The sequence below is a fragment of the Pseudophryne corroboree genome, chromosome 5, assembly GCF_028390025.1.
Source record: "Pseudophryne corroboree isolate aPseCor3 chromosome 5, aPseCor3.hap2, whole genome shotgun sequence".
NCBI classification, from domain to species: Eukaryota; Metazoa; Chordata; class Amphibia; order Anura; family Myobatrachidae; genus Pseudophryne; species Pseudophryne corroboree.
Window position 1 is genome coordinate 703,287,311 of NC_086448.1, and position 288,358 is coordinate 703,575,668.

Sequence of the window (288,358 nt, forward strand, 5' to 3'; positions counted from 1 at the left end):
CTGCTCCCAACAGACATTCATGCATTTGTCTCAATAAGCACAGCTATGAATAACATAACTGCATACTTAAGGTAGTGTGGAACAACTGCTCCCAACATACACTATAGCATTTGTCTCAATAAGCACAGCTTTGAATAACATAACTACATACTTTAGGCAATGTGCAATTATTTTATAAGCAGCTTTAAGCCTGCTTTATGTTTGGATTTTTTGTGATGGTATATTGCCCTCTCACCATTTGTTAGTTTTAGTTTTTATTGTACACCTCCTCAGTGGGTGTTATAATTGAGGTGGGGTCTCAATCAGTGAACGTCCAAACACATGTTTGTCGTTCTACTTATTAGGGAATAGGAGGCTGAATAAGCTCTATGCTGATATAGTAAGTGGAAAGAATTCAAAGTGTTGAGAAGCTAAGTGTGAAGATTACAATTTAATAATTATAGCCTGGACTTAGCCTCGACAAAAACTGAAAGAGAAACATCTAACAACTAACACAACTACAAATGAACTTCTGTGCAAATTCAAATGTATGTATATATCTATCAAACTGCAATCATCACTCTATGAACAGTTTGCAACCAACTTGCACTTAGCAACTTTTGTAATATCCTGATTTGCATGCAATTGTAAATACTCGAACTTCACATTTTGCTCAGTGAGGCTTAGTTAATGAAGGCATACTGGGCTGTTGTTTGCATAGTCAAATATAATGTAATGTATCGCCTTTACCAGCTACACATTTCCGCACTGGTGGCCTGTATTAATTAGCCATATTATGTAATCATGTATCAGCTGTGCTGGTCAATGTGTGTTCACATCCTCAAATTGTTCACGACACTAAATGTTTGAAAATGAATAGCTGAGCAACATCAGTAAACAGGTAGTTGAATGTTGAACTTTAACAATTACAACTTCACCAATCCTCAAGGAGAGTCTAAGTGTGTAGGCGGTTGCAATGCCTGACCTTCCCAACACTGGACGGGAAGAGGTGGCTCCTTCCACCCTTTGCACGCACTCTGCAAGTGCTGGAAGTGGCACCCACAGTCCAGTTTCTGATATTCAAATTGAAGATGTCACTGTTGAAGTACACCAGGATGAGGATATGGTTGTTGCTGGCGCTGAGGAGGAAGTTGACGATGAGGACTCTGATGGTGATGTGGTTTGTTTAAATAAGGGACCGGGGGAGACAGTTGTTGTCCATGGGATGAATAAGCCCATTGTGATGCCTGGGCAAAATACCAAAAAAGCCACCTCTTCGGTGTGGAAATATTTCTCCACAAATCCGGACAACAGGTATCAAGCCGTCTGTTGCCTCTGTCAATCTGTAATAAGTAGGGGTAAGGACGTTAACCACCTAGGAACATCCTCCCTTATACATCACCTGCTGCGCATTCATCAGAAGTCAGTGTCAAGTTCTGAAACTTTGGCTAAGAGCGTAAGCAGTCTACTGACACCTAAATCCCTTCTTCCTCTTGAACCCAAGCTCCTGCAAGCTACACCACCAACTCCCTTAACATCAACTTCCTCCTCAGTCAGGAAAGTCAGTAGTCCTGCAGGCCATGTCACTGGCAAGACTGAGGAGTCCTCTCCTAACCTGGATTCCTCCAGAGGATCCTTGAGTGGTACGCCTACTGCTGCTGTTGCTGCCACTGCTGTTGTTGCTCCTGGGAGTCAATTGTCATCCCAGAGAGGAAGTTGGAAGACCACTTGTACTACTTCAACTAAGCAACTGACTGTCCAACAGTCCTTTGTGAGGACGATGAAATATGACAGCAGTCATCCTGTTGCAAAGTGGATAACTGAGGCCTTGACAGCTATGTTGGTGTTAGACGTGCGTCCGGTATCCGCCATTAGTGCAGTGGGACTTAGAGAATTGATGGAGGTAGTGTGTCCTCGGTACCAAATCCTATCTAGGTTCCACTTCACAAGGCAGGCGATACTGAGAATGTACAGAGATAGCCAGAAAAAGTGTCCTCAGTGTTCTAAAAAATTCAGTTGTACCCAGTGTCCACTTAACCACGGACATGTGGACAAGTGGAACAGGGCAGACTAAGGACTATATGACTGTGACAGCCCACTGGGTAAATGTATTGCCACCCACAGCAACAACAGCAGCGGCACCAGTAGCATCTCGCAAATGCCAACTCGTTCCTAGGCAGGCTACGCTATGTATTACCGCTTTCCATAAGAGGCACACCACTGACAACCTCTTACAGAAACTGAGGGACATCATCGGAAATGACTTACCCCACTTAGACTCTCCTGGGGATTTGTGATATCAGACAACGCCACCAATAATGTGCGTACATTACATCTGGGCAAATTCCAGCACGTCTTATGTTTTGCACATACAATTAATTTGGTAGTGCAGAATTTTTTGAAAACTGACAGAGGCGTGCAGGAGATGCTGTCAGTGGCCCGAAAAATTGAAGGACACTTTCGACATTCAGTCACTGTGTGCCGAAGACTGGTGCGCCAGCAAACACTCCTGAACCTGTCCTGCTATCACCTGAAGCAAGAGGTGGTAACGAGGTGGAATTCAATACTCTATATTGTTCAGAGGATGTATGAGCAGCAAAAGGCCATTCAAGCCTATACATCCACCTACGATATAGGCAAAGGAGGGGGAATGCACTTGGCTCAAGAGCAATGGAGAATGATTTCCGTATTCTGCAAGGTTCTCTAACCCTTCGAACTTGCCACACGTGAAGTCAGTTCAGACAATGCCAGCTTGAGTCAGGCCAATGCCCTCATCAGGTTTTTGCAGAAGCAGTTGGAGAAATTGAAGGAGGAGCTAATACGGAGCGATTCCGCAAAGTATGTGGGACTTGTGGATGGAGCCCTTCATTCGCTTTGCCAGGATTCAAGGGTGGTCAATCTGTTGAAATCAGAGCACTACATTTTGCCCACCGTGCTCGATCCTAGGTTTAAAGCCTATGTTGTATCTCTCTTTCTGGCAGACACAAGTCTGCAGAGGTTCAAAGACCTGCTTGTGAGAAAATTGTCAACTCAAGCAGAACGTAACCCGTCAACAGCTCCTCCTTCATTTTCTCCCACAACTGGGGTTGTGAGGAAAAGAATAAGATTTCCTAGCCCACTCGCTGGCGGTGATGCAGGGCAGTCAGGAGAGTGTGCTGACATCTGGTCAAGACTGAAGGACCTGCCAACGATTACTGACATGTCTACTGTCACTGCATATGATTCTGTCACCATTGAAAGAATGGTGGAGGATTATATGAGTGACAGCATCCAAAAAGGCATGTCAACAGTCAGGAAAAAGAGGCAATTTGGATGCCCTTGCAAAAACTGGTCCGGGAAGACCTTTACCAGCAATTGCCTCCAGAAAGTACACAGGGACCTGTGATGGTGGATTCCAGTGGGGACAAATTAATACTCTGTGAGGAGGAGGATGTACACACTGAAAGGGGTGAGGAATCGGAGGATGAGGATGAGGTTGACATCTTGCCTCTGTAGAGCGACATTGTGCAAGGAGAGATTGATTGCTTCTTTTCGGTGGGGGCCCAAACAAACCAGTCATTTCAGCCACAGTCGTGTGGCAGACCCTGTCTCTGAAGTGATTGGTTTGTTAAAGTGTGCATGTCCTGTTTATACAACATAAGGGTGGGTGGGAGGGCCCAAGGACAATTCCATTTTGCACCTCTTTTTCTTATTTGCATCATGTGCTGTTTGGGGACTAGATTTTTAAAGTGCCATCCTGTCTGAAACTGCCTTACAACTCCAGGGGTACTGCCGTATAAGTCCAGGGGTACTGCCGTATAAGTCCAGTCCAGTGGTGCTGTATTGTGCTGCATCAGTCCACTGGTGGTGTCTTGTGCTGCCATAAGTCCAGTGGTGGTGTCCTGTGCTGTATATTATTTACTCCAAATAAAAGGGTTATTATATACATTACTTACATTATTATCCAAATAATTTTTACAGGGTTTTCCCTGTGTGGTGTAGGGGTACGCTCGCCTGTGTTGCATATTATTATAATAGCTCAAAATAAAATGGGTATTATTATCCAAATTAATTTTACAGGCTTTGCCGTGTGTGTGTTTGGTTTAGGGGTACACTCTCCTGTGCCACCAATATCGTGCGTGTATTACATCTGAGCAAATTCCAGCATGTCCCATGTTGTTTGAGCCGCACATTTGTGTCACTTAGTTTAGTCATACAGCTACCTCATTGCACCTCTTTTACTTCTTTGCATGATGTGCTGTTTGGGGCCTAGTTTTTTTAAGTGCCATCCTGTCTGACACTGCAGTGCCACTCCTAGATGGGCCAGGTGTTTGTGCCGCACACTTGTGTCACTTAGCTTAGTCAAACAGCTACCTCATTGCACTTCTTTTCTTATTTGCATGATGTGCTGTTTGGGGCCTAGTTTTTTTAAGTGCCATCCTGTCTGCCACTGCAATGCCACTCCTAGATGGGCCAGGTGTTTGTGCCGCACACTTGTGTCGCTTAGCTTAGTCAAACAGCTACCTCATTGCACCTCTTTTACTTCTTTGCATGATGTGCTTTTTGGGGCCTAGTTTTTTTAAGTGCCATCCTGTCTGCCACTGCAGTGCCACTCCTAGATGGGCCAGGTGTTTGTGCCGCACACTTGTGTCGCCTAGCTTAGTCATACAGCTACCTCATTGCACCTCTTTTACTTCTTTGCATGATGTGTTGTTTGGGGCCAAGTTTTTTTAAGTGCCATCCTGTATGCAACTGCAGTGCCACTCCTAGATAGGCCAAGTGTTTGTGCCACACATTTGTGTCGCTTAGCTTAGTCATAAAGCTAACTCATTGCACCTCTTTTACTTCTTTGCATGATGTGCTGTTTGGGGCCTATTTTTTAAATCTGCCTTCCTGTCTGACACTGGAATGCCACTCCTAGATGGGCCAGGTGTTTGTGTCGCCCACTTGTGCCACTTAGTTTAGTCATACAGCCACCTCTGTGCAACCTTTTGGTCTAAAAATAACATTGTGAGGTGTTCAAAATAGACTGGAAATGAGTGGAAATTAATGTTATTGAGGTTAATAATACTGTAGGATCAAAATTACTCCCAAATTGTGATTTTAGCTGTTTTTACGTTTTTTCAAAAATCATCCAGATCCAAAACCAAAACTCGAAAGGGTGGCTTTGTCAAAACCAGTCCAGATCCAAGACACGAGCATGGAACCAGAACCAAAACACAGAACATGAAAAGTGCACGCCGCACATCTCTACTTCTTTACTCATGGTACAAAGCAGTCACATTAATGTATTTACCAATTATTCGAAGCAGTGACGTGCGGTGGGGTGAGGCTGGTGAGGCAGAGCCTTTCCTGTCATACTAACGTTTGTGCCACAGTTTTGACTGTATAAAGTATATGAAAAATACAAAGAATATGTTGATTCAAAGGCATATTTTGCTTATCAAGTGCAATGGCAGAGAATAAATCATTAATTTTTTTTTTAAAGCAGACATTCGAGAAGCAATTAAACAAACAGAGGAATTGCAGTGGTAGATACATATGGTGGTCCAACGGTACAGTGCTGAACTAATTTCTTCTACTAAGTCTCCCTATTAAATTAAGAAATCAGCCACAAATACACAGAGAGCCTGATTCTGATTTGGAAGTAACTGTGCACCTGGGCAAAACCATGTTGCTCTGCAGGTGGGGCAGATGTAAAATGTGCAGAGATTTATATTTGAGTGGGGTGTGTCCAAACTGATTTCTAAATTGCAGTGTTAATATTAGAGATGAGCTGGTTCGGTTCGTTGAGAACCGAACCCCCCCCCGAACTTCACCTATTTTACACGTTCCGAGGCAGCCTCGGATCTTCCCGCCTTGCTCGGTTAACCCGAAAAAGGCCGAAAGTCATCACCCCGCTGACGGATTCTCGCGAGATTCGTATTCTATATAAAGAGCCGCACGTCGCCGCCATTTTCACTCGTGCATTGGAGATTGAACGGAGAGGACGTGGATACGTTCTCTGCCTGAAAAGCTCCATATCTGTGCTCAGTGTGCTGCAAATATCTGTGCTCAGTGTGCTGCAAATATCTGTGCTCAGTGTGCTGCAAATATCTACGTTCTCTGCGTGAAAAGCTCCATATCTGTGCTCAGTGTGCTGCAAATATCTGTTCTCAGTGTGCTGCAAATATCTACGTTCTCTGCCTGAAAAGCTCCATATCTGTGCTCAGTGTGCTGCAAATATCTGTGCTCAGTGTGCTGCATTTTGGTGACCAACAGTATATAGTTGTACAGTACAGTAGGCCATTGCTGTATCTTGCAGCTCCGTGTCACTGCAAGTATCCATTCCATATCTGTGTTGCATTTTTGTGAGCAGTATATATAGTAGTACAGTGCAGCATTATGGTGACCAACAGTATATCGTTGTACAGTACAGTAGGCCATTGCTGTATTTTGCAGCTCTGTGTCACTGCAAGTATCCATTCCATATCTGTGCTGCATTTTTGTGAGCAGTATATATAGTATTACAGTGCAGCATTTTGGTGACCAACAGTATATAGTTGTACAGTAGGCCATTGCTGTATCTTGTAGCTCTGTGTCACTGCAAGTATCCATTCCATATCTGTGCTGCATTTTTGTGAGCAGTATATATAGTATTACAGTGCAGCATTTTGGTGACCAACAGTATATAGTTGTACAGTACAGTAGGCCATTGCTGTATCTTGCAGCTCTGTGTCACTGCAAGTATCCATTCCATATCTGTGCTGCATTTTTGTGAGCAGTATATATAGTAGTACAGTGCTGCATTGTGGTGACCACCAGTATATAGTAGTACAGTACAGTACAGTAGGCCATTGCTGTATCTTGCAGCTCTGTGTCACTGCAAGTATCCATTCCATATCTGTGCTGCATTTTTGTGAGCAGTGTATATAGTAGTACAGTGCTGCATTTTGGTGACCACCAGTATATAGTAGTACAGTACAGTAGGCCATTGCTGTATCTTGCAGTTCTGTGTCACTGCAAGTATCCATTCCATATCTGTGCAGCATTTTTGTGAGCAGTATATATAGTATTACAGTGCAACATTTTGGTGACCAACAGTATATAGTTGTACAGTAGGCCATTGCTGTATCTTGCAGCTCTGTGTCACTGCAAGTATCCATTCTATATCTGTGCTGCATTTTTGTGAGCAGTATATATAGTAGTACAGTGCAGCATTTTGGTGACCAACAGTATATAGTTGTACAGTAGGCCATTGCTGTATCTTGCAGCTCTGTGTCACTGCAAGTATCCATTCCATATCTGTGCTGCATTTTTGTGAGCAGTTTATATAGTAGTACAGTGCAGCATTTTGGTGACCAACAGTATATAGTAGTACAGTACAGTAGGCCATTGCTGTATCTTGCAGCTCTGTGTCACTGCAAGTATCCATTCCATATCTGTGCTGCATTTTTGTGAGCAGTATATATAGTAGTACAGTGCTGCATTGTGGTGACCACCAGTATATAGTAGTACAGTACAGTACAGTAGGCCATTGCTGTATCTTGCAGCTCTGTGTCACTGCAAGTATCCATTCCATATCTGTGCTGCATTTTTGTGAGCAGTGTATATAGTAGTACAGTGCTGCATTTTGGTGACCACCAGTATATAGTAGTACAGTACAGTAGGCCATTGCTGTATCTTGCAGTTCTGTGTCACTGCAAGTATCCATTCCATATCTGTGCAGCATTTTTGTGAGCAGTATATATAGTATTACAGTGCAACATTTTGGTGACCAACAGTATATAGTTGTACAGTAGGCCATTGCTGTATCTTGCAGCTCTGTGTCACTGCAAGTATCCATTCTATATCTGTGCTGCATTTTTGTGAGCAGTATATATAGTAGTACAGTGCAGCATTTTGGTGACCAACAGTATATAGTTGTACAGTAGGCCATTGCTGTATCTTGCAGCTCTGTGTCACTGCAAGTATCCATTCCATATCTGTGCTGCATTTTTGTGAGCAGTTTATATAGTAGTACAGTGCAGCATTTTGGTGACCAACAGTATATAGTTGTGCAGTACAGTAGGCCATTGCTGTATCTTGCAGTTCTGTGTCACTGCAAGTATCCATTCCATATCTGTGCAGCATTTTTGTGAGCAGTATATATAGTATTACAGTGCAACATTTTGGTGACCAACAGTATATAGTTGTACAGTAGGCCATTGCTGTATCTTGCAGCTCTGTGTCACTGCAAGTATCCATTCTATATCTGTGCTGCATTTTTGTGAGCAGTATATATAGTAGTACAGTGCAGCATTTTGGTGACCAACAGTATATAGTTGTACAGTAGGCCATTGCTGTATCTTGCAGCTCTGTGTCACTGCAAGTATCCATTCCATATCTGTGCTGCATTTTTGTGAGCAGTTTATATAGTAGTACAGTGCAGCATTTTGGTGACCAACAGTATATAGTTGTGCAGTACAGTAGGCCATTGCTGTATCTTGTAGCTCTGGGTCACTGCAAGTATCCATTCCATATCTGTGCTGCATTTTTGTGAGCAGTATATATAGTAGTACAGTGCTGCATTGTGGTGACCACCAGTATATAGTAGTAGAGTACAGTAGGCCATAGCGTTATCTTGCTGCACCGTGTCACTTCTAGTATCCTGATCAGTGCTTAATATCTGTGCTCAGTGTTAGTGCTGCATTGTGGTGACCAGTATACTACAGTACAATGGTCCAGTGCTGTTCTCGCTGCTCAGTGTCAGTTCTCGGTAGTATCATCAGTGATCAGTATAATCAGTGCTCAGTAAAATCAGTGCTCAGTAAAATCAGTGATCAGTATAATCAGTGCTCAGTAAAATCAGTGCTCAGTAAAATCAGTGATCAGTATAATCGGTGCTCAGTAAAATCAGTGCTCAGTAAAATCAGTGCTCAGTATAATCAGTGCTCAGTAAAATCAGTGCTCAGTATAATCAGTGCTCAGTATAATCAGTGATCAGTATAATCAGTTCTCAGTATGATCAGCGCGCTGTTAGACGTGCGCCAATTTTCCGCCATTAGTGCATTGGGATTTAGACAATTGATGAAGTTATTGTGTCCTCGGTACAAAATCCCATCTAGATTCCACTTCACTAGGCAGGCGATAGCGAGATTTTACCAATTAATATCAGTGATTTATAATTATTAATTACAGTGATCTTGACAAATAATTCCAGTGATTTTGTCATTTTCTTCCAGTGATTTGGACCAATAATACCATTGATTAGAACAAATAATTCCTGTGATATTGAGGTGTTTGTGTCGCTTAGCTTAGCCATCCAGCGACCACAGTGCACCTCTTTTTCTCTTTTCTTTGCATCATGTGCAGTTTGGGGCCAATTTTTTTAAGTGCCATCCTGTCTGACACTGCAGTGCCACTCCTAGATGGGCCAGGTGTTTGTGCCGCCCCCACCTGGGTCGCTTAGCTTAGTCATCCAGCGATCTCGGTGCAAATTTTAGGACTAAAAATAATATTGTGAGGTGTTTAGAATAGACTGGAAATGAGTTGAGATTATGGTTATTGGGGTTAATAATACTATAGGAGCAAAATTACCCTCAAATTCTATGATTTAAGCTGTTTTTGAGGGGTTTTTGAAAAAAACACCCAAATCCAAAACACACCCCGAATCCGTAAAAAAATTTCAGGGAAGTTTTGCCAAAACGCGTCCGAATCCAAAACACGGGCGCGGAACCGAATCCAAAACCAAAGTACAAAACCCGAATAATTTCCGGTGCACATCTCTAGTTAATATAAAGCTGTCTAACATTTGTGGACTATAAGGAAATGCAGCAAGCAGACAGTATTTACCCTGCACAGAAAATAAAACATTTATTTGCTCCCATTAAATTGCAACATGGTTTCCAGGCAATAAGCTACTTGCTGTTTTTGCTTTACTTTCCACTCAGAATCAGGCCCAGAAAATGGACTGTCTTTGAGCCAGACAATCGTTTTAAGAAGAGAGGACCACAACATTGGACCATTGAAGACTTTCCGTATGCTGGCTGCATTGGGAAAAAGATAGAAAATAGATAAATATATTTTCTTCTTACTGTACTTCGATTTGAGTGGAATATTTCAAAGACAAATCACAATGTCATTTTTTACCTACTGCCCTTACTTTTTTCTGCATTGGATGAACTCTGTCCATTATACCAAAGAGAAAAAGATGAAACTCCATCCCTTACACTAGTCAACAATTTCAAACTTATTTTTCATCAAAGCAGTATGTTATTGAGTAAACTGTACACTCTGAACAAAGAGCTGGCAATAAAAAATGTTTGATAAGTCATGTAATAATCTAGTGTTCTTTGGGTTTAAACTGTAATTATTTTACCAATGTGAATAAACTAAATTGCTTAAAGCTGAGATAATACAGAAAAAAACAGTCACATTTAAAAACAAAATGCATATAGAAGACACAAATATATAAATAACAAACAAATCCCCAGAGAGATGGATGGATAAGATTGGAAAATACACTACTTACAGCTTTTTACTATGCCTATGAGTAGTGTGTTCCTCCCATATAAAAAAATCTGCAATAATCACCCATTATCTCCCTTGATATCATTGCTTCATTGTGCAAATATGGAATTGTTCCCTCTGCTCATCACTTACTGCTCCCAAACCGCCTGGAAAGAAGTCCAAGTGTGAATGTAAGAAATAACCACTTATGGCATCCTACCTTTTTGTAGTTATTCAACAATTCAGTTATCAGTCCTTCATAGCCTTCTGCTTTATATTTCCTAAAAATCTACCAACCACAGGTCAAAAGGATTTCAATCTAATTTGAGGGCCTATGCATATATATCTTCCTTGTCATGACTCAATTTTGGAAAATTACCTTTTAAATACTCAAAACCTACAGCATTTTTATCCTTTGCTCTTTCAAAAATATTCATGAGGCCTAATTTAGATGTAATGAAGGTAGAAGCACCACCTCAGGTTATACTTGCCAACTTTACCTATCTCCTCTCCGGAGAAGCCTGGAGAGACAACTGACAGCTTTTGGTGTGGTGATAGGCTCTCACATGTCTAGGTCACACCACTTTGCACCAAAATGCAGTGACTTGTGGATCAATGGAGCATGGCAAAAATGTCATGATTCATTTCCTTTAACCCACCCCCTCCATATTTGCATTTGCGTTTCTGGTGACTATCTCCTCATCCTGTCCACTTCACTAGGAAGTGGATGGGATACTGGAAATCTGTCCACTCTTCTGGGAGTGCGGGGGACTACAAAAAAAATGGTGTCTCCGGCAACTTCCAGGAAAGTAGGCAAGTATGCCTCAGGTTTCACTAAAGGTCGACGTTGACTGGGGACAAACTCCTCTCTGATAGGTCAGTACTTCACACTGCAATCATGCTGTCTTGCTCAACTATCCCATAAGCACTGAAAACAACAATACATGGTAAAACTAGAGATGAGCGGGTTCGGTTCCTCGGAATCCGAACCCGCCCGAACTTCATGGTTTTTTTTACACGGGTCCGAGCGACTCGGATCTTCCCGCCTTGCTCGGTTAACCCGAGCGCGCCCGAACGTCATCATCACGCTGTCGGATTCTCGCGAGGCTCGGATTCTATCGCGAGACTCGGATTCTATATAAGGAGCCGCGCATCGCCGCCATTTTTCACACGTGCATTGAGATTCATAGGGAGAGGACGTGGCTGGCGACCTCTCCGTTTATAGAGATTCGAGAAGAGAGTGAGACAGAGAGAGACACAGTAGTAATTTGGGGAGCATTAGGAGGAGTACTACTACTACTAGTACTTGCTGAAGTGATAGAGAGAGATAGTGTGACTGTATTATTATCTGACTTGTGGGGGAGACACTGACAGTGGGGAGCAGTTAGAGTCTGAAAGCAGGACTCAGGAGTACATATAACGTACAGTGCACACTTTTGCTGCCAGAGTGCCAGCCACACTGCCATTGTTTGTGACCACACTGACCACCAGTATAATATATATTGTGATTGTCTGCTTAGGACTCAGGAGTACTACTTGCAAGTTGCTGATAGTGTGACCAGTGACCTGACCACCAGTTTAATAATCACCAACAGTTTATGAGTTTAATATATATTATATATATATATATAATTGTATATAATATATATATAATATTGTATACCACCTAGCACCTACCCGTGTGTTTTTTTTTTTTTTCTTTCTTCTTTATACATACTACTATAGTAGCTTACTGTAGCAGTCTGCGGTGCTGCTGAGCTGACAGTGTCCAGCAGGTCCGTCATCAGTCATTACATAATAAATATATAATATATATACCTGTCCGGCTGCAGTACTAGTGATATTATATATACATATATATTGATTTCATCTCATTATCATCCAGTCTATATTATCAGCAGACACAGTACGTTAGTCCACGGCTGTAGCTACCTCTGTGTCGGCACTCGGCAGTCCATCCATAATTGTATACCACCTACCCGTGGTTGTTTTTTTTTTCTTTCTTCTTTATACATACTACTATAGTAGCTTACTGTAGCAGTCTGCGGTGCTGCTGAGCTGACAGTGTCCAGCAGGTCCGTCGTCAGTCATTACATAATAAATATATAATATATACCTGTCCGGCTGCAGTACTAGTGATATTATATATACATATATATTGATTTCATCTCATTATCATCCAGTCTATATTATCAGCAGACACAGTACGTTAGTCCACGGCTGTAGCTACCTCTGTGTCGGCACTCGGCAGTCCATCCATAATTGTATACCACCTACCCGTGGTTGTTTTTTTTTTCTTTCTTCTTTATACATACTACTATAGTAGCTTACTGTAGCAGTCTGCGGTGCTGCTGAGCTGACAGTGTCCAGCAGGTCCGTCATCAGTCATTACATAATAAATATATAATATATACCTGTCCGGCTGCAGTACTAGTGATATTATATATACATATATATTGATTTCATCTCATTATCATCCAGTCTATATTAGCAGCAGACACAGTACGGTAGTCCACGGCTGTAGCTACCTCTGTGTCGGCACTCGGCAGTCCATCCATAAGTATACTAGTATCCATCCATCTCCATTGTTTACCTGAGGTGCCTTTTAGTTGTGCCTATTAAAATATGGAGAACAAAAATGTTGAGGTTCCAAAATTAGGGAAAGATCAAGATCCACTTCCACCTCGTGCTGAAGCTGCTGCCACTAGTCATGGCCGAGACGATGAAATGCCAGCAACGTCGTCTGCCAAGGCCGATGCCCAATGTCATAGTACAGAGCATGTAAAATCCAAAACACCAAATATCAGTAAAAAAAGGACTCCAAAACCTAAAATAAAATTGTCGGAGGAGAAGCGTAAACTTGCCAATATGCCATTTACCACACGGAGTGGCAAGGAACGGCTGAGGCCCTGGCCTATGTTCATGGCTAGTGGTTCAGCTTCACATGAGGATGGAAGCACTCAGCCTCTCGCTAGAAAACTGAAAAGACTCAAGCTGGCAAAAGCACCGCAAAGAACTGTGCGTTCTTCGAAATCCCAAATCCACAAGGAGAGTCCAATTGTGTCGGTTGCAATGCCTGACCTTCCCAACACTGGACGTGAAGAGCATGCGCCTTCCACCATTTGCACGCCCCCTGCAAGTTCTGGAAGGAGCACCCGCAGTCCAGTTCCTGATAGTCAGATTGAAGATGTCAGTGTTGAAGTACACCAGGATGAGGAGGATATGGGTGTTGCTGGCGCTGGGGAGGAAATTGACCAGGAGGATTCTGATGGTGAGGTGGTTTGTTTAAGTCAGGCACCCGGGGAGACACCTGTTGTCCGTGGGAGGAATAGGGCCATTGACATGCCTGGTCAAAATACAAAAAAAAATCAGCTCTTCGGTGTGGAAGTATTTCACCAGAAATGCGGACAACATTTGTCAAGCCGTGTGTTGCCTTTGTCAAGCTGTAATAAGTAGGGGTAAGGACGTTAACCACCTCGGAACATCCTCCCTTATACGTCACCTGCAGCGCATTCATAATAAGTCAGTGACAAGTTCAAAAACTTTGGGTGACAGCGGAAGCAGTCCACTGACCAGTAAATCCCTTCCTCTTGTAACCAAGCTCACGCAAACCACCCCACCAACTCCCTCAGTGTCAATTTCCTCCTTACCCAGGAATGCCAATAGTCCTGCAGGCCATGTCACTGGCAATTCTGACGAGTCCTCTCCTGCCTGGGATTCCTCCGATGCATCCTTGAGTGTAATGCCTACTGCTGCTGGCGCTGCTGTTGTTGCTGCTGCTGGGAGTCGATCGTCATCCCAGAGGGGAAGTCGTAAGCCCACTTGTACTACATCCAGTAAGCAATTGACTGTCCAACAGTCCTTTGCGAGGAAGATGAAATATCACAGCAGTCATCCTGCTGCAAAGCGGATAACTGAGGCCTCGACAACTATGTTGGTGTTAGACGTGCGTCCGGTATCCGCCGTTAGTTCACAGGGAACTAAACAATTTATTGAGGCAGTGTGCCCCCGTTACCAAATACCATCTAGGTTCCACTTCTCTAGGCAGGCGATACCGAGAATGTACACGGACGTCAGAAAAAGACTCACCAGTGTCCTAAAAAATGCAGTTGTACCCAATGTCCACTTAACCACGGACATGTGGACAAGTGGAGCAGGGCAGGGTCAGGACTATATGACTGTGACAGCCCACTGGGTAGATGTATGGACTCCCGCCGCAAGAACAGCAGCGGCGGCATCAGTAGCAGCATCTCGCAAACGCCAACTCTTTCCTAGACAGGCTACGCTTTGTATCACCGCTTTCCAGAATACGCACACAGCTGAAAACCTCTTACGGCAACTGAGGAAGATCATCGCGGAATGGCTTACCCCAATTGGACTCTCCTGTGGATTTGTGGCATCGGACAACGCCAGCAATATTGTGTGTGCATTAAATATGGGCAAATTCCAGCACGTCCCATGTTTTGCACATACCTTGAATTTGGTGGTGCAGAATTTTTTAAAAAACGACAGGGGTGTGCAAGAGATACTGTCGGTGGCCAGAAGAATTGCGGGACACTTTCGGCGTACAGGCACCACGTACAGAAGACTGGAGCACCACCAAAAACAACTGAACCTGCCCTGCCATCATCTGAAGCAAGAAGTGGTAACGAGGTGGAATTCAACCCTCTATATGCTTCAGAGGTTGGAGGAGCAGCAAAAGGCCATTCAAGCCTATACAATTCAGCACGATATAGGAGGTGGAATGCACCTGTCTCAAGCGCAGTGGAGAATGATTTCAACATTGTGCAAGGTTCTGATGCCCTTTGAACTTGCCACACGTGAAGTCAGTTCAGACACTGCCAGCCTGAGTCAGGTCATTCCCCTCATCAGGCTTTTGCAGAAGAAGCTGGAGACATTGAAGGAGGAGCTAACACAGAGCGATTCCGCTAGGCATGTGGGACTTGTGGATGGAGCCCTTAATTCGCTTAACAAGGATTCACGGGTGGTCAATCTGTTGAAATCAGAGCACTACATTTTGGCCACCATGCTCGATCCTAGATTTAAAGCCTACCTTGGATCTCTCTTTCCGGCAGACACAAGTCTGCTGGGGTTCAAAGACCTGCTGGTGAGAAAATTGTCAAGTCAAGCGGAACGCGACCTGTCAACATCTCCTCCTTCACATTCTCCCGCAACTGGGGGTGCGAGGAAAAGGCTCAGAATTCCGAGCCCACCCGCTGGCGGTGATGCAGGGCAGTCTGGAGCGACTGCTGATGCTGACATCTGGTCCGGACTGAAGGACCTGACAACGATTACGGACATGTCGTCTACTGTCACTGCATATGATTCTCTCACCATTGAAAGAATGGTGGAGGATTATATGAGTGACCGCATCCAAGTAGGCACGTCACACAGTCCGTACTTATACTGGCAGGAAAAAGAGGCAATTTGGAGGCCCTTGCACAAACTGGCTTTATTCCACCTAAGTTGCCCTCCCACAAGTGTGTACTCCGAAAGAGTGTTTAGTGCCGCCGCTCACCTTGTCAGCAATCGGCGTACGAGGTTACATACAGAAAATGTGGAGAAGATGATGTTCATTAAAATGAATTATAATCAATTCCTCCGTGGAGACATTGACCAGCAGCAATTGCCTCCACAAAGTACACAGGGAGCTGAGATGGTGGATTCCAGTGGGGACGAATTGATAATCTGTGAGGAGGGGGATGTACACGGTGATATATCGGAGGATGATGATGAGGTGGACATCTTGCCTCTGTAGAGCCAGTTTGTGCAAGGAGAGATTAATTGCTTCTTTTTAGGTGGGGGTCCAAACCAACCCGTCATTTCAGTCACAGTCGTGTGGCAGACCCTGTCACTGAAATGATGGGTTGGTTAAAGTGTGCATGTCCTGTTTATACAACATAAGGGTGGGTGGGAGGGCCCAAGGACAATTCCATCTTGCACCTCTTTTTTCTTTCATTTTTATTTGCGTCATGTGCTGTTTGGGGAGTGTTTTTTGGAAGGGCCATCCTGCGTGACACTGCAGTGCCACTCCTAGATGGGCCCGGTGTTTGTGTCGGCCACTAGGGTCGCTTATCTTACTCACACAGCTACCTCATTGCGCCTCTTTTTTTCTTTGCGTCATGTGCTGTTTGGGGAGGGTTTTTTGGAAGGGCCATCCTGCGTGACACTGCAGTGCCACTCCTAGATGGGCCCGGTGTTTGTGTCGGCCACTAGGGTCGCTTATCTTACTCACACAGCTACCTCATTGCGCCTCTTTTTTTCTTTGCGTCATGTGCTGTTTGGGGAGGGTTTTTTGGAAGGGACATCCTGCGTGACACTGCAGTGCCACTCCTAGATGGGCCCGGTGTTTGTGTCAGCCACTAGGGTCGCTTATCTTACTCACACAGCTACCTCATTGCGCCTCTTTTTTTCTTTGCGTCATGTGCTGTTTGGGGAGGGTTTTTTCGAAGGGACATCCTGCGTGACACTGCAGTGCCACTCCTAGATGGGCCCGGTGTTTGTGTCGGCCACTAGGGTCGCTTATCTTACTCACACAGCTACCTCATTGCACCTCTTTTTCTCTGACGTCCTAGTGGATGCTGGGGACTCCGTAAGGACCATGGGGAATAGCGGCTCCGCAGGAGACTGGGCACATCTAAAGAAAGCTTTAGGACTAACTGGTGTGCACTGGCTCCTCCCCCTATGACCCTCCTCCAAGCCTCAGTTAGATTTCTGTGCCCGACGAGAAGGGTGCACACTAGGGGCTCTCCTGAGCTCTTTGTGAAAGTTTTAGTTTAGGTTTATTATTTTCAGTGAGACCTGCTGGCAACAGGCTCACTGCATCGAGGGACTAAGGGGAGAAGAAGCGAACTCACCTGCGTGCAGAGTGGATTGGGCTTCTTGGCTACTGGACATTAGCTCCAGAGGGACGATCACAGGTTCAGCCTGGATGGGTCCCGGAGCCGCGCCGCCGGCCCCCTTACAGAGCCAGAAGAGCGAAGAGGTCCGGAAAATCGGCGGCAGAAGACGATCCTGTCTTCAGATAAGGTAGCGCACAGCACCGCAGCTGTGCGCCATTGCTCTCAGCACACTTCACACTCCGGTCACTGAGGGTGCAGGGCGCTGGGGGGGCAGCGCCCTGAGACGCAATAAATCGATAAAAACCTTATATGGCTAAAATAAATGCATCACATATAACTCCTGGGCTATATGGATGCATTTAACCCCTGCCAAAACATACAGAAAAACGGATGATAAGGACGCCGAGAAAGGGGCGGAGTCTATCTCCTCAGCACACTGGCGCCATTTTCCCTCACAGCTCAGTTGGAGGGAAGCTCCCTGGCTCTCCCCTGCAGTCACTACACTACAGAAAGGGGTTAAAAAAGAGAGGGGGGCACAAATTAGGCGCAGTATAAACAATACAGCAGCTATAAGGGGAAAAACACTTATATAAGGTTATCCCTGTATATATATAGCGCTCTGGTGTGTGCTGGCAAACTCTCCCTCTGTCTCCCCAAAGGGCTAGTGGGGTCCTGTCCTCTATCAGAGCATTCCCTGTGTGTGTGCTGTGTGTCGGTACGTTTGTGTCGACATGTATGAGGAGAAAAATGATGTGGAGACGGAGTAGAGTGTCTGTAATAGTGTTGTCACCCCCTAGGGGGTCGACACCTGAGTGGATGTACTGTTGAAATTGCGTGACAGTGTCAACTTTGTATTAAAGACAGTGGTTGACATGAGACAGCCGGCTACTCAGCTTGTGCATGTCCAGACGTCTCATACAGGGGCTCTAAAGCGCCCGTTACCTCAGATACAGACGCCGACACGGATACTGACTCCTGTGTCGACGGTGAAGAGACAACCGTGATTTCCAATAGGGCCACACATTGCATGATTGAGGCAATGGAAAATGTTTACATTTTTCTGATAATATGAATACCACCAAAAAAAAAGGGGTATTATGTTTGGTGAGGAAAAACTTCCTGTAGTTTTCCTGAATCTGAGAAATAAAATGAGGTGTGTGATGATGCGTGGGTTTCCCCCCGATAACAATTGATAATTTCTAAAAAGTTATTGGCAGTATACCTTTTCCCGCCAGAGGTTAGGGTGCGTTGGGAAACACCCCCTAGGGGGGATAAGGCGCTCACACGCTTGTAAGAACAAGGGCTCTATCCTCTCCTGAGATGGCCGCCCTTAAGGTTCCTGCTGATAGAAAGCAGGAGGGTATCCTAAAATGTATTTACACACATACTGGTGTTATACTGCGACCAGCAATCGCCTCAGCCTGGATGTGCAGTGCTGGGTTGGCGTGGTCGGATTCCCTGACTGGAAATATTGATATCCTAGATAAGGACAGTATGTTATTGCCTATAGAGCAATTAAAAGATGCATTTCTATATATGCATGATGCACAGCGGAATATTTGCCGACTGGCATCAAGTATAGGTGCGTTGTCCAATTCTACCAGTAAAATGGTCAGGTGATGCGGATTCCAAACGGCATTTGGAAGTATTGCCTTACAAAAAAAGGGGATGTACCCCTGGTCGCCTCTCAAAATAAGACGCCGTATTATCAGGCGCAGTCCTGGTCGGCAAGCGGACAAAAGGGTTCCTCTTTTCTGCACGTGACAGAGGGAGAGGAAAATGGCTGCAGAGATTAGCCAGTTCCCAGGAACAGAAACCCTTTTCTGCCTCTGCCAAGCCCTCAGTATGACGCTAGGGCTTTACAAGTTCAGGCACGGTGGGGGCCCGTTCTCAATGAATTTCAGTGCGCAGTGGGCTCACTCGCAAGTAGACCCCTGGATCCTTCAGGTAATATTTTCAGGGGTACAAATTGGAATTCGAGACGTATTTCCCTCGCCGTTTCCAAAAGTCTGTTTTACCGACGTCTCCCGCTGACAGGGAGGCAGTTCTGGAAGCCATTCACAAGCTGTATTCCCAGCAGGTGATAATTAAGGTACCCCTCCTGCAACAGGGAACGGGGTATTATTCCACACTATTGTGGTACCGAAGCCAGACGGCTCGGTGAGACCGATTTTAAAATCTAAAATCTAAAATCTTTGAACTCTTACATACAGAGGTTCAAATTCAAAATTGAGTCACTAAGAGCAGTGATTGCAAACCTGGAAGAAGGGGACTACATGAGGTCTCGGGACATCAAGGATGCTTACCTTCATGTCAAAAATTTACCCTTCTCACCAAGGGTATCTCAAGTTATGGTACAGAACTGTCACTATCAGTTCAGACGCTGCCGTAGGGATGGGCCACGGCACCCCGGGTCTTTACTGAAGTAATGACCGAAATGATGATATTCCTTCGAAGGAAGGGAATTTTAGTTATCCTTTACTTGGACGATTCCCTGATAAGGGTAAGATCCAGGGAACAGCTGGAGATCGGTGTAGCACTATCTCAGGTAGTGTTGCGGCAGCACGATTGGATTCTCAATATTCCAAAATCGCAGCTGGTTCCGACGACTTGTCTTCTGTTCCTAGGGATGATCCTGGACACAGTCCAGAAAGAAGGTGTTTCTCCCGGAGGAGAAAGCCAGGGAGTTATCCGAGCTAGTCAGGAACCTCCTAAAACCGAACCAAGTCTCTGTGCATCAATGCACAAGGGTTCTGGGTAAAAATGGTGGCTTCCTACGAAGCAATCCCATTCGGCAGATTCCACGCAAGACTTTCCAGTGGAACCTACTGGACAAATGGTCCGGGTCGCATCTTCAGATGCATCAGCGGATAACCCTGTCACCAGGGACAAGGGTATCCCTCCTGGGGTGGTTGCAGAGTGCTCATCTTCTAGAGGGCCGCAGATTCGGCATTCAGGACTGGGTCCTGGTGACCACGGATGCCAGCCTGCGAGGCTGGGGAGCAGTCACACAGGGAAGGAATATCCAGGGCTTATGGTCAAGCCTGGAGACATCACTTCACATAAATATCCTGAAGCTAAGGGCCATTTACAATGCTCTAAGCTTAACAAGACCTCTGCTTCAAGGTCAGCCGGTGTTGATCCAGTCGGACAACATTACGGCAGTCACCCACGTAAACAGGCAGGGTGCCACAAGAAGCAGGAGGGCAATGGCAGAAGCTGCAAGGATTCTCCGCTGGGCGGAAAATCATGTAATAGCACTGTCAACAGTATTCATTCCGGGAGTGGACAACTGGGAAGCAGACTTCCTCAGCACGACCTCCACCCGGGAGAGAGGGGACTTCACCCAGAAGTCGTCCACATGATTAAAAAACTCGACAGGTATTGCGCCAGGTCAAGAGACCCTCAGGCAATAGTTGTAGACGCTCTTGTAACACCGTGGGTGTACCAGTCAGTATATGTGTTCCCTCATCTGCCTCTCATACCCAAGGTACTGAGATTGATAAGATGGAGAGGAGTAAGCACTATATTCGTGGCTCCGGATGGGCCAAAAAGGACTTGGTAACCGGAACTTCAAGAGAGGCTCACGGAGGATCCGTGGCCTCTACCTCTAAGAAGGGACCTGCTCCAGCAAGGACCCTGTCTGTTCCAAGACTTACCGCGGCTGCGTTTGACGGCATGGCGTTGGAACACCGGATCCTGAAGAAAAAAAAGGCATTCCGGATGAAGTCATCCCTATCCTGATCAAAAGCCAGGAAGGATGTAACCGCAAAAACATTATCACCGCAATTGGCGAAAATATGTTGCGTAGTGCGAGGCCAGTAAGGCCCGACGGAGGAAATTCAACTGGGTCGATTCCTACATTTCCTGCAAACAGGAGTGTCTATGGGCCTGAAATTGGGGTCCATTAAGGTTCAGATTTCGGCCCTGTCAATTTTCTTCCAAAAAAGAACTAGCTTCAGTCCCTGAAGTTTAGACGTTTGTAAAAGGGGTACTGCATATACAGCCTCCTTTTGTGCCTCCAGTGGCAATTTGGGATCTCAATGTAGTTTGGGTTCCAAAAGTCACATTGGTTTGAACCACTTAAATCTGTGGAGTTAAAATATCTCACATGGAAAGTGGTCATGCTGTTGGCCCTGGCCTAGGCCAGGCGCGTGTCAGGATTGGCGGCTTTATCCTGTAAAAGCCCTTATCTGATTTTCCATTCGGACAGGGCGGAATTGAGGACTCGTCCTCAGTTTCTCCCTAAGGTGGTTCCAGCGTTTTCACCTGAACCAACCTTTTGTGGTGCCTGCGGCTACTAGGGACTTGGAGGAATCCAAGTTGCTGGATGTTGTCAGGGCCCTGAAAATATGTTCCAGGACGGCTGGAGTCAGGAAATCTGACTCGCTGTTTATCCTGTATGCACCCAACATGCTGGGTGCTCCTGCTTCTAAGCAGACTATTGCTCGTTGGATTTGTAGTACAATTCAGCTTGCACATTCTGTGGCAGGCCTGCCACAGCTAAAATCTGTAAAAGCCCCTTCCACAAGGAAAGTGGGCTCATCTTGGGCGGCTGCCCGAGGGATCTCGGCTTTACAACTTTGCCGAGCAGCTACTTGGTCAGGGGAAAACACGTTTGCTAAATTCTACAAATTTGATACCCTGGCTGAGGAGGACCTGGAGTTCTCTCATTCGGTGCTGCAGAGTCATCCGCACTCTCCCGCCCGTTTGGGAGCTTTGGTATAATCCCCATGGTCCTTACGGAGTCCCCAGCATCCACTAGGACGTCAGAGAAAATAAGAATTTACTTACCGATAATTCTATTTCTCGTAGTCCGTAGTGGATGCTGGGCGCCCATCCCAAGTGCGGATTGTCTGCAATACTTGTACATAGTTATTGTTACAAAAATCGGGTTATTATTGTTGGGAGCCATCTTTTCAGAGGCTCCTCTGTTGTCATACTGTTAACTGGGTTCAGATCACAAGTTATACGGTGTGATTGGTGTGGCTGGTATGAGTCTTACCCGGGATTCAAAATCCTTCCTTATTGTGTACGCTCGTCCGGGCACAGTATCCTAACTGAGGCTTGGAGGAGGGTCATAGGGGGAGGAGCCAGTGCACACCAGTTAGTCCTAAAGCTTTCTTTAGATGTGCCCAGTCTCCTGCGGAGCCGCTATTCCCCATGGTCCTTACGGAGTCCCCAGCATCCACTACGGACTACGAGAAATAGAATTATCGGTAAGTAAATTCTTATTTTTTCTTTGCGTCATGTGCTGTTTGGGGAGGGTTTTTTGGAAGGGACATCCTGCGTGACACTGCAGTGCCACTCCTAGATGGGCCCGGTGTTTGTGTCGGCCACTAGGGTTGCTTATCTTACTCTCACAGCTACCTCATTGCGCCTCTTTTTTTCTTTGCGTCATGTGCTGTTTGGGGAGGGTTTTTTGGAAGGGACATCCTGCGTGACACTGCAGTGCCACTCCTAGATGGGCCAGGTGTTTGTGTCGGCCACTAGGGTCGCTTAGCTTAGTCATCCAGCGACCTCGGTGCAAATTTTAGGACTAAAAATAATATTGTGAGGTGTGAGGTATTCAGAATAGACTGAAAATGAGTGGAAATTATGGTTTTTGAGGTTAATAATACTTTGGGATCAAAATGACCCCCAAATTCTATGATTTAAGCTGTTTTTTAGTGTTTTTTGAAAAAAACACCCGAATCCAAAACACACCCGAATCCGACAAAAAAAATTCGGTGAGGTTTTGCCAAAACGCGGTCGAACCCAAAACACGGCCGCGGAACCGAACCCAAAACCAAAACACAAAACCCGAAAAATTTCAAGTGCACATCTCTAGGTAAAACTACCCTGCAGTCCATGCAACAAAGCGGACAGAGAGTTACGGTGACCATCGTTCCGCAGTGGACCCACTGCAGTTTCTGGATCTAGCACCGCCAGATATGGTAAGTTAACGCCAGGTTCCGCAGCCCTGTGATATACCCTAGTTCATCCATCAATCCATTCACATCTTTGCTAATGCAAAAGGAAATTTAAATTTTATAGTAACATGCAAGGTTTTTTATGTCCTTTTCAAAACACAGGTATCCTCACATATTTAACAAATTCCATTTGGCAACCCTAATAGTTTGGCCTGTTGTTATCTCACTTTGCTCAATTAAGTGTGTTTTTTTGCTCATGCTTGGGACTGTAAGGCTGTGTACACACTGGCATGTTGTCAGGCCGATATGTTGCTTTAAGACAATTTGGAGTGACATATCGGTCTGATCGTTCAGTATGTACCGCCAATTTGCAGGTGCCCATGGTCGCTAGCGACATAGCTAGATTTGATGTGCTGCACATCAAACCTAGCGATAACACTAGCGACCACAGCATATGTAATGAAGGAAGGAAGAAAGGAAGGAAGGAAGGAAGGAAGGAAGGAAGGAAGGAAGGAAGGAAGGAAGGAAGGAAGGAAAGAGCAATATGTATTACTGGGGCTGACATATTGCTGACATATATGTCCTGCATTCACTACCTGTATCCCAGCTTGCAGCCAGACAGTGAATAGCTGTCATCAGCATGCATATGGAGAGTCGGCACAGGACTGCAGAAGGGCCATGTTATTATTTTTTGTATTATTTTCCCGTGACGGGTGTGTAGGGGCCGCAGTGCATTGTTTTACCCAGGGTTTACTATGCCCTGGCCTTCATCACCCACACAGAAGCCAAAATAATCATAATAATAAATTAGCTTCTTGCGTGACGTTGTAACTTCACTGTAAATTGTCCACAAAGATAGAATAAACTATTTGGCAAATGTATTCATTTGTGACGTTTCTAAACACTACACTTAAACTAGCCACTGCAACCTAAACCAAAACCATCTCCTAAACATTTGTTTTATATTTGGTTCAAATGTGGACAAACTTTATTGATTCATACCCTCTCTACCACCACTTATCGTAGATGTGGATGGGTCAGAAATATTATGTTTTCACATAATAAGCATTTTAGCAAAACATATTGTTTGCAATCGTAATCGCTCCACATGTAAACTGGAAGGATAGTGTCCATTTTTATAGATAAATTAAACATAAAAAGGAATGCAGTGCAATTCTAGATTGCATCGCAAATTTGTAAGCATTTTCAGAGAGATGTAATAGCCTGCAAATTACTGTTTCGTCTGTTGGTTTTGCCTTGTTGGTTTTAAATGATTGCCATTTTAAATCATTTGGACTCCAGTGGCGTAACTACAAATTTTGTGGCCCCCTGCCAAAAAATATTCTGCGCTCAACCCCCCATCTCTCACATGGTACCTGCTCGTTGTCAGGGGATTCATTCTGTGCATACGCAATCCTCCCAACATAAGAGATGTGTGCTGCCCATCAGATTAGCGAATATTTTGGAATCAGGCCCTTTGTCCGAACTGCTGCTTATGCACTATACCCATGGGCAAATGCTCATGGGCAAATGCTTTCTGCTTGCCCCCAGGCTAAAAAATACCAGGCAGCTCCTGATAATGGTAAAGGGGTAAAGTCATTTGTATATATGCAAATGAACAGCACACAGAGTTTGGACTGAAAATGGTAGGGGGCAGGACTGGAAGTAATGAGTGTAGAGTGGTGGAGTCAGGATTAATTCTACAGGCATGTATTTTGCTTAAAACAGAGAGTTTGCTGCACTCACACAGACTGAGAAAAATGTCTCAATGCTTTAAAAAGACAATCTATTAACAAACATCATACACAACAAAAGATAAACAGTGGCAACACATATAGCAAGAAACCTTGGGGACAGTGCACATTTAGAAGTGCCAGTACTGTATGTGCTCTGCCATCACTTCTACTTTTTCCATACCTGAACTTCTAAATTTCCACTTTAGTCACTAATATCAAAATGACAATTGCCAAGTGGGGGCTTGTATCCAAACAAACCAAATAATTAAACTAGGCAGTGGCAACTGGCCATTATTGGCCAATAAATCTGCTCCTGCAGATGCCTGCAATTCGCAGGCTATGACATTTTCCCTCAGGAATAGCACCAGCATGAGCTTTTAGCATGTGCTGGTAACCGGAGGAGCATACTGCTTTGTGCGCCCATACACGCAGTGGCAAACGCAGGATTTGCATGGGGGGGTTTCCAGAACTGGGCGGAGCCAATCACGGGGGTGGGGACTGAGGTGACCCAGTATATGCTGGGTCCGTAAAACTAGTGTGTCTGTGTGTGTATATATATATATATATATATATCTACACATATATATATATATATATATATATATATCTACACACACACATATATATATATATATATATATACATACATATACATACACACACACATACATATACACGGGTGGTCTTCAGTATGCCGGCGGTCGGGCTCCCGGCGACCAGCATACCGGCGCCGGGAGCCTGACCGCCGGCATACCGACACTTATTCTACCTCGTGGGGGTCCACGACCCCCCTGGAGGGAGAATAGAATAATGTGGCGCGCGTAGCGTGGCGAGCGCAGCGAGCCCGCAAGGGGCTCATTTGCGCTCGCCACACTGTTGTTAGGCCGGCCTCCCGGCGCCGGTATGCTGGTCGCCGGGAGGCCGGCCGCCGGGAGATCGTAGTGAACCCATATACACATATACATAGCATATTAAACATGCATACATATATATATATATATATATATATATATATATATATACACACACACACATACAGTACACATATATATATACACATGTATATATATATATATCATATGTGTGTGTGTTTGTATGTATGTATATACATGTGTATATATGTAGGCACATGGATATATATGTACTATAATTAAAATAAAGTAAACTTTTATTGCACTTGCAAGTGCCACCAGGAAGACAGCAGGCTGCAGAGGATGCTAGACAGTCATTAATAATACTCATGCAGCTAAAAAAAAAAAAAAAAAAAAATTTTTTTTTTTTTTTTTTTTTAGTGGAGGGGGGTTTCTGGGTACTCGGAAACCCCCCCTGGGTGCGCCACTGACACCAGATACTGTATTCACTGATATTAGTACACAGGAAGCGGGTGTGTCTGCAATCGCTCTTCACTGGTGAATGAGCCCCATTAAATGTATATATTGCAGGTTAAGCACTGTCCAAAGGAGATCCAGTCACATTGTCAACAGTTACCATGTTGACAGTTGACACTCATAATGATGACACCAGAATGACAACATGGTTCAACATGTCAACATGTTCATAATGCAGACATTTGAAATGTCACCATGTCAAAAGACAACATTCTCAGAAAGCTGATGGCCAGGTTTGGGAGCTGCCGGGAGGGTTAGGGTTGAGCACTAGGGTGAGGTTATGGTTAGGCACTGTAGGGAGGGTTAGGGATAGTATTAAAATTAGAGATGAGCCGGTTCGGTTTTACTCAGATTTACCCAAATCTCCTTATTGGCTATCGGCCATCACGTGTTTTGGTTAGCCAATAAAAAAAATCCAGAAAACAAGAAATGGTGATAAGAACCGAGTAAATCAGAACCCGCTCATCTCTAATTAAAATACTGCCACTTCCTCAGAGGTCTTTGCCAGAATTGATGGTCACCCCCCAATGCTTTTATCTATGGTCCCTAGACAACCTACATATTTTTTATTTCAGAGCAAAGAATTTAAAGCCCTACTACATGGAGTGGATAGTGTACCTCGGACTAAAGTTTATATTCTGCTGTCTGTGGTGCAATGCAGAGTTTATATTCTGGTGACTGTAGCCCTGCCCTGCAGTTCAGCTCTGTTCTGCGCCCTGAACACGTGACATCATGGCATTATGCCAACGGGGTAGGGCTGCCAGCAGCAGCAAGTGGAGTACTGCCCGAAGTGTCATTAGGATGCTCTGGATGGCTTTTCTCTGGATGGCTCTTCAGGCCGCAGAGTGCATGTGTGGCGCATCCAAATGATGCTCGGGCAGCTCTGCAGCAGCACTTCAGGCTGCAGGGCGCTGTTCCAGGCACTCTGCAAGGTAAGCGCAGTGCAGTGGAGCAGCAATGGTGCCTTCCCCAAGGCCTGTAAAATTTCTTGCTATCATTTTAAAAATATGGGGGTTTTTTTGACATCAATATGTTTTATTGAAAATGAAACATTTTAAACAGGGGTATAGAAAAAAGAGATAGGAGAGGGGGGTAGTGTCATAAATGGGGTGTGAGGGAAGGGGGAAGGGGAATAGGTCCAGATTCCGAAGACATACAGTTGTGTTTTTGGGCACAGACATGCAGAATTGTACAACACAAATAAAAATAAAAAAGCAGAAGCTCTCCAGCAGTACGCAAGGGTCCAGTTACTAAATTATGCAGCACACAGGTAAAGGATATAAAGACACATTATAGACTGTCAGAAAAACAAACTGTTGAGAATTAGAATTATGTAATCAGATATTGTATAGACACATTAAGGTTAAATTGTAGGGGATCACTATGGGATGCTTTAGGAAAATAACGGGCACCATCACCTTCTGTTGTGAATTCATGCCAGGCAGACCAACGGACTAATGGAGAGGTAGCCGAGTATGAATATGGTAAGTATTCTGTTTCCATAGACAAATGGTAGTTAATTTTCTGAATAACTTTAATAAGTCGGAGGCAATAGGTTGTTTCCAATCCTGGGCTAAAGCAGCTCGCGCAGCAATAAGAATATGTCCCAAAATATATATTTTATGGAACGGGATATCATCTGGTACCATATTTAACAAAGCTAGTGAGGGGTAGGGGATAGCGATAAATTCAATACTTTGCATATTATGTCAAAGACCACAGACCAGAACTTGCTAATGGAGGGATACAACCAGAATATATGATATATATGACCCGTTTATCCACACTGCCTCCAGCAAAGCTTGGAACATGAAGGCCAAAAGGTATGCAATCTATCAGGTGTTAAATAAAGTCTATGTATCAACTTAAGGTGCATCTCGGTATGACTTTAAGCATCTTGACATAGAATAAGAAGAAATAAAATTGTTACTCCATTGAGTAGGTGATAGTGTATGCCCCAACTCCAACTCACATTTCTTCTGTGCGTTTGATTTAGGGAAATCGATTAAGTCTAAAAATATGTTTTTTAAATTGTCTTCATTTAAGAAAGACTGCCAGACCCTCTATTTGTTGTATTGAATGGTGTACCAGAACTTACATGTAGTCAGAACATCTACTACTCAATTATGTCTATCCTTGTGCCTTTGAAGAAGTAGAGATATAATGCAGTGGCGGTAAATTAAAACTGGTTTCTGGTTTAAGGTGTTGACAAAAAAATATATATTTTTAAAACTAAGGACACTTTAAAAGGAAGTAATACATTCATTCTGGAGTATTAAAATGGGTAATTCACTCCCTGCTGCATTAGTATGCCAGCTACCATGGAGTGACATACAGTATGACTGCATGGCACAGAACTTCTGAGCCCTTTCAGGTCACTGCTATATGCTGTTGTGCTGGGATTTACATAGTAAGCTTGCATATTATGTGAAGGGGAAATGTTTTCCCTGGATAATGGGGAATGAGGGTCAATCAGGATGTTCATCATGTGTTGCAATCTATAAATATCCTAAAATGAACCACTTTAATCCCATAATATGACTGTGTTATGCAGGATACATACTTAAATGACCCTAAAGAAGTAGTAATGCGGGAAGCTTGACAGAATACCCTACACTGAATGTTGATGATGAAGGGATGTTTTTACTGAACTTGCCTCTATTTTAACTTGACTGTTCGTGTGTAGTTACTACTAATTTTAGAAGGTTTAAAAAAAAAAAAAAAAAAAAAAGTCTTTTACTTACCTTAAGCTCACAAGATAAACCAGGTTCATAGTTCAGTGCAAGTAAAGTAATTAACAAAGAGAAAGGGGGAGATACATCAAACCCTCTAAAGGGGGAGATGTATCAAACCCTCTAAAGAGGACAAATAGAGATACCGCCCTTAGCAATCACTCATATTCTACCTAACATTTTATAGACTGTACTAGATAAATGATAGGTATAATCTGATTGGTTGCTATGTGCAACACCTCCACTTGTCCTCTTTAGAATTTCAATAAATATTCCTATAGCTTTAATATAAATTACATCAATATCAGGTGTAATTGCACAGAGGAAAAGCAAAGATGACAATAAGCCTTGATATACAGATTTCCAAAGGCCTGCTTTGGCATACCCTTAAGAAAACCACAGGCCATAGAGTATGTTCAGTGTTTTCTTTACAGAGCCAGCAAAAATATGAGGCTTAGCCAGGCAAAAAAAAAAAAATGGAAAAAAAGAAGAAGATGTAATGAAGTAAAACAGTAGTTCCTCTGCCACTGCTTACTCAATCCATATGTGGATTTAAACACAGGAAATACCCACCATTCACCGCAATCAAGCCAGAGGCCTGTGCATCACAAAGTGCCTTGTGGAACTAATTGGGCTTTATTAAGATTGTCATTGACATGAGAAAGCATTTTGAAATGTTAAATCAGAACATGCAATGTATATAGAAGAAGATAACACTCTTCCAGTTGATTCGATAATATTAAACAAAAGTCATGCAGACGTTCTGCAGTATTTCTGGTGATACAGATCCATTTGTAAGATATCGTGTGTGAAATACAACTTGTTGATATGTTGTGTGCTTTTAGCTGAAGGTTTTGGTTGCTTTTTTTTTTGCATAAATCTTTTTAACGTAGGCAAGTTTTCCTATGTATTTTTTGGCACCACATCACAGCTTTCAAATGCCCTTACATTGCCAACTTAAAATTATATTAAACAAGATTTGTGGCACGTATCAAGAAACCAATATTTGCAATGAAGTTGTGGAATTTAGGATTATATTTTTGCACATCAATAAACCCTGCCAAACATTATTTTTTTATTCTTTTTTAGGATTGCTTAGAATTTGTTTTAACACATACAGATGGATTTTGGTTAATTTAGACTAATGGCACAATCTGGTGCCTCCCAAAGTAATAAAGACATCTTGGACCATCCAGTACTAACCCTACTCACTTCATAGTGCTAAAGTTACAAAACTGTCATGCCAAGTGGCAAGTGATCAATCATGTCATTATTCTAGATGGGGTGTAGATCAGTGTCTTCTTAACAGCATTGTAGGCCCTGGGCAAATCAATGCATTGTGGCCCTATCCAGACAATAATGTGAATAAATTTTAAAAAAAATTAAAATCATAACATACCCGTCCTGTGGTCCTGTGACATCTCTCCACATGCTTCCATACAGTGAATGGCTGTCAGCAATTTGGTAGATAGCTCCAGTCATTCACCAATCAGCTTGCTTATAGCCATTCACTGTCCGGCTGCAGGATGGGAGGCAGGTAAAGAATGCTGCAGTATTATTGGTGGATAGCTCCAGCCATCCACCCATCAGCATGTTGACAGTAATTTACCATTTGGCTGCATGCTGGAAGGCAGGTAGAGAATGCTGCACTCTGATTGGTGGATGGATCCAGCCATCTACCAATAAGTATGCTGATAGCCTTTCACTGTCTCTCTGCAGACTGAGAGGAAGTTAGAGAATGCTGCCTAGCACCCCGGCCCAGCCTGCTACTACCCAAAGGTCCCAAGATGCATTGGGCCCTGGGCAGCTGCCCAGTATGCCCATATGTTAAGATGGACCTAAAGAAGTTGTAATGTTGACAGTGCAATGTTGACAGTTATGATGTCAGCACTGTTGAAATGTTGACATTGAACATGTTGGGATCTGCAGAATGTCGACATGTTCACAATGTCATCATGCAAAATGTCATCATTCTGCAGGGATTGGAGGCTCAGGGTTAGGCTGGAGCAGTGGAAGGTTAAGGTTAGGCTTTGGAAGGGGAGAGCTAGGCAATAGGGGGAGGGTTATGGTTAGGCTTTGGAAGGGAAAGTTAGTGTTGTGCACTAAGAGGAGGGTTAGGGTTAAGCTATGGGAGGGGAATTTAGGGTTGGGTACTAGGAGATGCGTTAGGGTTAAGCTATTGGAGGGGAAGTTAGTGTTGGCGCTAGAGGGAGGGTTAGGTTGTGGGAGAAGAGGGTTAGTGTTATAATGTAGCAATGGAGGGTTAGGGTTTGGCTATATGAGGGGATGGTTAGGCACTAGAGGTAGGGATAGGGTATGGGAGGGGAGGTTAGGGTTAGGCACGGGGGGATTAGGGGTTAGAGCTAACAATACTCAGCACCAGAAGCACAACAGGATCCACTGGAAGTCATCAGAACATCACCGGCAGACCCAGAAGACACAGTTGGACCCAATGTTCCTTGTAAGTCACCAGTACACCACCAGGGATGTTTTTATCCTGTCAAAATTTAATCAGCGGCAAAACAATGAATGTCGAGATGGTTGATGTTACAGTACATTATGACTGTCAACATTCTGAATTTAAACATGATTGATGTCAACAAAATATACCACACCCATATTATTCATACTTCCATTTTCCCTAAATAAATGTAGACATGTCATGTTTGGTTTTTGCTGCATAATATGGTATAGATTTTGATTCTGAATCCAACTATTTATATTCACGTGTGCCATAAGCCTGAATAAACAAATCAGAGAAATGGATAACATTTTGGTAGCTTGGCAATGCCTGATGTTATTGAATGATACCCACATTCTACCCACAAAGTTATACTTCCCACTTCTCCACGGGCCGAGGGGAATGTCTAACAGATATTTGTCCACTAAAGGGAAAAAGCATTTGGTTTCAAGACCAGTGACAAAAATGTATGTATTTATTATTTAGTTTAAAAGCATGCAATTTACAGTAGCACTGCCCTGAAACATTACTTTAATAAAAGAAACATGTTTTGCAAATACCTTCTTGCAGAATTTATTGAAAACAAAGATATTAGATAATTTTTTTTTACATGAAACACTGAAAGTCAGACGAAAAATGCTTGGTGCATAATCCTCTGGTAAATCAAAGCATTATATCACAGTTTATATTTAACATTTTGACTACACACAGAACACATAAACCTTGCATACCATTTTAGAAATTATGGGGGAGAGGTATCGAAGCTTGAAGAGAGATAGAGGTGAGAGAGATAAAGTACAAACTAGAGATGAGCGTGGACCCACGTGGTTTGAATTTGGTTTTGCCAAAACCTCCCTCTGTGTTTTGGTTTTATCTCTACCATATTATTAACCATAATAACATTAATTGTCTGTAATTTCCAGTCAATTTTGACCACCTCACAGGTCACAATATTGTCCACCAATATTGGGCAAAATGCTGGCTGGCTAAACTAAACAACAGAGCAGCAGCACAGACACATGGCGGTTATTTCAGTTTAAAAATGTGTTTTAAGTTAGTAATGTATTAGTGCAATAAAAAATAAAAAATGTTTGTCTATGCAAATTAGAAAGTAAATAATGCCCCCCCCCAAAAAAAAAAAAAAAAACAACAACCCATAAAGAAAAGAAAAGAAAAGTGGTGCAAGATGAAATTGTCCTTGGGCCCTCCCACCCACCCTTATGTTATATTTTAAAAAGTACATGCACAGTTTTACAAACCAAGCACTTCAGCAATAGGGAATGCCACATTTGTGGCTGAGGTGCTTGGTTTGTTTGGGACCCAACTAACCAATTTTTTGGAAGAACTACCTCTGATCAATAATAAAGAGGTTGATGATGAGGGTATTGGTGGTGGAGATTGCATGTGCTGGTCCAAACTGCTGTTTACTGATACTGGACTGCTTGTTATTATTTTACAGGATTTTTGTTTTACTTTTGATAAATAACTTGCATGAACTTGCTGCAAATGTCGTAACAGGGAGGAGGTGTCTTTATGATTAATGCCCCTACTGCTACTGTCTTTGTCCTCAAGATTTGGGTACAAATTTATTTAAGAGGTGGCTGTTTTTGGCCCAGGCATGACAATGACCTTCTTTTTTTTTATCATGGGCAAGAATCTGCTGCCACTAGTGGTTGACTTACTTTGACACAAACAACATCCTCATCATCAACATCTTTATTAGCATCATATATACAAATATCCCCCTCAATCTGTTGCACTTCCACACTAGCATCTTAATTTTTTATGTTACTATCTTTAATTGTACTGCTTATCCCCACATTTGTAAAGGAGGTAAAATGGGTAGTCTCAATTAATTAAAGCATACCAATAGGAGCGTAGCTATTACTAATGGGGCCCCATAGCAAACTTTCCAGGGCCCATGCCCCTTGCACCGCAACCTCATCCCTATCACCCCCTGCACCACTTCTAATAAACCCCACACCACTTAGCAGGGCAACACTCACCTCCTCTGCCCTATGGCTACTCTTTTAATAGTGTGTTTCTGTTGCAGGCACATTTGCTGTCAGTGTACTGGTTTGCTCCATGACACCATATTTATGTCCTCACTGATGCCGGGATAAGCCGGGCTAAGCAATCTCACGCCTCCTGCCAGCATCAGTAAGAATAAAGAGAAAGAGCCAGCAGTAACACTGACAGCAGATGTTCCTGCAGCAGCACACTGCTAAAGGAGAAGCCACGGGGCACAGAAGGAGGTGAGGTCAGTGTGTGTTGCTGGCAGGAAGTATAAGTGTGCAGGGGGACGGCCAGGCCCTGTAGAGGCTGTACCCCCTGTACCTACTATTCCTATGCCTATGCATACCAAATATAATTACAAGTTATACTTTACTGTGATTGCTAAAGTACAGATGGGTCCACATTTATCTTGACCTTTAATAGCATTAACTGAGACTGGCCAGTTGGACTTAATCCCCTGCTGTAATGATTTACTCCTCTGCTGTATTGTTCTCTGTATTGTATTGCAGTTGAGAACAATCGATGAAGGGTTTATGCTAATAAGTCATGTTGTGCCTAGGCGCAGAAAACTAGTCAAGATAACCATGGACCCATCTGTAGTTGTTTTCACAATTAAATATATAACATTATTATCATACTAAAACATTACAAAAACTGTTTAGCTGGTGTCCTGGACTAATAATGACAATTCAATGGAAAAAAGAAGAAAAAAAAATACTTTGCTGTGACAGCAACCTTCCCCTTGCCAAATGTACTATACAGGTACATGCTCTTCAATTTTGAAAACATTCCAGGTAGCTGTCCTAATATTATGTTTGATTTCTTTTTTTTTCCCCGTAAAACTTTCATTCAGATTTTTGTCATTAACCTAAAACTCAAAAAAGCCCCAGAGGGTCCTAAAAGTTAATTCTACAGTATGATAACCATTACAAGAGTTATTATTAATGCAGGAATAAAACAATTAGGACTGGGGGTTGACTCACAACAGTGAAAATTGTGATTAACAACTACATTTATTTGCAATTGCAATGCCATTGGAGGAAACATCTAAATGCATTTAACTTGTGCAAAAACAATTTTATGGAGCAAGATATGTAAATACACTGTAAATGCAACATAACTGACTAGTGATTGGGTATGCTGACATTGGAAGCAATGGGTTCTATTTTCCGATACATTTACATGGGGTTGGGTAGCTGTGTTATTTTATTATGCATTGACATTCTGGTTGTCAATCTTATGACTGTCAACATTTTAACAGTGTCTAAACATTGAAAGTCTACGTTTTGACACTGTTGCCATTTTTACTGTCCACATTTATTCTTTGTCGACATTTTGACTGTGTATACATTTTAACTGTTGACCTCATGACCTTGTTAACTTTGTGTCCAGGCCAACCTTTTGGTGGTTGATATTTTTACTATGCCGACATTTTGTCCGTCAACATTTTGGTGTCAACATTTTGATTGTTTAAGTTTTGACTGTTTACATTTTGATTACATCCCATTTACATGCATTACACTAACAAAATGCATGTTCATGAAAAAAAAAATTACTAAAGAGGCACTTACATAATTAAAGGAGTGTAATAGACCTTTAGACAAATCCATATTGTAAGTTTCAACAATAATGTCCAGCCATAGGATTGAATTGAGGTTAAGGACTTTATATACTACTGACCAAATGTTGGCATCAGTTAAGAACGGACAGACACCATATTATTAAATGCCCGTGACCTACTTCTGGTGTGCGTTCCATCACAAACTCGGAAGTGTCACTTACATCCCACCACCTGCCACAAAAAATAAGAATTTACTTACCGATAATTCTATTTCTCATAGTCCGTAGTGGATGCTGGGGACTCCGTAAGGACCATGGGGAATAGCGGCTCCGCAGGAGACTGGGCACATCTAAAGAAAGCTTTAGGACTATCTGGTGTGCACTGGCTCCTCCCCCTATGACCCTCCTCCAAGCCTCAGTTAGGATACTGTGCCCGGACGAGCGTACACAATAAGGAAGGATTTTGAATCCCGGGTAAGACTCATACCAGCCACACCAATCACACCGTATAACCTGTGATCTGAACCCAGTTAACAGCATGATAACAGAGGAGCCTCTGAAAGATGGCTCACAACAATAATAACCCGATTTTTGTAACAATAACTATGTACAAGTATTGCAGACAATCCGCACTTGGGATGGGCGCCCAGCATCCACTACGGACTATGAGAAATAGAATTATCGGTAAGTAAATTCTTATTTTCTCTAACGTCCTAAGTGGATGCTGGGGACTCCGTAAGGACCATGGGGATTATACCAAAGCTCCCAAACGGGCGGGAGAGTGCGGATGACTCTGCAGCACCAAATGAGAGAACTCCAGGTCCTCCTCAGCCAGGATATCAATTTTGTAGAATTTTACAAACGTATTTGCTCCTGACCAAGTAGCTGCTCGGCAAAGTTGTAAAGCCGAGACCCCTCGGGCAGCCGCCCAAGATGAGCCCACCTTCCTTGTGGAGTGGGCATTTACAGATTTTTGGCTGTGGCAGGCCTGCCACAGAATGTGCAAGCTGAATTGTACTACAAATCCAACGAGCAATAGTCTGCTTAGAAGCAGGAGCACCCAGCTTGTTGGGTGCACACAGGATAAACAGCGAGTCAGATTTCCTGACTCCAGCCGTCCTGGAAACATATATTTTCAGGGCACTGACAACGTCTAGCAACTTGGAGGCCTCCAAGTCCCTAGTAGCCGCAGGCACCACCAATAGGTTGGTTCAGGTGAGACGCTGAAACCACCTTGGGGAGAAACTGAGGACGAGTCCTCAATTCCGCCCTGTCTGAATGGAAAATCAGATAAGGGCTTTTTCAGGATAAAGCCGCCAATTCTGACACGCGCCTGGCCCAGGCCAGGGCCAACAGCATGACCACTTTCCATGTGAGATATTTTAACTCCACAGATTTAAGTGGTTCAAACCAATGTGACTTTTGGAACCCAAAACTACATTGAGATCCCAAAGTGCCACTGGAGGCACAAAAGGAGGCTGTATATGCAGTACCCCTTTTACAAACGTCTGAACTTCAGGGACTGAAGCTAGTTCTTTTTGGAAGAAAATTGACAGGGCCGAAATTTGAACCTTAATGGACCCCCAATTTCAGGCCCATAGACACTCCTGTTTGCAGGAAATGTAGGAATCGACCCAGTTGAATTTCCTCCGTCGGGCCTTACTGGCCTCGCACCACGCAACATATTTTCGCCAATTGCGGTGATAATGTTTTTGCGGTTACATCCTTCCTGGCTTTGATCAGGATAGGGATGACTTCATCCGGAATGCCTTTTTTCCTTCAGGATCCGGCGTTCAACCGCCATGCCGTCAAACGCAGCCGCGGTAAGTCTTGGAACAGACAGGGTCCTTGCTGGAGCAGGTCCCTTCTTAGAGGTAGAGGCCACGGATCCTCCGTGAGCATCTCTTGAAGTTCCGGTTACCAAGTCCTTCTTGGCCAATCCGGAACCACGAATATAGTGCTTACTCCTCTCCATCTTATCAATCTCAGTACCTTGGGTATGAGAGGCAGAGGAGGGAACACATACCCTGACTGGTACACCCACGGTGTTACCAGAGCGTCTACAGCTTATTGCCTGAGGGTTCCTGGACCTGGCGCAATACCTGTCGAGTTTTTAATCATGTGGAAGACTTCTGGGTGAAGTCCCCACTCTCCCGGGTGGAGGTCGTGCTGAGGAAGTCTGCTTCCCAGTTGTCCACTCCCGGAATGAATACTGCTGACAGTGCTATCACATGATTTTCCGCCCAGCGAAGAATCCTTGCAGCTTCTGCCATTGCCCTCCTGCTTCTTGTGCCACCCTGTCTGTTTACGTGGGTGACTGCCGTGATGTTGTCCGACTGGATCAACACCGGCTGACCTTGAAGCAGAGGTCTTGCTAAGCTTAGAGCATTGTAAATGTCCCTTAGCTTCAGGATATTTATGTGAAGTGATGTCTCCAGGCTTGACCATAAGCCCTGGATATTCCTTCCCTGTGTGACTGCTCCCCAGCCTCGCAGGCTGGCATCCGTGGTCACCAGGACCCAGTCCTGAATGCCTAATCTGCGGCCCTCTAGAAGATGAGCACTCTGCAACCACCACAGGAGGGACACCCTTGTCCTTGGTGACAGGGTTATCCGCTGATGCATCTGAAGATGCGATCCGGACCATTTGTCCAGCAGGTCCCACTGGAAAGTTCTTGCGTGGAATCTGCCGAATGGGATTGCTTCGTAGGAAGCCACCATTTTACCCAGAACCCTTGTGCATTGATGCACTGAGACTTGGCTCGGTTTTAGGAGGTTCCTGACTAGCTCGGATAACTCCCTGGCTTTCTCCTCCGGGAGAAACACCTTTTTCTGGACTGTGTCCAGGATCATCCCTAGGAACAGAAGACACGTTGTCGGAACCAGGTGCGATTTTGGAATATTGAGAATCCAATCGTGCTGCCGCAACACTACCTGAGATAGTGCTACACCGACCTCCAACTGTTCCCTGGATCTTACCCTTATCAGGGAATTGTCCAAGGAAGGGATAACTAAAATTCACTTCCTTCGAAGGAATATCATCATTTCGGCCATTACCTTGGTAAAGACCCGGGGTGCCGTGTACCATCCATACGGCAGCGTCTGAACTGATAGTGACAGTTATGTACCATAAACCTGAGGTACCCTTGGTGAGAAGGGTAAATTTTGACATGAAGGTAAGCATCCTTGATGTCCCGAGACATCATGTAGTCCCCTTCTTCCAGGTTCGCAATCACTGCTCTGAGTGACTCAATCTTGAATTTGAACCTCTGTACGTAAGTGTTCAAAGATTTTAGATTTAGAATCGGTCTCACCGAGCCGTCCGGCTTCGGTACCACAACAGTGTGGAATAATACCCTGTTCCCTGTTGCAGGAGGGGTATCTTGATTATCACCTGCTGGGAATACAGCTTGTGAATGGCTTCCAAAACTGTCTCCCTGTCAGAAGGAGACATCGGTAAAGCCGACTTTAGGAAACGGCGAGGGGGAGACGTCTCGAATTCTAATTTGTACCCCTGAGATATCACCTGAAGGATCCAGGGGTCTACTTGCGAGTGAGCCCACTGCGCGCTGAAATTCATTGAGACGGGCCCCCCACCGTGCCTGATTCTGCTTGTAAAGCCCCAGCGTATACTGAGGGCTTGGCAGAGGCGGGAGAGGGTTTCTGTTCCTGGGAACTGGCTGATTTCTGCAGCCTTTTTCCTCTCCCTCTGTCACGGGGCAGAAATGAGGAACCTTTTGCCCGCTTGTCCACGAAAAGACTGCGCCTGATAATACGGCGTCTTCTCATGTTGAGAGGCGACCTGGGGTACAAACGTGGAATTCCCAGCTGTTGCCGTGGCCACCAGGTCTGAAAGACCGACCCCAAATAACTCCTCCCTTAATAAAGCAATACTTCCAAATGCCGTTTGGAATACGCATCACCTGACCACTGACGTGTCCATAACCCTCTACTGGTAGAAATGGACAACGCGCTTAGACTTGATGCCAGTCGGCAAATATTCCGCTGTGCATCACGCATATATAAAAATGCATCTTTTAAATGCTCTATAGGCAAAAATATACTGTCCCTATCTAGGGTATCAATATTTTCAGTCAGGGAATCCGACCACGCCAACCCAGCACTGCACATCCAGGCTGAGGCGATTGCTGGTCGCAGTATAACACCAGTATGTGTGTAAATACCTTTTAGGATACCCTCCTGCTTTCTATCAGCAGGATCCTTAAGGGCGGCCATCTCAGGCGAAGGTAGAGCCCTTACAAGCGTGTGAGCGCTTTATCCCCCCTAGGGGGTGTTTCCCAACGCACCCTAACCTCTGGCGGGAAAGGATATAATGCCAATAACATTTTAGAAATTATCCGTTGTTATCGGGGGAAACCCACGCATCATCACACACCTCATTTAATTTCTCAGATTCAGGAAAACTACAGGTAGTTTTTCCTCACCGAACATAATACCCCTTTTTTTGGTGGTACTCGTATTATAAGAAATGTGTAAAGCATTTTTCATTGCCTCAATCATGTAACGTGTGGCCCTACTGGAAGTCACATTCGTCTCTTCACCGTCGACACTGGAGTCAGTATCCGTGTCGGCGTCTATATCTGCCATCTGAGGTAACGGGCGCTTTAGAGCCCCTGACGGCCTATGAGACGTCTGGACAGGCACAAGCTGAGTAGCCGGCTGTCTCATGTCAACCACTGTCTTTTATACAGAGCTGACACTGTCACGTAATTCCTTCCAACAGTTCATCCACTCAGGTGTCGACCCCCTAGGGGGTGACATCACTATTACAGGCAATCTGCTCCGTCTCCACATCATTTTTCTCCTCATACATGTCGACACAAAAGTACCGACATACAGCACACACACAGGGAATGCTCTGATAGAGGACAGGACCCCACTAGCCCTTTGGGGAGACAGAGGGAGAGTTTGCCAGCACACACCAGAGCGCTATATATATACAGGGATAACCTTATATAAGTGTTTTTCCCCTTATAGCTGCTGTATAGTTAATACTGCACCCAATTAGTGCCCCCCCTCTCTTTTTTTAACCCTTTCTGTAGTGTAGTGACTGCAGGGGAGAGACAGGGAGCTTCCCTCCAACGGAGCTGTGAGGGAAAATGGCGCCAGTGTGCTGAGGAGATAGGCTCCGCCCCTTTTTCGCGGACTTTTCTCCTGCTTTTTTATGGATTCTGGCAGGGGTTAAATGCATCCATATAGCCCAGGAGCTATATGTGATGCATTTTTTTTGCCATCCAAGGTGTTTTTATTGCGTCTCAGGGCGCCCCCCCCCAGCGCCCTGCACCCTCAGTGACCGAAGTGTGAAGTGTGCTGAGAGCAATGGCGCACAGCTGCAGTGCTGTGCGCTACCTTGTTGAAGACAGGACGTCTTCTGCCGCTGATTTTCCGGACCTCTTCTGCCTTCTGGCTCTGTAAGGGGGCCGGCGGCGCGGCTCTGGGACCCATCCAAGCTGGGCCTGTGATCGTCCCTTTGGAGCTAATGTCCAGTAGCCTAAGAAGCCCAATCCACTCTGCACGCAGGTGAGTTCGCTTCTTCTCCCCTTAGTCCCTCGATGCAGTGAGCCTGTTGCCAGCAGGTCTCACTGAAAATAAAAAACCTAATCTAAAACTTTCACTAAGAAGCTCAGGAGAGCCCCTAGTGTGCACCCTTCTCGTTCGGGCACAGAGATCTAACTGAGGCTTGGAGGAGGGTCATAGGGGGAGGAGCCAGTGCACACCAGATAGTCCTAAAGCTTTCTTTAGATGTGCCCAGTCTCCTGCGGAGCCGCTATTCCCCATGGTCCTTAGGGAGTCCCCAGCATCCACTTAGGACGTTAGAGAAACAATTATTATGGGAAGGTTTATAAAACCACAACAAACCTTTGGAGATTTACAGTATGTAAAAAATATTACTAGTAAGTTAAAGAGGCCCTTACATAGGTAATTAATGTAAAGGAGTATACCAGAGTCTTAAATAGACAAATAAACTTAGTATCAACAATTGTGTCCAACCATAGGATTAAAAGGAGGTTCTGCACATTGGGCCTAATTCAGACCTGATTGCTAGACTGCGTTTTCGTACAGCCTGCAATCAGGTCTGAACTACGCATGCGTATACACTGCAATGCGCAGGTGCGACTGGGAGCTCTGGGAGCTCCGGGCAGCGACGGGATGGTGCGAGAAAAGTGATCACATGGGCGATCGCAAGGTGACTGACAGGAAGAGGCCGTTTGTAGGTGGCAACTGACCATTTTAGAGGAGTGTCCGGAAAAACGCCGGAGGGACCAGGCATTTGAAGGGAGGGTTTCTGACGTCAGCACCGGCCCTGATCATCGCACTGGAGGAGTAAGTCCTGGTCTGTGCAGAGTCTGCACAAACTTCTGTTTGCGCAGCTCTCCTGCACATGCGATCGCATCCCTGCACAGCGATTTCCCCCTCTCCCTGTAGGCGGCATCTACCCGATCGCAGGGATGCAAAAAATGCACCCTAGCAATCAGGTCTGAATTAGGCCCATTGTGAATTATACCCACATAAATACGCAAGTCAAAACAACTACAAAAACAACACAAACAACAAACAAAAAAACAAGAAAAAGAACAAAGAAAACACATCAATGGGCAAAAAATTATTATTGAGAAGGTCCTAAAAAATATAGAAAAAATATAGATTAAATTTACTACTATCAGCAGTCAATAGTGCATGCATGGGTCCATATACACCAACTATTATCTTATTGAAAAAAATATATTCAAATAATTATACTCGTTGAGGCCCCTTGGGGATATTGCGTTCAATCTTTGTAACTATTTTGCCTCCCTCTTCAGTAGTAACAAGCCCCGGACACCACCCCTCTTCAGTGGAGGTATTCAGTATATCATCATTTATTGGCCAAAATCTGATGCCCCATCTGAAGGAAATGTGGCACAACAGGTTTATCTGGGTTAGCCTTAGCATAGGCCAAACGTATATCAGAATGGTGTTGTGTCATTCTTTCTCAAAAGATCCTAATGAGTGAAAGAAAGATATTGAGGGAAATGAATGAGGTAGTGGATCAGTGACTCATGAGTGCATAGGGTAGGAGGGTAACAGGGTGTCAGGGAAATGTAAGCTACAACTCCATCCATCAGGTTGTACTGCGAAATATGGTTTGTTTGTATATGAGTAGAAACATGTGGCGGAATGTAATGCCGCCCGAGTACGGCAGCTGTGCGGGATGCCGGCTGAACTGGGACATTTTTTTTAAAAGGACAATCACTTATAAGGCATGGTTTTGACTTGTAAGTGATTGCCAATTAAAAAAAAGTCAGAGTTCGGCCGGAATCCTGCACGGCCACCGGACTCGGGCAGCATTACATACCGCCGATCATTTCTAATCCAGGCAAGTTTATTTCTAAAAAGGTAAAATAAGGTAAACATTTTTTTAAATACTTCTTGTGTTATGATAAAGAGTCTGTTTGCTTATTATTATTATTATTATTATTATCCTTTATTTATATGGCGCCACAAGGGTACCGCAGCGCCCAATTACAGAGTACATATGCACATAATCAAAACAGGAAAACAGTGACTTACAGTTGAAGACAATTTAGGACAAGTACAGGGTAACTAAGCATAACTACACCAGTAAATGACAGAGATAAGTTCTAAGAGATAAGAGATTAAAAAAACTGCGCGATTTGGGCAGTTGAGGATTATTAAAGTAAGAAAAGGATAAGCACATGAGGGAAGAGGGCCCTATTCGTGAGAGCTTACATTCTATAGTCATTATTCCTTGTCATTATAGTTCGCGCACTGTCTATCTTCTAAAGGAAAAAACAATGTTTTCATTAATCAGTACCCAAATGATTTTCTATGTGTGTTTTTCAAAACAACACCATGCTAAATATTACTAACTGTATACTACATAGAGGTTCTGTAGTAGTAATAGTTAACAACATCTCCTCACATGCACAGGGCAAGGCTGCCCAGCATGTGTGAGGCCGCCTCCCGATGCATCCGCAATTACGTTGCAACCGCATCGGAACTAAGGTTGATCCCTGGCAGCGCAGTCAAGTGGTCTGCTGCCATGTTTTTCCAGAGCAGCTGCGTTTGATGTCACGCAGCCACCACGAAAACGGGAGTAATCAATGATGTAGGTTTAGGCTTCTATCCTAGCACATTGAGGAAAGAGACATTATAAATAGTTATGTTCCTCACCTCAGAAGTCTATCAGGATCCAGTGTCAGTAAAGTCTAAAAAACATCACAATTATTTTATCATAAACATGAATAATACTAATAATAATAATAATAATAATAATAATAATACTACTAATATTAATCTAACAAGAGTAAGGGGTCTATACATTAAACCCTTTCTCCCCAATTAGTGCAGGCAACTTTGTCTTGAATAATTAACATTTAGGTAATGGGGGTATTTAACAATGGAGATTTTTTACTATTAAAAACTGCCATCCGTATATCTCTTCATGGGAAAGTCTTCACAGTTGGAGATTGTCTCTGAAGCCTATTGCTGCACGTGTGCAGGAATACAGCTGGGACAGAATCTTAGAATGTAATCTTTCCCTGCTGCGGTCAATAGCAAAAGAGTGATTTTTCCTATTCTCTGGGAAAGCTGCCCTGAAATTATTTATGCCACAAATGAAAGAGAAATATTAAAATCTCACACCACCATGTTGCTGTTTATAAAGGTAACAGCCTGAGCCAAGTACAGCCCATCCTGAGGTTAGCATTGCCTGTGGAGAAGCTTGCTGGCAGTTGGCAGTTGCCGCCAGGCCCACCAGTCATCAGTCCTGGAACACAGCAGAGGCAACTGCACTGTACTCTCTATAGGGTGGTGCCCCAGTGTGGCCGCTCCTTGAAACAGCCCTCATGCAACATATATAAAAGATTGACTGTAATTAGCCTTTTTAATAGATGTTTATAGTTTTTGCCCTAAAACATTATGGGTGGAATTCAAATGATATATCACGCCCAATCTCCTGTCTAAAATGATCCCTGTTATTGTGCATATCACGCCCATAGTAATCAGGTTTAGCTGTGTAAAGGGTCGGGTGCCTTGCTACTCCAAGAGTAGCAAACTGAAATAATGATACCATGCCCCCGAGGGCAGAAACAGAACGGGTGTGGAAAGGGGTAAAAAGAATTGAATCCCGCCCTATGTATCTAAATCGGCAATGAAAGACATACAGTAGATAGAACTCCAGTCTTTAGCAATGCATTTTTCATCTTCAGCTAATTCATGGCGAATAGGTCATAGACTTGGCCACCCATAAGAATTATGAGTCCCCTGACAAAATTTGATCCTGGCCCTCTCTTTCCATGAGAGATGAGTTTGAAAAATATAGGAGCAACAAATACATTTCAAAAAGTCTATGTGTAGTAGCAGTTATATATTACAGGTTATTTAGAAAGAAAACATATATATCTAAAAATGAAATCTAAGATGTAATTATATAATAAAAGAGTGTAAAACACCTAAGAAGAAGGGGAAGAAGGAGAGAAAATGTGCAGGCCCCCTCCTCTCTGGCAGCGCAGTAGACTCTGGCTTTGTGCGCCAGATGACCCTGTGCACAGCACATTCTGTATCTATTATAGATATGCCATTGATAAATTGTGGAATGCTTTTGATTAGTGAAGTCCCGGTCCGGTCGGTGATGTATTATAGCTATGATCCTAGAACTACACTAAAATGGTTCATGGCAATTTGCTTCTTGTTGCTGGTTTCACCTGCAGTTTCCTTGGGGTGTCTGGTACTCCCGAACATAGAAGTGCGGATTGGTGCATGTCCCCATGCATTGCATATTCATCATCCTTATGGGATGGGCCTAGCATGCTGCCAGAATAACATTTAAAAAATGGGAAGCCTTAGTCATAGATATCTAGAGACCAAGTTCTCTGCAGGGGCGGATTGGTTATAGGACTCACAGAGAAGATATCCAGTGGGCCAATGTGCATCTGGGATATGTTTTGTTTGTTGATATGTGAGGGGTGGTGCTGCCGCCATGGTTACATGGTATATCTCTGGTGCTGCCCATGTGAGACCACTTCTCCAAATTTTACCATGGCCACTTTAAGTTCCCAATCTGCCCCTGTCCAATTTGAAAGAAAGTGCAATGGAATATGCTAGCGATACATGAATGTTAATTCAAAAAAAATTAATATATAGATGTTATAGCCAAGAATTATAAACCTCTTGGTGTCACTGGGCATTTCAAACAGCAGTGGAAATTTGAAACAAATTGTATTACTAAAAGCTATATTATAAATGTATTTATTTTACTTTCGGGGGCAATTTGTTTTATTGTTTACTGTGGGGACAATGTGTGAGTTTTTTACTGTGGGGGCCAAAGTATTTTATCTTTTTTATATGCAATGTTTTTCATCTGCTTGCATCTGTGTTGCACAGCGCATGCATGCACCATGATGGTGTTCATACAGAGTTGCAGTACAGAGTCAGACACATACACCAAGAAGTGTTTTAGAAATGTGCACATTCCTGTGTGGTTACAGGGGGTTGGCTAATCAGACTCGAATGTAATGTAGTGTGGGCATGTTGCTGAAAGTGGTTGCATACATTCAATTTCTAATATTGGAGGCCATACTCAGACAAATAATCTGCACCTAGCATTGGGATGGTGAAAGTTTCAATTGAGCGACTGATTGTGACGCTGAAAGACACACAAAACATGATTGCAATGACTGTAGACACTAAAGGTGGCTCTCAGTCCTTGCATATTTGAATGCACGAATGTACATCAGGGAAGGGCATTGAAGCATCATTAGCATAAAGTCACAGATGCAACTACAGCAAAAGATGTAAGGAAGGCCACAACTGTGTCCAACGCAGACTCAGACCCTATGAGAAGGAATCCCTCCCCCTCAACAGACCCCGCCCCCAGTGCAGAACCATGCTGATTTTTCATCCCAAGCCACCCCTGGTTGTCTACTAGAATGTCTTAACCTTTTACAAGGTTTTAACCTTGACCTTAACCATGAGTGATTAAACACTTACTTTACTACATTATTTATTACATTTTATATGATATTTATGCTTATATTACTTTTATGTATTTATGTATCTATATACAGATTTATCTATTAACATACTGTATCTATAGATTTATCATAGATAAAGATACACACTGGGGGGTAATTCCAAGTTGATCGCAGCAGGAATTCTGTTAGCAATTGGGCAAAACCATGTGCACTGCAGGGGAGGCAGATATAACATGTGCAGAGAGAGTTAGATTTGGGTGTGGTGTGTTCAATCTGCAATCTAATTTGCAGTATAAAAATAAAGCAGCCAGTATTTACCCTGCACAGAAATAAAATAACCCACCCAAATCTAACTCTCTCTGCAAATGTTATATCTGCCACACCTGCAGTGCACATGGTTTTGCCCAACTGCTAAAAAAATTCCTGCTGCGATCAACTTGGAATTACCCCCACTGTTCCTACTCTTACTTTAAATACATATACACTAGAAGAGGTAATCAAATTAGTATTAAGACAATAATATTTAACTCCAATCTTACACAGCTGTCATATTGTCATAATAATCTGGAAAGATAAAATTTAACTTTGAGTCTAACTGCCAACATAGATTATTATTATCATTAATGCATATATTACTAGTATTTGAATTTTGGTGCCAGTAAGTCTGATTCTCATTTTGATTCACAGTCCAATACATACAAATTCAGATTCATATCTCCATAACAAAGTATTACCAAGGATCATGTCACAATATTTTTAAATCATTCTATAAATATTAATCCTAAATGATTTTAATTGATGCTTAAGTGTTTTCCGACTACGCCGAAAGTTCTACAAACAGAATGATGGATGACTAAAAGTAGCAACATAAATAAATAAATAACGCAGATAATAAGTCCTAATTTTTCCATGAATCCATTTCCTAAATGCTTGTGTTCACTTTTAAAAGAATAGCTGCAATATGCTTGTTTAATACTGTGCAATGTGTAATCAACCACAAAATACAATGTAAAAAATTTGGTGGTAATATTAAAATTCAGCAAGAAAATAAATACTGTCTGAAAAATAACTCTTCAATAATTATCTACTTGAAAAAAAATTGCTGGTGTAAACAAAGCGCTTTGCAATTAAACTACAAACAACTGAATATATAAACTGTATATTGATGTATGATGACTACAAATGTCTTTGCCATTTTCACCCAAAAGAATTTACGCAGGAAGTAAAACATTCTCCCACTCGACGAAATAACATTATTATTGGCCATAGCAAGTAAGGCAGTTAAATTCTATGTGTGTCCGAGAACTTGTTCTCTCTCAACTAATAACTTGAATGCTGGAAATATTTCAAATAGAATGGAGTTCACGGTTCCTACGTCCTGCTCTCAGTATTCCTCTTTTGCGTGTAAACAAGTAAACCATTATGTTTCTTATTGAGATAAAGCACACAATGATAAGTGGAGACTTTCATAAGACAAAGGGCCTCCTATTGCGAGTGTGGATAATCTTCCAGAAAACTCTGTGTTTTGGCAAATCTCACCAGATTAATCTATTAGGCATCTTCTTTCATTATCAAATTTCCGCTGCCTATCACAGTGGCTGCCTTATCGAGAGCCCGTTTTTCAATAGCTGGCCCATTCCTAAGATTTCAGGTGCTAGCCTCCTGTGCTGAGGAAACAGGTGTCTCCACTGTTTCCAGGCTGCAAAGGTCTCTGCGCAGAAGCCTGGGAAAGGGCAGGGATATCAGCCACTGTTCTACCTGAAGGAACAGGTAACTGAAAACTGTTGATTCAATGAATTGAACTTAATTGGCACACATTAGCTAGCAGTAAGTGTTTTGGGGAAAAATGCCTTTAAACCATCCCAACAAAGGTATTAATAAAACACACAATTTTAAAACAATAGGCGTTTCTTCTGTGTGCTGGGTTTTATAAAGTGCAGGTAATCTGTCTCTTGCATTTCTCGTGTTTATATGCACTGTTAAGCACACTGCTTACATCCCGAAGGAAATAGACTTCAGATCACAACAAAAAGCTAATATTCCTGAGCAATTAGTATGAAGTATCAGGTTTGCTCTCCCCGCAACGTGTGTGCGCGCCAGCCTGGAATTTCTTCTCCAGTTTTTAATTTTCATCAGACCTTTTGCACCTTTGGTTGAAGGCTTCCATGTGTTTGTGTGCACAAGCGAACATTACATTGCATAACAAAGTCTTAATTTAAAGCAAATAAGAAATAGTAGTAATAAAAAATAGTTAGTGACTTGACCTTAGATATATCTAAAAATATGTCTATTGTTTTTAATTTAGTTTTTTTACACCTTAATAAATATTGTTACTGGTAATTAAATGTGATATTATTTAGCAGTTTTGCTTCAAAGACTTTATTTAGTCCCTTAGAGCTCTCCAAGGGAGGCAGTGCTCCTTTAATCCCTCAGGAAGTACGTAGGGTCGTCAGGTCAGCCATTTTGAACTAAATACTTAAGATATAGCTGCATGGTTCCATTGAAATTAATGTTGCTCACCATTGCGAGATGCATGCATGTCACAGCTTCCCAGCAGTACTGCGAGTGAGTTGAAATTAATTCAAAAGTTGGCAAACAGCATGTATATTTCATATGTGTATGCCTGTCTGGTTTTGATTTGAGGACCCAGAAGTCTTAGAACCAGGAAGAACAAAGGAAAATTGTTTTTGAAAATTTCAAATGTAATGCAATATATCATAACTCCTTCATGATCAAATGTAGGGTGCACCTTTAATGGCCGTATTAATTTTTGCATTTTTTTGTGCTACACTGCCTTCCTCAGCAATAATTAGATTTTTATTTCAATAAAAAAAAACAAGGAAACAGTGGGCTTTCACTTGATAGAATGTCAAAGTCATTGTTTTCTTGTTTTGGTAGTGGCATTGAAGACATACTGGAGAGAAAGTTATTTATATTTATCATTTTTAAAAGTATGATCTTCACTCAAGTAGGTCATCCATATTTTCAATACTAATGCAATCTTGCCAACTCTACCACAAGCTGGGGAGACTCACGATTTTCTGAAGCAGTCCCCCGCACCCACAGAAGAGAGGCTGGCTCTTCTGTAACCCACCCAGGACAGTAAAAAGCCTGGCTGGGCCCAGGTACTTTTCATGGGTGTGGTCTAATCATGGGAGGTGTGGCCCTGCATGCTTAGAAAAAAATACAGACAAAAAAAAACTTTAAGTGCCTCCTCAGCCACACTGCAGTCCAGCACACAGCAGTGTGTGCTGGGCTGAGAAGAAGAGCTGCAACTGCCAGGTAAGGGTGGTGGAAGAGGGGGACTTGGGACTCCTCTGGGCCCCTCCATCAGGCCTAGGTCTGGGTAAATAGCACCTGCTCCCCCCCCCCCCTCAGCACCATTGACACCTTCCACTTCCTTGTGTAGCTGGCAGGGTGAGGAGATTAGACAGGGAAATAGTGGCATCAAATTGAAGGGACGGGGCTAATAATGCAAATTTGTGCCATATGCTGTAGTCCCACCCCTCATGCATACCCATGAATCCAATGGTTTCTGGTGCCGCAATTACCATACACTTTGCATGGATATATTACTAAAAGTATGCATGGAGGCAGGATTCAGATTCCCCATGCGTCTATCAGGGTCTTTCAAATATGAAGATTTATTTAAATTTACAAGCCTTATTCAGTTCCCCGCAATGTGTAGCAGTGATATCCAGCTGTGCACCTTGTAATTGAATATGGTACCTCAACATTGATTTTTCTGAGCACCTCTATGTAGCATAAGGGATTATTGGCAATGCTTGTAATCGAAAAGTGCTACCATTCCGATTGCTCCTATAGCACTTTACAGCCATTACGTCACATCTGGATCTCCCCATACACCTACAATTATCCATACACTTAGCAATTTAATACACACTATTCACTGATAATGCAATATGTCAAGATTGGGGGGATGTAATTGCTCCGTATTGTTATTAGCTTCACCATCCCCTGGCCGTCAGTAACAGTGGTGGTTTAGAATTACAGGGTGGCCCAGCAGCATATGGCTGTCATTTCTATGGGCCACTGTCATTTTGGGGGCAATTTATAAGGAGCAGACACTCACACCATGACTAAATATTGGACAATCATGAATGAGTTAAGGAGAAGATGTATCAAGCTTCCAAAATAGTTCTCCCCTCTTTTGGAAGCTTGCTACATATTCTCCTTAACTCATTAATGAGAAGTTGCCCATAGCACCCTAACAACTCCCTGCTACTGCAGCAATTATCAAATACATTCTACAATAAAATAGGTAGAAACACTTTGGTTGCTATGGGTAACTTCTCCACTCTTTAGAAGGCTTGAAACATTTTTACCAAAATATTTAGGTGCTTTGTGTTATAATTTAACCTTTTATTAAAACACTACTAGAAATAAACAAATACAGTATATATGACACAGTGGAAAACACATAATTCAAATTGTCAATGTTCATTAGTCATCTTGGTGTGCGTCACCAGGCCATCAATGTGAGAAATGACTGGGTCACTGCAATACATGTAGAAAATGTTATGAAAAAGAAAATAATTTAGCTTATTTTCTATTTTAGTCAGAGATAATATAGGAATCTGGGCTTGCAAGACTTTCTTGATGGATTTGGTTTCCCTAGTAAGGAAATTACTTTTGCAATGTTCTATCTATCTATCTATCTATCTATCTATCTATCTATCTATCTATCTATCTATCTATCTATCTAGAGATAGGGTGTCCGGTTCTGGAGACCATATCTCCAGAAGGATATAAATACATTAGAGAGTGTACAAAGAAGGGCAACTAAAATGGTGCATGGCCTATATCACAAAACTTACCCGGAAAGGCTAAAAGATCTTAACATGTATAGTTTGGAGGAGAGAAGGGAAAGGGGGGACATGATAGAAACTTTCAAATATATCAAGGGTCTTAACAAAGTTCAGGAGGGAAACATTCTTCAAAGGAAGAGAAGTATTAGAACTCGAGGACATACACTGAGACTGGAGGGGGGAGGTTCAGGGGAAATTTAAGGAAAACTTACCTCACAGAAAGGGTAGTGAATAAGTGGAATAGCCTCCCATCAGAGGTGGTAGAGGCTAAGACTGTAGAGCAATTTAAACATGCTTGGGATAGGCATATGAATATCCTTACAAAGAATTAAGGTTCAAACAGGGTTGAGATTGCCTAAAGGATAAAAAAAGGAGCAGACTAGATGGGCCATGTGGTTCTTATCTGCCGTCAAATTCTATGTTTCTATGTTTCTATCTATCTATCTATCTATCTATCTATCTATCTATCTATCTATCTATCTATCTATCTATCTGATCCTGTTTTAAGAGATTTTAACGCAAGAACCCAGAAGCTTAAAAGAGATGCTAGCCCCAAGCCTTTTGAAATCAGAACCTTCACAAACACTAAGCACTTTAAAAAAAATGTAAAGGCAACTATAAATGTGGCAGTTGCAATGTGTGCAAATTTGTACATCCAAATAGGAAAAAAAAAAATCTAATCATGATAATTCAAAGAAATTTAACATAAAAAACTTTATCAACTGCAACTCCAATAGGTGATATATGTCCTGGAATGTTCATGTACTCTGAAATATGGGGCTCATTCCGAGTTGATCGCTCGCTAGCTAATTTTAGCAGCCGTGCAAACGCATAGTCGCCGCCCACGGGGGAGTGTATTTTCGCTTTGCAAGTGTGCGAACGCCTGTGCAGCCGAGTGGTACAAAAACATTTTGTGCAAAACAAGACCAGCCCTGTAGTTACTAATTCTGTGCGATGATTGCAGCGACGAAGGTCCCGGAATTGAAGTCAGATACCCGCCCTGCAAACGCCTAGACATGCCTGCGTTTTCCCAAACACTCCCAGAAAATGGTCAGTTGACACCCATAAACGCCCTATTCCTGTCAATCTCCTTGCTATTGGCTGTGCGAATGGAATTTTCGCTAGATCCAGTGCACAGCAGCGATGCTCTTTGTGCCCGTATGATGCACATTGCGGCGCATACGCATGCACAGTTTTGCCATTTTTTTACCTGATTGCTGTGCTGCAAAAATCAGCAGCGAGCGATCAATTCGGAATGACCCCCAATGTTGGAAAGACTAAAATTATGTTAAAATTTCGCATACAGGAGTACATCCGAAATATTAAGAATAAAGTGACTACTCATGCCATGTCCACAAGGTACATAACTTAAACCTGGAAGCAGGGGCGGAACTGTGGGAGTCAGTGGAGTCGGCTGCTGCCGGGCTCCTGGCCTCAAGGGGGCACTTCTCCTCCACTGTTTCCCGCTGATGATCGCTCGCTGCTACTTTTTTTTTAATGATTCTTACAGACGGAGGAGCTGTGTCCGTGACACGGAAGCTGCCTCCTGTATATAGAGAGCTGGCACTGGCTGCAGCAAGGGGAGCTCCAGAGCGCAGCTCCTCCCGGGCCCTTCCAGATAAACAAGCCAGCTGAGTGAAGCTCTCTGTTCCTCCATCAGGCTGATAATAGCCAAAGGTAGGCACTGGCCTCAAGCTGCACTGTGGTGAGGAAGGTGTAGTTGGGGGTGCTGGGGGGGCTTTGATAAATGTTGGAAGCAATGTGTTTTTTGTGTAGAGATGAGCGGGTTCGGTTCCTCGAGATCCAAATCCCCCCGTACTTCACTTATTTTACACGGTTCCGATGCAGCCCCGGATCTTCCCGCCTTGCTCGGTTAACCCGAGCGCGCCCGAACGTCATCATACCGCTGTCGTATTCTCGCGAGATTCGTATTCTATATAAGGAGCTGCGCGTCGCCGCCATTTTCACTCATGCTTTGAAGATGATAGCGATAGGATGTGGCTGCGTTCTCTCAGTTTCTGTGTTCAGTGTGCTGCAAATATCTGTGCTCAGTGTGCTGCAAATATCTGTGCTCAGTGTGCTGCAAATATCTGTGCTCAGTATGCTGCAAATATCTACGTTCTCTGCCTGAAAACGCTCCATATCTGTGCTGCATTGTAGGAGGACAGTGCAGAATTTTGCTGACCACCAGGATATATATGTAGCAGTACGGTACAGTAGTCCATTGCTCTACCTCTGTGTCGTCAAGTATACTATCCATATCTGTGCTGCATTGTAGTTGTGCGCAGTATATAGTAGGAGGAAAGGGCAGAATTTTGCTGACCATCAGTATATATATATATATATATATATATAGCAGTACGGTACAGTAGTCCATTGCTCTACCTCTGTGTCATCAAGTATACTATCCATATCTGTGCTGCATTGTAGTTGTGTGCAGTATATAGTAGGAGGACAGTGCAGAATTTTGCTGACCACCAGTATATATATATATAGCAGTACGGTACAGTAGTCCATTGCTCTACCTCTGTGTCGTCAAGTATACTATCCATATCTGTGCTGCATTGTAGCTGTGCGCAGTATATATTGTAGGAGGACAGTGCAGAATTTTGCTGACCACTATATATATATATATATATATATATAGCAGTACGGTACAGTAGGCCATTGCTATTGATATATTACTGGCATATAATTCCACACATTAAAAGATGGAGAACAAAAATGTGGAGGGAGGCCGGCCACTTGGGTCGCTTAGCTTAGCCATCCAGCGACCTTGGTGCACCTTTTTTTCTTTGCATCATGTGCTGTTTGGGGACACAATTTTTAAGTGCCATCCTGTCTGACACTGCAGTGCCACTCCTAGAAGGGCCAGGTGTTTGTGCCGGCCACTTGGGTCGCTTAGCTTAGTCATCCAGCGACCTCGGTGCAAATTTTAGGAAGAAAAATAATATTGTGAGGTGTGAGGTGTTCAGAATAGACTAGAAATAAGTGGAAATTATGGTTATTGAGGTTAATAACTATGGGATCAATATGACCCCCAAATTCTATGATTTAAGATGTTTTTGAGGGGTTTTTGAAAAAAAACACCCGAATCCAAAACACACACGAATCCGACAAAAAATTTTCAGGGAGGTTTTGCCAAAACACGTCCGAATCCACAACACGGCCATGGAACCGAATCCAAAACCAAAACCCAAAAAATTTCCTATGCACATCTCTAGTTTTGTGTGTGCATGTTTTGTGTGTGTGTGTGTGTGAGAGGCGTGTGTGCAGAGGCGGAACTACCGGCAGTGCAAGCAGTGCGTTGCACTGGGGCCCGCCTCTGTTCAGGGGCCCAAGCATGTAATGAGTCAAACTGACTCATTACATGCCGCTGTGCGCTGCGGGCAACCGCTGCCAGCAGCGCACAGCCGCCCGGAGAGAGAGGAGAGGAGCGGCACGCACTGCGGCGGTACGGGGTAAGGTGGAGGACGGAGGTGAAGGAGGGAGCTGCAGCAGCGCTTTGTTACTGGTGGAGGCGCTGCTGCTGCTGCTCCTCTGCTTCACTATAGGCTGTCTCTGAGAACAGCCTATAGTGAAGCAGAGGGGCAGCAGCAGCAGCGCCTCCACCAATAACACAGCGCTGCTGCGGCTCCCTCCTCCACCTCCCTCCTCCTTCTTCTCTACTGCCCGGGAAGCTGCACAAGGAGCCTGAGCCAACAGAGAGGGTAAGTATAATTTTTCTTTCTTTCTTTCTTTCTTTCTTTCTTTCTTTCTTTCTTTCTTTCTTTCTTTCTTTCTTTCTTTCTTTCTTTCTTTCTTTCTTTCTTTCTGTCTCTTTCTTTTTTTATTTGTTGGGACTGCCTGCCGCAGTGTGTAAAAAGGGGGAATCAGCCTGCCGCAATGTGTAAAAAGGGGGGACTGCCTGCCGCTATGTATAAAAATGGGGAATCTGCCTGCCGCTATGTATAAAAATGGGGAATCTGCCTGCCGCAATGTGTAAAAAGAGGGAATCTGCCTGCCGCAATGTAAAAATGGGGAATCTGCCTGCCGCAATGTGTAAAAAGGGGGAATCAGCCTGCCGAAATGTGTAAAAATGGGGAATCTGCCTGCCGCTATGTATAAAAATGGGGAATCTGCCTGCCGCTATGTGTATAAAGGTAGAATCTGCCTGCCGTAATGTGTAAAAAGGGCACGCTGTCTGCCGTTATGTGTAAAAAGTGTATGCTGTCTGCCGTAATGTGTAAAATGGGGACGCTGTCTGCCGTAATGTGTAAAAAGTGCACGATGTCTGCCGCTATGTGTAACGAGGGCACGCTGTCTGCCGCTATGTGTAACGAGGGCACGCTGTCTGCCATTATGTGTAAAAAGTGTATGCTGTCTGCCGTAATGTGTAAAAAGGGGATGCTGTCTGCCGCTATATGTAACGAGGGCACGCTGTCTGCCGTTATGTGTAAAAAGTGCACGCTGTCTGCCGTTATGTGTAAAAAGGGGAATCTGTTCGCTGTAAGGTGTAAAAGGGTCTCTACCTGGTGTAGTGGTGCTACTGTGCGGCGTAATTTGAAGAATGGAGACTACTGTGCACCGTTTTATGAATTGGTATTATTTTGTGGACACACCCCTTCCCCACGAAGCCACGCCACTATGTATTTTTGCGCGCGCCTACGGCGCGCACTACCCATGTGGTGGACTTGGATGGGATGGGGGGCCCAAAGCATTTTGTCGCACCTGGGCCCACCGCTTGCTTGTTCCGCCACTGCGTGTGTGTATAAGTGAGAGGCATGTGTGTGAGAGGCATGCATGTGTGTAAGTGAGAGGCATGTGTGTGTAAGTGAGAGGCATGCTTGTGAGGCATGTGTGTGTAAGTGAGAGGCATGTGTGTGTGTAAGTGAGAGGCACGTGTGTGAGAGGCAAGGATTAAAGGAGGCATTTGAGCATTTCTACAGGACTATGGGGGTCATTCTGACCCGTTCGCACGCAGCGGTTTCTCGCTGCGGTGCGAATGGGTGCGGAATGCGCATGCACGGCGGACGCTGTGCGCGTGCGCGATGTTGCCCGGTGACAGAGGTCGCGGGTTATCTCGCGCCTACCGATGGAAGCGGTCGCAGAGGCGACCGCTAAGAAGATTGACAGGAAGGAGGCGTGGCAGGGCAGATCTGGACCGTTGGAGACCGTTTTCGGGGAGTGGTGAGTAAAAAGTAGGCGTGTCCAGGACAACGGAGGGCGGAGGTGTGACGTCAAAGCGGGGCCCATCATCGCTGGATCCATCGCACAGGGTAAGTATGTCCAGGGCTGGTCTATTTCTGCTTGATATTTTTTTTAGCTTAGCAGGACTGCACAAGCGATCGCAGCCCTGCTAAGCTAAAATACACTCCCCCATAGGCGTGGACTATTGATCACAGCAGCAGCTAAAAGTTGCTGGCTGCGATCAACTCGGAATGACCACCTATGTACAGAGCACACACCTGGTCTGGGTACACGCTACCTTACAAATATATGGAGGGGTGTCCATTTCTGAATGTGTGTGTATGTGTGTGTGTGTGTGCAAAAACTGCTCTCGATAAAATTAATAGAGATGAGCTGCTAAAAACTAAAAAGAAGAATGAGGGTAATGACCCAACACTACAATGGGCATTTATCTGCCAATATGGATCACATTTCAAAGCAGTAGAAAAAAGCATACAAAAAAACTGGCGGGTCTTACAGGAAGATCCTGTCCTAAAAGATCATTTACCTAAAAAACCCAAATTTATATATAGACGAGCTCCGTCTTTAAAAGACAAACTGGTAAAAAGCACTCTATATGATTCTAAGACTGCCAGTGAAAGAACAAGGGGCTTTCACAGATGCGGCTCATGTTTAATGTGCAGATCCACTAATAATTCTTTTAATACTAGGAAGACCACCATGTTTGAAGCCAATGGCAAAACTTATACTTTAAAGAATTTTATTACCTGTCATTCAAGGAATGTCATTTACCTAATAGAATGCGTGTGTGGGTTTTTCTATATTGGAAAGACTGCCCGTAGTCTAAAGATCCGTATGGCAGAGCATATCTATAATATTAGAAAAGGAAACTTAAACCATCCTTTATCATTGCATTTTAAAACATGTCATGAGAATTGTGAATCAAAAATAAAAAGGTTTATTGGTATAGAACAAGTAGTAGAATCTAATCGCAATAGAGACATAGATATCCGATTAGCTAAGAAGGAAATGGAATGGATATATGTCTTAAACACCTTGGTCCCAAACGGCCTCAATGCAGATTTTGAATTAAAATGGTTCATGATGTGATGTACAATTTTTTAATTCATATTTTTATCTTTCTTCCCTTTATTTTATGTGAGTGTAAGAGAATCTAGCATTGCCGATAGGGATGGACTTCATGGGAATACAAAGTACCATGTAGAAATATGTCGGCATGCGTGACCTCTCTTTAAGAAGATAAATGGTGGAGGAATAATACCCTTTTTTCGATATATACATTGGCCGAGCTTTCATCCATAACATGAAGAATAAAAGTATCAAGTTGTGGAATAAAGATAGGCACTCCGCACCGAAAGGAACGCTCACTTCCGGTACGGAAAACTATGGAACGCAAGATATCTCGACGTATTTCCGGCCGCGATAGCCAGTGGAACGCACAAGTACCGGTGGAACGCACACTTCCGGTTCCGGTCAGACGTGGAAACGGAATACAGCGGGAAATTCGAATCCATTCATTTCCGGAAAAGCCCTTTAAATAGAACACTGTCTACCACTCCAACATATGCACTTGAAAAAGGATAGTAATCCGAAACGCGTTGTGCCTGGAGTGGGACTTGCAAGCTACATCGGATCTTCACTGCCGTCGCCGCTGTTTCCATCTGCGATTGGGCTAAGCGTGTGGTGTGGTGCTGGGCTGCCCAGCTGGAACCCAACCTTTACATCAAGGCACACACCACATGCCCCGAACGGTACGAGTCTGAAGTCTCACCTGCCTATTTTTGCACAAAGACTGCTCTTTCATGTTTACATTATCCATGTTTACAAATTAAGGGTCTGTGCAATATGTTTCATATGTTTTAATGTTTCTGTATGTCCAAACCATGACATATGCATTGTGTCATTTTTATATCATGGTTATTTAGAATAAAACCTTTGTCCTCTTGTCATAAATCTGATTCTAATTTATGACCATTTGCCAACTCCCTGGGAAAACCAGCGCACACCATAGATGCCAATTTTCTCTTTCAAAAACGTGTGTGAGAGGCAAGGATTAAAGGAGGCATTTGAGCATTTCTACAGGACTATGGGGGTCATTCTGACCCGTTCGCACGCAGCGGTTTCTCGCTGCGGTGCGAATGGGTGCGGAATGCGCATGCACGGCGGACGATGTGCACGTGCGCGATGTTGCCCGGCGACAGAGGTCGCGGGTTATCTCGCGCCTACCGATGGAAGCGGTCGCAGAGGCGACCGCTAAGAAGATTGACAGGAAGGAGGCGTGGCAGGGCAGATCTGGACCGTTGGAGACCGTTTTCGGGGAGTGGTGAGTAAAAAGTAGGCGTGTCCAGGACAACGGAGGGCGGAGGTGTGACGTCAAAGCGGGGCCCATCATCGCTGGATCCATCGCACAGGGTAAGTATGTCCAGGGCTGGTCTATTTCTGCTTGATATTTTTTTTAGCTTAGCAGGACTGCACAAGCGATCGCAGCCCTGCTAAGCTAAAATACACTCCCCCATAGGCGTGGACTATTGATCACAGCAGCAGCTAAAAGTTGCTGGCTGCGATCAACTCGGAATGACCACCTATGTACAGAGCACACACCTGGTCTGGGTACACGCTACCTTACAAATATATGGAGGGGTGTCCATTTCTGAATGTGTGTGTATGTGTGTGTGTGTGTGTGCGAGGCGTGTGTGTGTGTGTGAGGTGTGTGTGTGTGTGTGTGTGTGTGTAAGTGAGAGGTAGGTGTGTGTGTGTGTGTGTAAGTGTGTTTAAGTGAAAGCGGCGTATGTGTGTTTTTAAGTGAAGGAGGCATGTGTGTGTGTGTGAGTGAAAGAGGCATGTGTGAGAGGCATGTGTGTGTTTTTAAGTGAAAGAGGCATGTGTGTGTTTAAGTGAAAGGCGTTTGTGTGTTAAAGTGAAAGCGGTATTTGTGTATGTTTAAGTGAAAGAGGCGTGTGTGTGCTTTTAAGTGAATGAGGTGTTTGTGTGTTTTTTATATATATCGGCACACCGCTGCGCCAAAAGCATCTCCATCGAGACCTGCTGGTGGGTGAGGGAGCACTGTAGGTGTACTATAAAGGTATGCTGGTATCTGTTTTTATTGTAATGACTGACTTGGAGTGCGTCCACTTTTTATGTGTAGCTATATTACTATTGGGAAAGGTACCTGAGCACGCTACTACTGTTCACCCTGAGTGCCGGATAGTTACATATGGTATGTGTGTGTATATGTAGGGGGGCCCCAACATTTATCATGCCTCCGGGCGACTGGGTCAAACGTACGCCACTGCCCGAAAGCTTTATCTTTTAAAGCAATAGAGATAGTGAAACCTAGAGAAAGAGGCAGAGATATCCTTAATAAATTGTCAAAGAGGGAAATGTTTTGGATTTTTGAGTTACAGACAGTTTCCCCTTTAGGTTTTAATGAGAGTTTTGAAATTGCTCCTTTTTTGTAAGTGGTATACTCTCTTTTATACTTTTTGACATGCTGTATTCTCTTTTTAGACATAGTACCTCTTTTAATATTTGTTTATGATAAATATGCGGTGTTTTATATAAGTAACCTGTGATCTCGGATGGATAAGTGACGGTATTTTTGTATTTTTGTATATTTATCGTGTCCTATAAAAACACTACAGCTGGGAATTAACCTAGTGACATACTAAATATGACTGTTTGTCTGCACAGCCGTGCTTCTCCAAAATGGCCACTGGCGGAAGTGATGAGGTCCATGACGCCACGTAGCAGTACCGGAAGTGATGTGTGCACTCTACATGGAATAAGGAAATAAGTGCCGCGCTAGACAGGAAGGATATGGCTGGTATTGTAGGCGGAAGGGACGCTGTGAGCCGGCAAACGGAAGTGACGTGATGCAGCTCATCTGTGTTCCACTGCCACTAAGATCAGGTGAGTGGAAGTGACGCGATGCGGTTCATCTGCGTTCCACCGCTGCATATGGATGTATTTGTTGTTTTTTAAGCAATTTACAAGTCTGAGAGTTCTTCTGTTTAAGTCTAAGTCTATTAGATGTTTTATTGTGTATTGTCTATGTGAGTTAAGTTGTTAATAGCACACTTCCTGTGGTAACCAAACAGGATGTTATGCTATTGACATCACAGGAAGTGATGTCAGTGTCATACTTCCTGTGGTAACCAAACAGGATGTCCTGTGGCAACCTAACAGGATGTTGTGCTATTGACATCACAGGAAGTGATGTCAGTGGCATACTTTCTGTGGTAACCAAACAGGAAGTGTTGTCATGATTTCCAGGCCAGATGCAGCCTCCATTTGGCCTGTTCTCTAGCTATAAATAATCTCAAACTGTCCCTGACCACTATCCCCTTGATGAAGTCCACACTAAGGATGAAAAGCGTTGGGACTCTTGCTGTATCCAGGAATGCCACCTTGGATAGATAAGCCTTTATATTTGTGACCTCTTGTACAGTACGTGTGCTAACTACCATTACCTGCTATTTGTAATTTATTTGTTTTTAAGTATGTATTTGTTGAGCTTAAAACTGTGTTTTTGAAAAAAGGAAAAACCTTGTTGGTTGGGATTACTTTCCCTAGATTTTACACATTATTGTTGCTTTTAAACAACTATGCAGAGTTAAGACGTTACACACGATGGTCTCTATATTTTCTACTTTCTTTTATATACACCTTGATCATATGCTGGTCTGACGACCGAAGATGGCAACTAAGAAGCTAAGTCCATTCCCAAAATATTTGTTCACTTGAGCACATTTTGCACTCTGTACTTTTGCACTAGTAGGCGCTTTAGAACGTAATTCTTTACTATTCTATGCATGTTTCACAAATACACTGTTTTTTAGCAGCCACCCATAGATACTAAAGGGGAGTGTTTTTTAATAAGCAATTTTATAAATTATTTACATGTTATTTCTTTGACACTTGTGCGCTTAGTTCCAATTTTTTTCTATCTATCTATCTATCTATCTATCTATCTATCAAAATCAGTGCCACAACTAGGGAGGCCTAAGGGGTCACGCGATCTGGGTGCCGGAATGAGGGGGCACCGAGAACTACACTAGGCTCCCTCGGCCAGCTACTCCTCCACCCCCTTATTTCCCTGAGGAAAGCCAGGAGTCCTCTACATATTGGACTTTTATACAATAGAGTTGCAGCAATCAGCAAGAACTTCATTTCCACCTCTGCAAGAGGTATACCAGGCGGGCTTCTGTTTATTCATTCACACTGCAGAGTACCGCAAGACTAGCAACCTGAAAGTCTCAAGGTCACAGAGACTGTCAAGAGGGACTACTACAGCACAATTCCAGTGTGTTAATCAATCACACACAACAGAATACTAAGGCACCGCAGAACTATCCAGGACAGTTACAACTATTGGAACCAAGCCATCAATTCCCTACCAGCACTTCCGGGTCTCTGGTAAAGGGCAGGGGCAGAGCAAGGACAAATGGACCCTCTGTGTGTAAGAAAGGGTACCTTAGGTTGTGGGACACTGCTCCTAAGGCTCTATTACCACTCATCACTGAGAACACCAATAGTCATTGCAAGAACTGCTGGCTGCCAGTATATTCATACAAGTAGAACATATGCACCACTACTTTTGGTGTGACATTTAGCCCAATTTCCAGTACCATACTGTTCTATCTCATAATAATCCTTATAACTGATTTTATAGTATGTATTTCATTGCCGTATAACCCCTTACTATAGATCGTTCCAGTTAGGAGAACAGTCAAATAGGAATGCTGTGACTATACAAATAACTACAGTGATTTATAATTTGTGAATGCTGGCAATATTTCAGATTATTTCGTTTTTTATTTTGAGCATACATGCATGCCTATCATGTTTATTTTTATGTCATGTGTTTGCACCTCTCTTGTCTCTTTTTCCCTTTCTCTCACTTTCTCATCCTCTGGTGCAGTTTGAATGTTATTAAGTTATCTTTATTTATTTTATTTCGGTTTTTTTCTCTTGGGGGTGGGGGCAAATCACTGCCTTGCCCTGGGTGCCAAAAATCCTAGTTTCGGCCCTGTCTATAGGGTGTGGTATCTCAGGTCAACAGCTATCATGTCGACATGCTACAGATCTTCATGGTCGCAATTTCTTCATGCAGCATGTCTCCAGTGATCATGTCGATATTCATCATGTCGTGTCATGGCGTGTCGACATAATAGACTATCAACCCAATGTAAATGTGAAGAGTGGTTACCCAAGGGTATTCGGGCGCTCAGGGGACAAGGTGTTTCACCAAGCTGCTGCCTAGATACGGGGAGTCACCCCCACAAATGGATATACAATAGAGAAGAAAAAAGGCTGCGCTATTTTGATGAACCGACAATATAGTCCTCTGTATATAATTAATACAATTTATTAAAAGATATATAATATCACTGTGCTTTTTGTGATAATTAGATCATAAAATGCATGCAACATAAACAAAATGGATAAAACCATACAATATGGATGATAGTATTGAAAAAAGGGTTACCCAAATGATCAGAGCTGTGAGTATATTTTAGTGGAAGAGTCCGTTCCAGATAGTTCCCCCAAGTAATTCTGTATCCGGTGTATATATTCGGTGAGAGGTAAGCAGTGTCCCGTAAAGTGACAGTGTCCGCTAGAGGAATTGGTGCTCCAAGATCTTGAATGGCGAGCTCCTCATGCAATGCGGAAAATTGAAGCAATCGGTCCAATCTGCTATTTGTGTCCTCCGACTTTGTGTCACAATCCGGAATTAGGAAGGGGGATGGTTCGGTCTTCCTGTAGATAGTCGTCAGCTCTGGGTCCCTTGTTAACCTAACGCGTTTCGCTGCGTTCAGCTAGCAGCTTTTTCAAAGCTGCTAGCTGAACGCAGCGAAACGCGTTAGGTTAACAAGGGACCCAGAGCTGACGACTATCTACAGGAAGACCGAACCATCCCCCTTCCTAATTCCGGATTGTGACACAAAGTCGGAGGACACAAATAGCAGATTGGACCGATTGCTTCAATTTTCCGCATTGCATGAGGAGCTCGCCATTCAAGATCTTGGAGCACCAATTCCTCTAGCGGACACTGTCACTTTACGGGACACTGCTTACCTCTCACCGAATATATACACCGGATACAGAATTACTTGGGGGAACTATCTGGAACGGACTCTTCCACTAAAATATACTCACAGCTCTGATCATTTGGGTAACCCTTTTTTCAATACTATCATCCATATTGTATGGTTTTATCCATTTTGTTTATGTTGCATGCATTTTATGATCTAATTATCACAAAAAGCACAGTGATATTATATATCTCTTAATAAATTGTATTAATTATATACAGAGGACTATATTGTCGGTTCATCAAAATAGCGCAGCCTTTTTTCTTCTCTATTGTATATCAACCCAATGTCCCTGATGGCCCAGCAGTCACTACCTGGTCCCAATGGCTTCAGTGGCTTCATTGCTGCTTACGGTCACAAGCAGTCATGTGACCATCACTTCCTGTGCTGCCTAAACCGTTGGCACCTAAAACCTAATTGTTGGCATTCTGAGAAAGTCGACATTTCCTATAGCAACATTTTAGATGGCAACACTGTGAACATGTTGACATTGTGCCTGTTAATTTGTTCAACCATGTTAACATTCTGTCTGTCTGTCTGTCTGTCTATCTATCTATCTATCTATCTATCTATCTATCTATCTATCTATCTATCTATCTATCTTTTGTTTTGTTAGGTATCTAAATGTTCTATTCTTTCAGACTCCCTCACTCATATAAATCCTGTTTAATTCCAGTGTGGCCAATATATTCCCAAACATGATATCCATAGCTGTCTGGGAAAAACCAGACACAGTTATTTATGCCACAGTTATAGCGCAAATGACTGCATGTACATTATGGTAATAAAATAAAAGTATTCATAAAAGACCTCTGTTGTGACAACAGGAAAGTCCATCTACTTCGCAGCTCCCACCTCTGACAGCGCGGTTGCTCAGGAGAAAGAGAGAGATGAGTCCCTGGTTCTGCTCCGTGAGTAGGAAGCATTTGATAAGTGCATGACTTTGCTTCCGGTATTCCACAGCACAGTCTTTGTTTCATCTACACATGATTAAATGGTCTACAGGGCAATTATATACTGGAGGAAGGAAAAGCCAACTCTCTCCAGGTTTCCTCAATCAGTGTGATTGAATTTCTTCAAGTACAGCAGCAGTAGCAAAGGCAGTCTCAATGACTTTTCCTGGTGCATTTTCTGTAGCTTAGCAATGAGATCTTATTTAACTGCTTGCTGTTTCATTTTATTACGTGCAAACTGTAGCTTAATAGATTTATCTTAGCTATAAATTTGCTATTTTTTTCATAGAAAGTCTAACGATTTACTAAAGAAAGCTAATAATTGATCTAGGTTCAGTTCCTTCCTACCCATTAAGGTGTGGAAAATGCATTTTTCCCAGTTTCCGTCAATTGATTGATGAGATGGATATGAAATTGGACTCTCCTAGCTGTCAAAACTCTTTTACATTTAAAATCTCATTTACTATCTGGAACCTGGTGGAACTTTCACTAAAACATCTTCTAAAGTTATGCCTTTTTGTCCTCCTATTTATAAAACTGTGCAAATGTCAGTTTTAATGTCTTTTATTTATTTATTACCAGTTATTTATATAGCAAACACATATTCCGCAGCGCTTTACAGAAAATATTTGGCCATTCACATCGGTCCCTGCCCCAGTAGAGCTTACAATCTAGGGTATACTTGGGTTAATTTTTGTTGGGAGCCAATTGACCTACCAGTATATTTTTGGATTGTGGGAGGAAACCAGAGTACCCAGAGGAAACCCACGCAAGTACAAGGAGAATATACAAACTCCACACAGTTAGGGCCATGGTGGGAATCGAACCCATGACCTCAGTGCAGTGAGGCAGTAATGCTAACCATTACCCCATCCGTACTGCCCTGTCTTTTTTTTAACTCTGTGTTTTTTATTTTTAAACAGATCTTTATTATGGGAAAATATATTAAACCTTCAAGAGATTAAGTGGAGCAGTTGCCCATGTTATACACTAGTTGGCTGAATTGGGTGCCATGCATAGGGCACCTTGATGTAGTATGGTCCTCTTCTGAAAATACTTTTCTACTGTACCCCACCCTAGCAGAGAGGCAAAATTTTCCCTCTGGGTTAAGGGACAAATATATGCAAAATAATACAACCATTTATTTTGTTATCTGGTATAAAGCTTAATCCAATCACAATATAAATAATAAAGTTATAGCCTCCTCTTATATAATATAGTCATATTGGTATTGGTAATGGGTTTCTATAGAATTACAGTAAGTACAGTAACACAAGGTTAAATTTCTCAAATAGACACAATGGAGGTCATTCCGAGTTGTTCGCTCGCAAGGCGATTTTAGCAGAGTTGCTCACGCTAAGCCGCTGCCTACTGGGAGTGAATCTTAGCATCTTAAAATTGCGAACGACGTATTCGCAATTTTGCGATTACAAACTTCTTAGCAGTTTCAGAGTAGCTTCAGACTTACTCGGCATCTGCGATCAGTTCAGTGCTTGTCGTTCCTGGTTTGATGTCACAAACACACCCAGCGTTCGCCCAGACACTCCCCCGTTTCTCCAGCCACTCCTGCGTTTTTTCCGGAAACGGTAGCGTTTTTTCCCACACGCCCATAAAACGGCCAGTTTCCGCCCAGAAACACCCATTTCCTGTCAATCACACTACGATCGCCTGAGCGAAGAAAAAGCCGTGAGTAAAAATCCTAACTTCATAGCAAAATTACTTGGCGCAGTCGCAGTGCGGACATCGCGCATGCGCACTAAGCGGAAAATTGCTGCGATGCGATGAAATTTACCGAGCGAACAACTCGGAATGAGGGCCAATATACATTATAGCAAATTTGGCAATTATGCAGGAAATAGTCTCTCCAAAATAAAGCACTAGAGTACTCTTTGCAGCTGATTGGTGCAAAGTAAATGTTGGCAAGCATAAGAGTATGAATGATGCTTAGGGATATACTTTATTTACTAAAGGTGGATTTGTATCTATTTTTTATTATTTCTAATCAATGTAAATTGATCTAAATCAACGTGTTTCCAGAGCTAAACACACATTTACTAACATTTAAAAATTAATTAAACAAATTGTCTGTTAGTAAATGTATGATTTAGGGGTCTATTCATAAAGCAGTGAAAAGTGTGGAGAGGTAAGCCAGTGGAGAAGTTGCACATGGCAACCAATCAGCATTGAAGTAACATTTATATTTTGCATACTATACAACTGCACGGTGCAGATGATTGGTTGCCATGGGCAACTTCTCCACAGGCTCACTTCTCCACTCTTTTCACTGCTTCATGAATAGACCCCTAAGCCCCTGAAATACAACATCGACCTTTAGTAAATAACCTCTAATAGACCTACACAGTAACAAGCACAGTTGCAGTGCTGCCTTAATTAAATGTGCAAGGTAGATTCAGTACTAATTCCCCTTTAGTATAACGTCCTCATGTTATAGCTGTAGTAGTAGATATCTGCATCACTCGAGTAATGTCACTTAGCAGTATGACCCTTGGCTAGGATTAGTGTCTCTGATATACGACTCTATATGACTAAATATGACTATGGAGCTTGGGGCAGGAGCTCTCAAAAGCATGCATTCCTTCGGCATCCTCTCTAAGTAATTTGTACCTGTAGGCTAGTGTGCCATCTGAAGATAGCGTTAGCTGGCACATTCCGTAGCTTTGTAAATCTGGCAGCATAGCAGTCCCCATAGAAACCTATAGGATCTCAGTGGTGTTGAGGGGTGACACAAAAGGGCCAACTCCTCGTCAGTGACAGGAGCCGGGTGCTGCACTGTAACATTGCATGCACCTGCCTCCTGTCACAGTATAGGAGCCGGCACTGCATACAGACTGGTCTCCGGGGACAGCTTAGCAGCTACGGACCTCTGGAGTGATAAAAACGGGGATTTGGCCCGTGAGACCATGCCCAAACCCGTGAGGCTACACCCTACCCATGAGGCCATGCCCCTTTTTTTACAGGCTTTGCACAATGTGTGTTCCCCCATCGGGTGTCACTGCAGGTAAGGTACGACGCTGTGGGGTTCTGTTTTCAAAAAATGGTGATATCTGTTATGGTCCCTCCATGCTAAATCCAGGAGATTCTTAAAATTTGCAGGTCCCCCCCACACACACACACACACATACCTGAAAATGGTTATTTTTGAGGGATAGCCCACAAATTTTTTTAATAAATATGCTCCTAATACCCCTTTCACACTGCCAATGCCGGATCCCACCCGGGAATTGGAAACGGGTCCTTCCCATGTGGGATCCGGCATTGGCCGCTGCTGCAGGCTTCCCCGACCCGGCAATATGCCGGGCGGCTTGCCATAGCAGCGGGGGGTGGAGCCGGCGGCGAGGGGCGGAGGTGGAGGGGGTGCTGGGAGATGAGATCATCTCCTCGCCGCCTCTCCCTTCTGTAGTAAACGGGTCCCGGGATGCATTGACCAGGGAGCTCGTTTATGCAGCCACTGACCCGGTATTCAACCCGGGTATAACACTGCTTTATTCCCGGGTTGAATTGCCGGGTCAGGCGACCTGCGATTTCGGCTATGCACCTTTTACACTGCACGCCGACCCGTGTCGTCACGGCAATATTCCAGGTCGATACCAGGTTATTTGTGCGAAAGGAGTGCGGGTTATTTGTGCAATGTGAGTTTCTATCTTCCCCCATTCTTCTGACAAAGACAAAATAGAAATAAACTGATATAATGTCAGTGTGCACTACCCCTAATGTGCGCGGTCACACCCTAGTTGCAATATTAGCCAAAGTACTGCCCAATGACATGAAAGTGCATCACACGCAAAGAAACATTTTGGGAAACTATTTTTTTTACTATTTCATTTCATTTTACTTTAAAATGATGCATTTATTTGAGCACAAATGTCCACTTCAATCTGTCTACTGCTCTTAATATTTAGAAGTGTTCCTGTTCATATTCCTCAAAAATGCCAGATAGCTATAGTATGAAAATGATAAGTATACTATGCTAGTGATGATGGAGTACCATGCTAAAAGGGGATACGGTCGTTAGGTCAACACAGCTTAGGTCGACAGTCATTAGGTCAACCACTGAAGGTCGACATGCATTAGGTCGACATGGTCAATAGGTCGGCATGATCATTAGGTCGACATGTACTAGGTCGACAGGTGGACATGATTTTTTTCACCTTTTTTATTTTTTGGATTTTTTCATACTTAACGATCCATGTGGACTACGATTGGAACAGTAACCTGTGCCGAGTGAAGTGGTAGCAGAGTGAGGCACCTTGACCAGCGCGAGGGGACACAGTGCACTAATTGGGGTTCCCCGTCACTTTACGAAGTAAACGACGCCAAAAACAGTCAAAAAACCCATATCGACCGTTTGACCTGTCGACCTAGTACATGTTGACCTGATGACCATGTCGACCTATTTTCCATGTCGACCTTCTATGGTCGACCTAATGACTGTCGACCTAAGTTGTGTCTATCCAACGACCCATACCTGCTAAAAGTAGTTGAATCATATTTGTTAATTGCTATGTGATGTGATTCACTTATATTCCAGGAGCTATCTACAATACCATATACAATACTGAATATTAGCAAATAATATAAATCATAATCTTTCTGTGCAGGCTCTCAGTCAACAGAGGGTCTGAATCAGCGATGAATGTAATGGCCATGATGTACCCAGTGTAGCCATTTATGGCCACTGCACATGCATATGAGTCGCATTGTGCATGTTCTGCATTGATCTTGTGGCAGCAATCACAGAGAGAATTTATTTTGCAGAGAGAATGAAAGTCAAGGACTTTTTGTGGGTGGTAATGGGGAGGGGGGGGGGTTACTACTAAAGCGCAGGGATTTCCAATCCATTTTGGGGGGAGTGTTACTGCCTACGTCTGCGATTCTCAACACAGTCAATATGGCTTTGGCATCTCAGTTCTGTTGACCAGTCTGCGCAGCAATACGGTTACTGAGAAGGTCAGCATTCACCTGATGCGCATCTGATGGTTGCATCTTCTTGCACAAGCGGCGGATCTTAGATGCCTCTAAGTTCAAATCCATGGGCTGCAGCATTTGCATATTTTCACACAGTTGCTGCTTATGGAATTTATGTACATGTATGAAGCAGGCCGTTTGTAGGTGGCAATTGTTCCTATTTGTCTCAGCTGTCTCATGTTTTTGGACATTTTCAAATCTGGACCAATCTAATGTAAAGTACAATATTATATTTTACTAGTATTATTACACCTCAATTAGACTGACAGGGGAGCCAAGGGAGAAGAAATAGGAATTATTGTGAAAAGAAGTCAGGTGATAATTATGTACCAACTGTGTAGTACCATCTTTAGAAGTGCTCTACTTTCAAGCTTAAGTCCAGCACTGTTTCCACCACCATCTGAGGGACATGAAAAAAGGAAGAAGAGCTAAGGCACCAGTACTCAATGATAAGCTCTGCTAGCACATTTAAAAGTACCATTACAGAAACCACACACGGTCATATAACCAACTGACCCGAGCTGCATATAGTGGCCCGGGTCAGTTACGGAGGAGGACATTGTGCCCCTTTGCATTGCTGCTTAGTGAGATAAATGTCGCCCTTTACATTGTGTGGTGCTACCTTGTACATAGTATGTTTTAACATCTTTTTAAGGCTTTTCAGGACCAGGATTGGTTGTGCCCCCAGTTGGATCCGCATTATAGATCTTCAATAGGTCGACACCATATGGTTGACATGCATTAGTTCGATATGGACAAAAGGTAGACATCTGAAAGGTCAACACTAGATAAAATCAACAGGTACAAAAGGTCGACATGTTCAAATGGTCGACATGGCAATGGTCGACACACATATGGTCAACACATGTTTTTTTGGGGTTCATGTTTTTGGACTTTTTCCATCTTTGATTATCCATGTCACAAATCACAAGGCGCCCATAATTTTATTGCGATTGACATAAACACTTCTTTAAGCTAGCTTACCACTAAAATAACGACACACTAAAATAACGACACGGACACGGTTAGCTGTAGTTAAAGGTCAGACGGTATTTATTGATCGCTGACCTGTTCTTTAAACTATAATTGTAATTGAATTGGTCTTTTATTGGAGGATGGCAAAGGAAAAGTCGCTACCAGACACCAGCTCCAGTCATTTAGATTTTAACACAAAAACTGAGGAGGGGACTAAACCACAACACCGCCTCCTCCCTGCATAACCCGCATTGTGCAGGACTCACCACTCTTTTCTCTAGCAAACGTTCGGTTCCCTCAGGGGAACGTCTAAATGTCCAACCGCAAGGTAAGGACACACCTGCCGTCCTTCTAAAGAGGGTGCCCCACAATGACCACTTATGCCCATCTGACCGCTGGTTGGTAGCGACTTCCCACCAATCTGGCTGTCAAGAGCCTACCGAGAAAGACAAGATGCAGGAAAAAATATAGTCAGGGCGGACGGGAGGGCATTCCAAAATGGCAAGAGGAAGTCTGAGGCACATGACTATGGCTTATATATTATTCCAAGACCAACCCCTAAACCCTTGACGGACAGCCCTATAATCCTATAGGAAAAATACCCGAGAAAACACTAATCTACCTAGCAACTGCTTAGTCATAAACAACCAATCACAAAAAATTGGGCTCTTATATGGCCTCAGGCTTATGCAGCCTTCAGCTTATCTAAGGCGCCCATAATTTTATTGTGATTGACATAAACACTTCTTTAAGCTATTTTACCACTAAAATAACGACACACTAAAATAACGACACGGACACGGTTAGCTGTAGTTAAAGGTCAGACGGTATTTATTGATCGCTGACCTGTTCTTTAAACTATAATTGTAATTGAATTGGTCTTATAATGGAGGATGGCAAAGGAAAAGTCGCTACCAGACACCAGCTCCAGTCATTTAGATTGAAACACAAAAACTGAGGAGGGGACTAAACCACAACACCGCCTCCTCCCTGCATAACCCGCATTGTGCAGGACTCACCACTCTTTTCTCTGGCAAACGTTCGGTTCCCGCAGGGGAACGTCTAAATGTCCAACCGCAAGGTAAGGACACACCTGCCGTCCTTCTAAAGAGGGTGCCCCACAATGACCACTTATGCCCATCTGACCGCTGGTTGGTAGCGACTTCCCGCCAATCTGGCTGTCAAGAGCCCACCGAGAAAGACAAGATGCAGGAAAAAATATAGTCAGGGCGGGCTGGAGGGCATTCCAAAATGGCAAGAGGAAGTCTGAGGCACATGACTATGGCTTATATATTATTCCAAGACCAACCCCTAAACCCTTGACGGACAGCCCTATAATCCTATAGGAAAAATACCCGAGAAAACACTAATCTACCTAGCAACTGCTTAGTCATAAACAACCAATCACAAAAAATTGGGCTCTTATATGGCCTCAGGCTTATGCAGCCTTCAGCTTATCTAAGGCGCCCATAATTTTATTGCGATTGACATAAACACTTCTTTAAGCTATCTTACCACTAAAATAATGACACACTAAAATAACGACACGGACACGGTTAGCTGTAGTAAAAGGTCAGACGGTATTTATTGATCGCTGACCTGTTCTTTAAACTATAATTGTAATTGAATTGGTCTTATAATGGAGGATAGCAAAGGAAAAGTCGCTACCAGACACCAGCTCCAGTCATTAAGATTGAAACACAAAAACTGAGGAGGGGACTAAACCACAACACCGCCTCCTCCCTGCATAACCCGCATTGTGCAGGACTCACCACTCTTTTCTCTGGCAAACGTTCGGTTCCCGCAGGGGAACGTCTAAATGTCCAACCGCAAGGTAAGGACACACCTGCCGTCCTTCTAAAGAGGGTGCCCCACAATGACCACTTATGCCCATCTCACCGCTGGTTGGTAGCGACTTCCCACCACAAAGGTTTAACAAACCGCCCCGCCATCCAAACCAATAAAAACCAGGAAAACAAGAAAGCTAACTGAAAGGACAAAAACCCCAGGTAAGAAAAACCTGCAAAACTCCAGCCGGAGAAGACGAACCCCCTCCTCCTTGTCGAAACTGCGGCTGACGCAGTACAAGCAGAGGATGCCTGACCACCTAAAAGCCATAACCCAAAACATCAGCTGTCCTACGCGCCAAGTAATGCCCTGCCGCCCAAAAATGTAAGAGTGGCCAAACCAGCCATTCCTGTTCAAACCATCGACGGCTGCAAAAGAAAAACACCCTAAAATCATCACACTGACATACATCACATAGGAAAACCAAGTGACAGAGAGCAGAATTAACCCAAGTGAAGGAGAAAACTCAAAAAACCTCCCGTGGACCTTTGATGAGCCAATTGTAATTAGGCCCCCTCGGAGGAAAATTTAAAAATTCACTTCACACCCTCGATTCCTGAGCGCTACGCGTTCAAAAACCGACGGGTAAACAAGTTTTTGGGTTAGCGCAACAGGTGCAACTAAACCTTATCCACATGCAGAAGGCTTATAGTAAGCATCCCTCCACGGACCACCTCCTGAATAGCTGCCGTGGAGGACCCTGTGGCTGCTGCACGGTAGCCACCCCCATCCGCAAGGAATAGGACCTAAAAAGTATACCTCCAATGGCCCACCTCCTGAATAGCCGCCGTGGAGGAACCTGTGGCTGCTGCATGGTAGCCACCCCCATCCGTATGGAATAGGACCTAAGAAGTATACCTCCAACGGACCACCCCTTGAATAGCTGCCGAGGAGGACCCTATGGCTGCCACACGGCAGCCACCCCCATCCGCAAGGAATAGGACCTAAAAAGTATACCACCAACGGCCCACCTCCTGAATAGCCACCGTGGAGGAACCTGTGGCTGCCGCATGGTAGCCACCCCCATCCGTATGGAATAGGACCTAAGAAGTATACCTCCAACGGACCACCCCTTGAATAGCTGCCGAGGAGGACCCTATGGCTGCCGCACGGCAGCCACCCCCATCCGCAAGGAATAGGACCTAAAAAGTATACCTCCAAGAGACCACCTCCTGAATAGCTGCCGCGGAGGACCCTGTGACTGCCGCACGGCAGCCACCCCAAACCGCAAGGAATAGGACCTATAAGGAGTATACCTCCAATGCCCCAGCTCCTGAACAGCCGCCGTGGAGGACCCTGTGGCTGCCGCATGGCAGCCTCCCCAATCCGCAAGGAACAGGACCTAAGAAGTATACCTCCAACGGACCAGCACCGGAACAGCTGCCGAGGAGGACCCTGTGGTTGCCGCATGGTAGCCTCCCCAATCCGCAAGGAATAGGACCTATAAGAAGCATACCCCCAACGGCCCCGCTCCTGAACCGCTGCCGTGGAGGACCCTGCGGCTGTCGCATGGTCAGCCGCCCCAATCCGCAAGGAATAGGCCCTATAAGAAGCATACCCCCAACGGCCCCGCTCCTGAACAGCTGCCGTGGAGAACCCTGTGCTGCCGCATGGTAGCCACACCCATCCGCAAGTAAAAGGCCCTAAGATGTATATCTCCAATGGCCCAGCTCCTGAATAGCAGCTGTGGAGGACCCTGTGTCCGCCGCATGGCAGCCTCCCCAAACCGCAAGGAATAGGACCTAAGAAGAATACCGCCAACGGCCCAGCTCCTGAACAGCAGCCGTGGAGGACCCCAAGGCTGCCGCATGGTAGCCACCCCAATCCGCAAGGAATAGGACCTAAGAAGTATACCTTCAAACGGCCCAGCTCCCGTACAGCTGCCGTGGAGGACCCCGGGGCTGCCACATGCTCAGCCGCCCCATTCCACAAGGAATGGGTACCAACCCCAAACACAGTAGCAAACTGTCAATTAGTGAGAGGACCAGCGAGCGCCTGTATCAGCAACTGGTCGCCCCCCCAGAGGCCCATCTATACTCATGCGCCAGGCGCAGCGGGCAGACACCCACCACCTCCTGGGCCTCCAAGGACACCCAGCGACCCCCCAGCTGCTTGATCCGATTTGGATCACACCATCCTGCAGAGCAACCGACCATCCTGCAACCCGCGTTACAGAAAAGGCCCTGGAATCCCGAAATGCCTGCTGCTCGCCACCACTCGCTTACCCGCAAAACCCAGAAGAAAGCTAAAGCACAGGCTAATCTAAAACAGGGGCCACCACCAACACCAACTCGGCGACAGGAGGCAGCACACCCAGCAGTTACGCCAAAAGTTGCCACGTAGCAGGCCTACGGGTATCCGCAGGCGCGGGGCGCACCCTAGCCAAACCCTTAAGCGCTCACGAAAGGGGGCGAAAGACCAGGCGGGGTCCACCAGCTCGCGCAGCCTAGAACGGATGGAAATGCCCGCAAAGGCAGGATACAAGGCCGCCTAGGACCTACCTCCCAGATAACGCTCGAACACGAAAACCATCAAACCGTCTACCAGGGACACACCCGCAGTATCCAACCTACTGAAAAAACACCAGGACGCAGCAGACGCCCCAAACGAGGAAGGAGCCAGCGCATGCCTAGCCCGAGTAGCCAACCCGCTTGGACAATCCACCCGACAGAAGACGAGCATGAGAAACCCTATGTCGCCACCCCCGGAACCCACTCACGGCACTTATAAAACTGAAAATGAGACCAAGCATCCGCAAACCTAGTCCGACTCTGGGAGCGTGATGGGAAAACCGCGCCGCCAGCAGACCAGCAGATGTCGCAACAGTCGCAAAACCTGTGGGGACCGGAGGGAACAAGGAGGAGGAGGCCCAAAAAACCTCCCCGTAAAAAGACTATAGGAATGAAGACCAAATCCACCAAACATCTCCGATCTCGCGGGAAGGGAAACGCTACCTGGCCGACCCCGCAGTGGCCCGTAGGTGTCCTGCAAACTATGCCACCCATGGGGATAAACCTGCTCGCAAAAGGGGAGGAGCTAACAATGACTGCACCCGCTTAAGCCGAACGTCGCGTTACCCCAAGCAGTGGTTACTAAAACCCAAAAGTGACGGCACCCTGTCAGCGGGGAGGTGACAGCAACCCGCCCTTGTGCCCAGCGCCAACCCCTGAAAACTCAGGCAACCGGTAGGGCCCCAGCAGCGTACCAGGGCAACGGGAACACCCCGGACCCCGAACAAAGACCTGGCAACCTACAGAAGGATAGCTGCAAACCGAAATGCCTCCCAATTTCTTAAAAGAGGCACATGAGACAGAAAAATCCAGGGGCACCCACCTGTCAGCCTAAAACTGGCACCTAATCGAGGCACGAAAACTTGCCGGGGATAGGGGCGCAGGGGAAGAGGGGAAAACACAACCAAAAAACGGCATAGAGCCCACACGAGCCCCAAGCCGGATCTGCGTCCACCTTCTGCCGGACTTGACGTGGGACACGTGAGCGTACATTAAACGCCGGCGCGCCACCATGGGCAGGTTACCCGCTCGTGGCTGGGGCACCGTCACTGGACAGGTGACAGGCCTCACAAATTTGCATGTGTGATGAAAACGGGAGTGTACATCTATGGTGTACTTGCCCCTGCCATAAGCGAAAAAAAAAAACACCCCTACCAAGGAGCGCAAAACAGAAGCGCCAACTGCGAGGGGCCTGCGACCTTGGACCCCACTGCACGGTCCGGCCTGCCGGGTGACCCTCAACCACAACCCCAAGGAAAATTACGTTACCACCCCGAGCACTATGGGCTTCACGTCGTAATCTCCCCAAGCGTAAACCTAGAATTTAAATTGCGTGCGCTGACACAAAACTGCACCATGTGGGGATACGCGACAGGTCGTGACCCGGTGCCACAAACCGTAAAATCCAAAAACCACAACCACAGATGAAAGTGCGGGCGAACTGCAGGGGGCGGAGGGAACCACAGGGGACGGAGGGAACCGCAGCCGCCGGCGCCCTGCCTTTCCGAGATACCAAACGCCACACGCCGCGCAATGAGCCTAGCCAACTAACGCGGGCGCCAAGGAGAACCAGAGGAACACTACAGAAATTAAAAGTACTGTAACAACAATAAGGAGAAACAACAGCATGCTCACCGGTACCTGAAGGATCTCGGCGGTGCGTCTTCCGCTGCCGCTGAATCCCTCCTCAGCCTCCGGTTCCTCCGTGCTGACGCCCCGACTCCCCCGGACCCGCAGACACCTGCGCAGACAAAATAGAGGGGACAACAAGCGCAGGAAGCGCCCGCGCTCCGACGACGAAACAGGATGCACAGGAGGGAGGGGGGGGGGGGGCGCAAGTGTAAATAGTGCAGGAGGGCTGCCATGACCCATGGGGCATACCAATGGTGTAGGCCGGAAACCATGGGGGGGGGAAATAACCCGCAGCCCGGGAAAACATAGGAGGAAAAGTGGGGAAATGAGCGGGATCGTGGAGGCTGTAAAAACTGGGCAGGAGGGGCCGCCGCGGGGGAATTCCCGAGCTGGCCGCGCACGTGGGCGGAACCTCAGGGGCCGAAACTGAGCAAAAAAGGGGGGAAAAGTGAGGGGAAGCATACGGAATGCCCGGGAAGCGCGCCATGGAAGGCGTGGTAACCGACCGAGCAACGGGCCAGGTACGAGCTCCGGGTAAAAATGGAGGGACCTGACCCCCGGCCAACCCCGCCGGTGCTGAAAAACCAGAAGGAGGGCCAGGCAGGCAGAACGAGGCTGCCGCAGACGACCGCGCCGCCACAATCCGCACCGTCCCAGCCTGCAAAATGGGGGCACCTGCAAGCCGGGAAACGGGAGGGGCGCAGGACGGACAGCCAAGCGTGAGAAGGGGGGGCACTCAGGTGAGGCCACGCAGGTGAGGCCCCACCGTGAGCACCGTGGCCGGAGGCCCCCACTAAAAGGGGGGGCCACCCAACGCACTAAGAAAACGGCGCCCGCCAGCGGAAAACCACGCCAGAACCAGGGGGCCCGGCCGGGACATTCCACCCACACCCAGCGAGGGACCCCAAAAACTGGACCCCCCCCACCTGGGAGAGCACCACAGCTGCGCCCAGCGCAGCAGAAAGCCATGGGGACACAGCAGAGCCGCTGCCCCAGCTACACCCCGCTAACCATAAACACACCGCGCGCCCCCCCCCGCAGCAAACCCTGCGCAGGAGCCGTCAGCCGAGGCCGCAACGGGGAGGAGGTAGCAGAACGCGCCGGGAGAAGCAGGAACGGCGGGGGGAGCCCCGCAGCCCTACGGGCGCTGGGGACGACTCCCCGTGACCGCGGCTGCACACACCGGCGATCGCCGAGACAGGGGCACCGCGCCGCCCGGCCAAGCATCAGGGGGAGAAGCGCGGGATGCAGCGGCCCGACCCCGCCGCGCTCCAGCAGGCGCCGCGACGGAGACCGGGGAGTCCACGCCCGAGAGCGCTGGAATCCCACGCCCGCAGACAAGCGACGGGGGATGGGGGAGGAGGAGAGAGGACCCACAGGGAGGGGGGGCACAGTAGCCACAATCACCAAGAGCAATGAAGACAAACACGTAGGAATGAGAGAACAGGGGGGGGGGTAAAAGCAGTGTGATCGGAAAAAGACTATAGGAATGAAGCACATATTAGAAGTGGAATAAGAACCCACACAAAAGCAACAACAATGAACAATATATAATGCCAGCAATACTCAGCCTTCCTGGGCCATTCCAAAATGGCAAGAGGAAGTCTGAGGCACATGACTATGGCTTATATATTATTCCAAGACCAACCCCTAAACCCTTGACGGACATCCCTATAATCCTATAGGAAAAATACCCGAGAAATCACTAATCTACCTAGCAACTGCTTAGTCATAAACAAACAATCACAAAAAATTGGGCTCTTATATGGCCTCAGGCTTATGCAGCCTTCAGCTTATCTATCCTTTAGTAACCTTGTGTCAAGCGATGCAGAGCGGAGTGAGACACCATGCCTGACGCGTGGTGAGCAGGTGGCCCTAGATGCCAAAACTATCCACACTAGCCCCCAAAATGAAGTGTGTTGAACATTTTGTGTCGACCATTGCCACGTCAAAATGTTGTCCATGTTGTCCTTTTGTCCATATCAACCTATTACCTGTCGACCATATGGGGTCAACCTAAGGACTGTAGACCTAATGAATGTAGATCTACTATACCAGTGGTTCCCAAACTTTTTTTTAATCATGGCGCCCTAGAGTATCAGAATAATTTCATGGCACCCCTAGGCTAAAAGTTTCTATGAGAATTTTAGAAAACAATAAGTAAATTATGTTTATGTGTCATCCTTAGTTTCTTTAGTGTGTTGCGGGACAATATTTGCTTCTGTTTGTCCTCATATTTTATAATTTGCAGCCACAAGCACTGGTTTTGTCTATTACTTTGACCAAAAATAGTTTTAATTGGTCCTGGACCACCAATCCAAGGTACCCCTGCTAGTGTCCTGAGGCACCCCAGGGTGCCTAGGCACACAGTTTGGGAACCACTGTACTATACCACACCCGCCCCCAGTACCCAGGTATGGAGCTGCTTTTGAAAGCCCTGAACATGGGGATACACAGAGATTGGTAGACAAACAGAGAGATAGGTACAGACAGAGATAATAATACAAAGATGATGGCAGACACACAGTGGAATCAGCGACACAGGCAAACGGTGGGACAAAGATATGGGTGAGGAATGAAGGAGGAAAGGAGGCAGGAAGGAGAAGGATATTTTTAAGGTCAATAGCAATTCTGTGTGTGGGAAGGAATGAAAATTGATGTAAAGAATGACGGGATGTAAAGGATGAATCGGAATGCCATACACACACTAATTAGGGCAACATACAGAGCCAGTGCCGCATTAAACCCTGTGGAGGCCCCTACGCAGTCGAAATCTCGGGGCCTACCATGCCAATTATCTCCTAAGACATTGTTAATTTTACCAACCATCAGTCTACGATCTGGAAACTGTAATGTGAATCTGATGTCAATGGTTTATGTACTTTAAGTTGTTTTACATTTACATTAATACAGTATTTTCTCTACATTGTCTTTAATATAAAGTTTTTGTTTCATTGAACGTATTCATTTTTTCTATCTTTTAGAAAGAAATTAAGAAAGTTTGTAATTTTGTTTCAATATCAAATCAATATTATTTGCCTACTCTGCCTATTTGGTAATCCGGCACTGTGTAACAGAGCATAGCCCAGCGGACAAAGATGCCATGCCAAATACAGTAATGTAATTTGTAACTTAAATCTGTGGCATTCCTTCAAGTTCTTTACAGCACCCTGCTGTGGGGAACATTTTTTCAACCAATAGCCTATTGGATATTTGTAAAATCCTTTGAGGGCCATACAAAAATAGCAACTTAAAAATTAGCCTGATATATTTGGTAAAAAATTTAATTAATTCACCCCTAATGTGATGATATGGACTGCTTCTGTAATTGCAATAGGCCCAGTCTGTGGTGTAAGGAAGTGTGTGTGTGGACCTGTGTGCACTGTCTATCCAGGTCCACAATATCTCACCACCACCTATTTTTATCAGTAGCGGCCTCCAGTGATATGCTAGAAGCCGGGGACAGCAGAAGCTCAGAAGACACGTAGGGGACATACTTAATCACCTTGCAAACCACATCCTCGGCCAGGTCAGTCCCATGCTGGATGCCGTCCCCATGCTAGTCCCGCGGTTGCCAGATAATCCATGTCACCCAAATCCTCCTCCATTCCACCTGCCGCTGTCCCCCTCCTAGTCCCACCCACGGTTGCCAGGTAACCCACGTCACCCACGTCCTCTTCCATATCCCTACTAATCCCGCCTGCGGTTGCCATGTCCTCCTCCGTCCCCCTCCTAGTCCCGCATGCTCCCGTGTCCCTAACCCATGTCCTCCTCGGTCCGTCCCCACTGACGGATGCCACCCCCCTCCTCTCCTGCGGTTTCCCTGGTAGTCTGGCTGGGCCAGGTGAAGTGGCTATGCTGGCCTTATATGGCCTGCGATACAGACATTCCCCACTCCTGCTGTAGTGCCACAGCACCTAGTTTCGGAGCTTGGCCTAGGAAAAACTGTTTGTACATGGATAAGTTACTGGCTGGACAACAGGGTACAGCGAGTAGTGGTCAATGGGAAGTCCTCAAGCTGGACACCAGTAGTTAGCAGAATACCACAGGGGTCCGTACTCGGGCCACTACTGTTCAACATATTTATCAATGACCTAGAAATAGGCCTGGAAAGCACAGTGTCAATCTTTGCAGATGATACTAACCTGTGTAGGGTAATTAATTCAGAAATAGATGTGGAGTCTGCAGAATGACTTATCTAAACTTGAAATCTGGGCGTCTAAATGGAGAATGAGGTTCAATATAGAAAAATAAAGGTTATGTATTTCGAGACTAAAAACAAACTTGCATCCTACATATTAAACGGGGAAAGTCTAGGGGTAACACTTTTGCAAAAGGATTTGGGGGTACTCATTGATAATAAACTTAATAACTGTATACAATGTCAAAGCGCAGTAAAGAAGGCAAGTAAGGTGTTAGCGTGCATAAAACGGGGAATTGAGACAAGGGACGAGGATGTAATTCTGCCACTGTACAAATCATTGGTACGTCCGCACCTGGAATATTGTGTTCAGTTTTGGGCACCACTGTATAAAAAAGATATCGGTGAACTCGAAAGGGTTCAAAGGCGAGCTACTAAATTGATTAAAGGGCTAGAGGGACTGGATTACGAGGAAAGGCTTACTAGGTTACATATGTATACACTAGAAAAGAGGCGTCTAAGAGGAGACATTATTAATGTCTTCAAATATGTAAAGGGACATCACAAAGAGTTATTAGAGGAATTATTTATTAAAAGAACTCTGTTTAGGACACGTGGGCACTCGCTGAGGCTGGAGGAGAGAAAATTCTGTAGGCAACGGAGGATAGGGTTCTTCACTGTTAGGGCAATAAGGATTTGGAATTCCTTGCCAGGGAAGGTGGTAATGGTGGACACTGTAAATGCATTTAAAAGGGGATTGGATGAATATCTGATTGAATAGGATATCCAAGGTTACAACATTTAAAATACTGATGTTGTTAATCCGGGTGTAACATGATTTGTAGTTGTAACATGATTTGTAGTCATAAAACATTCTTCAGCAGGTACAGTAAAATCAACTCAACTTAATACAAAATACAGGTTGAACCCGATGGGCATTTTGCCTCTTTTCAACCTCAATTACTATGTTACTATGTTACTATGAACCAATGAATAGGGTATATTGTGTCAGACTGATACTACAACAGCACAGGAAAGTTGTATGCGGGAGTAAAATAGAAAAATGTGTAAAATGAATTAAAGATAAGCTACTGTATAATAATGATCAACAAAATATAGTCATTAGATCAATAAAAAATTACCTTTAAGATGAAAGTGAAAGGTAAACATAACCTTTAGCTATGAAAATGGCTTTTATATCCTTGCAATATCCTTGCAAAACATTTACTCAGCATTTCCTATCAGGATTACTGTCAACTGCCAAAAATAGATACTATGGGGAGAGTATATTAATAATATCTGGTGTTGAAGTAATGTTAAGTGGGTTGGAGGATGTACACACACATACATAAACACCTACACAATACTTAATCGTAGGCCATTTATATAATGTCAGTGTATTAAATACAAATTTTCTATACAAGTTTCTTATCCATCCCATTCAAACAAATCACCTTAAAGTAGAGAAAACATCCACATAATAACTTTATTTAATTCTTATTGCATTTATAGTACTATAGTGTTTTTGTTTCCTTTTGTACCACTGAATACATTTCTACCCTAAAATGCAATCTGGATTGTGGTTCATTGCATTGTAAAATGCACTTAATTATTTAAGAAATGTGACCTTCAACAAAAAGATCATTCTCAATAGTCATGAGTACAAATATTTAAAATTGCACCTCACTGTATATCTATGTAAATGTGAGAACAGTAACATCTCTGAAAGGACAATTTTGGCTACATATAAATCTGCATTGAATTATTAAACAAGCATTCAACCGAAAAACTCTGTTCAGTACTGTAATATAACATCAACCTGACAATGATCTTTCACCTTTATCTGGGACATGATGTTTCATTGGGTCATGTTGCAATGTGAAAATAGGAAATAAGCGAAAATTGGTTGACAGCTCTAATTAAATGTAACATTATTCCCACATGTATGTATTGAAATTATTAATATAATTACATAATTTGAAACAGTTGCAAAAAATACCTATGCAATCAATTCTGAGTCACTGCAATTATGGTCCCAATATTTAATGCACAATTATTTATTTGGTACATTCTGTACGTGACGGTACATATTTTTGAATTGTTCCACAAATTTATTGGAGAACTCCTGAATCATGTGGTACTGGCTATATCAAGTGTTCAGCTTTATTATAGCACACTACAATTGCAATATGAATTTTAGAATTTTGCTACTTGTACTGTTCAGAAACAAGTAATTCTTTGTATTTGATTAAAATGTACTTTTGATTTATGTGTGTTTAAATGATTACAATGGCTGTGGGTACTGCAAAAATCTCTATATATTGGAAATGAAGAAACACAAATTACAGAAACATATAACATTTTTGCCGGAATCCAGCACTGCAGGGTTAGGTTTAGGTGTAGGATTAGAGTTGGGGCTTAGGGTCACGGGTTGGGGTACAATATGCAAAACACTGTGTGTCAACATTCTTATATCAACTTGTTAAATGTCAACATTATGAACACGTCCACATTGTCAACCATGTCAACAATTGTGAATGTCAACATATTACTTGTTGACTTAATGTCTATGTCAACATTCTGATTGTCGACATTCCAAATCTGTTGATATTCTTATTGCTATTTATGTCCCCTGGGGGCTGGTTCTATAGTAATTTCTCATTGATGCTTGCCACTTTAAATAGCATCCTGTCAGCAAGAACGTTCATTGCACACACCACACTCCAGTCCTGAAAAAGCTGGAGTCACCTGTGAAGTTTCCTTGTGCTGGAGGCAGTCCCTTACCCAGTGGCGCACCCAGGGGGGGTTCCGAGCACCCAGAAACCCCCCTCCACTAAAAAAAAAAATTTTTTAAGCTGCATGAGTATTATTAATGGATGTCTAGCGACCTCTGCAGCCTGCTGTCTTCCTGGTGGCACTTGTAAATGCAATAAAAGTTTACTTTATTTTAATTATAGTACATATATATCCATGTGCATACATATACACACATGTATATACATACATACATATAAACACACACACACACACACACACACACATATGATATAAATACAAGTGTATATATACGTGTACTGTATGTGTATATATATATGTATTCATGTTTAATATGCTATGTATATGTGTATATGTATGTGTGTGTGTGTGTATATATATATATATACATACAGTATATATATGTGTAGATATGTGTATATATATATATATATATATACAGAAGCAGGAATCAGCGGCACTCAGCAGGCTAGGTATTGGATTAAATAATCTTTAATTCGGTCCTACGCCGTTTCGGGGACGACACCCCGTCTTCAGGGACAAATCATACACAAGTGCAACAACACAAACAAACCATATATACCCTTCCTAATGAACACTCATTACAGGGATTCAACTCACCTGTCCGGGCGCCGGCGGAGCCGTCACGTGCTGCTACGAGCTGTCACCGTCGCGGGGTACTGACGTCACTGTAGTGCGTCGGTCAGGAGGCCAATCACGGGCATATGAATCCCGTTGCTAGGTAACCCCTGACAGGCGGTATCGCGGATGACGTTTCCCTTCACTATGTGCTATACTCACAGTGCACTGACGTCCGTCGGAAGCACCTACAAGGAGCCAATCTCTGTTCAGCATGTCCCGGTTACTAGGCAACCCCTATAAAAAGAAAACAACAACAATAACACTGTCAAAGACTAAAAAGACAATAATCTTATAAAATGCCCAGTGAACTAGACATGACTACAAACACCAAACAATAAAAAGTTAAAAAACACAGATTGGGATAACGATAACCAGCAATGACTTCCTACCCTTACATTAAACATATATTAGCTAAATACCACTTTAATGCATGTCCGTAAACATACCTACTGTCATAAACAACCTTTAAGGAGCAATATTAATGCTGGGTAGTATAGAGCAAATGACTGTTGGGCCTTTTATCAACTTGGTATGGCTAACTAAAGAAAACATTGGAGGCCCAGGGACTCATTCAAGCCCCGTGGGGACAACGTGTTAAGCGTAAAGATCCATCTACTTTCACCTTGTAGAAGGATCTTGTTGCGGTCCCCTCCCCGATGAGATGAAGGGACGTGATCTATAATAATAGCACGCATACTGGCTACCGAATGTCTTGCCTGTATGCAGTGTCGGGCCACCGGTTGTTCGCTAGACCCCTTCTCCAATGCTTGTTTGATGGCACTGCGATGCAGTGCCATCCTCTCTCGGAACTGCCTCTGGGTCTTGCCCACATAGGCAAGTCCACAGGGGCACTTCAGCATGTAGGTTACATGGGTGGTAGTACATGTTATTCGATGTTGTATTTTAAATTTCTTCCCTGTCTGCGGATGGCTGAACGTAGTGCCCATCATGAGTGTATTACACGTTGAGCAACCTAAACATCGGTAACAGCCAACTTTAGGGCGTAAGAAGTGTGATTGCACCGATTTGGTTAAAGGAAAAATGTCTAACTTTACCACTCGATCAGCTATGCTTTTCCCCCTTGTATAACTGGGGAGTAACCTGGTACCTGTTAGGGCTGGCAGTGAACGATCTGAGTTGACTATCGGCCACAACTTCTTAGCTTGTTTAGTTATAGTTGCAGTGGCTGTAGTATACTGATTAACCCACGGGATCCTTGGAGTCTGTTGCGTCACATCTAATGTGGATTTGCTGTTCAATAAAGATTCTCTCGAATGGCTCAAGGCCTTGGATTTATTTAATAAGAGATCTGCCCGTGGATAGCCACGTGCTTCAAACTTAGTGACTATCTGATCCATGGTCTCAATGGTCTGTTGTGGGTCGGAGATAATTCTCCTGGCCCGCAGTAATTGGGAATATGGCAAACCCTTTTGTGTGGGGAGTGGATGAAAACTATCATGATGTAGTACCGAATTCCTATCCGTGGGTTTAACATATAAATTTGTCCGTATAGAACCATCAACAATAGAGATGGCCACATCAAGAAAATGCACCTATTGTTCGGCGATCTGATACGTAAATTTGACTGGACTTCCAGTGGCATTATGTTCCTCCAATAAACTAATCAAGGTCTGTACTGGACCTGACCAAAAAAATCAAAAGGTCATCTATGTATCTCTTATAGAGACACATAGATGACCCTGTGTTGGGACCGAACAATTGTGATTCTATAAGGTACATGTAAGCATTTGCATACGATGGGGCCACAGGGGACCCCATTGCACATCCCACTAATTGCAGGTATATCCGGCCATTAAAGGAAAAATAATTCCGTGTTAATACAAGGGTTAAAAGTTGTAAGAATACCTCTATTGTGGGACCTGTGTACAAGGGATTATCTGTAATCAAAGATCGTACCGCCTCCACACCTGCTGTATGTGGTATGCAGGTGTAGAGACTGGTAACGTCGGCACTACATAAAATCAGCTTTACATGTACCTTATAGAATCACAATTGTTCGGTCCCAACACAGGGTCATCTATGTGTCTCTATAAGAGATACATAGATGACCTTTTGATTTTTTGGTCAGGTCCAGTACAGACCTTGATTAGTTTATTGGAGGAACATAATGCCACTGGAAGTCCAGTCAAATTTACGTATCAGATCTCCGAACAACAGGTGCATTTTCTTGATGTGGCCATTTCTATTGTTGATGGTTCTATATGGACAAATTTATATGTTAAACCCACGGATAGGAATTCGGTACTACATCATGATAGTTTTCATCCACTCCCCACACAAAAGGGTTTGCCATATTCCCAATTACTGCGGGCCAGGAGAATTATCTCTGACCCACAACAGACCATTGAGATCATGGATCAGATAGTCACTAAGTTTGAAGCACGTGGCTATCCACGGGCAGATCTCTTATTAAATAAATCCAAGGCCTTGAGCCATTCGAGAGAATCTTTATTGAACAGCAAATCCACATTAGATGTGACGCAACAGACTCCAAGGATACCGTGGGTTAATCAGTATACTACAGCCACTGCAACTATAACTAAACGAGCTAAGAAGTTGTGGCCGATAGTCAACTCAGATCGTTCACTGCCAGCCCTAACAGGTACCAGGTTACTCCCCAGTTATACAAGGGGGAAAAGCATAGCTGATCGAGTGGTAAAGTTAGACATTTTTCCTTTAACCAAATCGGTGCAATCACACTTCTTACGCCCTAAAGTTGGCTGTTACCGATGTTTAGGTTGCTCAACGTGTAATACACTCATGATGGGCACTATGTTCAGTCATCCGCAGACAGGGAAGAAATTTAAAATACAACATCGAGTAACATGTACTACCACCCATGTAATCTACATGCTGAAGTGCCCCTGTGGACTTGCCTATGTGGGCAAGACCCAGAGGCAGTTCCGAGAGAGGATGGCACTGCATCGCAGTGCCATCAAACAAGCATTGGAGAAGGGGTCTAGCGAACAACCGGTGGCCCGACACTGCATACAGGCAAGACATTCGGTAGCCAGTATGCGTGCTATTATTATAGATCACGTCCCTTCATCTCATCGGGGAGGGGACCGCAACAAGATCCTTCTACAAGGTGAAAGTAGATGGATCTTTACGCTTAACACGTTGTCCCCACGGGGCTTGAATGAGTCCCTGGGCCTCCAATGTTTTCTTTAGTTAGCCATACCAAGTTGATAAAAGGCCCAACAGTCATTTGCTCTATACTACCCAGCATTAATATTGCTCCTTAAAGGTTGTTTATGACAGTAGGTATGTTTACGGACATGCATTAAAGTGGTATTTAGCTAATATATGTTTAATGTAAGGGTAGGAAGTCATTGCTGGTTATCGTTATCCCAATCTGTGTTTTTTTACTTTTTATTGTTTGGTGTTTGTAGTCATGTCTAGTTCACTGGGCATTTTATAAGATTATTGTCTTTTTAGTCTTTGACAGTGTTATTGTTGTTGTTTTCTTTTTATAGGGGTTGCCTAGTAACCGGGACATGCTGAACAGAGATTGGCTCCTTGTAGGTGCTTCCGACGGACGTCAGTGCACTGTGAGTATAGCACATAGTGAAGGGAAACGTCATCCGCGATACCGCCTGTCAGGGGTTACCTAGCAACGGGATTCATATGCCCGTGATTGGCCTCCTGACCGACGCACTACAGTGACGTCAGTACCCCGCGACGGTGACAGCTCGCAGCAGCACGTGACGGCTCCGCCGGCGCCCGGACAGGTGAGTTGAATCCCTGTAATGAGTGTTCATTAGGAAGGGTATATATGGTTTGTTTGTGTTGTTGCACTGGTGTATGATTTTTCCCTGAAGACGGGGTGTCGTCCCCGAAACGGCGTAGGACCGAATTAAAGATTATTTAATCCAATACCTAGCCTGCTGAGTGCCGCTGATTCCTGCTTCTGTACATTGGATCTTGCTTTTGATCGCTGAAGGCACCGCAGCAAGTAATCTTCTATACCCTTCTGAGTGCCGAACCTAACCGATACCTATATATATATATATATATATATATACACACACACACACACACACACACACACACACACACACAGACACACTAGTTTTATGGACCCAGCATATACTGGGTCACCTCAGTCCCCACCCCCGTGATTGGCTGCACCCTGTTCTGGAAACCCCCCCCCCCTGCAATTCCTGCGTTTGCCACTGTTACCCTTGCTGACAACCTCTTTGGGTATAGGTTCTTAGGGATCTATTTACTAAGCCTTGGGCGGAGGTAAAGATAAAGTACCAGTCAATAAACTCCCGGCAATATTTTTAAACCCAGCCTGTGACATGGCAGTTAGGATCTGATTGGCTGGTACTTTATCTCCATCCACCTTATCTCCATCCAAGGCTTAGTAAATAGAGCCCTTAGTGCTTATTATTTTACTCTGATTTTTCCCTGATAAAGCTGATTCAGCTTTTATACTGTAATTCAGCTTAAAACAAAAAAAATATAACTTACATTTTAACAATTATATTTGCAAAATAAATAAATACATTGTGAAATAAATAATTTTTTTGCTGTTAAGGAATATTTTTTATTTTTGCTTTTTTTCTTGTTTTGTTAATTTTACCTTTTATAGGGGAAAACTTTTTTTTAATTGCATTTTTCAAACAATATTAGATTTTAGCATTCTTTAAAGTATTCTTGGATGTCAGGACATAGGGGGTCATTCAGACCCGTTCGCACGCTGCATTTTTGTCTCAGCCGTGCAAACAGGTCTGATCTGCGCATGCATGAAAGCCACAATGCGCAGGCACGTTGTTGCCCGACGATGGGGGTCGCCGGAGAGTGACAGCTTCTATGAAGAAAACTATCACAGGGGCGATCGCAAGAAGATTGACAGGCAGAAGGCATTCCTGGGCAGCAACTCACCGTTTTCTGTGAGCGTCGGAAGAAACGCAGGCGTGTCCGGCCATTGCAGAGGAGGGTCCCTGACGTCAGCTGCTTCCTGGATCATCGCAACGGGTGAGTAAGTCCTGGGCTGTTCAGAAACCGCACAAACTTTTGTTTGTGCAGCTTACTGCACAGCTCATCGCACCCCGCAAAGCTCTTACCCCCTCCCCCTGTAGGCGGCGATTTTCTGGTCGCTGCAGTGCAAAAAATAGCCTGCGTGGGACCAGGTCTGAATTACCCACATAGATTGATGTGGGAGAGCTGCTCTGTAACGTACTGTATAAGAGCCAGAGTCTCTCCTACCAGCTGGAAAACATTGGTGATGATATAACATCAGTACTGGTGTTTCAGACTGACCCTGGTCTTACATAGATTGTCCTGACTTTGTGCGTACAAAAGGATTATGTATCCAGAAAGACACTTTTTTTCTATGTAAACTGGGCTCCAGCTGACTTGCTAAAACTGTTAATCAAAACTGTTACAAGCAGTTTATTCTGATAGCGCCTTAGGGGCCTGAAATGTACACTTATGGAAAATTCTAGGGCAGAGATATAACTTTTACTGCTGTGGCAATGAATGTATTAAACATTTTTAATTCTGTAGAGATGTGTTCTGTGATAGGCTGTTGCAGATTGTGGATCTAAGGATGGGTATATGCAAGTATAATGCTGAGGAGCATTGTGAGCAGTGAAGCTGAAATGAAGGAAGAGGAAAAGCAGGAGGTATCTTTCAAACATGTTAGAGCACATTTATGAATAGTGGGCCTAATTCAGACCTAATCACAGCAGCAAAATAGTTTTCTAATGGGCAAAACCATGTGCACTGCAGATGGGGCAGATATAACATGAGCAGAGAGAGTTAGATTTTGGTGTGGTGTATTTTTAAAAAAAATAATTTTATTGATTTTATACAAGAAAGTACAAAAACATCCCATTGAATAGTACACATGTGAACATTAGTATAAACGCATGACATGCAGTCAGGTTCAGGACTGGTCCTGCAAAGAATGTTTCACAAACATACAGTATAACCAACTGCATTCAATACTGTGCTCAAAAACCACAAAATATTGTGTACAATCATGGAAAATCTACAATATGTTAAAAGTATAGATGTAAGATAGAGAATAAAGAAGGGGGGAGGATGGGGAGGGAGGGGAGAGGTTAGGAATAAGTGAGGAGGAAAGGAACAAATACATTTAAGCACCAACATATTAGGGTCTCCCTCAATGAGTATGGATAAGTGTCAACACTGAGTCAGTAGCATATAGCAGTCAGACAAGCATGAAATAGTATTATACAACAAAATAGAAGATCAGAAAAAGATACTATATCCATCATGTCAAATAATTCAGACCAGTACATATCAATATGTCTCTGTGGCATTCTCAAGTAATTTTCTATGCAAATACCATTCCGTAGTCTCAAATTGTGTAAAAATCTGAGTTTGAGTGACCAATGGTAGGTAATGTAATGATATAAGGGTTCCATTTTTTATAAAACTTTACCACACCCTTTTCTATATCGGACAAACTAGAGTAACAATCTATATATAGTATCTTAAGGAGGGTCTTGTGTACTGCTGCCAGGGTCAGGAATGTTTAAATATCCATCTTATGAGGATAACTTTTTTTGCAACGGTAACAAAAAAATGTGTTTATATACAGCATTTAAGTTCCATACGGTAAAGTCTGCTAAAAGTGGAAGCTTTGGATTCAATGTGGCTCCAACAACAAAATTGGTATTGACATATTGTATTATTTTGTTCCAGAACCGTTTTATGTTGCCACAGTCCCAGAAGTTGTGATAAAAGTTTGCAGAGGAGTAGAAACATTTCAAGCATTGCCCAGTTCCTCCTCAACAAAATGTTGTCTTTGAGCTTGAGATATATACGCTATATAAACTGTCTTTACATGCACCTCCTGTAATGTGGATGCTTGTAACAGTTTCAATGTTTGATTAGCTGAAGGCTGCATAAGCCTGAGGCCATATAAGAGCCCAGTTTTTTGTGATTGGTTGTTTATGACTAAGCAGTTGCTAGGTAGTTATGGTTTTCTGTTGGATTTTTCCCATAGGATTATTGGGCTGTCCGTCAAGGTGTTTAGGGGCTGGGTTTAGGATAGTATATAATCCAAAGTCATGGCTCAGACTTCCTCTTGCCATTTTGAATGCCCTCCCGCCCTCCCTGATTCTTTTTCCTTTTTTCTTGTCCTCTTCAGTTGGCTCTTGACAGCCATGTTGGCAGGAAGTCGCTACCAACCAGCAGTCAGATAGGCATAAGTGGTCATTGTGGGGCACCCTGTTTAGAAGGATGGCAGGTGTGCCCTTACCTTGCAGGTGGACATTTAGACATTCCCCTGCGGGAAAAGAACGTTTGCCAGAGATAAGAGTGGTGAGGCCAGCACAATGCGGGTTATGCAGGTAGGAGGCAGTGTTGGTGTTTAGTTCCCTCCTTGGTTTTTGGATTTCATCTAAGTGACTGGAGCTGGTGTCTGCCTGTCTGGTAGCGGCTTTTCCTTTGCCATCCTCCAATCTAAAATTAATTCACAATCTAAAATTAATTACAATTACAATTATAGTTTAAAGAGTTGGTCAGCAATCAATAAATATCGTCTGACCTTTAACTCCAGCTACCGTGTCTGTGTCTTTATTTTGGTGTGTCATTTATTTTAGTGATAAGCTAGCTTAAAGAAATGTTTATGTCAATCGCAATAAAATTATGGGCGCCTTATGTCATAATGATGAAATATATCATCCGTTTTATCAATGCTAGGAATAAACTGTTTCCATGACAACATAATCTGGCTCTGGAGTTTGTCACAAGATACAGTTAGTTAAATCTTCGTATATGTATCTTGTTTTGTAGGAACGTGTTTTTAACAACTTCAGTAAAGGTAAAAAAGGATCAGATGTAGACATACTGTTAACTGCCGGTGGTAAAGAGGCTATATAATGTTTAATTTGTAAATAAGCGTAGAAGCAGGAGGTATGCAACCCAAAATGCTCATGCAAGGTTGCAAAGGAAAGTATTTTACCACCTGCAATCTTTCATATACCTTTCAGTTTTAGGCGATAAAAACCACGTCATCCAGGCCAGGTGTGAAAAGTGGATTTCCACAAAATGATATCAGGTGTGAGTGTTATGGGTTCCTAGATAGTTTCTTATTAATTGCCCACCAGGTTTGATATGTATCCTGTCCAATGTGTGCAAATGGTATCTGGTAATTTAGACCTAGGCAAATGTAACAAAGCTCCAGGAGAGAAGAGAGCAAAGAGTGCACAATCTAAATCATAAAGAGTGTATGTGCTTCACTCGTACAACCAGTCAAGTACATAGCGAAAAGTGTAAAATGTCTGGCAATCCTATTCCACCTTTACTACACTGTAATTGCAATTGTCTACTAGAGATCCTGGCCTTCCACCCTTCCATAGGAATTTACAAAACAAGTTTTTATATCTGCTTGTGATAAACGTATAGGTAACATTTGGATCAGATAAGACAACTGAGGAAAGAGTACAGACTTAATCAAAGCATTCCTACCTAATACAGATAATGGCAAAGAGGCCCAAGTATTGACTTTCTTTGATATTAATGCATAAACCTGGGTGTAGTTGAGGCGGTACATATTGTGTAAACATGCTGGAATTTGCACCCCTGAATATGTTATGGGCGTGGTAGCCACTTTAATAGAATTAAGTGGGTATGCTGTGTCTAGATAGCTGGGTGCACCATTCACTGGGAGCAGCTCGGATTTATGTATATTGATTTTATACCCAAAGAATTCACTAAATCTAAAGATCAGGGGGTAAATTTACTAAGATGGGAGTTCTATTTAAGATCGGATGTTGCCCATAACAACCAGTCAGATTCTACTTCTCATTTATCTAGCACCTTCTAGAAGATAATATCTGGAATTTGATTGGTTGCTATGGATAACATCCCATCTTAAATAGAATTCCCATCTTAGTAAATTTACCCCCAGGTCCAGCACTGCTAGTAATGTAATTTGGGGATGGGACACGAATAGTAACATGTCATCTGAAAACAATGACAATCATATGTCTACCTCACATATCCGTATCCCGTGGTATATCGGGGATTGCCTAAAATAAATAGCCAGTAGTTCCAGTGGTTCCAATGCCAACGCGAACAAAAGGGGGGAAAGAGGGCAGCTCTGTCTGGTTACCCATTAAATATTGAAAGGCTATGACAAAAATCCATTGCACAAAATTTGTGAACCAAAGTTCTTGTATAAAATTCGTAGATAGTCTATACATTTGGAAGGGATGCCAAATCGAGACATCGTATCAAACAGGTGGTCCTAGTACATCATGTCAAAAGCTTTTTCTGCACCCAGGGATAATATTAGTGCAGGTATATTAGACATGGTACACTGGGACACACCCATGACCGCCAACACCTTCCTTATATGTACCACCGAGGATCGGCCCATTATGAATCCTGTCTGATCCCAATGAATGATGGATGACAGGACCTATTTGAGTCTGTATGACCCAGGATCAGACAGATCCCCCCAGGTTTAGGTAAAACATTTAGTACAGCTGAGTTATAGAGCAGTGGTCTCCAACCTTAATTGGGGTGTGAGCTACTTTCGGAAAATAAAACCTCTGAAGGAGCTACCCCATCCCCCCAATGCGCATGTGTTCCTGCAAAAGTTGGGGTGGCCTCTCAACTACAAGTAATGCCCTCCTCCGCATAGTTCCAGATACACAAATAATGCCCCTCAGCAGTGCCAGATATTCAAATAATGCCCCTCAGCAGTGCCAGAAACCCAAATAATGCCCCCAGCAGTGCTAGATACATAAATAATGCCCCCCAGCAGTGCCAGATACACAAATAATGCCCCCAGCAGTGCTAGATACATAAATAATGCCCCCCAGCAGTGCCAGATACAATGCCCCCACCAGTGCCAGACACAATTCCCCCCCGCAGTGCCATTTAAAATGCCCCCCGCAGTGCCAGATAAAATGCCCCCTGCAGTATCCGATACAGTGCCCCACACAGTGCTAACTCTTGCTGGCTTCTTCTACTGCCACCGGTGCTGCTCCTCCTGTATAAGGGACAGAAGGGGAGGAGAGCGCAGCGCGAGCCTCTCCTGTGAAGTCCGGAGAGCGGCTGCGGTGAGGGTGACAGAGTCTCCGGCGGCGGGCATTTAAAATATGGTGCTGGCAAGTGGGCTAATCAAAACTCGTGGTCCGGCAGCCAATCAGGTGCCGTCATTGCCGGTCCACGAGCTTTGATTGGCTGACGGGCGGCACCATATTAAAAATGAAGGGAGGAGGTGTGCCAGTGACTGCCCAAGCCTGTGCACTCTGTGAGCTACCAAAAATACTACGGTGAGCTACCGGTAGCTCGCGAGCTACAGGTTGGAGATCACTGGTATAGAGGCATGTCCCCAGTGGACAGTATATCATTAAATACCCTAGTCAATATAGGAGTCAATTTAGGAGCCAATAATTTATAAAATTCTGAGGTGAGGCCGACAGGGCCGGGGGCTTTGCTATTTTTAAGGTGTGCAATATCTCTTGATACTTCCTCGTTCGTGATGTCAGCTATCAGGGGTGCACCAAGTTCTGCCAACAATTGGGCTATTGGTAAATCGTCCCAAAACTTCAAATAGTCAAGGGCAGGGGGTCAAAGTATAATTTGGAATAAAAGGGTGCATTATATGGGTGATCTGTTCACTAGTGGTCATAATGAGCCATCTGGATTCTTAAGCGGGTGTACTAGCATCAGGTAGCGTTGGCCATGTAACAGATTCGAAGGCAGTTTGCCCGATTTGTTCCCAAACAATCTAGCATCTTTTTTGAATGAATACCTTGATTCCATTTTGGCAAACAGACCATCGAAAACCATTTTGGCTGTGGAGTACTGCTCTCTATTAGCAGTGGACAGGTCAGATTTATAGGACTAGTAGGCCTCTGTTAATACTCGTTGGGCTTGAATGTAGTCTGTAAGGTTTTATATGTCTGAGAGGTATGGGATATAATTTCACCCCCAAGTACTATCTTAGCTGCTGCCAAAATAACTTTTTGTGAAGTGGATAACGCTTCATTGTTATGATCATGATGTCACACAAGTAGCTTCTAACTTGTTCTTAAAATCAAATGATGTGGATAAGGAGGAGGGGAATCTACAAGAACGAAACAAGCTTCTGTCAGTATGTGTTTTTAACTCCAGCCATATTACAGCATGATCTGATAAGGTGATAGGTTCTATCATTACTTTAACAATTTTGGGCAGCGATATATCAGATATTAACAGATAGTCTATTATAGACAGTGTCCCGTGTGCTGCCCAAGGGCAAGTGTATTCCCTCTCAATTTGGTTTACAGTTCTCCATATATCTAGCTTGCGTAAAGTTTGTGCAAACCATGGAATACCTTTTTTAGGCGGACGACCTCCACCAGCACGAGGGGTCTGTCTATCTAGTTGTAGGGAAGAGATATTATTAAAGTCTGCGCCTATTATGAACTGCACATCAGTAAGTGGTAGAAGAACGTGCAATAATTTTTGTAAAAAGGAGTGTACCTTTGGAGCATATATCTTACAAAGCAAATATGGTTGACTGTCTAATAACACATGACATAACACATATCTACCTTCGGGATCCACAATCGTGGATGTAATCTCAATTGGGACATGGTTTTAACTATGATCGCTACCTCCCTGGCCTTGGACGTAAAAGGGGCAGAAGTAATCACCTTCCACTTTAAGGTAGTAAGTTTAAGCATTTCTGAAGCTACTAAATGCGTTTCTTACAGGAACATATCAACCTTCACTTAGTTCAGGTATAGTAAGATTTGTTCCATTTTTGTGTGGAGTTTATCCCACCTATATTCCATGAACCTAGTTTAACAGTCTATCAGCATAATCAACGTGTATGAGAACCGTGCTCACCTGACACAATAGTGGGTACATTCATATCAAAGGACATAAACACTTACACAGAAAAATCAATCGAAAGAGAGACGGGGGGGGGGGGGGTGGAGAGATGAGAAGAGGGTGAGAGAGAAAGGGAACAGGTAAAGTTATCTGCACCAACCAGGTGTACCCAGTAGAAATTGGTAGATGCCATTCATCTAGCAGCATGGCAATCCAGTTATGCATAAAAAATAAAACACGTACTAACCACAACAGTAAGAGGTAGCAATAACCTCCGGAGAATACCATAACAGGTAAGAAATCCACAAGGAGGGGGTAGTTCCTTGCCAACCCCGCCGGATAACAAACAAAAAGTTACTTCCATTATGAATTGAAGAGGGTAACAGTGAAATCCCTTAACTGGATTAAAGGGATTAAAGAGATATGTCCACAAAAAGAGGGGAAAAAAAGCAGACGAGGAGCAGAAGTACTGAGTAGTAAAAAAATGACATTAACATCAGCAACCAGAATAAACACATGCTTAAATATTGTGGGCCAGGGTATAGCCAGGTTTATACTGACCAGCAATGAAAAAGACAGAGCAAAATATCCAGTGTATTTAGCAATATAAGTCAACAAAATGGCCAAGATGGCTTAGTAAATATATCAATATCAATTATTTTCAGTGTCATCAGTGGAGCGAGCACATTCCTCATCTTCTTCCTTTAGGAAAGCTTCCGCGTCTGCTACAGAAAGGAAATCAGTAAATGAGGTGCCTAAGTATATGTACAGACGCACAGGGTACAACAGTGAGAATTTCCTGTTGAGCTGAATAAGTTGTGAGCAGAGTGGGGAGAATGCCTTTCTCGCTTTGGAAACGTCCACTGAATAATCCTAAAATATGAAGATTTTATGAGAGTCCCAGGAAATATTGAACAGTTTACGGGAGGCTTTCCATATTTGTTCCTTGTGCAGGAAGTTGAGGCACTTAAAAGCACAACCCTAGGTCTGGCCCCGTCATAGGATTTTAGAGGGCCCACTCTATATCACGACAAGCTTCAGTTATGATAAGAATCTCAGGTAAATATATAATTCAGGACCTTTGAGAGTTTCAGGGAGGCCAATCACACGCAAGTTCGATTTACGCAACTTGTTTTCAAGGTCATCTAGCTTGTTCTAAATCTGATGATGGGACATGTGTCATGTCCTTCTTTAGCACAGATACATCTTGAAATAATTCCCCAGCCCGTTGCTCTGACTGCAGCACCCGGTGAGAGAGCTGTTCAATCTGTTTATTAATATCTGCAGTAAGGTGCCCATTGCCAAACGTATAGCTCCCACCATGTCATTGTATGTGACAGGAGTAGCAGGGGTAAATAGTGCCTGGTCATTGGGGAGCGGAGCAGAAGCGCTGCTGTCTGTGTCTGTGAGCTGCTAAGCTGCCGCTGTGAGCTGCTGTAAAGTGGAGGAGGAGGGGGGAGCCGCAGCCGAGTCTCCGGCGGCCGGCGCCATCTATGAGCTCCGTGCGGCGCTTCTCCTTCTTTTGTTCCTTTTTGTTTGGCATGGCCGGTGCCAAATAGTGCTCCATGCAGCCAGCAAGTCTTCCGGTGCAGGAGGGGGAGAAGGTGCAGGACGTGCAGGGAGGCTAATAGCATTGTAAAGGGTGTTTTCTGGCAGGCTGCAGCGGAACTTCTCCCTCACGCTGCTGGTTACATTGCAGCCGAAACCGGGAGTCCGGGTGTGGTGTATTTAAACTGAAATCTAAATTGCAGTGTAAAAATAAAGCAGCCAGTATTTACCCTGCACAGAAACAGTATAACCCATCCAAGCCTAACTCTCTCTGCAAATGTAATATCTGACCCTCTGCAGTGCACATGGTTTTGCCCATTAGAGAAAAAATTTGCTACTGCGATCAGGTCTGAATTAGGCCCAGTGTAGCATAGCATAGCAATTAGACACTTGCTTTCATTATCTAACCCTCTGCACTAGACAAATGAAAGCTGACTGTTTATTGGTAGATGTGTTTTAATACACATTGGGGGTCATTCCGAGTTGTTCGCTCGTTATATTTTTCTCGCAACGGAGCGATTAGTCGCTAATGCGCATGCGCAATGTCCGCAGTGCGACTGCGCCAAGTAAATTTTCTATGCAGTTAGGAATTTTACTCACGGCATTACGAGGTTTTTTCTTCATTCTGGTGATCGTAATGTGATTGACAGGAAGTGGGTGTTTCTGGGCGGAAACTGGACGTTTTATGGGTGTGTGCGAAAAAACGCTACCGTTTCTGGGAAAAACGCGGGAGTGGCTGGAGAAATGGAGGAGTGTCTGGCCGAACGCTGGGAGTGTTTGTGACGTCAAACCAAGAACGAAACTGACTGAACTGATCGCAGTGTAGGAGTAAGTCTCGAGCTACTCAGAAACTGCTAAGAAGTGTCTGTTCGCAATTTAGAGAATCTTTCGTTTGCAATTTTGATAAGCTAAGATTCACTCCCAGTAGGCGGCGGCTTAGCGTGTGCAATACTGCTAAAAGTAGCTTGCGAGCGAACAACTCGGAATGAGGGCCATTGTGCAAAGTGCACGTAATCACAGTTTAGCAAATGAGACCACTTGTATCTTGTATGAATTCCGATCAGTGGGGAAAATTTACTAAGGTGAGTGTTTTATTTAGAACTGGTGATGTTGCTTATAGCAACCAATCAGATACTACTTAACATTTACCTAGCTGCTTATATAAGATAAAAGATAGAATCTGATTGGTTGCTATGGGCAACATCACCAGTTCTAAAATCTCCCACCTTAGTAAATTTACCCCAGTGTCGGGATTCCGGGGTCGGGATTTCGACTGCCAGGATCTGGACTGCCGGGATCCTAACCTGGATACCGTATGAACAATTATGAAAGACACACTTAGTTTTGCCACTGTCTGAGCATAAGCTATGAAAGATTTTGAGATTACTTATAAATGGTAATATCAGTGAGTACAAAATGTGTACACTACTGTACACAATGTGTACAGTGTAGCTGTACACAATACAGAGAGTTATGGGGGGTCATTCTGAGTTGATCGCTCGCTGCCGTTTTTCGCAGCATAGCGATCAGGCTAAAAACCGGCTGTTCTGCGCATGCGTATGGGCCCCAGGGCGCACGCGCCAAGTCATTTCACACAAAACTTTGCAATTTTACACAGGGGCGAGCGACGTTTTTCAGTCGCACTGCTGATCGGTGAGTGATTGACAGGAAGTGGGTGTTTCTGGGTGGTAACTGAGCGTTTTCTGGGAATGTGCTAAAAAACGCAGGCGTGTCAGGCTAAAATACAGGAGTGGCTGGGGAAACGGGGGAGTGGCTGGGCAAACGCAGGGCGTGTTTGTGACGTCAAAGCAGGAACTAAACGGACTGAGGTGATCTCAATCTAGGAGTAGGTCTGGAGCTACTCAGAAACTGCAGGAAAAGATTTTCGAGCAAATCTGCTAATCTTTAGTTCGCTATTCTGCTAAACTAAGATACACTCCCAGAGGGCGGCGGCCTAGCGTTTGCAATGCTTCTAAAAGCAGCTAGCGAGCGATCAACTCGGAATGAGGGCCTATAAAATAAAAGCTGCGATGTTAGAGCTACAATTGGTCAGAGAAACAGTCTGAATGGTGGCAACTCACACCCACTGGCAAGAATTGGTTATCTCCCATGGATTAAAAAAGATAAAGCTATTAATTAGAAATAATCCCTCTGTACAGTGGACAGGAAAATGAGGGAGAGAAAAACAAAAGTTATTATTACAAAAGTAAAGAATGATACAAACAATTCCCAATTTTGGGCCTAATTCAGACTTGATCGCTAGGCTGCGTACAGCGGGCGATCAGGTATAAACTGCACATGCGTATGCACCGCAATGTACAGGCGCGTCGCCGCTCAGCGATGGGTTTGTGCGAAGAATCCATTCGCATGGGCATTCCCAAGGAGATTGACAGGAAGAAGCCGTTTGTGGGTGTCAACTGACCGTTTTCTGGGAGTGGTTGAAAAAATGCCTGTCTAAGCGTTTGCAGGGCGGGTGTCTGATGTCAATTCCTGTCCTGAACAGGCTGAAGCGATCACAGCAGCTGAGTAAGTCCTGGGCTACTCAGAGACTGCACAAAATCTGTTTGTACAGCTCTGCTACACATGCGTTCGCACACTTGCAAAGTGAAAATACACTCCCCTATGGGCGGCGACTATGCAAATGTAGGACTGCAAATAAAACCCTAGCGAGCAAACAGGTCTGTATTATCTACAGTATATACGTGAGTACAGTATACAATGACAAATTAGAGATGAGCGCCGGAAATTTTTCGGGTTTTGTGTTTTGGTTTTGGGTTCGGTTCCGCGGCCGTGTTTTGGGTTCGACCGCGTTTTGGCAAAACCTCACCGAATTTTTTTTGTCGGATTCGGGTGTGTTTTGGATTCGGGTGTTTTTTTAAAAAAACCCTAAAAAACAGCTTAAATCATAGAATTTGGGGTAATTTTGATCCCAAAGTATTATTAACCTCAAAAAACATAATTTACACTCATTTTCAGCCTATTCTGAACACATCACACCTCACAATATTATTTTTAGTCCTAAAATTTGCACCGAGGTCGCTGTGTGAGTAAGATAAGCGACCCTAGTGGCCGACACAAACACCGGGCCCATCTAGGAGTGGCACTGCAGTGTCACGCAGGATGGCCCTTCCAAAAAACCCTCCCCAAACAGCACATGACGCAAAGAAAAAAAGAGGCGCAATGAGGTAGCTGACTGTGTGAGTAAGATTAGCGACCCTAGTGGCCGACACAAACACCGGGCACATCTAGGAGTGGCACTGCAGTGTCACGCAGGATGTCCCTTCCAAAAAACCCTCCCCAAACAGCACATGACGCAAAGAAAAAAAGAGGCGCAATGAGGTAGCTGTGTGAGTAAGATTAGCGACCCTAGTGGCCGACACAAACACCGGGCCCATCTAGGAGTGGCACTGCAGTGTCACGCAGGATGTCCCTTCCAAAAAACCCTCCCCAATCAGCACATGATGCAAAGAAAAAGAAAAGAAAAAAGAGGTGCAAGATGGAATTATCCTTGGGCCCTCCCACCCACCCTTATGTTGTATAAACAAAACAGGACATGCACACTTTAACCAACCCATCATTTCAGTGACAGGGTCTGCCACACGACTGTGACTGATATGACGGGTTGGTTTGGACCCCCCCCAAAAAAGAAGCAATTAATCTCTCCTTGCACAAACTGGCTCTACAGAGGCAAGATGTCCACCTCATCTTCACCCTCCGATATATCACCGTGTACATCCCCCTCCTCACAGATTATCAATTCGTCCCCACTGGAATCCACCATCTCAGCTCCCTGTGTACTTTGTGGAGGCAATTGCTGCTGGTCAATGTCTCCGCGGAGGAATTGATTATAATTCATTTTAATGAACATCATCTTCTCCACATTTTCTGGATGTAACCTCGTACGCCGATTGCTGACAAGGTGAGCGGCGGCACTAAACACTCTTTCGGAGTACACACTTGTGGGAGGGCAACTTAGGTAGAATAAAGCCAGTTTGTGCAAGGGCCTCCAAATTGCCTCTTTTTCCTGCCAGTATAAGTACGGACTGTGTGACGTGCCTACTTGGATGCGGTCACTCATATAATCCTCCACCATTCTATCAATGTTGAGAGAATCATATGCAGTGACAGTAGACGACATGTCCGTAATCGTTGTCAGGTCCTTCAGTCCGGACCAGATGTCAGCATCAGCAGTCGCTCCAGACTGCCCTGCATCACCGCCAGCGGGTGGGCTCGGAATTCTGAGCCTTTTCCTCGCACCCCCAGTTGCGGGAGAATGTGAAGGAGGAGATGTTGACAGGTCGCGTTCCGCTTGACTTGACAATTTTGTCACCAGCAGGTCTTTCAACCCCAGCAGACCTGTGTCTGCCGGAAAGAGAGATCCAAGGTAGGCTTTAAATCTAGGATCGAGCACGGTGGCCAAAATGTAGTGCTCTGATTTCAACAGATTGACCACCCGTGAATCCTTGTTAAGCGAATTAAGGGCTGCATCCACAAGTCCCACATGCCTAGCGGAATCGCTCCGTGTTAGCTCCTTCTTCAATGCCTCCAGCTTCTTCTGCAAAAGCCTGATGAGGGGAATGACCTGACTCAGGCTGGCAGTGTCTGAACTGACTTCACGTGTGGCAAGTTCAAAGGGCATCAGAACCTTGCACAACGTTGAAATCATTCTCCACTGCACTTGAGACAGGTGCATTCCATCTCCTATATCGTGCTCAATTGTATAGGCTTGAATGGCCTTTTGCTGCTCCTCCAACCTCTGAAGCATATAGAGGGTTGAATTCCACCTCGTTACCACTTCTTGCTTCAGATGATGGCAGGGCAGGTTCAGTAGTTTTTGGTGGTGCTCCAGTCTTCTGTACGTGGTGCCTGTACGCCGAAAGTGTCCCGCAATTTTTCTGGCCACCGACAGCATCTCTTGCACGCCCCTGTCGTTTTTTAAAAAATTCTGCACCACCAAATTCAAGGTATGTGCAAAACATGGGACGTGCTGGAATTTGCCCATATTTAATGCACACACAATATTGCTGGCGTTGTCCGATGCCACAAATCCACAGGAGAGTCCAATTGGGGTAAGCCATTCCGCGATGATCTTCCTCAGTTGCCGTAAGAGGTTTTCAGCTGTGTGCGTATTCTGGAAAGCGGTGATACAAAGCGTAGCCTGCCTAGGAAAGAGTTGGCGTTTGCGAGATGCTGCTACTGGTGCCGCCGCTGCTGTTCTTGCGGCGGGAGTCCATACATCTACCCAGTGGGCTGTCACAGTCATATAGTCCTGACCCTGCCCTGCTCCACTTGTCCACATGTCCGTGGTTAAGTGGACATTGGGTACAACTGCATTTTTTAGGACACTGGTGAGTCTTTTTCTGACGTCCGTGTACATTCTCGGTATCGCCTGCCTAGAGAAGTGGAACCTAGATGGTATTTGGTAACGGGGGCACACTGCCTCAATAAATTGTCTAGTTCCCTGTGAACTAACGGCGGATACCGGACGCACGTCTAACACCAACATAGTTGTCAAGGACTCAGTTATCCGCTTTGCAGTAGGATGACTGCTGTGATATTTCATCTTCCTCGCAAAGGACTGTTGAACAGTCAATTGCTTACTGGAAGTAGTACAAGTGGGCTTACGACTTCCCCTCTGGGATGACCATCGACTCCCAGCGGCAACAACAGCAGCGCCAGCAGCAGTAGGCGTTACACGCAAGGATGCATCGGAGGAATCCCAGGCAGGAAAGGACTCGTCAGACTTGCCAGTGACATGGCCTGCAGGACTATTGGCATTCCTGGGGAAGGAGGAAATTGACACTGAGGGAGTTGGTGGGGTGGTTTGCGTGAGCTTGGTTACAAGAGGAAGGGATTTACTGGTCAGTGGACTGCTTCCGCTGTCACCCAAAGTTTTTGAACTTGTCACTGACTTATTATGAATGCGCTGCAGGTGACGTATAAGGGAGGATGTTCCGAGGTGGTTAACGTCCTTACCCCTACTTATTACAGCTTGACAAAGGGAACACACGGCTTGACACCTGTTGTCCGCATTTCTGGTGAAATACCTCCACACCGAAGAGCTGATTTTTTTGGTATTTTCACCTGGCATGTCAACGGCCATATTCCTCCCACGGACAACAGGTGTCTCCCCGGGTGCCTGACTTAAACAAACCACCTCACCATCAGAATCCTCCTGGTCAATTTCCTCCCCAGCGCCAGCAACACCCATATCCTCCTCATCCTGGTGTACTTCAACACTGACATCTTCAATCTGACTATCAGGAACTGGACTGCGGGTGCTCCTTCCAGCACTTGCAGGGGGCATGCAAATAGTGGAAGGCGCATGCTCTTCACGTCCAGTGTTGGGAAGGTCAGGCATCGCAAACGACACAATTGGACTCTCCTTGTGGATTTGGGATTTCAAAGAACGCACAGTTCTTTGCGGTGCTTTTGCCAGCTTGAGTCTTTTCAGTTTTCTAGCGAGAGGCTGAGTGCTTCCATCCTCATGTGAAGCTGAACCACTAGCCATGAACATAGGCCAGGGCCTCAGCCGTTCCTTGCCACTCCGTGTGGTAAATGGCATATTGGCAAGTTTACGCTTCTCCTCCGACAATTTTATTTTAGGTTTTGGAGTCCTTTTTTTTCTGATATTTGGTGTTTTGGATTTGACATGCTCTGTACTATGACATTGGGCATCGGCCTTGGCAGACGACGTTGCTGGCATTTCATCGTCTCGGCCATGACTAGTGGCAGCAGCTTCAGCACGAGGTGGAAGTGGATCTTGATCTTTCCCTAATTTTGGAACCTCAACTTTTTTGTTCTCCATATTTTATAGGCAGAACTAAAAGGCACCTCAGGTAAACAATGGAGATGGATGGATTGGATACTAGTATACAATTATGGACGGACTGCCACGGTTAGGTGGTATAAAAAAACCACGGTTAGGTGGTATATATTATAATAATAATACAATTATGGATGGACGGACTGCCTGCCGACTGCCGACACAGAGGTAGCCACAGCCGTGAACTACCGCACTGTACACTGGTTGATAAAGAGATAGTAGTATACTCGTAACAACTAGTATGACACTATGACGACGGTATAAAGAATGAAAAAAAAACCACGGTTAGGTGGTATATATTATAATAATAATACAATTATGGATGGACGGACTGCCTGCCGACTGCCGACACAGAGGTAGCCACAGCCGTGAACTACCGCACTGTACACTGGTTGATAAAGAGATAGTAGTATACTCGTAACAACTAGTATGACACTATGACGACGGTATAAAGAATGAAAAAAAAACCACGGTTAGGTGGTATATATTATAATAATAATACAATTATGGATGGACGGACTGCCTGCCGACTGCCGACACAGAGGTAGCCACAGCCGTGAACTACCGCACTGTACACTGGTTGATAAAGAGATAGTAGTATACTCGTAACAACTAGTATGACACTATGACGACGGTATAAAGAATGAAAAAAAAACCACGGTTAGGTGGTATATATTATAATAATAATACAATTATGGATGGACGGACTGCCTGCCGACTGCCGACACAGAGGTAGCCACAGCCGTGAACTACCGCACTGTACACTGGTTGATAAAGAGATAGTAGTATACTCGTAACAACTAGTATGACACTATGACGACGGTATAAAGAATGAAAAAAAAACCACGGTTAGGTGGTATATATTATAATAATAATACAATTATGGATGGACGGACTGCCTGCCGACTGCCGACACAGAGGTAGCCACAGCCGTGAACTACCGCACTGTACACTGGTTGATAAAGAGATAGTAGTATACTCGTAACAACTAGTATGACACTATGACGACGGTATAAAGAATGCAAAAAAAACCACAGTTAGGTGGTATATATTATAATAATAATACAATTATGGATGGACGGACTGCCTGCCGACTGCCGACACAGAGGTAGCCACAGCCGTGAACTACCGCACTGTACACTGGTTGATAAAGAGATAGTAGTATACTCGTAACAACTAGTATGACACTATGACGGTATAAAGAATGAAAAAAAAACCACGGTTAGGTGGTATATATTATAATAATAATACAATTATGGATGGACGGACTGCCTGCCGACTGCCGACACAGAGGTAGCCACAGCCGTGAACTACCGCACTGTACACTGGTTGATAAAGAGATAGTAGTATACTCGTAACAATTAGGATGACACTATGACGGTATAAAGAATGAAAAAAAAACCACGGTTAGGTGGTAGGTATATAATAATAAATAATACAATTCTGGTCGGACGGACTGCCTGCCGTGTGCCGACACAGAGGTAGCCACAGCCGTGAACTACCGCACTGTACACTGGTTGATAAAGAGATAGTAGTATACTCGTAACAATTAGGATGACACTATGACGGTATAAAGAATGAAAAAAAAACCACGGTTAGGTGGTAGGTATATAATAATAAATAATACAATTCTGGTCGGACGGACTGCCTGCCGTGTGCCGACACAGAGGTAGCCACAGCCGTGAACTACCGCACTGTACACTGGTTGATAAAGAGATAGTAGTATACTCGTAACAATTAGGATGACACTATGACGGTATAAAGAATGAAAAAAAAACCACGGTTAGGTGGTAGGTATATAATAATAAATAATACAATTCTGGTCGGACGGACTGCCTGCCGTGTGCCGACACAGAGGTAGCCACAGCCGTGAACTACCGCACTGTACACTGGTTGATAAAGAGATAGTAGTATACTCGTAACAATTAGGATGACACTATGACGGTATAAAGAATGAAAAAAAAACCACGGTTAGGTGGTAGGTATATAATAATAAATAATACAATTCTGGTCGGACGGACTGCCTGCCGTGTGCCGACACAGAGGTAGCCACAGCCGTGAACTACCGCACTGTACACTGGTTGATAAAGAGATAGTAGTATACTCGTAACAATTAGGATGACACTATGACGGTATAAAGAATGAAAAAAAAACCACGGTTAGGTGGTAGGTATATAATAATAAATAATACAATTCTGGTCGGACGGACTGCCTGCCGTGTGCCGACACAGAGGTAGCCACAGCCGTGAACTACCGCACTGTACACTGGTTGATAAAGAGATAGTAGTATACTCGTAACAATTAGGATGACACTATGACGGTATAAAGAATGAAAAAAAAACCACGGTTAGGTGGTAGGTATATAATAATAAATAATACAATTCTGGTCGGACGGACTGCCTGCCGTGTGCCGACACAGAGGTAGCCACAGCCGTGAACTACCGCACTGTACTGTGTCTGCTGCTAATATAGACTGGTTGATATTTAAAGAGATATTAGTAGTATACAACAATACTATACTGGTGGTCAGGCACTGGTCACCACTCCTGCAGCAAAAGTGTGCACTGTTAATTAATATAATTGTACTCCTGGCTCCTGCTAACAACCTGCAGTGCTCCCCAGTCTCCCCCACAATTAATTATAAGCTTTTAATTTATACATTGATGACTGTGCAGCACACTGGGCTGAGCTGAGTGCACACAGACTGAGTCACACTGTGTGACTGACTGTGCTGTGTATCGTTTTTTTTTTCAGGCAGAGAACGGATATAGCAGAGAGAAGTGAACGGATATATTATATTAAATAAAAGTTAACTAGCAACTGCACTGGTCACTGACTGTGGTAAACTAACTCTGTCTGCGACTCTGCACAATCTCTCTCTATCTAATCTATCTATCTCTATTCTAATGGAGAGGACGCCAGACACGTCCTCTCCCTATCAATCTCAATGCACGAGTGAAAATGGCGGCGACGCGCGGCTCCTTATATAGAATCCGAGTCTCGCGATAGAATCCGAGCCTCGCGAGAATCCGACAGCGTCATGATGACGTTCGGGCGCGCTCGGGTTAACCGAGCAAGGCGGGAAGATCCGAGTCGCTCGGACCCGTGGAAAAAAAAGTGAAGTTCGTGCGGGTTCGGATTCAAAGAAACCGAACCCGCTCATCTCTATGACAAATACATATAGAGAGAAGACAAATGGGGGAGGAACCTGCTCAAAAGATCTTTCAATCTAAAGGTGACACAGGGAAAAGAGGAAGGTATAAGGGAGGGCAGAGACTGGAGAAAGGATATTAAGCTAGGATGAAAAAGTGAGTTTTTAACACCAAATTTGAAAGGGTTAGTGGCAGGGCATTTCAGAGGTTCTAATTGTCCTGAGAGACATCCTGAACGTGAAATTGGTAAGTGAGAATCAGGGTGGAGGTGAGGCACAGTCATTGGCAGAGAGGAAAGCAAGGAAGGGAGTATGTAAGAAAATTAAACTGAAATGTAGGGAGGAGAAGAGTACTGTTATAATAGAGTAGTCTGCTAGAGAACTCATCAACCATGTGCGGATTTTATTATAAGTGCGCACTTTAGATTGGTGATATTTTCAGTAGTTGTGACCACCCAAGCAAAAGCCTTAGTGTTCCCCTTGTAAAGAGCAACCAATAAATTCTCTTTTTTATTCAGTCAAGTAGATCACTTTGTATAATTTACAAAGAAGTTCTTCAGCAACAATAATGGAAACGTGTCACTGCTGTTCTGCGAGTGTCCTCTTTAACACAAATCCTCTTTAACACAAATCCTCTTTAAAATAAACATACAAATTTCCTCCCATAATCCCAAAATTTACTGGTAGATTAGTAAGGAATATAGACTGTAAACTGCACTGGGGCAAGGACTGATGGGAATAGCTTAATATTGTCTGTAAAGTGCTGTGGGATATGTGTTCGCTATATGAATAACTGGTTATAAACAATAAATAAATAAATAGTTATAGCATTTTGTGAAACTCTACTCACGTCAATAGCCTTGCAGATCAAAGAAGATTTAATTGGTTGCTCATTACAAGTAGAATGCTAAGGCTTTTCCTTGGGATGGTCACATATGCTGGCCAACGGATCCTTTATGCTTCCCATTTTCAGGCAATTGAAACTTGCAGACGTTCTGGTCTCTTTCTTGGCTGCAATAAGGACAGGAGAATAAAATGATTTCTTCATTCTGCCACTGATAGCACTTAATGTATAGGTGCTGGTAATAACAGTACTGTTTATACAAATAATAACATCATAAATAATACGAAAATAAAACTACTACAGATCACGAGCTGTTGGTTGAACTGGCTTAATTCACCACTTGTCACATTTATCTCAGGTTTGACTGGCTGCACTCATGTACAGGCAGGGGTGTATCTAGAGAGTAGGAGGCCCGTGCGCAGGCCCTGTCTGGGCGCCCTCCTCTCTAGCCGGCAGCAATGTAATTCTGGGCACTAGGGTCCCTAGGGGACCCTATCTCTGTCCCAGAGTCTACAGCGCAGGTGCAGATCACCAGGAAAATGGCTTTCCATACTGCGCATGCGCAAAACACATGGAAAATGGCACTGGGCCATTTTCCCAGTGTTTTCTGCAGAGATGCTGCTGCGCTGTGGGACTCTGGAGGGTGAGTATTAAAAATAATGGGTGCAGGGTGTGCAGTGTGGGCCCCCCTGGACCTATTATAAATACACTAGTGTGTACAGGATTTGTGTGGGTGGATGGATTTATGATTAGGAATATATTGTTCCCAAAAAACTGCAACTTCCACTGAGAAATGTAGAAATGTAGTTCTATCTCTTTGTGAACTGGAATGGCCCCAAGCCTAATACCAGTGTCATGGCAAGCCTGCCCCCCGCCCTTGTGATGTCATAGAAGAGGAAGCCAGAGTAAGGAATCTAAATGATAGCATACAGTGGCCAGCTCTCAGGCGGTTCTCCACGGTGCTGTTCCAGGCACCCTGCAAGGCAAAAAGAAGTGCCATTGGGCAGCAACCAGGGCCAGATTAGCAATAGAGCGAATGGAGCTCCAGCTCCAGGTCTTCACATAACAATAGTTCTATAATCATGGCAGTTCTATCATCATGGCAGCTACTTTGCTGGTCACTATTATGCTGTCAGACATAAATTATAAGTATTAAAATTGCATTTCTAGTCTTCTCACAAAATTATGTAATGTTTTTATTTTTAGCTTTTTATGGAGACAGCAGAGCTAAGAGTGTAGGGGGTGTATACACCCATATGCAGTGGGGATCGAAAGTTTGGGCACCCCAGGCAAAAATTCATTTTAATGTGCAAAAAGAAGCCAAGGAAAGATGGAAAAATCTCCAAAAGGCATCAAATTACAGATTAGACATTCTTATAACATGTCAAAAAAAGTTTGATTTTATTTCCATCATTTACACTATCAAAAGAACAGAAAACAGGAAATAGCGTCTGCAAAAGTTTGGGCACCCTGCAGAGTTAATACCTTGTACTGCCCCCTTTGGACAGCTGAGACCTGGCAGTGTCATGGATTGTTCTCAATCATCGTCTGGAAAGACCAGGTGATGTCAATCTCAAAGGTTTTAAAAGCCCAGACTTATCTGACCTTGCTCCAACAATCAGCACCATGGGTTCCTCTAAGCAGTTGTGTAAAACACTGAAACTGAGAATAGTTGACGCTCACAAAGCAGGAGAAGGCTATAAGAAGATAGCAAAGCGTTATCAGATGCCCATATCCTCTGTTCGGAATGTAATTAAGAAATGGCAGCCATCAGGAACAGTGGAAGTTACAGCAAGATCTGGAAGACCAAGAAAAATATCAGACAGAACAGCTCGCAGGATTGTGAGAAAAGCAAGTCAAAATCCATGTTTGACTGCACGATCCCTCCAGGAAGATCTGGCAGACACTGGAGTTGTAGTACACTATTCCACTATAAAGAGATACTTGTACAAATATGGTCTTCATGGAAGAGTCATCAGAAGAAAACCTCTTCTACGTCCTCACCACAAAAATCAGCATTTGAAGTTTGCAAATGAACATATAGACAAGCCTGATGCATTTTGGAATAAAGTTCTGTGGACTGATGAGGTTAAAATAGAACTTTTTGCCCAGAATGAGCAAAGGTACATTTGGAGAAGGAAGGGCACAGAATTTAATGAAAAGAACCTCTGTCCAACTGTTAAGCATGGGGGTGGATCAATCATGCTTTGGGGTTGTATTGCAGCCAGTGGCACAGGGAACATTTCACGAGTAGAAGGAAAAATGGATTCAATAAGATTCCAGCAAATTTTGGACGCTAACTTGATGCCATCTGTGAAAAAGCTGAAGTTAAAGAGAGTCTGGCTTCTACAAATGGATAATGATCCTAAACACACCTCAAAATCCACAGTGAATTACATCAAGAGGCGTAAACTGAAGGTTTTGCCATGGCCTTCACAATCTCCTGACCTCAACATAATTGAAAATCTATGGATAGTCCTTAAAAGAGCAGTGCGTCACAGACAGCCCCGGAATCTCAAAGAACTGGAAGACTTTTGTAAGGAAGAATGGGCGAAGATACCTCAAACAAGAATTGAAAGACTCTTGGCTGGCTACAAAAAGCGTTTACAAGCTGTGATACTTGCCAAAGGGGGCAGTACAAGGTATTAATTCTGCAGGGTGCCCAAACTTTTGCAGACGCCATTTCTTGTTTTCTGTTCTTTTGAAAGTGTAAATGATGGAAATAAAATCAAACTTTTTTTGACATGTTATAAGAATGTCTAATCTGTAATTTGATGCCTTTTGGAGATTTTTCCATCTTTCCTTGGCTTCTTTTTGCACATTAAAATGAATTCTTGCCTGGTGTGCCCAAACTTTCGATCCCCACTGTAGCACTGGACACACGCACACAGCACTGATCATAGCTCCTTGGTTCTTGAACTTTTTCCACCACTGGCCAATTTGCACTTTGGGGTCATTCAGATCTGATTGCACGCAGGCTATTTTTTGCACTGCAGCGATCAGGTAGTCGACACCTACAGGGAGGGGGTAATCGCTGTGCAGAGGTATGAACGCTTGTGCAGAGAGCTGCATAAACTAAAGTTTGTGCAGTCTCTGCACAGCTCAGGACTTACTCAGCCGCTGCAATGATCCTGGACGGAGCTGACGTCAGGAACCCTCCCTGGAAACGGCCATGCACGCCTGCATTTTCCTGGACACTTCCTGAAAACGGTTAGTTGACAACCCCAGGCGGCCTTTTCCTGTCAATCTTTTTGTGTTCGCCGGTGCAAATGCTTTCTTCGTACAATCCATCGGTGCCTGGCGATGGCGGCGAGGGTTACCGATGCGCCTGCGCATTGCGGACCACATGCATGCGCTGTTCAGACACGATCGCACTGCTGCTAAAAAACGCAGCATGCGATCAGGTCTGAATGACCCCCATAATCCTTCCCTAACAGCAATGGTGCCCTGCTCTGTCTAAGATATATGGGATCTCAATATTGAAAGTGTCTTGCAACACAAACCAACATTTAAAAGCCCTAATTTTATGACAGACCTTTAAACAGAATGTCTAAAACTTTTACAGCAATTTAGCATGCAACTATGATGATAACCTATTTTTTTCATGTCTGAAAATATTGCCCTTATAAAGATGATTGATTGCTCTTGGATCAGCTGCAAGGCATTTGTGATATTGGGCCAATAAATAAAATATTGCATGAAATTTAAGGGGCTTGTTAATGGTTCTAACTAAAAAGTAATTTAAAATGATTAAGGATGCTTTTGCTGTTTTTAAACTTTTCTTCTAAGATAATATTTAAAAAAAAAACTAATATTTGCACTTAATTGAAAACTTTTTTGGTGCCATTTTACAGAGTTACATCATCTCCGCAAAAACACTAATTTCTACTAAGACTTTTTTATACATTAGGTTTTCATGACATTTTTATTTGTTTTTTTGTAAATAAAACCCTCCTTTAATTAACAGAACACTAGGCATTCCATTATGCAAAAAAAGTATGTCAGTGTAATTTGTCTGTTTCTGTTTTTTGTTTCTCTTTCATTTTGTTATCACCATTTGATTTGGTAAGTATTATGACTTCTTGTCATATTAAATGCCGTTTAATAACGCACTGCCTTTGTCTTCTTAGAGAAGTATTTTCTCCGATAGGCTTGGTTTTTGTAATGTTACATTTATACATAGGAATTGTTTGGTTTGCAGTAACTCTCATTAAATTAGGTAGTAAGTGAATTGTTAGATTTGCCTTCCTGAGTGTCAGATTGTGATCTTAATATTAGTAGTGGAAGTACTAGAAAGTGAGAGGTTTTTAGTCATTTTTAAGCAGACTTTTGTATTGATTAACTCTTTCATACCCATGTCATCCATGGCAGGTCATCTATGCTTACAAATGTCCTAGCTGAAAGCAACAGAAATCTGCAACAAGGTTGTTTTCTTAATTTAATATCACGGTTGCTCTCTCAGATAACAGATAATGTCACCATACAGAGAAAAAATAGTAGCTCCACGGGGTGGCTATTAAATAATGAGACTTTACTTGTGAAAATTAAACCATACTGTGTAAGTTAAAAGGGCGTGTGGAAACATTGAAGTTGGATTATACAAAGTCACACAGCTTTACTAAAAATGCTTAGTTTAAAATGTAGAGCAGCATGTTAATTTAAAATTCTTAGTTAAATTGAACAAAATGCCAAATGAATCTTTCCATATTCAAAGCGAGGCTTACGGGGCAGATTGTATGTCACTTGTGTTTGAGTGGCACAAAAGATTTAGTAATGTTCATGAGGACGTTGAAGATGATGAACGTCCCAGAAGGCCTTGCACATCAAAAACAAATGAAAACGTGGAAAAATTGTTCGAATTGAAAGGCGACTCAGCATCCGAATGATAGCAGAAATGGTAAGAATTGACAAATAAACTGCTAGGCAAGTTTTGCATCAAGATCTTAACATAACAAAGGTTTGTGCTAAGATGGGTCCAAGGCTTCTCACTACCTAGCAGAAACATAATTGAAAGTGAATTTGTATAGACATTTTAAAACAAATTTAAGTGGATTATAATTTTAGATAAAGTTATTCCTTGTGTTGAAACATTGATCTTTCAGTACAATCCTGAGAAAAAACACCAGTCCATGCATTGGAAAACACCATCATCACCAATAATGAAGAAAATATGTGATAGTAAATCCAAATTCAAAGCTATGTTAATTGTTATTTTTTAATATATCAAGGGTGTAATTTTGGCAGACTGGGTACCAGAAGGCGCAACAGTGAATTAACATTACTACAAAAATGTTTAAGAAACTTTGCATGGAAGAATCAGAAGAAAGATGCCAGAATTTTTTAAAAATGGTTTCATCCTCCATGAGAACAATACACCAGCTTATACAGCTCTCTCTGTGAATCAGTTTTTGGCCAAAAAACAGATTGCTGTGCTAGAATATCCTCTATACTTTCAGACCTAGCACCGTGTGACTTCTTTCTTTTTCCTAAAATGAAACCTGTACTGAAGGGAATCCGTGTAGCATCAGTTTTGCATCAGTTTCTGTGGTAAAGAAGAAAACCATGTAGCTATTGAGACAACTGACAGATAATAAGCTACAGCGCGGCTTTGACCAAAGAAAAATAATAATGCAGCGGTGTGTAGATGCAGAAGGGAAGTACATAGAAGGCGAATGGAGTTAATATGTACTTAGTATAATTAAACGTAAATTAAGGCATCAGTCTTGCTATGTAATAGCCACACTTCATATATAATTTTACAGAAGAGTGGAACCACTCAGAGCCTAAACGTTGCTTCCAGATTTTTTTTACATTTTTTATTCTCAAATACATTTTCTTATATAATTCCGGAGCATTTACTTAAGAATCCATGCATATTGTCAGAGGGGCTGAAATTGCATTAACACATGGAAATATAAAAGCACTGGGACAGAAATTAAAATGTAAAAAAGGCGAGACAGTAGACAAGACTGGACATGCAGTTATTTGCAGTGTGTTGTAATCTGTCTACTATTGTCAGGTGGCTAAAATACTGCTGCTTGCAGTTTAATGTATTTACCAAGATCATTTGGAAATCTCAATTATTACTATATAAGCAAATACTGCTTAGAAAGTGATAACATGTCGATTTTTTGCAGGCATTAAGCGTTCCCTCTGCTCCTCAGGGAAACATTTGCACTGACCCTGTATTTTCTATTTGCTTAACACATGAGCACGTTGCTTTGATATTATCTCCTTCCATAAACAATCACATACAGTTTTCACTCGGGCTACAGCATTCCCAAATCAACCGAGAGTCAGACATATTCATCACATTTAAGACCAAGCATGATTGATTATAAATCGCACAACTACGCAATCCCCACAGCCCTGTCTGTCAGCTTCTCATTTTCCGAACACAGTATGTGCTAGTGAAGATATATATTTCCCCTATAACTTTATGATGATCCAGTTTTATGCATCCCATATTTCCATATACACAGTGGTGTGTCTGTTATAAGGCATCCAGGGGAAGCCATCTCCAGCTGAAAGCTTTGATACAAAGGAGTAAAATATAAGTATTTTCCTTGCTAGCAAAATTTAATGTTTCAAAATGCACACAACCTGCACACGGGATGAGTATGCGTGACCGGTGCACGGGATGCCGGAGGTCACAATACCAACACCAGCATCCTGATGGTCATGATCCAGACAGGGGCAAGGTAAGTATTCTAACCCTGCCTACCTCCTAACCCTCCCTTACCGCAGCCTAACCCTAACCTCTCCCCTTAGTGCCTAACCCTAACCTCCCCCTTAGTGCCTTAACCTCACCACCTTTCCGCACCCTAACTCTAACCCAGGAGCGGATCTAGGCACAGGCAAATAGGGCATCTCTTCCATAGAGAGGAGCAGACGGCCAGAGATGGAGCAGCAGCAGTGGCACAGCGGTCGGGAAGCAGGAGCGGGGCTGGTATTTTTTTTGTTTTGTGTTTGTAAGAGGCGCTATTAGTAGGCATAACTACAGGGACACAACTACAGGGGGCACAATTACTGGGGACATAACTACAGGGGCACATCTACAGGGGGCACAACTACAGGGCGCAAAACTACTGGGGCAAGTTTACTGGGGGCACAACTACTGGGGGCACATCTACAGAGGGCACAACTACAGGGGGCATAACTACTGGGGGCATAACTACAGGGGGCATAACTGTGGCCATGCCCATTCCCTATGAAGCCACACCCCTATTTTTTTATGCGTGCCTTCAGCACGCACTAATCCTGTTTTGCATGCTTTGGGGGACAAAGGAAACTTTTGCCCTAGGCGCCACAAAGTCTAGAACCGGCCCTGCTCTAACCCTCCCCCTTAGTGCCTAAACCTACCCCCCCTGGTTTGTCAGTTAAATCATGCCTGTACCTTTTGTTATCTAATTAAAAAAATATATATATATAATATTAATAATTTCTTTTTCTGGGGGGATAGAAAACATGGGGAAAAAGAAACAAATATTAATATGTGAACAAATGGCTTTTCAGAGCTATCTTCATCATCATAATACTAATCATAATACCCACTGTCTCAAAACCAACCTTATTTTGCCTGAACCATTTAACTGGCCATTATTTTAAAAAAAATGTTCCACAAATTGTTGCTTTTTGTTCAAATTATATACATTATGTAAATAATAGTTATTTAAACCTGATTCAGTGTCATTTTAATAACAAATATATATAAAGTTCAAACATTAGTCTTTTTTACCTGTATAAAGCTATTAATCAAAAACATTGTCTTACAGTAGTTACACTTACAGAACTTTGCAGTCCTGCAAGAAGAGAAGCCATCAGCAGGGGGATCAACCATCATCACTGCTGCCTGGGAGAGGGGAGGTAATGTGGAGAGGCAGAGCTGCAGTGAGCTCTGGTAGGTACTAGGTAGATGATCTTGTGAGCATAGCCAGATTAAGGGGTGGGGATTCAGGGCATACTGTACCCCAGGCCCCCTGTCAGGGGGCCCACTGGCTGGAGCACAGTGACATCACTAGCTCTCCTTCTTGTGCAGCAGTAGAACCAGGCAGTCAGAATGTGAGCAAGACAGTATGTAGTGCAGAGACACAGGAGTATCAGGTGTCTTAAGCTACCGATGGAGCTTCCCAACCAGAGGATAGCTAGAAGGGGGGAGAGAGCTGAAAGTAACTAAGGGATCCTAGCTTCTCCTAATCCCAGCATGGGTCCTGTATAACCTGTTATCTAACGAGAGCATTTGTGTCTAGAGCGAGACACACAGAGAGTCCTCCTGAGTCCTGTCCCAGTGTGTAAATAGTACAGAGGCTGTATGTGTATTTTAAGGTTATTTAGGTTGTCTCTGTTCCACTACATGAAAACTTTATAAAATAGTTGTCTCCCAATAAGGTGGAACTATAAACAGTACCCAGGCATTATTAAACTATTAGTTTAAATCTAATATACACCATTGGCTTAATTTTAATATAGACAATCCATACCTCCCAACATGACCATCACAGGAGAGACAATGTGCTCTCTACCTGGACTTCCCTCTTAATTTCTGATTGCAATTACCTGTGTTGAAATACCTTTCTTATCAAAAGGTGAAACAGGTGACGCCACTTATGTATTAAGAGGGAAGTCCAGTTAGAGAGCATTTTGGGGGTTATGTTGGGAGGTATGCGCAATCGAATATACACTCTCAATTCACAAGGGCCCCCCTGTCTTAAGTGCCCCACAGCTCCTAAAGGCTTAATCCGGCCCTGCTTGTGAGGATTGCATATTATCACAATGTGACCAGGGAGAGGAGCTGCAGGCTGCAGAATGACTGCCTTCCTGGCAGCCACTCTCCCCAGCCCAGCACACACTGTTCAGTGCTGTGTGCTGAGTTGGGGAGAGAGGCAGTAGCAGCGGCAGCCTGTCTTCTCTCTCCCTGTGTGAGTGGGGGAGCGCAATTACTGTCAGCGCAACTGTGTGTGAGTAGGAGTGTGGCTGCAGGTGATGACAGGCCAGTTTTGTGTGCTGAGACTGGCGGCTGTTGGAAGATTTCTGGCACAGTCTCATGTGCGACTGGATCAGTAACAAGTCATTGAGACAAAAGTTAGTCTACTGAAAAGGTATTGCAAACAAAACACAAGTAATAGGGCCAGAATGTACTAAAATCTGTTTGTTTTTCAGTTTTTTTTTACTTTGTGGTTTCAAATGCAGTCTCCACAGGGTTGTGATGTAATGGGAGTATGCCCCAAATATCGGGCATTTTGCAAAGCCGGCTAATGTATTAGCGGCCGCAAAGCGGCTTTTTTGGACGCTTTCAGCTCTAAATTAGAGAGCCCGATAAAGGCCCTCATTCCGAGTTGTTCGCTCTGTAATTTTCTTCGCATCGCATCGATTTTCCGCTAATTGCGCATGCGCAATGTTCGCACTGCGACTGCGCCAAGTAAATTTGCTAAGAAGTTTGGTATTTTACTCACGGCATTACGAGGTTTTTTCTTCGTTCTGGTGATCGTAGTGTGATTGACAGGAAGTGGGTGTTTCTGGGCGGAAACTGGCCGTTTTATGGGAGTGTGTGAAAAAACGCTACCGTTTCTGGGAAAAACGCGGGAGTGGCTGGAGAAACGGGGGAGTGTCTGGGCAAACGCTGGGTGTGTTTGTGACGTCAAACCAGGAACGAAACTGACTGAACTGATCGCAGTGGCAGAGTAAGTATCGAGCTACTCAGAAACTGCAAAGAAATTTCTAATCGCAATTTAGAGAATCTTTCGTTCGCAATTTTGATAAGCTAAGATTCACTCCCAGTAGGCGGCGGTTAGCGTGTGCAATGCTGCTAAAAGCAGCTTGCGAGCGAACAACTCGGAATGAGGGCCAAGATGACAGATCCAGATGTTTTGCTCTGTATACTACTCGGCCAATGTGTCCAATATTGCAAGTCAGACACAAAACAGCTCCAAAATTCTCAAAGAATTTACAAGTGTTATTTTTGTGGGCCGAATTGGTTATGAAAATGTTGGAAATCAATTATAAATACAGTTTTCATGCACATAAGCAGTAAATAAACATGTTTCAATACATTTTGACACAAAAAAAAACTTTGATCAGTAAGAATAGTCCATGTAATTTTTGCACAGGAAAATGCACCTGATACACAAATGGATGTATTAGGATGAACAAACAGCTTATGCTGATTTAAATGTGCGGCATGGGTATGTTCAGGGTGTAATTGCAACTATATGTAATTTTGGGGTCTATTCATGAAGCAGTGAAAAGAGTGGAAAAGTGAGTCTATGGAAATGTTGCCCATGGCAATCAATCAGCTGCTTCATACAATTGTATAGTATGCAAATCATAAATGTTACTTCAATGCTGATTGGTTGCCATGGGCAACTTCTCCACTGGCTCACTTCTCCACAGTTTTCACTGCTTCATGAATAGACCCCTATGTTACAGTGTTATTGCTGGAATTTACTGTAGCGTAACATTTTGTATGTCAATACAGTTGCTATTACACACAGAATATAGGCATGCTGCATATCATTTTAAACAGCAGGAGCTGCTTGTGCGTCCTATTCACATCATTTTGTTTATAAAATGAAGTGCTGCGTATAGGACTCACAAGCAGCTCCTGTTGTTTAAAATAATATGCAGCATGCCTATATTCTTTGTGTAACACTGTAGCAACTGTATCTGCATATAAAATGTTATGCTACAATGTATTCCAACCATACACTGTAACATAATTAGATACAGTTGCAATTACACACTGAATATAGCAATGCCGCATATAATTTAAATCAGCATGAACTGCTTGTGCGTCCTGGAGGACTGGGGATTATTTAGGGTGTGTGTTGCTTTAATCATGGGACTTTTGGGGGACAATGGGTGACTTTCTCTGACAATGTGGTCCTGCTATACTAAAAGATGCATTTTGGCTGGTGTGAAAATATCAGACGTTTTCTAGTCTAAATACCGCAACACCTTGGACCTGATACGCTGAACCCGGGAAATAGATGCACGCCATTACATTGCCCGAGTTCCAGGAAACAGACGCACATTTGTAATGTCTGATGTAGTGCGATAATTTCCGGGCTGGCATTATCGGCTCCCATTACATCCCGGCCATTATGTATGAGCATTCCAACATAAGAATCTCCCAATAATGAAACATGGTTAGGATAAGGAAGTAGAGATGTATGCCGGCCCCTGTCATGGCTTTTGGATCTGTATCTCCTTTGTGTTTTGGATCTGTATTTTGTTTTGACATAACTGCTGTTGTGGGTTTTAGTTTTGGTTCTGTCTTTTTTTAACAAAAATCATGAAAAGAGCTAATATCACAGAATTATGCCCTGTTCTTGTTCCTACATTAGTATTATTAACCTCAATAACATTAATTTTCACTCATTTTTCAGTAAATTTTGACCACCTCACAATATTGTTTTCTTCCAGTTTAGGCCATAACGTTGCACTGGGGCAGCAGGTTGACATAGCTAAACGACAGCTCTGGGTAGCACAAATATGTGGCACATCTAGAAAACAGAATGGCACTGCAGTGGCAGACAGGGTGGCAGTTTAATAAACTATGAAAATGTTTGTTGACTACACAAGATCAGCACATAATGCAAAGAAAAGAGGTGCAAGATTGAATTGTCCTTGAATTGTCCATTATGTTGTATAAATTAAACAGGACATGCACAGTTTAACAAATCAATCGCTTCAGCAACAGAGTCTGCCACTTGTGACTGAAATTATTGGTTTGCTTGGGCCCCCACAAAACAAGCTGCCAATGGGCAGGGGATATTGCTGGCACAAACTGGCTCTACATAGGCAAGATGTAATCATCATCATCATCCAATTCCTCACCCACATCAGTGTGTACATCATCTTCTTCTTAATTTGTCCCTGCTGCCTGGAATACACCATTACATTTTTGGACGTACAGTAATTGCCGGTAAAGGTCTTCCTCTGGAATTTGTAATTAATTTTGATGAACATCATCTTTTCCACATATTGGGGAAGTAACCTCCTACGCCAATCGCTGACAAGGTTCCCGGCTGCGCATAAAATTCTTTTTGAGTACACACTTAAGGGTGGGCAACTTAAAGCAAAGCCAGTTTGTGCAAGGGCCTCCAAATTGCCTTTTTTTGCTACCAGTAATGAAACGTACTGTCTGACATGCCTATTTGGATGCTATCACTGAAATAATCACCAACCATGAATATTACCGTGCAGTCTGGCCTACAGCGTCACAATACGTATATGAATATTAAGCTGTAGTATGACCTGCAGCGTCACAATACTTGTATGAAATTGGGGTACCACCTACAGTGTCACAATACGTGTATGATTATTACACTGCAGTCTGACCGGAAGTGTCACATAGAAATAGTATAATAGTACAGTACACTGGGGTATATCTTTTTTTTTAAACTGGGGCAGAGCCCCTGAAGGAACAGAGCACCCCTAGATTGATAGAGCACCCCTAGACGGACATAGCAGACCCTTGTCGGACACAGCAGCCCCTTGATGGACCACACAGTACCCCTTAATGTACAACAAAGCATCCCTGGGGGTGGACACAGCACCCCTTTATGAACAGCAAAGCACCCCTGGGGATGGACCACCTACAATGTCACAATACATGTATAATACATTGTGGTCAGAGCCCCCATGGAGGACACAGCAGCCCCCTTATGGACAGACACAGCATGGACAGAGCACTCCTAGAGGACACAGCAGCTCCTTTATGGATGGACACAGCAGCCCCAGCCCCTTGATGGACAACACAGCACCCCTGGACAGACACAGCACAGACACGTTTGCTCAATACAAGCTCCGCAGCTGGAGTGAAGATGGCATGATCACTGGGGACCTTTATAGAAATCCAAAACCTGCAAGAATCCATAAGTGGGGGGATGACATTTTGCCTTATTTTGGGATCTGAGTCAAGCAGAAAAACCCGAGCCACACTCGGATCCCAGCTTAGAACACTATGTTCGGGTGGGTCCGGTTCTCTGTGAACCAGACCCCCTCATCTCTACAAGGAAGACCTGTCATCATTAGTGAAACTATGAATTCTGGTTTGTACCAGCAAATTCTAAAGGTTATCCGTGCATGAGCTGAAACTTTAACAAAAATGGATCTTGCAGTAAGACTTTGGTCGATTTTTGGTCAATTTCCTTTTTTGGTTGATTTTCTGTTGTTCTTGCAAAGCAAAACTGACTTTAGAACAAGTTAGACAATGGACCAACAATCGATACTTTTCAATAGATATCTATAGGAATAGGAGATTTATCAAAATTCGGTTTCAAATTTGACCAAAAACCGTCAGCAAAAACGAACAAACAGTAAACTTTAACTGACAGGTGTGTTTTATGTAAACAATAAAAAAGTGAAGAGCGCTAAGTAGTATATTGCAGTAAAAGTCCAATATAGTGTTAAACAATTAATATATTTGATACTATACTATACTATAGTATTTATAGTATAGTAGCCTTGACTTAAAATAGCATTAGTTTATGTAGGAAAATATGCAATACAAAAATCATTACTTTAAAAAAGGTTTCTAGATAAAGCTGGGTATAGGATTTAGATGATTTATTAATAAGCTGCATACAAAATGCATAACTTTAACATAAAAATCCTAATAAAAAATATGAATGCAAATATTCGTAGGTACATGGGACACCTTACATGTTGTGTAATTTACCAGCATGAGGAAATGCTCCAAATGTTCGTCTTTAAGCAAAGAAGCCTTTGCAGTGAATCAGCAGTTGAAGATGAAGTTAAGGTGAGCTGGAACAGTTGAAAATGCTGATCTGGAGGTAAAGTTTGAGGTCTAAAGTACATCCAGATGGTACAAATGGGGTTACTCATTTCATTGTGGAAGGTACTGTACCCACAACTTCATGAAGAAGTTGTGGGTGCCTTCTTCCACAATAAAATGCAATAAATGACTACCTATCCCTGTTTTGAACTGGGGGGGAGGCTATCTATCGTTCTCCGGCAGGGTCCACAGGTTATCCACAGGATAACAATGGGATATGATGGAGCGACAGCGGATTGGCACAAAACGATCACAAGCTTTCAGTCCTCCCAGGATACAACGGGCCCACCCATATATTCCCGCCCACTGGTTCAGGCAAATCAGTTTTTTGTTTGGTGCGGCAGGAGCCGGACCATGGTCAGAGGGCTGCTGTTCTTGGCAGCCCTAAGCTTTCTTATTTTATTTTTATAGTTTTACTATGTTTTTGAGCAATCTTTCTTAACAGCGTCTTATACGCATAATGGAAAGAGTCGCTCCAACAACTCTCCGCCGGGTCGCAACAACGCTAACCCATGTGTACAGTGTTGTCTCGACAGGAGTCTGTGTCGGATATACTAGCAGGTCCAGCAGATGTTACCAGTCTGTGGCCGGATCACGGGGAGAAGGTAAGGCATCGGTTCCACGTAGTCAGGGAATATGGACACAGCCACACTGTATTGGGAGGAGACTACCAAACAGTAGCTGACGTGCTGCCACCATGGGTGCTCCAGTGCTAGGCCTTAGGGATCATAAGGCACCAGGTTTAGTATGAGGCTGCGATCCCAAGGGTTGATGTCAGCGGTGGGGAGTTAGATGCTCTCCTGGTCGCCCCTCCCCCCAGTTCATGACCAGTTTCCGTGAGTCTCCCGCCATGAACTGTTGCCTCACTTCCATCTCAGACGCTACCACAAGGGGTCTCGGTCACAGCATAGGCTGCTGCGTCTGTGTTCACTAAGTGATACCGCAAGGAGACCCGGTCGCAGTACAAGTGTCTATATGACCAGTGCGTCTGTATGCACAGTGTGTCTGTGTCCACTTAGTGTTCCCGGAGCGGCAGTGTACACTAGTAGCGTCTGGATCCACTCAGCGTTTGCTAATGTATTGATCGACCTTGGAAGTGAGGTGAGTCTCCCTGTATCCCACTCTACTGAGTATGGGTTATACAGCGCTAAATTTCTATCTACTTTGTCAGTATGAATAGTTAAGTTTAAGTGCCTATTGCATATGAGTCTGTGTACATTACTGTGGTTTTCTTCGTATTGCGTCTGAATACTTTAAGATCTGTATAAAAAAGAATTCAGTAATATGTACTCCTACATACTTTACAATGTGTTTGTAGTTGATTATGTGCTCATATGACTAATATATAACATGTGACTGACTGCTAGTGTGATTGCTGACTTTATTGTATGTTTGTCAGTTGCTTCTTCTGGTCCTCAATGCTGGTGCATGGGTAGGGTCAGATTGATATCACTTTAGAAGGTTAAAGTGATTAAAGTCACAAATTGTATAGTACACTGTTAAAGTGCTTTATCATGTCTAAGAGCGGCAAAGGTGATGAGGGTACACTCACAGTAACACTAACACTCATATCATGTTTGTCTTGCAAAACTGTATTATCCTCTCAGGATCTGGTACAGGATGGTTTATGTGCAAATTATTTTGCTTTTCAGCAGATTTCAAGGCAGATCCCTGTTCAACGTCAGGTACAGATAGATCCACCTTGGTCGATGTTTGCACAGACCTTGTCCAGTACAGCTGAACGGGTAATTCCTACAGCTTCGCTACCAGGAATGGGGTACACTAATAACCCATACATGCAGCTCCCTACCTATGGTATACCATTTCCCTCACCAGCTTCTCCAAAGAGACTAGCTGATAAACCAAGTGTAAGTAAACCGTCAACTTTACAGGTTACACAGGATGATTCATCGGATGATGAAAGCTCTATATACTCTACTTCGGCATACGAAGAACAAGTAGAAGGTCTCAGCTGAGTTAATTAGAGCAATGAAAACCATTCTATCCTTAGAGGATTCAACAGAGCCTGTGTTAAAAGCCAAGGCACCTGTATTTAAATGGCCCAAAGTAGGTAAGACTGAGTTTCCAGGGTCAGACCAGCTAACGGAAATCATGGAGGAGGCTTGGACTACACCCAGTAAAAAAAAATAGAATTACCAAAAAATGGGATTCCAATTATCCTTTTCCAGCTGGGGACTGTTTAAAATGGGAAATGGCTCCCAAAGTAGATACGCATGTCATTCGATTAGTGTGAAAATCTATATTGCCTTTGCCATCAACGTCATGATGTCACGGATAGAAGAGTGAATGGTTTTCTGAAAACCATATGTTCTCTGTCTGGGGCAGTCATAAGGCCAGCCATGGCTTCAGCTTGGATGGCAAAAGCAGTTGCTGCCTTGATAGAGGTACTAGAAGACCGTCTTTCAGCACATTCAAGGAAGCAAGAATCCTATATAGCTCATATAAAACAGGCTGCAATAATCCTGGAAGAAGCAGCATTAGATATGGGCACTATCGCCTCCAGGGCATCAGCTTCAACAATGAGGAAACCAGCCCTGACCCAGACACCCTAAAATCATCTTCAGGATACCATTGCAGTCACTACCATCTTGGACATTTCCAATCCATGGACGTGGAAAATTAATAAGAGGGAAAACCACCAAAAACATCTGCGTTGGATCTGAGACAGCCTCTGGATCTTCGCTAGGTGGGATACCCGGCTAATCCACTATAATCCTGGTAAATATATTACAAGATTGGACTCATCTGCATATTTAAACTGAGGATCCTGTTGATATTGTGACCGGTCACAGGGACACTGTCAATACCAAGAGGTGTGCATATATACATCAAAATGTCGGGGGTCAGAGACTGGCTTTAGAGGCTCCATAATCCTATGGTTTACATCTATGAGAGTTTCTCTTTTATATTTATGTGATATATTATTAAAACGTATGTAATTCATTTTAAGGAAACACCTGTTTTTTAGTTTCTTCATTAGCGCTGTTTTCATGTTTTACATCAGCTTCAACAATAGCTGCTTGCAGAGCACTTTGGTTACGTACATGGAAAGCTGATTCAGAATCTAAGAAGGTTCTGGAATCTTTGACATTTACGGGAAGTATTCTGTTTGGTAAAGAATTGACAGATATTCTGGAGTCAGACGCAGACTCCAAAAAGGTAAACTTTCCTTCCACATATAACCCCAAATGCAGGGGTCCCGCTTTTCGGCCCTTTGGGTCACAAGGAAAAGCAAAAGGAAAAAGTGATCGTAAGCAGCCCCAATATAATAAATTTGGCATGACGAAAAAGCAATGGGCTACCAGAATGCCAGCCTCCAAACCAGAGAATAAGCCATCAGCCTGATGGTGCAGGCCTCCTCCTGGGGGACCCCATGGTAGGGGGCCGACTTCTTCAGTTTGCACAAATATGGCAGCAGTCTACAATAGATGCCTGGGTGCAAGAAGTGGTATCTCTAGGTTATGTTTTTCCCTTCAAGAAGCTTCCTCCTCGAAGGTTCTTCTGCACCAGCCCATCTCGGGTAGAGATGAAGGCCAGGCCTTTGCAAGAAGCAGTTCAGAAATTGCTTCAGTCAGGAGTAATCATTCCAGTACCCCCTGCACAACGAGGACAGGGGTTTTACTCCAACCTGGTTTTGGTTCAGAAGCCAAATGGGTCATTTTGGCCAATTCTCAATCGCAAAATGCTGAACAAATACATTTGGGACCCATAGTTTTGGCCATGGAACCAGGGGATTATATGGTATCCCTGGATAGTCAGGATGCTTACCTACATGTTCCTATAGCACTGTCCCATCAGTGCTATCTCAGGTTCGCTATCCTCCAGCAGCATTTTCAGTTCCAGGCATTACCATTTGGGTTAGCTACGGCACCCAGTGTATTTACCAAAATCATGGTGGTTATGGCAGTTTATCTTCGCAAGCAGAGGATAAGAATTTTTCCATACCTCTATGACCTGTTAATTCTAGCACAATCACAGGAATTGCTCTTGGACCATCTCCAACAGGCAATAACATGTCTGCAGAGGCACGGATGGATCATAAATTGGGCAAAATCATCTCTAGTTCCGTCACAACGGATGACTCACTTGAGGGCTGTATTGGATTCAAGTCTGCAGAAAATATTTTTACCTCAGGACAAGATAGCCAAGGTACAGTCAAGGACTCAGGAGTTGTTACACAGTCAAACAATATCAATTCATGCAGTGATGCGACTGATGGGTTTGATGGTGTCAACATTCGACATGGTGGAGTATGCACAATTCCACTCAAGACCTCTGCAGCGTCTGATTCTGGCCAGATGGAATGGAATACATCAGATAATAAAGAAACAGACTATGGTACTTTCACACAAGGTAAGAAAGTCATTAGCCTGTTGGCTACAAACATCCCATCTAGACAAAGTGAGACCCTTTTGGATATCAGATTGGGAGATCCTGACAACAGATGCCAGTCTTCAGGGCTGGGGAGCAGTGTCCAGAAGATTATGGTTCCAGGGACAATGGACCACAGAAGAATGTCACCTGCCAATAAATCTGTTAGAACTTCAGGCCATATACAGGGCACTGATTCAGGCAAAGGACACTCTTCAAGAAAGACCAGTCCAGATCCGCTCGGACAATGTAACGGTGGTAGCATACCTCAACCATCAGGGTGGAATGCGCAGTCAAACAGCAATGAAGGAGGTAAGTCACATACTAAAATGGGCAGAATTCCATCTTCCAGGATTGTCCGCAGTATTCGGTCTGGGAGTCCTAAACTGGGATTCAGGCAGGCAAATGGGCTCTACACCTGGAAGTCTTTCAGACTCTTGTAGACAAGTGGGGTTTGCCATAGGTAGATCTCATGGCGTTCCGTCTGAATAACAAAGTACCCACATACGGGTCAAGAACAAAGGATCCTGGAACGATCTTTGTGGATGCCCTGTCAGTGAAATGGGACTTTCATCTGGTGTATCTGTTTCCTCCGATCATCCTGCTACTCAGGGTGGTGAGGAAGATAAAAGAAGCAAAAGGTGCCATGATTCTAATAGCTCCAGCTTGGCCTAGAAGGCATTGGTACACAGATCTGCAGAGAATGTCGATGGATGCTCCACTTCTGCTCCCTCAACGTCCAGATCTTCTAATGCTGAGTAGAGATGAGCGCCGGAAATTTTTCGGGTTTTGTGTTTTGGTTTTGGGTTCGGTTCCGCGGCCGTGTTTTGGGTTCGACCGCGTTTTGGCAAAACCTCACCGAATTTTTTTTGTCGGATTCGGGTGTGTTTTGGATTCGGGTGTTTTTTAAAAAAAACCCTAAAAAACAGCTTAAATCATAGAATTTGGGGGTAATTTTGATCCCAAAGTATTATTAACCTCAAAAAACATAATTTACACTCATTTTCAGCCTATTCTGAACACATCACACCTCACAATATTATTTTTAGTCCTAAAATTTGCACCGAGGTCGCTGTGTGAGTAAGATAAGCGACCCTAGTGGCCGACACAAACACCGGGCCCATCTAGGAGTGGCACTGCAGTGTCACGCAGGATGGCCCTTCCAAAAAACCCTCCCCAAACAGCACATGACGCAAAGAAAAAAAGAGGCGCAATGAGGTAGCTGACTGTGTGAGTAAGATTAGCGACCCTAGTGGCCGACACAAACACCGGGCACATCTAGGAGTGGCACTGCAGTGTCACGCAGGATGTCCCTTCCAAAAAACCCTCCCCAAACAGCACATGACGCAAAGAAAAAAAGAGGCGCAATGAGGTAGCTGTGTGAGTAAGATTAGCGACCCTAGTGGCCGACACAAACACCGGGCCCATCTAGGAGTGGCACTGCAGTGTCACGCAGGATGTCCCTTCCAAAAAACCCTCCCCAATCAGCACATGATGCAAAGAAAAAGAAAAGAAAAAAGAGGTGCAAGATGGAATTATCCTTGGGCCCTCCCACCCACCCTTATGTTGTATAAACAAAACAGGACATGCACACTTTAACCAACCCATCATTTCAGTGACAGGGTCTGCCACACGACTGTGACTGATATGACGGGTTGGTTTGGACCCCCCCCAAAAAAGAAGCAATTAATCTCTCCTTGCACAAACTGGCTCTACAGAGGCAAGATGTCCACCTCATCTTCACCCTCCGATATATCACCGTGTACATCCCCCTCCTCACAGATTATCAATTCGTCCCCACTGGAATCCACCATCTCAGCTCCCTGTGTACTTTGTGGAGGCAATTGCTGCTGGTCAATGTCTCCGCGGAGGAATTGATTATAATTCATTTTAATGAACATCATCTTCTCCACATTTTCTGGATGTAACCTCGTACGCCGATTGCTGACAAGGTGAGCGGCGGCACTAAACACTCTTTCGGAGTACACACTTGTGGGAGGGCAACTTAGGTAGAATAAAGCCAGTTTGTGCAAGGGCCTCCAAATTGCCTCTTTTTCCTGCCAGTATAAGTACGGACTGTGTGACGTGCCTACTTGGATGCGGTCACTCATATAATCCTCCACCATTCTATCAATGTTGAGAGAATCATATGCAGTGACAGTAGACGACATGTCCGTAATCGTTGTCAGGTCCTTCAGTCCGGACCAGATGTCAGCATCAGCAGTCGCTCCAGACTGCCCTGCATCACCGCCAGCGGGTGGGCTCGGAATTCTGAGCCTTTTCCTCGCACCCCCAGTTGCGGGAGAATGTGAAGGAGGAGATGTTGACAGGTCGCGTTCCGCTTGACTTGACAATTTTGTCACCAGCAGGTCTTTCAACCCCAGCAGACCTGTGTCTGCCGGAAAGAGAGATCCAAGGTAGGCTTTAAATCTAGGATCGAGCACGGTGGCCAAAATGTAGTGCTCTGATTTCAACAGATTGACCACCCGTGAATCCTTGTTAAGCGAATTAAGGGCTGCATCCACAAGTCCCACATGCCTAGCGGAATCGCTCCGTGTTAGCTCCTTCTTCAATGCCTCCAGCTTCTTCTGCAAAAGCCTGATGAGGGGAATGACCTGACTCAGGCTGGCAGTGTCTGAACTGACTTCACGTGTGGCAAGTTCAAAGGGCATCAGAACCTTGCACAACGTTGAAATCATTCTCCACTGCACTTGAGACAGGTGCATTCCATCTCCTATATCGTGCTCAATTGTATAGGCTTGAATGGCCTTTTGCTGCTCCTCCAACCTCTGAAGCATATAGAGGGTTGAATTCCACCTCGTTACCACTTCTTGCTTCAGATGATGGCAGGGCAGGTTCAGTAGTTTTTGGTGGTGCTCCAGTCTTCTGTACGTGGTGCCTGTACGCCGAAAGTGTCCCGCAATTTTTCTGGCCACCGACAGCATCTCTTGCACGCCCCTGTCGTTTTTTAAAAAATTCTGCACCACCAAATTCAAGGTATGTGCAAAACATGGGACGTGCTGGAATTTGCCCATATTTAATGCACACACAATATTGCTGGCGTTGTCCGATGCCACAAATCCACAGGAGAGTCCAATTGGGGTAAGCCATTCCGCGATGATCTTCCTCAGTTGCCGTAAGAGGTTTTCAGCTGTGTGCGTATTCTGGAAAGCGGTGATACAAAGCGTAGCCTGCCTAGGAAAGAGTTGGCGTTTGCGAGATGCTGCTACTGGTGCCGCCGCTGCTGTTCTTGCGGCGGGAGTCCATACATCTACCCAGTGGGCTGTCACAGTCATATAGTCCTGACCCTGCCCTGCTCCACTTGTCCACATGTCCGTGGTTAAGTGGACATTGGGTACAACTGCATTTTTTAGGACACTGGTGAGTCTTTTTCTGACGTCCGTGTACATTCTCGGTATCGCCTGCCTAGAGAAGTGGAACCTAGATGGTATTTGGTAACGGGGGCACACTGCCTCAATAAATTGTCTAGTTCCCTGTGAACTAACGGCGGATACCGGACGCACGTCTAACACCAACATAGTTGTCAAGGACTCAGTTATCCGCTTTGCAGTAGGATGACTGCTGTGATATTTCATCTTCCTCGCAAAGGACTGTTGAACAGTCAATTGCTTACTGGAAGTAGTACAAGTGGGCTTACGACTTCCCCTCTGGGATGACCATCGACTCCCAGCGGCAACAACAGCAGCGCCAGCAGCAGTAGGCGTTACACGCAAGGATGCATCGGAGGAATCCCAGGCAGGAGAGGACTCGTCAGACTTGCCAGTGACATGGCCTGCAGGACTATTGGCATTCCTGGGGAAGGAGGAAATTGACACTGAGGGAGTTGGTGGGGTGGTTTGCGTGAGCTTGGTTACAAGAGGAAGGGATTTACTGGTCAGTGGACTGCTTCCGCTGTCACCCAAAGTTTTTGAACTTGTCACTGACTTATTATGAATGCGCTGCAGGTGACGTATAAGGGAGGATGTTCCGAGGTGGTTAACGTCCTTACCCCTACTTATTACAGCTTGACAAAGGGAACACACGGCTTGACACCTGTTGTCCGCATTTCTGGTGAAATACCTCCACACCGAAGAGCTGATTTTTTTGGTATTTTCACCTGGCATGTCAACGGCCATATTCCTCCCACGGACAACAGGTGTCTCCCCGGGTGCCTGACTTAAACAAACCACCTCACCATCAGAATCCTCCTGGTCAATTTCCTCCCCAGCGCCAGCAACACCCATATCCTCCTCATCCTGGTGTACTTCAACACTGACATCTTCAATCTGACTATCAGGAACTGGACTGCGGGTGCTCCTTCCAGCACTTGCAGGGGGCATGCAAATAGTGGAAGGCGCATGCTCTTCACGTCCAGTGTTGGGAAGGTCAGGCATCGCAAACGACACAATTGGACTCTCCTTGTGGATTTGGGATTTCAAAGAACGCACAGTTCTTTGCGGTGCTTTTGCCAGCTTGAGTCTTTTCAGTTTTCTAGCGAGAGGCTGAGTGCTTCCATCCTCATGTGAAGCTGAACCACTAGCCATGAACATAGGCCAGGGCCTCAGCCGTTCCTTGCCACTCCGTGTGGTAAATGGCATATTGGCAAGTTTACGCTTCTCCTCCGACAATTTTATTTTAGGTTTTGGAGTCCTTTTTTTTCTGATATTTGGTGTTTTGGATTTGACATGCTCTGTACTATGACATTGGGCATCGGCCTTGGCAGACGACGTTGCTGGCATTTCATCGTCTCGGCCATGACTAGTGGCAGCAGCTTCAGCACGAGGTGGAAGTGGATCTTGATCTTTCCCTAATTTTGGAACCTCAACTTTTTTGTTCTCCATATTTTATAGGCAGAACTAAAAGGCACCTCAGGTAAACAATGGAGATGGATGGATTGGATACTAGTATACAATTATGGACGGACTGCCACGGTTAGGTGGTATAAAAAAACCACGGTTAGGTGGTATATATTATAATAATAATACAATTATGGATGGACGGACTGCCTGCCGACTGCCGACACAGAGGTAGCCACAGCCGTGAACTACCGCACTGTACACTGGTTGATAAAGAGATAGTAGTATACTCGTAACAACTAGTATGACACTATGACGACGGTATAAAGAATGAAAAAAAAACCACGGTTAGGTGGTATATATTATAATAATAATACAATTATGGATGGACGGACTGCCTGCCGACTGCCGACACAGAGGTAGCCACAGCCGTGAACTACCGCACTGTACACTGGTTGATAAAGAGATAGTAGTATACTCGTAACAACTAGTATGACACTATGACGACGGTATAAAGAATGCAAAAAAAACCACAGTTAGGTGGTATATATTATAATAATAATACAATTATGGATGGACGGACTGCCTGCCGACTGCCGACACAGAGGTAGCCACAGCCGTGAACTACCGCACTGTACACTGGTTGATAAAGAGATAGTAGTATACTCGTAACAACTAGTATGACACTATGACGGTATAAAGAATGAAAAAAAAACCACGGTTAGGTGGTATATATTATAATAATAATACAATTATGGATGGACGGACTGCCTGCCGACTGCCGACACAGAGGTAGCCACAGCCGTGAACTACCGCACTGTACACTGGTTGATAAAGAGATAGTAGTATACTCGTAACAATTAGGATGACACTATGACGGTATAAAGAATGAAAAAAAAACCACGGTTAGGTGGTAGGTATATAATAATAAATAATACAATTCTGGTCGGACGGACTGCCTGCCGTGTGCCGACACAGAGGTAGCCACAGCCGTGAACTACCGCACTGTACACTGGTTGATAAAGAGATAGTAGTATACTCGTAACAATTAGGATGACACTATGACGGTATAAAGAATGAAAAAAAAACCACGGTTAGGTGGTAGGTATATAATAATAAATAATACAATTCTGGTCGGACGGACTGCCTGCCGTGTGCCGACACAGAGGTAGCCACAGCCGTGAACTACCGCACTGTACACTGGTTGATAAAGAGATAGTAGTATACTCGTAACAATTAGGATGACACTATGACGGTATAAAGAATGAAAAAAAAACCACGGTTAGGTGGTAGGTATATAATAATAAATAATACAATTCTGGTCGGTCGGACGGACTGCCTGCCGTGTGCCGACACAGAGGTAGCCACAGCCGTGAACTACCGCACTGTACACTGGTTGATAAAGAGATAGTAGTATACTCGTAACAATTAGGATGACACTATGACGGTATAAAGAATGAAAAAAAAACCACGGTTAGGTGGTAGGTATATAATAATAAATAATACAATTCTGGTCGGACGGACTGCCTGCCGTGTGCCGACACAGAGGTAGCCACAGCCGTGAACTACCGCACTGTACACTGGTTGATAAAGAGATAGTAGTATACTCGTAACAATTAGGATGACACTATGACGGTATAAAGAATGAAAAAAAAACCACGGTTAGGTGGTAGGTATATAATAATAAATAATACAATTCTGGTCGGACGGACTGCCTGCCGTGTGCCGACACAGAGGTAGCCACAGCCGTGAACTACCGCACTGTACACTGGTTGATAAAGAGATAGTAGTATACTCGTAACAATTAGGATGACACTATGACGGTATAAAGAATGAAAAAAAAACCACGGTTAGGTGGTAGGTATATAATAATAAATAATACAATTCTGGTCGGACGGACTGCCTGCCGTGTGCCGACACAGAGGTAGCCACAGCCGTGAACTACCGCACTGTACTGTGTCTGCTGCTAATATAGACTGGTTGATATTTAAAGAGATATTAGTAGTATACAACAATACTATACTGGTGGTCAGGCACTGGTCACCACTCCTGCAGCAAAAGTGTGCACTGTTAATTAATATAATTGTACTCCTGGCTCCTGCTAACAACCTGCAGTGCTCCCCAGTCTCCCCCACAATTAATTATAAGCTTTTAATTTATACATTGATGACTGTGCAGCACACTGGGCTGAGCTGAGTGCACACAGACTGAGTCACACTGTGTGACTGACTGTGCTGTGTATCGTTTTTTTTTTCAGGCAGAGAACGGATATAGCAGAGAGAAGTGAACGGATATATTATATTAAATAAAAGTTAACTAGCAACTGCACTGGTCACTGACTGTGGTAAACTAACTCTGTCTGCGACTCTGCACAATCTCTCTCTATCTAATCTATCTATCTCTATTCTAATGGAGAGGACGCCAGACACGTCCTCTCCCTATCAATCTCAATGCACGAGTGAAAATGGCGGCGACGCGCGGCTCCTTATATAGAATCCGAGTCTCGCGATAGAATCCGAGCCTCGCGAGAATCCGACAGCGTCATGATGACGTTCGGGCGCGCTCGGGTTAACCGAGCAAGGCGGGAAGATCCGAGTCGCTCGGACCCGTGGAAAAAAAAGTGAAGTTCGTGCGGGTTCGGATTCAAAGAAACCGAACCCGCTCATCTCTAATGCTGAGTCCTTGTTATCACAGGCATCTGGATCGACTATCGTTGACGGCGTGGCTCTTGAAACCTCTATCCTAAAGTCAAGAGGATTCTCACAACAGGTAATTCAAACAATGCTCAGAGCAAGGAAACCCTCCTCAGCTCACATTTATCACCGAATATGGCAGGCCTATATTCATTGGTGCAGTGAAAGAAATATGGACCCAAGATCTTTCCAAATTTCTAGGGTCTTAGATTTCTTTCAGGCAGGAATGGATAAAGGTTTGATGGTGGCTTCCTTGAGAGTACAAGTATCAGCATTGACTGTATGGTTTCAAAAGAAAATTGCCAATTTACATGTGCGTACTTTCTTCCAGGGAATGCTGCTCATTCAATCTCCTTTTGTTCATCCTACAATGCCTTGGGACTTAAATTTAGTCCTGAAATCCCTTCAAGTTGCTCCATTTGAACCACTTAATAAAGTGGCTCTTAAATGGTTGACAGCTAAAGTTCTCTTTCTACTGACTATGGCATCAGCTAGAAGAGTGTCAGATTTAGGAGCGCTGTCATGTCGTTCTCCTTTTCTGATTTTTTATCTAGATAAAGCAGTTCTTAGAACTAGGTCTGGGTATCTTCCTAAGGTGGTGTCTAAATTCCACCTTAATGAAGAAATTGTAGTCCCGGTTTATCAGGTATTGGGACTTTCTGCGGGAGATGCGTCGCTGAATGTAGTCCGGGCATTAAGGATCTATGTGGATCATACCAGTGCCATCAGAAAGACAGATTCTCTCTTCATTCTCTACGGATTTCACAAGAGAGGATGGCCTGCTACTAAACAGTCGCTGGCAAGATGGCTTCGAATGACGATTTCAGAAGCATATTCTCGAGCTGATCTCCCTGTTCCGGCTAATGTCTCTGCTCACTCTACTCGTAAGGTAGGTCCTTCATGGGCAGCACAAAATGGTGCTTCAGCAGAACAAATATGTAAGGCAGCCACATGGTCTTCCATTAACACATTCATTAGACATTATGCCTTGGATATTTTTGCCTCTCATGATGCTGAATTTGGGCGCAAGGTTCTCCTGTCCAATCAGGAGCGTCCCCACCACTAAATTGCTTTTGGAAATCCCATTGTTATCCTGTGGATAACCTGTGGACCCTTATGGAGAAATATACGTTATGGTAAGAACTTACCGTTGATAACGGTATTTCTCCTAAGTCCACAGGTTCCACAGGTATTTGATTTGAGGATCTTTCTACTCACTAAACCTCTTCCTTCTTGTATGGAAGGGTGTGCATGTGGGTTCTTCTCACCTGGTTAGGGCTCTACATGATGCTCCTGCCTAAATGCTTTGGAATACAACTGATAAGCCTGAGCCAGTGGGCGGGGATATATGGATGGGCCAGTTGCATCCTGGGAGGACTGAAAGCTTGTGATCGTTTGGTGCCAATCCGCTGTCGCTCCATCATATCCCATTGTTATCCTGTAGAACCTGTGGACTTAGGAGAAATACCATTATCAACAGTAAGTTCTTACCATAATGTATATATCTGTATGAAACAGCTGTTATGGCTACGATGTTCAATACACTCAATTGAATATTTGCAAGACTCTGAGTGCCACCAAGTTTGATTTGCTGTATATGTGTGCAAGGAGGGCATCTGGGCAATTTGCTCTTTATGTACTGTAGCTGGAGTGCCGAACTAAAACGTATATATATATATATATATATATATACATATATATATATAATGTTTGGAAGGTGTCCAATAACTATTAAAAATAATGGTAATGTTTTGAGATATTGTATTTTGATAATGTGATTCCAATTCTTTTGCTCTTAATATTATCAAGGATATACAGCTCATCAGTTAGCAACATAAACCAATCAATTCCAAATATAAGTTGATTGTGCAATTTTCGTACTACTTATTTATAGCAAAACGACACCATAAAAACACAATTTTTTAAAGAAAACCGCAATTTTTTCATTAAATTCTTAAGAGAATTGTAAAATCCATATGATATCAGACTGGATGACAGTTCTTATTTTTGGCACCATTAAGTAAGGGATGTCAGAGTACTAATTTTTGAAAGACTCTGCTCACAAAATTATCTGTATTTATATATCTAATCTGGGTTGCTTAAAGTGATAACCATAAGAATTACACTCAAATCTAATTTTTTACAAAGGTTATTTTCCGTACTTTCCGCTCAGTGTTTCACAGCACAAGAAATGTTTACATGGCAGGTTCAACATCTGTTTCTTACATTATTGGAGGCTACATATATCTTTATATTTTTTAAATGAAAACACAGGCAGCATTTTACTTGCTTTAATAATATTCTTTTTAAAAAGTCACCAATTACCCTTCCGATGTATAAAATACCCCTATATTTTCCCTATATTTTGTTCAATTGCTTGTCATGGTTATCATTATTTTGGCCTGAGAAATTCTTGGCCATTGTTCAAGCTTACTGTGATTCTGCAATTTTGAGAACATCATCTATTACATCCGTGCATTCATCTCAGCACAAGTACTTAAACTAAAATAACTGACTGAAATTATTTTTGGCACAAAAAGTAAATAATTATGAATATATGGTTTAGTTGTGACAGTCTGTATAATTTTATATAAAATGTAATTTTGTTAGCATGCTTTTCTTCTAGCACCACACCAAGTAAATGTTTTTGTTTTAACAATTCTGTTTGTTACTATAGGATTATGGGCAATATCAGGTTGTGGAGTCTAAAAGGGACATATATCAAGCTTAGGTGAAAAAGTGGAGTAGTTGCCTGAAGTAACCAACTTCTGTCATTTCAAAGACTGTGCTAGAGAAATGCCAGAACCTGATTAGTTGTGATTTGCAACTTCTATCTCTCTCCAAGTCTTGATACATCTCCCTTTTAGACTCTTCACCCTGATACTACCAGAGCCAACTGACTCCCTTTTCTTTTCCTAGAACTGCCACAAGACAGTATGGAATTCACTGCCAAGAGCCCGCAGGTCATGGCACTCTAACTGTCCCCTATTATGATTAGCTGAAGGTTTTTATGTGGCATGGTTCAGTACCAGAATACTAACTAATGGTCAGGTGTAGCTAAAGGACAGGGTCACAGGTAATGGGCCAAAACAGTATTCAGGCAGAGGTCAGAATCACATGCACAGGGTCGCAATCAGTTAAACAGGGTTGGGTATACAAAGTAACTAGGGGGACCTAATGCATTTGCACATTAATGGCGCACAGAGTGTGATAATTGTGAGCAGTTACAGATTAGGATTTAGGACAGAGGATACAAAGGACCCTGCTCATTGTACTTTACCATCAAGAGAAAAGGGTAATGTTGCCTTAATAGGAGCTGGAGGTTCTGAATGTAAGATGGTAGTGGGTGCAGGTAGTACTGTGATAAGCTATAATGAAGGTGGGTGGATTTGAAAGTATATCAAAGATTTTGGGTCAGACTTGCTGTGACATTAATGATGCATTGGTTTGGCTATAGATGAGTGAACTGTAGCCCAGATAATCGAACATTGCAATAGAGGTAATTAGAGATTTAAAAAGGATACTGATTAATTTTTGATTAATAAATGTTTAAAGGAGGTGTCAAGAACAATGTTTAAGGGAATGTATGTGTGGGGTTAACTGGGGGCAAAGTCAAGGATGACAAAGAGACTGCAAGCATTGGGGACTGGAGAGAACATGATGTTATCAATGGTAGAGAGACTAGGTAGGGTAGTGACATTGGTAAGAAATATAGGGCCTAATTCTGAGTTGATCTCAGCAGCAAATTTGTTAGCAGTTGGGCAAAACCATGTGCACTGCAGGGGGGGACAGATATAACATGTGCAGAGAGAATTAGATTTGGGTGGGGTGTAGTCAAACTGAAATCTAAATTGCAGTGTAAAAATAAAGCAGCCAGTATTTACCCTGCATAGAAACAAAATAACCCACCCAAATCTATCTCTCTCTGCACATGTTATATCTGTCCCCCCTGCAGTGCACATGGTTTTGCCCAATTGCTAACAAACTTGCTGCTGCGATCAACTCAGAATTACCCCCAAAATTAGCTTTGTTTTGGACATATTAAATGTAAGTAGCTTTAGGATACTCAAGTGTAAATGCAAAACAGCCAGTTGGACACATGGGTCTATAGAGAAAGGCAACAGGAAAGTAGTTGGAGAGAAAGGTAGGATTGAGAGATGGTTACTTGATGGTTGAAGAGATTATTTATGTCGGATTACAGAAAAGAAAGTTCCAATGATAATGAATGGTTGAAGAGGTTTCTAGATGTGGGCAAACACTTGGTTGGAGGGCTACAGGAAATTTGGGTGGAATGGGGCAATAAGGATAGGTTGAGGGGAAGGGAAAGAGTAGTGTATCTATCTATCTATCTATCTATCTATCTATCTATCTATCTATCTATCTATCTGTCTATCTATCTGTCTGTCTTTGTACTATTTCACCTATAAAGATTTAATTTAGTAATTTATAGTATTCAACATTCAGTAGTACTAGTGAGGTTCATTATTTAATCCAAATCTAAATTCTAACTAAACCTAGCTCAAAATGTCTAATTATACTACTAGTCATTATCATCATTGTCATCACTTCAACAACCTATACTTGGTCAAATTACGTCCAATTTTGAACAGTCCTCAGTCCGTTGTCACACCCTTATTGAACTTTGCATATGTCAGAAAACTTTGTTAAAGCCCATTTATGCCTCTTCAGTCGTAAAAGTAAATGGAATTGAAGTGTACAGTATATGACGCTGAATCGCCCGTTCTGGTTTACAAGTGTCTCAGCAAATACAGCATGTGATACAACACTCAAGATGTGCTCCGCCAGCAGACATGTGTTCAACTCAGCATCGGCCCTAAATATACAATTTAATGTAAATTTATTACAAGCTATTGTGAAGATACCTCATAAATGCTGCTATTTGTCCACCATGTACACTATCTCTCATATGCCCCCATTCTCATAGGCATTTCTATCATTAGTGATATGTGTGGTGCACACAGGACCCTTGGTCCAGGGGTGCCCACACCACACACATTGCACCCATATTGTTTTAATACAGGAGCTGCAGCAGCAAAGCAAAAAAAATCACATACAAAATGGCTACCGTGCATGTGCAGTAGATAATTAGTCTCCGGACTATGGAGGGCACCATGTTTCCGGAGACCTGCGCATGCGTAGAAGACTCTGGCACAGCGTTTTGGAAGAGGAGGGGTCCCCCCTGGAGTCTGCACACGGGCACACTTCCTCTCTTAAATCACCCTTGCCCATACTGATTCTTTCTGTTAACCTGTAAAGTCTAGACATATGTGCAGAGCCCCATATTTTAGTTTTGGTTCTAAATCATAACCATGTTTTGGTTTTAGTTTTGACAACACCACTCTGAAGTGTTTTGGTTTTGAATCTTTATTTCTTTAAAATCGATAAAACAGCTAAAATCATGTAATTTACACCCTTTTCATTCCTACAGTATTATTAATATCAATAACATTAATTTTCAGTAATTTCCAGTTTACATGCCATACAAACCACGTGAGATAAAATTTTTAGATTCAAGATCAGAATAGGGGGGGGGGGTGGTAATTCTGAGTTGATCACAGCATCAAATTTGTTAGCAGTTGGGCAAAAACATGTGCACTGCAGGTGTGGCAGATATAACATGTGCAGAGAGAGTTAGATTTGGGTGGGTTATTTTGTTTCTGTGCAGGGTACATACTGGTTGCTTTATTTTTACACTGCAAATCAGATTTCAGTTTGAACACACCCTGGCTAAATCTAACTCTCTCTGCACATGTTATATCTGCCCCCCCCTGCAGTGCACATGGGTGGTCATTCCAAGTTGATCGCAGCCAGCAAATTTTTGCTGCTGCGATAAACTAGTCCACGCCTATGGGGGAGTGTAGTTTAGCTTAGCAGGGCTGCTAAGCGAATAAAAAATTTCAAGCAGAACAAGACCAGCCCTATACCTACTCACCACTCCCCGAAAACAGCTCCAAACGCTCTGGATCCGCCCAGCCACGCCTCCTTCCTGTCAATCTTCTTAGCGGTCGACTCTGCGACCGCTTCCTTTTTAAGCTGCGCATTCCGCACCAGTTCGCACCACAGCGATAAACTGCTGCGTGCGAACGGGTCAGAATGACCCCCATGGTTTTTCCCTACTGCTAACAAATTTGCTGCTGCAATCAACTCTGAATTAGGCCCATGGTGTGACGACCAGAGCCAGTACTCATTTTGACTCAGAACCCCAAAGTTCGGGTGTGTTCAGTTTTCAGCAAAACTGAACCATTCATCTCTAGTAAATGCCCATGATGCTGCATGCTGTAGTACGTTTTTATAGCTGTTACAGTGTTAAGGGCAAGGGTCGAGTCAGGACTCCGGAGTCAGGCACATTCTTCAACCACAGTGCTGAACAAACAAGCGCAAATGAAAAATAAATGACATATGCAATTTTCAATATTTGAGCTGTATGCTACAGTATGTTTAACCTGATTCCTTTATTTTTGTATGAAAATTTAGTGGGAGACTAAAACGCGATACAAACCCACTCCAATTTGCATTTCCACTTCACAATACAAAATACAGCTTCAGATCTAATGTTATTGTCTTAATTGATATTTATATAAGAATTCAGTAATTAAATACAAAGAAGTGGAATACTCCCACACTCCCAACTTGATTTCCCCACAGAAGCTTAAAGCAAACAGAAAAGGTAATAAAAGAAAAATATAAATTCTCAACAAAATGTCACTCGGTGGAATACTTTGCAACAACTGACAAGTTTTGTAACGCTATGACCTTTATGTCAAGCTTGTATTAAAACCAGAGCAGACAATATGTATTTCAAAAACCTGGTGACTAAAAAAGATAAAAAAGATTGTCTGATTAGTGCAGCTGGGATTAATTTTGTGCAATCACAAATAATTTAATAAGAACAGTTCTTTGTTATAGGCAGCTTTGATTTAATTTAAAATAATTTTCTTAGCAAACAAAATGAATATTTTGTCAAATATAAAGTTAGGATTATTTTCATGAAAAAATAATTAAATTACAGTTCATATTTTCATAAAGACTGCTTTCATTTGGTTGCACTAATCACCACATATAGTATATGGTAGCCAGAATTACAGATTAGTTTATAATTTTGTTATTAGTATAGTTTAGCTTCTATCCAAGGGAAATAGTCAATCTGCAAAACATATAAAGCAATATTGGTTTCAATCCTATAATTTTGAATGATCTATTCGGTAAGAGCATTTACCAAGCGTTATTCATGAAAACTTGTGTAAGTTTCGGATTATATATTTATTTTGTATGATAGAAGAAATGTATTTGTCATGTAACTAGAGATGTGCGGGTTAGGATTTACCAGGATCTCAAAATGGCATCTTATTGGCTTTTGGGTGTCACTTGTTTTGAAATAGCCAATAAGAAAAATCCGGATAAATTCGAACTCAAGTTAATGTTAGCGTTAAGAACCGAGTAAATCCAAACCTGCACATCTCTACATGTAACTAAACTTTTATTTGTCATGTAACTAAACTAACTGTATTTTATTTGCTTAAACATATACATTATATAGCCACTCAATAATCTAAGTTATCATACAGGTATTCATTTCATTTTAGAATTAATAAACTTTCAGAAAGTCAATAGTATGAGGGGAAGAGCCAAAGGCAGGAGGTCGCTGACGTTGATGGATGAAACAAATAGAGAAATATTTTCTGATTGGGGGATGACTGGAGCTATCCACCAATCAGAGTGCTGACAGCAATTCACTGTATGGAAGCCTGTGGAGAGACAGCGCAAGAGCAGGAGGGGATGTTATGATTTTTTTAATTGGTTCCCCAGAGTGCAATGTTTTCCCAGTGCCTACAATGCCATCACGAAGGCCCTGAATACGTAGTCTGTTCTAGAATGTGTTATATGGACTGTGGAGAGGTGAGTAAATGCAGCCATGCTTCACTCATGCTTCAGCCTTTGAATAAGGAGCTACAGTGCATCCGGAAAGTATTCACGGCGCTTCATTTTTTTCACATTTTGTTATGTTACAGCCTTATTCCAAAATGGAATAAATTAATTTTTCCCTCAAAAGTCTAAACACAATACCCCATAATGACAACATGAAAAAAGTTTTAATTTATTACAAATAAAAAACTAAGAAATCACATGTACATAAGTATTCACCGCCTTTGCTCAATACTTTGTTGATGCACCTTTGGCAGCAATTACAGCCTCAAGTCTTTTTTTAATATGATGCCACAAGCTTGGCACACCTATCTTTGGGAAGTTTTGCCCATTCCTCTTTGCAGCACCTCTAAAGCTTCATCAGGTTGGATCACATGTACATAAGTATTCACAGCCTTTGCCACGAAGCTCAAAATTGAGAACAGGTGTATTCTGTTTCCACTGATCATCCTTGAGATGTTCCTACAGCTTAATTGGAGTCGACCTGTGGTAAATTCAGTTGATTGGACATGATTTGGAAAGGCACATACCTGTCTACATAAGGTCCCACACTTGACAGTGCATGTCTGAGCACAAACCAAGCATAAAGTCAAAGGAATTGTCTGTAGACCTCCGAGACAGGATTGTCTCGAGGCACAAATCTGGGGAAGGGTACAGAAAAATATCTGTTGATTTGAAGATCCCAATGAGCACAGTGGCCTCCATCATCCGTAAATGGAAGATGTTCAGAACCACCAGGACTCTTCCTAGAGCTGGCCAGCTGTCTAAACTGAGTGATCAGGGCAGAAAGGCTCTAGTCAGGAAGGTGAACAAGAACCTGATGGTCACTCTGTTAGAGCTACAGCATTCCTCTGTGGAGAGAGAGAACTTTCCAGAAGGACAACCATTTCTGCAGCAATCCACCAATCAGGCCTGTATGGTAGAATGGTCAGATGGAAGCCACTCCTTAGTAAAAAGCACATGGCAGCCTGCCTGGAGTTTGCCAAAATGTACCCGAAGGACTTTCTGACCATGAGAAACAAAATTCTCTGGTCTGATGAGACAAAGATTGAACTCTTTGGTGTGAATGCCAGGCGTCATGTTTGGCGGAAACCAGGCACCACTCATCACCAGGCCAATACTATCCCTACAGTGAGGCATGGCGGTAGCAGCATCATGCTGTGGGGATGTTTTCCAGTGGCAGGAACTGGGAGACTAGTCAGGATAAAGGGAAAGATGAATGCAGCAATGTACAGAGACATCCTGGATGAAAACCTGCTCCAGAGCACTCTTGACCTCAAACTGGGGCGATGGTTCATTTTTCAGCGCGACAACGACCCTAAGCACACAGCCAAGATATCAAAAGAGTGGCTTCAGGACAACTCTGTGAATGTCCTTGAGTGGCCCAGCCAGAGCCCTGACTTGAATCTGATTGAACATCTCTGAAGAGATCTGAAAATGGCTGTGCACCGACTCTTCCCATCATGGGCGGATTGGGAACAAAAAGCGGCCCTGGAAATATGTGTACTAGTGGCCCCACATGGGCAGCTCTAGAGGTGTAAGTTCTAGCCATGGGCCATGGCAGCAGCACACTCCCCCCAATACTTTCCAGATAGTGGGCATGTCTAGCATCAAGGGGGAAGTTAAAAGGAAATAAAAGTTAAATATTATGAGCACATTATATGATACACCTTTAGAATTTAGGAAACTATATAATTCTCTAGAAAGATATATTTTCTTGCTTATTACACCAACCATATCCCAATCACTATTCACTCAATCTTATATGTCAGCCAAGCAGGCAGACAGAGCATACACTAGATCATCTGCAATCACAGGCTAAGTGGCAAAGTAATTTTTATATATGCAAATTATTTAGCATCTTATTCATTATGTCTATAAATAGAACCACATGTCCTCAAACAAAACAGGCCCCAGGGGTGCGTCGGCCCACCGGGAATCTTCCCTGTAAAGCCTATGGCCAATCCGCCTCTGCTTCCCATCCAACCTGATGAAGCTTGAGAGGTGCTGCAAAGAGGAATGGGCAAAACTGCCCAAAGATAGGTGTGCCAAGCTTGTGGCATCATATTAAAAAAGACTTGAGGCTGTAATTGCTGCCAAAGGTGTATCAACAAAGTATTGAGCAAAGGCGGTGAATACTTATGTACATGTGATTTCTTAGTTATTTATTTTTAAGAAATTTGCAAACATCTCAGAGAAACCTTTTTCACGTTGTCATTATGGGGTATTCTGTGTAGAATTTTGAGGGAGAAAATGAATTTATTCCATTTTGGAATAAGGCTGTAACATAACAAAATTTGTAAAAAGTGAAACGCTGTGAATACTTTCCGGATGCACTGTAGAGCACCCAATAATGGAATCTGCAGCATCACCAATATATAGAGTGTCATGGCCACTTACTGCCAGGTTGCTTGCCTGACATTTGCCAATTTGATCCTCACTACTGACAATTTGGCACTGGCTACAACATGAGATCATTTTCAGAATTTTTTTTTTTCCCAGGGCAACTATAAATTCCCAATAAATCCCTGCTCAGTTTCCTCCTCAGATCATTACACTAACATACAATATCCTTTGGCAATGAATAATTATGTGATTGTGCGTCAACAAGGGAAAGCAAGCAACCTCTAAAACAAAGTCTTTTTTATGACCTTCTACCCAATATTTTATATGATTATTCATTCAAAATATTTTATTATAAAGTGGAAGAAAAATTGATACATTTAATCCTTTTTTCCTTGTGGCATAGTTATATGTGCATCCATGAAACTAAAAATGGGCCATAACATTTTCCAATAGGTCTCCAAGGAGCATTTTGTCTCAATCCAGTGTAACTCCCGACTCTTGTATTCTAATTCTAAATGCAAAATTGTATTTTTTTCCTCAAGACTTGTTTGACATGTGTTTTCCACTGAGGGTTCTTCCAGCCTTTGATTTAATGCTTCCAGATGTTTCACACACCCTTTTATGAGCTTCTTCAAAGAAGAGAAATTTACCATTATAGAAAATTAATGTTTTTGTGATTTCCAAAGAAAGTTACAATTTTATGCCTGGGTAATATACTAAATGCACTGGCAACTGAACACACATATCATTGATAAAGGAATGACAAAGCTGGTCATTAAAACATTTATGGATGAGCAGTAAAATAGGACTAAGTTTAACAATGAGTTAGTACATGTCATCTGATGATCTAATGATTGGTGGGTTCCACTAGATGGCTTGTAGCAGGACTTCTAAAAAAAAATCTGAAATACTTTGTGAGTTGATGCTTTAATCTTTAGATTTAAAAGAGCAGTAACAAAAGATAATATAAATAATCAAGTGATATCAATTAATGTGGACCTATTAGTGGTGCATGTAAAGCTAGCATTTTATGGGATTCATCAAATTTAGACATTTACAAATGGTTGAATGAATTGCAGTATCTGAATATTTTCATGTTGTGAGCTTATTCATAAAAAGTTGGTTCTAAGTTCATCATTGTGTTTTGGCATTAGTTTTGATTTTGGCAAAACCACCCTCAAGTGTTTTGGTTTAGATTCGGACTTCTGTTTAATTTAAAATTACTGAAAAATCAATGATCATTTATAAAAATAATTTATAAAAATTGATAAAAACAGCTGAATTCAGGGAAAATTAGAATTGGGCCTCGATTTGGATCAGATCTCCCCAGGGATACTGACCGGGTTTTGGATCCTGACCACACATCTGTAAAAAAAAAAGGATCAACATCCATGGATCACCACAAGAATTGCAGTGTCTTCTTTTCCAAGGAAACAATTATTATTTTGTGGTAACTTACTGATGAGGAATCATTATTAAGGGCAAATTCAGTAAGGATAGCAAATTCTGCTAATTAGCAGAATTTGCTATCCTTTGGATCGCATGCTGGAGGCCACACATCGCTGGGCAAGGCAGCCCAGCATGCTGACCGAAGCCTCCCCCCTTCAACTAGCAGAAACTGCAATCACATTGCAATTTCTGCTTGTTAGCAGAAATAGAGGAAGTCTCCGGCCATCTTCACCGAACGACGCGGCTGCGTGTGACGTCACGCAGCCACTTTGATCACGCCCCCGTTCATCCGGCTCTGCCCCCACAACGCTCTGTCTCCTCCCTGGAAACAGAGCGTTGCCTGACCACCCCACCCCACCCCCCGCCCCACAACTGCCTCTGCCTGATTGACAGACAGAGGCGATTACATTTTCTGTGCCTCTCACCCACAGAAATTGTGGGCACATGCGCAGGATGGGTGCTGTGCATGCGCCTGCATCTTTTTCTCAAAAATTCCGGTTGGATCACAGGTACTTCAAGTTCACAATCTATAGACATAAAATAACTAAATTAATAAAATACATAAATAAATGAACAAATAAGTACATAAATATATCACCAACCCATGACAAAATGCATTGGAGGCATGACTAGGAGCATATATTAAAACCTTTGGAGTCTTCTGCTCATGTTTACAGATATAGATAGATAATGAATAGACCGCTACATCACATAGTTTAGCTGTGATATACCTGATGTTATGCACTTTCTGGTATGTGCCAGCTTTTAATTTGTTTTACAATTAACTGTAAAACATTTCTGCACTGTTTGTGTGGCATCTGTCTGTGTTTTTTTTAACAATAATTAAGTAATTGAACAGTCAAATCAGACATTGGCATTGATGCAATAGAACAAAAGGAAGGACATATAGATAAAAAAATATATTTGACAGTAATGAAAAAAGCAAACGGAAACAACTGTCCTTTGCTGCTTACACCTCAAAATCCAGCACAAGCTTTATTGTAGGCTAAGCCAGAGGCGTAACTAAGGTGGTGCCGACAGTGCTCAGCACACAGCGCATATGCACTGTGGGCAGAGAACCGTCCTCATCCATCCGTGATTGGACTGTCTATATGCTGCCCACTGTAATGTTTGTAGTGGTGAGATCGGTTCCTTCACTGCTTGGTGCATTATTACATCCATTACAGCAGACAGTGTTGCAGCTATCCGCCTGTGTGCTCCAACTTCCACGTCTCCTGCACTGTGTCCTGGGCCTTGTGTATTTCTGTGCCATGTAGAGATGGGGAGGAGTGTTTATGTCTATGGCGCTGTTATATAGTGTGGAAGGAGAGATGGGGGGCAGGTTGCCGGCCGCTGCTTTTGTAGTGCGGGGGGGAAAGGGGGGCTGCAGGATGCTGATACTGTATATTTGTGTAATGTGGAGAGAAAGGGGGGTTGCCAGATGCTGATGTACACTGCACGGTGGGGGGGATTTGCCTGCTGCTGCTTTATATCCTGGAGGGGTAGGGAGATGCCAGCCACTTATGTGTGTTGGATGGTGGATTGGTTGTGTTGTCAGGTACTGTGTCCTTGGGCTGGGGTGAGTTTCAGTGGCACATGTTGTGAGCTCATTATACTGTGCCCCAGTGTTAGAGCTGTTTCTACCAGTTTGGGCGAGCCGTGCAAGCACGGGGCGCCTGCCGGGACATCTGCTGGCTCCTAATACCGCTCCCCGTCCTCTCACCCATAGGAGTCTGCTCCTGGGTAGAGTTTTGCGAAATGATGGAATTACGTTGTGACGTCACGATGCAATCGCGTCATTTCATGAATCTCCGCCCCCCAACCAGAGTACTATGGGCGGGAGGAGGGCCGCAGGTGTGATGTTAAGCAGAGAGTGCTTCTCTACTTTCCGGTAGCTGTGTGTCTAAACACAGTGGTCAGGTACGCCAGGAGAGTGGCAGAGGCGAAGACCTCAGAGAAGTGCTGTCGCCTGCCGGGCACCTGCAGTGATGTTTGCAAGTGGTGTTCCCGGCTGTCTCTGGCTTCCCTGATTCCCCTCCTGCAGCTGAGTTTGCTGGCGAGCAGGGCACAAGCAGGGGAGTGAGACGAGGTGCCTGCAAGTGTAAGGAACATGCGCGGCCCTGGCCAGTCTGGGCTGAACCCCAGCCGCAATCAGAGGATGATCATGTAAAAAAAAGGTTTATATATATATATATATATATATATATATTTATTTTGATACTATATGCCGGCACTACACCAAAGTATAGTAACTGCTTCCACATAGTACTACAGAACTAGAGCGGGGTGGATAATCTCAATAGCATTGCACCCCTGGCAATGAGCATGTCAAGCAGATTATTTAAAAGTAATTAGAAACCTTACTGTAGGGAATAATATATCACGGGCATTGTGGCATGTGGCATAATATGGCGCATAATGTGGTGCAAAGAGCATTATGGTGTGGGGCTTAATATGGTGGAATTTTTTTCTTTCCTGTGGTGGCTGAGGTCTATTGGTGCAGGGTCAAAAACTAGGGTGTAAAGTAGTATATTCCTGTGAGCCACTCACATTTTAGCGAGACCACGCCCATCACAGTTAGGCCACACACCCTCATCTGGAGCACGTGCACAAATTGAAATGTTTTTTATGTCTATTGGGGGGATGCATTTTTTTACTGTTCGCACTGGAAGCCAAACTGTCTAGAAACAGCCTTGCCCATATTATATATATATATATATATATACTAGCTGGAGTAACCGGCATTGCCCGTGATTTTAAGTATGTCTGTTTACAAAAATAAATGTAAATATTAAACACACAGTATAAATAACATTGTAGATAGCTGAATACCCATGCTTTACTACGGGATGAGGATGGTAAATTAGAATGATAGGTGTTCGTTAATTTACGTTGGTTGGAGATCTAGTATATAGGCATATCTTGCTTCCCTGACGCACTTTGTGTAGTGGCCGATCCCCCAAGGACCCTGCTATTCCCACTATACAACTCTCAGTCTGTGGCTTCCTGCTGCCTCCATTCCCTTCCTCACATCATGCCAGTGCCCCTGAAATTATCAATTTTTTACAGTTTCTTACATAGCGCAGCACATTATGTATCTCCTGATATACTCTGTGCTGCTGGGTGACCATGCTACTTCCACTACATAACTCTCAGTGTGTGGGTTTGTATTACCTGCATTCCCCTCCTCACATCATGTCACTGACCCTGCCACATACAGCCCTGTCATCACTGACATATCATGCATGTCCTGATATAGTCTGTGCTGCTGGCCCACCCCTAGGGGTGCTAGTGGTGTGCTACCCCCACAGTGTTTATTCCCAGAGTGTAAGTAATATTTGTAGCAAGTTTGGTGTAAATTGCTCCAGGCATTCCAGAGTTATGCTGTCTGCTGAAAAACTCTGTGCTGCTGCCTCGCCCCTAGGGGTGCTAGGGGTGTCTTACCGCCACAGTGTTTGTTCCCAGCTTGTAAATCATATGTGAACCAAGTTTGTTGTAAATTGGTCTAGGCATTTTGGAGTTATGCTGTCTTCTGAAATGCTCTGTGCTGCTGTCCCACCCCTAGGGGGGACAGGGGTGTCTGACCCCCACAGTGTTTGTTTCCCGAGAGTAAGTCATATGTGTACCAAGTTTGTTGTAAATTGGTCTAGCCATTCGGGAGTTATGCTGTCTCCTGAAATACTCTGTGCTGCTGTCCCAACCCTAGGGGTGTCTAACTCCCACAGAGTTTGTTCCCAGATTGTAAGTCAGAGGTGTACCAAGTTTGGTGTAAATTGCTCCAGGCCTTCAACAGTTTTAATGTCTCCTGAAATACTCTGTGCTGATGTCCCACCCCTAGGGGTGCTAGGGGTGTCTAACCCCCACAGAGTTTGTTCACAGATTTTAAGTCAGATGTGTACCAAGTTTGGTGTAAATTGCTCCAGGCCTTCCACAGTTTTGCTGTCTGCTGACATACTCTGTGCTGCTGTCCCACCCCTAGGGGTGCTAGGGGTGTCTTCCTCCCACAGTGTTTGTTGCCAGATTGTAATGCATATGTGTACCAATTTTTGAGTACATTGCTCCAGCAATTCTGGAGTTATGGTGTCTCCTGATATACTCTGTGCTGCTGTCTGCCCCCCTAGTGGTGGTAAGGATTTCAAATTGTTTTAGTTGCCTCTGCCATGTTTTAATACGCTTGTAAACTGTGGATTTGTATAGGAAGACAGAAGGACAGACTAATTCTCATTTTTATATGTTAGATATATATATATATATATATATATATATCTATCTATCAGTGACGTGCGGTGGGGTGAGGCAGGTGAGGCAGATCCTTTTCTGTCATGCTATCGTTTGTGCCAGAGTTTTGATTGTGTAAAGTATATGTAAAATACAAAGAATATGTTCGAAATATCTTCTTTGCATTATTATAATCATTTTTATAGCCACAACTCTGGAGTAAAAAAATCTATGATAGCGGAGGCAGTGCCTCACCTGACTAATTTTTCCGCTCATCTCTGATCAAAACATGACCAAATTTCCAGGAGTTTATTGTTGGCAGAGTGTTGCGGTGTCGGATAGGTATGTTAGTCCACACAACGGCGTTTAACCAGGATAATTGGTTTATTCAGATAACAGAGATAACAGGTGGTAGCATATAGAAGATGTCCTGCAGCAGCAGTAACTCACAGTATACATGTGAAGCAGTACAGCGGTGACACAGCGTCTAAGTACACACAGGATATGGCTGCATACATACAGGGTGTGGCTGCATACATACAGGGTGTGGCTGCGGGGTAGACAAGGTCACACACTTACAGGGCCATCTTAACAGCAGTGTAGGCCCCTGGGAACAGCAATGCACTAGGCCCCCAAACCATCCTCCAGCGGTAGGGGTGGGGGGTGCTATCAGCGGCAGCTGATGTCCCGCGGGCGGTAGGGGGTGTTCTATCTTCCGCTCAGCTTGTAGGACCTGGAGCAGTAATTTCTGCTAATTACTCCTTTACTGCACAGATGGGGCTAAATTGTAGAAGGGGGCATTGGGCTAAATGAAGGGGCCCTGGTACATGACTTCCAGAGTGGTAGGGGGTGTTTAATACGTAGGGGAGGGGTGGCTAGTGGAGTGGCCTTAATATTTATCATTTTCCGGTGGGAGGGCAGCTTGCTTGACTGCAGATATCTTAAGTTCCTGAAAATATATTTCTTAGCTTTGAATAGGATAAAAAACTAGAGAGTCCCACCTTTCAAGAGGTTCTGGGGACTTGGGGATCAGAGTTCAGGAGCCAGAGCAATTCACCAATGAAAATCTAAAACTGCATATTAGGCGTGTGGAGCTGGAGCAGGGACCAGCTGCTTGAAGGCTGATATCTCTGGTTCTGGGCATAGCAGAGACAAGCTGCCAGTGTCCACTAAAAGGGGAAAGTCACAGCTTTTGGCTTATACTAGAGATGAGCGCCGGAAATTTTTCGGGTTTTGTGTTTTGGTTTTGGGTTCGGTTCCGCGGCCGTGTTTTGGGTTCGACCGCGTTTTGGCAAAACCTCACCGAATTTTTTTTGTCGGATTCGGGTGTGTTTTGGATTCGGGTGTTTTTTTCAAAAAACCCTAAAAAACAGCTTAAATCATAGAATTTGGGGGTAATTTTGATCCCAAAGTATTATTAACCTCAAAAAACATAATTTACACTCATTTTCAGCCTATTCTGAACACATCACACCTCACAATATTATTTTTAGTCCTAAAATTTGCACCGAGGTCGCTGTGTGAGTAAGATAAGCGACCCTAGTGGCCGACACAAACACCGGGCCCATCTAGGAGTGGCACTGCAGTGTCACGCAGGATGGCCCTTCCAAAAAACCCTCCCCAAACAGCACATGACGCAAAGAAAAAAAGAGGCGCAATGAGGTAGCTGACTGTGTGAGTAAGATTAGCGACCCTAGTGGCCGACACAAACACCGGGCACATCTAGGAGTGGCACTGCAGTGTCACGCAGGATGTCCCTTCCAAAAAACCCTCCCCAAACAGCACATGACGCAAAGAAAAAAAGAGGCGCAATGAGGTAGCTGACTGTGTGAGTAAGATTAGCGACCCTAGTGGCCGACACAAACACCGGGCCCATCTAGGAGTGGCACTGCAGTGTCACGCAGGATGTCCCTTCCAAAAAACCCTCCCCAATCAGCACATGATGCAAAGAAAAAGAAAAGAAAAAAGAGGTGCAAGATGGAATTATCCTTGGGCCCTCCCACCCACCCTTATGTTGTATAAACAAAACAGGACATGCACACTTTAACCAACCCATCATTTCAGTGACAGGGTCTGCCACACGACTGTGACTGATATGACGGGTTGGTTTGGACCCCCCCCAAAAAAGAAGCAATTAATCTCTCCTTGCACAAACTGGCTCTACAGAGGCAAGATGTCCACCTCATCTTCACCCTCCGATATATCACCGTGTACATCCCCCTCCTCACAGATTATCAATTCGTCCCCACTGGAATCCACCATCTCAGCTCCCTGTGTACTTTGTGGAGGCAATTGCTGCTGGTCAATGTCTCCGCGGAGGAATTGATTATAATTCATTTTAATGAACATCATCTTCTCCACATTTTCTGGATGTAACCTCGTACGCCGATTGCTGACAAGGTGAGCGGCGGCACTAAACACTCTTTCGGAGTACACACTTGTGGGAGGGCAACTTAGGTAGAATAAAGCCAGTTTGTGCAAGGGCCTCCAAATTGCCTCTTTTTCCTGCCAGTATAAGTACGGACTGTGTGACGTGCCTACTTGGATGCGGTCACTCATATAATCCTCCACCATTCTATCAATGTTGAGAGAATCATATGCAGTGACAGTAGACGACATGTCCGTAATCGTTGTCAGGTCCTTCAGTCCGGACCAGATGTCAGCATCAGCAGTCGCTCCAGACTGCCCTGCATCACCGCCAGCGGGTGGGCTCGGAATTCTGAGCCTTTTCCTCGCACCCCCAGTTGCGGGAGAATGTGAAGGAGGAGATGTTGACAGGTCGCGTTCCGCTTGACTTGACAATTTTGTCACCAGCAGGTCTTTCAACCCCAGCAGACCTGTGTCTGCCGGAAAGAGAGATCCAAGGTAGGCTTTAAATCTAGGATCGAGCACGGTGGCCAAAATGTAGTGCTCTGATTTCAACAGATTGACCACCCGTGAATCCTTGTTAAGCGAATTAAGGGCTGCATCCACAAGTCCCACATGCCTAGCGGAATCGCTCCGTGTTAGCTCCTTCTTCAATGCCTCCAGCTTCTTCTGCAAAAGCCTGATGAGGGGAATGACCTGACTCAGGCTGGCAGTGTCTGAACTGACTTCACGTGTGGCAAGTTCAAAGGGCATCAGAACCTTGCACAACGTTGAAATCATTCTCCACTGCACTTGAGACAGGTGCATTCCATCTCCTATATCGTGCTCAATTGTATAGGCTTGAATGGCCTTTTGCTGCTCCTCCAACCTCTGAAGCATATAGAGGGTTGAATTCCACCTCGTTACCACTTCTTGCTTCAGATGATGGCAGGGCAGGTTCAGTAGTTTTTGGTGGTGCTCCAGTCTTCTGTACGTGGTGCCTGTACGCCGAAAGTGTCCCGCAATTTTTCTGGCCACCGACAGCATCTCTTGCACGCCCCTGTCGTTTTTTAAAAAATTCTGCACCACCAAATTCAAGGTATGTGCAAAACATGGGACGTGCTGGAATTTGCCCATATTTAATGCACACACAATATTGCTGGCGTTGTCCGATGCCACAAATCCACAGGAGAGTCCAATTGGGGTAAGCCATTCCGCGATGATCTTCCTCAGTTGCCGTAAGAGGTTTTCAGCTGTGTGCGTATTCTGGAAAGCGGTGATACAAAGCGTAGCCTGCCTAGGAAAGAGTTGGCGTTTGCGAGATGCTGCTACTGGTGCCGCCGCTGCTGTTCTTGCGGCGGGAGTCCATACATCTACCCAGTGGGCTGTCACAGTCATATAGTCCTGACCCTGCCCTGCTCCACTTGTCCACATGTCCGTGGTTAAGTGGACATTGGGTACAACTGCATTTTTTAGGACACTGGTGAGTCTTTTTCTGACGTCCGTGTACATTCTCGGTATCGCCTGCCTAGAGAAGTGGAACCTAGATGGTATTTGGTAACGGGGGCACACTGCCTCAATAAATTGTCTAGTTCCCTGTGAACTAACGGCGGATACCGGACGCACGTCTAACACCAACATAGTTGTCAAGGACTCAGTTATCCGCTTTGCAGTAGGATGACTGCTGTGATATTTCATCTTCCTCGCAAAGGACTGTTGAACAGTCAATTGCTTACTGGAAGTAGTACAAGTGGGCTTACGACTTCCCCTCTGGGATGACCATCGACTCCCAGCGGCAACAACAGCAGCGCCAGCAGCAGTAGGCGTTACACGCAAGGATGCATCGGAGGAATCCCAAGCAGGAAAGGACTCGTCAGACTTGCCAGTGACATGGCCTGCAGGACTATTGGCATTCCTGGGGAAGGAGGAAATTGACACTGAGGGAGTTGGTGGGGTGGTTTGCGTGAGCTTGGTTACAAGAGGAAGGGATTTACTGGTCAGTGGACTGCTTCCGCTGTCACCCAAAGTTTTTGAACTTGTCACTGACTTATTATGAATGCGCTGCAGGTGACGTATAAGGGAGGATGTTCCGAGGTGGTTAACGTCCTTACCCCTACTTATTACAGCTTGACAAAGGGAACACACGGCTTGACACCTGTTGTCCGCATTTCTGGTGAAATACCTCCACACCGAAGAGCTGATTTTTTTGGTATTTTCACCTGGCATGTCAACGGCCATATTCCTCCCACGGACAACAGGTGTCTCCCCGGGTGCCTGACTTAAACAAACCACCTCACCATCAGAATCCTCCTGGTCAATTTCCTCCCCAGCGCCAGCAACACCCATATCCTCCTCATCCTGGTGTACTTCAACACTGACATCTTCAATCTGACTATCAGGAACTGGACTGCGGGTGCTCCTTCCAGCACTTGCAGGGGGCATGCAAATAGTGGAAGGCGCATGCTCTTCACGTCCAGTGTTGGGAAGGTCAGGCATCGCAAACGACACAATTGGACTCTCCTTGTGGATTTGGGATTTCAAAGAACGCACAGTTCTTTGCGGTGCTTTTGTCAGCTTGAGTCTTTTCAGTTTTCTAGCGAGAGGCTGAGTGCTTCCATCCTCATGTGAAGCTGAACCACTAGCCATGAACATAGGCCAGGGCCTCAGCCGTTCCTTGCCACTCCGTGTGGTAAATGGCATATTGGCAAGTTTACGCTTCTCCTCCGACAATTTTATTTTAGGTTTTGGAGTCCTTTTTTTTCTGATATTTGGTGTTTTGGATTTGACATGCTCTGTACTATGACATTGGGCATCGGCCTTGGCAGACGACGTTGCTGGCATTTCATCGTCTCGGCCATGACTAGTGGCAGCAGCTTCAGCACGAGGTGGAAGTGGATCTTGATCTTTCCCTAATTTTGGAACCTCAACTTTTTTGTTCTCCATATTTTATAGGCAGAACTAAAAGGCACCTCAGGTAAACAATGGAGATGGATGGATTGGATACTAGTATACAATTATGGACGGACTGCCACGGTTAGGTGGTATAAAAAAACCACGGTTAGGTGGTATATATTATAATAATAATACAATTATGGATGGACGGACTGCCTGCCGACTGCCGACACAGAGGTAGCCACAGCCGTGAACTACCGCACTGTACACTGGTTGATAAAGAGATAGTAGTATACTCGTAACAACTAGTATGACACTATGACGACGGTATAAAGAATGGAAAAAAAACCACGGTTAGGTGGTATATATTATAATAATAATACAATTATGGATGGACGGACTGCCTGCCGACTGCCGACACAGAGGTAGCCACAGCCGTGAACTACCGCACTGTACACTGGTTGATAAAGAGATAGTAGTATACTCGTAACAACTAGTATGACACTATGACGACGGTATAAAGAATGAAAAAAAAACCACGGTTAGGTGGTATATATTATAATAATAATACAATTATGGATGGATGGACGGACTGCCTGCCGACTGCCGACACAGAGGTAGCCACAGCCGTGAACTACCGCACTGTACACTGGTTGATAAAGAGATAGTAGTATACTCGTAACAATTAGGATGACACTATGACGGTATAAAGAATGAAAAAAAAACCACGGTTAGGTGGTAGGTATATAATAATAAATAATACAATTCTGGTCGGACGGACTGCCTGCCGTGTGCCGACACAGAGGTAGCCACAGCCGTGAACTACCGCACTGTACACTGGTTGATAAAGAGATAGTAGTATACTCGTAACAATTAGGATGACACTATGACGGTATAAAGAATGAAAAAAAAAACCACGGTTAGGTGGTAGGTATATAATAATAAATAATACAATTCTGGTCGGACGGACTGCCTGCCGTGTGCCGACACAGAGGTAGCCACAGCCGTGAACTACCGCACTGTACACTGGTTGATAAAGAGATAGTAGTATACTCGTAACAATTAGGATGACACTATGACGGTATAAAGAATGAAAAAAAAAACCACGGTTAGGTGGTAGGTATATAATAATAAATAATACAATTCTGGTCGGACGGACTGCCTGCCGTGTGCCGACACAGAGGTAGCCACAGCCGTGAACTACCGCACTGTACACTGGTTGATAAAGAGATAGTAGTATACTCGTAACAATTAGGATGACACTATGACGGTATAAAGAATGAAAAAAAAAACCACGGTTAGGTGGTAGGTATATAATAATAAATACTACAATTCTGGTCGGACGGACTGCCTGCCGTGTGCCGACACAGAGGTAGCCACAGCCGTGAACTACCGCACTGTACACTGGTTGATAAAGAGATAGTAGTATACTCGTAACAATTAGGATGACACTATGACGGTATAAAGAATGAAAAAAAAAACCACGGTTAGGTGGTAGGTATATAATAATAAATAATACAATTCTGGTCGGACGGACTGCCTGCCGTGTGCCGACACAGAGGTAGCCACAGCCGTGAACTACCGCACTGTACACTGGTTGATAAAGAGATAGTAGTATACTCGTAACAATTAGGATGACACTATGACGGTATAAAGAATGAAAAAAAAACCACGGTTAGGTGGTAGGTATATAATAATAAATAATACAATTCTGGTCGGACGGACTGCCTGCCGTGTGCCGACACAGAGGTAGCCACAGCCGTGAACTACCGCACTGTACACTGGTTGATAAAGAGATAGTAGTATACTCGTAACAATTAGGATGACACTATGACGGTATAAAGAATGAAAAAAAAACCACGGTTAGGTGGTAGGTATATAATAATAAATAATACAATTCTGGTCGGACGGACTGCCTGCCGTGTGCCGACACAGAGGTAGCCACAGCCGTGAACTACCGCACTGTACACTGGTTGATAAAGAGATAGTAGTATACTCGTAACAATTAGGATGACACTATGACGGTATAAAGAATGAAAAAAAAAACCACGGTTAGGTGGTAGGTATATAATAATAAATAATACAATTCTGGTCGGACGGACTGCCTGCCGTGTGCCGACACAGAGGTAGCCACAGCCGTGAACTACCGCACTGTACACTGGTTGATAAAGAGATAGTAGTATACTCGTAACAATTAGGATGACACTATGACGGTATAAAGAATGAAAAAAAAAACCACGGTTAGGTGGTAGGTATATAATAATAAATAATACAATTCTGGTCGGACGGACTGCCTGCCGTGTGCCGACACAGAGGTAGCCACAGCCGTGAACTACCGCACTGTACACTGGTTGATAAAGAGATAGTAGTATACTCGTAACAATTAGGATGACACTATGACGGTATAAAGAATGAAAAAAAAACCACGGTTAGGTGGTAGGTATATAATAATAAATAATACAATTCTGGTCGGACGGACTGCCTGCCGTGTGCCGACACAGAGGTAGCCACAGCCGTGAATTACCGCACTGTACTGTGTCTGCTGCTAATATAGACTGGTTGATATTTAAAGAGATATTAGTAGTATACAACAATACTATACTGGTGGTCAGGCACTGGTCACCACTCCTGCAGCAAAAGTGTGCACTGTTAATTAATATAATTGTACTCCTGGCTCCTGCTAACAACCTGCAGTGCTCCCCAGTCTCCCCCACAATTAATTATAAGCTTTTAATTTATACATTGATGACTGTGCAGCACACTGGGCTGAGCTGAGTGCACACAGACTGAGTCACACTGTGTGACTGACTGTGCTGTGTATCGTTTTTTTTTTCAGGCAGAGAACGGATATAGCAGAGAGAAGTGAACGGATATATTATATTAAATAAAAGTTAACTAGCAACTGCACTGGTCACTGACTGTGGTAAACTAACTCTGTCTGCGACTCTGCACAATCTCTCTCTCTCTATCTAATCTATCTCTATTCTAATGGAGAGGACGCCAGACACGTCCTCTCCCTATCAATCTCAATGCACGAGTGAAAATGGCGGCGACGCGCGGCTCCTTATATAGAATCCGAGTCTCGCGATAGAATCCGAGCCTCGCGAGAATCCGACAGCGTCATGATGACGTTCGGGCGCGCTCGGGTTAACCGAGCAAGGCGGGAAGATCCGAGTCGCTCGGACCCGTGAAAAAAAACATGAAGTTCGGGCGGGTTCGGATTCCGAGGAACCGAACCCGCTCATCTCTAGCTTATACCCTCAGAAATACTCTGTCAGACAGAACCCGAGATATCTAGCTGGGAAGAGCAATTAACAGGCTTGGATGGGGACCACTGCTTTCAAGTTGGATAACTCTGGTTCCCCAGGGCCGATTTTCAAAAATCTGGTAACCCTGGAAAGAGGGGACCCTCAGCTATCAGACTAGGGTCCTTATTCTCCTAAGGCCCTTGGGCAAGAGCCCATTGAGCCCATACGAAAAGACAGCCCTGCACACTTAGGAGAGTAGAAGTTGCATGTCGGTGCAGTTTGTCTCTCACAGGAAGAACTCTCTCAGACTGTGCACTAAGCACCTCCGCCTGCACTGAGCTGACACTAGGAGGGAAAACACAATACATGTATGAGAAGGGAATAAAATATATTACAGGTTGAGTATCCCTTATCCAAAATCCTTGGGACCAGAGGTATTTTGGATATCGGATTTTTCCGTATTTTAGAATAATTGCATACCATAATGAGATATCATGGTGATGGGACCTAAATCTAAGCACAGAATTAATTTATGTTTCATATACACTTTATACACACAGCCTGAAAGTAATTTTAGCCAATATTTTTTATAACTTTGTGTATTAAACAAAGTGTGTGTACATTCACACAATTCATTTGTTTCATATACACCTTATACACACAGCCTGAAGGTCATTTAATACAATATTTTTAATAACTGTGTATTAAACAAAGTTTGTGTACATTGCGCCATCAAAAAACAAAGGTTTAATTATTTCACTCTCACTCAAAAAAGTCCGTATTTCCGAATATTCCGTATTTCGGAATATTTGGATATGGGATACTCAACCTGTACTGTGGTACCACCTTCACCCACAGCACCACACAATATATGTATGAGTCAGAAATAGTAATCGAACACTGCAGTTGACCTTCACCAACAGTGTGGCACAATATGTGTATGAGTACGAAATAATAATATACTGTGGACTGACCGGCAGTGTCACAGTACTTATAAAAATAAAATAAAAATTGTATAGTACACTGGGGTACAGCACAAACAAAAAAATATTATATTTTTAGGTTTTTTGTTTTTAGCTTTTATTATTTTAATTTTACACTGGGTTGGAGCCCCTGGATGGATGGACAGATCATCCCTTTCAGATACAGCAGACAGAGTACCCCTTTCAGATACAGCAGACAGAGCACCCCTTTCAGATACAGCAGACAGAGCACCCCTGGACTGATACAGCAGACAGAGCACCTCTGGACTGATACAGCAGACGGAGCACCCCTGCACTGATACAGAAGACAGAGCACCCCTGGACTGATACAGCAGACAGAGCACCTCTGGGTTGATACAGCAGACAGAGCACCTCTGGACTGATACAGCAGACAGAGCACCTCTGGGTTGATACAGCAGACAGAGCACCCCTGGACTGATACAGCAGACAGAGCACCCCTGGACTGATACAGCAGACAGAGCATCTCTGGGTTGATACAGCAGACAGAGCACCCCTGGACTGATACAGCAGACAGAGCACCTCTGGACTGATACAGCAGACAGAGCACCCCTAGACTGATACAGCAGACAGAGCACCTCTGGGTTGATACAGCAGACAGAGCACCCCTGGACTGATACAGCAGACAGAGCATCCGCCCCATGCCAGATAACAGAGTACTGAGACAGACATGTCCATCCAGTACACTCTCCACAGCCAGAGTAAAGATGGCATCAATCACCGGGGACCTTTATAGATTCCAAAACCCACGAGAATTTGACAGCGTGATAATGACGTTCGGCTTTCATGTCTTGGTACAGGTGCAGCTCGGTGTGCTGGGGGACATCAGGGGTTTATCCCCAATGTATTTCTAGCTCAGACTACCCCCTCCCTTTCATGCACCTGAATTGTATTTCCTAATTGATTTGAGCAACTTACATTTTGTTCTGTTAGTATGAGGGGCATGGATGGGACCAGTGTTTGGAGGGTATGCTGGTCTCTGTAGTGCCATTTGGAGATCTCGGGGATATCTTCAGGTAAGTTAGCTCTCAATTCAGATACATTTGCTCAGATGCCATTGTCACAACTGAGGGCCTGAGCTGACGGAAGGCAGCCTCAGTTGTAGGGGCTGAGATGTACCGGAACCTGGGAGGTTGTATCAGACCCCTGGACATGTAAGTAACATGAAGAGAAACCGCCCGAAGGCGTGACCACGACAACTTGAGTAAAAGTCAATGATATTTATTTATGACAAACTCCATGCATCACAGTAGCAGTAAAAAGAAACATAAAAATCAGCAGAGAAATAATAATACAGTTCCTGGGTACTACAGGGTGACAGGGGCCACAGAGCTCTGGTGGTATGAGACAGTTCTTATTATCTGCAAGTTGGAAAGTCCTTACCAGGCTCAACTGTAGCAATAAGGAAAGCCCAGGGTCGTACCAGCTGGTGTTCCAGGGAAAGCTGGACTGCTGTAGATAAAATGCTGCTGTGGGTACTGGTTAGAACCAGACAGGTGTTGGCACGGAGTGGATACTGGCTGGAACCAGTTAAATAATAAATAAAGCTTGAGAGCGATGCAATATAGATGAAATGTAGAATTTGAGAGCGGAGAAATGATAATACCGGTGGAGAGTGGTAAACTGCAGAAAGGACACCGGCCCTTTAAGAGAAGCTGTACACTGCTGGAAGCTGAGCTGGAAGCAGGTGATGTTGTAGCTGGAAACAGGTGAGTCCAGAATGGATCGGAGAGTCAGGCTACACCGCAGATGGAATGCTGGTGCGGGTCTCTATAGCAGAAGTCTGGAGACAGGAGCTGGAACCTGGAAGACAATCACAGGAGAGAGACAAACTGGAACTAGGTTTGACAACCAAAGCACTGACGCCTTCCTTGCTCAGGCACAACCTATTTATACCTGCAGCAAGGAAGGCATTGGCTAGGCAATTATGCAAATTAATAATACTGACAACGGATTGGTAGGAATGATCAGCTGACAGAATCCAAGATGGCTGCGCCCATGCAGACACTTGGAGGGAAGTTTGGATTGTAATCCATGTGGTCTGGAAAACAGTAATGGCGGCGCCGGCCACCGGAGACAGGAGACGCCAGGCTGACAGATGCACATCCGACCACGCGGACACAGCGGAGGCCGCGGCTGACGTAATCGCCACTCTGAATGCAGAAGCTCAGGGACGGCGGCGGAGGCCGCGGGAGACGCCATGCCAGATGTATAAGGCGTTACTGTGACTGCGTCCAGAGAGACAGGAGAGGATGCGGGAATGTGCACATCAGGATAACAGATGGGATCCGGTCCTGGAGCGCTGAGCCAGCCTTAGGAGGCATCTGATAGGTAAGAAATGGCGTCCAGATACCCGGATCGTGACAGCCATTATCATGTGGCATTATGTTATATTACCCGGAAGGGTTATTATTATTATTATTATTATTAGTAGTAGTAGTAGTAGTACCTGGGGCGGGTCTGGGGTGCGGTTCTCCCTGGATTGGTGGGGCTGGGCTGCTTTGGGGTAGCACACTGCAAGATCTTATTTAGGACCCGCTTAACACATTTATTAATCCTTCTGGTCTTTTAATTACACTTTCACTAGTATATTAATTTTTGTATATAGATTTTGTTTTCCTTTTATTAACACATACTAACAATTTACCTTCTCGCATTGTGATGCCCTGGGGTTAGCTAGCCTTTTCCAGTTTGTGGGGTTCTACACCCAGGGCCCAGATCTACAGTTAGGGACCAACTGCATCAGAGGAGCCTTGTCTGGGCCTGGTGGCTTATCATACATTTGCAAACTGTATGTAACTAAGACCTCTGGATTTCTATTCTATGTATCTATATATACAGTATATATATATATATATATACACAGCAAAGAGAAACAGGTGGCACTCACAGACTTGAAAGAAATGTTGAACAAAACTCCACTCCGTGAAGCGTTTAATGGACACAACAGGTGACGTTTCGGGGACACATCTCCTTCCTCAGACCGATGTGTTCCCGAAACGTCACCTGTTGTTTCCATTAAACGCTTCACGGAGTGGAGTTTTGTTCAACATTTCTTTCAAGTCTGTGAGTGCCACCTGTTTCTCTTTGCTGCATGTTGGTGGACTAGCATGTCCACAAGGAAGGGCACCTCAGCCAGTTATCAGGAGGAGTGCCGGGGCAAATTTTGGATATATATATATATATTCTTTCATGTCTTGGTACAAGTACAGCTCAGTGTGATGGGGGACACTGGGGATTTATCCCCAATGTATTTCTAGTTGTAATTAATAAAGCACCAGAAATCCTCTGTACAATTTTATTAGTTCCTTTGATTACAGCAAAAACAGTTATCTGCCTTAATTCAAGGTCTGACATTGTTAGGGCTAGGCTGTGGGGGGTGGAGGTTAGGTTTAGACACTAGAGGAGGGGGTTAGGGTTAGGCTGTGGGATAGTAGGTTAGAGTAATGGTGTGTACACACGGTGAGATTTTTTCTTATGATTTTGACTATATAGTCAAAATCGTAAGAAAAGTTAGTGCAGATCGCAAGGTGAAAGTCACCTTGCGATCCCGATTCGATGCCGATGCGTGGTCCCGCGCGGTCGGCGTCGCAAGAATAGATATACTGTGCAGGCAAGTCAATTTTGACTATCTCTATAGAAGAGATAGTCAAAATTGACACTTAGCCAAAATCGCACATAGTCAGCATTGCAAGCACACTCATTACGTGCTTGCGATACTGACTATGTGCCGACCTGGCCCCTGTCGTATAGTGAGAATCGGGCATAGCCCAAATCTCACCGTGTGTATGGGCCATTAGGCACATAAAAAGAGAAGGTTTGGGCACTACGGGGGAAGGGATAGTGTTAGGTTGCAGGGAGGGTTAAGGAAAGGCACTAAGTGTTGAGATGGGTTAGCCTGCAAGGGGGAGGGGGGGCTAGGCTGCAGGTAGGCAGGGTTAGGGAGGGCAGAGAAGGATGGTTATTATATTTACCTAGCAGGTGTCTGGATTCTGCGCATCAGAATGCCCCTGTCAGTCTTCTGAATGCCGGCATGCCAAGCGCCAAGATCCCGTTACCATTCTGTCACTACATTGACGTAGTTAGGTGGTTAGCTGTCGGGTAATAGTTAGGAACTGGACTTCCCATCCAGATAGACCCACCTAAGCAATTACGGCAAAGCAATACATTATTATACTCTTTTAAAAACGAAATTGTTTACTTTTAAAAAATATACTCAAATATGCCATTTATTTTTCATTTGAAACAATAATTCAACTGCTTCTATTTTTTTTTATCATTAATTTAATAAATTCATTAAAAGTCAAACGTTGTCAATATTTAACTACTGGACAGAATTTGTGTTAATAAAAATTCCACATACTTAAAAATACCGCTACACTCCATTAGCATTTTATATTAATGTAATAAACAATATCTTTAGTTACTTTACATAATGTTTTTTTAACAAGAGAAAATCGCTCAAATGAATTTAACCACTGACCTTAGACCAATAAGATTTGTGTTGTACTTTTCTGTTTTACAAGTGTGAGGTCATAGAGAGTTTTATTTAATTGAGTAATGTATATTGTAAAAATGTCTGTCAGGCTAGGAATCCTTTCCAGAAGGAAAATTATTTGTTTTAAGCAGAGTCAATCATTCTTAACAAATGTATAAAAAATACAAGGTGAAGTTATTCTTTTGAGAATAGGTATAAAATTTGAATTTGCTGAAATTTGACAAAACTGACCTTAAATAATCTTCTTAAGCGCTTTCCCCACATCCAAATACTACTAAATTGCATTGTTTCTGAAATGGAGATGCTAAGTCAGCCTTAAATGTTAACATCAAAGACACATAAAGATTAAAACATTATCCACTTTGAGTGTACTTGAAATTGTCAGGCTCAATAATCACGGATGTGAAGGAACAGCTAAGAAGTTTAAGAAGGGCAAGATTGAATTATGCATCCAAAAAGTTTTAGAACTTTGTCTCTATTCACTTTCTGTTTAATATAAAAACACACAGGCCTAACAGCATATAGTGTAAGCATCTTGAATGGCTCAGAAGAGGATAAACTACACTTGGCAAGTTCTTAAAATAAATACTTCGTTGTCAGTTAATCCCTGTAACTGAGTTGGGGAAATTTATTATAAACCTTGAATCACTTTAGCCCTTTTTGGCTTATGGACATTTTTACATAAGTATTTTACTAGGTAAAAGAAAATGCATATATACATTTTTTATATTTCTAACAAAACATTGTTATCAGTTTTCTGGCTCTGAAAAGAAGGTTTTTTTTTAATCTTCTGTAGTGGGTGGTCTCATTGCCAGTGATACAATAGCCATGACAAGAAACAAAAATTCGACACAATGTAATGCACATATTAATAGACAATTGTCTGTAATAAAAAATAAAGTTATCTATTCCATTTTGGAGCATTTTAAGAAAGGTATCAGGGGGTACATTTACTATACAGTGGTTATAAACTGCCACATGTCTTATGAGATTTTCAGATCCAACTCATCATATTTACTATTCTCGTGTTATTTTGGAACTTGTAAATTACTTTGTTAAAGATTTAAGAATATTCTGTATAGACCAAAATTTTGGGGAAGATAATGTTCTCAGTTGATAACAACACTAGCTGGCCTACTGAACAATAAAAACAATTATTCCTCGGGATGTATTCTTGAGATACATTTTTTGAATCTTCTATGTTGTAGTGTTTTTGTACATTGCTGAAAAGTTGATGAACTTGATAGACAACACTGAAAGTTGGTATCAAAATCATAAATTGACACAGAGGAAAAAAAACTGTGGATGAATTAACCAATTTTCATTGTTCAGGCTGGATAAATAGGATTCCATAGCCAGTGAGTGAGGCGTTAGGGCAAGTCTAATGGACTATGTGGTCATCACCCCGAACTGACGCAGCAAAAGGTTGAATGATTTGCTGCTAGCAACCCAAAAGTTGCAGCCCACTAGCTGCTCCCTTAACATACCTGCTAGGATATGGTAAATACAGATGTGACCTCCCGTTTACTAATGCCAAATATTTTGTTTGTGCATCTTCCCCCCAAAAAATGCATCTTATTTGCATCAGTATGGGAATATGATGCACAAGCAGACTACGCTGATTAAAATTAAATGCGGAATGTGTATATTCTGTGTGCAACTGCAGCTGTATCTGTATACGAAGTGCTATTTTACAATGTTTTCTACCGACACTGTAACATAGCATTTCATATGCAGATACAGCTGCGGTCGCACACAGAATGTACACGACGCATATACTTTTAATCAGCATAGTCCGCTTGTGCATTTTATTCATATAGCGATGCGAATAAGATGCATTTTCCGGGGGGAAAAGGCGCTCATCACTGGCTGCACTTGCTGCTGTGAAGTGCCCTTGTGTGCCGTGACTCATAACGTAGAGAGACTAGACCAGGAAGAACGCATTTGTAGTTTCACACAGGAACTTGACCTTGAGAATAGTCGGACATAGCCAAACGTCAGTAGCATAGGCACAAATTCCTATATGATATACGAGCACAAGGTCATGATCCCAAGTATGGGTTCAATAATAGTAAACAAACAGATGTCAAAGAGCACAGGCACAGATTCAGTCAAACAACAAGCAATGATCTGGTACACAGGAGATACAAACTACAATATATTGCTAGAGCAAGGAAACACAACCTAAAACTCTGGCACATGATCAGGGTTTAGAGTAGGTTATAGGCAGACCCTCATTTTAATTTGATATGAGGTTGCGATCACCACCTAGCCCTTCCCCTTTAACTGAGCAGTAGAGCTGCACTCCCGCACAGCGGTGCCAAGCAGTACACAATGCCGGTCATGGGCAGCTAGAGTCAGCAGAGAAGACAGCAGATATCTGTTGGGAGCTAGACCCTTCTAGAAAATGGTAGTATGGAGCTACAGTATGTTATGCTTTATGACATTACCTCCCTTCTTTGGGAGGTAAAAAAAAAAGGTTCATCAGTTTTTTTTCACTGGAATTTCTGGGGTGCATAATCATCCGAGTTGTTAGAATTCTGTCTATGTAGTCAGTGTCTGTTACTGATTCTCTGTGTGTATGCTTTCAATTACTCTAAACTGCTATGAAGATGTGTTACCTGCATGTGTTAGGATGTCAGTGTCTGTCTGTGGCATTACCCTACATGAAATGTTACAGCATGCTTTGATTAGAGATGTGCGGTGGGCACTTTTCGTGTTTTGTGTTTTGGATATGGAACTGGATCCCCGCTTTTGTTTTGAATCTGGATGGTTTTGCCAAAACCACCCTTTCGGGTTATGGTTTTGGATCTGGGTGATTTAAAAAAACAAAACATAAAAACAGCTAAAATCACAGAATTCGGGGGTAATTTTGATTCTACGGTATTATTAACCTCAAAAACATTCATTTCTACTCATTTCCAGTATAATCTGAACACCTTACAATATTGTTTTTAGGCCAAAAGGTTGCACCGAGGTCACTGAATGACTAAGCTAAGCGACACAAGTGTGCGGTACAAACACCTGGCCCATCTAGGAGTGGCACTGCAATGTCAGACAGGAGGGCACTTTTAAAAAGTAAGCCCCAAACAGAACATCATGCAAAGAAGAAAAAGAGGTGCAATGAGTAGCTGGATGACTAAGCTAGGCGACACAAGTGGGCGGCACAAACACCTGGCCCATCTAGGAGTGGCACTGCAGTGTCAGAAAGGATGGCACTTTTAAAAACTAGGCCCAAAAGAGCACAACATGCAAAGAAAAAAAAGAGGTGCAACGAGATCGCTGGATGACTAAGCTAAGCGAAACAAGTGGGCGGCACAAACACCTGGTCCATCTAGGAGTGGCACTGCAGTGTCAGACAGGATGGCAGTTTTAAAAAGTAAGCCCCAAACAGCACATCATGCAAAGAAGAAAAAGAGGTGCAATGAGGTGTCTGGATGACTAAGCTAAGTGACACAAATGTACAGCACAAACACCTTGCCCATCTAGGAGTGGTACTGCAGTGTCAGACAGGATGGCATTTTTAAAAACTAGGCCCCAAAAGAGCACATCATGTAAAGAAAAAAAAAGAGGTGTAATGAGGTAGCTTGATGGCTAAGCTAAGCGACACAAGTGGGCGGCACAAACGCCTGGCCCATCTAGAAGTGGCACTGCAGTGTCAGACAAGATGGCAGTTTTAAAAACTAGGCCCCAAACAGCACATCATGCAAAGAAGAAAAAGAGGAGCAATGAGGTACTGGATGACTAAGCTAAGCGACATAAGTGGGCGTCACAAACACCTGGCCCATCAAGGAGTGGAACTGCAGTGTCAGACAGGATACACTTTTAAAAACTAAGCCCCAAAGAGCACATAATGCAAAGTAGAAAAAGAGGTGCAATGAGGTAGCTGGATAACTAAGCTAAGCGACACAATTTGGGCACAAACACCTGGCCCATCTAGGGGGGTAATTAAAAGTTGATCGCAGCAACAAATTTGTTAGCAGTTGGGCAAAACCATGTGTACGGCGGTGGGGGGAGGGGGGGCAGATATAACATTTGCAGAGAGAGTTAGATTTGGTTGGGTTATTTTGTGTTTGTGCAGGGTAAATACTGGCAGCTTTATTTTTACACCGCAATTTAGATTTCAGTTTGAACACACCCTACCCAAATCTAACTCTCTTTGCATATGTTATATCTGCCTCGCCTGCAGTGCACATGGTTTTGCCCATCTGCTAACAAATTTGCTACTGCGATCAACTTTGAATTAGGCCCTTGGAGTGGCACTGCAGTGGCAGACAGGATGTCAGTTTTAAAAAATAGGCCCCAAAGAGCACATCATGCAAAGAAAAATAAAAGGTGCACAGAGGTCGCTGGGTGACTAAGCTAAGCGACACAAGTGTGCAGCATAAACACCTGGCCCATCTAGGAGTGGCACTGCAGTGGCAGACAGGATGGCACTTTTAAAATCTAGGCCCCAAACAGCACATACTTGACAATGTACTTCACTTTAATTTAATTCAATTGACACTTGACAATGACTTCTGATGAATGCGCTGCAGGTGACGTATAAGGGAGGATGTTCCAAGGTGGATAACATCCTTACCCATATTTATTATGGATTGACAAAGGAAACAGATGGCTTGACACCTGTTGTCCGGATTTGTGAAGAAATAATTCCACACCGAAAAGGTGGCTTTTTTGGTATTTTGCCCAGGCATCACGAAGGGCTTTTTCATCCCATGGCCAAAAACTGTCTCCACTGGCACCTTATTCAAACAAACCACATCACGATCAGAATCCTCATCGTCATCTTCCTCCGCAGTGCCAGCTACACTCATATCCTCATCCTGGTGTACTTCAACAGTGACATCTTCATTTGTGATACCATCTAAGAACGCAGAGTTCTTTGCTGTGCTTTTGCCAGCTTAACTCTTTTAATTTTTCTAGCAGGAGCATGAGGGCTTCCATGGTCATGTGAAGCTGAACCACTAGTTATGAACATAGGCCATGGCCTTAGCCGTTCCTTGCCACTCCGTGTTGTAAATGGCATATTGGCAAGTTTATGTTTCTCCTCAGGCAATTAAAATTTATTTTTCTGGGTCATTTTATTGAACTTTGGCTTTTTGGATTTTACATGCCCTCTACTATGACATTGGGCATCAGCCTTGGCAGACGACGTTGATGGCATTTCATTGTCTATGTCATCATGACTAGTGGCAGCAGCTTCAGCACTAGGAGGAAGTGGTTCTTGATCTTTCCCTATTTTATCCTCCAAATTTTTGTTCTCCATTATTTTTCTGGAGTTATAAAACAATACGCGGCACAGGAGAGCGTACCCCTAGACCACACAGGGCAAACCCTGTAAAAATTATTTGGATTAAATATTAATAACCCCTTTATTTGGAGTAAATAATATACAGCACAGGACAGCACCACTGGACTTATACAGCAGTACTCCATGACTTATATGGCAGTACTGCTGGATTAATACGGCAGTACCCCTGGACTTATTCGGCAGTACCCCTGGACTTATACTGCAGCACAACTGGACTGGACTTATACGGTAGTACCCCTGAACTTATACGGCAGTACTGCTGGACTTAGATGGCAGTACCCCTATATTTATACGGCAGTACCCCTGGACTAATATGGCAGCACCACTGGACTGGACTTATACGGCAGCACCACTGGACTTATGGTAGCACAGGACACCACCACTGGAGTGACTGGACTGATGCAGCACAAGACAGCACCACTGGACTTGACTTATATGGCAGTACCCCTGGACTTATACGACAGTACCCCTGGACTTATAAGACAGTACCGCTGGACTTATATGGCAGTACCAGTGGACTGGACTTATATGGCAGTAATATATACTTATTATAATAACTCCAAATAAAAGGGCTATTATCCAAATAATTTTTACAGGCTTTGCCATGTGTGTGTGGTTTAGGGGTACGCTCTCCTGTGCTGCATTTTATTATAATAACTCCAAATAAAAGGGTTATTATTATCCAAATAATTTTACGGGCTTTGTAGTATGTGTGTGGTTTAGGGGTACGCTCTCCTGTGCTGCAAATTATTATAATAACTCCAAATAAAAGGGTTATTATCGAAATAATTTTTACAGGCCACTTCCTCCTAGTGCTGAAGCTGCTGCCACTAGTCATCACATAGACAATGAAATGCCAAGGCCGATGCCCAGTGTCATAGTAGAGGGCATGTAAAATCCAAAAAGCCAAAGTTCAGTAAAATGACCCAAAAAAATACATTTAAATCGTCTGAGGAGAAAGGGACATCATCGCACAATGGCTTACCCCACTTAGACCCATCTGGGAATTTGTGATATCGTACAACGCCACCAATATTGTGCGTGCATTAAATCTGGGCAAATTCCAGCACATACTGTACAATTAATTTGGTGGTGCAGAATTTTTTGAAAAATGACAGGGGCGTAAGTTCCATATACAAAAGAGATTGTCAGATCTTAAACACAAAGAATAGTCAAAATGAAAGAAAATTTGAACAAACATAAAAAAGTGAGTAGTAAAACTTTAAAAACTCAATAGCTGAAGCTGACATTAGCTTTTTGATGTACAGTATACAATAATTTGGTTACAGAACATGTCATATCTTTCTAGAATAAAGGAACCACTGAAAACTTAGAGAATCATCAGGAATAAATATTAGTACGGAAGCCATTGCCAATGTTGAGATAAAACAGGAAGAAACTAAACTAAACAACAGAAATGCATACATGTATTAACCATAAAAATAGGTAATTTGATTAGTATTGGCCATCACAACAGCATGTAAGAGAGTACAGTCAAGTGACATCAGCACAATGGGTGTGATTCAAATGCAGTCACAAATGCGATTGTGTCACAACTGAGTGCTTTTTGGTAGACTGTGTGTATGTCCTGGCCACAGTGTTCAAGCGCCAAGGTACCTTTGCGATGCCGATCGCAGTGAGTAGTCAGTCGCAAGTGACAGGAAGAGAACATTTGGGGAGATAATCGGGAGTGTCTGCAAAACACAGGTGTGTCATATTTTCAGAGTATGTCTTGGTGTATGACTGCCATCTCATACACATAATATATGGTTCCAGCATCGCTGCTCCCACAGCCATTCTGTGTGGCCATACAGGCAGTGTGTTCATCTGTACCATGGTTGGGATAGGGTAGGCAGTTGCTGAGAATGTTGCAAAGACTTTGGTGGGCGTTCACTTGTGGATGGGTGCTACACTTGCATTGCCTCACTGTTCCATTACTGAAAAGGATTGCTGGTGCATCGGCATTGTGACTGAATCTGAATCAGGTCCAAAGTAATTTCCAGCTGTGTCCAAAGAAACATTATTATTTTTAGTATTATTATTATTATTATTATTATTATTATTATTTATTAATTACATTTATGGATGTGGCTCCACAAGGGTTCCTAAGTGTCTATCAAAGTACATAGACAAATGAACAAAACAAGAAAACAATAACTTGCAGTACAAGATAATGTAGGACAAGTACATTGTATATAAATATTTCTGCATTGGGGACAGGACACTGAAATAATCATCAGGGTGGCAGAAACCAAGGGTTAGGTGCCAATGTAGGGGGTATAGAGTAGACATTAGTGTAAAAGAGGGAAAAGCAAATGAGGAGAGAGGGCCCTGCTCATGAGAGCTTACATTCTGAAGGTGAGTAGCAGGTAGACAGGGGTGACACAGATTGGGTAGAAGTGAGATGGTTAGGAAGAGAGATGGCTGGGCTTGATGAAGAAGTGGGTCTTGAGAGGGAGTTTAAAATGTTGTAGAGAAGTGGAGAGTCTGATAGGGAGACATAGAGAATTCCAGAGGTAGGGAGCACCGTGTTCAAATCTTGGAAGCAGGAATGGGAGGAAGTAATCAATTGGTACTGTAGGAGAGATGGCATGAATTTGTGGAGCGAAGAGGGTGGGTGGGAGTGTAAAGGGAGATAAGGTCATACATGTAAATGGGAGAGGAATGTGTGAAGGCTTTGTAAGTGAGTGTAAGAATCTTGAATTGGATTCAGAAGGAGAAGAGGAGCCAGTGAAGGGCTTGTAAGAGAGGGAAAGTGCATATACTGTAGTAAGCTTGGAGGGGAAGATGAGCCAGGCAGCAACATTGAGGATAGATTGAAGTGAAGAGAGTCATTTGTCAGGAGATTACAGTAGTTCACTTTGGAGATGACCAGTGAGTGGATAAGGGTCTTAGTAGCATCCAGAGTGAGAAAGGGTCTGATCCTGGAAATATTTTTGAGATAGAAATGGCAGAACTGCAAGAGGTACTGAATGTGTTGTTTGAGGGAGAGGGAGAAATCAAGGATAACTCAAAGACAGCATACTTGAGGGCTAGAGGAGATAGTTGTACCATTAATAGATAATGAATTGTGGGAGATGAGGTTACGTGGGAAGGTGGAAAGATGATCAGTTCAGTCTTAGACATGTTAAGTTTAAGAAAGCGCTGGACATCCAAGAAGAGACAGCAGACAGACAACTGGAGATACATGTGAGGAGAGAGGGGGAAAGGGCAGTGGAGGAAAGGTAGATTAGAGTCTTATCACCATAGAGATTATATTGAAAGTCGAAAGAGTGAATTAATTTACCTAAAGAGGATGTATATAGAGAAAAAAAAGAGAGGTCGAAGAACAGAACACCTACTGTTAGTGGAAGTGCAGGAGGGGTGGAGTCATGAAAGGAGACAGAGAAGGAGCAGTCAGAGAGGTAGGAGAACAGCCAGGAGAGGGCAGTATCATGCAGACAAATGGAGTGAAGGATTTGTAGTAGGAGAGTGTGGTCCATAGTGTCAAAAGCAGCAGAGAGGTCAAGGAGAACAAGCAGAGAGTAGTGGCCCTTGTGGTCATTGCAGACTTTTGTGAGGGCAGTTTCAGAGGAGTGGAGAAGATGGAAGCAAGACTGAATTGGTTCAAGCAGGGAGTGGGAGTAAAAAAAGGCAGTAAGGTGGTTGAAGGCAATACATATATGGGTTTGATTAGTTAGCAAAGTCAGGCATAATTCAGTCATATGGGACTACTATAATGCATATGGAACCACAAACATATAATTGTATTTGTCAGACATATAGGACCATGCCAGCAATACACTGTGTAAACAGGCTGTGATGTTTACTGTACATGTGATGTATTGTTGGATTGCTCATATTACTGACATATAACACTATGGGGGAATTCAATTTGTCGCCGTAAATCTTTTTTTTTTTTTATCCGGTCAATTTAGTTAATGCCTGTAACAATTTACCCCTCAAGGATAAATTCACTTCACTTCTGTTTTCACGAGGGTTGAGCGGGTTTGGTTCTCAGAGAACCAAACCCCCAAACCTAGTGCATCCAGGGCAATCCGAGCAACAGCTTGGATCGTCCTGCCTGCCCAGATCCTCAATCGAGGCAAAACTTCAGGATCCCGCTGTTAAATCCTGAGGTTTTGCCTCGGACGCTGGTCTCCATAGTAACCTATGAAAGATCGCTGATTGGCTGAGAGAGCCGTCTGTCACGGCTCTCAGCCAATCAGCATGTCCCCATAGGTTACAATGGCCTAGCTTGCCACTTTGAAATTTCTATGGACTAAAGCTTTGAATTGATTTTCACTAAGTCCGTTGAGTGCCGCATGGTTCTTGTTCAGTGAGAGTGGAGAGCAATCCTTCTCTGTGGGACCACATAGCATATATACATATATATATATATATACTCGTTCTAATGTGCGGCACTCAGGATTACAGTAGTAAATTGACACCACCAGCAGTCAACGTTTCAATTTTACTCAAAAAATTGTCATCAGGATAAGTACAAAAGAGAAGAAGCTTACCTTATATCCCCACCAACGTGAAGTGCAGTGTGCGTCGCTTCGCCCGGCGGAGACCCGCTCGGCTGCTGCGGCGCTGGATGATGACGTCATCGCGAGTTGCGCGATGCTCGTCAGTGAACCCGTCACCATGGTAACCCGTTGTGACAATCCTGGTACAAACAGTACAGCAGATGTAACCTGATTATAGTCATGAGAGGCAAACGCATATATACATATAGTATAGAGGGAGTAGGCACAGTGTGGTAGGCGAGAAGAGGTATTAGTGTACTAGAAGAAAGAAAACACTGTTTTCAGTATAAGCACTGTTGTTGTATGAAGTACTAGTATCAATGTTACTTGGGAGATGTCCGCATGATGTTTGATATATATATAGTTACATGCTGATACATGCGATGTATATCCCCGGAGCGTGCATAATAGTGGGAGTCTAATTCTAGTGGTTACATAGGCACGTACTGTAGCTATAAAATGTGCGAGGTTGTTTAAAATGCTGTGGGGACACATGGTTGGTGGATTGCTGCTGGCTCAATACATGTACATGAAGGGACTGATTCGAATCTAGTTGTATTGCATGTTATTAGAAAGATCATGTATGGAAACAAAGAAGAATGTATGTATACCTGAGTAGAATAAGGAAAATAGAGTTGACTGCTGGTGGTGTCAATTTACTACTGTAATCCTGAGTGCCGCACATTAGAACGAGTATCTGCCTTTTGGAAAGTGAGGGCAACAGGGACTATTGCACACGTTTTTGGAGTGCCGGATCATTCACCAAATATATATATATATATATATATATATATATATATATACATACAGTGCCTTGATAAAGTATTTACCCCCCCCCTTGACTTTTTACCTATTTTGTTACATTACAACCTGTAATTTATTTATTTTTTTAATCTGAATTTTATGTGATGGATGCACAAAATAGTCTAAGTTGGTGAAGTGAAATGAGTAAAATTTATATAAACAATAATTTTTCTAAATAAAAATTTGAAAATTGACATGTGCATATGTATTCACCCCATTTGCTATGAAGCCCCTCAAAAGTTCTGGTGCAACCAATTCCCTTCAGAAGTCACATAATTAGTGAAATGAAGTCCACTAGTGTGCAATCTAAGTGTCACATGATCTGTCAGTATAAACACACCTTTTCTGAAAGGCCCCAGAGGCTGCAACACCACTAAGCAAGAGGCATCACACCATTAAGACCAAGGAGCTCTCTAAACAAGTCAGGGACAAAGTTGTTGAGAAGTACAAGTCATAGTTGGGTTATAAAAAAATATTCAAATCTTTGATGAACCCCCGGAGCACCATCAAATCCATCATCTTCAAATGGAAAGAACATGGTACCACAACAAACCTGCCAAGAGAGGGCTGGCAATTAAAACTCACAGACCGAGCAATGAGGGCATTAATCAGAGAAGCAGCACAGAGATCAAAGGTAACCCTGAAGGAGCTGCAGAGTCCCACAGCAGAGACTGGTGTATCTGCGCATGTGACCACAATAAGCCGTACACTCCATAGAGCTGGGCTTTATGGAAGAGTGGGCAGAAAAAAGCTATTACTTAATGTTAAAAACAAGATGGCACAGTTTGAGTTTGCCAAAAAGCATGTGGACAACTCCCCAAATGTATGGAGGAAGGTGCTCTAGTCAGATGAGACTAAAATTTAACTTTTCGGCCACCAAGGAAAACACTATGCCTGGTGCAAAACCAACACATCCCATCACCCCAAGAACACCATCATGCTGTGGGGATGTTTTTCAGCAGCAGGGACTGGGAAACTGTTTTGACTCGAGGGAAAGATGGATGGTGCTAAATACAGGGATATTCTTGAGCAAAACCTGTTTCAGTCTGCCTGTGATTTGAGACTGGTATGGCGGTTCACCTTCCAGCAGAACAATGACCCGAAGCATACTGCTAAAGCAACACTCAAGTGGTTTAAGGGGAAACATTTAAATGTGTTGGAATGGCTTAGTCAAAGCCCAGATCTCAATTCAATTGAGAATCTGTGGTCAGACTTGAAGATTGCTGTTCACAAGTGGAAACCATCCAACATGAAAGAGCTGGAGCAGTTTTGCCTTGAGGAATGGGCAAAAATCCCAGTGGCAAGATGTGGCAAGCTCATAGAGACTTATCCAAAGTGACTTGCAGCTGTAATTGCCGCAAAAGGTGACTCTACAAAGTACTGACTTTAGGGGAGTGAATACCGTAGTTATGCACACTGAAGTTTTGTCCTATTTGTTGTTTTTTTTAAATATATTTTTATTGCAAAGAGAAACACATATACAGACATTTTCAAAGAAAGAATATTCATGTATACAGGTCAACACATTAATGGTCACAGGCATATGTTGAAACGGATATTTCAAGCTCCACATAGGGACATTGTGTATGTAAAGATTGGTTAAGAATTAATTAATAATTAATGAGTAATAAGAGACGCAAACAGAGTTGTCATCTTACCATGAGGACCAATAACATGGGACAGTTAAGGTTATGTCTTATGAGTATTAATAATTATGGCAATAAATATAATCTTAAAAAGGTGGAGATCCCCTCTCTAATCATGTCATATTATACCAAGAAGTTAGGCGGGCTATGCCACGGAGAAAGTCTTTATCTTCTACCAATAGGGTCAGTATATAGGGAAGCCATATGTCAAAAAATTTAGGTGATCTAGATTCCAAATCTAGCGCACATTCTATCCACTCCATCTTGTATACATGAGTCAATCTCGGCAGCATGAGAGAAATAGGGATAGAAGCAGAATGAATCCACTGAGATAAAATGGTTTTTTTTTACACTGCCGCTAGTAGATTAGTGCCCTTGGGAAGGTGTCTTAAAGGGGGTTGGGGGTTTTCGTTCCATGATGCCCACGTCGAGGAGAAGGGGACGGGGATATGTAGCACCTCATTTACATAAGACTGAACATTTGACCAAAAAGATTGAACCACTGGGTAGAACCATAGACAATGAAATGTATCAGCATCGGAGGAGTGACATTTGAGACAATTAGAGTTGTCAGCTGCTCCAATAATAAATCTAAGTTTTGGGGTATAGTAGGCTTGGTGAAGAATCTTATATTGCATTTCTGCTAATGAAGAAGACAGTAGTTGCTTATTCAATATGGTCGAGAACAGGGGCTGATCCAGGAAAAAATGACAGGGGGGCACATTGTGCATGCCGAAGGCGTGCGGTCCCATGAAGGTGTGCGTGGCCTCACAACAAGGGCATGACCTAGCAACAAGGGTCATGGCCTTAAAGGGAACGTTGTATTTGTAAGATGGGAAGAGGGTGACACTTTGGAGAGGCAGCGGGTGACAGGAGAGAAAGGGTGATGGGTTTATAGTGACGCAGAGGAGAGGCAGTGGATGAAGGAGACATAGTGGGAGATGGAGAGGCAGTGGGTGACAGAGAGAGGATGACAGTGAGAGGCAGAGTGGGTAACACTGGGGAAAGGGTGATGAGCAAAAATTGGGTGATGCCAGGGGGAGATGGCAGTGGGTAACAAGGAGAGGGGGACAGGGAGAGGCAGTGGGTACCTAAGGTCTCTGTAGGAGTAGGAGGGAGTAGTGAGACATTTGTAGTGAGGTTTACAGAGGCATGAAGGGAAAGATTCACTGGGGAAACAGACATTATACACACGGTATGAACCGAAATTCACATTATAGCACATGAGCCGATATTCACATTATACCACACGGTATGAGCCGAAATTCACATTATACTGTACCTCATGGTATGAGCCGAAATTCACATTATAGCGCACAGTATGAGCCGAAATTCACATAATAGCACATAGTATGAGATGATATTCACATTATAGCACACGGTATGAGCCTAAATTCACATTATACCACACGGTATGAGTCGAAATTCACATTATCCCACATGGTATGAGCCGAAATTCCCATTATAGCACACAGTATGAGCCGAAATTCACATAATAGCACATGGTATGAGCCAAAATTCACATCATACCACATGGTATGAGCCAAAATTCACATTATGCCACAAGGTATGCAGACACATATACTTTTTTTCCTTGGTACAAACAGTATATGTTTCCAAGCAACATATACTGTTTATACCTAAAGATGAACTGACCTCCTCTGGGAGCTTCAGATGGTGGCAATGGGGAGGCAGGGAGCGGGCCACCCACTCAGACGGGTCTCCTCTGCTCCATTCTCCACGCGGTAGTGGGAACTGGTGAGCGTCCTGCCCCAGCAGGACGCTGGGGCAACAAACTTGTAGGGGCCCCTATTAACATAATTGTGTTACAAAAAAAGTGTGTGTGTGTATATATATATATATATATATATATATACACACACAAACACTGTGGAATCTACTGTACGTATACATTTATTTACTTTCATAGAGAGAAGGGGGTAGGGGGCAAGGATCAGAGAGAAGGGGGTTTGGGGTAGGGATCACAGTAAAGGAGGTTTGGGACAGCACAGAGAAGGGCGTTTGGGACAGTACAGAGAAGGGGGTTTAGGGTAGGGATCACAGAGAAGGGTGTTTTGGACAGCACAGAGAAGGGGGTTTAGGGTAGGGATCACAGAGAAGGGGGTTTAGGACAGCATAGAGAAGGGGGTTTAGGGTAGGGATCACAGAGAAGGGGGTTTAGGACAGCATAGAGAAGGGGGTTTAGGGTAGGGATCACAGAGAAGGGGGTTTAGGACAGCATAGAGAAGGGGGTTTAGGGTAGGGATCACAGAGAAGGGCGTTTAGGACAGCACAGAGAAGGGGTTTTGGGGCAGGGATCACAGAAAGCCTTACTCTAAAGGACACCCATCTTGTGGCCAACAGCACCGGTTTTCCACTCCAGCAGCCTGAGAGCGCCGGGAGGTGTGGTGTGCTGTGGACCAGTGTCCTTTGCATTCCTTGCCTTGACTGGCCGCAGCTGCTGGGGAGGGGGCGGGACTGTCGGGAGAACACTAACTGGAGGCTGGATGCAGACAGCAAAATGCTGTCCTACCCTCTGTTAATATAGTATTTGTGGTGGCTTTGTGGGGGCCCAGCACAGTTTGTACATATTGTAATGAACGGCATGATGCTCTGCCGCTCATTATATATGCATGAACACACAAGGACGAGCCACGATGCGTATGCTGCAGGCAGCAGTGATACAGCACTGCCGGCTCTATCATGGCCAGAGCACCCTCTGCGACTCCGAGTGGAGGAGAGAAGGGGAAAGCCTCTCCTCTCCTCCGAGTCTTCCGGCTTTACTACAGCTGGCTGCAGCACACTGTAATGAGTCAGTCTGACTCATTAGTACTGCTGCCGCCTCCAAGAGACCCTTCATCGAGGCGGGTGCTGCCTGCGCCGCCACTTCTTTTTTAAATGGACTGCTGTGTTTTGTTTTGTTTTTAAGTGCCAGACATGACAGGGGGGCACAGGCCTGCCTGTTCCCCCCCCCCCCCTCCCTGGATCCGCCACTGGTCGAGAATGTAACTATAGTTTGTAAAGAGAGGTCTGGGAAAGAGTTTCTCCACTTGGCCTTACCTGTAGATAAAATAACAAGATCAATTTTCGTCCTAACCTGTTCATATAAATACGAGGTATTGAAGGGAGTACCTATACCAATTTTTATCAAGGAGTCAAACATCATGGGATGATTCGAGATTTTCAAATCTAGTAATAACTTTGCTGCAAAGCTACGGGCCTGGAAATAGGCAAAAAGGGGTATTTGGATATCTGGGAACAATTCCCTGAGCCGTGTTAAGGTGTGGGTGGTGGAGAGATCTTCCTCCAACAGATCATATACTAGACGTAATCCATGAAGATGCCAAATTCGGAATATTGTACGAGGCCTACCGCTCTGAAAATCATTATTATGTAATAGTGGTGAAAAAATAGTGTGAGTATATGACAATCCTAGTCATTAACGGGTGACACACCAGGCCACACATGGGTTACATAGTAGTGGATTTGACTTGACTATTGAGGGCATAGAAATTGGAGGAGTGTGAAGAATGGAAGTTAAAGAGCAGTCCGTAAGGAAGCTTCGTTCAATATCAAATTAACAAAAGTGGAGGCCTCACCAATCCAGTCCAGAGCATATTGTAGGTTAGATGCAATCGCATAGTCCCATATGTTGGGAAGGTTTATACCCCCTAGCAAGACTGGATGTTGTAATTTGAAAAGTTAGATTCAAGGGCGCTTACCTGCCCAAATTAATTTGGATAAGGTCTTGTTAAAAGAGGCTGTATCTTTGTCATTCAATATAAAAGGTAGCATCTGGACCGGATACAGCAACCTTGGGAAAGAGATCATTTTAAATAAATGGCCCCTCCCAATATATGATAGTGGAAGGTGTCTCCACCTCTCAAAATATTTCAACATTACTTCTAAAAAATACGAATAGTTAATAGTGTATAATTTGGTTAAATCGCTAGGGAACCACAGACCCAAATATAATAAATTATTCTGGGCCCAGCGAAAGGGAAAGGAAGAGCCCCAGTCAAGTTTGGTGGTGGGATATGGAGCTAAAGCTTCTGTTTTTTTGAAAGTTTACTATAAAACCAGATACCCGCCGAAAATCATTCAATATATTTTGAATGGAAGGGAGCACCTGTTTTGGATTACTAAGATATAACAGGAGATCATCTGCGAAAGCCGACACTTTGATTTCCGTATCACCAAATTTAACTCCCTGCCACGACGTATCTTTAACAAATACTCAAATTAAGGGGTCGAGCGCTAAATTAAATAACAATGGAAAGGGTGCAGCCTTGACGGGTACCCCGGGATAACATGAAAGATTTTGAGTTTAGTCCATTAACAATTAAATAAGCAGCTGGATGTCAATATAACATGTCAAAAATACCCATAAATTTTTAACCAAATTGTTGGGCCTGAAGTATGCGTGAAATATGAGTCCAGGAAACTCTGTCAAATGCCTTATCAGCATCGCAGCTAACTATAATGGCATTCCTGTTGTCATTTTGGTGATAGCGGTGCAATGCCGCTACAAGCATGCGTACATTATGAACCGAAGTTCGGCCTTTTACAAAACCATTCTGAGCTGGATGTAATATCCTGGGAAGAAAGCCCTGCGTACGTTGTGCCAACAATTTAGTAAAGAGATTCAGGTCTTGATTTAATAAGGATATGGGCCTATATGACTGGACCAATGTAGGGTCTTTGCCGAGTTTCGGAAAAACTACAATCCTCGCCTCTGGGAATTGTGAAGGGGGTTGACCGCCCAAAAGCAAAGAATTAAATAAGGTAGTTAGGCGTGGCAATAAACGGTGTAAGAGGAGTTGCTAGTATTCCGCTCCAAAGCCATCCGGGCCTGGAGATTTGCCCTTGGCTAGTGATTTTATCAAAGAGGTCAACTCTGCATCAGTTACAGGCACAGTTAGTAGATCTCTTCCTCTTCCGTCAAAACAGGTAAATCAGCCATATCGAGGAAACGTGTGCCATCAGATGGATTATCCGGAGGAGAAGTATAAAGCGATTGGTAATACTCCCTAAAACAGTCAGATATGGTGGTTGAATCAACAAGTGGAGGGCCCGTTGTTGGGTTAATTTGTAATATACGAGAAAGGGGATTGTGAGAGCGTACTAGATTAGCAAGCAATCTTCCCGATTTATTACATCCATAAAAATATTTACTACGTTGTATGTCATGGGCAAATTGAGCATGCACTATATATAGAGTATCATAAGCGTGGTTAGTGTCCAGGTATTGTTGACGAGACGTTATAGAGTCAGAAAGTAACATAGCATTATAGTCTAAAGACCGCAATTTGCGGTGTTCTTCAATTATTTTTGAAAGCTTCTTTCTTTTCTTGGCCACATATTCCATCACCTGACCCCTAACTACCGGTTTTGCTGCCGCCCAGAATAGTTGAAAATCATCAAGATGGCTTGCATTATCTTGTTCATAATTATAAAATGCTGTTTCCAAATGTTTACGAAAATCAGTAGATTGAGCTAAATAGGCAGGGAATCACCAATAATATGAAGTAAGTAGGGGGTCTTTAATAAAAAGTGTCACCCAAACTGGTGAAAGGTCTGAAAGAGTGATAAGGCCGATGCCTGAGTCAACTACTCTATTATATAATGTATCTGAGAGTAACCAGAAATCAATCCTAGAAGAGGTGTGATGTGGATGGGAGTAGAATGTATATTCCCGTGATACCGAGTGTTGGCATCTCCATGGAGCTTCAATGAGTCAATCAATAAGGCCAACAAGGACACATCACCCTCCACCCCCTGACCTGAGGAGCGATCAAGTCCCTTGGATACAACAAAATTAAAATCACCGCCCAGTAATAATTCCCCTTCTGCCTAATCCTGCAGTTTAGCATAAAGAGTCATGAAGAATGGTCTGGTCGAACCTATTGGCGCATATATCGCTGCTAAAGTGTATAGGGAGCCCACGTATGGAAAGCTTTATGAATAAAAAGTGTCCATCCGGATCGGCCCACGTATCTATGATTGTGTAAGGTAAATGCTTCCTGAACAGTATTAGATCCCCCCTACATTTAGTGGTAAATGAGGCCGTTATAATTTCTCCCACCCATGGTCTCTTAAGTGTATTCGGGTCCTGTACGTCCCAATGGGTCTCTTGTAGAAAGGCAACGTCCGGTTTAAGACGTTTCAGATGTGTTCATATTTTGCGTCTCTTAATAGGGGAGTTAAGCCCCTCCACATTCCAAGAGATGAATTTGAGAGAGGATTGAGTCTTAGTGGAGCTAGCAGCCGGGACAGTCATTTTATCCTATACCTACTCTAGGATAAAAAATAAGCATAAGTATAGAATAAGATCTTGTCCAACCCATCCCAGCGAGCGGGTGGGGACCTGTAAATAAGAACCCAGAGTATTGTGTTAGACCTGCATACATATGCCACAAATTCAAAACAATATACCAAATGTTTAAACTTCGTAATAACTTATAACTTTTCTGAACCCAAGCAGACAATCTATAAGATTTCCAAAATCTACAACAGTGGCTATAGGGCCAAGAAGGGAGGGTCAGGGAAAACATGGGGATATCATGGAATACCATAACATTATCAGTGAAACGATATTGAAATAGAAAAAGAACAAAAACAGCATATAACCATATATATAGTCGATGCAATAAATGTGCAATTTGTACAAAACATAGCTCAAGTATATCAGAATTAGAGTAAAATTTCTCAAACAGCCACAATTGTGCGGTCTGAAAAATACAGGAGATAACAGAGGCCTTAATGGCCAATAGCGATTTTAGGGACCTGAACGGGAAAAAAAGGAAAGATTATAATACAAATAACGTTACTCATCCTCAGTCCTCGTCTGATTACCGTGCCATGAAATCTGAAGATAATGAATCCACAAAGTTCTTGGCCGCCTGAGGTGATTCAAGAAAGTGGGGTTTGCCATTATGAAAGACCCGAAGTTTAACTGGATATAATAATGAGAATCGGCATCCCATTTCAAATAATTTCTTGCACATTGGGGCAAATTCACGTCGTTTCATGGTCACCAGGTATGAGAAATCTTGGAACAGCAAAAGCTTTGCACCTTGATATCATAGGTTGGTACTTTTACGGTAAGCTTCTAGCAGACGTACTTTGTCGGCATAGTTCAGGATCCTTAATATCACTGGGCGAGGGTGATCTCTTGTTGTTTGTCTGTCCGGAAGGAAGAAAGGAAAAAATGCCTCTTTGTTGGCGCACATAAAAAATTTAAAATGTAACTTTTAATAAATTGATTAAGATTGTCCGAACACGAAATAAACAATACAATACAACAAGTATCACACAGTGATACACTGATTACACACAGTGAATTAAATACTTAATAAAGTGATTTTTTAAAAACAAGGCTCGCTACCTGTGTCATGTATTGAATCAGTTTAATTTTATTATATCTTGCTAGAAATAGTATAGTAGTAAGACTGTAATCAGTCTATTTGAATAAGATATCTGGAAAATTGTCCTATTAATTCCCAGGGACTGTAACCTTAGAAGCTGTATAATAACAGCTTGAAGTACAACATCAATTGATTCCCATACAGTGGAATATTAAGGACCCTTCGCACATAGGATCAGACTGCTGTGTTAATGTTTTATGATTCATTCAATATGGTATCCCTACTCCAGTAGATTGTGTTTATTGTAAGTAGATCAATTTATTACTGTTAAACAGAGTCATCAAAATCGTTCTGCACCAATTGGATTAATATATATGGCTAAATCATTCATAGGTATAATTTATTCCCATAGCGTTAAATAATTTTGGTGCAGAGCTGTATATATTAGCCATATATATTAATCCAATTGGTGCAGAACGTTTTTGATGACTCTGTCTTACTACTATACTATTTCTAGCAAGATATAATAAAATTAAACTGATTCAATACATGACACAGGTAGCGAGCCTTGTTTTTTTAAAAATCACTTTATTAAGTATTTCATTCACTGTGTGTAATCAGTGTATCACTGTGTGATACTTGTTGTATTGTATTGTTTATTTCGTGTTTGGACAATCTTAATGAATTTATTAAAAGTAAAATTTTAAATTTTTCATGTGCGCCAACAAAGAGACATTCTTTCCTTTCTTCCTTTCATACAATATAATTGTTTCTGGCTGCACCCCCAAATATCCAGCAATAAGGGATTGAGTTACTGACAGATACTAATTGGGGCCCTCTCTTTCAACGTAATATTACCAATTATTTGGCTAGTGCAGAGCACATCCCATTTCCCTCTTCCCCCTTTTTTTGTTTGTTTGTCCGAACCGACACGATGCACCCACTACACTAATAATGAGCCACCAGCTGTAACGCATCCTAATTCCTGCAGCAGCCATTGAGAGACCAGTGGCATCAAATCTGCATATTTGACTGATTCAGGGAGATCAATGATGCGGACATTGTTTCTACGATTTCTATTCTCTAAATCTTCTAATTTGTCCGCCATGATCGTCACCGATTTCTCCTGGTCAGAAAAAGTGGCCGGTAGAGCAGTCAGGTCTTGAGAGGTTAGAAAGCCAGTGATTGGGAGGATTTGTGTCATAGGCCAATTTCCTATCCACCTCCCCCCTCCTAACACTCGGAGACTGAGGTGAAGCTGTCGACGGAGTGTCGCTGCTGCGGCCCCTGCCCTACTTGCTGCCTTTTGCACCTCTGTTGGACCGAGCCACATATTTATCCATAATTACTGTAATACTGGAGAGTTGCTGAGATCAAACAAAAGAAAATGTGGTAATTACAAGCACTAAGATGTCAGAGAACCTGGCTTGCCAACAGTTATCAGCATCTAATGCAATGATGCGGTGAGGAGATGTTTCCAATCCCCTGTTTCCAGGCCCCACAAACCACCAATGTGAGTGTAAATATAGATCAGGAGTATGGGGTAGGTGTGTCCTGTGACCAGGGGCAGTATGGTCACAGTGATGTGGGGGATATGATATAGCTTATCCCAGGAGGCACTGCAGGTGGGAGAGCAGGGTAGTGTTATGCAGCACCAAGAGCACAGCAGTCCTTTTACTGGAAGCAGGTGATGGTATTAGGTGTAGTGTAGGGCTCTCAGCCAAGTACCCCGCTGCCCGAGGTTAGTGTGAGCCCCTGGAGCCCTGTGTGTCTTGTGGATGCCTTGGGACTGTGGAAGGCATCAGCCGGTGTGGTGCTGCGGATGTCCGGACTGGAGCTCGGTACCAGAGTCCGCGGCTTCATATCAGGAAGTATGCCACGGATCGCTGGAGCTCGGCCGTGTGCTCTCTGGCTCCGTGCTTTCTCATCTTGGGTCCCCTTGTGTAGTTGGCCTGTGGTGGTAAGCGGGTGGGGTGCCTAGATCACTGAAGCTCCACTCCAAGATGTTTTAAGGGAGTCAAGCACCGGAGCTCAGCAGAGGCACGTCCTCTCACTATGCCTGCTAGGCCATGCCCCCGTCCTATTTGTTGTTTGCTGCACAATAAAAAAAACAACTTCAAAATTGTAGCCATGTTCTGTGAATTAAATTATGCAAACCTTCAAACAATCCATTTTAATTCCAGATTGTGAGGAAACAAAACATGAAAAATGCAATAGGGGAGTGAATATTTTAGCAAGGAACTGTATATATATATATATAGAGAGAGAGAGAGACAAGGTGGTACTGGTGCTACTCCTCTCCTTAAAGCTTAGTAAGTGTCCTTTTTCCTCCTCTGTAGTAACAGGACTTTCCTTTTGGAGGTGCACTACCCACGTTATATAGGGTGGCAGCCCTTTTCTCCTGTGGTTTGCTGTTCAGGCTAACCGTTTGAAATCTAAAAAACAAAAGATGAGAATAGGCGCCTCCTAGTGCATTATCTCACATAAAACTGTGACCTCCACCTTAAATAACACCCTGGTGAATTCAAGGTGTACCTTGTATGTTAAATTATGTGGAGCGGATCAGCCTCCCCACCCCACACAATTTAACTCTGTGCAGTGGCGCAGGGTTAGTGAGTCTGCTAGGACTTTGTTTTAAATTTATAATATTGATTACGCTATGGTAATATTGGGATCTTAAGTCTTCCAGGCGGAAGTGATATCACTTCCGGGAACCTGACAGCCATCAATTTCCTGTTTGATTGAAAGATTGATATGGGTATAAATATAGGATCAGTGTAACATGTATCATTATACTCCTGAGGAAGTCCAGGCCGTGGGCAAAGGACGAAACGCGTTGAGTGTTTTCTCGTATGGACGACTACTAACAGATAAGCTGTCTTTTATCTTTTTATATTGTACGGGCAACTACTTTTATTTATGACCAATTTTTGAAATAAATGTGTTTTTATTTGTTATGAAACATATTGCACTATTGGTCCTTTTTGCTTTTATCCTTCTTATGTGAGATACAAATTTGGGAAAAGCACCACCAGGATTATCGTGATGAAAAGTATCCCCATTATACACTGAAATACATGGTATTTTGCGATTCATTTAGGTGGTTGGAATTCCACCATACAAGGTACACCTTGAATTCACCAGGGTGTTATTTAAGGTGGAGGTCACAGTTTTATGTGAGATAATGCACTAGGAGGCGCCTATTCTCATCTTTTGTTTTATATATATATATATATATATATACACACACAAACACACACACACACACACACACACACACAACAAACCCAAAAAATTCTCTAATCCATGCTAAAAAGGAAGCTGCACCTCTAGATGAACCATCTGTTAGTTAGAGTTCCAACCCAAAATACACCATACAAAATCAGAGGGCACTAAAGGTTAACTATATAGGGTTATACTTGCCCCTTTCTTATATATCAATGTTCTAATGGTCTTGGATGCTGTAAAAATACAGGGATGCTGTGAAAATACAGGGGTGCTGGTTCTGTCCTTTACGCTGTAAAAAAAATACAGGGGTGTTGTAAAGGTATACTGGCCCTGTCTTGCATGCTGTAAAATTACAGGGGTGCTGTGAAAATAAATGTACACTGGCCCTGTCTTGTATGCTGTAAAAATACAGGGGTGCTGTGAAAATAAATATACATTAGCCCTGTCCTGTATGCTGTAAAATAAAGGGGTGCTGTTGTTAAAATAAATGTACACTGGCCCTGTACTGTATGCTGTAAAAATACAGGGGTGCTGTGAAAATAAATCTACACTGGCCCTGTCCTGTATTCTGTAAAAATACAGGTGTGCTGTTGTTAAAATAAATGTACACTGGCTCTCTCCTGTATGCTGTAAAAATAAAGGGTTGCTGTGAAAATAAATGTACACTAACCCTGTCTTGTATGCTGTAAAAATACAGGGGTGCTGTGAATATAAATGTACACTGGTCCTGTCCTGTATACTGTAAAAATACACTGGTGCTGTGAAAATAACTGTACACTGGCCCTGTCCTGTATGCTGTAAAAGTACAGGGGTGCTGTGAAAATAAAGGGGCACTGTTCTGTGTGCTGTAATAATAAAGGGGTGCTGTCCTATGAAATGGAGAACAAAAATTTGAAGGAAAAAATAGTGAAAGATCAGGAACCACTTCCAGTTCTTAGTACTAGTGCTGAAGCTGCTGCTGCCACCACTCATGACATTGATGATGCAATTCCATCAATGTTGTCTGCTAAGGCTGATTCCCAATGTCATAGAGGGCATGTAAAATCCAAGAAGCAAAAATTAAGAAAAAATTTTTATCTGATAAGAAATTTAAATTGACAATATACCATTCATGACACGAAGTGGCCAGGTAAGGCTAAGACCTTGGCCTATGTTCATGACTGGTGGTTCAGCTTCTCATGAAGATGGAAGCCCACCCCCCCTCCAAAAATGTAAAAAATAAAGCTTGTTAAAGCACAGTAAAAAACAACTGTGTTCAGAGATATCACAAATCCCCCAGGAGAGTCCAAGTGTGTCTGCGGTTGCGATGTCTAGGCCTGACCTTCCCAAGACTGTATGGGAAGAGGAGGCTGCAACCACCATTTGCATGCCCCCTGCAAGCTGGGAGGAGCAAACGCCAGTCCGGTCGCTGATATTGAAATTGAGGATGTCACTGTAGAAGTATACCAGGATGAGAAGGATATTGGTGTAGCTGGTGCTGAGGAGGAAGTTGAAGATGAGGATTCTGATGGGGATGTGGTTTGTTTGAATAAGGCACCAGTGGAGACAGCTGTTGGCCATGGGATGAAAAAGCACATTGTCATGCCTGGGCAAAATACCAAAAAATCCAACTCTGGGGGCGTGGCCTGACCTGCATCCTGTGTGGACGTGCCTGCAATAGCTCCTGTCGGCCCTGCACCCAAAGTGCATATTCCCCCGACTTCCCCCTCTGATTTCCCCCCCCTGGCGAGTGCCCACAGCGCCCAGCACCCGGGGAGGCTGGAGAGGTGCCCCCTGGCACTATTTAACTGTTGAGGCCTCCGCTTCATCCCGAGGCCGGGACCTCGAGTTTGGGGCCTACCCGGGCGCGAGCTCCGGGACCGGAACGCGGCAGCGCCGGGTCCCCTGGCGGCTCCCCCATACATGTAAGCCGGCTCAATCAAAGCCCCTCTCTTGCCCCAGACCATCGGGGACGGCGGCGGGGATCAGACTCCCGCTCCCTGCCCTCCGGAGCCGCAGCTGCGGCCTCCTCCCGACTGCATCCACTCCGGCAGCGGCCATCTTGCTACACCCGGCCCGCCGGTCGCCTGCACACTCCTGCCCCTACGAGCCAGCCCTGCCTCCCCTGATACCCCTTCCAACATAAATACTCCCTCAGCAGGGAGAGAGAGGGGTCTGCTGCTGCTTTTGAAGCCCCCGGGAGTTGAGGCCTACATCAGCACCAGGATCCGGGGCCTAAAGTAGCTGCATACACCCGCCTGCTGAGCCCTGCCAGTGTGGAGGCCGGTTGGAGCCACTTATCTCCCCCAGCAGCTGTGGATAGCCTGGCTACCTCTCTGTGCCCCCCCTTCATACTCCTCGACCAGGCACAATACCGTGGGAGCATCCCAGGAGGGGTGAGTGTTTGCCCAGGAGGGCACTGCCTGCCCGACACCCATGACATTGAGCTATCAGCTGTTGTCTGTATACCTGGCTCCCCCTCTCTCTTGCTCGCTGGAGACCTGCCCTCCGGCACTGCTGGAGGGTTATGACCGGATGCCGGACCTCTGCTGATGCCGTTCTTCTGATGTAGTCCAGAACGTTCACACACCACCACCTTTGAACCCTCTGCTTACCTAACCTCCACCATATAGTCTCCGGGACCCATCGCTTTAGAATGCCGCCGAAAAAGGTTAAAGTGGTGCTTCCTCCTAGAGTATCTTTGCCGTCTCAGAAAGCAGCTTCTGCCCCCTCTACTGCACGGAAGTCCCCAATAGCCACCTCCGCGTCAGACCCTCCCTGCAGACCTGCTTCTGTTCCGGGGTTCGACCCAGACTCTGACGCCCCTCTCACGGTCAAAACTCTGTATCAGGCTCTAACAGCGTTTAAAACAGAGCTGACTCAGGATCTCACAGCGGTTGTCCGAGAGGTCAAGACAGAACTGCATGCTATAGGGGAACGCACAGACCATCTGGAACGGAAAGTCGAGGAATTGGTCTCGTCCCATAATGACCTCATAGCGGCCCATGATCAACAGCAGAATGACCTGGAGGCATTCAAACTCAAGATGGCGGATATCGAGGACAGATCTCGGCGCAATAATATCAAGATCCGAGGCATTCCCGACTCCGTGCAAAACTCCGAGCTGGAAGATTACGCCACCGCGCTATTTAGGAAGCTCTTGCCCAGGGCTGACCCCAGGGAGCTGCTTATAGACAGGATCCACAGACTACCTAAACCACGCTCTGTTCCCCCCTCGCTTCCACGAGATACGCTCATGAGAGTGCACTTCTTCACGACGAAAGAACGCATTCTGAAGGCGGCAAGAGATTCGGATTCTGACGCGCTTGGTGGATTACAGCTCTTTCCGGATTTCTCGGCTTTGACTTTGGCTAAAAGACGTTCGTTTCTTCCTGTTACCCTGGCGCTTCATGACCAAGAGATCAATTATAGATGGGGTTTTCCGGTGAAGCTCATCATCTTCTATGACAATAAATCCTACACGGTCGCCTCATTGGAAGCTGGAGTCAAGCTGCTATCGGAGTGGGATATTGCTGTCGAGCTGCCGCCTGGATCCAAGAAACAGTCAACCCTTCAATCGGAGTAGATCGTCGCCTAAAGTCGTCATTGTAAACTTGGACCTTGAATGTGGACGTTATGATGTTCTGTTCTAACAGATAGGTCTTGGCCTTTCGTCTAGATGCGGACACGTGAGTCACCACGTTAGTAGTTGTAATGCTGGAGTCCCGGCTCCGTGCCCATGGTTTAGTTCATTAGAGCGTGCGTATATGTTATCTGTGGTCCTTACATGGTTGGTAGGAATATTTGTATCTGTACATGTCTCTTTTTTCTTCCTTTCTTTCCCCTCATCTAGGTTCATAGGTGGTGGTGGCGTTAGGCCACATGTTCCCCCTCATTAATGTACTACTGCATTTTTTTGTTTTCCTTGCAGTAGTTACACTGACCCGATGTACTGGGTCGTTTTGGTTTGTTCTCACCCTTTCTTCCCTCGTTATTCCCTCCCCCCCCCTCTCACGACACTCTAACTAATTGTATGATGTGTACTCACGGCCCGTTGGGTTTTGCACTCGCCAAATAATTTCTTATTTGTATATAGAAATATCTCACTACTCATGGCATGCTTTGGATCGCCTCGATGATCCAGGTTCTGTCCATGAACGTTAAGGGGTTAAACTCCCCTAATAAGCGAAGGTTAGCATTGGACTATTTTGCTAGGCACAAGACAGATGTTATTGCGCTGCAGGAAACGCACTTTTCGTCCTTAGCGCCCCCTACGTTTAAAGACCACAGGTTCCCTATCGGTTATTTTGCAAACGGCCCCTTTAAGAGGAATGGTGTAGCTATATTGTTTAAAAACTCTGTTTCCTTCACTTTACACTCTCAAGTTGCCGATAAAAATGGCCGTTATCTCATCTTGAGCGGCCTTTTAAATGACAAACCTGTTACCTTGGTCTCAGCCTATGCCCCTAACTCAAACCAAGTGGCCTTTTTGCGTAAGCTATGTTTGGCTATCCAGAGGAACCGTACAGGCTCGCTCCTTCTCATGGGGGACTTTAATCTGGTCCTTGACCCTAGATTGGACAGGTCTCCCAGGCCTTCCCCCTCTCCATTAGCCTCCTCTAACGCCCCATCCTTAGCCTTCCATAACCTCTTGGCTGAATTTGACCTCTACGATATTTGGCGAGTGCAAAACCCAACGGGCCGTGAGTACACATACTATTCTCCCGTTCACAACTCCTATTCCCGTATTGATTTTCTGTTTTCTTATAAATGGACCCTCCAATTCACCAGATCTGCTGATATCCTTCCAATAACCTGGTCAGACCATGCCCCGCTGTTTCTCAAATGGGATCTTAATAGTCAACATGCCCCGCCCCGACCTTGGAGACTCTCTCCTCACTTACTGGCCAACCCCGTATCTAAAAAAATTATAGTAGACAGCATTACGTCCTACTTGGAATTTAATTCTCCTTCGGACACGTCCACTCTGAACTTCTGGTGCGCACTGAAAGCTGTAGCTAGAGGCGCGGCGATACAGGCAGGAGCCCACCTTAAGAAACTACATCAACAACGCTTGAATGATTTGGAGCGTAGATTAAAGGAACTGGAGGAAAAAATCAAGCTCGACCTTCGAGATCTCTCCAGAAAGAATTAGCTGATATTAGGTCCCAGCTTCAGACATTGCTCATGGTGCGCACCCAGGCCTCATTAAATAGGATGCGGCAGAAATTTTACCTTGCAGGGAATAGACCGGGAAAACTGCTTGCTCGTAAGCTTAGAGCGCAACAAGCTAGGAATAGAATTAAGCTTATTATGTCCCCAACAGGCACCAAAATATCTAACCCTTTGGAGATATCGAATCAGTTTGCTGACTTCTATTCCCAACTTTATAATCTCGCGACTGACCCTTCTACCCCGCAGCCCACTCTTCCCTCTATCAACACATTCCTCGCTGATTTGAAACTTCCTTCCATTACCGACGACCAATTAGAAGTGCTGAATGCCCCTTGGTCCACCGCAGACACGTTAAGGGCGATCAAATCCCTCCCTAAAGGTAAAGCGCCAGGTCCAGATGGCTTTATAAATGATTTTTATGTGGCACTCCAGGACCTCCTGACTCCATCCCTGGTAACAGTTTATAATCAAATTACTTCTCAGGGCACGCTCCCAACGGAGATGCTGGAGGCTCGCATTGTCACGATCCCTAAAACAGGTAAGGACTTGACTTCTTGCCAGAACTACCGCCCTATTGCGCTGTTAAACGGAGACATTTAGATATATGCTAAATTAATAGCTCACCGACTGAACGCCCTCCTCCCCTCCTTGATCCACCCCGACCAGGTCGGATTTATCCCTGGTCGGCAAGCGTCTGATAATACCCGTAGAGTATTCAACCTCGTAGACTCTATAACCCGTGAACAGGGCCTCCTCCTGCTGTCCTTAGATGCGGAGAAGGCTTTCGACCGCATAAACTGGACCTACATACGGGAAGTATTATTGAAATTTGGCCTCCGCGACCGCATCCTGTCATCCATATTAGCCCTGCATAGCTCGCCCTCGGCCCGGGTCTTTAGTAATGGCTTCCTCTCTTCCCCCTTCCCAATTTACAATGGCACGCGTCAGGGCTGCCCCCTCTCCCCTCTCATCTTTGTCCTGGCGATTGAGCCTCTGGCAGCTAAGATTCGGGCAGACCCACAATTTCCAGGACTCCACCTTGGCACCGTCCCCCATAAACTATGTTTATTTGCAGATGATGTTCTGTTATTTGTAACTGACCCCTGCACCTCACTCCCTCATTTACACGATATTTTAGATAGGTACTCTGCAGCGTCCTACTATATATTAAACACAACTAAAACTGACGCCCTGCCGATAAATCTCTCCCATTCCATGGCCCCTCTGCGTACTAAATACCCTTACAATTGGCAAACAACCTCGATAAAGTATTTAGGTATCCACATCCCCCCGTCCTCCTCTTCTGTATTTGACGTTAACCTCCCCCCTTTACTGACTGCGCTACAACTGTCCACCAAATCGTGGCTCAATTATGAGATATCATGGCTGGGTCGCCTGGCCGCCTTTAAAATGTCGCTGCTTCCCAAACTAATGTTCCTGTTCCGCACAATTCCCTTTATCTTCCCCAAGAAATACTTAGACAAGGCTACCAATATCCTCACCAAATATGTCTGGGCTTTGCGACCGCCTAAATTGTCCCGCGCCAGGATGTCATTACCTAGGAGAGTTGGTGGCCTCGACATGCCTAACCTTTCTCTATACCAAGAAGCTTCCCTCTTGGCTCAGATTAAAGCTATCACTAGTGATACACACTCGGAGTGGACGTTTCTAGAGGAACTAACCTGCCCCAGGTTCCCCTTAAAGGACCTCTTTTGGCTACCTAAATCCATGCGACCCTCGGATCTACGCCTTCTCCCCTCAACCCGAGCCACTCTACAGGTCTGGGATAAACTGACCATCGGCTTATCATCTCCCCTCCATACATTGCCACGAATTTCCCTACGCACAGTAACCGCCCTAATCCCTAATCTTAATTTGTCAGGTTGGCGTTCTAAGGGGATCGGCCTACTGGGAGACCTGCTCAACGGGCCCGTGCTTAGCTCCTTCTCTACCATCCAAGAACGCTTTGCCTTACCTGAATCTGAGAGGCTCAGAAACTATCAAATACAACATTGGTGGAACAGTCTACGTCTTACCCCCTCCCCAATGCATCCTACTATGTCTCAGGCTCTAGGGACGCTTCGGCTGGTGAGATCTCCTTTTGGCACAAGACACTACTTGCATTAGCTCCCGTTCTTAAAACTAGAGCCCAGAACAGGTGGGAGGTAGATATTGGTTGTACCCTTACCGAATCCCAATGGCAACACATTTTTATGTCATCCTTTACTATGTCCAAATGCCTAAACCATTCCGAGATGCACGTCAAGTTATTGCATAGACTATACCTCACGCCCGATAGGCTGCACACGATTTGGCCTGCATGCTCGAAGTTTTGCTGGCGTCTCTGCGGTGAGGTGGGCCATCTTTTTCATATCTTTTGGACCTGTCCTTTTATTAAGCCGTACTGGGTCGAGGTGTTTGGGCTAATTAATAAAGTACTTGGACTCACCCTGTCCCCCACCCCCCTCATCGCTTTACTAAATGTCTATCCGCACTCCGTGGGTGCCAATTTACAATACGTTTTAGGCCACATTTGCCTTGCAGCCCGTGCGGCATTGGCTCAGAATTGGAAACAATCCATACCCCCCCCCCTTAATGAAAGTCATACACAAAATTCAGAAGCAATTCCTGATGGAGACTGAGTATATGTCTTGCTCCCTCTCTACCAAGTCCCCTCTAATGCGTTGGAAGCCTTGGCTGCTTTTTACCACGGAGGGTGAGGGTGCCAACTTGGTATGGCGATCTCCCTCCCCGGACATCCACCCCCACACCCCTCCCCTAGATGGAGACACCTCCTCTCCCTGAGCCTGGGACCGCCCGGTGCTCTTGGTTGCAATATGCATTAATGTGGATTCAACGTTTCTCTCCATTCTGTACGCCCTACTGCATTACGTCCAGTGTACGCCTTCTGATAAACGTCTGATCGATTTTGAAAAGTATGTATAAGTATACAAATTGTCTCTCCTATGTATTTACTGCTCCCCCTTCCCCCCCTCCCCTTTTCTTATTTCTGTACCCCTGTTTTGCATAACAAAAAATCTGAATAAAAATTATTGATGGAAAAAAAAAATCCACCTCTTCGGTGTGGAATTATTTCTCTGTGAGCATGAGGATGTAAATACTGAAGGGAGGGAGGATGAGGAGGATGAGGATGAAGACAACATCTTGCCTCTGTAGTGCAAGTTTGTGCAAGGAGAGGTTAATTGATTGTTTTTGGTTGGGGCCCAAACAAACCAATCATTTGAGCCCTGTCGCTGAAATGATTGGTTTGTTAAAGTGTGCATGTACTGTTTATACTACATAAGGGTGGGTGGGAGGGCCCAGGGACAAGTCCATCTTGCACATCTTTTCTTTGTCTGCCATATCATTCCAGGGGCGCTGCCCTATTTGGGGTGCTGCCTCTCTGCCGTTTAAGTACAGGTGTGCGGTTGCCTGTATGCTGGGCTGTGTAATTCTCCAGGGTTGCTGCCTATGCTGTGTAAGTCCAGTGGTGCTGGCTATCTGCTGTATAAGTCCAGAGGCGCTGCCGTATAATTCCAGGGGTGCTGCTGTACTTGATCCTAGGTTTAAATTAAAGCCTAGAGCAGAATATGAAACAACATTCAACATTACAACCAGATTTATGAAAATATATAGCAGGAAATTGCAATTTTGACAAAATGTTTTTTAATAAAGTGGGGAGAGACCACATTTGTGGTCAAAGTCAGTCAGACTCAGAAGAGACAGAATCTTAATCCAGCGGAATGTGACATGGCAACATCTACTACTTAATTTTCTCTGGTAACTGCAGGAGAAAACTGGATTTTCCAAACACACCTATGTCTAGATGTCTGCCATATAATTCCAGGGGTGCCCTGTCTGAACCCGCTCATCTCTAGTATATATATCTTCTAGTATGCACTGTGTACCCAGCATTAGAGAGAGGCTCTTCTCAATTATTTAATGTTAGGGACTCAAATTAATGGCTCCAATTAGTCAACCTTAATTTTGATTTATTAATGTTCCACATTTTGTTTAGTTTTTTACAAGATGCGCATGTGTTGTACAGGGTTCTTTACCTTTATTTTGTAAATGTTTTCTCCTTACTAATTGTACAATGTAAGGTCTGCGTAGGGTTATTTCAAGACCTTGTGGTGTTAGAAGAACAGAGTTTCAGTGATCTTGCATTGCATCAGCTTTCCACTGCACTGCAGCACTAGATGGGCCAGAAGCTCATGTGAGGCACAAACAGTTACTGAATAAGGGCCCACCATGGAGTCTCATGGTGGCTTACAGCCAGGAAGATGTCTGGTTTGCCAGGCTGAAGCATGCTGTGGGCACAGAGGTTAGCATTGCTTCCTCCCACAGTCCTACTTGTAATATGAAAACTCCACTGGTGCAGGGGCTGAATAATAAAAAATTCACTGCACAGTACTGCTTAGTACTGTACCGATCCCACCCAAACTCAACTTGCCTGATCCCGGGCTGCTGTGGGTGCTCACTAGTAGCTGCTAAAACATCTAAGGGGCTGCTTTATTTAATAATAAAATATGAATAAAACAAACAAGACACATAGGTATTCTCACATGCGTGTTACTGGAACATATGGGTATGCTGTGAAAAAACGAAAATAAGGCATCTGGCACAAAATATGTAATTAAAAATGCAATTGAAAATGGTAAAAAAAAAAAACATTAAATTTTCACAAAATAAGTCTCCAAACTCCGTGGAGGGAAAATATCCAATCTTGATCCTGTGGTATACACCAGTTTATTTACATCCCAGCATTAAATCCGAGATTATCTTAATCCCTGAAAATGGAGAATGGGGTACAAATTCAGAGGCTGTGGCCCCTAGTTTTTCAGTTTGTCCAGTAATGTGCTAAGTATATATTTGCTTAGTTGAAGTCCTTTCTGTTCCACACCAGTAAAGGAGTGGAAGTGAAAGCCTGTGTGTTGTACCTGGTTGCGTGTGCCTCTATAATTTTTAATCACCTTCTTGACACTGTCCTCTTCCTCTTGCATGTTCTCATAATGTGAAAACTCATCAAATATGGAGGTGGTATGTTTGTAGCTTGCCATGATTCGGAGAACTTGGCGAGATTTTTCCAGGGGGACCACCTGTCGCTGAAATGATGGGTTTATTAAACTGTGCATGTCTTGCTTAAACAACATAAGGGTGGGTGGGAAGGCCCAAGGACAATTCCATCTTGCACCTCTTTTTTTCCCTTGCATTATGTGCTCTTTGGGGCCTATGTTTTAAAACTGCCATCCTGTCTGCCACTGCAGTGCCACTCTTAGATGGGCCAGGTGTTTGTGCCGCCCACTTGTGTCACTTAGCTTAGTCATACAGCTACCTCGGTACTCCTTTTGGCCTGAAAACAATATTGTGAGGTGTGAGGTGTTCAGAATAGACTGGAAATGAGTGGAAATTAATGTTATTGAAGTTAATAATACTGTATTATAAAATAAATAAATAAACAAATTCTTAATTTTAGCTGTTAGACGGCTAGATGCGTCATCGCTTGGAAAGTGATAAAATGGAGAGTGAAAAAGTACCAGCCAATCAGGTCCTACCTGCCATGTCACAAGTTGTGTTTGAAAAATGGTAGTTAGGAGCTGATTGGTTGACACTTTTTCACTCTCCATTTTATCACTTTCCAAGCGATGATGCATCTGGCCCTTTATGTTGTTGTTTTTTTTAATCCAGATCCAAAACCAGAACCTGAAAGGGTGGTTTTGGCAAAACCAATCCAGATCCAAAACATGAAAGTAGATCCAGATCTAAAACCAAAACGCAAAACCCGTAAAGTGTCCTCCGCACATCTCGGAAAATTATTCTGAAAAGTGTTCCCCCTCCCAAGTTCCTTTCCTTTCTTGTAGTATTATTACTATTTCAACCTTCAGGAGCACCAGCCATCGGTTATTATTTTATATCTTTCTGGTTTGAGTTTATTTTGAAGTCTGTGTTATCCAGAGCAGCAATCGAAACAATATCTTTATAAACATTATAAAATATGTAAACAGCTTGAACCATGACATGTTGTTGGTGCAAAATATATCTGATTTTCTATAAATGATATATCCATCAAATTTATAGTACTTTGTGACATATACATTTAGAAATATATTGCCATTTTATTGCCATCTTTAAAGATGCACTATCACCTACACAAAGGTTTTACAGACATGACCCACCCTATCCTCAGCTGGAGCTCCAGGCAAGCTACATTCAGCTGCTTTTCCCATGGCTCAGGTTTGGAGGGAATCTTTTGTGCAAGAAGTAGTGTAGCTTTAACTATAACATAGCTGTGGAGTACATAAATGTCAGGAACTGATATCTTACTGCCTTTGGTATCGAAAACAATGAGAATCTTAAACACTGCATTCACCGCCTACTGAACATAGTGACCTTGACATTGAGCTCTTACCTGTATGTGCTGCAGCCTCAGGCAACCAATGTCTTTTTTATTGTTTATGGGGATATCCAGTTATCACCGGTAAAACATCGGGTCTGAAAAACTGCAGTTTTTCTGACCTTTTTGCAATGTGTCAATTTTTTTTTTTTACAGGCTATCCAGATGGATCGCCTGTAGAAAGAAAACCCCTTCTCCCGAAAACACACAGGTTCAGTGAAACCTGTGTGTTTTCGTGTGAAACAGCCCCGTTTTCGGTTGGAAATGGGTCTGTTTCCGGGGATTCAGCTTCGCTTACAGGGGGCAAGTGAAACAAAATCCCCCATAAACGGGCGTGTGCCGCAGCTTATCGGGGCTAATTAGCTAGCCCCCGGCGGGACAATTAGCCCCGGTAAATTACCGGAGCTAATTGGATATCCCCCTATATGTGTTATAAAAGAAATGACAAAGGAAATGAGGGGACTTATATATTTATTTAAACCTGCTCTCCTAATTATTTTTACAATATGATTGTTATACTATACACTTATAAGACCTTAAACTTATGATTGACACACAAACAAAATGTTAACCAAACTATACTTAAAATCAATTTTGACATGTGACTCATGTTGCATACGAATGTGACTCACGTTTCATTTCTGTCCCCAGTCAAAGGTCTCTGATAGAAATTACTCAAACCTGTACAATCCTTGTAAATTAATTAATGTAGGCCTGTTTATCTTTCTGATTAACCGTGAAGATGTGCAAAATATTTTTTCTGGCCATATAAAATACGCTTGTAAAATATGTGGAAATTAACCGTTATTGCATTCACTTCAACAACTTCCATATATGTTCAATGTTTACCCATGCAGGAAATCAATGCGTGCTAAATATATAGATTTTCAAATATCACCCAATTTACTACAATCTTTTAGCAGCATAAACCTACTAAAATGTTAGCAGTTATGTGAAATGTATTAATCATGTAATGTGTCCTATATTTCATTAAATGACCCAGCCCTGATTTCTCCAGTGTGACGTGGCAGATAGGAAGGATGGAGCTGCCACAGTCCTCATTCAGTGACATTTAACCGGTATCCGGACTCCAGGTCGACAGCAAAAAGGTCGACACGCCTTAGGTCGACACCAATTGGTCGACACACCTTAGGTCGGCATGGACAAAATGTCGACATGGACACAAAGGTCGACAGGAACAAGGTCGACATGGAAAAAGGTCGACATGCGTTTTTCAGGATTTTTTTCTTTTTTGGAACCTTTTCATACTTAACGATCCACGTGGACTACGATTGGAACGGTAATCTGTGCCGAGCAAAGCGGTAGCGGAGTGAAGGCACCATGCCCGAAGCATGACGAGCGAACGCGGTGCACTAATTGGGGTTCCCGGTCACTCTACGAAGAAAACGACACCAAAAAAACATAAAAACTCATGTCGACTTTTTTCCATGTCGACCTTGTTCCTGTCGACCTTTTGTCCATGTTGACCTTTTGTCCATGTCGATCTAAGGTGTGTCGACCAATTGGCATCGACCTAAGGTGTGTCGACCTTTTTGCTGTCGACCCTGAGTCCCAGACCCCATTTAACCAGTATGTAAGGTATGAGGAGTATTAAATTATATTGTGTCTGTGTATATACAGTGTGTGTGTGTGTGTGTGTGTGTGTGTGTGTGTGTGTGTGTGTGTGTGTGTGTGTGTTGAGTATGTATGTATGTATGTGTCTGTGTAAATATGTATGTGCAGTGTCTATATAACTGTATACTGTATGTCTCTGTGTATATATGTGTGTCTGTGTAACTGTGTATATGTATCTGAGTAACTGTATATGTATGTATGTATGTATGTGTAACTCTATATATGTTTCTGCAACCATAGGCAGAACTCCTGAATGCAGAGTGGGTGGGTGTGTGGGTAGGCAGTTCTGTATTAGGCTGTGATGCTTGCTGTATAATATGGTGATCACTATGACACTTTTCATTATTTGGCACTCACTACGACCCTCCCTGCATTATATAGCGGGTACTGCACACTCTCTACATTATACGGCTGTCACTACAATGCTCTCTGCATTGTCTGGTATTCTTTGCATTGTTATCTGTATTAAATGGTGGTCACTAAAAGACTCTCCATATTGACTGACGATCGCAAAAAATGCTTTTGGGGGTATATAGCAGCCTTTAAATTGCTCTCAGTATTGTATGGTGGTTATTAAATTGCTTTCAGTATTATCTGGCAATCACAAATTGCTTTCAATACTGTCTGGTAGTCACTAAAGTGCTCTTTGTATTCTCTGGCGGTCACTAAAATGCTCTCGGTAATGTCTGGCACTCACAAAAATTGAAGACGGAATGAGCGATTATTACGATACTGTGCATTCATCATTGGCTGACATTTCACTATATACATGGGTCAAAGTAGCAATCCAAAATCGCAATCTACTCGCAAACGTGAGTGATTACAGATTAGCGGAAAATTGCCTGAAACTGGATGGGGAGTACTGAGTTGCATGAAACAACACATTTTCATAGGAATGTCATTCATTTTATGAGTTAGCATGAGGAGGGGCCCAACATCTATCTTGCCTCCAGGCGACTGAGATGAAGTTACGCCACTGCTCTTGGTTCATCTAGTTTTCCCCCTTTTCTTTTATCCTTTTGGTAACTACAACCCTATTTGTTTCTTAGGGCTTGTAAGGATATTCATATGCCTATCCCAAGCATGTTTAAATTGCTCTAATGTCTTAGCCTTTACCACCTCTGACGGGAGGCTATTCCACCTATCTCCTACCCTTTCTATGAAGTAATTTTTTCTCAAATTTCCCCTGAACCTACCTCCCTCCAGTTTCAGTGCAAGTCCTCATGTTCTTCTTTTCATTTGAAGAATATATCCCTTCTGGACCTTGTTGAAAGCCTTGATATATTTGAAAGTTTCTCTTGTGTCCCCCTTTCCATTCACCGCTCCAAACTATACATACTGTATTAAGATCTTTTAGTCTTTCTGGGTAAGTGTTGTGATTTAGGTTTAAGGTAAGGAAGGTTTAAGTTTACGAAGTGTGACAACTTCCACAATATTCTGGTAATGGAAAAGAAACTACTTTGAAGAAAAATAATATGATATGCACATATTATTTAATTATTTCAGCATGAGCTTATTTTTTTTAATTCTAAATCATTTTAGCTGTGTTTAGAACTAATTACTGTCTTTTTTAACCTGGATTTCTTCATCACTTGTCATACCTATTATTTTAACATTGTAAATATTACTTTTTTGTATTACATCACCACAAATCCTCTCACTAATCTTCTAATAGAACAATAAACATCCATGCAGAGAATGTTATGTACTCCAGCCCTCTGCAGATCAATTTCATCCCTGTGGCTTTGTCACTATAAATCCCAGTGTTCACCAACTCCTTGTCTGCAAGTGATTTCCAACTCTATCATAAAAGTGAAACAGACAGACTTAATTTAAGTCCCAGACTTGAGGAAACTCATCTTAAATATTAGCATAATTTCTCAGAAGACAGTGAAATTGCTAAAATATGTGATTTAAATCTTGTCTGTATTTTAGTTGCATATAGTCAGCTCGTGCCTGCCACCCAGTGATTGACGTGGCATTACAAATTGTCAGATGATGCTGGGACTAGAAAGGAGGTTTTGATACAAATGACAATATTGAGCAGAAATCTATACCAGATCATGTATACTGTTTCTACGTCCAGGGTGATATATGTTTTCAACGCTTGATTTTATCATTGTTAGGCATTTAAAGTAGGATAAATATAAATAGTGAGCTATTTTGTTTACTTTTTTAAATGGTTATTGCTTATTTTAAAAAATAATTTTGTAATACTGATGTCTTCCTTTTTAAAATAAGTATTCTGAAACTTCTTGCCACATATTACAAAAAAAAACTAACACACAATAAAAAACTCCCTTATTGGTGGTCATCCTGTATTTATCCAGCACACTGATGCCCTTATTTATCAATGAGTGATAAATTTCACTGTGATAAATTGCACCAGCCAATCAGCTTTTACCTGCCATGTTACAGACTGTATTTGAAACATGACAGTTAAGAGCGGATTGGCTGGTGCAATTTATCACTCAGTGAAATTTATTACTCATTGATAAATAAGGGCATAAGATAGTTATAAAGCATTATAGTTTGGACCATCGAGCACCAACTAATTCATTATCTCTTATATCATAAAAGTTATTACGTTCCTTGGAAATGGAAGGATATAAATATATAATATACATATACAGTATATGGTGTTTTTCTTTATAGAAAGAAATAGTAGTGCAATCTTTAGAAAAATATACACTGATATCAACACCCTAATGCAATTGTAATTTTCCCCATAAGTTATTATTTAATGGTGAGTCCCTAATAATAATAATTATACTCTTCTTCCTTTCTTGGGGCTAGATGCATCATCGCTTGGAAAGTGATAAAATGGAGAGTGAAAAAGTACCAGCCAATCAGCTCCTAACTGCCATTTTTCAAACACAGCCTGTGACATGGCAGGTAGGACCTGATTGGCTGGTACTTTTTCACTCTCCATTTTATCACTTTCCAAGCGATGATGCATCTAGACCTTGGTCTGAAATAATCCAATAAGAAGATAACACATGTGAGAGATAAAAAATAAATCCTATATACACTGTGTGGAGAAGACCACTCACTTGATGGTGAGCCTGGCTACTTAGTATCATGGCAGACAATAAGGAGTGGATTCTTAGGGGTCTATTTACTCAGTTCCTAACTGACATTTTTCAAACACAGCATGCGGCTGGCACTTTTCGTGTTTTGTGTTTTGGTTTTGGTTCTAATTCCACTTTAGTGTTTTGGTTTTGGCTTGGTTTTGCCAAAATCACCCTTTCGTGTTTTGGTTTTGGATCTGGATGATTTTTGAATAAAAACGGCTAAAATCACAGAATTTAGGGGTAATTTTGATCCTACGGTATTATTAACCTCAATAACATTAATTACCAGTCTATTCTGAACACCTCACAATATTGTTTTTAGGCCAAAAGGTTGCACCAAGGTGGCTGTATGACTAAGCTAAATGACACAAGTGTGCGGCACAAACACCTGGCCAATCTAGGAGTGGCACTTCAGTGTCAGACAGGAGGGCAAATATTAAAAAAGGCCCCAAACAGCACATGATGCAAAGAAGAAAAAGAGGTGCACCGAGGCTGCTGTATGACTAAGCCAAGTGACACAAGTGTGCGACACCAACACCTGGCCCATCTAAGAGTGGCACTGCAGTGTCAGACAGGATGGCACTTTCCAAAAACTAGGCTCCAAACAGCACCTCATGCAAAGATGTAGAAGAGGTGCAATGAGGTAGCTGTATGACTAAGCCAAGCAACACAAACAAATGGCCCATCTAGGAGTGGCAATGCAGTGGCAGACAGGAGGGCAGATATCCAAAAAAAGGCCCTAAACAGCACCTCATGCAAAGATGTAGAAGAGGTGCAATGAGGTAACTGTATGACTAAGCCAAGCAACACAAACAAATGGCCCATCTAGGAGTGGCAATGCAGTGGCAGACAGGATGACAGATATATAAAAAAGGCCCCAAACAGCACCTCATGCAAAGATGTAGAAGAGGTGCAATGAGGTAGCTGTATGACTAAGCCAAGTGACACAAACAATTGGCCTATCTAGGAGTGGCACTGCAGTGGAAGACAGGAGGGCAGATATTAAAAAAAAAGGCCCCAAACAGCACATGATGCAAAGAAGAAAAAGAGGTGCACCGAGGCTGCTGTATGACTAAGCTAAGTGACACAACCACCTGGTCCATCTAGTAGTGTCACGCAGTGGCTGAATGTCGAAATTGGTCGGCAATTGTTCGGTCCACTGACAGCATCTCCTGCACGCCCCTGTCATTTTTCAAAAATTCTGCAATTGGTGGACTTATATGGCAGTACCCATGGACTAATACAGCAGTACCCCTGGACTCATACGGCAGTGTCAGACAGGATGGCACTTTTCAAAAACTAGGCCCCAAACAGCACCTCATGCAAAGATGTCGAAGAGGTGCAATGAGGTAGCTGTATGACTAAGCCAAGCTACACAAACAATCCCCACTGAAATTATACGTCCAAATCACTGCAATTAAATGGCAAAATCACTGGAATTATATGTCCAAATCACTGGAATTATACTGCTAAATCACTGGAATTATACGTCCAAATCACTGGAATTATACTGCAAAATCACTGGAATTATACTGCAAAATCACTGGAATTATACGTCCAAATCACTGGAATTATATGGCAAAATCACTGGAATGAAATGACAATATCACTGGAATTAGACGGCAAAATCACTTGAATTGTCCGGCAAAATCACTTAAAATTAAATGGCAAAATCACTGGGATTATATGTCCAAAACACTGGAATTATATGTTCAAATCACTGGAATTATACGTCCAAATCACTGGAATTATACGTCCAAATCACTGGAATTAAATGGCAATATCACTGGAATTAAATGGCAAAATCACTGGAATTATACGTCCAAATCACTGGAATTATACGTCTAAATCACTGGAATTATACGTCCAAATTACTGGACTATACGGCAAAATCACTGGAATTAAATGGCAATATCGCTGGAATTAGGCGGCAAAATCACTGGAATTATACATTCAAATCATTGGAATTATACGGCAAAATAACTGGAATGACATGGCAGCACCACTGGACTGATGCAGGACAACACAGCACCACTGCAGTGGACTGGATTTATACAGCAGCACGGAGCATATGGCAGCAGAAGACACCACTGTGAATGGTCACTGGACTGACTGACCGATGCACAGGACACTACCACTGGTCTGATGCAGGACAACACAGCAATACTTTAAGGGACTTATTAATATATTATACAGCAGCACTGGGCATATGGCAGCAGAAGACACCACTGTGAATGGTCACTGGACTGACTGACCGATGCACAGGACACTACCACTGGTCTGATGCAGGACAACACAGCAATACTTTAAGGGACTTATTACCGTATATACTCGAGTATAAGTCGACCCGAATATAAGCCGGGATACCTAATTTTACCACAAAAAACTGGGAAAAATGACTGACTCGAGTATAAGCCTAGGGTGGGAAATGTACGGTGCCAGGGGTTTTCATGCTCAGGGTGTCATGCGCGTTGCCAGGGGTTTCATGCGGTAGGTGTTATGCTTGTTGCCAGGGGGTAATGCTTGTTGCTAGGGTTGTGCCCCCAGTGCCACATATACCCCCAGTAACAGATATCCCCCCACAGTGCCAGATAAAAACATGCTGCCGTTGCTTTGCCCCCAGTAGTTATGCCCCTTCTTTGCCCCCAGTAGTTGTGCCCCTCTTTCATTGCCCCCAGTAGTTATGCACTCTCTTTCTTTGCCCCCAGTAGTTGTGCCCCCTTTCATTGCCCCCAGTAGTTGTGCCCCCTTTCATTGCCCCCAGTAGTTGTGCCTCCTTCTTTCTTTGCCCCCTGTTGCAGTGCCCCCTTCTTTCTTTGCCCCCTGTTGCAGTGCCCCTTCTTTCTTTGCCCCCTGTTGCAGTGCCCCCGTCGCCGCTTACAAACACACAAACACACACAAAAACAATACTTACCACTGCCCCGCTCCTGCTTCCCGACCGCTTCTTCTGCTGCTGCGCTGCTCCGCTCCGTCCGTCCGCTCGCTCCATCCGGCCGCACGCTCCGTCCGGCCGCCGCTCTGTCCGGCCGCCGCTCTGTCCGGCCGCCCGCTCCCCGGCACCCGATCATCTCTATGGGAGAGACGTCATGACGTCTCTCCCATAGCAACGCGCACAGACACTAGAGGTCAATAATGACCTCTAGTGTCTGTCCTGGAGCCGGCTGCAGCGGACGCCCACACAGCCCACGGCGTCTGCTGCAGCCATTGACTCGAGTATAAGCCGAGGGGGGCTTTTTCAGCACAGAAAAATGTGCTGAAAAAGTCGGCTTATACTCGAGTATATACGGTAATATATTATACAGCAGCACTGGGCATATGGCAGCAGAGGACACCACTGTGAATGGTCACTGGACTGACTGACCGATGCACAGGACACTACCACTGGTCTGATGCAGGACAACACAGCAATACTTTAAGGGACTTATTAATATATTATACAGCAGTACTGGGCATATGGCCGAACCCGCTTATCCCTAGTGACATGGCAGTTAGGAGCTGATTGGCTGGTACTTTATTTCCATCCACTTTACCTCTGCTAAAGGTGTAGTAAATACGTAGACCCCATAATTTACTCATCCAATCACAGAAGCTATGGTGAATACCAGCAGTAGATTTAGAAAGTTCCCACAAATGAATCAGCTCAATGGTATGTCTATAATGATTGATGAAGAATACATACAGAAGTAGCAGTTACCTGATGTGTATCTCCGTGCAATATGTTCCTGCATAGATAATGATAGTAATTTTGCTTCAATACTTTGCAAATAGGGTAAATTATACCACCTGTTTTTGTGGTGGGTTCCTAGTTTTTGCCTTTGTTAAAGCTCTTTGGCTGTGCATATTACATGTTAATGGAGAAAACAGAACATAGGACATTGCATGACTTTTCGGAAATATAACAGAAAGCATAGAGTCCAGTGTTATGGCTTTCGTCACCAACTTTAACTCATTGGGCGGTATTCAAATGATATATCACACCCAATCTTCTTTCTAAAGTGATCCCCATTATCACGCATATTGCGCCCATAGTAATCAGGTTTAGTTGCGTAAAGGGTTGGGTGCCCTCGCTTCTCCAGGGGTAGCGAGCTGAAATGATTATACCACGCCCGTCAGCAGAAACAGAACAGGTGTCGAAGAAGGGGAAAAGAATTGAATACCGCCCATTGAATATTACCACTGTAGGATTTACAGTAATGTCTCTCCAGTCTCAACACCTGATTCTGAGTTGGGAGTAAACCAAAAAACAGTAAGTAATTGTGCACCTGGACAAACAATGCTGCAATGCAAGAGGCGCACACACATTTATGTTTTTGCATGCAGGGTAAATACTGGCTGCTTTGCATGCAGCTCACATATGCTGGACAGATTTATTATTACACTGCAATTTAGAATACTTGCTGGAACCCCTGCTTTGACACTGCAAGGAGCTTATACTTGCTTGATTAACTTCTACTTGCTTGATTAACTTCTGGTTGTTTTTAGTCTTTTCCCTATCCTGGACATTTTCCCCAGCTGGGCCTTGGTGACCTGGCCATGAGTTTTTGCCTCACAATCTTCCTGATTCTGCTGTAGGCCAAGGCTCTGTTAAGTGCACCTGATGACCCCTGGATGACTAAACCCTCTCTGCACCACTATACCTGGTAGCTGGGGCACATGCCCCAAATCCAGTACAATAACACCAAATCCAGAACGTACAGCATCCCTACCCTAATCCTCACCCTAGTGCTCTAACCTAAACCTCACCCTAAACATTAATCCTAATACCCTATCCCCGACCGTAATACCCTAACAACTTGAACTCAAAACCTCTCCCTTACTATAACCCCTAGCCCTAATATCTTAACCCAAAAGGCTAAACTCACCCTGATATCCTATCCCTAATACCCTAACACCTAACCCAAACTTCCCAACTAACCCTAATACCCTAACCATCCCCTAAACTAACCCTAATACCCTAACCCAGTAGTTCTCAAACTTTTTTGAAGCACGGTGCCGTAGAGTATCAGAATTTTTTTCATGGCACCCCTAGGCCAAAAGTTTTTTAATTGAGAAATTTAGAAAGGAATATTACATTAAGTAAATTGTGTTTATAGGTCATCCTTAGGTTCAATTATGGGGGGGGGGGGGCAAGATCTGCTTCTGTTTGTCACATATTGTATGATTGGCAGCCACCTGCACTGGTTTTGCCTATGACATTGACCATAAATAATTTTAATTGGTCCTGGATCACCAATCCAAGGCACCCCTGCAAGTGTCCTGAGGCACCCCATGGCACACAGATTGAGAACCACTGCCCTAACCCAAAGCACTAAACCAGCCCTAATACACTATCCCTAATATGCTAATCCTGAAGGGCAGACTGGATGGGCCATTTGATTTTTCTCTACATCAAATTCTCTCTTTCTATATTTAGAATTGAGTTTGGACATACTGTCCCCTCTCAAATCTAAATCTCCCTGCACATTGCAAATCTGCCCCACTTGCGCTTTTGCCAAGGAGCATAGTTACTTGCTGTTTTTTGTTTTATTCCCACCTCGGCTTTGGGGCCAAGGGTGGCAGTATTTCTGAAACAGCGCAGTTTGTGAACGGTTCATGTGTTGCTGTGGTGAAGATGTATCGTGACTAGACAAATAGCACCATTGCAAATAACTGGCGTGGAAACTGCGGAGCACCACGTGCCATTGATGTGAGAGGTGAACATCGGCTACGAAGGTGATTGAGGGTCTACCAACACGCTACAGTGGAGCAGCTCACCGTCAAAATTAACCTGGGGACTACCATACATGTGTCTAAAATGACAGTTCAGCCCATCTAGCTGCTGTCCGTGCTGCACATGATGGTCGTTCTGGCTATTAGCGGGTGGTCATAATAATGTGACTTGACTATGTATATATATATATACATATATTTTATTTTATTTTTTTAATTTTTTTTTCAGTTAGTAAATATATTTTTGATTTTTTACTTTAGTACTTTTACATTAGGATTATTATTATTATTATTATTATTGTTATAGTTGTTGTTATTTAGGGTTATTAATACATTTGTTTCTGCTTTTGTAGGGTTGCAAATAAAATAATGAATACTCCAAATTTAGAATTCCTAAGTAAAATGGTAAATCCCCATTATTTTATATGCTTTTTGTTGTTGTACAGAACTGATGTATTAGACCTAATGTAATGCTGTTACATCTTTTCCTTACCTTGATGTTGCCTAAGTGTCACCTGTCTGACACAGGACCTGTAATGTGAAAGGATAACCAAACCAGTCTGAGAAAAGACTGACCCCTACCTCAAAGCATCATCAGCTTTTTCTCTTAGCTGTCAATAAAGTGGTTATTTGTCTATATCCACGTGGGTTCACCACAAAGGCTCCTACTGAGTTGCACCTAGAGATAATATCTAACACACAATGGGGTCTTCCTTTGATGTATGTGGTCCTTTAGAGGTCAGAGGCCTGTCTTTTCCTGTAGGTAATTCCTAATGACTTATGTCATTGACAGAGAAAGGACGATTTTCACAGAAGAAAGAAATATAAGCATTACCTAAACATTACTTTCTGGAAAATGTATAGTTTCCCTGTTATATCTCCTCTATGAGTTTTCATTAAATAATATAAGATATTCACATATTTTACTCTCTCTCTCTCACTATTTTTTTAATATATTGTATTACAGACAATGAGGTGCGCTCAGAAACTTCAAGTTTGCACTTTCATTAGGTACAAATTGCAAATGTAACTGACTCACATAAATGCCACAGATTCATCAACATCGCACACACCTTCTGACTGATACTGTCTGCTGCAAACAAGCAGACCACAGCTAATACAGATCAGCACCTCTCGCACACCCTGAGAGGCCCACACCTCACACCCTGCGCCCACATATTATACTTACCCCTCCAGAGTCTTATGACGACTGCCGGCACTGCAGGCATATATCACTGGGAAAATGGCCATTTCATGATGCCAGAGTCTACTTGCTGCCGGAGAGGAGGGGACCCGCAACAGAGTCTGCACACGGGCCCTCTCCTCTCTTAAAATGCCCCTGTTGCACCTGTATGTTTTTTTCACAGAGGCAGGCCAGCAAATGCAAAAAATAGGATTTTAAAACATACATAGAACACATGCGGCGGGATGTAATGGAGGTTGAGATTGCCAGAGGTGCTGGATGCCGGATGATCAAAAACATGCCTTGTGATTTCCCCTTTAAAAAAAATGTCCAAGATTGGTCGGCAACCCGTACCTCCGGCAATCTTGGACTCCATTACAACCCACTGATAGGCTATACAGTTGTACTTATATTATTTTTATTATCTTTCATTTATATGGCACCACAAGAATTCCGCAGCGCTCAATTACAGAGTACATATGCACATTATCAAAACAGGAAAACAGTGACTTACAGTTGAAGACAATATAGGACAAGTACAGGGTAACTAAGCATAACTACACCAGTAGACGACAAAGAGATAAGTTTCAAGGTGGCCAAAAAACTGCAGGATTTGGGCAGTTGAGGATTATTAAAGTAAGAAAAGGATAAGCACATGAGGGAAGAGGGCCCTACTCGGGAGAGCTTACATTCTAAGGGGAGGGGTAGACAGACAGGGGTGACACAGATGGGGTACATAGAGAGCGTGGAACAGAGGGTTAGGATAAGATTTGGCTGGGTTTGGTGAAGAAGTGGGTCTTAAGAGCCCTTTTGAAGTTCTGTAGGGAGGTGGAGAGTCTGAGAGGAAGAGGTAAAGAATTCCAGAGAAATGGAGCAGCACGTGAAAAATCTTCTAGATAGGAGTGGGAGGAAGTAATCAGAAGACAGGAGAGTCGGCGTGCATTAGCAGAGCGAAGAGGACTGGTGGGAGAGTAAAGGGCGATAAGGTCAGAGATAGAAATGGGCGAGGAGTGGGTGAGTGCTTTGTTAGTGAGTGTGAGAAGATTCTGAAAGGGAAGGGAAGCCAGTGAAGGACTTGTAGGAGAGGGGAGGTGGATGTGGTGCGTTTGGTGAGGAAGATGAGCTGGGCTGCAGCATTGATGATAGATTGGAGTGGAGAGAGGTAATTGTCAGAGAGGCCAGTTAGGAGGAGATTACAGTAGTCCAGTCTGGAAATATTCAGTGAGTGAATAGTGGTCTTGGTGGCATCCTGGGTGAGAAAGGGTCTGATCCTGGAAATGTTTTTGAGACAAAATTTACAGGTTTGTGAGAGGTGCTGAATGTGTGGTTTGAAGGAGAGGGAGGAGTCAAGGATTATGCCAAGACAGCGTACTTGGGGGCTAGAGGAGATAGTCGTGCCATCAATGGATAATGAGATTGTGGGAGGTGAGGATGTGCAGGAGGGTGGGAAGATGATCAGCTCAGTCTTACACATGTTGAGTTTAAGAAAGCGCTGGGACATCCAGGAAGAGATAGCAGAGAAACAGTTGGAGGTATGAGTGAGGAGAGCTGGGGAGAGAACAGGGGAGGAAAGGTAGATTTGAGTGTCATCAGCATAGAGGTGATATTGGAAGTTAAAAGAACTAACGAGTTCACCTAAAGAGGATGTATAGAGAGAGAAAAGGAGAGGACCAAGAACAGTGCCTTGGGGGACACCAACAGTTAGTGGAAGTGGGGGGGAGGTAGTGTCATGAGAGGAGACAGAGAAGGAATGATCAGAGAGGTAGGAGAACAGCCAGGAGAGGGCAGTATCATGCAGACCAAGAGAGTGCAGGATTTGCATAAGGAGAGGGTGGTCCACAGTGTCAAAAGCATCAGAGAGGTCAAGAAGAATAAGCAGAGAGTAGTGGCCCTTAGATTTGGCTGCATGGAGGTCATTGCAGACTTTTGTGAGGGCAGTTTCCCTGGAGTGGAGAGAATGGAAACCAGACTGGAATGGGTCAAGCAGTGAGTGAGAGGAAAGAAAGGCAGTGAGGCGATTATAGACAATACGCTCAAAGAGTTTGGAGGCAAAAGGGAGGAGAGAGATGGGTCGATAGTTGGAGAGGGTGTTTGGATCAGGATAGGTTTTTTAAGACTAGGGGAGACAAGAGCATGCTTGAAGGCAGAGGGGACAGTGCCTGGTGAGAGGGAGAGATTGAGAAGGTGGGCAAGATGGGAACAGGCAGAAGGAGAGAGGTAGCGGAGGAGGTGGGAGGGGATAGGGTCAAGTGGGGAGGTGGTGGGGAGGGAGCAAAGGATGAGGGCCATGACTTCCTCACCAGATACATGGGAGAAAGATGTCAGAGTTGGTGAGAGGGAAGGGGAGGGGTGGCAAGGGATGGGTGGTGGCTGATTGCTAGTCTGGTGGGATGTGATGTCCTGACGTATGGAGTCAATCTTGGATGTGAAATAAGTGGCATTGTCAAGGGCAGACAATGAGGAAGGGAGAGGAGGAGGTGGTGGGCAGAGGAGGGAGTTAACAGTGGCAAAGAGGCGCCGGGGGTTGGAAGACTGGGTAGAGATGAGAATTTTGAAGTATGATTGTTTAGCGAGGGAAAGGGCAGCACTGAAGGATGAGAGCATAAATTTGAAATGGAGGAAGTCTGCCTTAGAGAGTGATTTCCTCCACTGTTGCTTGGCAGTACGTGAGCATTTTTGTAGATATCTGGTGCATTAAGTGTGCCAGGGTTGAGGTGTTGATCTGCGAGGGTGAATAGTGGTTGGTGGAGCAACAGAGTCAAGAGCAGAAGTAATGATGCATTGTATAGGGATGTGGCTTGTTCAGGGCATGTGAGAGAGAGAAGAGGAGGAGAGAGAAGTGAGTCGAACAGGGAGGATAGGGATGAGGTATCAATAGCCTCAATGTTACGCTTAGTGATGGTAGCCTTAGGAGGGAGAGATGGGGAAGCAGAGATAGCTAAGTTGAAAGAGAGCAGGTGGTGGTCAGAGAGGGGAAAAGGGGAATTGGAGAAATCAGAAATATTGCAGAGGTGAGTGAAAACCAGATCCAGTGAGCTCCCGCTCACATGGGAGGGTGAGCTGGTCCATTGGGAGAGACCAAGTGAAGAGGTGAGGTTAAGGAGTCTAGAGGCAGGTGATTTTGTGGGGTTATCGATAGGGATGTTGAAATCACCTAGGATAATGGAGGGAGTGTCAGAGGAGAGGAAGTAAGGATGCCAGGAAGCAAAGTTGTCAAGGAATTTGGAGGAAATGCCAGGTGGACGGTGAATGACAGCAAATCAAAGATTAGTAGGTTGGTAGAGGCGTATCGCATGGACCTCAAATATAGAGAATGTAAGGGATGGTTCTGGAGGTACAAGTTGGTATGTGTAGCTAGAGGGTAAAAGGATCCCAACACCACCACCATGGCGACCCCCGGGTTGGGGTGTGTGAGAATGTGAGGCCCCCAGCAGAGAGAGCAGGAGGAGAAGTGGTGTCATAGGGAGTAATCCAGATTTCTGTAATGGCCAGGAGATGCAGAGAGATGGAAATGAAAAGGTCATGAGTGGGGGCCAGTTCGTTGCAAACAGATCTGGCATTCCAGAGGGCACAGGATAGGGGGTAGGAGTTTGTGGGAGAGATGTGAATGAGATTATCAGGATTGCTGTAGCATTGAGGTAAGATTCGTTTGGAAGGAAGGGATATAGAGGGTGTAATGATGGTGCTGGGAAGGGAGACTGCAGGAGTGAGGCAGGGAGGGAGTGTAGTATGATAGTGGTAGAGGAGAGGTGAGGTGACAGGCAGAGGAGGGAGAGAGCAGGGTTGAGTGGTGGGGTAGAGAGCCTGTGAAGGGGCAGAAGTAAATTATAATGGGGAAACAGAAGAGCAGGGGAAGGGAGGCAGAGGAATGGGAGACAGAAGAGAGGAGAGAGGATGAGATGTAGGAGACTGGGAGAGAAGGATAGAGGTGCTACCAGGGGACAAAATAAAGGAATAGGAAGACAAGGATTAATGGGGGATGTTGCCAGCCTGGCCATAGTGTGGATGTAAATGAGTAAAATGAGAATAGGAGGAGGAGTGGTGGTTGAGCAGTGAAATTGCAGAAATAAATATGATTAGCAAAAGTTTAAAATGTGGTTAATGTCTACAGGATAACAGTAAGGCAAATTTTTGCTGATGTTAGATGGTACATTACACAGTGTGAGCAAACAGCAAGTCAGTGTTCCTTCATTAACTATGCTTCTCAGTGAAACATTTGTTTTCCAGGTATTTGCAGGGTCCGAGTAAAAGTTGCATCGCAGGTGTTTTTTCTGCAAAAAGTGAATGTATAGTTTCCTGAGTCAGTGAGGTTTGGAGAATATTAGAAGTGAACATACATTTGTAGATGCAGTCCAAGTGTTGTTGGTTTGTGAAGGTTTTTTTTGCATTTGTTTGTTGTTTCATTTCAGTTTCTATCCAGTTTAAGTCCAGTATAAGTCACAGATGTCATCCAAGGAAACATTCATCCTTTGCTAACATTCAACCCAAACTGATTCAGAGAAGTTGATTCAGCTACACTACACACTAATATCAGGACCAAAAAACATGTGTATGTAAGCACAGTGATTGATTGGACCCACCCCTAGCCCATCACCCATTTGAAGCAATAAAACTTATACAAACAAATGGTGTGTGGGGATGAAACCATCACACATTCCCCAAATAACTTATAATAAAACCTGTTTAAATCTGCTATTAATAATAAATCCACTATTCACTACCTATATCTATGCATTCATGGTATTCATTTGTGATAATTAGCAGATACAATACAGCTTGCTGGTATTTGTAGTTCCACTATTCCACTATACATTACTTATATCTATGCATTCATGGTATTCATTTGCGATAATTAGCAGATGCAATACAGCTTGTTGGTAATTGTAGTTCCACTATTCATTACCTATATCTATGCATTCATGGTATTCATTTGTGATAATTAGCAGATGCAATACAGCTTGCTGGTAATTGTAGTTCCTCTATTCCACTATTCATTACCTGTAAGTAACAGAACAATGAGATTTGAAGTTACTTTATAGTCCTTGCATATTGATAATAAAATTATCCAGTATAAGTCACAGATGTCATCCTTAGAAACATTCATCCTTGCTAACATTCAACCCAAACTGAATCAGCCAAGCTGATTCAGCTATTAGGTTACTAGATACTGTACAACACAGATACAGAGGCAGATTAACAGTAAGATACATACTGTATAACTGGAGAGAACATATATATGAGATATGATGGGTATACATATATGTCAATGCACACTGAGGGCCTGATTCAGAGTTGGAAGCAAGGCATTGTTGCAATGCAAGGGGAGCAAATTAATAATAAAAAAAATTCTATGCAGGGTAAATACTGGCTGCTTTTGCATGTAGCCCACAAATGTTAGACGGCTTTATTTTTACACTGAGAATAAGATTTCAGTTTGGACACATCCCACCCAGATCTAACTCTCTCTGCACATTACATCTGCCCCACCTGGAGTGCAACATGGTTTTGCCCAGTTGTTTGCTATTTGCTTTGCTTCCACATCTGAATAACTGCCTGAGCAATAAAGACAGGCAGGTTAGCCACAAGGAACGCGATAAAATGGGTGTAACTGTATACCTGTTGACACATAGTTTAGACAAATGTGCATATATATGCTAATACATGCTCTATAAGACACAGATTTATGTCAGTAGTAGAGGGGGGAGAGTAATGAGAGGAAGAGGGGGACAGAAATGGGAAAAAGAGGGGAGAGAAGAGATGGGAGTTAGGGGGGACTGAGAGAGAGATCAGAGAAACAGGAGTAGAGAGGGAGATGAAAGGAAGAGAGGAAAATGGGGAGAGAAATGGAAGGTGGTGGAACAGAGAGAGGACAAAGCCCTGCATCACCAGAAACACAACCAATGACCAAGCGAATTACAGGTCCAAAATACTAGTGTGTTTATACTGTATATATTGTAAGACAAAGTTGAAGAGAAGGCCATCTTCTAGGTGCAGTATTTTTTAGTTAATAAATTAATCATGTTTGCACAAATATTTCAAGAGGTCTCATGACAGGCTTATCTGTGAGTCTTTATGGTGGCTATCTTTATTTCTTGTATGGTGACCTCATCGACATATCATCAATATTCTGGAGAGAGTTCTGCCCTTGTTCATTAGAACATTGGGGGTAATTCCAAGTTGATCGCAGCAGGAATTTTGTCAGCAGTTGGGCAACACCATGTGCACTGCAGAGGAGGCAGATATAACATGTGCAGAAAGAGTTAGATTTGGGTGGGTTATTTTGTTTCTGTGCAGGGTAAATACTAGCTGCTTTATTTTTACACTGCAAATTAGACTGCAAATTGAACTCACCACACCCAAATCTAACTATATCTGCCTCCCCTGCAGTGCACATGGTTTCGCCCAACTGCTAACAAAATTCCTGCTGCGATCAACTTGGAATTACCCCCATTGTCCATAATGTGACACCCACCATAGTATAAGGTTGATTTATTTGATTTCTGGTATACATACTCTTTGTATACAGCATGTGCACAAATTTATTCATGTATTCACTGACAATTACTGCACCTACTCTTCCTTTTCTTTTCCACTTTTCATAAGCGAAAAGTAACCATGTTTTGTATTAAATTTATTCTAAATTAGTGAGTATGTATGACTTAACTCACTTGTATAGTGTTCCATTTCGTTGCAAGCTGTGCAATGTCAGAGGTTTATGGCATACAAGGTATAGGATTGCATGGCTGCTAATAGAAGGAGTTAATGTTTACAGTGTAAAAATTTCAAGTTAAATAGAGATTAATTACTTGACTGAAGATTTTGTGAGTCTTACAAATTGTCAACTTCTCTGTCTGTTCTTAAAACGTTTTACTGTTTTGGTGTTCTTAAATATATTGAGGACATCATGGGGGTTTTATTTATAAAACTGAGAGGATTTCAGTAGTAAATGTTATCAGCTCATTATAAAGATCAAGTTTACCTGAGAATAATAAGAAGGTGGTTTAGCATTACTATGGTACATGAGTCAGGTACCGTGAAACTGCAAGGTCATTTGATTGCTTACCATGCTAATCCAAGGTAATTTTTATAAGATATTGATACTGGGCTGTTATACCAATTCTAAAACAATTATAGTATTATTATGTGCCTTTTATGATTCTGGTGCAAATGAAAACTAAAGAGGGGTACTCATAGAGCGATCGCTGCTTAAAATCTAAGCAATCTGACTAGATTGCTTAGATTTTAAGCATGATCACTCCGCGTGTAGCCCCCACAGCGATTGCGATGCGCAGCTCCACGCATCGCTATCACTGGTGCTAGCTTGGCTTGCCATGCAGGCCAATCTAGCAGGTCACTCATTTCACCCACTGGGTGAAATGAACGCCCCCCCCCGTCTCCCCCCGCACGCTCAGTACATATCGCGCTGTGCTGAGCGGTGGGAGAGATGTGTGCTGAGCGGTTCGCTCAGCACACATCTCTTCCACATCGGCCCGTGAATATGGGCCTTAAACCTTACTGTAAATGCAAGATGCTTAAGGAGATACTAGCCACATACACATATATGCTGATGATCCTTAATCTCTGCATAACGAAAGGGATTTTAACAATTTTTAAAGATATGGGTAGAGGTTATCAAACTCACTCCTCAAGGCACCATAACGGTCAAGGTTTTAAGGATAACCATGCTTAGGCACAAGTGACTAAATTAGTACCTCAGTCAGTTTGATTTATCCATCTGTTCTCAGCCATGGATATCCTTAAAACTTGGACTGTTAGGGTGCCTTGAGGACCACGTTTGGGAACCAAAGATCTGAGTGGTTGATCCATCAATCAGCGAAAGAGTGGAGAAATGGATGAGTGGAGAAGTTGACCATAGCAAGCAACCAGCATGTATATTCTATAAAATGATAGGTACAGTAGAAGCTGATTGTTTTTTGCTATGGGCAACATCTCCATGGGCCCACTTCACTCTTTTCATTGCTTAGTACATCAGCTTCTAAATTTTGAAAGAGTCATGGCCTGAATGGAAAGGCTGCAATGTTGAGGAGCTTTTTTTGCCGTAAACTGCATAATAAAAATGTTCCCAAGATCCCGATTTTTTTCAAGACGAGCAACTACTTATGGGGTTAAGTAAGAAATCCTGGCAGTTGGGTTCCCACCAATCAAAAGACCGTCAGTGGGATCCCGATGGCCAGAATCCCAACAGATCGTAGTAAGCATTTTACCCTACCCTCTAATTCTAACCCACCCCTCCCACAGCCTAACCTCTCCCTTCCGCATCTTAACACAAACCTCCCCCCTCAAGCAGCCTGACCTTAACCCTGCCTCCCCCGCTACCTAGCCCTAACCTCGCTTACCCCATAGTGCCTAACCTTAACCCAAAACCCAAGTACTTGCCTCCGAGATCCATCAGGATTGTGACCATCAGGATCCCACTGTCAGTCTATTGATAGTCTAGATCCCGACTGCCGGTATTTTGACAGCATCCCATCTTAGGGGACTATAGACTTAGGGGTTCATTTATCAATGAGTGACATAACTCACTGTGAATGATAAAACTCGCTGCATATGCTTGTTGCATATACTCGTTGCTGGTGCTCCAGACAATCAGCTACAAACTGTCATTTCCAAACACATGAAAGTTTGGAGCTGAACACATGACAGTTATGTGCTGACTGGCTGGAGCAACATGTATCATACACAACTAGTTTTATTATTCACAATGAGTTTTATCACTCGTTGATAAATGAGCCCCTTACTTTGCACCTGTGCTTCTCTTCCACTAGTATGTAGTGTATGGTACAACAGAGCAGTGCATATAGGTTTCACAGGACAGTATATAGCAGCACATGGTTTGATGATCAAGCACACATTATGAGTCTTTTAGGGATACATAGATTTAGGAGGAAGGAGATTTATAAAATTAAAGTTTTAGGAAACAATAAATGAAATTTCAAGTGTTAATAATTCAACTGGGAAAGAATATTTCAATGCAAACATTTATATAGTGGTTGATTCATGTAAGGACTAGGTCCTACTATAGTCTTGCATGAAGCACATTAAACAGTACAATGTTACAAAAGACTAGATGTTATTTACATCTGTCCAATAAAAGCCCTCATTTCGAGTTGATGGCACGTAGCAACTATTTGCTGCTCGTGCGATCAACTTGACATCACCTATGTGGGAGTGTATTTTAGCATAGCAGGGCTGCGATCGCTTGTGCAGCCCTGCTATGCTAAAAATGTTTCCTGCAAAACAAGACCAGGTAAAAGTTACTTACACTGTGCAACAAATCCAGCGACGAAGGTCCCGGGATTGATGTCAGACATCCGCCCTCCAAATGCCTAGATCCGCCTGCGTTCTGCTCACCGCACCTTGAAAACGGTCAGTTGACGCCCCGGAACGCCTCCAGCCTGTCAGTCTTCACGCAATCGCCTCTGCGATCACTTTCTGCACTGGTGGCGTAGCTGCCCGGCAACCACCGTCGCCAGGCAATGATGCGCGTGCGCATTGCTGGCGCCAAACAGCCGCAGTCCTGACCCGTTCGCACCGCAGCGAAGAACCGCTGCATGCGAACAGGTCGGAAAGACCCCCAGAGTACCATAGTAGTTATGGCCAATTTGCTTTGCAAAGGCATGTAGTCATCCCATAGAAACCATGTGATGGTTTAACCATCGCTGATTAACTTCTGTGCATATGCGTTGGACACTGGAAATCCACACACACAGTGGAGTTCTGCATTGTATTTGACCAGGAACTGACAATTACTAACCATCAGTTTCCAGTAGCTGTAACAATACCAAAGTCTATTAGAAGAAGTGTGGCGAGACTAATGAAGTAAAATTAGCAAAGAAATAGTCACCACCAACAAAACAATTTTCACTCAAGACTAGACATTAATACAAAAACATTCTTCTGTCTTTAGTGGGGAGTTTAGATCTCTCAGGAGTCAGTATTTCAGGACAAACGCAGGGTCCATTATCAAGACAGATAAAGGATTAAACTTTACCCTGGCAAGAAGTTGTCACGTTTGTTGATGTGTGTCTATCTTCTGTAACAGGTACATTTGTTAGTATACATTTTTAGAAGTGTACCTATCTTGATATTCATTACATGTTATCCTTACTGACCAGTGCTCCTCTGGGAATATGCAGAGGAGTCAGTCAGCAACGAATACAGACTTGTATCACAGGGGCAGATTTATCAAAGCTTGTAGAGAGATAAAGTGGAGAGAGATAATGTACCAACCAATCAATCAGCTTCTGACATTTTACAGGTTGTGTTTGAAAAATTACAGGATCTGATTGGTTTGTACTTTATCTCTCTGCTATATCTCTGTCCCCAGTGCTCTACAGCTCACCAGCATGGATGTACCCTATGCCAGGTTTTCCTACACTATAAAATTTGGTTTAATTTCCTGTGTATTGTACTGACTCAAGCTTTGCTTCTAACCTTGGTTTTTAGTAATTCGCCTTCATCTTGGCTTTGTGCATGGTCAGTCTTTTCTTTGCACCTGTATGCATCCTTTTTAGCAAACATCTAGGGTTAGAGTATTTGCTGAAGAATGAGTATGAGTGAGTCTGCTTGCATTAAGGGAATGTGTGTTGTTGCTAAACCAGTGGTTCTCAAACTGTGTGCCGTGGCACCCTGGGGTGCTGCGAGGCTCTTGCAGGTGTGCCCTGAGTTGGTGGTCCAGGACCACTTCATATTATTTATGGTCAATGTAATAGGCAAAAACAGTGCTTGTGGCTGCCAGGCTAGCCATCCCCCATTCTCCTGATGCCTGGGTCATGGCATCGTCAAAATCCAACATGTTGGAAATCTTTGATTTGCCAATTACAACCCAAAAATAATAGGGGATTTTTAACATGCTGGATTTTGCCAATTCTCTGACAAATCGACGATCATTGGGGAATTGCCATTTAGATGTACAGTATGGCCCACTTACGGGTTGGACAAATAAGAGATTGCAAGACAATGAGAATCAGACAAACCCTCTTACTGTGCAAGTAGAGATGGTGTTGCCAGTGGCAACCTCAACAGAACTGTGATTTCTGTAGTATAATTTAGACTAAAAACCATTATCAGAATTACTACTGGGAATAGCAGAACTCAAAGAAGAGTTTTAATACATTTTCCACCACTGTATTTTGGGATCACAACCAGTAGTAGTGTACCACGTAACAACGTGCAGTATGTTTATAAGAGAACTGCTATAGCTCATGTCATTTTCTTCTGTCTTTAGAAACTTACTATTTACCAGTAAAAAAACATCTAACAATTGAAAAAGTTACTAATGGCCTTACAGACATATAGCTGAAGGGTAAAATAGTGTCAGCATTAGCCATACCATTTGTTTGTAAAATTATCAATCACGGAGTCCATTGTGGTGACTCTCTTTGAAAGCATGTACATCTACCACACCTGCATGAGTCCCTAGCTCAGGGCTATATGAATGCACAAATAAATCACACAAGTTGGAAAGACAATTATGTTTGAAGCAAATGCATTAATATCAATACAGCAAGCCAAGTGTATTGATGACGCTATTGCAAAATGACCTGTTCAATGTATCCACATTCTGTAGGCCTTTAAATAAATATGTAACTATATATATATATATATATATATATATATATAGAGTAAACTATAGCAAACAAAAAAAAACCTTAATATGCAAATCCATACTATAGTGTACTAGTGTATTTGTGTACACAGTTTAACCCTCATGTACTGTAAGTGTGTGTCTCCATAAATCTTTTCAAAGTTACTACGCTATATCTGTCTTACTTTTCCTCTCCATGTGAACTGATTGGAGATGCTTTGCCTGCACACTCTGATGGTTTCACTGCACCACTTCCATCATGGCTGCTGACAGACCCAAGTATTACACAGTTAAGCACACTTATTGTTATCTCTGGTACAAGCATATTCACTTTATTTATTGTGCTTTCCACACTCGTACATTCAAATGCTACACTTATCAGGTACCTCTCTTCTAATTCCTACACACTTATGTATATGGCGATGCGGTTATGTGACCAGCGGTCAGGAGACCACCGGTTACAATACCAACGCCGGCATCCCGGACACTGACTAGCCCGCCGATCAACATGCCAGCAAACAGCGAGTCCGAATGGGGCTTTGTTGCACTCCCCTACCCACCCCCCTGCCGGTCGGCCATCTTACAGACAGGATCCTGGTGTTGGTATGGTGGCAGGTCCCCCATGTATGTATATATATATATGTATATATTAGGGATGTGCACTTGAAATTTTTCGGGTTTTGTGTTTTGGTTTTGGGTTCGGTTCCGCGGCCGTGTTTTGGGTTCGAACGCGTTTTGGCAAAACCTCACCGAATTTTTTTTGTCGGATTCGGGTGTGTTTTGGATTCGTTTTTTTTTTTTAAAAAAAACCTAAAAAACAGCTTAAATCATAGAATTTGGGGGTCATTTTGATCCCAAAGTATTATTAACCTCAATAACCATAATTTCCACTCATTTTCAGTCTATTCTGAACACCTCACACCTCACAATATTATTTTTAGTCCTAAAATTTGCACGAGGTCGCTGGATGACTAAGCTCAGCGACCCAAGTGGCCGACACAAACACCTGGCCCATCTAGGAGTGGCACTGCAGTGTCACGCAGGCTGGCCCTTCAAAAAAACACTCCCCAAACAGCACATGACGCAAAGAAGAAAAAAAGAAAAAAGAGGTGCAAGATGGAATTGTCCTTGGGCCCTCCCACCCACCCTTATGTTGTATAAACAGGACATGCACACTTTAACCAACCCATCATTTCAGTGACAGGGTCTGCCACACGACTGTGACTGAAATGACGGGTTGGTTTTGGACCCCCACCAAAAAAGAAGCAATCAATCTCCCCTTGCACAAACTGGCTCTACAGAGGCAAGATGTCCACCTCATCATCATCCTCCGATTCATCACCCCTTTCACTGTGTACATCCCCCTCCTCACAGATTATTAATTCGTCCCCACTGGAATCCACCATCTCAGATCCCCGTGTACTTTCTGGAGGCAATTGCTGCTGGTGAATGTCTCTAAGGAGTAATTGATTATAATTCATTTTAATGAACATCATCTTCTCCACATTTTCTGGAAGTAGCCTCGTACGCCGATTGCTGACAAGGTGAGCGGCGGCACTAAACACTCTTTCGGAGTACACACTGGAGGGAGGGCAACTTAGGTAGAATAAAGCCAGTTTGTGCAAGGGCCTCCAAATTGCCTCTTTTCCCTGCCAGTATACGTACGGACTGTCTGACGTGCCTACTTGGATGCGGTCACTCATATAATCCTCCACCATTCTTTCAATGGTGACAGAATCATATGCAGTGACAGTAGACGACATGTCAGTAATCGTTGGCAGGTCCTTCAGTCCGGACCAGATGTCAGCATCAGACTGCCCTGCATCACCGCCAGCGGGTGGGCTCGGAATTCTGAGCCTTTTCCTCGCACCCCCAATTGCGGGAGAATGTGAAGGAGATGTTGACAGGTCGCGTTCCGCTTGACTTGACAATTTTCTCACCAGCATTTCTTTGAACCCCTGCAGACTTGTGTCTGCCGGAAAGAGAGATCCAAGGTAGGTTTCAAATCTAGGATCGAGCACGGTGGCCAAAATGTAGTGCTCTGATTTCAACAGATTGACCACCCGTGAATCCTTGTTAAGCGAATTAAGGGCTCCATCCACAAGTCCCACATGCCTAGCGGAATCGCTCTGTGTTAGCTCCTCCTTCAATGTCTCCAGCTTCTTCTGCAAAAGCCTGATGAGGGGAATGACCTGACTCAGGCTGGCAGTGTCTGAACTGACTTCACGTGTGGCAAGTTCAAAAGGTTGCAGAACCTTGCACAACGTTGAAATCATTCTCCACTGCGCTTGAGACAGGTGCATTCCACCTCCTTTGCCTATATCGTGGCCAGATGTATAGGCTTGAATGGCCTTTTGCTGCTCCTCCATCCTCTGAAGCATATAGAGGGTTGAATTCCACCTCGTTACCACCTCTTGCTTCAGATGATGGCAGGGCAGGTTCAGGTTTTTTTGGTGGTGCTCCAGTCTTCTGTACGCGGTGCCTGCACGCCGAAAGTGGCCCGCAATTCTTCTGGCCACCGACAGCATCTCTTGCACGCCCCTGTCGTTTTTTAAATAATTCTGCACCACCAAATTCAAGGTATGTGCAAAACATGGGACGTGCTGGAATTTGCCCAGATTTAATGCACACACAATATTGCTGGCGTTGTCCGGTGCCACAAATCCACAGGAGAGTCCATTTGGGGTAAGCCATTCTGCGATGATCTTCCTCAGTTGCCGTAAGAGGTTTTCAGCTGTGTGCGTATTCTGGAAAGCGGTGATACAAAGTGTAGCCTGCCTAGGAACGAGCTGGCGTTTGAGAGATCCTGCTACTGGTGCCGCCGCTGCTGTTCTTGCGGCGGGAGGCAATACATCTACCCAGTGGGCTGTCACAGTCATGTAGTCCTGAGTCTGCCCTGCTCCACTTGTCCACATGTCCGTGGTTAAGTGGACATTGGGTACAACTGCATTTTTTAGGACACTGGTGAGTCTTTTTCTGACGTCCGTGTACATTCTCGGTATCGCCTGCATAGAGAAGTGGAACCTAGATGGTATTTGGTAACGGGGGCACACTACCTCAAGAAATTGTCTAGTTCCCTGTGAACTAACGGCGGATACCGGACGCACGTCTAACACCAACATAGTTGTCAAGGCCTCAGTTATCCGCTTTGCAGCAGGATGACTGCTGTGATATTTCATCTTCCTCGCAAAGGACTGTTGGACAGTCAATTGCTTACTGGAAGTAGTACAAGTGGTCTTCCGACTTCCCCTCTGGGATGACAATCGACTCCCAGCAGCAACAACAGCAGCGCCAGCAGCAGTAGGCATTACACTCAAGGATGCATCGGAGGAATCCCAGGCAGGAGAGGACTCGTCAGACTTGCCAGTGACATGGCCTGCAGGACTATTGGCTTTCCTGGGTAAAGAGGAAATTGACACTGAGGGAGTTGGTGGTGTGGTTTGTGTGAGCTTGGTTACAAGAGGAAGGGATTTACTGGTCAGTGGACTGCTTCTGCTGTCGCCCAAAGTTTTTGAACTTGTCACTGACTTATGATGAATGCGCTGCAGGTGACGTATAAGGGAGGATGTTCCGAGGTGGTTAACGTCCTTACCCCTACTTATTACAGCTTGACAAAGGCAACACATGGCTTGACACCTGTTGTCCGCATTTCTGGTGAAATACTTCCACACCGAAGAGCTGATTTTTTTGGTATTTTCACCAGGCATGTCAATGGCCATATTCCTCCCACGGACAACAGGTGTCTCCCCGGGTGCCTGACTTAAACAAACCACCTCACCATCAGAATCCTCCTGGTCAATTTCCTCCCCAGCGCCAGCAACACCCATATCCTCCTCATCCTGGTGTACTTCAACACTGACATCTTCAATCTGACTATCAGGAACTGGACTGCGGGTGCTCCTTCCAGCACTTGCAGGGGGCGTGCAAATGGTGGAAGGCGCATGCTCTTCACGTCCAGTGTTGGGAAGGTCAGGCATCGCAACCGACACAATTGGACTCTCCTTGTGGATTTGGGATTTCGAAGAACGCACAGTTCTTTGCTGTGCTTTTGCCAGCTTGAGTCTTTTCATTTTTCTAGCGAGAGGCTGAGTGCTTCCATCCTCATGTGAAGCTGAACCACTAGCCATGAACATAGGCCAGGGCCTCAGCCGTTCCTTGCCACTCCGTGTGGTAAATGGCATATTGGCAAGTTTACGCTTCTCCTCCGACAATTTTATTTTAGATTTTTGAGTCCTTTTTTTACTGATATTTGGTGTTTTGGATTTTACATGCTCTGTACTATGACATTGGGCATCGGCCTTGGCAGACGACATTGATGGCATTTCATCGTCTCGGCCATGACTAGTGGCAGCAGCTTCAGCACGAGGAGGAGGGCGATCTTGATCTTTCCCTATTTTTGGAACCTCAACATTTTTGTTCTCCATATTTTAATAGGCACAACTAAAAGGCACCTCAGGTAAACAATGGAGATGGATGGATACTAGTATACTTATGGATGGACGAGCGACTGCCGACACAGAGGTAGCTACAGCCGTGGACTACCGTACTGCGTCTGCTGCTAATATAGACTGGATGATAATGATATAAAAAAATATATATATATCACTACTGCAGCCGGACAGGTATATATTATAATGACGGACCTGCTGGACACTGTCAGCAGCACTGCAGACTCCTAAAGTAAGCTACTAGTATCAAGAAGATAAAAAAAACAAAAACACCACAGGTAGGTGGTATACAATTATGGATGCACGAGCGACTGCCGACACAGAGGTAGCTACAGCCGTGGACTACCGTACTGCGTCTGCTGCTAATATAGACTGGATGATAATGATATAAAAAATATATATATATATCACTACTGCAGCCGGACAGGTATATATTATAATGACGGACCTGCTGGACACTGTCAGCAGCACTGCAGACTCCTAAAGTAAGCTACTAGTAGTATCAAGAAGATAGAAAAAAAAAAAACACCACAGGTAGGTGGTATACAATTATGGATGCACGAGCGACTGCCGACACAGAGGTAGCTACAGCCGTGGACTACCGTACTGCGTCTGCTGCTAATATAGACTGGATGATAATGATATAAAAATATATATATATATCACTACTGCAGCTGGACAGGTATATATTATAATGACGGACCTGCTGGACACTGTCAGCAGCACTGCAGACTCCTAAAGTAAGCTACTAGTATCAAGAAGATAGAAAGAAAAAAAAACACCACAGGTAGGTGGTATACAATTATGGATGGACGAGCGACTGCCGACACAGAGGTAGCTACAGCCGTGGACTACCGTACTGCGTCTGCTGCTAATATAGACTGGATGATAATGATATAAAAAATATATATATATCACTACTGCAGCCGGACAGGTATATATTATAATGACGGACCTGCTGGACACTGTCAGCAGCACTGCAGACTCCTAAAGTATGCTACTAGTATCAAGAAGATAGAAAAAAAAAAAAAACACCACAGGTAGGTGGTATACAATTATGGATGGACGAGCGACTGCCGACACAGAGGTAGCTACAGCCGTGGACTACCGTACTGCGTCTGCTGCAAATATAGACTGGATGATAATGATATAAAAAATATATATATATATCACTACTGCAGCCGGACAGGTATATATTATATAATTAATGATGGACCTGCTGGACACTGTCAGCAGAATGCGTTTATAGAATAAAAACACCACACGACGAGTGTTTAACTTTTTCAGGCAGACAATCACAATATAGTTATACTGGTGGTCAGTGGTCACTGGTCAGTCACACTGGCAGTGGCACTCTGGCAGCAAAAGTGTGCACTGTTAAATAATATGTACTCCTGCTACTGCTCCCCAGTCTCCCCCACAATTAAGCTGTGTGAGCACTGAGCACTCAGCACAGTCAGATATACATAGATGATGCAGCACACTGAGGCTGAGCACAGATGTGGTATACTGTTACTGTGTCACTGTGTATCGTTTTTTTTCAGGCAGAGAACGGATTATATAAATAATAATATAATAAAACTGCACTGGTGGTCACTGGTCAGTCACTAGTAAACTCTGCACTCTCTCAGTAGTACTCCTAAGCTCCAGTAAATCAAGTGTCTCACTCTCACTCTCTCTCTTCTAATCTAAATGGAGAGGACGCCAGCCACGTCCTCTCCCTATGAATCTCAATGCACGTGTGAAAATGGCGGCGACGCGCGGCTCCTTATATAGAATCCGAGTCTCGCGATAGAATCCGAGCCTCGCGAGAATCCGACAGCGGGATGATGACGTTCGGGCGCACTCGGGTTAACCGAGCAAGGCGGGAAGATCCGAGTCTGCCTCGGACCCGTGTAAAAAGGCTGAAGTTCGGGGGGGTTCGGATTCCGAGGAACCGAACCCGCTCATCACTAGTATATATATATATATATATGTACTAGGTGCTTCATCGCGCCCTACGGGCGCTCTTCACACCGTCGGAAGGGGCTACGCCCCCTTAACCCCTGCATTCCTAGTTTTGTTAGTGTTTGAATATTGCACAATGATAGGGCGTCCGATGGTGAAGGGGGCGTAGTCCCTTGCAACAGGAAGGGGTTTGGGGAGTGGGGACCGCGGATGGGGGAGGGGGTATGAAGGCGCTGTGGGTGGGGTAGGAGCAGGGGTGTCGCAGGTGGGGGATGACAGCTGCAGGGCTGTTGCGGATGGAGGAGGGGTTCCGAAGGCGCTGCAGATGGGGAAGGGGTGGGTGCGGGTGTGCAGTGGATGGGGGAGGTGTCCAGGGGGCGCGGTGGGTGGGGGAGGGGTGGATGCGGGGGTAACGTGGGTGGGGGAGTGGCGGGTGCGGTGCTGTTGCGAATGGTGTAGGTGATGCGGATTGGGAAGGGCCTGCTGCGTGGGTGGGGTAGGGGATCCAAAGATGCAGCGGGTGGGGGAGAGCCAGATGCGAGGTGTGGTGGATGGGGGAGGGGCTGCTGCAGATGGTGGAGGGGTTTGGAAGACACTGCCGGTGGGGTAGGGGGTCCGAAGGCGCAGTGGGTGGGGGTGCCACGGGTGGTGGAGGGGCAGGTGCGGGGGTTTGCGGGGGATGGGGAGGGGTCCAGGGGCGCTGCAGGTGGTGGAGGGGCAGATATCAGTGCACATAGTCTCTGTGGTAGTTAGTGAGGGTTGGTGATGGTGTGAGAGGGGTGAAGGCCAGTACACAGACAGGCAGTTAGAGAGCAGGATGAGGGTGACAGGGCATAGTGACGGGGAGTACTTAGCAGATATAGGGGTGGGCTACAGGTGTGATGTCACAGTGTGTGTACCTTTGCTCTCATGTGTGAGGTATGTGAGGTATGTGTGAGGTATGTGTGAGGTATGTGTGAGGTATGTGTGAGGTAAGGATGTGCGGGTCGTGGTGGCCACTAACCTCCAGGCTGCTGTGGGGTCCGAAGGCGCAGTGGGTGGGGGTGCCACGGGTGGTGGAGGGGCAGGTGCGGGGGTTTGCGGGGGATGGGGAGGGGTCCAGGGGCGCTGCAGGTGGTGGAGGGGCAGATATCAGTGCACATAGTCTCTGTGGTAGTTAGTGAGGGTTGGTGATGGTGTGAGAGGAGTGAAGGCCAGTACACAGACAGGCAGTTAGAGAGCAGGATGAGGGTGACAGGGCATAGTGACGGGGAGTACTTAGCAGATATAGGGGTGGGCTACAGGTGTGATGTCACAGTGTGTGTACCTTTGCTCTCATGTGTGAGGTATGTGAGGTATATGTGAGGTATATGTGAGGTATGTGTGAAGTATGTGTGAGGTATGTGTGTGGTATGTGTGAGGTAAGGATGTGCGGGTCGTGGTGGCCACTAACCTCCAGGCTGCTGCTGTGAGATGGTGACTGCAGAGGGAGGGAGCTCAGACCCAGCAGCAATGGGTCATGGTCAGCATTCCTTCCTGGCCCCGTTCCGCCGCACACTGTCCGCCCCGTCTGACGGGCGTCATTCCTCCATCCTGCATGGCAGCGTCAGCTGCTGTGATCGCGGAGCATAGGTAAGCGTCCGGAGCCCTGTGGGTGGGCAGGCATGGTGTTTCCCTGGAGAGGTGCGGCGCGCGTCCTTAGGCTGCAGACGGAGGGAGCTCCGGCCCAGCAGCAATGTTGATTAGTGCGTGTCCCGTCCTGGCGCTGTCCCGCTGCACATGCTCCGCACCGCTTGCCGCTGAGCATGGCAGCCCTTGTCTGTATGCTGCAGATGCTGGTCTAGCGGTGCCTGAGCTAGCGCCCTCTCCCTGGGGTGTGGGTGTCAGGCGGCAGGTATGGTGTGTAGGTGGGAGAGGAGCTGCGGGCGGCGACTCGCTGCCTGCAAGTACCCTCCATATCAGCGCTGTTCCCCTCCCTGCAGATAATGTCAGTGGCCGTGGTGTACTTTTGCTACCGGTGGCCAGGGCCGGTGCTAGGGTGTTTGGCGCCCCCCTGCAAACTATGAATTTTGCGCCCTCCCATATTCCTTTGTTGTGCATCGGGGAAAGTGGTGTGGTCTCACGACTAAGGGGCATGGCCACACAATAGTACCCCCATTTCAAATTACGCCACAATGTAGCACAATCTTATTCATCTTATACGTAATGCCCCACCCGTAGTAGTAGTAGCGTCCTTATACGTAATGCCCCACCCGTAGTAGTAGCATCCATATACGTAATGCCCCCCCAATAGTAGTAGTGTCCTTATACATAATGCCCCCCCAGTAGTAATAGCAGTTATATGTAATGCTCCCCAACAGTAATAGTAGCGTCCTTATACATAATGCCCCCCCAGTAGTAGTAGCATCCTTATACATAATGGCCCCCAGTAGTAGTAGCATCCTTATACATAATGCCCCCCCCAGTAGTAGTAGCGTCCTAATACATAATGCCCCCCCAATAGTAGTAGTGTCCTTATACATAATGCCCCCCCAGTAGTAGTAGCAGTTATATGTAATGCCCCACAACAGTAATAGTAGCATCCTTATACGTAATGCCCCACCCGTAGTAGTAGCGTCCTTATACGTAATGCCCCCCAGTAGTAGTAGCAGTTATATGTAATGCCCCCCAACAGTAATAGTAGCGTCCTTATACGTAATGCCACCCCTGTAGTAGTAGCAGCATCCTTATACATAATGTGCCCCCAGTAGTAGTACCGTCCTTATACATAATGCCCCCCCAGTAGTAGTAGCATCCTTACATGTAATGCCCTCCCAGTAGTAGTAGCACCGTCCTTATACATAATGCCCCCCAGAAGTAATAGAGTCCTTATACATAATGCCCCCCCCAGTAGTAGCGTCCTTATATGTAATGCCCCCCAGTATTAGTAGCCTCCTTATACGTAATGCCCCCCCATAGTAGCGTCCTTATACGTAATGCCCCCCCCTATAGTAGTAGCATCCTTATACGTAATGCCCCCCATATAGTAGTAGCGTCCTTATACGTAATGCCCCCCCATAGGTGTAGCGTCCTTATATGTAATGCCCCCCTATAGTAGTAGCGTCCTTATACGTAATGCCCCCCCTATAGTAGTAGCGTCCTTATAAGTAATGCCCCCCCTATATTAGTAGCGTCCTTGCATGTAATGGCCCCCCCCAGCAGTGGCGTCCATAAAGTGCGCACACACAGACATACCTCACACACACACAATTCACACATATATACAAACACACACACCCCACCATATATACACACACACACACACACCCACTATACACACACACACACACACACACACACACACACACACACACACACACTATATACACACACACACACACACACACACACACACACACACACATTTCTCTCTCACCCTCCACTTACCAAGTCTGGCTGGCCGTCACTGCAATGCTGATTCCACCACTGTTCAGCTGTCTGGTCCCGTGTAGCCCCGCCCCTCTATTTCGTGTAACTCCGCCCCCTCGTGCCACCGTAGCTCCGCCCCCTTTTCGAGACCCGCACTGCACAGCACACAGCCCGCTGTCACAGGTGATTGGGAGGACAGGCACAGCAGCCGGCAGCTGGTGGCCATCCTCACCTCCTATACTGTAAGGTAGGGTCTTGCACCTGACTGCTGCTGGCACTGGGTATGGAGTAGCTCCCTGCAGCAGATGCAGTTGACTCCGCCCAGCTCTGTGACTCCGCCCAGCGTTACGAGCACAGAGTCACAGATTAAGGCAAATATATAGGAGATATATATATATATATGTCACTCTGCACTCTCAAGAGATCAGAGATCAGCAGCAGCTTTCCGGGTGCCTATCACATATTTCTCATGTATAGCAATGGGGGTAAAATTACGTACGTAAAATTAGAAACCAGACATTGGACCACAGCCCTCAACCCCTGCAGTGTCTGTGGTATGTGACTACACCATTTAAATAAAAAAAATCATACATACTCAGCACTAACCTAATTACATTCCAAACTGTATTTCATCTACAATCAGATAATGATAGTTTCAAAGATATTGCAATAATTTCTCAGGCTCGCCAACCACCTCAAAATCTTTCCTTCTGGTGAGTCCCTACAATAATGGTGCCCACACATGGTGCGATTCTTACATGCTATGTGATCTTTTTAGTTCAAATAACATTGGCCCTCATTCCGAGTTGATCGCTAGCTGCCGTTGTTCGATGCGGAGCGATCATTTTTAAAAATGGCAAATCCGCGCATGCGAATGCACCGCAATGCACATGCATTGCAATGCGCATGCACGGCATACGGGTACAAAGAGCATTGTACTTTTGCACAGGTTCTAGCGACGTTTTCAGTCGTGCTGGCAGATGCAAGGAGATTGACAAGAAGTGGGAATTTCTTGGTGTCAACTGACCGTTTTCTGGAAGTGTTTGGAAAAACACCGGCGTGGCCGGGCGTTTGCTGGGTGGGTATCTGACATCATTACCGTGTCATTTGTCGCAGCAGTCATCGCACAGAATAAGTAACTACAGGGCTTGTCTTGTTTTGCACAAAATGTGTTTGCAGCCGCTCGGCTGCACAGGCGTTCGCACTCCTGCAAAGCGAAAATACACTCCCCCATGGGCGACAACTATGCATTTGCACGGCTGCTAAAAGTAGCTAGCGAGCGATCAACTCGGAATGAGGGCCATTGTCCCTAGTGATGCGCGCTCCCATCTAGTCCATATCTCAAGGCAAAATAGTATGTGCAGGCAGGTGTTTCTGTACTACATCGCATTAAGCCTTCGGGGGGCCCAGGGCACGGAAGACAGGGGGGCCCTCTCACTCATATCAGTGCTGTACCCCTGGCTGTGCCCACTGTGCCTCCTCCCCGTGCAGATTTTATATATATATACATACATACATACATCGCTCTGGCACTTGGTGGCTACAAGGGATTACGTGTCGGTTACCCTCCAAATTCAAACTCTGCAGCAGCTGCGGTATATAAAACACATCCACTGGCAGACCATCACAAGTAGATAGATAGATACTGTATTGTACTCCCCTTATATATTTTATATTAATCACCCCTATATACTGTATGCCTATCACCACCCACACCCCTTATATACCTATCACCCCCTCCCACACACACCCCTTATATACATATGTACCTATAGCCTCCTCCCATACACACTCCTTATATAAATATATACCTACCACCCGCTCTCCCACACACCCCTTATATACATATATACCAATCAACACTTCCCCACACACCCCTTATATATTTTAAAGTCAAGATGCCACTCACTTAACTTTTTAAAAAGTGTGATTGGGGCTGGGGGCTGTTCTTCCGGGATGTGAGGTTCCGTGGAAGGGCAGCGCTCCTCTATTCATGCGGAGTTCTCAGTTGCAGGAGGCGGAGCCGCCGGGTTCACTTCAGACTGATGAAAGCGGGACAGCCGTGACTGGGCGCGCTGATATCTATTAACGCATCAGAGCAGCGCCCAGTGATTCAGCTTGTAGCAACCGACGGCGGCTGAGTGTAACGGGCTGGGGCAGCAACCATACCTCTCTACCTAAGATCCTGAGAGGTGCTGCGGAGCCTGATCACCGCTCACCGTGACTGCAAGCATGTGAGGGGAGGAGGAGGTGCCATTCCTGCTTGGGGAGGAGAGGTAGAGGACAATGCTGCTAGCTGCCCGCTCGGCTTCAAGTCAGTAGCCCGCTGCCGGACTAGGGGCAAAAGAGAGTGGCAGTCGTTGGGGACGATTTTACTTCTCCCCAGGCTCCACCGCCATCAGCAGTGCTGGGAGTGATGCTGTTGGCTGTTGAGCCTGGAGACGGGCAGAATCGTTCCTGGACAGAAGCTCCGGCTGGGGGGCCCCATGACAAACAAGCGCCCTGGGGTACGTATCCCCTTGGCCCCCCCTTTAATCCGGCACTGCATACATCGTACATTGTAGTGTATTCAAAATCAGATGTAGTTCAAATAGCATGTAGTTCAAATAGCACCATGTGTACACTCCAAATCGCATAGCATACATTGCATAGGCTCAAATCGCACCTAGCACAAATAACACCATAACTCTCTAAAAAAAAACATCGCTCAGCATTATTTGGCTAGGTATATCATGGTATCACATATATTTTAAATGCAACTTATGCTTCTTTCATGGGTTTAGATATTGTCTCACTGGCTTAAAGAGACAGAACAACACCCAAGCATATCAATTGCTGGCTGTGTGTGTGTGTGTGTGTGTGTGTGTGTTGGGGGGGGTGTTAACTACACTGATTTCCCCTAGACCTGACCCCCCCACCCCCTCCCCCTTTTCTGGCTGAGGAGCACACTAGTGCCTCACTGTGGTGCCTGCGATGCCGCAAATACTGCTTTTTCTGGTTGCATTTTGTAAGGAGTTGTGGCAACACTTCCTTACATTAGGCCGAGCCCCAGAATGTGCTTGGGCCTGCCAAGACACTCTAAGGTCCTGATCATATCACGATAGTAAAGTGAATTACCAAATTATTCACTTACCTAAAAGTTTTATTGCCCCTTTTAACATAACACTTCACATAATATACTTTAACATTTAACTACTTTTTCTCTTTATGCTATGATTACTATTATTATTTAAAGAGAAACTGCAATCACTGAACGATTGGAAAAAGGTGTAACTAAAGCCAGCAATTACATGTTCATGGTTTAATGTAACAGTGTGATCAAGGGGTTCTCTTTTTATTTTTATTATTTTTGTGAAATGTTGTAAATGTAATTTTACATTTTTGGATTGTCTGTTATATTATTAGTTTATTTAGAACTTTGTCCAGGATTTTTACAATTCCAGTTACATATAGTGAAAAGGCTTCTAACAGCTTGTTAAATACTGTAGGTGAGAAAAGTCAGCAAGTTTTCTAAGAAGTACAGCAGACACTGTATAAAATCATTAGCAAAAATGCCATGATTACATTATTTCTTAATACGCCCCAAAGTATAAAAGGTATTACGGGACAATAAGGGAGACAAGTGCCTGATTCAGATCACTCAGAGTAAGGAGCAAGTAAAAATAAAGGAGCAAATAAGGAACAATTGGCTCCTGATACAAACCATTTTGCAATACAAGAGGTGTGAATCCATTTATTTATTTACATGCAGGGAAAATACTGGTTGCTTTTGCATTTAGCAAATAAATACTAGGTAGCTTTATATTTCTATCCTAGAACTATATAAAATGGATGCAGTTGGATCTTATTATTTTGCTTTCAAACTTTAATGCTAATCCCACCTAATACTAAGAAATCAGTTAAAATATAAATGCTAAATATTAATTATCTGAATTTCTCCTGATAGCAGTTGCTGTTAATGCACAATAGGATGTCTATATGAGCAGAGCATTACCAGACCGTGGAAGACCCTGTGGGACTTCACTCATTCCAATACACCCTGCAGAGACAGGAGTATTGCCAGCCTTCCCTCGGCCATGGTAGACATTGGTTCACCCACCAGATTTAGTGATTCACTTGAACATGAAGTATGTGGGCAGTCCTATAAGTTAAATGCAAATACAAAATATTTAATTTGCATTTACCTTATAGGACTGCCCTCAAACTTCATTCTTGCCTCTGATGCAGTTATCATTGATACTTCCTGACCAATTTTCATTTTTCTATTGAAACATTGTTGAGTAATCATTACTAGGAAACACAGGAAATAAAGTACAAGACATACTGTCACGAACCGATCTCTCACCTCTGTGGGTTCTGGGGTTCATCCGTTGCCGGTGCGGTTGCTCGCGGTGCTGTGCGGCAGTGTGGGGACGTGGCGTGATCAGTGGCACAGGTGATGCAGGATCTGGGAGCTGGGAGTGCGGGGACCAAATGGCCAAAGGCACCGCTGTGTGTCTGCAGTATAGGAGGCGGCCATGTTGGAGACCAAATAAGCAATACAGAGCACTTGTGAAAACACCTGTGGGTAAGTGTAAGCCAATCCCGTGCTTGTGCTGCCTTTAAGTAGGCTGGGATTATGCTACTCTGGGCCAGTGCTTTGTTGTATCTACTCTATGCCCTAGCTCTGTGCTCTCTCCGTGCATTCCTGTGTGATTCCCGTGGTCCAGATATCGCCTCCGCTCCCAGAGGTCCGTCTGCAGATCCTCCAGCTCCCTGCTGTGCTGTCAGTCAATCACTCTCCCAGTGGCAAACAAGTGGATTCCCAGAGTCTTGCAAGAGGTTACCCTGTCTGCCTGCTTCAACCACACAGACTTTGGAGGATTCTACTAACATCAGCTGTTCGTTTGCTCTGCTCTAAACTTAACCCATTGATCACCATTGTCGTCTGCTGCAGTTTCACAGTGATCTTCAGAACTCGCAAGTAACCCATTTCAGTACTGTATTTTCTGTGTTGCTACAATCAAGGACAATTCTTCACAGCCTTTCAGTTAAATCTCTAAACTTCACTACAAATCTCTACAGTTACTTACTTATGTCTGCATTACCGAGTTAACACACTCTACAGTTCAGCATCAAATCTTGTTTCTTTTGGACAACTCATCATTCATTCACAAGCCTGCTTAAAACTCAGTTCTATGAACATTTCCTCAATGTATCTTTAAGATTGTTCCTGCTTATCATTTCTACCACTTTATGCAATACGACAGTTTATATATGGTGATTAATAATTTGTCATTTAACTCCTTACTGGAATTGTTGCTTACAATAAATATATGAAACGGAACTTTCTTCGTCCTCCCTGCTTTCATCATACCCCAGCACCTACACCTTTGGTTGGTCCAGGGTTAACGGATTCACAAAAACACCCGGCCCTGACAGTAAGCACTGGCCACATGGATCCGTCAGGTGACCAATTCGCAGGAGGCGGACGGCGTTTCCTTTCCCGTCTGGAAAATCAGGAGTCTATACAGACACAAATAGTTCAGTTTATGCAAACTATGGCAGATCGTTTGGAGGTTCTTCATACGGCTATAAAGACGTCTCAAGTCCAAGTCCCAACTCCGGATGTTTCGGCTACCACAACGGTTTCTCCTGTGACGCTGCCTATGTCCCGTTTGCAGTTACCCTCTCCGAGTAAGTTTGACGGGACTCCAAAGCTTTGCAGAGGATTTCTGAACCAATGCGAGATCCAGTTCGAACTGTTGTCTGCTAGTTTCCCATCAGCCCGTTCTAAGGTCGCATATATTATTGCCCTCCTGACCGGTCAGGCTTTGGAGTGGGCGTCGCCACTATGGGAGAGGGGAGATCCTATTCTCTCTAATTCCGGAAAATCTTTGATGAACCAGGCAGAACCACCTCAGCATCTTTGGAGATTCTCCGTCTTTGTCAAGGTTTACGTCCTGTCAGTCAATATATTATTCAGTTTCGCACGTTGTCTTCAGAGTTAAACTGGAATGAGGAGGCCCTGATCGCGGCGTTTTGGAATGGACTTTCAGAGAAAATCAAGGATGATTTAACCATTCGGGATGTGCCAACTAAGCTGGATGAATTGATTTCTATCTGTAATAAACTTGACCTACGCTACAGAGAGCGATGTTTAGAGAAAACTAAGGCAGAGCGATCTAGTCCGCACTATCATCCTAGACCTCGACAAGATTCTTCATCTCAGTCTCCTGTAACGACAGAAGAACCTATGCAGATCGGGCGCTCTCGCCTCACAGAGGAGGAACGAATTCGTCGTCGACAGGGTAACCTCTGCATGTACTGCGGGTCCTCCGAACATTTAGTTAAGTCTTGCAAACTCCGGCTGGGAAACTCTCGCTCCTAGCTTATTCAAGAGAGGTTAAGCTAGGAGTTACTTTGGAATCACGTTCCGGGAAAGAGCCGACTTTGCCTATTCATTTAGAAGTTCCAAGTTCTACAGTTAAAGTTTCAGCTCTCCTAGATTCCGGTGCAGCCGAGAACTTCATCACCTCAGCCTTTGTCATACGATCTAAAGTTCAAACTATGCCTCTGGGAGCGGCAGTTGCTGTTACAGCAGTGGATGGAAGTCGAATTCCAGATGGTATAATTACTCATCGAACCGTATGTCTCAAGATTAAAGTAGGTGTGCTCCATTCCGAATATATTTCCTTCTTCGTGATTCCCAAAGCCTCTCATGATGTGATACTTGGATTACCTTGGCTACAGAAACATAATCCACAATTTAATTGGCAAACCATGGAAGTTCTTTCATGGGGTAAATCCTGTACCAAGGACTGTTTAGCTTCAATTTTACCTCTCCGGTCAGTTAGTCTTCCCGACTTACCCTCAGTCTATCAATCCTTTGTGGATGTTTTCAGTAAACAAGCGGCAGACTCCTTACCCCCTCATTGCGAATGGGACTGCCCAATCGTTTTCGTACCGGGCAAAACACCTCCTAGGGGGCAAATTTATCCACTATCCATCCCAGAGACTCAAGCTATGTCTGATTATATACAAGAGAATTTAACCAAAGGATTTATCAGACCATCTTCTTCACCTGCAGGAGCCGGATTATTCTTCGTTAAGAAGAAAGATGGTGGGTTACGACCATGCATAGATTACCGTGGACTTAATGAGATCACTGAGAAAAACAAGTACCCATTACCATTAATTCCAGAATTATTTGACCGGGTAAAGGGAGCTACTGTGTTTACAAAATTAGATCTTCGAGGGGCCTACAATTTAATCCGCATCCGTGCAGGGGACGAATGGAAGACTGCCTTTAATACCCGGGATGGGCATTACGAATACCTTGTAATGCCTTTTGGTCTTTGTAATGCGCCTGCAGTTTTCCAAAGCTATGTGAATGAACTTTTTCGTGATCTTCTCTACAAGTGTCTAGTAGTGTACTTGGATGATATCTTAATATTCTCCAAGGATCTGAAGTCTCACCGTCACCAAGTTAAAGAGGTACTGACACGTCTGAGGAAAAATCGACTATATTGTAAGTTGGAGAAGTGTACTTTTGAAGTATCCTCCATACCGTTCCTTGGTTACATCATTTCCGGATCAGAGCTATGTATGGATCCTGTAAAGGTACAAGCTATCCGAGACCTGTCCACTCCTACGACTCTCAAGGGGATTCAGCGATTCCTTGGCTTTGCTAATTTCTATAGGAGATTCATTAAGAATTACTCTACATTGGCCGCTCCCATCACAGCCTTGACTCGCAAGGGAGCAAATCCTATGAACTGGTCTTCTGAAGCAATCAAAGCCTTCTCTGATTTAAAACAAGCCTTTGTGTCAGCCCCCATTCTTCGACAGTCAGATTTGAACCGTCCCTTTCTACTGGAGGTGGACGCATCTACGGAAGCAGTAGGAGCTGTGTTGTCACAAGTCTTTGAAGATAAAAAAGTCCATCCCTGCGGATATTTCTCCCGTAAGTTCCTACCGGCTGAACGTAATTATGCAATTGGGGAGCAGGAATTACTTGCCATCAAGTTGGCATTTGAGGAGTGGAGATACCTTCTAGAGGGAGCACAACATCCCATTACAGTATATACCGATCATAAGAATCTTCTATATCTGCAGTCAGCTCAGTGTTTGAATCCACGACAAGCTCGATGGGCGCTTTTCTTCACACGATTTAATTTCAAGCTCACCTATCGTCCAGGGTCTCAGAACAAAAAGGCAGATACCCTTTCTCGGTCCTTCAATTCTTCTGAATTAAATGATGCTACCACGAATCAAGCCCTTGTGAGTCCTACGTCCTTTTTAATGATTCGAACTTCTCCGGTTCCTCCACCTGGCAAAACCTTTGTCGCCACAAATCTTCAAAAACGACTGGTTACTTGGGCTCACTCTTCATCCTTCATGGGTCATCCTGGGGTTCTAAAGACTCTCAAATTTATTCAACAGTCTTACTGGTGGCCACGTCTTAAAGCCGATGTTCAAGAGTTTATAGCAGCATGTCCTAAATGTGCCCAACATAAGAGTCAAAGGGGTTCTCCGCCAGGTTTGTTACATCCATTATCTATACCCAAACAACCGTGGACTCATATCTCAATGGATTTCGTGACCGTTTTACCTCCATCAAAAGGGCGGAATACCATTTGGGTGATAGTGGATCGATTTTCAAAAATGGCGCATTTCACTCCATTAACTGGATTACCATCAGCCCCTTCACTAGCCAGATTGTTCATTTCTGAGATCTTCAAGTTGCATGGCCTTCCTCGAGAGATCATCTCTGATCGGGGAACACAGTTTGTAGCCAAGTTTTGGAGGTCGCTTTGTTCATCTTTAAACATTAAGTTGAATTTTTCTTCGGCATATCATCCTCAGACAGATGGACAAATTGAGAGAGTAAATCAAGATCTTGAAACCTTTCTCCGGCTATACATATCGTCCTCACAGGATGATTGGGTTGACTACCTTCCATTGGCAGAAATCACTCATAATAATCTCTTTCATTCATCTTCAGAATCTACGCCATTTTATACTAATTTTGGTTTTCATCCTCGTGTGCCAGAGTTCCATCCGTTGCCAGCCCTAGAGGTTCCAGCAGCAGATCAAGAGCTTCAACGTTTATCTAGAATCTGGAGTTGTGTGCGCAAGTCGTTGGTCATATCTTCTGCTCGTTATAAATCTTTCGCAGATAGAAAACGTAAGGCTGTACCAAACTACAAGGTAGGAGACCAAGTTTGGATTTCTACTCACAATCTTAAGTTCAAAGTTCCTTCTAAGAAATTTGCTCCCAAGTTTATTGGCCCATTTCCCATTGTAAAGGTACTCAATCCTGTGTCATACAAAGTCAAGTTGCCACCGTCTTTGAAAATTCCTAACGCCTTTCATACATCGTTATTGAAACCTTTGATTCTCAATAAGTTTCATACTACCCTGTCCAAACCTCCTAAAGTTCACTTTTTGCAGGATGAGGAATTTGAGGTAAAGGAGATTGTGGACTTACGTCGCCGATATGGACGTCTGTAGTTTTTGGTCGACTGGAAGGGTTATGGTCCAGAGGAGAGGTCCTGGGTTTTTGCCGAAGATGTTCATACTCCAAGACTGGTACAGAAATTCTATTCCAAGAATCCTGATAAAGCTCAAAGGTGTCCGGAGACCACCCTTAAAGGAGGGGGTACTGTCACGAACCGATCTCTCACCTCTGCGGGTTCTGGGGTTCATCCGTTGTCGGTGCGGTTGCTTGCGGTGCTGTGCGGCCATGTGGGGACGCAGCGTGATCAGTGGCACAGGTGATGCAGGATCTGGGAGCTGGGAGTGCGGGGACCAAATGGCCAAAGGCACCGCTGTGTGTCTGCAGTATAGGAGGCGGCCATGTTGGAGACCAAATAAGCAATACAGCACTTGTGAAAACACCTGTGGGTAAGTGTAAGCCAATCCTGTGCTTGTGCTGCCTTTAAGTAGGCTGGGATTATGCTACTCTGGGCCAGTGCTTTGTTGTATCTACTCTATGCCCTAGCTCTGTGCTCTCTCCATGCATTCCTGTGTGATTCCCGTGGTCCAGATATCGCCTCCGCTCCCAGAGGTCCGTCTGCAGCCTTCACTGCTAAAGATCCTCCAGCTCCCTGCTGTGCTGTCAGTCAATCACTCTCCCAGTGGCAAACAAGTGGATTCCCAGAGTCTTGCAAGAGGTTACCCTGTCTGCCTGCTTCAACCACACAGACTTTGGAGGATTCTACTAACATCAGTTGTTCGTTTGCTCTGCTCTAAACTTAACCCATTGATCACCATTGTCGTCTGCTGCAGTTTCACAGTGATCTTCAGAACTCGCAAGTAACCCATTTCAGTACTGTATTTTCTGTGTTGCTACAATCAAGGACAATTCTTCACAGCCTTTCAATTAAATCTCTAAACTTCATTACAAATCTCTACAGTTACTTATTTATGTCTGCATTATCCAGTTAACACACGTTACAGTTCAGCATCAAATCTTATTTCTTTTGGACAATTCATCATTCATTCACAAGCCTGCTTAAAACTCAGTTCTATGAACATTTCCTCAATGTATCTTTAAGATTGTTCCTGCTTATCATTTCTACCACTTTATGCAATACGTCAGTTTATATATGGTGATTAATAATTTGTCATTTAACTCCTTACTGGAATTGTTGCTTACAATAAATATATGAAACAGAACTTTCTTCGTCCTCCCTGCTTTCATCATACCCCAGCACCTACACCTTTGGTTGGTCCAGGGTTAACGGATTCACAAAAACACCCAGCCCTGACACATACAGGGCAGTAGAATACACTTAAAGTAGATTCCAGTAGGGCCATAACTACTAGTTGGCCAGGATGGCACTCCCCAGTAATGCGGGCAAAGGAAGGGGCTGCCACTCAACTTAGCCAACCATTAATATATTTTTCCTTGGAGATCCGGGACCAGCTCTCCACAAATGACCTAATCCTTGCCTACTGTGTCCTACTGAAATGTGTGTGGTAAAATGAAATGACAGTTATGCATAAGTGATAGTTCTTGCCAACCAGAGTTACAGTGCCTACACAATCCTGACTTCTATTGGGAAAAGATCAAGCTGGTGTACTATTATACATTTGTTATGTTGTATTTTTTATTTCAGCCGTGCAAAACTAACTAAAGTAAGATTAAAAGTCTTTGTAGATAACCATTTGAGTTAGTCTGGGAGTGTCATCAGTGTGTCATGATCCGGGTATCTGGACGCCATTTCTTACCTATCAGATGCCTCCTAAGGCTGGCTCAGCGCTCCAGGACCGGATCCCATCTGTTATCCTGATGTGCACATTCCCGCATCCTCTCCTGTCTCTCTGGACGCAGTCACAGTAACGCCTTATACATCTGGCATGGCGTCTCCCGCGGCCTCCGCCGCCGTCCCTGAGCTTCTGCATTCAGAGTGGCGATTACGTCAGCCGCGGCCTCCGCTGTGTCCGCGTGGTCGGATGTGCATCTGTCAGCCTGGCGTCTCCTGTCTCCGGTGGCCGGCGCCGCCATTACTGTTTTCCAGACCACATGGATTACAATCCAAACTTCCCTCCAAGTGTCTGCATGGGCGCAGCCATCTTGGATTCTGTCAGCTGATCTTTCCTACCAATCCGTTGTCAGTATTATTAATTTGCATAATTGCCTAGCCAATGCCTTCCTTGCTGCAGGTATAAATAGGTTGTGCCTGAGCAAGGAAGGCGTCAGTGCTTTGGTTGTCAAACCTAGTTCCAGTTTGTCTCTCTCCTGTGATTGTCTTCTAGGTTCCAGCTCCTGTCTCCAGACTTCTGCTATAGAGACCCGCACCAGCATTCCATCTGCGGTGTAGCCTGACTCTCCGATCCATTCTGGACTCACCTGTTTCCAGCTACAACATCACCTGCTTCCAGCTCAGCTTCCAGCAGTGTACAGCTTCTCTTAAAGGGCCGGTGTCCTTTCTGCAGTTTACCACTCTCCACCGGTATTATTATTTCTCCGCTCTCAAATTCTACATTTCATCTATATTGCATCGCTCTCAAGCTTTATTTATTATTTAACTGGTTCCAGCCAGTATCCACTCCGTGCCAACACCTGTCTGGTTCTAACCAGTACCCACAGCAGCATTTTATCTACAGCAGTCCAGCTTTCCCTGGAACACCAGCTGGTACGACCCTGGGCTTTCCTCATTGCTACAGTTGAGCCTGGTAAGGACTTTCCAACTTGCAGATAATAAGAACTGTCTCATACCACCAGAGCTCTGTGGCCCCTGCCACCCTGTAGTACCCAGGAACTGTATTATTATTTCTCTGCTGATTTTTATGTTTCTTTTTACTGCTACTGTGATGCATGGAGTTTGTCATAAATAAATATCATTGACTTTTACTCAAGTTGTCGTGGTCACGCCTTCGGGCGGTTTCTCTTCATGTTACTTACATGTCCAGGGGTCTGACACAACCTCCCAGGTTCCGGTACATCTCAGCCCCTACAACTGAGGCTGCCTTCCGTCAGCTCAGGCCCTCAGTTGTGACAGTAAGCACTGACCAAATTAATCCAGCCGGAGACCAGGATCAAGCGGCCAGGCCGATGCAAGAACTGGCAGCCCGACTTGAACATCAGGAGGCTGCACAGGGCCACATCATCCGCTGTCTCCAGGATCTCTCTACTCGGCTGGATGGGATTCAGACAACTCTCCGTGGATCAGGCGCATCTGGGGCGTCAACCACAGTGACTCCAACTATTACCCCACCCACCTTACCCGTTTCTGCTCCACGTCTTCATCTTCCAACGCCAGCAAAATTTGACGGATCTCCAAGATTCTGCAGGGGATTTCTCAACCAGTGTGAGATTCAGTTTGAGCTACAACCTGGCAATTTTCCCAGTGACCGTACAAAAATTGCCTACATCATCTCTCTTCTCAGTGGCTCAGCCCTCGACTGGGCATCACCGTTATGGGAGAGGTCCGACACCCTGCTATCTTCTTACACTGCATTCGTGTCAACATTCAGGCGCATCTTCGACGAGCCAGGCCGGGTAACTTCAGCTTCGTCTGAGATTCTCCGTTTACGCCAGGGATCACGTACTGTAGGACAATATCTTATACAGTTCCAGATTCTGGCATCTGAACTGGCATGGAACGACGAGGCCCTGTATGCTGCATTCTGGCATGGTTTATCCGAGCGTATTAAAGATGAGTTAGCTACCAGAGACTTACCCTCCAAGTTAGATGAGCTAATCTCACTTTGTACGAAAGTTGACTTACGTTTCAGAGAGAGAGCAACTGAGCGTGGAAGATCATCTGCTCCAAAATCTTCTGCTCCTCCTCCTCGCCAACTGTCACCAACTAAAGATGAACCCATGCAAATTGGCCGTTCCCGTTTAACTCCTGCTGAGCGCCGAAGACGTCTCTCTGAGTCTCTCTGTCTGTATTGTGCAGCTCCGTCTCACACTATTAATGCCTGTCCCAAACGTCCGGGAAACTCCAAATCCTAGCTCGCCAAGGAGAGGGCCGGCTAGGAGTAATGATCTCCTCTCCATCTCCTCAAGATTGTAATCTCCCAGTCTCGCTTCAAGTTGCTCAACGTTATCAGAACGTCATTGCCCTCCTGGATTCCGGAGCAGCTGGGAACTTTATTACCGAAGCCTATGTTAAACGGTGGTCCCTACCCACCGAGAGACTTCCTTCCTCCTTTTCCTTAACTGCCGTGGATGGCAGTAAAATTTTTGATACAGTTATTGCTCTAAGGACTCTACCAGTTCGTCTGAGAGTGGGAGTTCTTCATTCCGAACTTATTTCACTTTTAGTGATTCCAAGAGCCACACATCCTGTGGTCCTGGGCCTTCCATGGCTCCGTCTTCACAATCCTACAATTGATTGGACGACTACGCAAATTCTGGCATGGGGTCCCTCCTGTGCTGAGACATGTTTGTTTAAAGTGTTGCCTGTCTGTTCTTCCTCCCCCAGGTCGTCTGATGTTCCACCTCCTCCATATCAAGATTTCACGGATGTGTTCAGTAAAGCTTCTGCTGATATCCTTCCTCCTCATAGAGAATGGGACTGCCCGATTGATCTCGTTCCAGGGAAGGTTCCACCTCGAGGTCGAACTTATCCGTTGTCTCTGCCTGAGACGCATTCTATGGAGGAATACATTAAAGAGAACCTAGCAAAGGGGTTCATTCGACCTTCTTCTTCTCCAGCCGGCGCAGGCTTCTTTTTTGTAAAAAAGAAAGATGGTGGTCTGCGGCCGTGCATCGACTACAGAGGTTTGAACGACATTACCATCAAGAACCGCTATCCTTTACCCCTGATTACTGAGCTCTTTGACAGAGTTAGCGGAGCTACCATCTTTACAAAGCTGGACTTGAGAGGTGCATACAATCTCATCCGGATCCGTGAGGGTGACGAGTGGAAGACCGCATTTAACACCCGTGACGGACATTATGAGTACCTCGTCATGCCCTTCGGATTGAGCAATGCTCCAGCTGTCTTTCAGCATTTCGTCAATGAGATTTTCAGAGACATTCTATACCGTCATGTCGTGGTCTATCTAGATGATATCCTCATTTTTGCCAACAATTTAGAGGAACATCGTTTTTGGGTAAAGGAGGTTCTGTCCCGTCTCCGTGTCAATCATCTCTATTGCAAATTAGAGAAATGCGTCTTTGAAGTCAAGTCCATTCCGTTTCTAGGGTACATTGTGTCCGGTTCCAGACTAGAGATGGATCCTGAGAAACTACAAGCAATCCAGAATTGGCCGGTACCCTTAACCCTCAAAGGGGTCCAGAGGTTCTTAGGGTTCGCCAATTATTACCGAAAGTTTATACGAGACTTTTCCACCATTGTGGCGCCTATTACTGCTTTCACCAAGAAGGGTGCTAACCCGTCCAAGTGGTCTGAAGAAGCCATGCAAGCTTTTCATCTTTTAAAACAGAGGTTCATCTCTGCGCCTGTCCTGAAACAGCCTGACATCGACTCTCCTTTCATCTTAGAGGTGGATGCCTCCTCCGTTGGAGTAGGAGCGGTGTTATCTCAGAGGGCTAAAGATGGCCATTTACATCCTTGCAGTTTCTTCTCACGGAAGTTCTCCCCAGCGGAGCGCAACTATGCCATTGGCGACCAGGAGTTGCTAGCCATCAAGCTCGCTCTAGAGGAGTGGAGATATCTGTTGGAGGGAGCTTCTCATTCAATCACCATCCTTACAGACCACAAGAACCTTCTATATCTGAAAGGCGCACAATGTCTCAACCCTCGTCAGGCCAGATGGGCACTTTTCTTTTCCAGGTTCAACTTTAAACTCCAGTTCTCTCCGGGCTCTCAGAATCGCAAAGCCGATGCCCTTTCCCGCTCATGGGAGCAAGAAAATGAGTCAGAGTCTTCAGACAAGCATCCTATTATAAATCCGTTGGCATTCTCCACGGTAGGGATGGACTCTACGCCCCCATCAGGGAAAAGTTTTGTGAAGCCGACACTAAGGAAGAAGCTCATGCATTGGGCCCATGCTTCCCTCTTTGCCGGACATACAGGTATCCAAAAAACCCTGGAGTTTATCTCTAGGTCCTATTGGTGGCCAACTCTGAAAAAGGACGTTTTGGAGTTTATTGCATCTTGCCCAAAGTGTGCTCAACATAAAGTATCCCGCCAGTCGCCTGCGGGGCAACTGGTTCCACTATCTGTTCCCCGTCGACCATGGACCCATTTGTCGATGGATTTTATTACAGATTTGCCCATGTGCAACAAGTTTAATACCATCTGGGTGGTAGTTGACCGGTTCACCAAGATGGCACACTTCATTCCTCTTACCGGTCTTCCGTCAGCTTCCAAGTTGGCTCAAGTATTCATACAAGAGATCTTTCGACTCCACGGTCTTCCAGAAGAAATTATCTCAGATCGAGGAGTTCAATTCACAGCCAAATTCTGGCGAAGTTTATGTCAAGTCCTCCAAGTCAAGCTAAAGTTTTCCACGGCTTACCATCCTCAGACCAATGGTCAAACTGAGAGGGTGAATCAGGACTTGGAGTCCTTCCTCCGCATCTATGTGTCCTCCTCTCAAGATGACTGGGTTCAATTACTTCCCTGGGCCGAGTTCTGTCATAACAACCAGTATCATTCTTCATCTTCTTCAACACCATTCTTCACCAACTTTGGATTCCACCCTAAAGTCCCTGAGTTCCAACCGCTTCCAGCAACTTCTGTTCCCGCAGTGGATATCACCTTGCATCAGTTTGCCAATATCTGGAAGAGCGTACGATCAGCTCTGCTCAAGGCATCGTTCAGGTACAAGAAGTTTGCGGATAAGAAGCGTCGAGCAGTTCCTGCTCTCAAGGTGGGTGATCGGGTATGGTTATCCACAAAGAATTTGAGGTTAAGAGTTCCCAGTATGAAGTTTGCACCTCGCTACATCGGTCCTTTTAAAATTGATCAAGTCATCAATCCTGTTGCTTACAGACTCCAGTTGCCTCCCTTCTTAAAAATACCCAGGACATTCCATGTTTCCCTGTTGAAACCGCTAATCTTGAATCGGTTTCATTCCTCACTTCCTCCAACTCCGAAAGTCCAAACTCAACGAGGCGTTGAGTATGAAGTAGCCAAGATCCTGGACTCACGTCACCGCTACGGTCAACTTCAGTATCTTATTGACTGGAAGGGTTATGGCCCTGAGGAACGTTCATGGACCAATGCTTCTGATGTCCATGCTCCTGCCTTGGTCCGGAGATTCCATTCCAAGTTTCCTCAAAAGCCAAAGAAGTGTCCTGGGGCCACTCCTAAAGGGGGGGGGGGTGCTGTCACGATCCGGGTATCTGGACGCCATTTCTTACCTATCAGATGCCTCCTAAGGCTGGCTCAGCGCTCCAGGACCGGATCCCATCTGTTATCCTGATGTGCACATTCCCGCATCCTCTCCTGTCTCTCTGGACGCAGTCACAGTAACGCCTTATACATCTGGCATGGCGTCTCCCGCGGCCTCCGCCGCCGTCCCTGAGCTTCTGCATTCAGAGTGGCGATTACGTCAGCCGCGGCCTCCGCTGTGTCCGCGTGGTCGGATGTGCATCTGTCAGCCTGGCGTCTCCTGTTTCCGGTGGCCGGCACCGCCATTACTGTTTTCCAGACCACATGGATTACAATCCAAACTTCCCTCCAAGTGTCTGCATGGGCGCAGCCATCTTGGATTCTGTCAGCTGATCTTTCCTACCAATAGGTTGTCAGTATTATTAATTTGCATAATTGCCTAGCCAATGCCTTCCTTGCTGCAGGTATAAATAGGTTGTGCCTGAGCAAGGAAGGCGTCAGTGCTTTGGTTGTCAAACCTAGTTCCAGTTTGTCTCTCTCCTGTGATTGTCTTCCAGGTTCCAGCTCCTGTCTCCAGACTTCTGCTATAGAGACCCGCACCAGCATTCCATCTGCGGTGTAGCCTGACTCTCCGATCCATTCTGGACTCACCTGTTTCCAGCTACAACATCACCTGCTTCCAGCTCAGCTTCCAGCAGTGTACAGCTTCTCTTAAAGGGCCGGTGTCCTTTCTGCAGTTTACCACTCTCCACCGGTATTATTATTTCTCCGCTCTCAAATTCTACATTTCATCTATATTGCATCGCTCTCAAGCTTTATTTATTATTTAACTGGTTCCAGCCAGTATCCACTCCGTGCCAACACCTGTCTGGTTCTAACCAGTACCCACAGCAGCATTTTATCTACAGCAGTCCAGCTTTCCCTGGAACACCAGCTGGTACGACCCTGGGCTTTCCTCATTGCTACAGTTGAGCCTGGTAAGGACTTTCCAACTTGCAGATAATAAGAACTGTCTCATACCACCAGAGCTCTGTGGCCCCTGCCACCCTGTAGTACCCAGGAACTGTATTATTATTTCTCTGCTGATTTTTATGTTTCTTTTTACTGCTACTGTGATGCATGGAGTTTGTCATAAATAAATATCATTGACTTTTACTCAAGTTGTCGTGGTCACGCCTTCGGGCGGTTTCTCTTCATGTTACTTACATGTCCAGGGGTCTGACACAACCTCCCAGGTTCCGGTACATCTCAGCCCCTACAACTGAGGCTGCCTTCCGTCAGCTCAGGCCCTCAGTTGTGACACAGTGGTGCAGAGAGGGGGTACTGATTACCCTGGCCTTTGTAGGGTCACAAGAGTCTGGGAGAGATGTAACCACACAGCCACAATCCTGTGACCAAACTCCAGCTCACCACCCATCACTATGCATGAGGGAGCGCTGTAATGCCTCCTCCTGTGGCCAAGTTTAGGTTGACCTGGTGACGTGACACAGTCCCAGATTTCACGCAAGTGTTCTTATAAGATGTAAAGCAGAGGTGGCCAAAAGGTAGATCGTGATCTACCGGTAGCTCGCGGAGCATCCACCGGTAGATCGTGACGGACTTAAAAGAAAATAACTGTAAGGAGCCTGCCGCCACTGTATCTCTTCACGGTTCCCAGGGATGCAGTGTGTGGGTGCGCAGGTGACATAATGACATCACCCACGATGTGAGGAGCCTGGACGCTAGTTGGATCCAGTTTGATCCAGCTGGTAGTGGCGACAACAGGAGAAGCAGCCAGCAGGAGGCCATGCAGCGTGAAAGTGATAGCCGTAACTGCGGGGAGAGGGAGGACTGAAGCTAGGCAGCGTGACAACTTGTCAGATAAAGGGGGGATCTGCACAGAGCATGATATCTTCACAAAGGTTTCCTTTTTTAGACAAGGCGCAAGGGGGGTTCTGCAAAGGGTGGAGGATCTGCACAGAGAGGATTATTGTGCAGGGGGCTATTATGCAGGGGACTGGAAGGGGGGTATCTGCAAAGTGGGAGATTTGCAAGGAGGAGATATTGTACAGGGGGCTATTTTGCAGAGGAGGGAAAGGGGGGTATCTGCACAAGAGGGGAACTACAAAGGGGGGGATTTGCACAGGGGGGCACTAGAATGGGGGTTTAGCCATAGCTGCCACCCCCTGTGTCTTAGCCCTGACCGACAACCCCTGTTTCTTAGCCCTAGATGCCACCCCATCTGGGTTAGGGTTAGGGCAGGAAGCAGGGGAAGAGTAAAATAATTACCCCGTCCCCTGTCGGCATTCTAAAGGTCGGGATGCCAGTGTCGTTGATGTGACACCCCATACAGGGCCAGTTATAGACTTAGTTTAGCCATTAAGCCCAGGGCAAAAAATTGCTTTTGGCACCCTCTGAAATGTAGTTATCTTAGCACAGTTCTTTGGAGCTTTTCTTCATCCCTGCTTATTACTTCTAATTCACTTACATGACACACATCCATATTTTTTTCTCCTCTTCCCATCTGTACCTCTCCCCATCTGTATCTAAATTCTATAGAAACATAGACTAATGACAATAATACGAAATGATACATTAAATATAGTTGTCAAACTCACCGTTCAATGGTTTCTATAGCACATAAAGGGGCTACCAGGCTACAAAGCGCCTCTGGAGTTCCTCTTCTTTATTCAGTATCTTCTTTAGGGCTTCACAGCAGGCAGGGCAGATATATTAACCTGGAGAAGGCATAAGGAAGTGATAAACCAGTGATGAGTGCAAGGTGATAAACGCACCAGCCAGTCAGCTCCTAACTGTCAATTTGCATATTGGAGCTGATTGGCTGGTGCGTTTATCACCTTGCACTCATCACTGGTTTATGTGGGGCAGCTGTATCAAGCCTGGAGAAGTGATAAAGCAGTGATAAGTGGAAGCTGATAACGCACGAGCCAATCAGCTCCTAACATGTCCCCACAGTGCCAGATACACATTCCCCCACAGTGCCAGATATGCCCCCAGTGCCAGATATGCCCCTAGTGCCAGATACACATGTCCCCACAGTGCCAGATATGCCCCCAGTGCCAAATACACAAGTATCCACAGTGCCAGATTCACATGTCCCACACTGCCGGATACATATATGCCCCCAGCGCCAGACACACATGTTCGAACAGTGCCAGATATGCCCCCAGTGCCAGATACACATGTTCCCACAGTGCTAGATATGCCCCCAGTGCCAGATACACATGTCCCCTCAGTGCCAGATATGCCCCTAGTGCTAGATACACATGTCCCCACAGTGCCAGATATGCTCCCAGTGCCAGATACACATGCCCCCACAATGTCAGATATGCCCCAGTGCAAGATACACATGTCCCAACAGTGCGCCCCCCCCCCAGTGCTGCTCACCACACTGCTGCTCTGCTGTTTGTGAGGGGAGGAGAGCGCAGTGTGCGCCTCTTCTGTCCCTCAGTCTCCGGTGGCGTTGTCTCTTTCCAATTAGGCGCTGGTCCATGGGCCAATCAGAGCTCGTGGACCGGCAACTAAGACTCCTGATTGGCTGCCAGTCCGGGAGCTCTGATTGGCCCACGGGCCGGCGCCACTAGAAACACTGAGGTGTGCCAGGCACTGCAGTCAGGCAGCGGGATGCAGGAGCTTACGAGCCACATGCGGAGGAAGAAAGAACCATATGCGGTTCGAATGCCGTGGATTGGCCACCGCTGTGTTAGCTGCCTGCATATCTTAGCCTCTGTGTTAGTGACAGACGGGGCCCGCTCCCTTGAAACCAAAGAACCCTAATTAATCTATTGTGCCGGCGCTGCTCCCCCAGGACACAGTGCTCCAGGCTGCACCCTGATCAGCCTATTGGTTGATCAGGCCTTTTAAGAGCTATAGACATAGAAAACATATATACAGTAGACTAAGGGGTTTATTTACTAAGTGTTGGGTTTTAAAACCCAGTGCTTCTGATAAAGTTTACAGTGAAAATTTAATAGGAAAATGATTTTACTAGCAAAACATGGCTATTAAACACTATGCCTTTTTAAATTTCAGGCATAAGCACGATCAGAAGCTCCAGGTTGGAGAAACTGATGCTTAGTAATTAAGTCCTGTATTTACTGATGCAGATGGAGAGCTACGCTAATTTTCATAGCACACCTTAAGTGATTTGACAGTGTGCATGCTCAAAAGATAGAACACATATGCGCCTATACAGATCCACAGTGCCTGCCTTAACCAATATGATGCACAAGGAAAGATTTTGGCTGGTGCCCCCTAGCACCGCCGCTAGTTCCGCCTCTGACCCTGCACTTCTTTTGCAGCGCCATCACCCCTTACCCATAGCAGTTCTCATTTTGATGCTCCTAACCCCTATATTTTAAATAGGAACAGTGCGCACATTCGGCGCACAGCCCAAAAAGGGGCACAGATCTCAGGAAACATGGACTGTGGTATAGAATATCTACACTGTCTAGGTAGACAGTCTTTAGGATGACCTCATATGGTCTACATGCATTCAATTGACAAGGTCAACGGGGTCAAAAGGCCGATAGGTAAAAGGTAGACAGTGAGTAAGATCGACAGGAACAAAAGGTCAACAGGTACGAAAGGTCAACAGGGTTAAAAGGTCAAAACAGAAAGGTCAACACAACTTTTTTGGGTTTTTTTGGGTGACATTTTGTATGTGTAACCATATTTAGATATGGTTAAACAATTAGTGGAAACGTGTACGCTCACCACACTTCATGACAGGTTGCTATAGCTAATCGTAGTCCACATGGATAGTAAATCAAAAGATGGAAAAACAAGAAAACCCCCCGAAAAAACTTGTTTAGACCATTTGTGTGTTGACCATTGTAATGTCAACCTTTTGACCATGTCAACCTTTTTACCTGTCGACCTTAAGCACCGTCTACCTTTTACCTGTCGACCTTTAACACTGTTGACCTAATGCATGTCGACCATATGAGGTCTACCTATTGACTGTCGATCTAGACACTGTCAGCCTATACATTGGAACCTTTGGTATGTTCCCGTTGATATCTGCAGTGCCAATGGAGAGCAGGGTGCAGGTCCCTTTGGACTGAGGGCCACATGTGCACCACACACTTTTGTAGATACCCCCATGCCCTGCAGCCTGTACAGCGGAACAGAGCGTCATCAGGATGCTTCTGTTAGCATTGCACTGGTGCTGCAGGCTCTGCCCCATCTGTGCAATGTACTGACATTGAATGCAGGATGCATTTGAGCCCTGTTACAGTACAGAACTCACCCTTTCTACAGCAAGATAAGAGGAGGACATACCTACAGATTAGCATCACGCAAGCAAAAAATCTACTTCAATATTTTATGCAATCTCCCATAATGTTAGAAATATGCGTTTAGTGCCTAAGAATGTCTTTACGAATTTAACTATATCAGCAAAAAAATTAAACATGTGATATTCACCCTGACCACAAGATGGCAGCAATATTCAACCAGTCTGAGATTAAACATTCCAAATATACATTTTTCTGACCGTCTACCAGCTCTCACCTTCACTATTGGGGTCATTCCGAGTTGATCGCTCGCTAGCAGTTTTTAGCAGCCGTGCAAACGCTATGCCGCCGCCCATTGGGAGTGTATTTTAGCTTAGCAGAAGTGAGAAAAAAAAGGATTGCAGAGCGGCTACAAAGTTTTTTTGTGCAGTTTCAGAGTATCTCAAAACCTACTCAGTGCTTGCGATCACTTCAGACTGTTTAGTTCCTGTTTTGACATCACAAACACGCCTTGCGTTCACCCAGCCACGCCTGCGTTTTTCCTGGCATGCCTGCGTTTTTTCGATCACTCCCTGCAAACGGCCAGTTGCCTCCCAGAAGCGCCCACTTCTTGTCAATCACTCTGCGGTCAGCAGTGCGACTGAAATGCTTCGCTAGACCCTGTGTGAAACTACATCGTTCATTGTAATAGTACGTCGCGCGTGCGCATTGCGCCACATACGCATGCACAGAAGTGCCTTTTTTTGCCTCATCGCTGCACAGCGAACGAATGCAGCTAGCGATCAACTCGGAATGACCCCCTATGTATGCACAATTTCATTAGCTGTATGTGAGATCTGTTAGGAATTAACTGGCTTGTACTTTATCTCCATCCACTTTGTCTCTTTCCAAGGTTTAGTAAATAGACCCCCCTTATTTCTAAAGCTCACATTTTTTGAGTGTGCAGGAGATTGCATTAGGATCCCAAACACATTAATACATTCTATGGTGATGGTTAGTGGCCGTAGCTGTGACTGGTTTAAAATGTTCCCATGGAATCTGTGCACTGGAGCAGGGAACCAGAGGCACCATGAAGAAGAGCAGTGCCCTTACGACAGCTTCATCCAAGGTGCACCTTTGACTTTCTGATCCTGGTCTTGATAGCATTAATCAGACAAGGAACCTCATTCAGCTTGATTCGCTATTGAGTACAAATTGCAATTTTCTCAGAACTGCTTCTTCTAAAACACGCATGTGATGAGCCGGCCAGAAATGTAAACTATGCCCATTGATGCGTTCGCAACTCTGTGTATTTATTTGCAGAGTTGCAATCCATATGCAGAAATTGAGTACCATTGACAATTTTGGTTGACCCAGGCTTTCGCAGCAGTGCCATGTTTATGATCGCAGCGATCGCAGCTGATGACAGATGCTTGCCCTGAAAATGGCCATGACATGCCTGGATTTTGCCAATGACTCCCCACAAACGCCATGCAACCTCCCACAAACGGTCAATCCTGTCAATCGCAATGTGATCGCACCTTGCGGCTGCAGTGCATGTGTAGTCGCCTGAGAATCGGCCGATTTATGATTTAGCAATTTTAAATCTGAAGCTGAATAAGGGACAATGTTTTATTGTTTGCAACAGCTTGGTCTAACAATATTACAAAATGATAGTTAGTACAAACTTGATCATGTATATGACACATTGGTGGGGGTCAGATATACTGTATGTATGGGACTGCATACACTTACTGTATCTCGCTGAAGATGAAAAATACTGTATACAGGAGAGGTACCTCTCAAATGCACTTTTAAATGAAATGTAAGAATTATTAAGAAAACTATTTCAGAGTAAGAGAAACCTGAAGATGAGAGTTCAATAGTAATATATTGAATCAAAAATAGTAGACTCAAACTACAAAATAATATACAGAATGTAACAGTAAAAAATAGACAACAAATCATTATTTATAACAGAGGTTCCCAAACTGTGTGCCGTGGCTCCCTGGGGTGCCTCGGGACACTTGCAAGGGTGCCTTCGGTTGGTGGTCCAGGACCAATTCAAATTACTGTATTCATGGTCAATATAATAGGCAAAACCAGTGCTGGTGGCTGCCAGTCATAAAATATGTGGGCAAACAGAAGCACATCTTGTCCCTCACCACACAACTGACCCTAAGGATGACATATAAACGCAATCTACTTAATGTAATATTTCTTTCTATATTTCTCAATAAGAAATTTTTGGCCTAGGGGTGCCGTGAAAAGAATTCTGATATTCTAGGGTGCCGTGATTCAAAAAAGTTTGGAATCCACAGATACTGTATGTACACATTGGATATACTAAATGGAATTTTTGGCCTATACAGTATATGCCGTCATATTCATATGCTAGGAGCAGGGCATGTAATAATTCCCAAAGCAATTTTCTTTTTTCCTCAATTTATTACGGAATTGGGCATTTGTGCTATAGTAGTCACTCACCTATCTTCTTGGCAATCATTACTTAAAATATTATTTTGATTGGATACCTTTATGTGCATATTTTAGATTAGAAATTTACCCAAAATGTACCCTAACGGACTATACAATCAAGAACTACTGCAGCCTTATAGAAAATTGCTGGGCCAGATTTCTGCTTTATATTAGTGGTTAGTTATCAATACCAGGTATCAGATTAATACAGACATGCATAGTATCGTAATATTTTTAATATGATCCAGTATACAGATTAATTTATATGATGTGGTTGAAGCTTTCAGAAATAGCCTAACCATATGGGAAACTTGATACTCCTCATACCAGTGCTCTAGAAAATTAGTATTTGCTTTATGTATGATTTGTAAATGGAAGAAACATATTTGGAATATATGTGTATTGAATTGCCATATAGTACCTACTATAAAACATTTTCTAGTTTTTGTTAAAATGATGATAATCCAAATTTATGGATGTTTAACTTAAAGAACCTTACAGAGAGCTAGGAACAAATCCCAATAAAGGGGCTAGAGCTGGTTGTACAGTACATATATTTTTCTTGTGCATTTCTGTACTATGAATGCACACTGAAAAGCAGTATGCATTCATCCATATGTAGCTTATGCTTGTTGTTGACTTGTGCCTCATTACCAATGGTATTATGATGGAGCGAGTAAGTGTAGGCTGAGCACAGATTCAACCAGTCATGCAATCTCTTCTTCTGGCTAAAGAGCCAGGAGCTATTCAATAATACAGGTTGAGTATCCCTTATCCAAAATGCTTGGGACCAGAGGTATTTTGGATATGGGATTTTTCCGTATTTTGGAATAATTGCATACCATAATGAGATATCATGGTGATGGGATCTAAATCTAAGCACAGAATGAATTTATGTTACATATACACCTTATACACACAGCCTGAAAGTCATTTTGGCCAATATTTTTTATAACTTTGTGCATTAAACAAAGTGTGTGTACATTCACACAATTCATTTATGTTTCATATACACCTTATACACACAGCCTGAAGGTCATTTAATACAATATTTTTAATAACTTTGTGTATTAAACAAAGTTTGTGTACATTGAGCCATCAAAAAACAAAGGTTTCACTATCTCACTCTCACTCAAAAAAGTCTGTATTTTGGAATATTCCGTATTTCGGAATATTTGGATATGGGATACTCAACCTATACCCCTTTTACACCGCCAGCATATAACACGGGTTATTGCACATGAACATGCATAACCCGTGTTGCTGTTTGGTGTAAAAGGGCAGTGTTGGAATAATCCAGGTCGAATGACCCGGTATTCCAAATCGGGTAGTTTGCAGGGTTGAACACGTGTTCAACCTGGCGAACTGTGCTGTGTAAACGGTAGGCGGGTCGCATGTTGTGACGTCTCTCCCATAGTAGCGCCACACAGACACTAGGGGTCAATTATGACCTCTAGTGTCAGTCAGCGATGCCGGCTGTAGTGAGCGCCAACAGAGCCCACAGTGCCTGCTGCAGCCGGGGACAGGGGACGGGGTGCAGATTAGTATGCGGCTCTTGCCACGGCAGCGGCGGCGCCCTCGGGGCAGCGGTTCCACGGGCAAAAAGCCTACTGCCGGCAACATTCCCATTACATGCACATGACCAGCAGGGCCGGTTCTTGCTGTGGTTGCGCCCCGGCAAAACTATGGGGGCGTGGCTTCACATGGGGGCGTGGTCAGTTACACCCCCATTTGTGCCCGCTGTAGCGCCGCCCTGATCATGCTGTGCTATGCCGCCCGTCACCCTGATCATGCCGTGCCGCTGACTGCTGTGCTGCCCTTATCATGCCGTGCCGCTGACCGCTGTGCCGCCCTGATCATGCCATGCTGCTGACCACTGTGCCGCCTGCCGCCCTGATCATGCCGTGCCGCCTGCCGCCCTGATCATGCCGTGCCGCCCGCCTCCCGCCTCAAGCGTGCCCTTATCAGTGCTGCCGCGCGCCTCCTTCCTCGATGCGGTGCGCGATGACATCAGGCAGTGCGCGGAAGGTATGCCGGAAAGTGGGCGGGAGGGAGGGTCAGCGCTGACTGTGCTGTGCTCAGTCAGGACTCCTACAGTAACATGGCGCCCGTTAGTACATGCGGCAGTGCCCTTGTAGATGCGGCGCCCCGGGCAAAAGTCCTGCTTGCCCGTGGCAAGAGCGGCTCCTGATGACCAGGGGCATATCTAGACAGGAGGAGGCCTTCTCCTCTCTACCCGGCAGTGCTGTAACTCTGGGCACTAGGGTCCCTAGAGGTCCCCAGTGCTGTTACACAGCCTAGAACGCATGCACAGATCTCCTGGAAAATTGTGTGGTGGCCATATTCCCAGTAATTTTCCTACAAACATATATCACACTCGTGTCTGGTCTGGACAACATGCCGACCAGCAGGACTAATCCCACTCGTGGGTGTCCATGACACCCATAGAGTGGGAAAAGAACCCGTGGCGACTGCAGATTGCCACCGTGTTCGCTAGAGGCGTGTTGTGCTCGTCACCCCACCGGCATTCCGCTGCTGGGATACCGGCGTCTGTATTCTGACCTGCGGTCTCCTGACCGCTGGTCATGCATACCACATCCATCTTAATGGGGGATTGGGAGAGCAGGGAGCCAGGACAACACGCTGAGTCCCGTCATCTTTGCAGCTTTGCCATCATGGAAGTGGCCACGGGCAGCTCCAGGACAGTGTCTCATGGGATTTAACATCATTCCGTGAGACTGTGTAGAGAGGAGCTCCTCGACGGCCGCTGTTAATGAACAGCTGAGGAATCGTAGAAACAACTAAATGTTGTGCTTCGAAAAGAAGAGCTGTGGCCAATTCTGGTTGGGACAGTGTGTGGGGGCCCCAGAACGACTGCCCCTGTAGCCCCTCCTATAATCCGGCACCGCACATATCCCTTTTTCCGCCCCATATCTGATACCGTCTGTCCCAATCTCAACAACATCTTTGTGTGTACACTCTATGTAACACATGCGTTGTAGGGGTTTCCGTGCAAGGTCCTAGAACTCCGTTATCAGTTCTGAAACTACTGTAGGTAAAAGATGGGAGCAGCAGGAGTTAACAAGTCATGACATTAGCTACAGTAAATAGTAGTGGTGGAGGAGTACTGATAAAATGGGACAAAACAAAGAAGGTAAGTAGATGTGTGTAGAATTATCACTGCATTTCTGTTCACATATACTAAATAATCACAATGACACTTTTATTGCATTCTGAATATCTTTGGAACGGTCCTGCAGAGGATAATGTAACACTGGTTTGCATTGTTGTATCCAGACTTTGCTGGCCGGCTTATAGAAATGTAAAGCAAGCAACTGCATAAATGAAAACAAAAGTATGAAAGTTCTCCTAGACAAATGTACAGTCTCGTCCTGTGCTTAGACCATTTTATCTGTAATTATGATAACTGAAGAATGAATTTGTCACAATGACAAAGTTTCAATATGTATATGAAACTGATACTTAAAATGTACAGTCTTACTTAGCCACTAATGGAAAGCCCAGATTTAGTGAATTATTAAATGCCTCCGGGACAAACCTCTATTGATCTTTAGAAAAGAATATAGTGCACTTGTTGCTAGTCAAGAAAATAAGGTAATTCTTGGAAACAGAACAGGAAAATGAACAAATAAAGTGAAAGAAAAGTTCAATTATATGAGCCATAAGTCAGGGCCGAAACTAGGTTTCTTGGCACCCTGGGCCAGGCAGTAATTTAGCAAGGCCCCGCTCCACGCTCCTGAATAAATCAAAAATACAAAAATTCCAAACTACGCCACATAGTAGGGTACCCTAATTCTCATTGCACAATATTACCCCATTAACATATATATTATATATATATATATACACACACATATAGTCCATCAAACAAAACGCTGCACTCACGGGTCCTAATGTAAGCAGTACGCAGCAGGTTTTCCTGGCTTGTCAAGGTTTCATTTAGGCATTTAAATTTTGTCGTCTTCTGATGAAATTTCTATGAATAAATGAAACCTTGACAAACCAGGAAAACCTGCTGCGTACAGCTTACATTAGGACCCGTCAGTGCTGCATGTCGTTTGATGGACAATATGCACTTTACTTGATGGTACCCAGGCACACTTCCAGTTTATTAACAGTAAGTGCCGGATCTCAATGCACAGATATTATATATATATATATATATATATAGATAGATAGATAGATAGATAGATAGATAGAGATATATATAGATATATAGATATATACAGTATATACATATATATATATATATATATATATATATACACTTATTTTAAACACATTGTCAAGACAAGCAGCGGTACCCAGAGTCTTTATATCCAGTAAAGCCCCTCCTAGTTGCAGCTGTGACAGAGTAGATATTACAACTTTGCTAATCTGTCATATAATTTAGCCCTAGTAGTTATCATATAGGTAAACTGGGTGTATGCCTTTGACTGCATAGTTCAGGGGGCAGCAGAAATCTAAACTTTTGCTTTGCAGCTAGAGTTTTGCCATCATGTAGGGGCTGTGGATATTGAGTCTTGAGTGCATGTTAGCATGAGTGCCGAGTTGGAGACTCCTAGTGTGAGTAGGGATACTAAAAGAGCAGCAGGTACAAATATCTATTTCCAGGACTCCCATGGGGGAATGGCGCTTGCCAATATAATGTGTGAGAATTGGGCTTTGGCTCTGCCCACCCATCCACAACCCCAATTAAGCTTTACAAAAAAAAAAATGGGCGTAGCTAAATGCCACATGGGGTGTGGCTAATGAAAATGGGGACGTGGTACACATTTGGGGGGTCCAGATACCCATTAGACCCCGATAGTGCCAAATATACATTGCCCCAGAGTGCGAGATACACATTGCCCCAGAGTGCCAGATACACATTGCCCCAGAGTGCCAGATTCACAAATGCCCCTACAGTGTCAGATATACATTGCTCCACCATGCCAGATACACATTGCCCCCACAGTGCCAGATATACATTGCCCCACAGTGCCAGATACACAAATGCCCCTACAGTGTCAGATATACATTGCTCCACCATGCCAGATACACATTGCCCCCACAGTGCCAGATATACATTGCCTCACAGTGCCAGATATACAAATGCCCCTACAGTGTCAGATATACATTGCTCCACAGTGCCAGATACACAAATGCCCCCACAGTGCCAGATATACATTGCCCCACAGTGCCAGATATACAAATGCCCCCACAGTCTATCTGTACCTCATGCAGTCAGGCTGCTCCCCATCGCCTCCAAGAGATGATGTGCTCCAGACAGTGACTGCTCCTTAATGACCATGCAAGTTGCCAACTTGCCACTGCGGCGCTGCTCAAGCCTCACGCACCCAGCCATCCCCCAGGGTCCTATGCGCACGTGCCGCCCCAGCCGCGGGAACGTGATGACGTCACGATCATGCTCCCAGCTGGATGGGAAGGGGAGGAGCCGATGTGGCGACGCACAGCGGCAGCAGCGGTACCCACTCATGGTGGCAACTCAGCACAGTCACAGTGAGCAGCGTCCCGGCGGAGTGGGTACGGCGTACCCGAGGCTGAATTCTTAAGGGTACGCCGTACCCGCCCGTACCCGCCCACTTGCACCGCTGGCTGCACAGCTCAAGGTGGGACAATAGAATTCCAGGTCTTCCAGCTCACCAAGAGCCAGCAGGAAGTCAGAAGCAGTAGAGGGGTTTAAAATCCCCATACACCCACTGCACGGAGCACTATTGCCAGCTAGATGCCAGTTAGTAGGCCCGAGGTTGTAGTGCCAGGGACTGATGACATTGACCATGCCAGGAGAGCATGGTAGGTGTGACTGCAAGCCATTGCACTGGCCTGATTGCTGAGCATAAGGAGTGCTAGGACTTTTTATGTTTGTGTGCTTATTTTCTATTTATATATGTGTTTTCAGGCTTAAGCCTGAGTATGCAGTGCTTCAGTGTCTGCTGCCAGTAAACAGACATTGTGCATTTATCGCTTGTCCCCCAATGGAAAACAGAAACCAGGTGACACTCAATGGATTTTCATAAATAGAAAAGTGTAATCAAATTAGAGATGTGCACCGGACACTTTCCGAGTTTTGTGTTTTTGTTTTGGCTCTGGATCTCCTTTCGTGTTTTGGATCTGGATTAGTTTTGCCAAAACCACCCTTTCGGGTTTTGGTTTTGGATCTGGATTTTTTTAAATACATAAAAACAGCTAAAATTACAGAATTTGGATATTTTGTTTTGTTCCTACCCTAACCTCAATAACATTAATTTCCACTCGTTTCCAGTCTATTCTAAACACCTCACAATATTGTTTTTAGGCCAAAAGGTTGCACCGAAGTAGCTGGATGACTAAGCTAAGCAACACAAGTGGGCGGCACAAACACCTGGCCCATCTAGGAGTGGCACTGCAGTGTCAGACAGGATGGCAGTTTTAAAAACTAGGCCCCAAAGAGCACATAATGAAAAGAAAAAAAGAGGTGCAAGATGGAATTGTCTTGGACCTCCCACCAACCCTTATGTTGTATAAACAGGACATGCACAGTTTAATAAACCTATCATTTCAGCAACAGGTTGTCCCCCTGGAAAAAGCTCACCGAGTTCTCTGAATCATAGCTAGCTACAAACATACCACCTCCGTATTTGATGACTTTTCACATTATGAGAAGAGGCAAGAGGAAGAGAACAGTGTCAAGAAGGTGATTAAAAATTAGAGAGGCACATGCAATCAGGAACAACACACTGGATTTCACCTCCACTCCTATCTTGGGGGGTCATTCCGAGTTGTTCGCTCGTTATTTTTTTCTCGCAACGGAGCGATTAGTCGCTAATGCGCTTGCGCAATGTCCGCAGTGCGACTGCGCCAAGTAAATTTGCTATGCAGTTAGGTATTTTACTCACGGCATTACAAGGTTTTTCTTCGTTCTGGTGATCGTAATGTGATTGACAGGAAGTGGGTGTTTCTGGGCGGAAACTGGCCGTTTTATGGGAGTGTGTGAAAAAACGCTACCGTTTCTGGGAAAAACGCGGGAGTGGCTGGAGAAACGGAGGAGTGTCTGGGCGAACGCTGGGTGTGTTTGTGACGTCAAACCAGGAACGACAAGCACTGAACTAATCGCACTGGCAGAGTAAGGGGCCCTATACACTAGCCGATCCGCCGCCGAGCTGCCCGACGGCGGATACGGCCGACGAGCGACCCGGCGGCGGGGGGCAGTGACGGGGGGAGTGAAGTTTCTTCACTCCCCCCGTCACGCGGCTGCATTGAAGTGCAGGCAAATATGGACGAGATCATCCATATTGGCCTGCATGCACAGCCGACGGGAGACCAGCGATGAACGAGCGCGGGGACGCGCATCGTTCATCGCTGGAGCCTCCACACTGAAAGATATGAACGAGTTCTCGTTCATTTATGAACGAGATCGTTCATATCTTTCCAAAAATCGGCCAGTGTGTAGGGCCTATAAGTCTCGAGCTACTCAGAAACTGCACAGAGAAGTCTTTTCGCAATATTGAAAGTGGAGTCCAGATAGATGTAGGATGAGCTCAAAGCGTTTCACTGGCAGAAGTACAATCCAGCTTCCTCAGGAGCATCTCCTGAGGAAGCTGGATTGTACTTGTTACAGTGAAACGCGTTGAGCTCATCCTACATCTATCTGGACTCCACTTTCTAAATAGGCCTGCAGGACTCCTGTCATCCCCTGGCAAAAATTGGACTTTTTCTCCCATCACTGGATAAATTGCATCCAACCGGTCTGGCCCACACCTGCAGCTTTAAATGGACTTGTCCTAATGCTGATGCCCATCAAATTTGTGGATCCGGTAACTATACAGTGTATGCATCTTGGGAGAATGTCCTAGCCCTAAGGACTTGACATTGGTCATATAGGAAAGTGGAAAATTGCACAGTCTATCCAGATAAGACAAATTAATCTACATTGCTATTTAGTGATACTAGGGATATATTCCTTTTTTAATTGTTTTATAGATGATATGATAATAAATTGTTTCTAATTTTATATATGAAGCAAACCATCTTTGTATTAATTGGTTATCCAGCGCTGGTATACATTCCTAAAGAGTTTCATGGCTCTGCTTCTGGCTGACAGGACACCATTAGCTCCTGAAGGGTACTGAACGCTAGCTGCGGCTATGTGCTCCCTCCCACAGCACGCCGTCACCCCTCTTGCAGAGCCAGAAGTCAGAAGATAGGTGAGTGTTAGAAGAGAGATCTTCAATCAAGGTGATGGCTAAAGGTACCGCGCGGCTGGCGGGAGTGCAACGCGCCATGTTGCCCACACATACACAGGCACTGCAGGGTGCAGGGCGCAGGAGGGGCGCCCTGGGCAGCATGAAACCTATTGAAACTGGCATAAATAAGGGGCATAAGTTGCTGAGGCACAGTCCTACCCCCGCCAGTATAAAAATTGACCTCATTAAAGCCAAGGAGAAACACGCCATTGAAGAGTGGAGCTTCCTCCTCAGTCAGCCAGCACACTGCTCAGCGCCATTTTCTCTCCTTCCAGGCTGCAGAGAAGAACGCTGGTCCTCCTATACTGCTGAACAAGTATCAGGGTGCAAAACAGGGGGGGTGCACAGTGAATTTGGTGCTATATAATTGTGTGGTTAACATTATAAAAGCGCTGCATGTCAGTGGGCATTTTGTGTTCACAGACATTGTGTTACTGGCGCTGGGTTGTGAACTGTCAAATCCTATCTGTGTCCCTCTGACAGATTTTACTGTGGGGCTGTCCCCTATAAGCCCGGAGTGTCTGTGGTGTGGTTGTGCAAAATGTGACATGTCTGAGGCAGGGAGCTCTTCCTCTGTGGGAGACATGTTAGGGACACAGAGGTGTAATATGACACCAAGAGCCTGACTGAGTGAAAGGATACATGATAGTGTGAATCATATCAGTAATAGGTTGGACTGAATCTCATGCAGAAAACTGAAAATATTCTGTTGAAGATGTGATTTTTAATAGTTCTGCCTTTCATCCACAGGGACCCCTCTGGGTCACATACAAATTTGCACAAGTAGTACAAACAGATACCGACACGGACTCTGATTCCTGTGCCGACACTAGTGATTTCAGGGGAATAGGTCCTAAGTTAGCAAAAAGCATTCAAAACATGTTTGAGCTATAAAGGAGGTGTTAGAAGTTACGAAGCCCCCTCTTTTACCACAAGGAGAGGGTTTACTTTAGTAAAGAAGTAATGTAATTTTCCCTCCACCTCAGGAGTTGAACAGTCTCTTGGAGGGAGTCTGATTTAACCTGAAAATAAATTTCAGATTCCCAAAAGGAATTCAGGCAGCTTACCTTTTTCCAAAAGGTAGGAGTCACCTCGCATTTTAGAAAGGGCCCTGTCATAAAAGAGAAAAGGTGTTTCTCCCTGCGCCTGGAATGGCTTCACTTAAGGAGCCGACAGACCGCAAGTGAGTGAGGTGATCTATTGATGTGGCCAATGGGACACTACTCAGGCCTACCATTGTCTGTGCGTGGGTGAGTAGTGCTATTGAAAAGTGGTCAGAAAACTTGTCATTAGACATTGACACAATAGATGGAGACAAGATACTCCTAACATTAGGTCATATCAAAGACGCTGCTGCATACGTACTAGAAACTAGAGATGAGCGGGTTCGATTCCTCGGGATCCGAACCCCCCCCCCCCCCCCCGAACTTCACCTATTTTACACAGTTCCGAGGCAGCCTCGGATCTTCCCGCCTTGCTCGGTTAACCAGAACGCGCCGAACGTCATCATCCCGCTGTCGGATTCTCGCGAGATTCGTATTCTATATAAGGAGCCGCGCGTCGCTGCCATTTTCACTCGTGCTTTGGAGATTGAACGGAGAGGATGTGGCTGCGTTCTCTCCCTGAAAAGCTCCGTAATCTGTGCTCAGTGTGCTGAAAATATCTGTGCTCAGTGTGCTGCAAATAATCTGTGCTCAGTGTGCTGAAAATATCTACGTTCTCTGCCTGAAAACGCTCCATATCTGTGCTAAGTGTGCTGCAAATATCTGATCAGTGTGCTGCATTGTGGGGACTGGGGACCACCAGTGTATAATATATACTTTTCTATAGCTTCTATACTACTTGTCAGGACACGTGTCACAGTTACACTGCTCTGTACTGATATATACAATAATATATATACTTTTCTATAGCTTCTATACTGCTTGTCAGGACACATGTGTCACAGTTACACCGCTCTGTACTGATATATACAATAATATATATACTTTTCTATAGCTTCTATACTGCTTGTCAGGACACATGGTCACAGTTACACTGCTCTGTACTGATATATATACAATAATATATATACTTTTCTATAGCTTCTATACTGCTTGTCAGGACACATGGGTCACAGTTACACCGCTCTGTACTGATATATACAATAATATATATACTTTTCTATAGCTTCTATACTGCTTGTCAGGACACATGGTCACAGTTACACTGCTCTGTACTGATATATATACAATAATATATATACTTTTCTATAGCTTCTATACTGCTTGTCAGGACACATGGGTCACAGTTACACCGCTCTGTACTGATATATACAATAATATATATACTTTTCTATAGCTTCTAGTATTACAGTGCAGCATTTTGGTAACCAACAGTATACATATATAGTACAGTACAGTAGGCCATTGCTATTGATATATTACTGGCATATAATTCCACACATTAAAAAATGGAGAACAAAAATGTGGAGGGTAAAATAGGGAAAGATCAAGATCCACTTCCACCTCGTGCTGAAGCTGCTGCCACTAGTCATGGCCGAGATAATGAAATGCCATCAACGTCGTCTTCCAAAGGCCGATGCCCAATGTCATAGTAGAGAGCATCTGATGAGGATATGGGTGTTGCTGGCGCTGAGGAGGAAATTGACAAGGAGGATTCTGATGGTGAGGTGGTTTGTTTAAGTCGGGCACCTGGGGAGACACCTGTTGTCCGTGGGATGAATATGGCTATTGACATGCCTGGTCAAATTACAAAAAAAATCACCTCTTCGGTGTGGAATTATTTCAACAGAAATGCGGACAACAGGTGTCAAGCCGTGTATTGCCTTTGTCAAGCTGTAATAAGTAGGGGTAAGGACGTTAACAACCTAGGAACATCCTCCCTTATACGTCACCTGGAGCGCATTCATCAGAAGTCATTGACAAGTTCAAAAACATTGGGTGACAGTGGAAGCAGTCCACTGACCACTAAATCCCTTCCTCTTGTACCCAAGCTCCTGCAAACCCCACCACCAACTCCCTCAGTGTCAATTTCCTCATTAGACAGGAACGCCAATAGTCCTGCAGGCCATGTTACTGGCAAGTCTGACGAGTCCTCTCCTAACTGGGATTCCTCCGATGGATCCTTGAGTGTAACGCCTACTGCTGCTGGTGCTGCTGTTGTTGCTGCTGGGAGTCGATCGTCATCCCAGAGGGGAAGTCGGAAGACCACTTGTACAACTTCCAGTAAGCAATTGACTGTCCAACAGTCCTTTGCGAGGAAGATGAAATATCACAGCAGTCATCCTACTGCAAAGCGGATAACTCAGGTCTTGGCAGCTGCGGTGGTGTTAAACGTGTGTCCGGTATCCACCATTAATTCACAGGGAATTAAAGAATTGCTTGAGGTACTGTGTCCCCGGTACCAAATACCATCAAGGTTCCATTTCTCTAGGCAGGCAATACCGAGAATGTACACAGACGTCAGAAAAAGAGTCACCAGTGTCCTAAAAATGCAGTTGTACCCAATGTCCACTTAACCACGGACATGTGGACAAGTGGAGCAGGGCAGACTCAGGACTATATGACTGTGACAGCCCACTGGGTAGATGTATTGCCTCCCGCAGCAAGAACAGCAGCGGCGGCACCAGTAGCAGCATCTCGCAGACGCCAACTCGTTCCTAGGCAGGCTACGCTTTGTATCACCGCTTTCCATAAGAGGCACACAGCTGACAACCTCTTACGGAAACTGAGGAACATCATCGCAGAATGGCTTACCCCAGTTGGACTCTCCTGGGGATTTGTGACATCAGACAACGCCACCAATATTGTGCGTGCATTACATGTGGGCAAATTCCAGCACATCCCATGTTTTGCACATTTATTGAATTTGGTGGTGCAGAATTTTTTAAATATCGACAGGGGCGTGCAAGAGATGCTGTCGGTGGCCCGAAGAATTGTGGGCCACTTTCGGCATTCAGCCACCGCGTGCCGAAGACTGGAGCACCAGCTAACACTCCTGAACCTGCCCCGCCATCATCTGAAGCAAGAGGTGGTAACGAGGTGGAATTCAACCCCCTATATGCTTCAGAGGATGGAGGAGCAGCAAAAGGCCATTCAAGCCTATACATCTGCCTACAATATAGGCAAAGGAGGGGGAATGCACCTGACTCAAGTGCAGTGGAGAATGATTTCAACGTTGTGCAAGGTTCTGCAACCCTTTGAACTTGCCACACGTGAAGTCAGTTCAGACACTGCCAGCCTGAGTCAGGTCATTCCCCTCATCAGGCTTTTGCAGAAGAAGCTGGAGACATTGAAGGAGGAGCTAAAATGGAGCAATTCCGCTAGGCATGTGGGACTTGTGGATGGAGCCCTTAATTCGCTTAACCAGGATTCACGGGTGGTCAATCTGTTGAAATCAGAGGACTACATTTTGGCCACCGTGCTCGATCCTAGGTTTAACGCCTACGTGGTATCTCTCTTTCCGGCAGACACAAGTGTGCAGAGGTGCAAAGGCCTGCTGGTTAGACACTTGTCAAGTCAAGCGGAACGTGACCCGTCAACAGCTCCTCCTTCACATTCTCCCGCAACTGGGGCTGCGAGGAAAAGGCTAAGAATTCCGAGCCCACCCACTGGCAGTGATGCAGGGCAGTCTGGAGCCAGTGCTGACATCTGGTCCGGACTGAATGACCTGCCAACAATTACTGACATGTCATCTACTGTCACTGCATATGATTCTGTCACCATTGAAAGAATGGTGGAGGATTATATGAGTGACCGCATCCAAGTAGGCACGTCAGACAGTCCGTACGTATACTGGCAGGAAAAAGAGGCAATTTGGAGGCCCTTGCACAAACTGGCTTTATTTTACCTAAGTTGCCCCCCCTCCAGTGTATACTCCGAAAGAGTGTTTAGTGCAGCCGGTCACCTTGTCAGCAATCGGCGTACGAGCTTACTTCCAGAAAATGTGGAGAAGATGATGTTCATCAAAATTAATTATAATCAATGTCTCCGTGGAGACATTCACCAGCAATTGCCTCCAGAAAGTACACAGGGACCTGAGATGGTGGATTCCAGTGGGGACAAATTAATACTCTGTGAGGAGGGGGATGTACACAGTGAAAGGGGTGAGGAATCGGATGATGATGAGGAGGTGGACATCTTGCCTCTGTAGAGCCAGTTTGTGCAAGGAGAGATTGATTGCTTGTTTTTTGGTGGGGGCCCAAACCAACCAGTCATTTCAGCCACAGTCGTGTGGCAGACCCTGTCACTGAAATTATGGGTTTGTTAAAGTGTGCATGTCCTGTTTATACAACATAAGGGTGGGTGAGAGGGCCCAAGGACAATTCCATCTTGCACCTCTTTTTTTTTTATTTATCTCTGCATCATGTGATGTTTGGGGCTAATTTTTTTAAGTGCCATCCTGTCTGACACTGCAGTGCCACTCCTAGATGGGCCAGGTGTTTGTGCCGGCCACTTAGGTTTGCTTAGCTTAGTCATCCAGCGACCTCGGTGCAAATTTTAGGACTAAAAATAATATTGTGAGGTGTGAGGTGTTCAGAATAGACTGGAAATGAGTGGAAATTATGGTTATTGAGACTAATAATACTATGGGATCAAAATGACCCCCAAATTCTATGATTTAAGCTGTTTTTTAGGTTTTTTTTGAAAAAAAAAACCACCCGAATCCGACAAAAAAATTTCAGGGAGGTTTTGCCAAAACGCGTCCGAATCCAAAACACGGCCGCTGAACCGAATCCAAAACCAAAACACAAAAAATGTCCGGTGCACATCTCTACTAGAAACCATGAAATATATTGGTCTCTTGGGATCAAGAACCGCTACCATGGCAGTATCATCTCGGAGGGCATTGTGGATTCACCAGTGGAATGCTGATGCAGATTCCAAAAGAAATATGGAGGCTCTCCCGTATAAAGGTGAGGCCTTGTTTGGGGATGGGCTGGATGCATTAGTCTCGGCGGCTACCGCAGGTAATTTAACATTCTTGCCTTATGCTCCTACACCGGCAAAAAAGACACATCACTCTCACATGCAGTCCTTTCAGCCCAACAAATACAAAAAGGCCAAAAGTTTCCCTTTTTTGCAGGTATGGGAAGGGGAAAAGGAAAGAAAACTGCAGCGTCTCACGGATCGCAGGAGCAGAAGTCCACCCCTGCTTCTGCCAAATCTGCAGCATGACGCTTGGGCTCCCTTGCGGGAGTCCGTTCGGGTGGGAGCACGTCTGAAACTTTTCAGTCAAATCTGGATTCAATCTGGCCTGGACCCATGGGTCTTAGAATAGTGTCCCATGGGTACAAACTAGAGTTTCAAGACGTCCCCCCATGCCGATTTTTCAAATCGACCTTGCCAGCTTCTCTTCCAGAAAGAGAGGCAGTAACAACGGCAATTCAAAAATTATGTCAGGATCAGGTCATTGTCCTGGTACCCTTGTCACAGCAAGGAGAAGGTTTTTATTCAAGCCTCTTCATAGTTCCGAAGCCGGACGGCTCGGTCAGACCGATTTTAAACCTGAAAAATCTGAATCTCTACCTGAAAAGGTTCAAGTTCAAGATGGAATCCCTGAGGGTAGTGATTTCCAGTCTGGAGGAGGGGGACTTCATGGTGTCAGTAGACATAAAGGATGCTTACTTGCATGTTCCTATTAATCCTCCTCACCAAGCTTATCTGAGATTCACAGTACAGGATTGCCATTAGCAGTTACAGATGTTGCCGTTCGGACACTCCACGGCACCGAGGGTATTCACCAAGGTGATGGTGGAGATGATGGTCCTCCTTCGTCAAATAGGAGTCAATATAATTCCTTATCTGGATGATCTCCTGATAAAAGCAAGATCCAGGGAACAGTTGGTGCAGTACATCGCACTCTCCCTGTCAATACTCCAACAGCACGGTTGGATCATGAATTTTCCAAAGTCGCAGTTGGAACCGACGACAAGATTGTCCTTTTTAGGGATGATTCTGGACACAGAAGTACAGAGAGTATTTCTTCCAGTGGAAAAGGCTCTGGAAATCCAGAAAATGGTCAAACAAATATTGAAACCAACAAGCGTGTCGATCCATCAATGCATTCGGTTGTTGGGGAAAATGGTAGCGGCCTATGAGGCCATACAGTTTGGCCGAAATCATGCCAGAGTATTCCAGTGGGACCTGTTGGACAAGTGGTCTGGATCCCACCTACACATGCACCAGAAAATAATCCTGTCCCCCAAAGCCAGGATTTCGCTCCTGTAGTGGCAACACAGTTCTCACCTACTAGAGGGACGCAGATTTGGGATTCACGACTGGGTCCTAATAACCACGGATGCAAGTCTCCGAGGCTGGGGAGCTGTCACACAGGGGGAAAGCTTCCAAGGAAAATGGTCAAGTCAGGAAGCCTGCCTTCACATAAACGTTCTGTAATTGAGAGCCATTTCCAATGGCCTTCTACAAGCGGTACATCTTCTTCAAGATCATCCCATGCAGATCCAGTCGGACAATGTAACAGCAGACACGATCTCCTTCCAGGAAAGTGGGGCCTCCACCAAGAAGTCTTCGCAGAGGTGACAAGTCTCTGGGGAGTTCCTCAAGTAGACATGATGGCATCTCGTCTAAACAAGAAGCTTCAGAGATATTGTTCCAGGTCGAGAGACCCTCAAGCAATAGCAGTGGATGCACTGGTGACCCAGTGGGTGTTTCGGTCGGTATATGTATTCCCTCCACTTCCACTGATTCCAAAAGTTCTCAAAATAATAAGAAGAACAAGAGTTCGAGTAATCTTCATTGCCCCAGACTGGCCAAGGAGGGCTTGGTATCCAGATCTTCAGGAGTTGCTCATAGAAGATCCTCGGCCTCTTCCTCCTCAAGAGAACCTACTACAGCAGGGGCCGTGTGTGTATCAAGACTTACCGCGGCTACATTTGACGGCATGGCTGTTGAATGTCAGATCCTAGCCGAAAGGGTATTCCCAAGAAAGTCATCCCCACTCTTATTCAGGTCAGGAAAGGAGTAACGTCTAAACATTACCACCGTATTTGGAGAAAATATGTGTCTTGGTGTGAATCCAAGAAGGCTCCTATGGAAGAGTTTGAGTTGGGACGTTTTCTCCATTTTCTGCAGGCTGGTGTGGATGCGGGCCTTAGATTGTGGTCAATCAAGGTCCAGATTTCAGCCTTATCAGTTTTCTTTCAAAAACAATTGGCCTCCTTTCCAGAAGTTCAGACAGTCATGAAAGGGGTTCTGCACATCCAGCCTCCATTTGTGCCTCCAGTGGCACCATGGGACCTTAATGTGGTATTGCAGTTCCTTCAATCAGATTGGTTTGAACCTCTGCAGGAGATAGAATTGAAGTTTCTCACTTGGAAAGTGGTGATGCTTTTGGCCTTGGCATCCGAAAGGCGGGTGTCTGAGTTGGGTGCCTTGTCTCACAAGAGCCCTTACCTGATGTTCCATGAAGATAGGGCAGAGTTAAGAACTCGTCAACAATTTCTTCCAAAGATGGTTTCGTCCTTCCACATAAACCAACCTATTGTGGTGCCAGTAGCTACTGACACTTTCACTGAGTCACAGTCTCTAGATGTGGTTAGAGCTTTGAAGATTTATGTCGCAAGAACAGCTTGGTTACGGAAAACAGAGGCTCTGTTTGTCCTGTATGTTCCCAGCAAGATTGGGTGTCCTGCTTCTAAGCAGACTATTGCGCGCTGGATCAGAGGGACAATTCAGCATGCTCATTCTATGGCAGGCTTGCCGGTACCGAAGTCGGTGAAGGCCCATTCTACTGGGAAAGTGGGCTCAGCCTGGGCGGCTGCCCGGGGCGTCTCAGCTTTACAACTTTGCCAAACAGCTACTTGGTCAGGGTCAAACACATTTGCTAAATTTTATAAGTTTGACACTTTGGCCGATGAGGACCTCAAGTTTGGTCAATCGGTGCTGCAGGGTCCCCAGCATCCTCTAGGACGTATGAGAAAATAGGATTTTAATACCTACCGGTAAATCCTTTTCTCCTAGTCCGTAGAGGATGCTGGGCACCTGACCCAGTGCGTACTTTACCTGCAGTTTTTTCTTTATAGTTACACAAGTTGTGTTTCATTTGTTTTCAGCATGTTGCTGTAAATGGTTCATGCCTGTCGGCGTGTGTCATGTTGAATGCCATGTTGTGCGGCATGGTTGAGCTGTGAGCTGGTATGAATCTTACTATTAGTATAAAAGTAAATCCTTTTCTCGAAATGTCCATCTCCCTGGGCACAGTTCCTATAACTGAGGTATGGAGGAGGGGCATAGAGGGAGGAGCCAGTTCACACCCTTGAAAAGTCTTAAAGTGCCCATGGCTCCTGCGGAACCGTTTATACCCCATGGTACTGAAGTGGACCCCAGCATCCTCTACGGACTAGGAGAAAAGGATTTACCGGTAGGTATTAAAATCCTATTTTATCCATTTTTTTATTGCATTTTTATTTACATACTAGGTGATTCATAGCGCCCTACGGGCGCTCTTCACACCGTCGCAAGGGTCTATGCCCCCTTAACCCCTGCACGTCCTTTGGGCAGCCAATATTTGTATTATATGGAGTATTACCTTTTTAGCATAATGTTGTTAGTGGGTAAATAATTTACGGACAAAGGGCGTGAAGATGGTCAAGGGGGTATAGGCCCTTGCGACGGTGTGAAGAGCGGACACAGGGCACAATGAATGACCTAGTGTGTTAATAATATGTTATGTGTACATAATTTAGGTCTAAAGACGATGTTTGGTAAATATCACATACACAGTGTGTGTGTTGTGAGATTATTTCTCCTATACAGTGGGGATCGAAAGTGTGGTCACCCCAGGGACGTGCAGTCAGGGGAGGCAGGGGAGGCAGTGCCTCCCCTGTCATTAATGATTAAGATAATACAAAGAAGATGCATATGACACATATTCTGTGTCATATGTATCTTCTTAATATTATTCTTAGGATTGCTCCCCTCTGTATGTGTTTGGGAGGCACCGATCGTGGTGCCTCCCGTTGTCACTGGGGAAAGTATGGGGAGCGGGGGGCGGGCACGGGCGGGGACTAGCCTTGGGCAGTAAAAGCCCATTGAAAATATATGGGAAAGCGGCACCATTAGAGGTGCCGCTTTCCTACAGGGACGTGCTTTCAACCTATGAAAGCACGTCCCTGTCAGTGAGGCCACAGTGATTGGCCAGCGGATCCGTCACTGGATCCGCTGTCAATCACTGTGTGGGCGACGCTGGCGGAGGAGGTGCGGGCGGCTGGATGCGGCGATGGTGCGGGCGGCGGGATGCGGTGGTGGTGCGGGCGGCGGCGGTGCGGGTTGCGGCGGCGGTGCGGCGGCGGAAATGTACCTTTATCCAGCAGAGTTTGGCAGCGGAGCGGTTCCAGTTTCAAAAATGGCGCCTCAGCGTCATTTTTGAAATTCAAGATGGCCGCCGCGAGCCAATCACGGCTCGCCGCGTCATCGCCCCGCCCCCTCGGCTGACTTATATAAGTCAGCGCGAGGCGGAGGAGAGTCAGTCCGACGGCGGAGGAGGAGCTGTGAAGAGCTCCTGAAGAAAGAAGACGCCGCAAGTCCTGGCTGGGAGGCGGCTATGCAAAAGAGCTTAGCAGCCGCCGCCCACCAGGTGAAGAAGACGCTGGAAGCCCTGGGGAGGTGGCGCCCCCCCAGGTGAAGACGCCGGAAGCCCTGGGAAGGCGGCGGCCACGCAAAAGAGCTTAAAGGCCGCCGCCCCCAGGTGAAGGTCCGGTTTAATAATGCTTATTTGCAAGACGTGTGGTGTTTTTATTTTAATATTTTCTTTACAGGTGGACTACAGGTGCCAGCGGGCCCTGTATGTCCGGGCATGCTGGCACTTGTGGTTCTCCAAGTGCCAGCATGCTGGGGCAGGCTTGCTGGGACCTGTAGGCTACCTGTAAAGAACAATATTACTATTCTTTGCAGGTGGACTACAGGTGCCAGCAGGCCCTTTATGTCCGGGCATGCTGGCACTTGTGGTTCTCCAAGTGCCAGCATGCTGGGGCAGGCTTGCTGGGACCTGTAGGTCACCTGTAAAGAACAATATTAACACAATGAACCCCGCACCCACCGCCACCAGGGGTGCGGGGCATAGCACTGGGCTATCAGCCCAGTGCTGGTTATTGCTCGGGAGGGGGGACCCCATTTTTATTTTTTGGGGTTCCCACTTTCCGAGGAATTCCAACCCTGGGCTGACTGGCTGGGGGGGCAGATTAATGTTATGGCAGGGGGACCCCACACTGAGTGTCTCCCCTGCTATGGCATTACTCCCCCTGGCTGGTTCTGCCTAGTGCTGGTTTTACTGATGTGTCGGGGGACCACACTTTTTTTTTTTTGTTCGGGGGGGGGGGTTTGGAGGGCTTGTTAGCTGCCAGTGCCTCCCCAACCAGTGACCTCACCGCACGTCACTGGGGCACCCCAAGCAAAAATTCATTTTAATGTGCAAAAAGAAGCCAAGGAAAGATGGAAACATCTCCAAAGTACAAAGTATTAACTCTGCAGGGTGCCCAAACTTTTGCAGACGCCATTTTTTGTTTTCTGTTCTTTTGAAAGTGTAAATGATGGAAATAAAATCAAACATTTTGACATGTTATAAGTAGAGATGTGCACTTGAAATTTTTCGGGTTTTGTTTTGGTTTTGGGTTCGGTTCCGCGGCCGTGTTTTGGGTTCGACCGCGTTTTGGCAAAACCTCACCGAATTTTTTTTGTCGGATTCGGGTGTGTTTTGGATACGGGTGTTTTTTTTTAAAAACACTAAAAAACAGCTTAAATCATAGAATTTGGGGGTCATTTTGATCCCAAAGTATTATTAACCTCAAAAACCATAATTTACACTCATTTTCAGTCTATTCTGAATACCTCACACCTCACAATATTATTTTTAGTCCTAAAATTTGCACCTAGGTCGCTGGATGACTAAGCTAAGCGACCCTAGTGGCCGACACAAACACCGGGCCCATCTAGGAGTGGCACTGCAGTGTCACGCAGGATGTCCCTTCCAAAAAACCCTCCCCAAACAGCACATGACGCAAAGAAAAAAAGAGGCGCAATGAGGTAGCTGTGTGAGTAAGATAAGCGACCCTAGTGGCCGACACAAACACCGGGCCCATCTAGGAGTGGCACTGCAGTGTCACGCAGGATGTCCCTTCCAAAAAACCCTCCCCAAACAGCACATGATGCAAAGAAAAAAAGAGGCGCAATGAGGTAGCTGTGTGAGTAAGATAAGCGACCCTAGTGGCCGACACAAACACCGGGCCCATCTAGGAGTGGCACTGCAGTGTCACGCAGGATGTCCCTTCCAAAAAACCCTCCCCAAACAGCACATGACGCAAAGAAAAAAAGAGGCGCAATGAGGTAGCTGTGTGAGTAAGATAAGCGACCCTAGTGGCCGACACAAACACCGGGCCCATCTAGGAGTGGCACTGCAGTGTCACGCAGGATGTCCCTTCCAAAAAACCCTCCCCAAACAGCACATGACGCAAAGAAAAAAAGAGGCGCAATGAGGTAGCTGTGTGAGTAAGATAAGCGACCCTAGTGGCCGACACAAACACCGGGCCCATCTAGGAGTGGCACTGCAGTGTCACGCAGGATGGCCCTTCCAAAAAACCCTCCCCAAACAGCACATGACGCAAAGAAAAAAAGAGGCGCAATGAGGTAGCTGTGTGAGTAAGATAAGCGACCCTAGTGGCCGACACAAACACCGGGCCCATCTAGGAGTGGCACTGCAGTGTCACGCAGGATGGCCCTTCCAAAAAACCCTCCCCAAACAGCACATGACGCAAAGAAAAAAAGAGGCGCAATAAGGTAGCTGTGTGAGTAAGCTAAGCGACCCTAGTGGCCGACACAAACACCGGGCCCATCTAGGAGTGGCACTGCAGTGTCACGCAGGATGTCCCTTCCAAAAAACCCTCCCCAAACAGCACATGACGCAAAGAAAAAAAGAGGCGCAATGAGGTAGCTGTGTGAGTAAGATAAGCGACCCTAGTGGCCGACACAAACACCGGGCCCATCTAGGAGTGGCACTGCAGTGTCACGCAGGATGTCCCTTCCAAAAAACCCTCCCCAAACAGCACATGACGCAAAGAAAAAAAGAGGCGCAATGAGGTAGCTGTGTGAGTAAGATAAGCGACCCTAGTGGCCGACACAAACACCGGGCCCATCTAGGAGTGGCACTGCAGTGTCACGCAGGATGTCCCTTCCAAAAAACCCTCCCCAAACAGCACATGACGCAAAGAAAAAAAGAGGCGCAATGAGGTAGCTGTGTGAGTAAGATAAGCGACCCTAGTGGCCGACACAAACACCGGGCCCATCTAGGAGTGGCACTGCAGTGTCACGCAGGATGGCCCTTCCAAAAAACCCTCCCCAAAGAGCACATGACGCAAAGAAAAAAAGAGGCGCAATGAGGTAGCTGTGTGAGTAAGATAAGCGACCCTAGTGGCCGACACAAACACCGGGCCCATCTAGGAGTCGCACTGCAGTGTCACGCAGGATGGCCCTTCCAAAAAACATTCCACAAACAGCACATGACGCAAAGAAAAATTAAAGAAAAAAGAGGTGCAAGATGGAATTGTCCTTGGGCCCTCCCACCCACCCTTATGTTGTATAAACAGGACATGCACACTTTAACCAACCCATCATTTCAGTGACAGGGTCTGCCACACGACTGTGACTGAAATGACGGGTTGGTTTGGACCCCCACCAAAAAAGAAGCAATTAATCTCTCCTTGCACAAACTGGCTCTACAGAGGCAAGATGTCCACCTCATCATCATCCTCCGATATATCACCGTGTACATCCCCCTCCTCACAGATTATCAATTCGTCCCCACTGGAATCCACCATCTCAGCTCCCTGTGTACTTTGTGGAGGCAATTGCTGCTGGTCAATGTCTCCACGGAGGAATTGATTATAATTGATTTTAATGAACATCATCTTCTCCACATTTTCTGGATGTAACCTCGTACGCCGATTGCTGACAAGGTGAGCGGCGGCACTAAACACTCTTTCGGAGTACACACTTGTGGGAGGGGAACTTAGGTAGAATAAAGCCAGTTTGTGCAAGGGCCTCCAAATTGCCTCTTTTTCCTGCCAGTATAAGTACGGACTGTGTGACGTGCCTACTTGGATGCGGTCACTCATATAATCCTCCACCATTCTTTCAATGTTGAGAGAATCATATGCAGTGACAGTAGACGACATGTCCGTAATCGTTGTCAGGTCCTTCAGTCCGGACCAGATGTCAGCATCAGCAGTCGCTCCAGACTGCCCTGCATCACCGCCAGCGGGTGGGCTCGGAATTCTGAGCCTTTTCCTCGCACCCCCAGTTGCGGGAGAATGTGAAGGAGGAGATGTTGACAGGTCGCGTTCCGCTTGACTTGACAATTTTCTCACCAGCAGGTCTTTCAACCCCAGCAGACTTGTGTCTGCCGGAAAGAGAGATCCAAGGTAGGCTTTAAATCTAGGATCGAGCACGGTGGCCAAAATGTAGTGCTCTGATTTCAACAGATTGACCACCCGTGAATCCTTGTTAAGCGAATTAAGGGCTCCATCCACAAGTCCCACATGCCTAGCGGAATCGCTCCGTGTTAGCTCCTCCTTCAATGTCTCCAGCTTCTTCTGCAAAAGCCTGATGAGGGGAATGACCTGACTCAGGCTGGCAGTGTCTGAACTGACTTCACGTGTGGCAAGTTCAAAGGGCATCAGAACCTTGCACAACGTTGAAATCATTCTCCACTGCGCTTGAGACAGGTGCATTCCACCTCCTATATCGTGCTCAATTGTATAGGCTTGAATGGCCTTTTGCTGCTCCTCCAACCTCTGAAGCATATAGAGGGTTGAATTCCACCTCGTTACCACTTCTTGCTTCAGATGATGGCAGGGCAGGTTCAGTAGTTTTTGGTGGTGCTCCAGTCTTCTGTACGTGGTGCCTGTACACCGAAAGTGTCCCGCAATTCTTCTGGCCACCGACAGCATCTCTTGCACGCCCCTGTCGTTTTTTAAATAATTCTGCACCACTAAATTCAAGGTATGTGCAAAACATGGGACGTGCTGGAATTTGCCCATATTTAATGCACACACAATATTGCAGGCGTTGTCCGATGCCACAAATCCACAGGAGAGTCCAATTGGGGTAAGCCATTCCGCGATGATCTTCCTCAGTTGCCGTAAGAGGTTTTCAGCTGTGTGCGTATTCTGGAAACCGGTGATACAAAGCGTAGCCTGCCTAGGAAAGAGTTGGCGTTTGCGAGATGCTGCTACTGGTGCCGCCGCTGCTGTTCTTGCGGCGGGAGTCCATACATCTACCCAGTGGGCTGTCACAGTCATATAGTCCTGACCCTGCCCTGCTCCACTTGTCCACATGTCCGTGGTTAAGTGGACATTGGGTACAGCTGCATTTTTTAGGACACTGGTGACTCTTTTTCTGAGGTCTGTGTACATTTTCGGTATCGCCTGCCTAGAGAAATGGAACCTAGATGGTATTTGGTACCGGGGACACAGTACCTCCAACAAGTCTCTAGTTGGCTCTGCAGTAATGATGGATACCGGAACCACGTTTCTCACCACCCAGGATGCCAAGGCCTCAGTTATCCGCTTTGCAGTAGGATGACTGCTGTGATATTTCATCTTCCTCGCAAAGGACTGTTGGACAGTCAATTGCTTGGTGGAAGTAGTAAAAGTGGTCTTACGACTTCCCCTCTGGGATGACCATCGACTCCCAGCAGCAACAACAGCAGCGCCAGCAGCAGTAGGCGTTACACGCAAGGATGCATCGGAGGAATCCCAGGCAGGAGAGGAATCGTCAGAATTGCCAGGGACATGGCCTGCAGGACTATTGGCATTCCTGGGGAAGGAGGAAATTGACACTGAGGGAGTTGGTGGGGTGGTTTGCGTGAGCTTGGTTACAAGAGGAAGGGATTTACTGGTCAGTGGACTGCTTCCGCTGTCACCCAAAGTTTTTGAACTTGTCACTGACTTATTATGAATGCGCTGCAGGTGACGTATAAGGGAGGATGTTCCGAGGTGGTTAACGTCCTTACCCCTACTTATTACAGCTTGACAAAGGCAACACACGGCTTGACACCTGTTGTCCGCATTTCTGTTGAAATACTTCCACACCGAAGAGCTGATTTTTTTGGTATTTTCACCAGGCATGTCAGTGGCCATATTCCTCCCACGGACAACAGGTGTCTCCCCGGGTGCCTGACTTAAACAAACCACCTCACCATCAGAATCCTCCTGGTCAATTTCCTCCCCAGCGCCAGCAACACCCATATCCTCCTCATCCTGGTGTACTTCAACACTGACATCTTCAATCTGACTATCAGGAACTGGACTGCGGGTGCTCCTTCCAGCACTTGCAGGGGGCGTGCAAATGGTGGAAGGCGCATGCTCTTCACGTCCAGTGTTGGGAAGGTCAGGCATCGCAACCGACACAATTGGACTCTCCTTGTGGATTTGTGATTTCGAAGAACGCACAGTTCTTTGCGGTGCTTTTGCCAGCTTGAGTCTTTTCATTTTTCTAGCAAGAGGCTGAGTGCTTCCATCCTCATGTGAAGCTGAACCACTAGCCATGAACATAGGCCAGGGCCTCAGCCGTTCCTTGCCACTCCGTGTGGTAAATGGCATATTGGCAAGTTTACGCTTCTCCTCCGACAATTTTATTTTAGATTTTGGAGTCCTTTTTTTACTGATATTTGGTGTTTTGGATTTGACATGCTCTGTACTATGACATTGGGCATCGGCCTTGGCAGACGACGTTGCTGGCATTTCATCGTCTCGGCCATGACTAGCGGCAGCAGCTTCAGCACGAGGTGGAAGTGGATCTTGATCTTTCCCTAATTTTGGAACCTCAACATTTTTGTTCTCCATATTTTAATAGGCACAACTAAAAGGCACCTCAGGTAAACAATGGAGATGGATGGATACTAGTATACTTATGGATGGACTGCCGAGTGCCGACACAGAGGTAGCTACAGCCGTGGACTACCGTACTGTGTCTGCTGCTAATATAGACTGGATGATAATGATATGAAATCAATATATATATATGTATGTATATATAATATCACTAGTACTGCAGCCGGACAGGTAGATAATATATTTATTAGGTAATGATGACTGATGACGGACCTGCTGGACACTGTCAGCTCAGCAGCACCGCAGACTGCTACAGTAAGCTACTATACTATAGTAGTATGTACAAAGAAGAAAGAAAAAAAAAAACCACGGGTAGGTGGTATACAATTATGGATGGACTGCCGAGTGCCGACACAGAGGTAGCTACAGCCGTGGACTAACGTACTGTGTCTGCTGCTAATATAGACTGGATGATAATGATATGAAATCAATATATATATGTATGTATATATAATATCACTAGTACTGCAGCCGGACAGGTAGATAATATATTTATTAGGTAATGATGACTGATGACGGACCTGCTGGACACTGTCAGCTCAGCAGCACCGCAGACTGCTACAGTAAGCTACTATACTATAGTAGTATGTACAAAGAAGAAAGAAAAAAAAAAAACCACGGGTAGGTGGTATACAATTATGGATGGACTGCCGAGTGCCGACACAGAGGTAGCTACAGCCGTGGACTAACGTACTGTGTCTGCTGCTAATATAGACTGGATGATAATGATATGAAATCAATATATATATGTATGTATATATAATATCACTAGTACTGCAGCCGGACAGGTAGATAATATATTTATTAGGTAATGATGACTGATGACGGACCTGCTGGACACTGTCAGCTCAGCAGCACCGCAGACTGCTACAGTAAGCTACTATACTATAGTAGTATGTACAAAGAAGAAAGAAAAAAAAAAACCACGGGTAGGTGGTATACAATTATGGATGGACTGCCGAGTGCCGACACAGAGGTAGCTACAGCCGTGGACTAACGTACTGTGTCTGCTGCTAATATAGACTGGATGATAATGATATGAAATCAATATATATATGTATGTATATATAATATCACTAGTACTGCAGCCGGACAGGTAGATAATATATTTATTAGGTAATGATGACTGATGACGGACCTGCTGGACACTGTCAGCTCAGCAGCACCGCAGACTGCTACAGTAAGCTACTATACTATAGTAGTATGTACAAAGAAGAAAGAAAAAAAAAAACCACGGGTAGGTGGTATACAATTATGGATGGACTGCCGAGTGCCGACACAGAGGTAGCTACAGCCGTGGACTAACGTACTGTGTCTGCTGCTAATATAGAGTCTAGACTGGATGATAAATTATTGATAATGAGATGAAATCAATATAATATCACTAGTACTGCAGCCGGACAGGTACTATATATATTTATTATGTAATGACTGATGACGGACCTGCTGGACACTGTCAGGTCAGCAGCACCGCAGACTGCTACAGTAAGCTACTATAGTAGTATGTATAAAGAAGAATGAAAAAAAAAAAACACGGGTAGGTGGTATACAATATTATAATTATATATATATATATATTAAACTGGTGGTGATTGATTATTAAACTGGTGGTCAGGTCACTCACGTTGCAACTTGCAACTAGTACTCCGAGTCCTAAGCAGACAATCACAAAATATATTATTATACTGGTGGTCAGTGTGGTCACAACAATGGCAGTGTGGCACTGACTCTGGCAGCAAAAGTGTGCACTGTACGTTATATGTACTCCTGAGTCCTGCTCTCAGACTCTAACTGCTCCCCACTGTCAGTGTCTCCCCCACAAGTCAGATAATACAATACACTTACAGTCACACTATCTAATCTATATCACTTCAGCAAGTAGTATAGTAGTATAGTAGTACTCCTCCTAATAATGCTCCCCAAAATTACTACTACTGTGTCTCTCTCGTCTCTACTGTGTCTCTCTCTTCTCTAAACGGAGAGGACGCCAGCCACGTCCTCTCCCTATGACTCTCAATGCACGTGTGAAAATGGCGGCGACGCGCGGCTCCTTATATAGAATCCGAGTCTCGCGATAGAATCCGAGCCTCGCGAGAATCCGACAGCGGGATGATGACGTTCGGGCGCGCTCGGGTTAACCGAGCAAGGCGGGAAGATCCGAGTCGCTCGGACCCGTGAAAAAAAACATGAAGTTCGGGCGGGTTCGGATTCAGAGGAACCGAACCCGCTCATCTCTAGTTATAAGAATGTCTAATCTGTAATTTGATGCCTTTTGGAGATGTTTCCATCTTTCCTTGGCTTCTTTTTGCACATTAAAATTAATTTTTGCTTGGGGTGTCCAAACTTTCGATCCCCACTGTATATATATATATATATCACTATACAGCTACTTCCCCTATATAACATCACATACACAGTGTGCGCGCTGGGGACTTATCCTTCATAACAGTATATTTATTTATTTATTTATTTATTAACAGTTTATTTTATAGCGCTGCAAATTCCATTGCGCTTTACAATTGGATGCAATGATAAAACAAAACTGGGTAATAAACAAACAGTCATAGAGGTAGGAAGACCCTGCTCACAAGCTTACAATTTATAGGGGGAGGCGGCCCTATAACGTCCCTGCAGTGCTCCCTGGGAGATGTAGTCCACGGCCGCCACTCCTCACCATCACACTCCCCGGGGAGCAGCCGGCGGGGTCGGGAACTACAACTCCTAGAGTCCCCACGTCCTCTCGGCTAAGTGAAAGCTACGCGTCGGCTGCTGAGTGTTAACATGGTGGCCGGGAGCCAGCCGACAGCAGCGGGGGAGGCTGAGATGTGATCGGCAGAGAGACGCTGCGGGGATTGCAGCGGAGTGGGCAAGGAGGGTGGCCGTCATCACCCTCCCCCCCTTCCCGCCTCTGGCAGCGGCACGCGACCTCACAGCTGACGGGGAGCAAAGCACGGGTGTCCGGGCGTCCGCCCGACAGGTGAGTTCACCCCCCTCCTTCCTCCTCTTCCTCCCCGATCCTGGACTGACAGAAGTTCCTCCACAGCAGCATGGCACCCACCTGGGCAGTGGCGGGGCTCAGTGATACAGTGTATCATCCCAGGGTCACTGCTAATTACCCCATTACCTCTGGGTGGGGCTGTCACCAGGACACTGGCTGCTGCTAGGTGTAGCTCTTACTATTAGTCAGCGTGTGTTTTACCTAGTCTCTCCTATCCAGATCTGTGACTCTATGACTCAGAGCTCCTAGCCACGCCCAGTGTTAGCACAATGAGCCACAGAGTTACAGATCTGGACAAATATATAAGAGATTTTGTGGCAGATGGCTTATTTTCGTTTTTCACAGCTCCCAGTTACATGCATGTGAGCATACCTGTGTGCCCCAGTTACATGCATGTGAGCATACCTGTGTGTCTTGTTTATTTTTGTTCATATTTTATTTTTATATAAAGCAGCCCCTTAGATGTTTTAGCAGCCCCTAGTAAGCCCCCACAGCAGAACAGATCTGGAAAGTTGAGTTTGAGTGGGTTCAGTACAGTTCTAAGCAGGACTGTGCAGTGAATTTTTTGTTATTGAGCCCCTGCCCTAGTGGAGCTTACCACTGTACAGTCCAAACTCATTTCATACTACAAGTAGGACTGTGGGAGGAAGCAATGCTAACCTCTATGCCACCAGCATGCCAGCCTGGCAAGCCAGACAGCTTCCTGGCTGTAAGCCACCATGAGACTCCATACTTGGCCCTTATTATCACAGGAACTCCTGGGCTATCTAGTGCTGCAGTGCACTGTAAAGCTGAGATTTCCTTTTGCAATGCAAGACCACTGAAACTCTGTTCTTCTAAGACCGCAAGGTCTTAAGATAAACCTACGCAGCCCTTACATTGTACAATTATTAAGGAGAAAATATCCACAAAACAAAGGAAAAGAACCCTGTACAACAAATGCGCATCTTGTAAATAATCTCAAAATCTGGAACATTAATAAATCAAAATTAAGATTGACTAATTGGAGCGATTAATTTGAGTCCATAACATTAAATAATTGAGAAGAACATCTCTCTAATGCTAGTTGCACAGTGCATAATAGAAGATATATCTACTAGAGATGAGCGGGTTCAGACAGAACACCCCTGGAATTATATGGCAGACATCTAGACATAGGTGTGTTTGGAAAATCAAGTTTTCACCGGCAGTTGCAAGAGAAAATAAAGTAGGAGATGTTGCCATGTCACGTTCCGCTGGATTATGATTATGTCTCTTCTGAGTCTGACTGACTGGCCACAAATGTGGACTCTCCTCACTTTATTGGAAAACACTTCATCAAACTTGGAATTTCCATTTCCACCATTGCGGCTATATGTTTTCACAAATCTGGTTGTGATGTTGAAACTTGTTTCATATTCTGCTCTAGGCTGTAGTTTAAACCTAGGATCAAGTACAGCAGCACCCCTGTAATTATACGGCAGCACCTCTGGATTTATAGAGAAGATAGGCAGCACCCCTGGACTTATACAGCAGATAGGCAACACCACTGGACTTATACAGCATAGGTAGCACCTCTGGAGTGCTGACCAGCACAGCAGACAGGCAGCAGCACAACTGGACTTAAACGGCAGTGGGGCAGCACCCCTGGACTGATAGGACAGAGGGGCAGAACCCGATTTAGGGCAGTACCCCTGAAATGTTTTGGCAGACAAAGAAAAGATGTGTAAGATAGAATTGTCCTTGGGCCCTCCCACCCACCCTTTTTATAACTCAACTATGACTTGTACTTCTCAACAACTTTGTCCCTGACTTGTTTGGAGAGCTCCTTGGTCTTCATGGTGTGATGCCTCTTAGTGGTGTTGCAGCCTCTGGGGCCTTTCGGAAAAGAGATGTGCGGCTGGCACTTTTCGTGTTTTGTGTTTTGGTTTTGGTTCTAATTCCACTTTCGTGTTTTGGTTTTGGCTTGGTTTTGCCAAAACCACCCTTTCGTGTTTTGGTTTTGGATCTGGATGATTTTTGGAGAAAAAAAACATAGAAACAGCTAAAATCACAGAATTTGGAGGTACATTTGCTCCTACGTTATTATTAACCTCAATAACATTCATTTCCACTCTTTTCCTGTCTATTCTGTACACCTCACAATATTGTTTTTAGGCCTAAAAGTTGCACAGAGGTGGCTGTAAGACTAAGCTAAGCGACACAAGTGTGCGGCACAATCACCTGGCCCATCTAGGAGTGGCACTGTAGTTACAGACAGGATGGCACTTAAAAAAACTAGTCCCCAAACAGCACATGATGCAAAGAAGAAAAAGAGGTGCAATTAGGTAGCTGGATGGCCAAGCTAAGCTAAACAAGTGTGCGGCACAAACACCTGGCCCATCTAGGAGTGGCACTGCAGTTACAGACAGGATGGCAGATTTAAAAAATAGGTCCCAAACAGCACATGATGCAAAGAAGAAAAAGAGGTGCAATGAGGTAGCTGGATGGCCAAGCTAAGCAACACAAGTGTGCGGCACAAACACCTGGCCCATCTAGAAGTGGCACTGCAGTTACAGATAGGATGGCACTTAAAAAAACTAGCCCCAAACAGCACATGATGCAAAGAAGAAAAAGAGGTGCAAGATGGAATTGTCCTTGGTCCATCCCACCCACCCTTATGTTGTATAAACAGGACATGCACACTGTAACAAACCAATCATTTCAGCGACAGGGTCTGCCGCATGGCTGAAATGATTGGTTTGTTTGGGCCCCAACCAAAAAAGAAGCAATTAATCTTTCCTTGCACAAACTGGCTCTACAGAGGCAAGATGTCGTCCTCATCCTCCCATTCCTGACCCCCTTCAGTGTTTACATCCTCACAGAGTATTAATTCATCCCCGCTGGAATCCACCATCACAGATCCTTGTGTACTTTCTGGAGGCAATTGCTGATAAAGGTCTTCCTGGAGGAATTTATAATTTATTTTGATGAACATAATTTCTCCACATTTTGTGGTAGTAACCTCCTACACCAATTGCTGAGAAGGTTACCAGCTGCACTAAACACTCTTTCGGAGTACACACTGGAGGGGGGGCAATTTAGGTAAAATAAAGCCAGTTTGTACAAGGGCCTCCAAATTGCCTCTTTTTCCTGCCAGTATACATACGGATTGTCTGATATGCCTACTTAGATGCTGTCACCCATATAATCCTCCACCATTCTTTCAACAGTGACAGAATCATATGCAGTGACAGTAGACATGTCAGTAATTGTTGGTAGCTCCTTCAGTTGGACCAGATGTCAAAACTTGCTCCTGACTGCCCTGCATCACCGCCAGCGGGTGGGCTAGGAAATTTTATTATTTTCCTCCCAGTAGTGGGAGAAAATGGAGGAGCTGTTGACATGTCACATTCCGTTTGAACTGACATTTTTCTCACCAGCAGATCTTTGCACTTCTGCAGACTTGTGTCCGCCGGAAAGAGAGATACATCGTAGGCTACAAACCTAGGATGAAGCACGGTGGCCAAAATGTAGTAATCTAATTTCAACAGATTGACCACCCTTGAATCCTGGCAAAGGGAATGAAGGGCTCCATCCACAAGTCCCACATACCTAGCGGAATCGCTCAGTTTTAGCTCCTCTTTCAATTTCTCCACCTGCTTCTGCAAAAGCCTGATAAGGGGAATAACCTGACTCAAGCTGGCAGTGTCTGGCTGACTTCACGTGTGGCAAGTTTGAAGGGTTGGAGAACCTTGCACAACAAGGAAATTATTCTCCTCTGCACTTGATATTTGATAATCACCTTATCCTATTCAACCCTCCATTTTTCCAAATTATATAGAATCAAGTGTGCCCCTGAGAGACATTATCAATAGTCCCCCCTTTTTTTGCCTCTTGCCTAACAACCCTTTCACAGTTTGTTTTGGAACTGATGTCTGGGAGCACCGCCAACCTTGTTCTACTTTAAAAGCCTTATCAGGCGAAGTCGGTAGCTTTATGTTGGTTTAAATACATTCGGTCACATATGATATAAACCAATTGAATTCTAACTATTGTACAATCTGGACCAGTGCAGATTCCTAAAAACCCCCACCCAATACTATCCTCTGCACTTGAGTCAGGTGCACTCTCCTTCCTTTGCCTTTATCGTAGGAGGATGTATAGGCTTGAATGGCCTTTTGCTGCTCCTCCATCCTCTGAAGCATATAGAGGGTTGAATTCCACCTCGTTACTACCTCTTGCTTCAGGTGATGGCAGGGCAGGTTCAAGAGTGTTTGCTGGTGCTCCAGTCTTCGGCACACAGTCGTTAAATGTCGAAAGTGTCCCGCAATTTTTTTCGGCCCACCAACAGCATCTCCAGCACGCCCCTGTAATTTTTCAAAAAATTCTGCACCACCAAATTAATTGTGTGTGCAAAACATGGGACGTGCTGGAATTTGCCCAGATGTAATGCTCGCAGAATATTGGTGGCATTGTTGAATATCACAAATCTCCAGGAGAGTCTAAGTGGGGTAAGCCATTGTGCGAAGATGTCCCTCAGTTTCTCTAAGAGGTTCTCAGCAGTGTGCCTCTTACGGAAACCGTTGATACACAGCGTAGCCTGCCTAGGAATGAGTTGGCGTTTATGAGATGCTGCTGCTGGTGCATCTGCTGTTGTTACTGTTGAAGGCAATACATCTACCCAGTGAGCTGTCACAGTCATGTAGTCTTTAGTTTGCCCTGCTCCACTTGTCCACATGTCCGTCGTTAAGAGCACATTGGGTACAACCGTATTTTTGAGGGCACTGAGGACACATATCTTAATGTCCCTGTACAGTCTGGGTATCGCTTACCTAGTGAAGTAGAATCTAGATGGGATTTGGTACTGGGGACACAGTATGTTCATCAACTGTCTAAATCCCACTGCACCAATGGCGGATATCGGA